General features: G+C 43.9%; 1 protein-coding gene across 6 annotated transcripts; it reads right to left on the bottom strand.

Annotated features, from left to right (window-relative positions):
- Nucleotides 1-71,116: 71,116 nt before the first annotated feature.
- Nucleotides 71,117-204,587, bottom strand: FAT1 (FAT atypical cadherin 1). Of its 6 annotated transcripts, none has more exons than XM_060278780.1 (28): nucleotides 203,847-204,587; nucleotides 191,309-194,598; nucleotides 160,490-160,804; nucleotides 138,036-138,097; nucleotides 132,525-132,854; nucleotides 131,759-131,969; nucleotides 126,093-126,232; nucleotides 119,833-120,108; nucleotides 116,745-116,955; nucleotides 111,404-115,471; nucleotides 110,018-110,214; nucleotides 108,610-108,763; nucleotides 108,002-108,235; nucleotides 106,401-106,790; nucleotides 105,185-105,399; nucleotides 104,711-104,848; nucleotides 97,586-97,729; nucleotides 93,720-93,917; nucleotides 90,614-91,415; nucleotides 89,832-89,963; nucleotides 89,566-89,729; nucleotides 88,164-88,626; nucleotides 87,254-87,407; nucleotides 86,378-86,488; nucleotides 82,272-82,903; nucleotides 80,893-81,030; nucleotides 73,678-73,713; nucleotides 71,117-72,659 (listed from the first exon to the last, which is right to left on the bottom strand). In XM_060278780.1, exons 2-28 carry the CDS (start codon nucleotides 194,577-194,579, stop codon nucleotides 72,034-72,036), a joined length of 13,812 nt encoding a protein of 4,603 aa, XP_060134763.1. In that variant the 5' UTR covers nucleotides 194,580-194,598; nucleotides 203,847-204,587; the 3' UTR covers nucleotides 71,117-72,033. The 6 variants fall into 6 exon arrangements, with proteins under 6 accessions (XP_060134763.1, XP_034967732.2, XP_034967728.2 ...); XM_035111841.2 differs by lacking the exon at nucleotides 203,847-204,587 and adding an exon at nucleotides 203,240-203,388; XM_035111837.2 differs by lacking the exon at nucleotides 203,847-204,587 and adding an exon at nucleotides 201,238-201,519.
- Between the last annotated feature and the right edge of the window lie 45,779 nt (nucleotides 204,588-250,366).

A 250,366-nucleotide genomic window follows, 5' to 3' on the forward strand; every position in this document is an offset into this window, starting at 1 on the left:
CAAGTTTCCCTTGTAATCTCTGTGTCACACAAGGATGCTAGTTCACACATTAGGCAGAGTGGCCTTGCCCACTGGATCAAAAGCAAAAGGTTTATACGATCTGCTGGCTAAGAGCAGTTAACAGAGCAGCAGTCAATCACATTTCCCAGACAAGTGTTTCCCAAAGAGTACACATGCCTGTGTTAGCTTTAGATATAAATCATCTTAATTTGAAAAGCATAATGTGTAAAGTGGCCCTGACTTGTAAATGAGGGAGAGAATACTACTGTATTGTACATTCTAGCCCTTGCAACTTTTGCAATTGCATTACAGGAAGGAGCAGCAATTAACATCTTGGGTCAAACCACCCTGTGTCCAGATGAGCCCTCTATAAGTTGAGGCAAACTTCCTTGCCACAACATAATCAATACTATTTCAGTTCTAGGAAAGAACACCCAAGGAACCATGATAATTAAATATCATTCTATAAACTGAGCCATGCCATTAGTCCATCTAGCCCACTATGATCTTCTATTGAATCACAATCAGGGGAGGTCATCCCTCAGATAATTTGACCAGCTCCACCACTCATTTATGGCCCTCCCACTTAGGAGAAGCTTGATTTGGTGGGTTCTAGAGAAAAACTCAACAAGACATTAGAAGCAGCAAATGATTCAACCCTGTGCTCCATTTGTGTATGTGCCTATCAATACAAGAGTATTTCATATGTCAACTGCCTTAGAATAAAAAAATATTCATACAGTATAGGAAGTAATGTGCAATATATACATAAATTGTCATGCGTAATGTTCCCATAGGTTTAATGTTTCCCACATTCACATATGGTTTGCATTGCCCTGAGAAGCTGCAGCCAACCGTGGTTTCTCAATATGCATATACAGTACACACTTAGTGTGGAATGCACAGACTGCATTGTCCCACATAAGAATCCATACATGGTTCACGTGTTATTTGCAACATGGAAGTGTTTTCCATGTAGAAAATAATGTAATGTATGCAGCAAGCCCAATGAAATCTAAAATTAATGTTCAAATGCTGAGAAAGGCAAACACTTTTGTTGTTGTTTCTTAATTCATATATGTAATATAATACAATGTTTATCGTCCTTCATGTGTAGGCTACATCAACTTCCAAGTGCAGAAATCCCTCTAACTTTAATGAACAGCTCCAGCAGATCTCAAAGGGACAACAATTTTAATGCTATGGGTTACTATATCCAGACTTAGTTATGATTAGAATAGACTCAGAAATCTAAGCATGATTAAGTCTGAATCCAACTTTATATATTCTCCTTTATTCAACCAACAAAATTCTGGCTATTTCTTAGTTAAAGAACATATATGTGCAGGGGGATTATAAATAAAACCCTTTATTACTTTCACAGCAAAAAGTGCCCACAAACTCATTCAGTAACCATTTAAGTTAGAATTATTCTAGAAGACCAGAGAGTCCTGAAATTAGCCCTATGGCCATCACAAAAACTTCAGGCAAATAGGAGAGCTTTGCAGAGCTGTCCTCAGGATCTAATTACTGTATCTTGTCTTACCAGATTTCAAAAACAGCACAAGCACTCCCAAAGGAAGGTCTCCTGGTACTAAAAGGTAAAGGGACCCCTGACCATTAGGTCCAGTCGTGACCGACTCTGGGGTTGCGCGCTCATCTCGCATTATTGGCCGAGGGAGCCGGCGTATAGCTTCCAGGTCATGTGGCCAGCATGACAAAGCCGCTTCGGGCAAACCAGAGCAGCACATGGAAACGCCGTTTACCTTCCCGCTGTAGCGGTTCCTATTTATCTACTTGCATTTTGACGTGCTTTCGAACTGCTAGGTTGGCAGGAGCTGGGACCAAGCAACGGGAGCTCACCCCGTCACAGGGATTCGAACCGCCGACCTTCTGATCAGCAAGCCCTAGGCTCAGCGGTTTAACCACAGCGCCACCTGGGTCTCCTGGTACTACTGTCCAGCAAAATCCTGCCATACCATTAAGACTACGAACCAGTGCTTTGCAGTATTGGAAAGGGGGGTGGAGAAATGTGGAAGCAAATTTCTGCCCGGTCTGCTGACGCAAATCCTTGCACGTGTTTCGCCTCTCTGTGAGTTGTCCCCCCCCCCCCACCTTCAATGCAAGTTTAAAAGCGGGGTTGAGCGCATAGATTTAGTATATGTGCACACACCAGCTGGTCTGACATGATAAAGCAGAATGACTCTGAAGGAGAATTCCCCTGTCTGTCTAACCAAGAAACTAAGGCAGATTTGTTCAAGAGACCATCGCTGATCTTCTCCTGCCCCCACCCCCTGCCTAAAATCTGTTTAGCTATCAGATGGTTTCAGTCATTCAAAGGAGTAAATAACAAGTGGATAGAGGGCAAAATGAGCTTATCACCACTGAGTTTACCTCAGCACCAGCTTTATGTTCCTCGAGTTTGCAGAGTTATCTCACAACCATCACGCCTTCATTCTGCACAAATATTTTCAATACAGACAGATCTATTAAAAAGCATCTACCAAAGAAAAACAATAACGTACTAGACTCCATCACTCCGGACAACATAAGTATTCCCCCACCCCACCTCGGGCATCGTTGGGGGAAAAACAATTCTTGTCTTGCCCTATGCTAGATCATATATTGAGCCGGAACTTTAAATAGCAGCTGGGGTTGTGGTGTGGTGTTTTTTTGTGTGTGTGGATGTCGCTAAAAATACACGCTGCCTCTTGATCACTGATCTGAGGTGAAACCATCACATGCACCGCTTTCGGCATCTGTCAAAAGCTGGAATTGTTGCCTTGCAATGAACCGGGAAGCAGCAGGGATGCAAAGCCGCGTCAAAGTTCTAAGGCGCATCGCCGAGGAAAGGAGGAGCCGGGAGGATGGGCAAAAGAGGTAAAGCAATATCGTCCCGTCCCCCCCAACATTCACGCGCCCATTCTGATAATCTCCGGGCAAGGATAGCTTCGTGCTCTATCTCGCTCTCTGCCTTTGCCCGACAGCGCTGCTTTCCCAGAATGCCGCTCGCCGCCTGCCCCGCACTATTCGATTGAGCCTGGCAAGCAAAGCGCACGCACGGCTCCTCCTGGCGCGCCGGAGAAACTCGCCGTTCCAATCACAGCAAACGAAGGAGGGGGGTCGTGCATCAACGCCTCCCAAAAGCATACACCAAGAAAGGAGGGCTTTGCCATTCTTGCCCGCTTTGCCCCCACCCCTTTCCGCTCCAGCACAGCCCCCTCCCCAACTGCTTCTCGTAGGCACGTCCGAGGCGATTTTCCTGGTCTTCCTTCCTTCCCTCTTTTTCCTGGTTTCTGTCCTCCTGTCCACCCCGCCTTCGCCTCCCGATTCTCACCCGCGTTCCTCAGCTTCTTGTTCCTGTACACGGACAGGATCACCAGCAAGTTGCCCAGGATATCTACCACGATGGTGAAGATGAGGATGGCGGCCAAGGTGGAAGCCACCCAAGGGGGCCTGTCCAAGGTGAGCCCGTCCCGCGGCGGGGAAGAGCCGTTCAGCGCGCTCCCATTGCCTCGCATGCTGCCCGGAGGGAGCCGCGCACGTCCCAGGGGCTGCGAAGTTTGGGGAGGGAAGGTGTTATGGGGGGCAGGACGGGGCGCCCGCCGCCAGGGAGCGTCACCTTGGCTGTGCCCTAGCCGGCATGAGAGAGGGGCTGCCTGGAGGGGGGCACATGGGAGGCAGCAGGTCGCTAAAGCCCCTCCTTCCCCTCCTCGGGCTCCGCCGCGATGTCAAGCGGCCAACCCGCCGCTGCCACCGCCGTCGATCCTCTCCTCTCACGAGCTCCTGCCATCGCCTCTTTGCCCGGACAGGGAAGTTTCGCCGAAGTGTGCATGTGCCACGGCGAGTTACTTTTATAGCATCCCCCGCTTCCTCCTCCTCCACCTCCTCCTCCTTTACTCTCCGCGCGGATCGCCCGCCCCGCCGCCGCTGCTACAGCTGCAGCCGCCATCCACATAGCCAGCCCCCCTCCCCAAACAGCGGCAGCCCCCTCCCTCCGCGCCGCCACCACTGTTGCCTCCAGGTGACATCTAGCGTTGGCGCCTGGCCTCCCCCTCCCCGGACACGTGCGCTGCGAGGGGATTCCAGCTGCCGCCAAAGCGGGCGGCGTAGCCACAGCTCCTCCAGCAGGCGCTCATCGGAACTGGCGCCTCCATTCATATCCGAGTTGTAAAGCTGGAACGTTTGGGAGGAGGGAGGGTGCGCGCGCGTGCCTCAGCGCAGCCCCATTCATTCTTTCTCCGCTTTCCCCATTCATTCATTCGCGCGTCCGCTCATTCATTCTTTCGCTCATTCAGAAAGCCAACCAGGTTCATTCACGGATTTGGAGACTGCAGGTCGCTGGGGGACTGTCGCCACCTGAAGCTGCTACGGTGCTTTATAGCCTTTTAAACGACTTTTTGTGCACGGGACTGGGAGGGGTGGCGTCGGGAAGACGAAGGAAGGAGAAGTTTGCCGGGCTGCTTTTTGCTTTTTTGTTTTTTTTAAAAAAAATAATTCTTTGGATAAATATCACTTTAATTAAACACTTTCCGGATGGGTTCTCGACGGCTGGAAGCTTTACAGAAGGAAGCACGGGCTGCTTGGAAGCGAGGAGAGATGCAGTCAGTTCTGATCAGGCTGTGCTATTAAAAGCTCCTCGTACAGTTATTTGCTCAGCATGGGGGGTGGGAGGGAGGTACCTCGGGACCCGAATCCCCCAGAGCAGCACGTGCATTCGCCTCACAGAGGAGGGGAGGGAGGAGAGGGGGGAAACAGCAGGGGGAGCAGAAAAGACTGCCTCGTTCTACATCTCCCTCTCCTTCGGACTCGAAAATATACGAGAAAGGCGGACTTTTTCCTGGAAGAAGGTAAAACGCGGATCTACACGGATCCTCATGGATCCTCCACTTTTTTAAAAACAACTCCAACAAATCCAGTGTCATATCACATCTGGAAGCCACGACTACCGACTGGACTATAAAAAACGTGGATCCAAAACTTTGCTGCCCTGCAGCACCACAAAAACGTGGTTCCGAGGCACGGATCCTCATGAATTCATATGATTTTTATATAGAAACAAAATAAAACCACCATGATACTCTAGACCACATCTTAGTCTATAGGCACCACCAAAAAAATCACGCACCCACTGTTTCGTGTGGTCTCAATGGCACAAAAACGTGGTTTTGAAGCACGGATCCTCATGGAACCCCACACTTTTTGCATGGGACCCCCCCTAATTCACCCTCAAATCACATATCATGGCCAGGGGTACAGCCTGCACCACAAAAATCAAGGATCCACAGCTTCCTGGCGACACCATGGCCCAAAAACGTGGTTTTGAAGCACGGATCCTTGCGAATCTTCACCTATTTGCATGGGACCCGCCCAAATTCACCCTCAAATCACATATCATGCCCAGGGGTACAGCCTGCACCACAAAAATCAAGGATCCACAACTTCCCGGCGACACCGTGGCCCAAAAACGTGGCTTTGAAGCACGGATCCTCACGGATCCTCGCGAATCTTCACCTATTTGCATGGAGCCCCCCCAATTTCACCCTCAAATCACATATCATGCCCAGGGATACAGCCTGCACCACAGAAAACAAGGATTCACAGCGTCCTGGCGACACCGTGGCCCAAAAACGTGGTTTTGAAGCACGGATCCTCAAGAATCTTCACCTTTTTGCATGCCCCCCCCCAATCTCCATCAAATAACATATCATGCCCAGGGGTACAGCCTGCAACACAAAAATCAAGGATCCACAGCGTCCTGGCGACACTGGCCGAAAAACGTGGTTTTGAAGCACGGATCCTCAAGAATCTTCACCTATTTGCATGGGACCCGCCCAAATTCACCCTCAAATCACATATCATGCCCAGGGGTACAGCCTGCACCACAAAAATCAAGGATCCACAACTTCCCGGCGACACCGTGGCCCAAAAACCTGGTTTTGAAGCACGGATCCTCACGGATCCTCGCGAATCTTCACCTATTTGCATGGAGCCCCCCCAAATACACCCTCAAATCACATATCATGCCCAGGGGTACAGCCAGCACCACAAAAAACCAAGGATTCACAGCGTCCTGGCGACACCGTGGCCCAAAAACGTGGCTTTGAAGCACGGATCCTCAAGAATCTTCACCTTTTTGCATGCCCCCCCCCAAATCTCCCTCAAATAACATATCATGCCCAGGGGTACAGCCTGCAACACAAAAATCAAGGATCCACAGCGTCCTGGCGACACTGTGGCCGAAAAACGTGGTTTTGAAGCACGGATCCTTGCGAATCTTCACCTATTTGCATGGGACCCGCCCAAATTCACCCTCAAATCACATATCATGCCCAGGGGTACAGCCTGCACCACAAAAATCAAGGATCCACAACTTCCCGGCGACACCGTGGCCCAAAAACGTGGCTTTGAAGCACGGATCCTCACAGATCTTCGCGAATCTTCACCTATTTGCATGGAGTCCCCCCAAATTCACCCTCAAATCACATATCATGCCCAGGGGTACAGCCTGCACCACACAAAAAAACCAAGGATTCACAGCGTCCTGGCGACACCGTGGCCCAAAAACGTGGTTTTGAAGCACGGATCCTCGCAAATCTTCACCTTTTTGCATGGCCCCCCCCCAAATCTCCCTCAAATAACATATCATGCCCAGGGGTACAACCTGCAACTCAAAAATCAAGGATCCACAGCGTCCTGGCAACACTGTGGCCGAAAAACGTGGTTTTGAAGCACGGATCCTTGCGAATCTTCACCTATTTGCATGGGACCCGCCCAAATTCACCCTCAAATCACATATCATGCCCAGGGGTACAGCCTGCACCACAAAAATCAAGGATCCACAACTTCCCGGCGACACCGTGGCCCAAAAACTTGGTTTTGAAGCACGGATCCTCACGGATCCTCGCGAATCTTCACCTATTTGCATGGAGCCCCCCCAAATACACCCTCAAATCACATATCATGCCCAGGGGTACAGCCAGCACCACAAAAACCCAAGGATTCACAGCGTCCTGGCGACACCGTGGCCCAAAAACGTGGCTTTGAAGCACGGATCCTCAAGAATCTTCACCTTTTTGCATGGCCCCCACCCCAAATCTCCCTCAAATAACATATCATGCCCAGGGGTACAGCCTGCACCACAAAAATCAAGGATCCACAGCGTCCTGGTGACACTGTGGCCGAAAAACGTGGTTTTGAAGCACGGATCCTTGCGAATCTTCACCTATTTGCATGGGACCCGCCCAAATTCACCCTCAAATCACATATCATGCCCAGGGGTACAGCCTGCACCACAAAAATCAAGGATCCACAACTTCCCGGCGACACCGTGGCCCAAAAACGTGGCTTTGAAGCACGGATCCTCACAGATCCTCGCGAATCTTCACCTATTTGCATGGAGCCCCCCAAAATTCACCCTCAAATCACATATCATGCCCAGGGGTACAGCCTGCACCACACAAAAATCAAGGATTCAAAGCGTCCTGGCGACACCGTGGCCCAAAAACGTGGCTTTGAAGCATGGATCCTCAAGAATCTTCACCTTTTTGCATGCCCCCCCCAAATCTCCCTCAAATAACATATCATGCCCAGGGGTACAGCCTGCAACACAAAAATCAAGGATCCACAGCTTCCCGGCGACACCGTGGCCCAAAAACGTGTTTTTGAAGCACGGATCCTTGCGAATCTTCACCTATTTGCATGGGACCCGCCCACATTCACCCTCAAATCACATATCATGCCCAGGGGTACAGCCTGCACCACAGAAATCAAGGATTCACAGTGTCCTGGCGACACCGTGGCCCAAAAATGTGGTTTTGAAGCACGGATCCTTGCGAATCTTCACCTATTTGCATGGGACCCGCCCAAATTCACCCTCAAATCACATATCATGCCCAGGGGTACAGCCTGCACCACAAAAATCAAGGATTCACAGCGTCCTGGCGACACTGTGGCCCAAAAACGTGGTTTTGAAGCACGGATCCTCGCGAATCTTCACCTATTTGCATGGAGCCCCCCCAAATTCACCCTCAAATCACATATCATGGCCAGGGGTACAGCCTGCACCACAAAAAACCAAGGATTCACAGCGTCCTGGCGACACCGTGGCCCAAAAACGTGGTTTTGAAGCACGGATCCTCACGGATCCTCGCGAATCTTCACCTATTTGCATGGAGCCCCCCCAAATTCACCCTCAAATCACATATCATGGCCAGGGGTACAGCCTGCACCACAAAAATCAAGGATCCACAGCTTCCCGGCGACACCGTGGCCCAAAAACGTGGTTTTGAAGCACGGATCCTTGCGACTCTTCACCTATTTGCATGGGACCCGCCCAAATTCACCCTCAAATCACATATCATGCCCAGGGGTACAGCCTGCACCACAGAAATCAAGGATTCACAGTGTCCTGGCGACACCGTGGCCCAAAAATGTGGTTTTGAAGCACGGATCCTTGCGAATCTTCACCTATTTGCATGGGACCCGCCCAAATTCACCCTCAAATCACATATCATGCCCAGGGGTACAGCCTGCACCACAGAAATCAAGGATTCACAGCGTCCTGGCGACACCGTGGCCCAAAAACGTGGTTTTGAAGCACGGATCCTTGCGAATCTTCACCTATTTGCATGGGACCCGCCCAAATTCACCCTCAAATCACATATCATGCCCAGGGGTACAGCCTACACCACAAAAATCAGGGATCCACAGCATCCTGGCGACACCGTGGCCCAAAAACGTGGTTGTGAAGCACGGATCCTCACGAATCTTAACCTATTTGCATGGGGCCCCCCAAATTCAGCCTCAAATCTCATATCATGCCCAGGGCACAGCCTGCAACACAAAAATCAAGGATCCACAGCTTCCTGGTGATACCAGGGTGCAAAAACATGAACGGCAGAAGATGAAAATATTGACAGATCAAGTATGGATGTTGGTGATCTGACACTAAGTAAAAGCGAACCGAAAGATGTGCCATGGTCAGATCACTACCTGGTGCAACTTGACTTCTCCACGACTCTTCCCCTCTCCAGGGAGGTGGGACCAATTCGGACTTGGGGGTTATGTTTCCGCGGTTTTTAGAAACAGAGGCTGGGCATTTTTGACGGAGCATACTGGGCAAGTATTTTTTGTACGTCTGCAACGCAGCTAAGAATTTGTTCGTAGGCAATCTATGAATTTGTTCGTAGGCAATGCTATCTTTCTTTCTCACAAAGCTGTGTTATCGATAATTAGCCAATTACGGGCTATTAATCTCAACAGCCGATTCCCTGGTGGCCCGCTGGAATGTCGAGTTGACCAGGGCTGTTGACTGTTTGGCTCCGAAGCGCCCTCTACAATTGCATGGAGCCTGGACAGCCCCGTGGTTCTCCATGGATCTGAGGGCAATGAAACAATCGTTGAGATGGCTAGAGCGCCGGTGGCGGATAACTCATTCTGAAGCTGACCAGACATGGGTTAGAGCTCAATGTCAAGCCTACCAAGTGGCGGTAGCGACCGCGAAGAAGACTTTCTTCACCGCCTCTATTGCATCTGCGGAAAACAGCAGCAGGAGACTTTTTCAGGTGGTTCGCAGTTTAGTGAAACCACCTGCTCCATCGGGGCCCAGTACGGGCCCCATGATCTACTGCAATGATTTTGCAAAGTTTTTTTGCAGATAAAGTCGCTCAGATTCAGGAAGAGGTAAACTCCACTGTGGGAGCAGGACCGGGGCGGGGGAGCGCTGGAGGTCTGTCTAGTCCAGTTGCATGGGATCAATTCCAATCTGTTACCTCCAAGGATGTGGACAGGCTGCTTGGACGAGTGAAACCAGCCACCTGTCTCCTTGATCCTTGCCCATCCTGGCTTATAAAAGCTTTGTGGGTTGGTAAATGCTTCTCTCCATGAAGGAGCCTTCCCAGACCCGCTGAAAGAGGCGGTTATTAAACCGCTTCTTAAAAAACCATCTTTAGATGCGGCCAATATGGCCAACTATCGCCCAGTCTCAAATCTTCCATTCTTGGGCAAGGCGATTGAGCGAGTGGTTGCTGAACAATTCCAGGCACACCTGGAAGAAGCGGACCATTTGGTTCCCTTCCAGTCGGGATTCAGGCCTCATCATGGGACTGAAACTGCCTTGGTCGCACTGGTTGATGATCTCCAGCGGGCTAGGGACAAAGGTGAGAGCTGTTTCCTAGTTCTGCTGGATCTCTCAGTGGCTTTTGACAGCATCGACCATAACATACTTCTGGACCGTCTAGAGGGGTTGGGAGCTGGGGGCACTGTCATACAGTGGTTCCGCTCCTTCCTCCTGGGCCGTGTTCAGAGAGTGGGGGTGGGGAATGAGTGTTTGGACCCCTGGGCTCTCATTTGTGGGGTGCCTCAGGGCTCTGTCCTCTCCCCCATGCTTTTTAGCATCTACATGCAGGCGCTGGGAGAGATCATCAGGGGGTTTGGGCTGGGTGTTCATCAGTATGCTGATGATACCCAGCTCTACCTCTCTTTCAAATCAGAACCAGTGAAGGCGGTGAAGGTCCTGTGTGAGTGCCTGGAGGCGGTTGGAGGATGGATGGTGGCTAACAGATTGAGGTTGAATCCTGACAAGACAGAAGTACTGTTTGTGGGGGACAGGAGGTGGGCAGGTGTGGAGGACTCCCTGGTCCTGAATGGGGTAACTGTGCCCCTGAAGGACCAGGTGCGCAGCCTGGGAGTCATTTTGGACTCACAGCTGTCCATGGAGGCACAGGTCAATTCTGTGTCCAGGGCAGCTGTCTATCAGCTCCATCTGGTACGCAGGCTGAAACCCTACCTGCCTGCAGACTGTCTCGCCAGAGTGGTACATGCTCTAGTTATCTCCCGCTTGGACTACTGCAATGCGCTCTACGTGGGGCTACCTATGAAGGTGACCCAGAAACTACAACTAATCCAGAATGCGGCAGCTAGACTGGTGACTGGGAGCGGCCGCTGAGACCACATAACACTGGTCTTGATAGATCTACATTGGCTCCCAGTACATTCCCGAGCACAATTCAAAGTGTTGGTGCTGACTTTTTAAGCCCTAAATTGCCTCGGTCCAGTATACCTGAAGGAGTGTCTCCACCCCCATGGTTCTGCCCAGACTTTGAGGTCCAGTACCGAGGGCCTTCTGGCAGTTCCCTCGTTGCGAGAAGCCAAGGTGCAGGGAACCAGGCAGAGGGCCTTCTCGGTGGTGGCGCCCACCCTGTGGAACGCCCTCCCATCAGATGTCAAAGAGAAAAACAGCTACCAGAAGACATCTGAAGGCAGCCCTGTTTAGGGAGGCTTTTAATGTTTAATTGATTGTTTTATTTCATTTTTCTGTTGGAAGCCGCCCAGAGTGGCTGGGGAAACCCAGCCAGATGGGCGGGGTATAAATAATAAATAATAAATTATATTATTATTATTATTATTATTATTATTATTATTATTAATATTTACAGTGGTACCTCACAAGACGAATGCCTCGCGCAACAAAAAACCCGCAAGACGAAAGCGTTTTGCTTTGCACGAGGGACTCGCAAGACAACGAGGTTTTCTATGACCGCCGCTTCATCTTGCGAAGCGCAGCCATAGAAAGACAAAGCGGCGGCGAGCGGCAAAAACAGGGGAACCAGCTGTAGCGCAGGAAGAAGGCAAAGGAAGATCAGCTGTCAGCGCGGGAAGCTGATCTTCCTTTGCCTTCTATCTGCGCTACAGCTGGTTCTCCTTTGTGTTCTGCTGGTCTCTGCCAGTTGCCACAAGCGGTGAGCAGCAACCGGCGGAGACCAGCGTAACGCAAAGGGGAACCAGCTGTAGCACGACAAAAAGGCTGACAGCTGATCTTCTTTGCCTTTTTTTTTTGCCGCGCTGTCAAATCACTTATAATGCCCAGGGGCACAGCCAATGTAGGTCTTTCAGGACCGGTGGTACGTGGTCTCAGTGGCCACTCCCAGTCACCAGTTTAGCCAGGGCTGTCTTAAGCATATCCAGTGCTGTAGTGCAAAGATCCCTCCAGCCCCCCACCCCTTCTGTTTCCCAGAGTTGTCGACCCAGCAAGGTCAGGTGGTACCCGGTGCGGATTTTTTTGGTCACACCCCCCATTGAAATTATTAAAATAAGGAAAAATAAGATACTTACAGTTGCAAGTGTTATTTTCTTTTTCTTTTTTTTACATTGTGAGCCTGAGCACTTAAAACCCCCTTTTCCTAAAATCAAGATGCATATATTTTTAAGTTCTACTTATTATGAACATGTAAGAAATGGTGCTGAATTTCTAAAGCAACCTCTTTCGGTTTAAGCGCACCTATACATGCCTCTCCCAAAAGCCGTTCCCTTTAAGCTCAGATGTGCAGAGGCTGGTTGTAGCCGTTCAGCACTCTGTCCATGCACAAAGAAACTCTCATTCCTCATTCCTTCACATGTCCCAGGGTCAAACCCTGACACTGAAAAAAATGGTTCTGGCTGAGTCCTGAAGTCACATTAAATCCCAGTTCAAAGCAATGTCATTTGTCCATAAGAGGTTTTCCTGTACTGGTCCAGTAATACGCTTCTGCTGCGCTGCACAGACCAGAAACAGTTCTCTTTGCAGAGCATTAAGCACAGCGGCTGGATTCTTGTTGCTGTAAAATCCTTGCAGCTTTGCAGCAGAAACGACCCACGGAAGCCCAACTTTCAAAGACAGTTTTATTGCAGACAGATAACAGAAACATCTCCAGAGCTTTCAGACATGACTGCTCCACACCCCACAAGCAAACAAAACAAACACTCTATATATACTGATCATCTTAACAACTTAACGACTTAACAACTTAAATCACATGACCTTGCTAATTTGCCAGCGTCTTAGGTTTAAAGTCCTAACAGTCAAGAGGCGAGCAAGTCCGTTTTGCCTTCCTCTTGATTATCAGCCAATATTTAGTGTATGAATAACTAGTGTATGAATGCCCATTTGGTGATATCCATGTGTAGAGTCATCTCTTGTGTTGTTGGAAAAGAGTGTTTGTGATGACCAGCCTGTTCTCTTGACAGAACTCTATTAGCCTTTGCCCTGCTTCATTTTGAACTCCAAGGCCAAACTTGCCAGTTGTTCCTTTTATCTCTTGATTCCCTACTTTAGCATTCCAATCTTCTGTAATGAGAAGAACATCCTTCTTTGGTGTCATTTCTAGAAGGTGTTGTAAGTCTTCATAGAATTGGTCAATTTCACTTTCTTCAGCACCAGTAGTTGGTGCATAAACATGGATTACTGTGATATTAAAAGGTCTGCCTTGGATTCGTATCGAGATCATTCTGTCATTTTTGAGATTGCATCCCATTACAGCTTTTGCCACTCTTTTGTTGACTATGAGGGCCACTCCATTTCTTCTACGGGATTCTTGCCCACAGTAGTAGATATGATAGTCATCCGAACTGAATTCGCCCATTCCCTTCCATTTTAGTTCACTGATGCCCAGGATGTCGGTATTTATTCTTGCCATCTCATTTTTGACCACATCCAGCTTACCATTATCCATGGTTCTTACATTCCAGGTTCCTATGCAATATTTTTCTTTACAGCATCAGACTTTCCTTTCGCTTCCAGGCATATCCGCAACTGAGCGACCTTTCGGCTTTGGCCCAGCCGCTTCATCAGCTCTGAATCTACTTGTACTTGTCCTCCGCTCTTCCTCAGTAGCATGTTGGACGCCTTCCGACCTGAGGGGCTCAACTTCCAGCGTCATAACTTTAATATGCCTGTTGTCTTTGTCCATGGAGTTTTCTTGGCAGGGATACTGGAGTGGCTTGCCAGGTCCTTCTCCAGGTGGATCACGTTTAGTCAAAACTATCCACTATGACCTGTCCATCTTGGGTGGCCCTGCATGGCATAGCTCATAGCTTCTCTGAGTTATTCAAGCCCCTTCGTCACAACAAGGCATTGATCCATGAAGGGACGACTCTACACATGGATATCACCAAATGGGCAGCATCAAAATCAGATTGATTATATTCTCTGCAGCCAAAGATGGAGAAGCTCTATACAGTCAGCAAAAACAAGACCTGGAGCTGACTGTAACTCAGATCATCAGCTTCTTATAGCAAAATTACAGCTTAAACTGAAGAAAGTAGGAAAAACCACTGGGTCAGTAAGATACAATCTAAATCAAATCCCTTATGAATACACAGTGGAAGTGAGGAACAGGTTTAAGGATGTAGATTTGGTGGACAGAGTGCCTGAAGAACTATGGATGGAGGCTCATAACATTATACAGGAGGCAGCAACGAAAACCATCCCAAGGAAAAGGAAATGCAAGAAAGCAAAATGGCTGTCCAACGAGGCCTTACAAATAGTGGAGGAGAGGAGGCAAGCAAAATGCAAGGGAGATAGGGAAAGATACGGGAAACTGAATGCAGATTTCCAAAAAAATAGCAAGGAGAGACAAGAGGGTCTTCTTAAACGAGCAATGCAAAGAAATAGAGGAAAACAATAGAATGGGGAAAACCAGAGATCTGTTCAAGAAATTTGGAGATATGAAAGGAACATTTCGTACAAAGATTACCATAATAAAGGACAAAAGTGGTAAGGACCTAACAGAAGCAGAAGACATCAAGAAGAGGTGGTAAGAATACACAGAGAAATTATACCAGAAAGATATGGAGATCTCGTACACCCCAGGTAGTGTGGTTGCTGATCTTGAGCCAGACATCTTGGAGAGTGAAGTCAAATGGGCCTTAGAAAGCACTGCTAATAACAAGGCCAGTGGAAGTGATGATATTCCAGCTGAACTATTTTAAATTTTAAAAGATGATGCTGTTAAGGTGCTACACCCAATATGCCAGCAAGTTTGGAAAACTCAGCAATGGCCAGAGGATTGGAGAAGATCAGTCTACATCCCAATTCCAAAGAAGGGCAGTGCCAAAGAATGCTCCAACTACCGCACAATTGCGCTCATTTCACACGCTAGCAAGGTTATGCTTAAAATTCTACAAGGCAGGCTTAAGCAGTATGTGGACCGAGAACTCCCAGAAGTGCAAGCTGGATTTCGAAAGGGCAGAGGAACCAGAGACCAAATAGCAAACATGCACTGGATTATGGAGAAAGCTAGAGAGTTCCAGAAAAACGTCTACTTCTGCTTCATTGACTATGCAAAAGCCTTTGACTGTGTCGACCACAGCAAACTATGGCAAGTTCTTAAAGAAATGGGAGTGCCTGATCACCTCATCTGTCTCCTGAGAAATCTCTATGTGGGACAAGAAGCTACAGTTAGAACTGGATATGGAACAACTGATTGGTTCAAAATTGGGAAAGGAGTACGACAAGGTTGTATATTGTCTCCCTGCTTATTTAACTTATATGCAGAATTCATCATGTGAAAGGCTGGACTAGATGAATCCCAAGCCGGAATTAAGATTGCCAGAAGAAATATCAACAACCTTAGATATGCAGATGACACAACCTTGATGGCAGAAAGTGAGGAAGAATTAAAGAACCTTTTAATGAGGGTGAAAGAGGAGATCGCAAAATATGGTCTGAAGCTCAACATCAAAAAAACCAAGATCATGGCCACTGGTCCCATCACCTCCTGGCAAATAGAAGGGGAAGAAATGGAGGCAGTGAGAGATTTTACTTTCTTGGGCTCCTTAATCACTGCAGATGGTGACAGCACTCACGATATTAAAAGACGCCTGCTTCTTGGGAGAAAAGCAATGACAAACCTAGACAGCATCTTAAAAAGCAGAGACATCACCTTGCCTACAAAGGTCCTGTGAGGGGGAAAGGGTACAGAGGTCCCCCCCCCCCATCCTGAGGAGTAGCTCTTCCACCAGCAGTAGCGTCAGCGGGGAGGGGGAAGAGTCCAGTGAGGAAGGAGGAAGGAGGAGACGGGGCTCTAGCAGCATAGGAGAGCCCCTGCTGCACATGGGACAGGAAGAGAGAGAGGGGGAAGAGGGGGAGAAGGAAAACATGGAAAATAGACCCTTTTCCCCTCCGGTTACGGACTTACGCAGAAGGAAACGTGGGAGGAGATATGGGGTGCCCCGACTCTTATGTTGGAAGAGGACGCGGAGTGCGCCATTCCAGGGTTCTGGGTCAGACTGAGTGGATGTATCCTGTATAGCTCTAGCACTGTAAATAGCCTGCAATTAATAAAAGCATGAAAAGGCAAAGGACTGGAGAGTCAGTACTCTAGAGTAGTCGCAACCCATTGCCTGTGACAGGTCCGTATAGTTAAAGCTATGGTTTTCCCAGTAGTGATGTATGGAAGTGAGAGCTGAACCATAAAGAAGGCTGATCGCCGAAGAATTGATGCTTTTGAATTATGGTGCTGGAGGAGACTCTTGAGAGTCCCATGGGCTGCAAGAAGATCAAACCTATCCATTCTGAAGGAAGTCAGCCGTCAGTGCTCACTGGAAGGACAGATTGTGAAGCTGAGGCTCCAATACTTTGGCCACCTCATGAGAAGAGAAGAATCCTTGGAAAAGACCCTGATGTTGGGAAAGATTGAGGGCACTAGGAGAAGGGGACGACAGAGGACGAGATGGTTGGACAGTGTTCTCGAAGCTACGAACATGAGTTTGACCAAACTGCGGGAGGCAGTGCAAGACAGGAGTGCCTGGCGTGCTCTGGTCCATGGGGTCACGAAGAGTCGGACACGACTAAACGACTAAACAACAACAAAGGTACCCCTGACAGTTAGGTCCAGTCGTGGACAACTCTGGGGTTGCACTCTCATCTCGCTCTATAGGCTGAGAGAGCCTGCGTTTGTCTGGACAGCTTCCTGGTCATGTGGCCAGCATGACTAACATGGGCGTAGGCAGGGGGCAGGAGGGGGCAGTTGCCCCCCCTAGAAGCAGGGCCGCTGGCCAGCCTGCCCCGCTGCCCGCCCAGTGCCATCTCCCTTCTCCCTGGCTGGCTGTGGGGCGGGTGGAGGAAAAGCCCCACAGCCGCGCAAAGCGGTTGCCTGGCTTTCCCTCTGCCCGCCCCACAGCCAGCCAGGGAGAAGGGAGACGTCCCTTCTAGCAAACCGCACAAAGCGGTTGCCTGGCTTTCCCTCCGCCCGCCCCACAGCCAGCCAGGGAGAAGGGAGACGTCCCTTCTAGCCGGCTGGCTGTGGGGCGGGCGGAGGGAAAGCCAGGCAACCGCTTTGCGCGGTTCTGGGGCTTCCCCTCCACCCGCCCCGGTGCCCCCTCACCCCTGCCGATCATGGAGGGGGAGGAGGGAGTCGGAGCAGCCCGATTTCGGGCTGATCCTGGCGCCCCCTCGCCCTTGCTGGTCGAGGAGGGGGAGGAGGGGGTCGGAGCAACCCGAAATCGGGCTGCTCTGATCCCCTCCTCCCCCTCCGCGATCGCCGGGGCGGGTGGAGGGAAACCTGGCTTTCCCTCCACCCGCCCCACAGCCAGCAAGGGAGAAGGGAGACATCCCTTCTCCCTGGCTGGCTGTAGGGCGGGTGGAGGGACAGCCCCAGAGCCGCGCAAAGCGGTTGCCTGGCTTTCCCTCCGCCCGCCCCACAGCCAGCAAGGGAGAAGGGAGCTTTCCTTGCCCCACTGTGGCCCCTCCCCCTCCCCTTGGCCCTGCCCCTTGGCACCGCCCCTTGCCCCCCTAATTTTCATCCTGGCTACGCCCCTGATGACTAAGCCGCTTCTGGCAAACCAGAGCAGCACATGGAAACACCATTTACCTTCCCTGTCTCATAGTCCGTTGGTGATCTGTTTTTTAGGAGTCCAACTTCTCAGCAGCCTGCACTGAATCAGATGCTGGAGCTACTGTTATATTTTCCTTCAGTCTGAGGAACTTTCTTCCCGATCTACTCTTCTGCCTTTTATTTCGCTTCAACTGTGTGAGCTGCAACCGGTGAGGCTTCCCTGGTTCTGGTGGCATGCCAATAGATTTTTTTGGCAGCTATAATATGGTAGCAAGTCCTGGATGATGGGCAAGAGCAGTTCTCTTTGGGGAAAAGGCAGACAACATAATGCTTTTCTTTACTAACCCTTACCACAAATACACCAAGCTGTGGACAAACATCTATTAAATTGTTCATTACCATGAAGGATCATGGTACCATTTGACAAACTGATGGTGCCTTCTCATAGCTTTCATCTTTCTGAGGCCACAGAAGTTATCCATGATTTGTGATGGATCACAAGCTATATGAGGAAAGACTGTATCTTCTGGTTATTTCAGGGCCGGCTCTAGGTAGACTCCCGGTGGTGCGGTGTGCCAGGGCGCCGGGCTGGTAGGTGGGGCTGTGCGCGACGAAGCTGCGCGGAAACCATGCTGCGCCCTGCGAGGGCGGGAGCGCTGGAGCGATCTCCGCTACGCAGTGCCAGGGCACCTGACCTGCTCGAGACTGCCCTGGGTGATCTTGAGTGTCTGAAAAACTGAGACCGCAAATGAAAGTTTCCAGTGTTACACAGTCCACGCAAAGTTTCTCTCCAGTAAAATTTTTGCATTGCATGTAAGGATAACACCATTGCTTCCACCGTCAATTCTTTCCATTGTCAAAGTCTTTTTAGAACTGCATGAAAACTCTCAGAGACATTTGTGGTAATTCCACTTTTTTCATTATATATGTCCAGTCTCTTTAGAATCCAGGCCCCAGCATGCTTTATTATTGTTTGGTGCAGGTCTGCCTTAAAGTAGTCTAAGAACGCTTTGCTCCAATTTGTACTGAGTTTATCAAATTTGAATCTGTAGTCTTGCTCAGAATTTGACCTGAGAAGATCAAAAAAGTCAGCAAGGTATAGCTTGGTATCTTCTTAACTGGCCCCATGTTTTTTTCAACCAAAACATGATGTCTCTGCGGATGTCATTCCAGCATACCGCTCTGTGGCTCTTGAGCAAAAGATGCTCCAAAGCATTTTAAATTCCTTTTTCTCTGTCAGACACTATGACAACTTTATCTGAATTGAGCAATGGACACTGTTTTGAAAGGTTTCAAAAAATCTCCTGTGATTGTCCTCTCGCCTGCTGTCATGTATCATGAACATTACAGAAATCAGTGGTGATTCAGCGAAAAGCCTCTCCCCCATGCTTTTCAACATCTACATGAAGCTGCTGCGAGAGATCATCAGGGGGTTTGGGCTGGGTGTTCATCATAGAATCATAGAGTTGGAAGAGACCACAAGGGCCATCCAGTCCAACCTCCTGCCAAGCAGGAAACACCATCAAAGCATTCCTGACAGATGGCTGTCAAGCCTCTGCTTAAAGACCTCCAAAGAAGGAGACTCCACCACACTCCTTGGCAGCAAATTCCACTGCCGAACAGCTCTTACTGTCAGGAAGTTCTTCCTAATGTTTAGGTGGAATCTTCTTTCTTGTAGTTTGAATCCATTGCTCCATGTCCGCTTCTCTAGAGCAGCAGAAAACAACCTTTCTCCCTCCTCTATATGACATCCTTTTATTTATTTGGACATGGCTATCAAATCACCCCTTAACCTTCTCTTCTCCAGGCTAAACATACCCAGCTCCCTAAGCCGTTCCTCATAAGGCATCGTTTCCAGGCCTTTGACCATTTTTGGTTGCCCTCCTCTGGACATGTTCCAGCTTGTCAGTATCCTTCTTGAACTGTGGTGCCCAGAACTGGACACAGTTCTCCAGGTGAGGTCTGACCAGAGCATGAGTATGCAGATGATACCCAGCTCTACCTTTCTTTCAAATCAGAACCAGTGAAGGCGGTGAAGGTCCTGTGTGAGTGCTTGGAGGCAGTTGGAGGATGGATGGTGGCTAACAGATTGAGGTTGAATCCTGACAAGACAGAAGTACTGTGTTGGGGGGACAGGAGGCGGGCAGGTGTGGAGGACTCCCTGGTCCTGAATGGGGCAACTGTGCCCCTGAAGGACCAGGGGCGCAGTCTGGGAATCATTTTGGACCCACAGCTGTCCATGGAGGCTCAGGTTAATTCTGTGTCCAGGGCAGCTGTCTACCAGCTCCATCTGGTACGCAGGCTGAGACCCTACCTGCCTGCAGACTGCCTCACCAGAGTGGTGCATGCTCTAGTTATCTCTCGCTTGGAATACTGCAATGCACTCTATGTGGGGCTACCTTTGAAGGTGACCCGGAAACTACAACTAATCCAGAATGTGGCAGCTAGACTCAGGGGCGTCTTTCCCCTTGGGCTGAGTGGCACCCTGGGCCATGTTGCCTGCCCAGCAGGGGCGCATTGAGGAGGCACACGGAACCCCCCGTTTGTCCGCTTCCCCCACTTCGCTCCTTTCCCGGTGGCGGTGGTGGAGCTGCCTCCGTCAAGGGGCTGTGCCCCCACCTGCTCAGCCCAGCCCAGCTGCCCGACTCTGCGTGCTCCTTGGGGTGCAGATTTCCGTGCCTCCGACAAAGCCACCTCGAAGGCGGGGAGGGGCACCTGGAACCATAGTTTTTGGTCTGTTTTTTTAAAATTCTGGTACATCGCTCATGCAAAGAAAAGATCCTGCACTGCGTGTCTCAGGCCTGATCGATCAACTTTGGCAGACGCAGTAAGGCTGTTGTTTAAAAAGAAAGTACCATAAACAGAGAAGCAACTCCACACGAGGCAGGCTTTGGAAGGTGAAATAGCAAAAGGTTTATTTGGTAACGCTCTGTCGGAATGCCACTTGATTCGCAAGGACACGTCAATTGCAGCATTTTCATTTTAAACCGTTCTCTCAAAGTGAGGCTCCACTTTTCCAAATGCCCCTGCGAGGCAGGGACAACCACCCACCCACCCACCCACCAGCCTGGGAAAACCAAGACTATGGACCACAGCATGTTCTGGTCAGGGCCCGCCTGTCAGAGCCAGTGTCATATGCCATTGGTTTGCCTGAGTGTCGAGGACATACCCATCCACCCACAGCCCTTGTATGCAAGAAAATGAATAATGTGATATAGAAAAATATGGGGGAGAAATATCCACTGTGCAAAGCACAACCTGCCCGCATCCTTCACTTCCCTAACTTTGCCTATGGGGGCCGCCATTTTCAAGGGTTGCCCAACTGGGCCATTGAGCAGAGATGAGTCGGAAGGCACGGTGGTCTCTGTTTCGAAACATAGAATTGGAGGGGACTATTAGAGTCATCTAATCCAACCCGGAATCTTGCCCAACATGAGGCTCGAACCCATGACCCTGAGATTAAGGGTCTCATGCTCTACCAACTGAGCTATCCAGCAACAGAGGCTGTAATTTTGGAGCTGGCAGTCCATCAGTCTTGATTACCTATGTCAGTTTCCCCCAACTTGGTGCCCTCCAGACTCCAGCTCCCATCTTCTTCCCAAAGTTCAGGGATGGTGGGAGTTGCAATCCCAAACATCTGGAAGGCAACGAGGTTGAGGAAAGCTGTACTTGAAGGGAGGCCAGCACTGTTTGTGTGAATCTGGTCATTATAATGAAGACAATGCCCTCAGCAGCAAGGCACCCACCAAACCAAAATAACAACATTTATTTATTGTGACATTGGCGCTCGGCTGTCAAGGAACCATTTTGTTAGCACCAATGTGGTGAACCTTTAGCCCGCCAGACATTGATGAACCACAACTACCATCAGCCCCAGCAAGCAGAGCCAGCGACCAGGGATGACGGGATGATGGGAGTTGTAGTGCAGTAACATGAGGAAGTTCCCCATACCTGAGTTCAGGGATGTTCTTGATGGATTTCATCATTTTATTAAGGGGTGTCCTTGTGGGGTTTTCTCTTGCTTTCTGTTCTTTGATCCCTTGACTACCTTGTCAGTCCTTGAGAGTGTTCTTGCTCTTTTAAGAGTTCTATGGAAGGAAGTTTTCTTTTTCTGGGATACGTGAGACTTTTCCCAGAAGAGTGCTATACTCATGGAAGAAGTTACAGTGGTACCTCGGTTTATGAACACAATTGGTTCCGGAAGTCTGTTCATAAACTGAAGCAAACTTTCCCATCGAAAGTAATGGAAAGTGAATCAATCGGTTCCAGATGGGTCTGCGGCATTCGTAAACTGAAAATTCGTAAACCGAGGTTCCACTGTACACCTAATGGCCTGGCTTCTTCCATGTCCATCGTCAAGGGACAGCAGCTCTTTCTCAAGTTCTGGCCCTATGGATGGGATTTATACCTACCCCTCCATCTCTGTCCAGCTTTCCTTCAACTGACACCAACTCCTGACAAATCATTGAAAATCCACATGCAGGTTTGTCCTTTGGTAACTCGATTCATACACTAAATATTGGCTGATAATCAAGAGGAAGGCAAAACGGACGTGCTCGCCTATGGACAAATGGCATGGCTTTGAACTGGGATTTAATGTGACTTCAGAACTCAGCCAGAACCATTTTTTTCAGTGTCAGGGTTTGACCCTGGGACATGTGAAGGAATGAGGAATGAGAGTTTCTTTGTGCATGGACAGAGTGCTGAACGGCTACAACCAGCCTCTGCACATCTGAGCTGAAAGGGAACGGCTTTTGGGAGAGGCATGTATAGGTGCGCTTAAACCGAAAGAGGTCGCTTTAGAAATTCAGCACCATTTCTTACATGTTCATAATAAGTAGAACTTAAAAATATATGCATCTTGATTTTAGGAAAAGGGGGTTTTAAGTGCTCAGGCTCACAATGTAAAGAAAAAGAAAAAGAAAATAACACTTGCAACTGTAAGTATCTTATTTTTCCTTATTTTAATAATTTCAATGGGGGGTGTGACCAAAAAAATCCGCACCGGGTACCACCTGACCTTGCTGGGTCGACAACTCTGGGAAACAGAGGGGGGTGGGGGGCTGGAGGGATCTTTGCACTACAGAGCTGGATATGCTTAAGACAGCCCTGGCTAAACTGGTGACTGGGAGTGGCCATTGAGACCACGGACCACCGGTTTTGAAAGACCTACATTGGCTGTGCCCCTGGGCATTATAAGTGATTTGACAGCTGTAGCGCGGCAAAAAAGGCAAAGAAGATCAGCTGTCAGCCTTCTTGCCGAGCTACAGGTGGTTCCCCTTTGCGTTATGCTGGTCTCCACTGGTTGCCCCTCACCGCTCACGGCAACTGGCAGAGACCAGCGGAACACAAAGGAGAACCCGCTGACAGCTGATCTTCGCCTTCTTCCTGCGCTACAGCTGGTTCCCCTTTTTTTGCCACTCGCCGCCGCTTCGTCTTTCTATGGCTGCGCTTCGCAAGATGAAGCGGCGTTCATAGAAAACCTCGTTGTCTTGCGAGTCCCTCGTGCAAAGCAAAAAAATTTCGTCTTGCGAGTTTTTTGTTGCACGAGGCATTTGTCTTGCGAGGTACCACTGTACTTAAAATAATAATAATAATAATAATGATAATAATAATAATAATAATAATAATAATAATAATAATAATTTATTATTTATACCCCGCCTATCTGGCTGGGTTTCCCCAGCCACTCTAGGCGGCTTCCAACAGAAAAATGAAATAAAACAATCAATTAAACATTAAAAGCCTCCCTAAACAGGGCCTCCTTCAGATGTCTTCTGGTAGCTGTTTTTCTCTTTGACATCTGATGGGGGGGGCGTTCCACAGGGTGGGCGCCACCACCGAGAAGGCCCTCTGCCTGGTTCCCTGCAACTTGGCTTCTTGCAACGAGGGAACCGCCAGAAGGCCTTCGGTACTGGACCTCAGTGTCCGGGCAGAACGATTACCCCATTCAGGACCAGGGAGTCCTCCACACCTGCCTGCCTCCTGTCCCCCACAACCAGTACCTCTGTGTTGTCAGGATTCAACCTCAATCTGTTAGCCGCCATCCATCCTCCAACCGCCTCCAAGCACTCACACAGGACCTTCACCGCCTTCACTGGTTCTGATTTGAAAGAGAGGTAGAGCTGGGTATCATCCGCATACTGATGAACACCCAGCCCAAACCCCCTGATGATCTCTCCCAGCGGCTGCATGTAGATGTTAAAAAGCATGGGGGAGAGGACAGAGCCCTGAGGGACCCCACAAGTGAGAGCCCAGGGGTCCAAACACTCATCCCCCACCACCACTCTCTGAACACGGCCCAGGAGGAAGGAGCGGAACCACTGTATGACAGTGCCCCCAGCTCCCAACCCCTCTAGACAGTCCAGAAGGATGTTATGGTTGATGGTGTCAAAAGCCACTGAGAGATCCAGCAGAACTAGGAAACAGCTCTCACCTTTGTCCCCAGCCCGCTGGAGATCATCAACCAGTGCGACCAAGGCAGTTTCAGTCCCATGATGAGGCCTGAATCCCGACTGGAAGGGATCCAAATGGTCCGCTTCTTCCAGATGTGCCTGGAATTGTTCAGCAACCACTCGCTCAATCACCTTGCCCAAGAATGGAAGATTTGAGACTGGGCGATAGTTGGCCATATTGGCCGCATCTAAAGATGGTTTTTAAAGAAGCGGTTTAATAACCGCCTCTTTCAGCGGGTCTGGGAAGGCTGCCTCACAGAGAAAAGCATTCACCAACCCGCAAAGCCCATCGCCCAGCCCTTCCCGGCTAGCTTTTATAAGCCAGGATGGGCAAGGATCAAGGAAACAGGTGGTTGGTTTCACTCGTCCAAGCAGCCTGTCCACATCCTTGGAGGTAACAGATTGGAATTGATCCCACGCAACTGGACTAGACAGTCCAGTGCAGGAGATCATGGGGCCCGTACTGGGCCCCGATGGAGCAGGTGGTTCCACTAAACTGCGAACCACCTGAAAAAGTCTCCTGCTGCTGTTTTCTGCAGGTGTAATAGAGGCGGTGAAGAAAGTCTTGCCAGTCCTTGCCGGAAGCGGATGTGCAACGTGCGCCGCGTGCTCAGATGCAGCGGGAGCCGGCAGAAGCTGCAGCACGCCCCGCGCTGAGCCCCAACCCAGCAGGACCCTGCGTGACCCGCAGCGTGCCCCACGCCAAATCCTGACCCAGCGGGACCCGGCAAGAGCAGCAGCACGCGCTTTGCCGAGCCCCGACTGAGTGGGAGCCGGCAAAGCGCGTGCTGCTGTTTCTGCCGGCTCCTGCTGGGTCGGGGCGCAGTGCTGCGCGCGCTGCTACCCTTGCCAGGTCCCGCTGGGTCAGGAGCCGATTGAGCGGGAGCCAGCAAAGGCAGCAGCAAGCGCTTTGCCGAGCCCCGACGGAGCGGGAGCCTGCAAAGGCAGCAGTGCATGCTTTGCCGAGCTCCAACCCGGTGGCGGGACGTGGCAAGAGCTGCAGCACGCGCCGCGCCCCGACCCCGGGGGCGGGACCTGGCAAAAGCCACAGCGTGTACCACTTGGAGCCTCGACCCAGCAGGACCCAGCAGCGTGCCCTGCTGAAGCGCCAACAAAGCACCCAGCAGTGCAGCTGCAGCAGCAACAGCAGCAAGTTCCGGGCGCCAAGCCGCAGCAGGAAGAGGAGGTAATTTTTTAAAATAAGACACCCCAAAAATAAGCCATAGGCTTATTTTCTTCAGTAAAATAAATTTAAGGCAGTGTCTTAAAATGTGAGAAACACGGTACTTAATCTGTCAATATTTTCATCTTCTGCCGTTCACGTTTTTTAACCTTGGTGTCGCCAGAAAGCTGTGGATCCTTGATTTTTGTGGTGCAGGCTGTGCCCCTGGGCATGATATGTGATTTGAGGGTGAATTTGGGGGGGCCTCATGCAAAAAGGTGAAGATTCGCGAGGATCCGTGAGGATCCGTGCTTCAAAGCCACATTTTTGGGCCACGGTGTCGCCAGGACGCTGTGAATCCTTGATTTCTGTGGTGCAGGCTGTACCCCTGGGCATGATATGTGATTTGAGGGTGAATTTGGGCGGGTCCCATGCAAATAGGTGAAGATTCGCAAGGATCCGTGCTTCCAAACCACGTTTTTGGGCCACGGTGTCGCCGGGAAGCTGTGGATCCTTGATTTTTGTGGTGCAGGCTGTACCCCTGGCCATGATATGTGATTTGAGGGTGAATTTGGGGGGGCTCCATGCAAATAGGTGAAGATTCGCGAGGATCCGTGCTTCCAAACCACGTTTTTGGGCCACGGTGTCGCCAGGAAGCTGTGGATCCTTGATTTTTGTGGTGCAGGTTGTATCCCTGGCCATGATATGTGATTTGAGGGTGAATTTGGGGGGGGCATGCAAAAAGGTTAGTATCCGTGAGGATCCGTGTTTCAAAACCACGTTTTTGAGCCACGGTGTCGCCAGGAAGCTGTGGAACCTTGATTTCTGTGGTGCAGGCTGTACCCCTGGGCATGATATGTGATTTGAGGGTGAATTTGGGGGGGCTCCATGCAAATAGGTGAAGATTCGCGAGGATCCGTGCTTTAAAACCACGTTTTTGGGCCACGGTGTTGCCGGGAAGCTGTGGATCCTTGATTTTTGTGGTGCAGGCTGTACCCCTGGGCATGATATGTGATTTGAGGGTGAATTCGGGGGGCTCCATGCAAATAGGTGAAGATTCGCGAGGATCCGTGCTTCCAAACCACGTTTTTGGGCCACGGTGTCGCCAGGAAGCTGTGGAACCTTGATTTTTGTGGTGCAGGCTGTACCCCTGGCCATGATATGTGATTTGAGGGTGAATTTGGGGGGGGCATGCAAAAAGGTGATGATTCGTGAGGATCCGTGCTTCAAAACCCCTTTTTTGGGCCACGGTGTCGCCAGGAAGCTGTGGATCCTTGATTTTTGTGGTGCAGGCTGTACCCCTGGGCATGATATGTGATTTGAGGGTGAATTTGGGGGGGCTCCATGCAAATACGTGAAGATTCGCGAGGATCCGTGAGGATCCGTGCTTCAAAGCCACGTTTTTGGGCCACGGAGTCGCCGGGAAGTTGTGGATCCTTGATTTTTGTGGTGCAGGCTGTACCCCTGGCCATGATATGTGATTTGAGGGTGAATTTGGGGGGGCTCCATGCAAATTGGTGAAGATTCGCGAGGATCCGTGCTTCAAAACCACGTTTTTGGGCCACGGTGTCGCCAGGAAGCTGTGGATCCTTGATTTTTGTGGTGCAGGCTGTACCCCTGGCCATGATATGTGATTTGAGGGTGAATTGGGGGGGGGCCCATGCAAAAAGGTGAAGATTCGCAAGGATCCGTGCTTCAAAACCACGTTTTTGGGCCACGGTGTCGCCAGGAAGCTGTGGATCCTTGATTTTTGTGGTGCAGGCTGTACCCCTGGCCATGATATGTGATTTGAGGGTGAATTTGGGGGGGCATGCAAAAAGGTTAGTATCCGTGAGGATCCGTGCTTCAAAACCACGTTTTTGAGCCACGGTGTCGCCAGGAAGCTGTGGAACCTTGATTTTTTGTGGTGCAGGCTGTGCCCCTGGGCATGATATGTGATTTGACAGTGAGTTCGCGGTGGCCCAATGCAGAAATCATGAGGATCCATGAGGATCCGTGGTTTTTAACCACGTTTTTGTGTCATTGTGGCCGCACGAAACAGTGGATGCATGATTTTTTTGGTGCTGCCTACAGACTAAGACATACTCTACAATATCATGGTGTTGTTTTTTTATTTGAATGAAAAAATCATATGAATTCATGAGGATCCGTTTAAAATCATCTGGATCCGCGTTTTACCCTGACCCCTTTTTCCTCTCTCCTTTTGGAAAGCAATCTCATCTACTTCCCAAAGTCGGAGATAATATTGGCGGCATTTCCTCTCTAATATCAGTTTCCCCCTGACTTCCGAAGGCAAATAGGATTTCATTGCTGAAACTTAAAAAAAGAGACTACCCCTCCCGCTTTCTGTCCACCACCCAGAATAGCAACGGGACAGAGCGGGTGGGGGGGGGGTGTAATGTAAAATAGGGGCTCTTACATACAGTAGTAGAAAAGATGGACGCACTTCGTGTATTGCTAAGTGGGAATTATAAAAAAAAGACTGGTTGACATTAAAACGTCGTGGAAATGCGGTTTTTTCCCTACTCAAGGAGAATGCCTGCCAAAGGTGTGTGTTGTTAAATACTGCAGTAATTCATATACTCCCCCTCCCCACGTTATTCATACAGCCCTAACAACTGATAGCCAATAAGCAAGGAGTCAATTCTGTTTTCTCTCCTGTTTGAAGTCTATTTGAGAAAACGAAGAGGAAAGTCTTATACAGAGCACGGCATCAGTGTTTAACAGAGCACTGTTTTAAATAGCAACATTTTAGCCAATTAAGGACACCGTTGCCATTTATTAAATGGCATAAAATCTTCTGGGCTGAACAATGTCATTCTTACCATTTTGTGATTACAATGGCATTTTGAAACCTATTATGGGACAGTAAAGGAAGAATAAAGAAGGGGAATCAGATAATTATGAACCAGAGAGCTGCTTAACAAGCTGAAAAACAATTTAAAAAAGATGTTGGGAGTGATTGGCATTAAAATAAGCAGGATCTAAGAAGATGCAGTAGCATTCTATTTGACAGAGTGTTGGCACACCACTCGTTCAAAAAAGAAGAAGAAGCTATGCTAAAAATAGCAGCCAGTGCTCTAGCATGTGCCCTATGCTAGAAGGAAAGTTTTCTATTATTTGTATTCATCACATAGTCGTAGGAATGCATGATGAGAAGGATACTGAAGGGCTTCTAAGTATATCACTGCACTGAGACGGAATTACCCATCCTCAGACAGTCTAGCGCTGGGAGAAAACAAAGCTATTTTAAACCAACCTTTGAAAAATTAAAACAGAGAAAGAACCTAGCAGCTTTCCTAAGTGCCACATTGATTCAGGCTTGATTTCAAATACCTATTCTTCTGGATTATTTATCTAAGCCGCCCAGAGTGGCTGGGGGAACCCGGCCAAATGGGTGGGGTATAAATAAATCATTATTTATTTATTTATTTATTTATTTGTTGTTGTTGTTGTTGTTGTTGTTGTTGTTGTTGTTGTTGTTATAATAAGTGGTTTCACCAGAAAGCTTCCTCAAAATTGTGATATTCTCAAGAATCACAGTTTTCTGTTTGTTTGTTTGTTTTTAAAAAGAAAGTATCTAGTCCTCATGATGGCAAAAGCGTAAGCATGATCCTTAAGGCATGTATCTCTCATCTAAGCATTTCTCCAGCAGAACCTCAGGAAGAGCATGAAGAGTCACACTACAGTTGCTTTAAAGGATGCTTCAAATAGGAATAAGATAGTTAGAGTGTGGTTAACACCAAGGTTGAAGGTTCAAGCCCCTTATGGGTCAACTGCATATTCCTGCATTGTAGGGGATTGGACTAGATGATCCTTAGGGTCCTTTCCAAATCTATGATCCAATAATATACAGTGGAACCCCGGTTTATGAACACCTCGGTTTACGAATTTTCGGTTTACGAATGCTGCAGCCCCAACTGGAACGGATTAATTCACTTTCCATTACTTTCTTTTTTTTTAAATGTTTTTTTATTTATTTCAATCTTTAAAACCATACAAAAGAATAAATCTTCGTTTACCAAACAATGAAGAATAGAAAAGAAAAAAAAAGAAAGTAGAAGGAGAAAAAAGGAAGAAAAAAGAAAGAGGTGGCTATGTTGAGCCTACCATGTCCTAGTCTATACACAAGTTATCTTCTCTAACCAACCTAGATATATACAAAAAAAAAAAGAAGAAAGAAGAAAAACCATACACAAAACATGAATGAGTAAAAATACATAAATAGAAAAATAACAGCGGTCTTCCAATCATATCCTATGCAAATTACATTAATCCATCTTATTATATACAAAAGGTTCACCTCAATTTTTCCTTTTATTTTCCAATAGGTTCAGTTCCAATCTGCTTTCATGATCTTGTTACTTTACTCATTAATATATAATCATCAAAAATCCTCCATTCCTCCTTTATTTTTTGTTTTGTTTGTCCTCTAATTCTCCCAGTGACCCTGGCTAGCTGTGAATATTCTTTCATTAAAATTTGCCAATCTGATACGTTGGGTGTGTTTTTATTTTTCCAATTTCTGGCGATTAGGACCCTCGCAGCTACAATACCGTACATAAGTAGTATTCTATTTGCACTTTTTATTTCTTCTGGTATTATATTTAATAGGAACATTTCTGGTTTTTTTATGATCTTGCATTTCAACATTTTCTTTAATTCTTCGTAGATGTTATTCCAATATTTGCTTATCTCAGCACATTTCCACCACATGTGCATTTGTGTTCCTATTTCCTTCTCACATCTCCAACATTTTGGTGACTTGTTTTTGTACATCTTGGCTAGTTTTTCAGGGGTCTGGTACCACCTGTACATCATTTTAAAAATATTTTCCCGCAGATCATAGCAGGCGGTAAATTTTATATCTTTTCTCCACAGCCTTTCCCATTGTTCTATAAGGATGTTATGGCCAAGGTCCTGGGCCCATTTTATCATGGAAGGTTTCGTCTGCTCCTCTTTTAGCTCCCATTCCAGTAACAGATCATACATGCGTGAGATTAATTTTTTATCATTATGTATTAACTCTTTTTCAAATTTAGACCTCTCCTTTGCAATTCCCAATTTTTTATCCTCTATTAGTTCCTGATTAATCTGGAAATATTGCAGCCAGACCGAAAGATGATTCTTAATTTCTTCATACCTTTTTAATGTTGGTTCATTCTGTATATTTTCCAATAACTCATGGTATGTGACGACTTTTTCTTCCATATTTACTTTTTTGACCGTAATTACATTTATCGGTGATTTCCACAAGGGTATCTTGGGTTCTAATATGCCTTTGTATTTCACCCATATCAGGTACAGGGACTTTTTTATTAGATGGTTTAAAAACCCCTTATGTGACTTGACTTTCTCATGTAACAGGTAGGAGTGCCACCCAAATCTATTTCCTACCCCCTCTAGGTCTAGAACCTCTGGCCTCTCCAGGGTTATCCAATCTTTTACCCAGACCAGTCCAGCTGCTGCATGGTACAGCTCTAGGTTGGGGAGGGAGAATCCCCCTCTTTCCTTCCTGTCTGTTAATAACTGATATTTAATCCTCGGTCTTTTATTATTCCACACAAATTTGGTGAGGTCTTTTTTCCACTCGGCAAAGCATTTTATTCCTCCCAAAATTGGTATTGCCTGAAACAGGTATATCAATTTCGGGAGTATATTCATTTTCACTATTGAGACTCTGCCCCAGAGGGAGAGATGTAGTTTACTCCACTGTTCCATTTCCCTTTTAATCTCACTCCACACTTTTTTGTAGTTATCCTCATAAAGTTTTAGGCTTTTTGCTGTTATCCAGATACCTAGGTATTTGACCTTCTTTCTTAATTCCAGACCTGTCAATTGATTTAACTCTTCCCTTTCCTTTTTGTCCAAATTTTTAGTTAGCAACGTAGTTTTTTTATAATTTATCTTCAGTCCCGCCACTTTCCCATATTCTTTTATAATTTTTAAAACTCTTGGGATGGTTTCTTTTGGGTCTTGCGCTGTTACTACTATATCGTCCGCGAAGGCACGTATTTTATATTCTCTTTTCCCAACCGTTATACCCTTTATCTCTTTTTCACTCCTGATTTTGTTTAATAGCACTTCTAGCACTAGAATATATAGCAGGGGGGAGAGAGGGCAGCCTTGTCTGGTGCCTTTCTCTATCCAAAAAGATTCTGTCACTCCTCCATTTATTATCAGTCTCGCCTTCTGTTGTTGGTATACAGCTCCTATGGCCTTTTGCATCTTTTCCTGCAGACCAATCAAGCTTATTTGTTTCTTCAAAAATTCCCATGAGACATTGTCAAATGCCTTTTCGGCATCTATCATCAATAAGGCAGCTTTTTTGTCAATTTTAAATTCCAAATATTCTAATATATCTATTATGTTCCTGGTGTTATTAAATATCTGCCTCCCTGGGAGGAACCCTGCCTGGTCTGGGTGAATAATTTCCTTAAATATATTTTTTAATCTCTGGGCTATTATCCCTGCGAATATCTTATAGTCGCTGTTTAATAAAGATATAGGCCTGTAATTTGCCATTAATTCCAGGTCTGTATCTCCTTTGGGAAGGAGCGTGATATACGCTTCCTTCCATGTCTCAGGTATTATGCCTTTTTCTAAGGTTTGATTCATTATCTCTTTTAGGGGGTTTAGGAGGATGTTTTCCATTTTCTTGTAATATTCTGTGGGGAGCCCGTCTGGACCTGGCGCTTTTCCTAATTTACTTTTCTTCATTATCTCTTTTATCTCTTGTACGGTAATTGATTTTTCTAGTTCCTTAGCTTTTTCTTTTATATTAATCCTCAATTGGTGTTTCTCTAAATATTTATTGATCTCCTCCTCATTTTCCTCATTTTTCTTATACAATTCTCCATAGTATTTTACAAACTTTTTCATTATCGTCTGGGGATTATCTATTATTTTTGTTCCTTCTCTTAATCTGTTTACCAATTTCTCATTTCTTCTCTTTTTAAGTTGCCAGGCCAGATATTTACTTGGTTTGTTTCCAAACTCGAAATTGTTCTGTCTCCATAATTTATGTCTCCATTCCATCTCTTGTTCTATTTTAATTTTGTAGTCCACTTTTAATATACCAATTTCTTTCCTTATTTTCTCATTTTGGGGGTTTTTGTTCAGCTCTTTTTCTTTTTTCTCTAGCTCTTCTGTTATTCTCTTTTTTTCTTTTTCCTTTCTGTTTTTTAACATGGCATTCTGCTTAATAAAGTATCCCCTTATCACCGCTTTACTGGTATCCCAGATGGTTTTAATATTTATGTTGTCATTGCTGTTTAACTCAAAAAACTCTCTCAGCGTTTCTTTGGCCCCTTCTATGATTCTTTCATCATACAGCAATGCATCATTTAGTTTCCACCTTCTCATTCCCGTCTTCCATTCAGCCCTTAGGCTCATAATTATGGAGTTATGGTCTGATAGTATTCTAGGTTGTATTTTGACCTCCTGTATTCTTCCTAGCATTTCTGTCGATAGCCAAATAGCATCAATTCTGCTTGCCATGTTTTTAGAATTAGAGAAATAGGTGTACTCCTTTTCCATTTCATTCTTATGCCTCCAGGCATCTTTCATATCTAAAGTTCTTACTAAATTGAAAAAGGATCGCGGTAGTCTCCCTTTCTTGCTTTCTCTCCCCTTCCCTGTTCTATCTTTTTTTGGATCACATACTCCATTCAAATCCCCCATTAGTACCATTTTCCCTCCGACATATTCCAACATTTTCATCTCCACCTTTTTATAAAATTCCAGTTTTTTATCGATTGGCGCATATATCCCCATTATGTATATCGTTTCTCCTAGATGTTTTATTTTTATCATAACCAATCTACCTTCTTGGTCCGTATATACTAGTTCCGGCTCCAGACTCGCCCTTGCGTAAATCACCACCCCTCTCTTTTTCCTCTCGTCTGCTGCTATAAATTCCACTCCTAATTTCGGGTCTATTAATAGTCTTTCATGATCTTTCTTAATGTGGGTTTCTTGCAAACAAATAATATCTAATTTTTGTTTAAGTAATACATGTCTTATACTATTTCGTTTCTTTTTATCATTTAAACCATTCACATTCCATGTGATTAATTTGAGATTCATTTTATTAATTCCAGTATACGATACCTTTCAACAAAGAAAAAAAAAGAGGGAAAAAAAATAACATAAAATTGAATTTTCCTTTTATTTATTTACTTGTCCATCTTTAAAAAAGGGGCTTCTATTTTTCGTCTTCACTGTCTGTGTGAGTGTTTTCTTCTATCTGTTTTTGTTGGGTTTCCTTTCCTGTCTGGCTTTTATCTCCTCCTAGTTGCGATTTATACCTTCTGTAAAAAATATCAGCAGCTTCAGGTGTAACAAACCTTCTTTTCCTCCCCATGTAATTGAAGGTAAGCCCTTCAGGGTATTCCCATTTATAAAATATAGATTTGGCATTTAGGGCCTTTGTTAAAAAATGATATTTGTCCCTTTTTTTCAAAATGCGTGGTGGCACTTCTTTCAACACTATTATGTTTACTCCTTCAATCTTTAACTTATCTCCCCTCTTCTTCTGAAACATTTTATTCTTCAATCTTGTTGTATATAGTGTGATCAGACAATCTCCTGGCCAGTTGTTTTCTTTGGCCTTCTTGGAGTTAACTCTGAATAGTGTTTCTATCTCCTCCATCACTTCCTCTTCTCCTATTTGCAGCCACTCTGCTATTCCTTTAGATATTAGTGTATATAGGTTCTCTTCCGGCATTTCCGGGACCCCCCTTAGCCTGAGAGTTCGTTCCCTAGCCTGCATTTGTAACAGAGCCATCGCATCCCAAGTGGCCTCTTGTCTTATTTTAAGTTCATCCCTCTCTTTTTTAGCTGTTTCACATTCCTTCTTACATTCCCTAATTTCCTTAAAAGCCTTCTTAACCAGTTCCTCCATTTGCTGTAGTTTTTCCTTATTTTCTTGCACTATCTTGGATGATTCTTTACCCTCCTCATCTAACTCTTTGACCTGCGTTTTTAACTCTGTTATTGCTTTTGAGTTTCCCTCTACTTTCCCATTTATTTTATCTAATTTTTCATCCAATCCCTTCATCTTATCATTTACCTCCATTTTCAATTCTCCAAAGTCCTTTCTCATTTCCAAAATGTCCCCTTTCAGACTCAGGATCAATTCTCTCATGTCCATCTCTCCTTCTGCTCCTGAGTTCCTTCTTGCCTGCTGGTTGAGTAGGGTAGTCTGGTTGTATTTTTTCCCTGCCATTTCCTTGTCACTCTTAAAAGTCCCCTTTCAATTCTTGAGTTGTCCTCTGGTGACGCTCTTCCCCCCTGGTCCAGCAGACTTTGGAGGTCTCTCTGATGCTATTCTCCTCCTGTTATTCTGCTTCTTGCCACTTGTGTCGCTGCTTCTTTTCTCTCTCGTGCGATGGTTCCTTCTTAGTCTTTCCTAGCAGTCATTTCCTTATTGCTTAACAGTCCCCGCCCCGCTTTGTCCCACGCCGCTCCATCTTTGTTTCAGGTATCGTTCCTGAGCCTCTAGTCTTTGAATTAAAATTCCATTGTCATGAGTCTCTGTCCTGCAATGGGTAAGTCTCTCTTTTCAAGCCTCTATTCTGCTTTCCTTACTCTGATGTTTAGATTTCAAACCGCTCTTTCCCCCTTCTCCTCCTCCTCTCCTCCTCCTTTCTCACAGTTAGCGGTTAACGTTTAGCGGCTGAAGCTTTCCTTGTTGCAGTAATTCCTTCAATTATCTTTCCCTGTTATACTGTACCTTTCCGATTTTAATGAACGCTTTCTTTGCATAGAATATGATTTTCTGTTCTCTCTCTCTCGCACATTCGCCCAGTTGTTTGCGTCGCTCTGAATTACCGCGGCACCGCGCTTTCTTTCTGCCTCTGGTATTATCTTCTTAGTAATTCCCTTGCCTAATATCCTTATTTTTATTTTTATCGGTACCGGTATTTTAGTCGGGTTGAAGATTCTGAAAGTTTTTACCGCTCTTGCACCGATCCGGGCTTTGGGGCTTCTGCTGGGAGGCGTTCACATCCGCATGCGTCTGGTTCCCTCTGCTCTCTTGCCACTGGCTTGAGAATGCTGAGGGTCCCGTCCAACGCCGCCGGAGTTTTCAGTTGGGGGTCACCCCCACCAACTTTTCTTGGGGTCGCGCAGCCCTCGCTACCCCCAAAAAGCCTCGCCAACACCGCTCACAGCACAGAGCTTTGGTGGAGCGCTGCCGTTTCGGAGGCGGTAGAAACCGGAAGTCCCACTTTCCATTACTTTCAATGGGAAAGTCTGCTTCAGTTTATGAACAGACTTCCAGAACCAATTACACCTATGCTTTGGGTTAAGTATGCTTCAGGTTGAGTACTCCGCGGACCCGTCTGGAACGGATTAATCCACGTTCCACTACTTTCAATGGGAAAGTTCACTTCAGTTTATGAACGCTTCAGTTTAAGTACTCCGCGGACTGTCTGGAACTGACTAATCCACTTTCCATTACTTTCAATGGGAGGTACCACTGTAGCTGGTTTTGGTCAGTCTGAAATATGTCACGGGGGATTCTGAGTTACACAGAAATCTTTCTCAGGCTGGATGTTCCAGAAAAGTCACCTAATGAATTTCTGTATGGAACTCAGGGGCTATCATCCATAAATAAGGGATTGGCTGCTGGGTAACAGGGACAAGGAAAGTGAAATTATAAGGGACATTATGGCAGGAATGGGGAGGGGGCTTTTCAACCTAAAGATCACATTCAGCCCACCATTACTTTCTCCCATGCACCCAACTGTGGCTTCCAGTCTGATGGAAACATAACAAAATAGACATATGTGAGCCACAACCCTTGACAATCTCTGTGCCGCTTGTCAGCCATTTCCTACCAGGAGGTGTTCCCCCTTCAAAATTTCTCTCTTTGAATTATTCCTCTGCAGGTGCCAATTTTCACCCTCTGCAGGAACCCACCAAGAACTTGTGATAACTCTCAACCAAGAATCACCACACACACAAATATGGAACAAAGAAGACATGAAATTAAACTAAGATGGCTAAAGTGAACATCTGGAGCCACATGCTTTGTAGATCAAACCCTGCCACCCCCAAAGGAAAGGATTTTCAATAGAAATGCTGGGGAAAGATCCTGCCTGGGACTTTGGAAAGCTGAGGCCAGTTAGAATGGGCAAGATTCTAATTTAGGGGTGGGTCAATAGTCCCATTTATCATAAGGCAGCTTCAGTCATCCATACATTCAAGCTACCCATGCTGTGTACTGCAGAGGAAGATGAAAAGCTTGCAGAGTTTCTTAATAAATGTTTTCTTACTTTCTATGCATTTGCAACCAAGACCCATTAATAAAATGTACAGTGTTGAAGGAGGCAGGGCTGTGCTTTGCATTTTAGCACAGCTTCAGCAAAGACTCAGAGCAGTGCTCCTTCCATTTCTTTGTACAGTATTCTGTTTGCTCTTTGCAGTTCACCACATGGTCTTGCTTCACAGCCAGGGTGGTATCCTGCAGGCCAAATCCAGCCTGACAAACTGCAGGTTGTGGCCTGCCAACACCCACAGCTCTATCTCCTGATCTGATTTAGTGATAAAGCTCTCTGTTCCATACAGTGTGATCTCTAAATGGCAGCCAGAGGGATCAGATAAAACACACAAGTCTTTTTTTTTTTTAGAGAGGATCTGCTCTCAATACACCACAGCACTGAGATGTAGATAAAAGGCAGCATCTTCTCTCACCTTCCCTCCAATGAATGAATGGTGGTGTTGGTGGTTGTTAAAGAAGAACAGGCAGAGGGCTTATCTCTGGTCTCAGCACTGTGGTGCTTAGCAGTGAGAATGGACATGAGAGATCTTTCTGACTACTCTTCAGACATCCTTTCTAAAGAGCAGCTAAATGGGTATTTTATGTCCTGATGGGAGTTATCTCAGCGCTGTGGTACTCAGTGCTGAGATGAAAGATCCCTCTGGCTGCTATCTGAAAGACAGCTAGAAGGATATTTCATCTCTGATCTTAGCACTAAGCATCACAGCGCTGAGATAAGAGAGATAAAGAGTGGGGGTGGGCTTTAAGAGTAAAAGGCAGCAACCCCCAACTCACATCAGCACTGGAGTGGGGTGGAAACCGCATTTTTAACAAATCCTGTGGAAGAATAAAGAACGATGTTTCCAACTACCCCTACCCATGTAATGGGGTGGAGAGGGCTGGTTTTGTGTGTCGGGGTATGACAGTGTATGAATGAGTGTTTAGCAATATTATGAGACTGCTTGTGTAGTGGGTGGGTGTGCTGCATACGTCCGGGTACATATATGTGTGATGAATGTGCATCTATAGAAAGAATATCTTGTGTGTCTGTGCACATAGGTTGGCCACGCCCTTCATTGGTATGTGGCAGTCGGATAGCTGCCTGACTATCAATGCACCCCTTGGCCCATAAAAGACTACCCCCCCCCCCGTGTGACAGTCATGCAATAAATATGAATAAGTACAGATTGGATCATTGTCCCAGCAGGGTTTCTTTAACATTTGTGGCCCAAGCAAGTGTACTACTGAAGAGACAAGATGCTCTTCATTTGACATTAAACTGGAAATGGTGCTGCCTCTTCAGCATGTGATGGAAATGTCAATGAAACCTCTGATTCTTCAGCACTTTCCTTTATTATTATAATGATGATCCATGGAACTCCTGGAAAGTCTCTAGACTACAACTTAAAAGCCACTTAAAGACTAATCATGTCTTACAGAGCACTAGACATTTACCAATAGTAAAACAGATGTGATTTGGGGCATCTAATTGGGTCACCTAACTCTCCCCTCCCCATTTTAAAGCAGCCACAGACTTTGATTGGAGTAGCAGTGCAAAAAGAGAGCATTTTTAGAAGAGTGCTATATTTCAGAAAGCAGAGCGAGGGAAAGATTAAATATGTCCTTCTGCAGTGCTACTGTTCCAGTAAAAATACACAGACTGGTCCAGTTGCTTACAAGTGAGATTGAAAAGGTCACCAAAGTGTGTGATACTTTACTCTTGTTTCTTAGGCTCTTTTTTGGCTCCAATCCTGTGGGCACTCAGCCACTCAGGTTGATGTGAGAAAAACTATGTGTTGCTTTCAGAAAGACATGGGGAAATGCTTACCTGTGAGAAAGGACAGTGCTGGAGAAGAAGAAAAACTTCATCCTGTTCTCAGATTCTCAAGTGGATGGAAGCACAGTCCTCCTTAGCCGGTGTCCCCCTGAAGGAAAGAAAGGTAGTAGATGGGATAAAAGAATCCTAGTGGGTCCTTTTCTATTCTGTCTTCTACCATCACCTGTTCCATGCGAGCTAAGAAATGGCAGAGTGGATTGTCGGCATCAGCAGAATTGGCCCTGTGTCCCTTTATCTGATCTCCCCAAGTAAGGGCAAACGTTGGCAGTCAGAACTGCTCTAGAATCCATCATTTTATCATATGCTATTGATATGACATAGGAAGCTGCCCCTCCTGAGTCACACCATTAGTCCATTAGTATCGCCTGCAATGACTGGAAGTAGGTCTCCAGAGTTTCTCAGAGGGAGACTCAGCCCTACCTGAAGGTAAAGGTAAAGGGACCCCTGACCATTAGATTCAGTCGTGACTGACTCTGGGGTTGCGGCGCTCATCTCGCATTATTGGCTGAGGGAGCCAGCGTACAGCTTCCAGGTCATGTGGCCAGCATGACTAAGCCACTTCTGGCGAACCAGAGCAGCACATAGAAACACCATTTACCTTCCTGCCGAAGCGGTACCTATTTATCTACTTGCACTTTGATGTGCTTTCGAACTGCTGGGACCGAGCAACGGGAGCTCACCCTGTTGCAGGGATTTGAACCGCCGACCTTCTGATCAGCAAGCCCTGAAGGTACCAGCAGTGTTTTTCTTCCTAGAAAATAGGTGCTGGTACTCACCATGAAGTTACATTAAGTGGCACACTTTTTAATGAAAAAAAGAGGTGCTGGTATTGTGTACCCTTGAGTACCCCCTGGAAAAACCATTGGGTAACAGGGGACAAACCTGGGATCTTCCTTTAGGCATGAGTTTACAGCCCTCCCACTACCTTTGTACCATAGCAACATGCTTCAAAAAGATTATTGCGGTAAATAACTTGGCAGTGCCAGTGACATTCTACAATTGGCTAGTAACATCATGTTCACTAACACAATCTTGATTCTCATGAGGAAAACCCTCAACTCTCATTTCTCTTGATGCACAAGAAGTCCTAAGGCTATTGCCGCCTCAACTCCTTGCTCTCAACCCTGACTAACTATCAGTGCTCATTAGTCATTGCTTCGCCCTTGTTGTGTTCACCTGATACTGCAGCATTGCTTGTGCGCTGTTATATCTGCATGGCTGATCTTGTTTGGGCATGTAAATCCCAAAGCAAGCAACTTAATGAAGATGTTAGCAGATAGAAGGGTAGAGAGCACACACAAAATAAAACTTCATGAGCTATGAACAACTTCCGCTAGCTTTTTAACAAAAGAGTGTGCAAATCCATGTGACAAAATGTGAATGGGTAGCATATGCACACTTGCTTTCAGTATCAGCATTGCCTTCTGTTCTATCTATCTATCTGCTATTAAGTGCATCACATCGAGACACAGTGCTTGCAGAGAGGGGGGGAACCATCTGTGGCAGCACAGCAGCTATAGAATAGATTGGAGTTCTTAAATCTTTGGGATTCAGATGGTTGTAATGCTGACAAGATGCTGAGAACCAGAGGCAATGTTGTTCAGTCAGATCATCTGGAACTCCCAAAATAAAAACCACAAGGTCAACATAGCTTTAAAAATGATAAGCAGCTGATTGGATATGTGATTCCTCATTAATGACAGTGAGATGGTAAGAGGACTGAGAAGAGGAGGAGCTATTGGGTGCTTAATGGTTGCATAATAAACAAGAACATACAGTTTGAATTTACATTGAAAGAGACTCCTTGTGGGCACCCACTCACTGGAATAAGCTATTCCTGTTGCTCCACTCTTCTTACACCTTCACAGCTCCAAAAACATCTAAAACACTTGTCAAAATCTGCAAATACATCAACCCAGTGGCAGATTTTCAGAGCGAATCCACGTCAGATTTTCCATGTCACTTCCCACTGTGGGATTCATCTTTTTCTCACTGTCCCATAGCACCACCTACAGTTCTCACGAGGGCTATCCCAAAGTACATTCACAATGTTATACTGACACCTGCAGCCATAAGAGATTCTGGAAAATAATCCAAAAAATAGGTTTTCCATCTGGTTAGACTGGAAATCCCCCCCCCTTATTTCCAGTGATCTGGGCTGGGAAACTTGTGACTGCCCAGATGTTGCTGGACTAAAGCATCTCCCAGACCACTCCACTAGCCATGCTTTTCCCCAGAATGCCTCTGGGCTGTGGGTGAAGAGAGTGGGTGGGTAGCGGCTCAGCCAGGGCTTCACTTTGCCTTGTAAAATAATAATAATAATAAAGGGTGAAATATGAATGGACCTCATCCTGCCTGTTGAGCTGCTGGGAGGGGGGGGGAGGAAGGGGAGGGGAGCAACCTGGGCGAGGGGAGAGCAGAGTGACCAGGTCATGGCAGGAAAGAGAAAGTGGAGAGGCCAGGGCACTGTGCAGGTGGAGAGAGGACTTGTGCGCAATGGTGGCCACCCCATTCACAAAATGCTGCCAGGATGAGGTCATGACCTTTTGATCCTGCTGTAGTGGCTTCTCTCTTTTTTGAATGAGCCTGGGCTGACTGTCCCCTGTGCTGCCTCCTGCTCAAACGTCAGGCAAAACCAAGCCACAGCTGAGCTCAAGCCAGATCAGCTACATGCAGTCAGTTGCAACAGCTCCAAAATGCTGTCAGGAGGGTTGTGTGTGTCCCTGCGTGTGTCAAGGACTAGGAGACAAATTCAGGCCCCTCCCACCTCCTCTTATCACACTGCAACTTATTTTCTCTTTTTGTTTGGTTTCTAATGTTTTGCTGGCAACTCCTAACCACCATTCAAGTAGTTTGCTTAAGGTCATACATGCAACATATTCCTCCTTTGCTTAATAAATCAGGGGATCCTTTATGTTATCACATCAGCCTCTGAGTGTAAGCAACCTGACTGCTAATTAACCACAGCCAGTCTGCACAGATCTGCTCTGAATGATGCTTCTCGCCCAAGTGGCCAGAGACTCTCTCTCTCTCTGGTCATCCTGAGTCATAAGATTTCCCCTTTAAGATGTTAACTGCTGCTTCACATTCAGTTTGCCTGAGCCTTCTGAAAGCAAATGAAAGCAACCACAAAAGTGGTCTCTCCAACTCTTATTGGGCCAGGTGGTGTACGATTGTGAAGAATCCCCCAACTTTTATCCTAGGAGAGCCCAAAATCTGTGGGAACAGATGGTGTCTAGGATATCCAAGTAGGTCACTCTCTGCTGAGATAATGTTCATGCTCACACAGTACTTTCCCCGCAAGCATTCGCTCTGCTTTGTTTTCTGTCAACTGTTTGTGGCGTTTCTGTTAACTTTTGGTCTAATGGAGTAGCTAAATGCATTTGATTTGATTTTTCTAATTACTTTTCGACTGAAGCTCATAGAGATGCTTTAAAAAATCAGGTTTAAATGTTCTTTGGAATATTATGCTGGCTGGCTTCTCCTCAGTCTGGTGTTTCTGTATTTACTGTTACTGCTGATTGTGGGGGGGGGGGGGTCTTTCTTCCTACCCAAAAGTGCACCTGATGTTATTAACAATAACATTGTGCAGTAAGTTTGCAAGTGTGTGTTTTGCAAGAAACACATTCTACCATTGCTTCCCTATAAGTTGATGTAGGATAAGATTATTTAGAGTGTTTTGCTTTTATTTGCAGTGAAACCTGTGTGAATTCTCAATTGCACTCTGGGGTTTGACTGCTTACTTTAATCACCCAAGGAAACTCATTGCTAGATCACTTGGCTATTCCGGATAAAGGCTTCATATTCAGATAATGGAGGAATGCTAAGATATTTGCACACTTCTGTGGCTGAATATTAAACATGAGCCAAGGGTGTCAGACTGCTCAATAGTGAAGTGCCTCTGTTCCTATGGCTCAGGTTTTTTTCCTGTGATGAGGGAGCCCTCATGGCAGCCTCTCTCTTTTGCCCTTTGTCCTAATGGCAAGTACTGAGCATCTCACATTTGTGACAATGCTTTCTGGTTAATGGTTTCAGCATTACCCTGCACACTTTATACACATGACCATTCCAGAGCTTGGCCTTCCCATTTAGCAGATTGAGGCCACCTCACCTCCTCTGCCACTTCTCATGCTTGAAAAGCATACCTCTGGGATGGGCAGAGGTGGCAGCCGGAAATCCTCAGCAAAACTCACCATTCCTACCATGTTGATTTGGGGATGAGGGAGAACTAAAAAGGATTTGCTTTTGTGCCCTGAAGCACTGGGATTGCAGTGTTCCAGCACAATCATTCCCTCTGATTACAAGCTTGTCCTCTCCTCACAGCTCCTCTGCCTTCCCCCTCATCCCACACCCTGATATTTTCCTTCCATGGCAAGGTGAGAGAGAGGGAGATCAGTTTTACTTTTAGTAGACACTTGTCCACAGGACTTTTTTGGTGTCCAAGTCAAAGAGGTGCCAAGAGGCACTTTGGGGGAATCACTTCTGCTCTGGGTACCATGTACAGATTGTCCTTTACCTGCCCAAAGCATCATACACCTGCAGGACAGCAACAATACTTCCCCTGGAGCTCTTAAGCCTTCATGTGGAAGAAGACAGTTTTCCAGACCATCTGATCCCAAGTCAATGGGGCCAGCCCCATGCAGAGGATACCGCAGTAGTCCAGGTGAGCTGTAACTAGCACGTGTCACCCGCACCAGAACAGATGGGTAGATAATACAGATGGGGAAAGAAAAGAAGTAAATGGGGCCAATTGATTTCTCTGTAAGAATGCAAACTGTAACTCTTAGGGACATCCCTGAGCTGGGACCAAAGCCTAGCCCATCCCAATAGACATCATAGACAAAGAGCAGGTTCTGCTTCCTTGTGGATGGTGTGCTTAAGATCCTTGGTATGTACTTTGCCATTCAAGTACATGGTAGCCATTCACTGCGCTCCATTCGGCTACAGACAAAGCTTCCTCACCCCGTTATCCTTACTTTGGGATCAGGGGCCATGTTTGTTGCCTGTTCTGTCCCCAGATGGATTTCCTCTTATTTGAGGTCATTTCACTGTCATTGACTCTTCATGGGGAAAGTAGCTGCAAACCCTACAGAAAGTAGCCTGGGTTCTGCTGGCAGGGAGCAACCTGGAGCCAGGAGTCCCTGCAGTAGGATTGACCTCTCTCTGCCCTTTCTCCCATCACAGTGAAGGCTATTACTCTCATTGTTGTTCTAAAATCATTGCTGTTTTTGGCTTTCTTGTAATGACAGCAGTACCTACCATATTCACTAGAGTCTAATTCTAATGCTCCATCAAATCTAATGCACACCTTGATTTTTGCAACATAATTTGGCCAAAAAAGGTGAGCATTAGATTCAAGTAAATACAGTAATTACACACACACATATCCTAGTTCCAGCAGCTGGGAACATACAGTTAGCAGCTGTGGAATACAGACAGTCTCAATATTTTGTCACATTTTAGTTATCTCATCATTGCAGCCAGTCATTTAGAGAAGACCTTCTTTCACAGAGATCTTTGAAATGACAAGTCTTCTAATATCGTAAGTAATCATAGTGTGATTTTGCAAAGGCTGACAATCTCTATTCAGCCTCCTTTTTAGCATTTTGCCTCTTTGCAAACTGTGGCATGGTGAATTTAATTTTAAAATGCTAATAAAGAGCTATTTGGCATTATCCGGGACCTTAGGAGATTCCAGTGGTGTTATCAGGCAGGCACATACAGCATCAGCAGAGAGCAGTTGCCAGTCAGAGTAGGCAACAGTAGAACATATGAACATATAATCTGACACTGTGTAAAACAGCTGCCTGCATTTTAGTAACACAGGAGTCCCCTCTAAGTGTGGGCTTCAATGGAAACCTGTCTGTACAGACATTGTAGACCTACTGGCAGGGACGCTTTCCTGGGTCTGGTACTGTGTATTTGGATTGAAGCCCCTGCATGCACATGCATGTAAATCTGTTGGCAAGAACTCATGGCGCAGCAACTGGATACAAACGGGAAGATGCTTCCAGCAACTGTCAATGAGAGGCAGAACATAGCCAATTGTCATGAACTGGCAAGGCGACAGGGAGGAGTCCTGGCAATTGGTGCAGCCCAGCCATGAATGGGGCAAGCTAGGGATGGGGAAGGAACTACTCACAGGGTGATGGAGGATGGCAAGGGGATGGGGATCAGTGCCCAGGAACCAGAGCAGCAGGACTCATCACCAGAGTCAGAGGGGCCTCTGTCTATAAACATGGTGGGCTCTGAGGTATAGTGAGCAGCGGGAGGGGCGCTCCAGGAGGCTGAGACAGCCAAGGGTCCACAGCTCCCTAGCTCTGAGGGGAGAGGTGTGATTCCTCAGCTGGAGTAGGCCTGGAACAGGTGAGGGGCACATGACCCATCAAGCCCAGATGCTGCAATCAGCATGCAAAGTATGAGACCTCTGGGTATAGGGCAGTATATAAATTCAATTCATAAATAATAAAAATAAAAGTACAAAAGGGCAGCAGAGCTGAGGTTCTGTGCCTGCTCAGCTGCTCATCTTGATGGACCTTGGCTGGGATGCTAGAGGACTTTGGACTTACCCCTGATTGTGTTTTCTACCTGTTGAACTTGGGACTTGACTTACTGACTTGCTGCCAGGTAGAGCAGGAGTTTGGGACACCAATTAGCTAGTAGCCATTGATAGCCTCTATGAATTCTCTTATCCTCTTTTGAAGCCATCCAGCTTGGTGGCCATCACGACTTGTGGAGCGCATTCCACAACTTATGTGTTGTGTGACGAATTACCTTCTTTGGCCCTGAATCCATGCCATCAGTATAACAAAAGGAGAGAGCAAATAACATAAACCAGGCATGTTCAAGGTTAGTTAAAGGTTAATCATGGCACCCTATGGAACTGCGGGATTTTTGAAAGTCAACTGAAAATTGCTAGCAAATCTCCATGACACGGAAGACTTTGAACTTTTGAGCCACTGAAGTTTCTTAGGAGATGGGAGGAGCCTTGAAATCCTGTTAGGAATTGACTCAGCCCTTCATGGCAAAAACAGTACCTTTAAATGATTGAGATCAATGCCAGTGAAGTCCCCCCCGCTGGCGTTGCCCTTGTCTCCGAGGTGTCACTGGGGCTGCGTATTTATGCGCAGTGTGAACTGCTTAAATAGTTACCTACTGCGTAAATATCCCAATCAAATGTTTAGCCGAAAGACTGATAAAACTCCGGAGAGCTGAGAATTTCTCTCCGCTTGTCACTTCATTGCCAACAGGGAGGCAGGCCGCCTCATCTGTCCCGACAATCAATACATGCAACATTCAGAAGATATTTCTTTAAATGTGCTAAACTGTGCAATAATTGGCCTGGAAAACAACAGCTGTGGCGCCATTGTTTTGCCCAAGAAACATTTGGCTGCCAGGATGAGGCACTCACAGCAGATTAGATTATTAGTTTGACTTGCTTATCTGCTTCACCTGTGACTTTGTGGAAATGGATCAGCTCTGTATATGCTTATAGACAACTCTATCAGCATACATCTATGGAAAAAGATATACATTTACAGATAGGTAAATATGGGTGTATATGTATAAATATAGAGAGTGAGCACAGATGTGCATCATACATTTAAAGCACATTCAATGAGCATTTAAAGTTCATGGCTTCCCCCAAAGAATGCTGGAAACGGTAGTTTCCCATCACAGCTGCAATTCACAGCATCCTTAAGCTGCAGTTCCCAGGATTTTGGGAGAAGCAGTCCACTTTAATTGGACAACGAATGTGTTTTAAATGTATGGTGTGAACTGGCCCACAGAAAGAGATAAAGGGCTTCTCCAGATGACCTTTTATGGAGCAGTTATCCTGAGTTGCTCACACAAAGCTTATGCAGAGGTTAGACTATGGTCTTTATTAAGCATTTATTCTGATGTGTTTGAAGGACTGTTATGTGACATTGAGTGTTCATCCTGAGTGGTGTACCTTCCCATTCATCATCTGTTCATTTGGACTCTTTGCATGAAAAGCAAATTGTATTGGAGACATTTGGGTCTGAAGATTGTGGAATTATTGCTTAACAGAAAGCAGAATAGGAGCCGACTGCTGCTTGCAGGTAAGATTCAAATTCTATTGTGTAAGCTAGACAGCCCCTCTCCTACCTGTCCTGTCCCCTGGCAACACCTCCCCAGGCAGGATTGGACGCTTGACAGGGGTAGGTGGAGACCCCAGTTATCCAGCCTGGAGAGGTGGTGGCCAGATCCGGAACTACCATGTAGCCGCTCTGTGGTCCAGGGGGGGTTGCACGCGACCACGCAAAAATCGCCCCCTGTTTAATTTTGGGAGCGGTCATTCTTTTATGTAAATGACAGACAGAAAATTGGAAGTCCTTTAAATTTTTTCTTCTCCCCCCGCTCTTTTATTTTCTGTGTTTTCTTTTTTCTCTCTGTTTTTGTTTTTATTTATATTAGTTTCTTTTATCTTATTGTATTATGAAAAAGCTTTAATAAAATAATTATTAATAACAATCAATATGCTAGGCCCTAGCAGACATCACTGGTGAGAATCCAGTGGGTAGGATACTGAATTGTCATGCCAAGCCTGTGAAGCTACAGGAGCCTCTTCTTAATCCTTAAACCATGGCTAGGAGATGCAACATTGAATCTCTTACATGTAGCTTCCATCCAGCACCCAAACTCATCCCTTCTCCCAGTTTGCAGCACTGGCTGACGAGCTGCAAACGAGGACCGGCTTCCTACCTATCCTTTCAATAGTTGTGTGCTATTGGACTTCTGGGTCATCTTACCCCAAGCACAAATGACTGTGACGTCAAAGGAAGCTCTGTGTGTTGCTTCCTTGTGCCTGGACAAGATGACAAAACGTGGGGGGACTTTTGTTCTGCAAGAAATTGGCCCTTTTATCCATTCCAGTTCTCATCACTCCCACACGGCTTAAGGAGAGGTGGAGGGTGAAAGTCATTTCCTGACTCTTTTCCACCAGATTTTTTTTATCATATCTCTTGCAGAGTAATCTGCCACTTTGATGGGCTGTGTTAGGATAAGTGATATCAGGCCACTGATGCAGAGCAAACAAGAAGCAGGTGGAACAGACAGTGGAAGAGGCCCCTGACGGGATGGAAGTTCCTACAAATTATTGTTCAGCTGCAACACTGCTTAGATTTGCTCAGTTCTTTTAGTTGCTAAACTCGCAATGCTGCTAGAGAAAACAAGGCTAGGTCTCCATGAATAACAAGAAAAAGAGTGATGTGTTTTTCAATGTAGTGAAAACTGAGGTCCTAGCAATTCCCATGTAATGTGATGCTGTGGAATCCCCCTTCCCAATGAGATAGATAGATAGATAGATAGATAGATAGATAGATAGATAGAGTTTAGGGGTACTTTCATTTTGACTCAAGAAAATCGCCATTTTATAGTTCAAATCAGGGAAGATAAATACAGTAAATGGACAAAGGTACAAAGAACATGTATTACACTGGGAAAGGAAATGAAGCCGCCATTGGAGGTGGTAACAATGAAACTGACCAATCACCGTGCTAGATTCCAACTCGTACATCACACATTAAATGCTCGCTTTCATCTGAGACTCAGGAAACACGTGACAGGAAATGAGGCTGCCTTCAGGGGTAGCAACGGAACTGACAATTCACTGTGCTAGAGAAGAAACTATAATTTTTAAAAATTTTAGTTTCTTCTCCTGTTAGAATCATAAAACGTTTAGGGGTATGCGTCCCCCTGCGTTCCCCCAGAATAAAGCACTGTCCCTCCCAAAGGATCTACTTCCTTCCCCACCAACCATTCTCATGCTTTTAAACATGCCTTAAATTCCTTTGTGTTGCAATTTTCTTTTCATTGCAGACACTGTTCTGGAGTTTTAAAATGGCTGTTACTCTGTTTTTATTATTACCGTCAGTCTGGATTGGGATGTTTTTATGCTGCTATTGTGTTGCATTGTGTTGCAATGCTATGATCCTTTGGGATGGTCATTGGCAGCATCAAATCTCTGTCTCCAAGGGCAGAAAGAGAGATCTACCCTTAGAGAGGAATGTTGGACACCCACTCCCTATTTGTGACATCTGCAGCCCTTGCCCTACCAAAGTTGGATTCCTGGTGTCAGCAGAACTCAAAAGGGATTGTGCATGGGTGGAGTGGAGGCAGACTGGGGAAGACATGGATGCAAAGAAAGCAGAGCCTTCCAAACATGGAAGAATAATATGCTCATGGAAAGGGTGTGATGGACAGACCTGTGGTCATCCTCCTGGAGACCCACTAGCCAATCCTGGCAGGATGGAGTAATCAGGATGACATAACTGTGAGGAGTAACAAGTAACCGAAGGGGTTAACTGTGTACTGTGTAGCACCTGACCACTGAGGAAGATCATGTTACAGAATGTACTAGAAGTGTTTCTGTGTGTATCAGTTGGTTTCGTTTTTGCCTGGGAGACGGTCGCAAGATGTCTGCGCTCTCACCAGGTTGTTTGTTATTTTCTCTTTAAAATAAACTCCAGTAGTTATTAGAACACCTTGGACTCTGTGTGTTCTTAAGAGGCTTTTTATCCAACGGCTATACAAGTTTCCGCTGTGTGTGAGAAGAAGAAGAACTCTGCTGTGTGTTTTACTGCCAGCCCGGGTCTACGGAGCAGAGGCGCTAGAGAAAGCGTGCCGGGCGGTAATCAGTGGCTCCTAATTGAGTCATAAACAACTCAAAGGAGTCCTATACCCGTCACAGGTTATGGATCACAGGTCATGGACCCACCTGTCACAAGTTCTGGGTGACAGGTCCTGCGAGATAAGAGGTCCTGAACCTAATCAATCACCAAAGCAATAAAAGGTGATTGCAGCTGTAAAAGCCTTGGAGAAAGCCGGAGTAAAGAGCTAGCTGGGAGAAACCTGTTTTTTGCAGTCGGCAATTAATAGATGCACTCACTAGCAGAAAGACCCTGGACTAGAGGCTGGGATCCGCAATCTACCCGGAGGAGCAACGTCAGCTATTCTGAGTGAGTACAGTGCTGGACACGGAGCCCGGGGGTGGACAAGATGGCGGAGCAGCTACAGGAGTCATTTGTTGTGCCGTTCCAGAGGTTGAATGGCGACAACTATGCAGAGTGGAGAGAAAGGGCCAGAATGTGGTTGCTGGGAAAGGATTTATGGACTTGTGTGTTAAATCCTCCAACCCCTGTCGCTGATAATTCAGCAGGTGAAGCACAGAGGTTTGCAGCAGAAACCAGGAAAGACAATAAGGCTTTATGTGCCATTGCCATGAGCTGTGATGCTACGCAACTGCCCTATGTGCAAAATGCTGAAAATGCTAAGCAAGCCTGGGACAGTTTGGAAAGGGTCCATCAGAGAAAAACAGCTGGAGCTAAGCTGCATGCTATGAGGCATCTCTTTGAGTTGAGACTGAGACCAGGGCAACCCATTAAGGAGCACGTTGCCAATGTGATTGATGCATTCCATAAGCTGCAGCGGCATGAGCTTGTGTTCAAAGAGAAGAAAAAAGTTTATATTTTGCTGTCTAGTCTGGGAAACGCCTATGAGCATTTATGCTTAACGTTTGAGGCCATGCCTGAAGATGAACTCACGATTGCTTACGTTTCTGGGCGTTTGGCGGATGAGGAACAGAGACGCCAGAAAGAATCGGCTGAGAAGGGGGGCCGTGGGCGCAGAGAAGCCAGTGGGGGTGCAGTAAAAAGCACTGAGGAATCCACTGTGAGTGCGTGCGCAACAAGGCTTTGTTTTCGGTGCCAGGAGCCTGGGCACGTAGCGAGATTCTGCCCAGCTCCGGAAGCAGCCAAGGTCACTCAGCCAGGTGCCAGGCAACCCAGCGGACGTGGTCGTGGGACCAGCCAGCAGCGCCGAGGCAGAGGACGTGGGAAAACTACAGATAAGCCTGTCAGCCATCTTTCTGCTGCCTTAGCAACGGTTAGAAACAGAGGACAGGACAGTTTCACTTTTATTATCGACTCAGGCAGCACCCATCATCTTGTACCTCCTTCAGGACAGATCCTGAACTGCAGGCCACTTGAAGATGAAAAAAGCCTGCATCTTGCTGATGGTTCTTCTGGAACAATTAAAAGCAAGGGTGTTTTTTATATGCAATGCTTAGACACCAACCTTGATGTTTATGTTGTACCAGGCATGGAAAATGGTCTTTTAAGTGTGTCTTGCTTATTGCGTGAGGGCTTTGAAATAAGTTTTGCCAATGGTGTTTGCAAAATTGCCAGAGATGGGGCTGAGCTGGTAAGTGTTACTGTTGGGTCTGATGGTCTGTTTGTCCTAGATGGGAGGGGGCAAGCAGGTGGAAGTAACACTGGTGATGCTCAGGCTAAAAGTGCCAATACCCCAAAGGGCACAGAGGGCGCTATCCATAAGGATTGTATTCATGCTTGGCACCGTAAATTTTGTCACATGTCTTTTCCTTATGTGAAAAAAGCCCCTGATTTTGTCAAAGGTTGCAGGTTCAAGCCATGTCAAAAACACCTGCAATGCCGCGCATGTGCGAAAGCGAAGACGAAGAGATGCTCTTATCCTAGGTCTGAGAGGAAGAGCACAAAGCCATTTCAGTTAGTGCACTTGGATATTTCTGGGCCTATGTCAACGTCAAGTTTAGGTGGTTCAAAATATGTTTTGTGTCTTTTGGATGATTTCAGCCATTTTTCCTGGGTCATAACACTGAAAGAGAAGGGGGAGGCTGCCAGAGTGATAAAAGAGTGGGTAGCCGAAGTAGAACTACAGTTCTCCGTCACTGTCCAGTGTTTTCAGAGTGACAGGGCGGGAGAGTTTTTGAGTGCAGAACTACAAGGGTTTTTCCGCAGCAAGGGAATTAGGCACAGGAAAACCGCCCCTTTTAGTCCACAGGAGAATGGTTTAGCTGAAAGAAAATTTAGAACGCTGTCTGAACTGGTAGAGGCAACGTTGTTTGATGCAGGACTACCCCAGAAGTTTTGGGGGGAATGTTATAAATTTGTGAATTATTGTTCAAACCGCGCTTTTAATTCAGTTGTGGAAAACACACCCTACTACATGTTGTATGGCAAAGTTCCGAAGGTGCACTATTTCAGAACTTTTGGGTGTGAGGCTTGGGTTCTAATTCCAAAGCAGAAGCGCAGAAAGGGAGGATCAAGATCCAGGAAAATGATCTTCTGTGGTTACGAACCAAACTCAAAGGCTTGGAGGTTTGTACCAGCAGAGGGGGACCAAACCCGCGTTCACATTAGCAGGAGTGCTACGTTCTGTGAACAAGAGGGCTGGAGACGCATTCATGCTAACCCCGAAGTTCTTCTTGACTGGTCTTCAGGTTTTGACCAGGAAGAGGAAACTCAGGTGGCTGATGCTGGAGTTCCAGGTGCTGCAGGACCAGATCCAGGTCAGGCAGCTGGTCCAAGTGGTGTAGCTCCTAGGGAAGTGAAGCAAGTAGTCAGAAGCGCACCGACTTCACCCCAGGTCAAGCCTGGGAAGTACAGCAAACGTGGTAGGTCACCCACTTCACCCAAAGCAAGCCCAGAGGGGGCTGCAAAGCGTAGTAGGTCTCTTGACAGTGCTGCTAGTCCGAGAGAGCCACAGTCAGAGACAAGCAGTTCGGATTTAGAGGGGGAAGATGTGGGACCAAGGCGTTCAAAACGCACCACGAAAGGTAAACCACCTGAAAGGTTTTCAGCTGTCAGTGTATGGGCGAACCTAGCAGTGTGTGAGCCTGAAAGCTTTGAAGAGGTGCAACAGTTGTCAGTAAAGGAAGCTGGTAAGTGGAAAGTTGCAATGGAGAAAGAGTTGAACTCCATGCAATCTCTTGGTGTGTATAGTCTAACACAGTTGCCAGAAGGCAAGAAAGCAGTCAGTTGTAGGTGGGTCTACAGGCTGAAACCCACAGTGACTGGAGAGCCTCAGTACAAGGCTAGATTAGTGGCTAGAGGTTTTACTCAGAAGAAAGGAATCCACTACACAGATGTCTTTAGTCCGACTTCGAGATCGGAATCTTTCAGGATGCTTTTAGCGACTGCAGCGCAGAGAGGCCTAGTGGTCAACCACTTTGATGTGGACACCGCTTATTTGAACTCTGACCTCCAGGAGGAGTTGTACATGTTGCCTCCTCCAGGGTTTGAGAGTGACGTGCCAGGTCAGGTGTGGAAGCTGCACAAGTCGATCTACGGTCTGAAGCAATCCGCTAAAAATTGGAATTCATGTCTTGATTCTGTTTTGAAGAGCCTAGGTTTCAGGAAGAGTCTAGCTGACAGTTGTCTGTATCTCAGAGGTGAAGGAGAACAGCAAGAACTGTTGCTTGTCTATGTTGATGACCTGATTTGCTTAGCGAAGAGCCAGATGCAGGTGCAGAAGTTTGCAAAGGAGCTAGGCAAGAGGTTCAAACTCAAGAATCTAGGTGCAGTGAATGTTTATCTAGGTGTGCAGATAGACAGAACTGAGGATGGAAGTTTTTTGCTCAGTCAGAAAGGCAAGATTGAACATTTGCTTGAGAAGTTCAGAATGTCTGACTGTAAAGGGGTCAGAACACCCATGGAGACAAACTTTGTGAAAGAGTCACAAGTGAAGGACAAAGTAGCGTTTGAGAGTCCTGAAGTGTTTCAGTCAGCGCTAGGGAGTCTGTTGTATTTGTCACAATGGAGCAGACCAGATATTGCTTTTGCAGTCAATTTGCTCAGTAGAGAAGCATCGAAACCTAGCGTGCATGCTTGGAATGGCATTAAGAGAGTGCTTAGGTATTTGCAGGAGACCAAAGAGTATTGTTTGGAGATGTCAGCGCAAGGTGAGCCACAACTCACTTGTTTTGCAGATGCTGATTGGGCCAATCAGGAGGACAGGAAGTCAGTGACTGGTTTGGTAGTCAAGTTTGGAAATGCCCTGATTGGTTGGCGGTCGCGTAGGCAAAGCCTAATAGCAATGTCTTCCACGGAAGCCGAATTCTGTGCGTTGTCTGCAACATGCACTGAGTTGGAGTATTACAGATGTTTGGTCCAGGAAATCTGGGGTGATTGTAGCCAGCCCATCACTGTTTGGGGCGACAATCAACCATCTTTGAGACTGGCGGAGTCTGGACAGTTCAAGGCCAGAACCAAACACTTAGACATCCGCTTCTGAAACGTATGTCAGAGCATACAGGTAGGCTTGGTAAAGTTGAGGTATTGTCCAAGTCAAGAGAACCTAGCAGATGGGTTCACAAAACCCTTGAGTTTCCAACGGCATGGGGAATTCTGTGAAGGGTTGGTTTTGGGGTAAGTTTGGATACCCGCTATCCCCAGTGTTCAGGTGAGAGGGGGTGTGAGGAGTAACAAGTAACCGAAGGGGTTAACTGTGTACTGTGTAGCACCTGACCACTGAGGAAGATCATGTTACAGAATGTACTAGAAGTGTTTCTGTGTGTATCAGTTGGTTTCGTTTTTGCCTGGGAGACGGTCGCAAGATGTCTGTGCTCTCACCAGGTTGCTTGTTATTTTCTCTTTAAAATAAACTCCAGTAGTTATTAGAACACCTTGGACTCTGTGTGTTCTTAAGAGGCTTTTTATCCAACGGCTATACAAGTTTCCGCTGTGTGTGAGAAGAAGAAGAACTCTGCTGTGTGTTTTACTGCCAGCCCGGGTCTACGGAGCAGAGGCGCTAGAGAAAGCGTGCCGGGTGGTAATCAGTGGCTCCTAATTGAGTCATAAACAACTCAAAGGAGTCCTATACCCGTCACAATAACAACCAATCAGGAGGGTATGGAGAGTGAAAAATCTGACCATTTAATTGACAAATAGGGCCTGGCTAGGGAAGTAGCTGGATGATTAAGGGATTGTTAGGAAGGACAATCCCAGTCTGCGACTGGACTTAACTGCCAGGGGTCCTTTACCTTTTTAGGAAGGACAAACTGGTTTAATTTCCATAGGCAAATGAAGAAATCTGAGAAAGGGGCTAGAGACATTTTACTGTCAGGGTAAACCTGATAGCCATTCTAGGAGAAATAGGATTTAATAAAAACAGTCTTATAGAGGAAAGTTTTAAGTAGAGTTCTTATCTGAATCTGTAACAGTGTTTTGACTAAAAATAAGTATTTTGCCTTTTCTAGTGTAACTATTAAGCTTTATCCCTCAAAGAGTGCTTGTTAATAAAATTCCAGTTTTGTTTCTATCATGCCTCATCTTTAATTTATTCCTTTTTCAAGGAATAAGTGGCCACATGAATCCCACTGCAATAGAAAGTGCCCTTGCTTCGGAATATAATTAACCATTTACATAAAATCCCTGATTTCGCAGTTGTTTCTGACAGGGAGTGGCGAGGTTTAAATCACCCAGAGCTGTAAAATGGAAAAGAGGGGAGGAAAATAAACAGAAAAGGACAGAGTGCAAGAGTGCTGATTTACCTTAACTAGCAGGTGTTAGATGAGATGAGTTCAACCATATTCAGTTCTTCCCACTGCTGCCTTCAGGATTGGTGTTTTATGCTGCAATCCTAGCTCCTGGCTGGCAGCAGCTGGGCTTGATGGAATGGTGTAGCTGGAACCAAATCTACAGCTCCACCAATCATGCCAGCAAAGGAAAAAAAATCTCTTTCACAATGCCAGCTCCCTGGCTGGTTCAGCAAAGATGCCCAGATCAGACCCATTACCCAACAAGCGATGACAACAGTGCAAGCTCAGGAGTGGATGCAAGTGCTGACTCAACTACACACCATCTCTGGTCCTGAAACATCTTGGGTTTGGGTTTTTTGGGGTGGGGGGTGGGGGAAGAGTTACACTGGCTACTGCTGGATGCTGTCAGTGGTAGCTTCCAGCCACATAAGGACACTCTTCAATAGGTCTCTTCTGCTTGGCAGAGCTAGGCAAGGTTGGATGGAACAACCATCCAAGTAGGACTGGAACCACCACAAAGCAGTGCCACCCACCTCCAACTGAGACAACCACTCCAGAAGGATACCAGGGTTGATAGTATTGAAAGTCACTGAGAGGTTGAGGAGAAATAACATCAACACATTTCCCGTGGTTCTCTCCTGACAGATGTCATCATGCAGGGAGAACAAAGCAGGTTTTTTTTGTCAAAACTGACCCTAAACTCAGATTGAAGTGGATCTAGAAAATCAGTTTCCTCCAGTTGTGCCTGGATTGTGGAAAGAAGGGGATATTTTCCCCAACCTCCTCTCCAGTGGTTTTCCTAAATGCACACCACTGCCACCATTTAATATCATTTACACACTTTGCACCCTTAACCCTCACCGCTGGTAACTGTAAACTAAAACCATGCTAAAAGGTCAGATATAAGCAACAATTTTTTTACATGGATTTATTTCATGATTATGTATTGTGCAAGCTTATAGGAGTACTTGAAACAGGAGTCTCTTGAAATGGGTGTGCACTTTGTTAACTTGTTACTGTTGCTTTAAATACCAAAAGCTTATTTCAGTACAAAATAAAAAAAATCCTTCCAGCAGCACCTTAAAGACCAACTTTTTATTTTGGTATGAGCTTTCGTGTGCATGCACACTTCTTCAGATACCTTATTTCAGTACACCAAGACAACTTTGAAGAAGCACTTAGATATATTATTAAAACTCTTTTGCCATATTGGCATAGTAGTTACTGCACCCTAGTTACGCCTGACTTTTTTTGAGGCCTCTGTTTTGCCTCTACTCACCTACTGAAGCACAGCTCTGATTTTGCTGTCCTGTTGTGTCATCTTCCTTTGGGTCTCCTACCAGACACCAGAGCTTGGTATTCCAAACTGCCTCTCAACTACTCTCTCTCTCTCTCTATGTGATTCATCTCTTCTTCTCTTCATCCTAAGCCATGTGATTCAGTTACCTCAGCAAGTCTTCAAACAACAAAGCAACTCTGGCTTCCTTCCAGGTTTTCTTTCTTCTTCCTCTGCTGCCTCCTTCTGGCCACTACAGACTAACACAAACTGACTAGCACTCAGCTATATATACACTTCTCCTGACCCCTCTAGTCCAACCCCACCCAATCAAATAGTGTTACTGAAAATTCTAAACCTGTACCCACCAATCAGAATATTCACATCTTCTATCCTTCATTTGCATACTGAGAGTTCTATCTCCAACCCCTCCTCATCTGGGTTAATGTTCTCCAGTGACAGTTAAACCAACTTTCATCTGACCAGATGGAATACTTCCCCACATTGCAGTGCACACTACAATACAAATGGCAGAATACATTGCACAATACTCATTAAAGCACAGGTTGAACAAACAGTATTACTTCGTAAACCGAGGTGTTCATAAACCAAGGTTCCACTGTAATGGTTGGAACAACTAAAGGAACTGTAACTTCTTTAATTTAACTGTAACACCCATGTCTACTTAGACTTACATGGCTTAATCTTTGAGACAAGCCTATGCTATCGGCTTGTAGCAGGGGCCCAAAGGGCCCCAATTAAGGTAATAATGTAATTCCCTATAAATCCTGGAATAGGCTTATATTAGTGAATTATGGTAACCTGTTGCTTTAAAGAAACTGATGATTTAGCAAGAAGCCGTCCCTACTGGGATAGAAGGTCAGCTAATACGTAAATCACAAAGAAGCAATTAATAAACTAGAACATAAATTGTTACATCCACACGTAACACAGGTTCCCATACATGCAAACTAACAATATGTAACAGATCACGGTAAGAATCAAAGTTTAGTTAGCAACGCTTATTGCGCATGCGTATTAGATTAGGTAATGACATACGTATTAAAAATGAAATGAGATGGTGAATATTAAATATAAAATGATGTAATGATTTATGTGTTTGGTTAAATTGAAATCCTTTGTCTGAAATGTTATAAATACCCCTGCCCGATCTTTGGGCGGGGTTGCAGTATTCCGAAAAGATTCGACTGTAACCTTATTGCTTTGCAATAAACATAATGGACTCCTAACTCCTCTTGTCTCTGAGTTTTATTGGTCTAACTCAGAAGATAAGCCATTTTTGGCTTACAACAGGCTCATCAACCAGGTAGCCACACCCAAAGCCTCGCTTGTGAAGGGAATGTGGAACCTCCTTGACTCCTAATGCCGAGAGAGCAGAGGTGGGGAAGAAACATGGAGGGTAGGTAGGAATGCTGCTGCTCCAGGCTGGGAGACCAGGAGCTCGACCTCAGAAGGCTACATTCAGCCATGCTTAATCCCTCTCAACATCCTCTATCCAGAAAAGCCAGGGGCAATATCACAGTTCAAGTGGACACACTCCAGCCAGGCAACAGCACTTGAAGAAGACACAGAGGAGGGGTCAGTCAGTGAAGGCTGGAGTGGGTTACATGTCTTGACAAAATCCCAAGGGCTCGATAGAGAGTCCTAGAGGGCTGTATTTGCAGACTTTCCAAGTCTGAAAGTGTTCCTGTTTTCCAGAGTCAGTCCCAGATTTACAGAAGCTGTATTGGTTTCTGATTTGATCCCGGAATATCCTGCTTTTCTTTAGGATGTGCTTATCTTCATCAGAGAATTGTTGAAGGGTATGGAGCTATGTGACCCCCCCCCCCCAAGTGTCAGGGTGTGGGGGTGTGCAACTGGAATTCTCTGTACAAGGCAAGGTTTATTGGTGGGTAATCCATCAAGCGATTTACCACAGGACCACAGGACCTCTGGCGCCAGTCTGTCTGTTTACACATCTTCCTTGTCAGCATGAGTGATGTTTAAGTTAAAGGTTAATGTATACTGACCAGGGGAAAATGCTTAATAAAGAGGCTGGGGCTGAGAGAGATCTCAGCACTTCCCTGCACACTTTCTGCATCTACCGACTGCGGTCTCACAATTTGTTCGCACCACTGCCGGCTGGTTTTCCGACAAGTGGTGCCCCGTGTGAGGCATCGTTCTACGCCATTGTTGAAAGGACGCACGTCGTGGTCCTGCATCGCTATTCACCCGCCCGGCAAGGGCTTCAGGCGCCTATCTCATCTTCGGATCCCCGGTGAGTAGCCCCCGCTACTGCTTATCTTTCTCTCCCTGCATTACTATGGGCACTTCGCTCTCCGCACCACAGAAACGATTTCTTAAAGACTTAAAATACCTGCTGAATTCTAACAATCAGCATGCTTCAGAAGACGACCTTATTGCTTTCATCCACACCGTTAATGAGCATTGCCCATGGTTTCCAGAGGATGGAACTTGGGAATTGGACAAATGGGATAAATTGGGTGAACATTTTCATGGTCATCCCAGCATCGGGGTGCGTGTCTTAAGTATGTGGGGAAAAATAAGAGCATGCTTGGCAATAGTCACGCCTAAGAATATCCTTCTGGCAGCTGCTCCAAAGGTCCCGTCAGCACCGCCCGCACCCACGCCTGCCCCACCAACGCCTTCTGTTTATCCGGCACTGCCTGCGCCCATGCCTCCTGGCCAGCCACCGGACCCACCTAATCTAACTCCATCACTAAAGCAGCAACCTCCTTCGCCTGCCACCCCACCCCCTCCAGCTTATGTCTCTCAGGTTTTGCCAGCTTTTCAAAGTACCATGCCTGTCGTGACGCAGGGGGGGGGGGGGATACCACAAGTCTGCAGGAATCTCTTAAAGCAGCAGCCCCCCTGTTGGCGTTTGATTTCACTGAAATGCCAGCTGCTTTTCCTGTGATTGTACCCGCAGGAGCCGGGGGTGGGGCTCCACGGCATGAGCATTTTGAACTCCGCTTTATCAAAGAATTGTATCAGTCAGTAAGGGACAATGGATTGCATTCCCCATATACTCTTGGTCTTTTTGGCACTCTTTTTCAACAGCAATTGTTGCCAGAGGATGTAAAACTACTGGCTCGAACAGTACTTAAACCAAATCAATTGATAATTTTCATGCAAAGTTGGACTTGGGCTTGTCAACGCCGAGTCCATGATATCCAAACAAATTTGAACAATGCTGCTCAAGCAGCACACGCCGCTGCCGTTGCAGCTTTGGCAGCAGGCGCTCCTCCCCCCCCCTGCCCCTGATATGTTAACTGCTGTGGACGTCCTGAATTTTTTAACAACTGCGCAGCAATTGGGCCTGGACCCTCAGTACTGGGACGCCACAACCGCGGCAGCCCAGGAGGCTTTGATGTCGGTACCTGATGAGAAGTTAGAGAAGGGGGGGGCGATGGGGGAGCGTGCGGCAAGGACCTACTGAACCTTATGGCGCTTTCATAGATAGACTGTACAATACCCTCAAACGCCAGGTTCAAGACATAGCAGCACAAGAAGTAATTATCAGACAATTAGCCTTTGATAATGCCAATGAAGATTGTAAACAAGCTCTGCGCCCGCTGGTGGCTACACCTAATGTGGCAATAGCGGATATGCTGAAAGCTTGCCAGTCCGTGGGCACCGAGAGCCATAAGGCAAAATTGTTTGCCGCTAAAGACATTCCTGAAACATGGGTGCAACAGCTGACAGAGGATCTCACCTCTGCAGGGCTTAAAATCGCCCCGGAAAAAATTCAACGCACCCTGCCTATCACGTACCTAGGACATAAGGTTACGCAACAAGCAGCATCCCCCCTGATACCGCAGTTGCATTTTCCAGCGGCACTTCGGCTGGTGGATCTACAGCAGCTATTAGGACATCTGAATTGGGCAAAATCATATATAGACCTGCCAACATGTGTACTATCACCTCTGTACACTGCCCTGAAAGGACATAAGCAACCGGCGGACATCATACCGGTAACCCAGGACATGGAATCAGCCCTGGCGACGATTAATCACCATTTGCAAAAATCTATGGTGGACCGCCTGGATTCCACAGGACCATTGTCATTGGCAGTTTTTGCCACAAAATTGCTGCCTACAGCTGTTCTTTACCGGCCTGCAGAACTTTCTCAGTCTCGCGTTTGTATTGTTGAATGGCTACACTTGCCCCATACGCCACCGCGAAACGTATATACTTCTCCAGCTGCTGTTATGGACATTGTTATCAAGGGAAGACAACGTGCTGTGGCATTGACAGGAATGGATTTGGAAGCTATCTTTTTACCTTTCTCACAAGACGAGGTTCAGCATTTGCTAACTATGTCCACTTGTACACAAGTGGCATTAGCAGACTTTGTTGGAAGGATTTTACACAATCCACCCACTGACTCACGGCTTACCTTTCTTTCCTCTGTCTCCTATTCCCTCCGTTCCCTGTGCTCCCCCACCCCCATCCCCTCTGCTCTCACCCTCTTTACAGATGGGACAAAGACGAGGGGGGTGGTTGTGTGGCGGGAGGAGGGGGCGTGGAAGACAAGATTTACTACGGAGCAGAAATCCGCTCAACGTTCTGAATTGGCTGTGGTGATCTTGGCATTTGATCTTTTTCAGGATGTGCAGTTTAACCTGATTGTTGATACTCAGTATGTCTCCAGACTTTTAACATCCTTGCCAGTGGCATACATTACCCTGCTCTGGATGATGATTTTGTTGCAATTGTTTCTCTCTTTGCAGCGTCTGCTACAAGCTCGAAGCCACTCCTTTTTCGTGGCTCACCTGCGCTCTCATTCTAACCTGCCAGGATTTCTGGCACATGGTAATGCTGTAGCAGATGCTGCCTTGAAGCAAGAGCAGGTCTTTTCCTTGTTTTCTGACCCTCTGCTGAGCCATGCCACCTTCCACCAATCTGCCAAGGTTCTAGCCAAGTCTTTTCAAATACCAATTTCTCAGGCACGAAACATTGTCTCGCAATGTTCTTCTTGTTCTAAAGCTCCTACCATGATTCCTTTTGATGCTGTTAATCCCAGAGGGATTGCTCCTCTTTCAATTTGGCAAATGGATGTCACCCTCACCCCGTTGTTAGCCCCTTTTTCAAGACTACACCTCACGGTGGACACGTCTTCGGGCTTCATCTGGGCGACCCCTCTAAAAGGGGAGACAGCCAGACACGTTATACAGCACACTCTGCGCTGTTTTTCGGTCATGGGGAAGCCTAGCAGCATTAAAACGGATAATGGCCCCGCTTATATTTCTAAGCAATTCTCTGATTTTTGTAAATTGTGGAATGTGAAATTAACTCATGGTATTCCTTTTAATTCTACAGGACAAGCAATTGTTGAGCGAGCGCACTCAACTTTTAAATCTCTGCTTTTTAAACAGCTAAGTGGAAAGAACGCTCCTATTGCTGAAATACCTAACATTGTGCATCAAGTGCTTTTTACTTTGAATAATCTTTTGTACCCACATAATAAGCAGCATACTCCAGCAGAATTACATTTTAGAAAAGAGGAGGAGCTGCCTCGCCCCCTTGTGTCTTTCAGGAAACTTCCGGATCCAGCATGGCGTGGACCTGTACCGCTGATTACCTGGGGATGCGGATACGCCGCGGTGGATATCGATGGGGACCCCCTGTGGGTACCAGCGCGTTGTGTACGGCCCTGGCGTTCATCTTCTGCAGTTGCCTCGCCTTGCCCAGCGGAGACAGACCTTTCTACACTCTTTCTGGAAGACAGCGCCTATCACCCGGTCTGAACCACCATTGCACCTGGCGGCATCGTGCTCTAAATATGGCTGCACTCCGTCAAGATCACCTTCCATCTATTCGATCTGCAGGCCATAATCGCCCTAGGCGTGCTGCCATTTTACAGAAGAATCAAAGACCTGACTCTTATCATTCCATATGGAATAATAATACCTATGTACAGGATATTTCTCAGTTTGCGAAATTGCTTAATTATTCTGATTGTTGGGTTTGCTTACATATTCCCCCGCAGTCAAGACACTCGGGTATATTATTGCATGGTATTCCAATCAATGAATCTTATAGGATTAGTAATAATATGAAGAATAATCGTATTAGTTCACCCCCTGTTATATTATCATTATTAGAAATAGCTCCACGATGTTTTCGTTTTAATCACGATAGTAGCAGATTCTTAGGTCATTACCCTTATTGTACTTGGACCTATGAGTATGTTAATGGTAGCTCTTGTTTTCTCAACGTCACTACCCAAAGCGGCAGACCACGGGTAATAATTAATAATGTTACCAGGAGTATGACATATGATCAACAGGCTACATGCCGCGATTTCTATTCATGGTTCGATTGGATGAAGAAAAGTAGTAAAGCCACATGCCTGCTACAATCAAATCTGTGGCTTTTGTGTGGTAAGAAGGCATACAAAGAGATCCCCTCTGCTTTTTCAGGGACTTGCACCCTAGGGGTAGTGATACCACTAGTGTATAAGTTAGATGCCCTTCCTCGCACCCGCTTGCGCAATAGACGCGAAGTCAATGCCCCTATAACACAATATACTGGTACTCAGATAGCTTGCAGTATTTTGCCATCATTAGGAGTAGCAATGAATTATAGAGATTTGCATCACTTAGCTAATTGGACAGAGGCTTTGTTCAATGAAACAATTAAAGGCATGAAGTTGATCAATACAGAATTACAGGATGTAATTTTAGCCTCGAAAGGAGGCGTGTGTGCCTTAATACATAGTCATTGTTGCATGTATGTGCAAGATAATGGTCCTAACATAACCCACACCATACAAGAAATGGAAAAATTAGTGGCTGAACGGCCCCTGCAACCTGCCGTGGGTTTTGATCCATGGGAATGGCTGATGTCTTGGTTGCCTAACGGTGACTGGATCAGGAAAATACTCTTGACGGTTATAGGATTAGCTTGTGGATTGGTTTTGTTATGTTGCTGCATTCAATGTTTGCCCTCCCTCCTTGGTCAATGTATGACCTGGTTTCAGGCTGTACGCCCCTCCACTGGAATTTCACGTGGAGCCTTCATTGCGAGGTATCAGCGACTCCCCAACGAGGTTTATGATGAGTTCGTTAACCCTGCTGCTTAAAAATAAACAGAAAGAGGTGATGTGGGGGTGTGCAACTGGAATTCTCTGTACAAGGCAAGGTTTATTGGTGGGTAATCCATCAAGCGATTTACCACAGGACCACAGGACCTCTGGCGCCAGTCTGTCTGTTTACACATCTTCCTTGTCAGCATGAGTGATGTTTAAGTTAAAGGTTAATGTATACTGACCAGGGGAAAATGCTTAATAAAGAGGCTGGGGCTGAGAGAGATCTCAGCACTTCCCTGCACACTTTCTGCATCTACCGACTGCGGTCTCACAATTTGTTCGCACCACTGCAGGCTGGTTTTCCGACATCAGGGAATAGTCCGAACAGGAGGATTAGGAAGTGTATCCTCAGCCAGATCAGCTTCTCTCTGAAGAGGAGGAGGTGAACAATTTTCCCCGCCCTTCTCCCCAGCAGTTTCAGTAGGAGAGAGAGAGGAGAATGCTGCACAGCCTCCGCAGGAGTTACCTAGCTATGAGATACTAGAGAAGAGGGGGAAGGGAGGGAACAGCCAGCAGAGACCTTCCTAGAGAGCCTGGGCAATCCCCACTCCCCTCAGGCTCGCAGGTCCAACCGTTTTAAAGAACAGAGCATGCAGAGGGGTGGAACTTCCCATTGGTGCCTAGGATGTTGCTGGGGACAGAAGTGGAAGGATCAGAGTAGCCAACACCTCTCTTTGTGGGGAGATATAGATTATTGCTTTGCAACCAGATGATTGAATGGAAAGGGCTATCAAATGCAAACTGCTTGTGATTCTTGCCTATGAAGTTACTGGGGGAGGAGAGGACTCTCCACGCCTGACACCAAGCCAAAGAGATGAGTCACTATACAACCATCTGAAGGCAATCGTAAACAGGGAAGCTTTTAATGTTTAATGTTTTATTATGTTCTGATATATGTTGGAAGTCACCCAGAGTGGCTGGGGCAACCCAGTCAGATGGGTGGGGTATAAATAATAAAATTATCATCACCACCGTTGAATAGTACATCCCCTTTTTCATGGGAGAAATGTTGGCAGGTATGCATTTGGGCCTCAGACATGAGATTCCCCGTTAAACAGACATCATCCAGTTTGTGTGTGCTACAGGACTGAGAGTAGGAAAAATGAAGTTCCCCAAGGAATGAGCATGATTTATTTATGAGAAGGAGGCACACACAGAGAGACCCCCCCCTTCAGCCCCTTCATTTTCATTCCTTGCTCTTTGGTGCTTCCATTTATCAGGCAGGTAATGATGATATACGAACTCGAGCGAAGAAATTTTCCCACCATGGTGCAGAAATCAGGACAAAGCAGCCCTACTTCAGGAAATCATATTATACCCCAGTATAAGCAGGATGGTTAAGCTTTAGTTGATGCCTACCTTTCAAATACCTACAGGCCCCCTTTGCGCTGTTACAGACTCAAAAGCACATTAGTGCTCCAGTCGTAAGCTGTGCTCGAAATGCTTTAACCTTTGTGCAAGCAGGAATTATTACAAACCCTTCTGTGCAAATTTACCAGCCCAATTTCCTAGCAATTATTACATTCATTGTCCAGTGGCTTGAATTACAGAAAAATGAAATTGGTTGGTGAGAAGCAGGAGCTCGCTCTAAGGCTATTCATAAGTTCCAGCGCCTTCTTGCTTGCTTTCAAGTATAAATGCATTAGTCTGTCTGGAGAGCAGAAAAGTTCTGCACAATATCCTATAGATCCTACAGCTGCAGATATGAGCTATTCTTGAATACACAGAAGAAAAAGAGGGAAGGAAAAATATACAGAGGGGCATCATACCATGAACCACTGTTCAGGACATATTAAGGAAAAGAGTTTCAGGCTGTGTACTGTTATTGGTTTATAAGTTTTCTTCACCACTAGACAAATAACATCTTTTTGGGAAGTCACAGGAACAGGGAACGAAGCTGGCAAACAACCGTTTTTGCTAAGCCAACAAGAGAAGGGCTGAATTTTCGTTTTAATATGAATGAAAGATATGGCAGGATAGCCTTCATAACCAAAAGCATGTAAAACATATGAACTCAAATTTGGCCAGAGGCAAGGAAATAGGAGTTCTTTTATTTATTTAGGGCTGTGCCTTGAATTATTTCAGGAACACACACACAAGATGGGGAAATGTTTCTACAGTTATCAAGCAATATACGATTATCAAATCTGCCCTTTTTTAAAAAAAACAAAACGGGGGTTGGGGGGGGGTTGGAGGCTTAATTTGATTCAGCTGATTTGATCACCAGCTAGCTATTTTCTCCTCCATGTGATCAGCCTCTGACAAATTCATATTTGCATGAATTATTGGCGGTGCCTGTGCTTGTTCTGTTTACTTCCATTGAGCAGGCAATTCATGTTTTAGTTGCACAATTTGGTTATTTTAGAAATGATTTGGGATCAGCAGCCCAGAAAAGATGGTGTCACTGAAGCGCAAGGCAAATCTCAGTCCAGTGGAATCTAAACTTATAATGAAGATGGTAATAAAATGTGAATATTTCCCAGCCTGATGGCAGGGAGTGGGAAGAGAAAATACCTAGCTTGATGTCTGCATGAGACATAAAAGAGATGATATGGTGAATACAAAACCAAAAGTTGTGAACAGAAATTATATTCAATTCACACCAAGAGAAAGCAAACAGACTGGTTTTCAGACAATGTGTCTCTTGGCAAATAGAGATTCCTCTCTTGCCTTATTTTTCTCTTCCACTATGTCTCCTGTCTCCAGAGTAAAATTAAATTAGCATCAAACCCTTTTTTTCCTGAGTCAAGAAGATAACATAAGCCAATGAACTATCATCTCCTGCAATCTTAGAGGAAACATTAATGACTTAGGAATCGAAACTCATTTACTTAGACTGGATCCAACCCTTCTTTTTGAATCTCATTTATTGTCAGGTGTGTTTTTATGCAAAAAACAGAGTTAAGGTAAAGAGCTGTTTATATAGCTGTATATATACAGAATGCAGTATGCAAGTTAGCTTTAATTACAACCACAAGGTATATTGTACACACCAACACAATCTCCAAGTGGTGTAAGATTCCAGGGTTTCCAGGCACTTTCCTGGTTTTTGTGTTTCCTTTGGAAATGAGGCACAGCAGAGAATGTGTTTATAAACCATATATCATATATACAACCTGAGCCTATGATGGATGGGTTCACACCCCAAGCAACAAGGCAATGATCACCTGTTATCCACTGATGTCCAGTATAAAAGCTTCTTCTGATTGAACATACTTTTCAAAGAGTGGTGTTTCAAGCACTCAGAGTAGGGAAATGCCTCCAGACCGCATCCCATAGCACTAACATTTCGCTTCCTTTGGTCAAATGCCAACAGTAGCTTAGAGAAAGGGTGGGTGCTTTTTTATGCACACCTGCTTCCAGCATATTCTCTGGTGACTCCGCAGAAATCCCACCAGCCTTTGAGGTACAATCCCTCAAGCCCCCTTTCCCCCATGCCCCATCCACCTACAAAGCTAAACCAGCCAGTCAGATTTGCTTCAAGCCAAATCACCCAACTACAGCATCATCTCCCTTCATTAGAAATCACAAATGAAACACAGAACACTTCTACCCTGTCCATCACCCTTGGGTAGCTCAATGGTGCTCAGGTTCACAATGAGTCCTGTATCTGCCTCAAACGAGCTGAAAGCCTCCAGGAAACAAGTCATTCAACACAGAGTTTACGACATGCTAGTCTCTGGGTTACTTGTGTCAGGAAAGAATCACTACCAGATGCCCAGGTAGGGAAGCTTCTGCAAACTGGAAGACTATCTGGTAACAGGCTGCCAGTATGAGCACTGAGTCTGGTCCTCCAATTTCTCATAAGTTTTATTCCTCTGATTAAAAAAGTTTCAGATTTTTATCCTTGTCCACAGAGCGCTTGAGAGTTTGGATGTTTGTGTGGTTTTGAGCTTATTATTGTGAGATGGTCAAAGGTGGTCAAGAGTCTTTCTCTCCTTCCCCCCTATCAATTTCTCCTGTATTCATTGACCCCTCCAGCTTCCCACAAGCCTCGGGTGAGGAGTTATCTGGTGACAGGAACCAACCCCTAGGGGCCAAGGTCCTTTCAGCCCTCCCTCCAATATAAAATATTTGACGGGCCCCCAAAGTTGATTGGCATTGTCATTTGAATGGTGTGTGTGCGCCTCATCTTGTGATCAATTATGTGGGGTGAGACTTACCTTGCCCCCCCCCAATATTTTATTCAATTTGACACCCCTGGGTCCCAAACTGTGGACAACCAGTGCCCCACAAACTTCATTCATCTGTAGCATGCTTGTGGGTTTGCCACTGAGGACAGGAGACAGCACACCCATTCATTAGTCACATCCTTTTGTAATTGTATCTTTATTGCTTCTTCTATTTCTTCTTGTGTAGTATTTTTTTATAGGAACTCCCCCCAATTTACATGGGAGTTACGTTCTGGGTCATTGTGCGCATTGGAAGAGCATGCATGAGCCTGCCCCATCCCCATCGAAGCCCCCACCATTCAGGTACACACTGAACATGCACAAAATGAGAGTTGCCTGTATTCTGATGTTAAATCTATGCAGTTCAGATTGCAATACAGCGGTGTCTCCGGTTGCAGACGGGATCCATTCCGGAGGTCCGGTCAGATCCCAAGGTTTCCGCAACCTGAGGACCGCTTCTGCACATGCACGCATGGCAAAACCCGATAAAGTATTTCTGGATTTGCTGCACGCACATCCTGAAGTTTGCATAACCGAAGAGCTACGTAAATGGAGGCACAACAGAACAATAAAATGCAGTATGTACGAAGCAAGAAAGATATGGTTGTTAAAAAATAATATGGCATCTAGCACAGCACATTACAATGGCCACGAGAGGCAGAACAATCATTAGGTGGTCCACCCAGAGTGTTGGTGGTTTTCAAGTGGTCCATGGGGAGTAAAGCTTGGGAGCCACTGCCTTGTGGCATCATCTCCTGGGCTTTAATTGAAGCAGAACCACCTGAAAAGGCTGCAGAGGGCAAATCATTAGAGAGATGGTTTATAGTAACAAAGGAAAAGAAAGAGGCACTCACAAACACCCTTTGAAAGGAAAGCTAAATGCAGGGCCAGCTCTAGGTAGACCCCCAGTGGTGCGGTGTGTTAGGGCGCCAGGCCAGCAGGCTGGGATTCGCGCCGCAAAGCCACGCGGAAACCATCCTACGAGGGTGGGGGCGCCGGAGCTATCTCCGCCCCTCAGCACCAGGGCGGCCGACCTGCTTGAGACTGCCCTGGCTAAATGCAACAAAAAACCTGCATCTTTCTCATTGGAATTTCACTGAAATGCTCTTTCTCCTTTGATAATTGTAAAATGCAATCTCCTTTTCTCTTTAATTGATAGAGACTGGACAAAATTTCAGCATTATTGTGGAGCTAAGATTGTAACATAGATAATGTCTGGGCACACAGTTAAGTGAAAACAAACAGTGCTTGTGGGTTAGCAGAACAGACTTACTTGCAAGGCTGTTGTGATAGTTAATTCTTTTGGTGATTGTAAATATTAAGCCTCATCAAAGTTATATATCAAAGTATTCTGACATCAGCTTGAAAAGGTAGTTATAATTACTTCCCTTCAAATGCTTTATCATGTGGGACAGACTCTCTGGAACAAGCTACAAATCAAAAGAAGCTTAGATTCTACTTCTCACAGACTCAGTTTTGAATTTGGTTCAATGGTTTCTGCCACAGAGCGAGTCATCAGACACCACAGGCAGATAAGACTGTTAAGCAAATGCTGGAAATGACAACTTGCACCTCTTCTCTTTCTAAGTGCCTCCCATTAATGTCATTTTAAAATACTGTAAATAAGTAGCAGAAAGTCAAGAGAGAAAAATAAAAGCAGAGGGGGGAAATCAAGTCAGCATTGGAAAAAACTTCAAGCATTTGTGTGTGTGTATAATTGAATCATTGCACTTTATCCCAAAGAATAATCAAACTTGCTCACGGATGATACCAGAAATTCTGCTAAATGATATTAAGCTTCACATCATGTTACCCACTTTGAATTAAATAGAAAACTTCTGTTCCCATTACTGCAAAACTGTACCACACTATAAGTATTTAATTTTGCGGAAACCTAGTACATTGTGTCCATAAAGTTCAGAGTGGAAGTATTATGTACTTCAGTTAAACCTTTTCTGGGGAACTATTTTGGTTAAGCATACCCAATGTAAAATTCAGGTTGCTCCATGTCAAGGGTGATGATTGCATTAAATACGTGCAAATACCAACTTCCAAGGTCACAATCCCAACACAGGGTTAAACATGCTCTGGCCCCACTGATTTCAATGGTACTTGAACTACGCTTAGCACAATGTTGGATTGTGGCTCAACAATGTGTTTCAGAGCTCCATAGCAGAATCACACCTTAGAACATAACATCAGGTAGTGTTTGCAGCAGACTTAGCCATATCACAAACAGCTCTTGGAAGCTCTCCATATTCAAGAGGTTGGAGAGGCTGTTGCTTGAGGGAGACAAACCCTTTGGAGCGAGGGCATCACTTGCAGGAATCCCAGCCAGAGAGTCCAAATCTGGCTCTTTGGCTGGGATTGCTGTAAGGGGTAGAGCCTGGCGGACTGTCTCGCCAGAGTGGTGCATGCTCTGGTTATCTCCCACTTGGACTACTGCAATGCGCTCTACGTGGGGCTACCTTTGAAGGTGACCCGGAAACTGCAATTAATCCAGAATGCGGCAGCTAGACTAGTGACTGGGAGCGGCAGCCGGGACCACATAACACCGGTCCTGAGAGATCTACACTGGCTCCCAGTACGTTTCCAAGCACAATTCAAAGAGTTGGTATTGACCTTTAAAGCCCTAAATGGCCTTGGTCCTGTATACCTGAAGGAGCATCTCCACCCCCACCATTCAGCCCGGACACAGAGATCCAGCGCCGAGGGCTTTCTGGCGGTTCCCTCATTGCAAGGTTACAGGGAACCAGGCAGAGGGCCTTCTCGGTAGCAGCACCCACCCTGTGGAACGCCCTCCCATCAGATGTCAAGGAAATAAGCAGCTATCCTAATTTTAAAAGACACCTGAAGGCAGCCCTGTTTAGGGAAGCTTCTAATATTTAATGCTGTATTCTTTTAATATTCAACTGGGAGCCGCCCAGAGTGGCTGGGGAGACTCAGCCAGATGGGCAGGGTATAAATAATTATTATTCATTGTTGTTGAGCAACAGATCTCTTGAAGGTCCAACTAGACTTGTACCATCAAAATTAATTCTATTGAGCAAAAATTAACTGCAGTGTTTTTTGAGTGTGGGAAGTATGGTTTGCAGCAGGGAGCCCTGCTGCACTCATGTGAGCTCAATGCATGTTCACACATGGAGCTTACACAAGAACGGTAGACCCTCCACTTTCTCCTTCAGTAAGTAGGGCCCGCAATGCTAATCACATGCCTGCATAGGACTGACAAAGCAGTTTGAATACATTCCTCAATATACAGAGGGGTGCATCCGGCAGATCAGCATTATGCATGTATCGAGCATGTAGTGATCATACCAATTTCCCCATGTTTTCCTAGCAAATGCTCAGCATGTTTCAGTCCCGTGGCCGGAACACTCATCTTACATGGGTAGAAAATCTCAGGCCGGGCTGTTAGATGTTAAATTAGGTGGCATGTGAATGATAAAGCACGGTTTCCGCTGGGATGTCGAGAATGAGATTCTTCATCCGACAGCAGAATTGCATCATTGCCACTAAATACGCTGAGAACCTAATCCAAAGCACTACGTAGCAGCAGTCAAAAGGAATAAGAGGATTCTAGAATTCATTATGAAGACTAATACCTCTGCGATCTTCTAAGTAGCTGTTGGATACGCTTATTCTCCCCACGGAGTGGGATAGAGGTATAATTGTAAAACACACACCGGTGCTACAGCCAGTGCATAAAAGAGAAGCATCTGAAACGTGATGCTCATCCTTACACATTGCATCCATTCATCCCATTTGTGCTAGCCAGATTACTCTTTATTTTAATGAATTAAGCAGGCTCATGCTGCCATCTGGTGGACTGTATAAGGAACACAGCTTTTTGGGGTTTTTTTTGTTGGCTAGGCTTGCGCTAAGCAACGCACCTGCAATGTTACACCTGTGTAATAGATATGAAGTAGATAGCGGTGAACAAAGCTAAAGTATTTTATTAATAATTTATTGTCAGTAAGAAAGACTGGCTAATGGTAGATTTCAGTAAAAACCTTTACAAGACCATTGCATCACAAATATACAGACACTATAAAACTGTGCCATGGTGGTTTTGGTTCTAGACAGGTATGCAGTGGCTCCCCCCCCCCACCCCACACTTTTCAAGAAAGGAAAAATGTGTAACTGTCCTAGAGTACAGAAACCCAGGTGGGATATTTCCATGTTCATCACCCAGAAAATATCAGGAATCTTTTACAGCTGGAAATTATGTACACTTGGAAATGCATGATTACACAGAAATCTATAAATGAAATGTCACACTTCTGTGGAAAAACAAACAGTGAACTGCTGAATGTGATAAAACCCAGGGTGTGTTGGTTTAACGGCACACTAAAAACACCACTAGAATCAGTGGAAATCAACTTTCGAAAGTATCTACAAAATCTAGTTAAAATTATCGAAATCAAAACTGTACATAAAATTTACAAAAAGATAAGGAAAAAAATGATTTGCTCTTGAACGATATAAATACATTTATCATGCTAAAATGAGGAAGTGGTATGTGGTTTTTGCTTTATTTCTTTTAACATAGACAATGTAAGTACAAAAAACACTTTTTTGGGGGGGATGGCACAGCCAATGGGAGACTTGTGATCAGTCAAGCGGTGGGAACGAGGTCAGGAAATGGTTAACAAGTTGAAATGAGCTACATGATCCAGTGCAGCCATGCCAGTTTTAGCTCACTGAAACAAAAGCGGCTCAAGCTTTGCTGCCAAGAAAAATAAGCTCTCCGATATTTTTCTCTAGAATACTTATTTATTTATTTTTTTATTTTAAGTTCATTAACATCCAGGCACTTTTAATTGAGGAAGGGTGTCAGACTTCTGTGTGGTGCTGTGGCTCGAGCGGAGGGATGGTCACCTCTTCGAAGTGTCCCTCGTCTCCACTCTCATAGTCACTCAGCATGACCTCGGACTCCATTTCACAGCATGCCGACACGTCGGAGCAGGAAGCTGTGGAAGTGTACACAGACATGGACATGTTGTCTACAGGGGGTGCTTCGAAGTCTCTGCTGTACCCTACTGTGTAAGGAGCAAAGGGTTCTCTGTAATTCCCGGAGACTCCGTTGTTTGCGTTCTGAGGTTCCGACAAGTCTGATGGATAGTGATGGGGAAGGTACTGGCTGAGATTGAACCTCTGCCTGCTCCTCGCAGAGGATCCCAAGCTACCCACAGCAGGCATGTCCCTGGATTGCTGCATTGAGTCAAACTGATCACTGTACTCAGGTGGCAGCGGTGGGAGGTCATCAGGCACTGGGAAGTCGTCCGGCGGAGGCGGAAAGTCGCTCTCAATGTCGTAACCTCCAGGGTAGTAGTCTGCATCAATGGAATTTGGATCTGTATACAGGGGTGCCGCCTCTTCAAGCACCTCGTAGTTTGGATACTCCTGTATGCCAGGCAGTTGGACATTGGGCATCCAGTCAGAGGTATCCCAGTGATAGCCTGCGGGGCAAAAACAAAGTGGGTTTCAGTATTTAACACTGAAAAAAACAATATACCGCACTAAGGGCAACACAGCCACCAGTTATTAGAACACAAGAGGAATGGGAGCATTCTGCCCCCAAGGTTAACGAACATTCAACATTACAACCACACGTTCATGGTGCACCATGCAAATAGTTTATTGTATCATTCAAGTCTGGGCTAACTAGGATTACACAATACCTCACCCTGAAGTAGTTCATGAGCTAAGGAATGAGCTGGTACACAACGGCAGAAAAAAATCATTCTTTGTGTAAAATAAAAGTGCCTAAAAGCCTGTTAGTGGAACAAACTGGTGCATGGTAATTGCATTTATCTGAATGTAACATTTGCAACAAGCTCGTGCAAATAAAAGCCTGGCATGATCTGAGCCATGTTTACTCGGAAGTACGTCCTACCGAGCCCTGTGGAGTAACAGTGTGCAGAATTTCAAGATTAGTCCATCAAAATTAGCAAGACTATGATAACTTACCCCACTGATTTCAATGGGTTTTTAAATAACAATTTGGTTTTTTCTGGACTGAGGCCAGTAAGTTTAAGATTCCCTTATTGTTAAACACTTACCAGTTTAGTATTAATGTTATTAATTGGTACCCATCGGCTGTGGAGTTAATTTTATAACAGAACCCCTACGAAGCTATTAGTAAGGACACTCAGGCATTCAAATGCAAAAACAAAAGTCTCCATATAAGCCAATCATGCAAAAAATCACTTTCTGTCGTAGGGCAAGAATATAATATTGTATTTGAAACAAAAATGCTTACTGGCTTGACTGGTAAAACATCACTATGTTACAAGTATCAAGATTTGTGATCCCTTCTACAAAGGGGAAATTGCACTGGGCTAGAATAAGTGTCTAGTAACTGGAGGGAAATAACTGCATACATACACAGTGAGCAAACCAAGTTAGTGTTGGGGGGCCAAATATTAACAGAAACATTTCAGCGAATGGCAACAAACAACTACATGCAGAAGTCACCTCTTGAATTGCTCAGGTCAGGAACAGGGAAAGACTCTTTAGGTAGCAAAGTGGAGAGAGAGGGAAAAAAGATGTGCAGTTAGGCATCAAGTAGTTCAAAAGAACTCAATAGCCTAAAAACAATAAGAACGTACACAATAGCAACAGTAACAATACCCCTTCTATTGTCCCTTGTAAGTTAAGGAAGGGGGACTTTATAGTTTAAAGGTGAGATCCAAACAGATACTTCAGATATGCAAAATAAGATTCATATATATATATATATATATATATATATATATATATATATATATATATATATCTCCTTGTGGCTAATTCTGGAATCAGCTGTCTGTTGTCATTATGCACAGCCTAATAGCTAAATAGATTACTGAAACAGGATGTTTTAGAGACAATGAAGCTGTCTAATAACCGTGAACCTAAACTTCAAAAATTAGATTAACAGTTTGATAATATAGATTTATGAACCTGTTTTGCACAGACTAAAACAAAGCTCTTAATTACATAGTCAGCCTTGGTTGCCAGTTCAAATCATTGGTGTCCTAGCCATAGGCAGCGGGGGTGGGGTGGGGTGGCTGCTGATGTCATGTGCACACACCATTGTGTGGGCCCCCCGCCCCCTCAATCATGAGGGCAAGACAGCAGCCCTTGTCCCAGCCCCTTACGAATCAAGACTTCAGGGGGATAGTTGTCTAAGGAAGTGTTCCATTGATTTAGTGCTTGTTGAGTAATATCTTAATGAAATGCAGAGGATTTTGAAGACTTTCTTTTAGGCTTTGCAAATGGGAACTGCAACAACATGTGGCAGCACAGAGTACTCTTGTTTGGGATTCCAGCTAGGCAACCAGGACCCTTCCCCCCGCCCCAGAATACAATATTTCGGAATACACCTTTTCCAACCCCTTTCCATCATTCCACTCTGTGGCGTGCTCAATCGTCATTGAGAAGTCATCCCCCCCCCCATTCTACCTCCTAAAATATGTTTTGAACTTCTGAAAACTTTGTGTTCCTCCAAATCTGCAGATACCTCTCTGCGGCTGGTGCCACATTGGCAGTCGGAAAATGAGTTTGCCATTACTAAATAGGATACATCTTAATCTCCTTTGTTGTCTTGATCTTAACCCCGCTTCAAATGCCCTCCTGCAACTAAACCTGTAAGCAAGCCTAAGCATGTTCAGCGAAATTGTTTTTTATTATGTTTTTGTTTTTAGCTTGTATTTTATGTTGTTAACCGCCCTGAGATCTACAGATGAAGGGGTGGATACAAATAAAATAAATAAATGAAACGGCAGCACTCTCCTTCCCTGTATATTCCTGAATTGTTTTCTTTCTGCTTCCCTGAGTGGAGAATGTTAAGATTATGAACTCATCTACAGCAGGAATGTATCCTCTTTCTACTCTAGAAAGCTCCATGTATACTGGAAGCAGCATGTGACAAACTAACTTACAACACATGCTAAGGGATATCATAAATGAAGCTTTTTTTTTGCAATTTCTCTATGCAGGGGTAATAGCACAGCCCATATCTAGATGACATGGTTATTTTTACAATTTTGTTGTTTATCTAGCTTGACCCTAATGGATATGCGTAGACAGACATAGATATACAGTGGTACCTTGGTTTAAGAACAGCTTAGTTTATGAACAACTTGGATTAAGAACACTGCATACCCGGAAGTAGGTGTTTTGGTTTGTGAACTTTGCCTTGGAGGCAGAACATGTTGAGTGTGTTCCATTTGTAAATTGAGTCCCCTGCTGCTATGGGAAAGCACGCCTTGGTTTAAGAACGGACTTCCGGAATGGATTAAGTTCATACAGGTACCACTGTATATGTCTATCTATGCATATAAGCTTATTCAAAGAGCATTTTCTACAAAGTCAAAAATGTGCAGGATAAAAGGATAGAAGTATTTCCAAAAACATTAAAGTCTTGATTATTTTCTCCTTGTAGTCTACCACACAGAAGAGGTGTACTCCAGGGAAAGAAGAAACCTATGCTGGGGAAAAGTTGTGGTACGAACTGGTGTGAACCAAAAGTTTACTGAGGCTGGTAATATTGAGGCTGTCTGCAGGTACGTTAACAGGAGAACTAAATCTATCTGATGATCAACATTTTCAGGTACTTTCTACTTTGCATGTCAACTGTATGCCTTAGAGAATATCACAGTATTTATATCACACTTTTTCTGTGCATTTAAGATGTTTTGTGTACCATTCAGTAATGCTTACAAATCCTGTAAAGTAAGCTGTTTTATTATCACTATCACTACATATGGGGAGAGTGGCATATTCTGAGTACTTAGTGGTCAGCCGGGCAAATTAATGGCTGACCTAAAATTTGAACTGGAGACACCCCAGTTCATAGCTCATGTTGTTAAACATCACACCAAACTTCCCTTTTTGTTTGCATTCAACCACCCAGCTACAATATCCCTAGGCAAACTGTACTTTAAACAGCTGTGCCATAGCACTGTTCAATTGCTCATGTCTACTACCTCAACAGAAGGGTGTGTGGGGGGGGGGGGAAGTAGTATTGTTAATAGGATTGCTTCTTTTCTCTTCTGGTAATGCAAGACTGACAAGGATTTTATGAGCTAAATCTTCATATATACTAACATAAACTAATCATAGAAATGTAGAGTTGGAAGGAACCCCAAGGGTCATCAAGTCATCAAGCAGGAACCTCAGCTAAAGCATTCATGACAGATGACCATCTAACATCTGCTTTAAAATCTTCAAGGAAGGAGAGTCCACAACTTCCCGAAGGAATACTGTGTATAGCAGGCATCCCCAAACTTTGGCCCTCCAGATGTTTTGGACTACAATTCCCATCTTCCCCGACCACTGGTCCTGTTAGCTAAGGATCATGGGAGTTGGAGACCAAAACATCTGGAGAGCCGCAGTTTGGGGATGCCTGGTGTATAGCATGCACTAGTGTGAAGTGTGTTTTTCAATCCTCTTTTCATTCATGCCATTGGATGGAGCAGTTCCTGCTTGTTCCGGCAGCAAAATGAACGGCTTAAGAGCTGGGTGATAGCTCCGATACTGGCGAAGCCTTTGTGCAGAGAAGAGGGATGGGGAAATACGCTGCAAGGAACAACTTGGCCCTATGATGGCACATTGCTACTGTTGACCTATGGGGAAGAATAAGGCCGAGAGACAGGATGTCAGGGACTGGGCTGGACACTGAGGAGTGGGCACTGGGACAATGCGGGTTTGGAGACTGACTTGGAAGAAGGGGTCAGTGATCTGAGGGTGCCTGTAATATCCAAAGGCAGGAGAAGCTGCAGGATTGGAGAGTGGAGAACAGGTGCAAGGGGAAGAAGAGAAAGGTCAGGCTGGTGTAGAGTCAAGGGCAGCCATAGGCAAACTTGGCCCTCCAGATGTTTTGGGACTACAACTCCCATCATCCCTAGCTAACAGGACTAGTGGTCAGGGGTGATGGGAATTGTAGTCCCAAAACATCTGGAGGGCCGAGTTTGCCTATGCCTGGTCAAGGGCTTCCACACCTCCCCCTCCTGCCATCCCCTCTCCTGTTCCACTTCAATCCTCTTCTGGTCCTGGGAGACAGTGGGAGGAGAAAAGGTTACATGAAGGCAGAGTCTTTGCCTGCTTGAGTGCAGCTCAGATAGGAGAGATACATAAACTGGGGGCAGAGCTTCTCTATTGTGGCAGCTGCCTTATGAAGTGCACATCTAGGTGTAACTGAGACACACAGGACTGATGGCCATGCCTTTTCCTATCCTGGGAGTGTGTAATTGTGATATTAAAGGGATAATCTGTGCTCAGCGTTACTGTTAACATGCCAAAATTTGATGCTGTTTTCATGTTAGAATGCCCTAGTGCATGAATACTTGCAGAGGTGGTCTTTTCGGAAACTGAGTCAAAACAATATGAGAATGGATTAAACATCCCCATTTGTGTGTCTATTAAAAGCAAACAATCGTGTATACTGTTTGTAAGAAACGATGTATCTTACTTTAATACCTCTAATGTATTAATACATTCCTACAAGAGAAATGCATGCAATGTTCTGCCCAGACCATAAATAAAAGTGAAAACTATATACCTTCTTTTCCCACCGAGTCAACAACAGCATTGACAAGGTGTATTACAGTCACTAGGGAAGCTTGTAAAAAGTATGGGAAGGAGCAAATTAAAAGAGAAACCTATAATTAGCAGCAGTTTTAAACAACATATAAAAGCATACCAAGAAACACAAAAAAACCAACACTTAAAAATCTTCTAATAATTACACACAACTGCACAATGTGTCAAGTGGGGTTAGGCACATACGGTTTACACAAGTGACATTCTGTTCTGACTGGGAATACACATTCAAAAAAATTCTATGCTTTTGCCTCTTTGAATATACTCTGGACTCTGCAAACAGCTCCAAATGAACTGTCTGGAAAGGTTATGAGAACTGCAAATGGATTGCAAAGATGAACATGCGTATATACATTTTAGCACTCATCAGGGCTCATTCGCACTTTACTTTTAGTATCTGGGAATGGATACTGAAGCGCAACATACATGTGTGCTGTGTCAATTGTGAATAGCACTTGTTGATTTAAATGGCCAATTTTCAACATACAAATGCCCAATTCTTTCTCAGTTGCTCTGTTCTTTTTTAAAAAAGGAATTTTTTTGTTTAAATAGACATTCACCATTCATAATTGGTGCACTGCACATGTATATTATTTTATTTACAAAAGAGTAAAGTGTGAACTAGTCCTAAGTCAAGTTTGCATGTATCATTTCACCGATTCATTTTACTGATACAATATTTTAGTAGATCAAAATTTGCTGGAATTCGAAATGGCATCTCAATTCTGCAGAAGGAATCTGCTTTATGACTGTTTATGTCTCCTAAAGCCCTATGTTGCTTCTCCACAGCTGGTCTGCAAACACCTCCCCAACAGCCAGTGCATAGGATGTTCACAATTTTTTAACTTCTAAAGGGGAAGAATAAATAGAATTCTGGGAAATAATCCAGCTTTTATGAGCACAAAACCAAAAGTAAGAGGTGTGGTTGGTAGGAATGTTGAGCAGGTTTTATGTGAAGCTCATGACAGGGGAAGGCAAGTTGAAGAATCAGAGAAAAGGTTAAGTGGAGGTCATTTTTAAAAGCACTAAAAGGTTCAATGAAACAGGCTTGGATCAAGTTTATTTCATAAGGTAATGCAGCTTATGTGTAGGAAGAGGAAAAGTAGGACAGGTTCAGTGATCAGGGACTGAAATCTTTCCAGTGTTCTATTTTTCCATTTCCAAAGTTCATTAGTAACAAGGTATGGGTGCCAAATGCATATAAATGCTAGGCAAGCCTGCCAGGTTCAAAATTATTGGCTTTGTTTACTGAAGACAAGTAAAATAGACAAGATAAATTTTCTAGGGGGGGACCAGGAATTTTCCTGACACAAACTGAAAGCTTCCAATTCAAAGTTTTCTGGAATAGTCTACATCACAGGGCAGGATAGATGGAGGCAGGATACAGCAAGCAATCGAACTGAGGAGAAAATGGAGAGGGGCAGCAGAAGAGGAATAGAAAGTCAGAGACTGAGAGAAAGAAGGGGAAGAGGGTGAAGTGGAGCCAAAAATTCACACAGAGCTCCGCAATGGGGGAGGCTGCATATTGCGCCATGGACGGAGGGAAGTGGGTGGGGAAGCATCACAAGATACAGAGGGAAGGGGAATGTGAGTGGAAAAGCTGGAGAGTGGGGAGGGAATTTTTTTTTAAAATAACCAGCCAAATTGTTGGCTAGAGCTCTCTGGTTCTCTAATTAACTGGCTGAGTAGAGAACTGGCAAGCTAAGCGTCATGCTCATAGCTGCGTAATATTGTCAACTGTGACTTTCAATTCTGACATTTACCATTTGCATTCCTTTCTTTATCACTCTGAATCATACCAGCGTATTTGGAACTTGCAGCCAGCCATAGAGAAACGAATGGTGTGTACTAGTTGTTACAGCGGCAAAACTATAAACTCGTTTCAAAACACTACTTCTGTTCTACAGCTTTTTAAAAGTGCCTTTCGTACTGAAAAACCATTAATGCATATACATATAACAAACACACACACATACACAGAAACATCACTGAAAGTGCTAGTGATCAGTAAAAAAAAAACCACAACTTACTTTTTTGGTTAAGTAATAAAAGGAAGTTTTATGCTAAGACCACAAACAAGTTAATACACTGAAATAAGCAGACAGGAGACCTTGGCTGAGCATGAGCAAAATACTATGTATTTTAAAACGGTAGCCAAAACAAAAACAGAAATGAAGCTTTGGAGTAATTTTAAAAATAACCCAATGAAGGTCAAATCCAAAGTAAATTCACTGAGTCTTTTTGACCGGTCAGGGCCACTTTCAGAGTGTTTCGCTCACACTGACAATTGAATAGGGCCTGATTCAGTGAAATGGAATGTTTTCCACACACAGATTTGGCATACATTTGCTCCTTATCGTGGCGTAAGCCAGATAGCGACACAGCTACAATAAGAGCCCTGCTGGACAACTTCCTTCATTACCAACATAATCAGACTTACAAGCCAGTAACCTCATACTCTGCTTTCACTCAGTACTGCTCTGATCCATATGGGAGCTGAGGCAGCAGCAAGGAAAAAGAGGAGACAAATGAAGCAGTAATCCAGTTTTCAGACATTTTAACACCTCACTCCATTCCCACACACCTCCAATATTCATAACCTCACTATTTTTTACAAAAAGAATACTCCTTGACTGAATACAATTTGCTTCACATCAAACATTAACAATTACAGGTTTAAATGACTTATAGCCAGCTTATGACGTCGTCTGCAACTTATAATAATGCATCCCTGCAGAAGTGACTCACTCACCCAGAGGGGTGGAGACACAGTAATGGCCTCCCAGAAGAAGCATCACTGCCATTTACCAGGAGACTGAGGGGCAATACTGAGGCGCGTCTGTGTTGTGTGTTGCACCCATGCAAGCGCCTGGTTGTTTCTGCCCATGCGCCAACTCACACCTCACTTTCCCAGCAAGTGGGAGTGCTGCTGCTGCTGCTGCTGCTGGGAGGCTATTGCTGCAGCTATTTGCCCAACTGGGTGAGCTGGTCCTGACAGAATACGATATGCCTGTTGATATTTGTAATGCCAGCTGGAGGCACCTATGCGGAGATGGTAGGCAAGGAAGTGGAGCGACACGAAACAGCAAGGCATTATCTACCTACCATTATCATCACATGATTCTGACTGGAACGAGCTAAGGGACTGGACCTCCGACATGCTCTCTCTAGCGCTGTAAGGCTGAGAAACCTTTTCTTCCAGGGGCTTCTTTGAAAGGCAAGAGTCAAGATCTACAACTTTAGCTGAAAGACAGAGAGACAGGCAGAAACAATTAATGCGACAACCAACTTCAACATGCCCCCACAAATATAGTTACAGCCATAGCTTGGTTTTTGAACAGCTTAGTTCTTGAACGTTTTGGCTCCCAAACGTGAGCGTTCCAGATTTGCAAACTATTTTTGGAAGCCGAACGTCTGATGGGGCTTCCTGCAGCCAAACAGAAGCTGTGCTTTGGTTTTCAAAAGTTTTGGAAGTCAAATGGACTTCTGGAATGGATCCCATTCGACTTCCAAGGTACGACTCTACTAGAAACATGACAAAAAATTAAGCTTGACTGTTTTAAAACCCCAGCAGGCATTTTACTTGAAGCCTGATTTTATAGTTTTAATCGGTTTTTGTCTTTTCTGCGCTGCATTTTTTTGTACACTGCTCAGGAAATGATGCTGGTTAAATAGGATATAAATTGTTTAAATAAATATATAGCAAAACACTGCAGTATACCACTCCCCTACAAATATTCTTCAGAGCCAGTCTGAAATGGAAGCCTTTTAGTGCTGTTCAGGCCTTCTGCGGTGGGAGATGGGAAAGAGAAAAAAAAATACAAATCTAGTTTTTCTTCCTCACTCCCCTGAGGCCTTCCCCCTGTTGTCCCATATAACTATAGAAGGTTTGGGTGTTGACTGTTAGTCTTGAAGGTGAGCCACAGGGTGGGCAGCTAGGGTGTTGCGACCATTGTCTCCTTTCCTTTTATCTGAAACATCCCCTTATAGCACAGGACAGGGATACTGCTTCCCCAATATTCCTGCTAAGAAGCAGCCAGGGACTACCTTTCCATTTCCCCCTTGGGCACCCTAACATTCTCTGCCTACACTTCTCTCAACTACAGCCTAAACCGAAAGATTCGCAGACTCTGCCAAAATTCTAGTTCCTTTAGATTCCTTTTTCCTCAACCACGAGGCAGACCTGAGAGCTGCTCACAGAAAACAATGGAGAAATCCAAGATTTTGGCAAAGCTGTGACTGAGAAGCAGTGCTTCCCTCCCCTCCACAAAAGTTAGCAGCAAAATCAAGTATTTACTGCCTTTTGACGATCAACGTCAACTGAGGAGTTCCCTCTTCCAAAAATGAGAGAGCTCCATTCATTTTATTATTATTTTTTTAAAAAATCTGTATGTCTTCAACCCTTGTAGACAACCGCTCAGAGCAGAAATCTCAATATCCTGCCAGCAAAGCTTTTTCAGTTCAAAAAGGAGGCAGCGGCTTACTGTCATAATCGAAGTCCCAGCTGGGCTTCTGTATTGAGTCGCTGTCTGATGGTGAATTGGATGGAGGTGGGGGAGGCAAATTCGGAGCCACACTGCAGACAGCCACTGCTTTCCTGTGGCCGTGAACGGAATCTGGGTTAAAAGTAGTAAACTCTGGGTGCTCTGGGATTGTGGAACCTTCGAAAGAGTTCCTGTCCAGATTGTTCCTCGAGTCACTTGGAATGCTCGGAGTGTATGAAATGGGACGAACGGGCACCTGGGGTGGAATGTCAGAATAAATGTTCTTATTGAGTTTGGAATCAAAGTATGGCCTTTGCAAGAATGCTGTTGTTGTTCCCAGATGTTTGTCTTCATGTTCTGGCTGGCTTTTCTTCTTCTTCTTGCGGATGACTTGGCGGCAGAAGACAAAAATCCCAACCAGTATGAAAACCCCTGCTATGAAAACGATAATTCCAATGACTTCTGCTAAGCTAATGTTCCAGGGGGTTGAAACATATTTGTTCAGGACGTCGGCACAGTGTCTTCCTCCAAATCCGTGGCTACAATTGCAGTGATAGGCACCGTATGTGTTCTCACAGAGAGCGCCGTTCTGACATGGGCTTTCTAAGCATTCATCAACATCGGTTAAACACCTGCAATGAAACATTAAGTGGTAAGGAACAGCTTAAAAAGGTAAAGGGACCCCTGACCATTAGGTCCAGTCGTGACCGACTCTGGGGTTGCGCGCTCATCTCGCATTATTGGCCGAGGGAGCCGGCGTATAGCTTCCAGGTCATGTGGCCAGCATGACAAAGCCGCTTCTGGCGAACCAGAGCAGCACACGGAAACGCCGTTTACCTTCCCGCTGTAGCGGTTCCTATTTATCTACTTGCATTTTGATGTGCTTTCGAACTGCTAGGTTGGCAGGAGCTGGGACCGAGCAACGGGAGCTCACTCCGTCACAGGGATTCGAACCGCTGACCTTCTGATCAGCAAGCCCTAGGCTCAGTGGTTTAACCCACAGCGCCACCTGGGTCCCTTAAGGAACAGCTTACAAATGCACAAAAATGGGAAAGTGTGGGATATATTTATAACATCAGCACATATATTTTTTCCATGTTAAAAACACTGTGACTCATCTGGAGTGTTGGGTGCTAATTTTCATTGTTCTTATCATTATTATCATACCCTCCAACATTTCTCCAATGAAAATAGGGATATCCTATTTAATACTAATAATGTTATTATTTATACATTATACATTGCTTCAGTCACTCAGGGGGTTGGGGCCTACAACATGATAAAAACATGATAAAACATCAAACACTAAAACACTTCCCTATACAGGGCTGCCTTCAGATGTCTTCTAAAGGTTCCCTAGATACATATCTCTTTGGCTCGGGGACGTTGTATAACTTCATACCTTCCAACATTTCTCTGATGAAAATAGGGTAGCCCTAAGGAAAAGTGGGACGTTCCAGGATCAAATCAGAAACTGGGAAGGCTTCTGTAAATCCAGGACTGTTCCTGGAAAATAGGGACACTTGGAGGGTCTGTATTATTGATTCTATTATTATTACATTTTGTTCTAATCTTTGTTCTAGTCTCCAAGGACCCCAGGACAGCACACATTGTCCATACCTTCTTTTTATCCTCACTCTCCCCCCCCCACTATGCTTCCACACCTACATGCCTTCATACAAGTTTACGTGGAACTACACTTTTAATTATGCATTTTGTTTAAAGGGTATGTGTTACGGGCAGCAGGAATTCTTATTTAATATAAAGAGTCTTTGCATCAAGCAGTTACTCTGAACAAACAATATTTTCCAAACCATCTTCAAAGGCAGCCACATATCCAATACACGGGAGCAGTTTTAACAGGATGTTACCAGACAATTGTAGCCAGGGAATCAATCACTTCATCACCTAGTGCCTCTTCTGGTACACCACTCTAAGATGGCACAATCTTTTTCATCTCTTTGACGTCACTCAGTACCCCTCAGCCAGTGTTCGAAACTCCCATTGTTCTAGGCGCATTTTTGTGACAGGGAATTTCATTAGCGCAAGCAGTTAATGAGCTCTGGGCGCAGTACTGCGCCTAAGATTTCAGATTAAAACTGCAGAGTGGAAGGAAAGGAAGATCTTTTTCTGCCTCCCCACTTCCAGCTACTCTCTGAAGACTGGAGAAGAGATTCTCTTAAGAATATTAGGGAGGGGAACAGTGGAAGGACTAGATCATGTGAAAAATGAACATCAGATTTTAGCTGCAGTTCATTCATTTTCAGCTTTGTATTCTTGTCATAAAACAAAAACAAAAACGTGCCTAGACATTCCGATGTTGCACCCATAACCTAGGCTTAAGTTGCCTTTTAACTCCTAGCTTTCATAACTCAGATTCTGGTACTCCACTCTGCCCTCAGCTAAAATCAGAACCTCACAACAAGTAATTCAACAACTGGAACACCAGCACTGGAAGAGCTCATGTTGACCTGGGTTGGACTGTCAGGCAAACAGTTCTAAGTATGCCAGGGAGGGGGATTAGGAAACACCTCTTATTAATGAGCCAATCTTAATTTGGACAGAGCCTGGTCATCCGACTCCACCCAACCTCCTTCCCTTGCTGATTCCCCAAGCCCCGTCCTCGTTTTCTCCCACGCCAGCTGTTTTGCTGGCACCCTGGGTGGCAAGCAGGGAGAGGGAGACGAGAAAGGTCTCTCCCCCCCCCCCCCCCCCCTGTAAGCAGTGCCTGATATGCCACTGACTGCACGGTGCACCAAGATGCCTCACAAGCAGTCCCACCCCAACAAAAATGTGTTTTGAAGCTGTCTTCATATAGAATTTCTAGATTGGATTCAGGAGAATGCATTCTTGCAGGAACTGAAATTACGCGACTGGACACATTCATTTACTGTACTGCAGACAAAGTGGCAGCCAAGTTGCTACGCGTGTGAGCTATTTTATCCTCAATGGGTTTAACCAACCACCCCAAAACCAAACTGCTCGGGACAACTTTGCTGGACTGCCTTGTGAGAGCATCATAGCGGTGGTGAAATACTGCATCTTGACTGCTATGAACACTACATAGGGGACTCTAAACACGAGTTCTCACTCATGTTTAGTGTGGCAGGCCACCATTTCCCCTATTTTTACAGGTGAAGGATGGGGTGCCTTCAGGCTCCACTAACAGTTTGCACTTGTGGCGCTTTGCCTTCTTTAGCTGAAAAGGCTGTATGTGCAGCTTCAAGGACAACAGCCAATAACATTACAGTGAAGGTAGCAATTCAAACCACACTTCTCACTGGACAGCACTGGCTCAGAAATTCAGAAGATTTCAAAATCTCTTCATATACTGGAATTCAGGGAGTATGATGGCCCCCATTGCTTGGAGAAAGAAACCAATTCATTATATTAAAATAAATAAATAAAAGAAGCCAATTATGTGGGGAGGGGGAAGGAGTATCAATTTACAATTGTATTTCAAATGATCTGCAGAAATGTTCCAGAACTTCCATAGCAAAATTACCTCCTTGGTTCCTGTTCAAACGCGAACATTTTACCATTTAAAACTGCGAGCAAAAGGATGCTAATTCTAGTGCGGCTATGTTCTTCCCCCTGAAGTACAGAATAATCAGTACAATTCCCTGATCATGAGAGATGAAATAGAGACCGCAAAGGAGAGCTAATCCCAGTTTATTTGCCTTCTGCTGTTTTCTAGTAAAACAATATTTCTGAAGATTTAATATTATTCTATAATTCAATGAAGAAAAATGTGTTAACATCTGTAATACATGCCTCAATAAGCAAGGAGCCCTCTTTTGTACACACACAGAGAGAGAGAGAGAGAGGAGGGGGATTGGTGTCCTTGGAATATGGGAGCAATACCAGATGCAATGTATTCCCTTGTCTAGGATAAACTTGGCACAGTCCCCATCAATTTCAAGCAACACTAAATGCTACTGGCCATCACTGAGCTGAATGCTTTGTAGACAACAGAATTCTGGGACCATTCTCACAATCAAATTTGCACTACAGTCTGCGATAGTAAATATATCGCTTTAAAAATAAAAAGATTAATCCTATATGCTAATCTTTGTAAGGGTTATGAACAGTACAAAACTACCCACCTGTCTCCATGAAAACCTGCTTCACATTCACAAACAGGTCCATCTAAACTATCAATACACTTCCCACTATTTTTGCATGGGTTGTCTTTGCAATATGGACCAATCTGACACCTGGGAATGGAAAAAAAAAGAGAACAGATCTTGTCAGTTTTCTTCAAAGCTATGAAGAACATGAGTGTTGATGACCCTCAGGTACAATCAATGTTGGGTTGACTCCTATGTTTGCAAATGTGCCCAAAGGCTTGCAGGACCAGGTCCACCCAGTAAAACATGGTAGCACATGACATAAAGGGCCTTTCCACATCTTATGGAAATAAAATTGGGTTTGCAAATAAAACCGTTCACTCAAAAGATGCACACGCAATCTGGGATTCTTAAGGAGTATGGCTTGCTTCCCACGGTGCTTTGTACTTTGAAAGCATCTTTTGTACTTCCCACGGTGGCAGAAAACATTTTCTCTGGGAGAAGACTAGACACTCATTATTATTTTTTACTGATTTCCACATCTCATTGTAGTCCTTCAAGCCATCCATGAAAATCTGTTTTGAAAGTGGGGGGGGATCCTCTGGAATAGTATGGGATATGGCACAGAAGGCAGCAGTAGGTAGGGGATGGCAAAAAAACAGGTGCCCTGCCCTGTGTGAGTGGAAGCCCTTTTCATTAGTGCAAAGTCACCATTGGGGTGTTTCTACTCGCTCACCCTTTATCTTTTCAAGTGTACATGTAAAACATCTTGGCCGTACACTTTTAAGAAAATGCAATGTGTGAAACTGTCTCAAAGGATTATCAGAGAGCATTTATTCTAAAGGCAAAACATAACTTGGGGGGAAAAAATACCATAGGTTTAATTCTATTCTGCTAGCAAAGAAGCCATACCTCTGACCGGTGTACAGTCCTCTGCACTGGCAGATGAAATCATCACTGACAGAAATGCAAGTGCCGCCATAAAGGCACGGGTTGGAAGCACATGGGTTGACGCTTAAATCACAGTGAGTGCCCATGAATAAAGGTGCACATTTACAAAAATAACCTGCAATAAAAACAGTATTAAAAAGATGTCACAGGTACCCACAAAGCAAAACACTGTTTTCTGTAACGCATGGAACCAACCTTCTATTAGATCCTCTCAAAACCCATGTAAAACAAATACTAATGTTATTTTGAGCATAACCACAATATGAAAGCAATCCTAAACTAAGAAGTTGCAAACAGGCAGACAATAAGCCATAATGAAGTGTGTCACCGGTGTAACCAATTTATAGGATCATATCTTCAACCATAGCCATTTCAGAACTTACTAAATTGCTATAATCCAAAGGACATAACAATTTCCATCCTGGAGCTAACACTGAAAAGGCCCCCAACTACCGTAGTTTCTGTTTATTTTACCTGGTAAAAGAGGGAGGACAAGACTCAAAGAATGCAAGGAGGCTTGTGAGTATGAAGCTTCATTTTCAGGCTCAGAAGCATTTTTAAAACTATTTTTTATTCTCCAAAGTAAACACAATTCTTAAATCTAGAGCTGCTGGTGCTGTCAGTTGTGGATCCCAACAATATGGCACTACATTTATATTTCTGATGTAAAATGAATGCATGATGAAATATAGGCCTATAGACAGTAAATAAAGTATCTCAAATAAGTTCTTTCTGCTAGTAAGAAATGAAGTTTCTCATTTAGGTGAACTCAAGTACTCTGGCCACCGTATCCTTAATTCAGCCACCAAGAATGAGAAGAGCACCCACTACTTAATACAAAGCAAATACTGTGAAAAAGCGCCAAACTTACCTCCACTGGGTAGTGGGTTACAAATGCCCCCATTCTGGCAAGGACTACTTGAACAATCCTCTGTCATAGTCAGTAAACACCCAGGGGATACATCCACAGATTCTTCCATGTGTGCATAACTCCGTGGTTTGCTGTTCAGGGGCAATTCTTGGCCATTTAGTACAATGGAATCCATACAGCCTCTGAAGCCATTGCTAACCTGCGGGCTCCTTCCATGCCTTGCGCCTTGTTGCCGAATGTGACCACCAAAAAACACATGGTTGTCCAGGTTCAGTGTCCTTAAAGTGCCAGGAGCAATGCCAGATGCGGTGTGTACCCTGTCCAGAATCAGCTTGGCATAGTTCCCATCAACTTCAAGGGACACCGAATGCCACTGGCCGTCGTTGATCTGTGTGCTCTGCACAGACACAATCCCAGGGCCACTTCCGCAGTCAAATTTGTACTGCAGCCTCCCATGGTGGATCTAAGCAAAGAGAAAAGGCAAGACATAAACAGATGTCCTCCCTCTCTCTCAGCTTCATTTGCAGTAACAGCCCAGTGTGGCATTACCTCCCGTTGCCAACCAATGAGTGATGCTCCTGCAGGATCCAGACTGAAACCACCTTGCTTCCTTACTCATGAGATGATGCTGGGTGAAAGGGGCATGAGCACACCTCTTGGCAATGGCTGCCAGGAACAGCAGCATGCACCACGATGCAGGATTCTACCTATTGGCCACTACATGTAGGACAAATAAGCAGCAGAACCCTATGAAGCAAAGCTCTCATATGAGCAGAAGCTTCTAGTTATGTTAAAGCAATGTTGATGCTGAGAGCTTTATTTAAGCACCCTGAACACACCTATAGTGATTGTTTGATGGCATATCTAAACCCTTTGGCTTAAATGTAGTGCTTTGCTTCATTTTTTTTAATTCCTTAACAGTAAGGTTATGATTATTAAGCAGAATACTTTCAGAATGTTGAAAGATCAAGGGGGTTCACTTTGGTGGAAATGACTGTGCTTTATATATACATTTTCAACCTCCAGTTACTGCTGGGGACACACACACACACACTTTGGCAGTTTCATTCATTTTTCCATCTCAGTTAACACATACCTTTTCACTGTGTTTCTTATCATAGCATATTAACGTGGGGCCTATTTGTCTATAAACTATTGTCTATAAACAGCTGGAAGATTTAAGCATCATTTCCAATACTGTAGAAGACATCACATACTTTACTAAATATGTACTGTCCATTGCCTGCTTATTTACAGGGTGTTCAGTTATATGTCGCTGATTGGAATCAAATGATTCATTCTAAGCCTGTGACAATTTAGGTGCAAATTACGATTTCAAAGTGAGTGTGTTAAGGCAGTTTTCCGCGCAGTTTAAGGCTTCTAGCATTTGAAGCTAACACACCTCTAAAATGCTATAGTCCGTTCCTCGGGCATACATAACAACTGCTTGAGTCGAGTACGTCCTGAGTCTCATAGTGAGCTTCATTTCTTCCTTGTTCTCGTTTTCCATGAGGCGATATTTCATGTAGCTGCTTCCAGTAAAAGTCACTGATGGTCCAACCGATACTTTAAAAAAAGAAGGAGGAGAGGGATATGGCTCAAAGCTGCATTTCTCAGCAAGAAGGCTGCAGACAAAGCTGAAGGGTATTAAGGAGTTAAAAATCTCACCAGGGCACTGGCCACTGTTGCTTCCGTGGCAAACGCAGGTAAACTTTCCTTCTCTGGGATCTGCTATACATTCTGTACCTTCAGGGCACAGATTCCCCTCACAGGCACTGCTCACAAGGGGACAGTTTCCTTCTGTAAATATAGATAATAGTTGTATATAAATAGAGCAAGGTTTTATTTTTATCACATTCTTCCCAAACATGGCAATTTTTTTTAATGCAACGACTCCTAAAACTGAAAGCCTAATATTCTCCAGGCACAACAGGTGGTGAAAATTATAGCTGTGTTAAAGTAGGTGACAAGGAAATAAGCAAGAAATTACAGGAGACATGGGATTCCTAAACTGCTATAATATGAGCTCCAGCTGGGGGAACTGCTCACCTGACAATACATACTTTCTTCTCCCGACATGACGCTATCCTAAAATGTTACCAAGCTAAAGCTGAACATATATTTTAGCTGCTGATCCACTTTTCTCAAGGGCACACTATTTCCCAAAGGTACTAGTAGAATTTCCCCTCAAAATCTATGCCGAAGATCTTGTGTCGGCTGCAAAATCCATTTAAAGACAACGGAAGGCAAAAATGAAATTCTTCAAGTGTTTAAGAGATACCTTATAACATATTAGCTAAATGAATAACTACCAGGTACATCTTCCCTTTCTCATGAAATTGCTAGGCTTAAGACTGGAGCCTTAAAAGTAAGGAGTGCAATTAAACCCTCTGCGATGTGAAAGATCATACACAATTTATTTCCTGGCATACTTTGTATGGTTACTTTACCTGTACACAGACAGGCTGCAGTTCTCCGGTGATGCGGTGTGACAAAACTCAGCCTGGCAGTGCTGTGGGTTGACATGATGTTCTCATCTAGGGTCACTTTTTCTTCACAAAATTTCCAAGGGCAGTCCAGGCCTGAACACAACTTGAGGAAAATGTTGAGTATCCGGACGCCCAAGGTCTCTTCAAGGTCAGCCACAGAGGAGTTGATCTTATGGAGTAGGGCTCTGGTTGAATGCTGAGAACCAGCAGACTTTTCTACAAGCAGCAGCACATCAAGGTTCAATGGAGGATCAGACGGTTGCAAGCTAATAATCTGTATGTCATTTCTTCTGACTCCCAAGGTGGTCCTCAGAGCCCTCTGGAAATTGCGCCAATAGTCACCAATGAACTCCTCTGGGGCAAGGTTGGCAAAATGGAAAGCTATACTGTGGTTCAACAGTTCCTGCGTGATTTGTCTGATATGGACTGAAATGACAGCAGCGGTAGTAAACTTTCCATCTGTAACGGTAACGTTCAGCAGGTATTGTCCTACATCTAGCCTTTTGTGAGCTATCACCTTACCACCTGTGCTTGAGACAGAGAACACTGAGTCCATCTTGGGATCCAGGTGGTACGTCAAAGTGTCATAAACATCTTGATCAGTTGCATGTACTTTTCCAATGACACCGCCAGAATATTCCTCCCCAAAGGTGGTGATGAAGATTTCCAAGGGCAGAATTGCTGGAGGATGGATGCTTTCCTCAATGACCCTAATGTCCACGTAAGTCAAAGATGACAACTGAGGTCTTCCATTATCAGCCACCTAGTGGAAAATGATGCACAAGCATTGAGTTTCTGCCCAATTTCATCAGCTTTTAACTAGAAGCTTTATATGATTATTAAAGAGGTCAAAGTCTTTAATGAATGCTTTGTACAGAAGAATTGACCAGCAAAGAGCTGTCACATTAAAATAGTGCAATTTGCTTCCAACCTCTGGATCGCAATTAAGAACCATCCATCCACGTGTGGAGCTCCAAGTACTGGAACTATTTCCAAAGAGTTGCCAATGGTTCTTGAAAAAGCTATTGCTAAACCTGCCACCGTGTTTTATCAGCTCATGTTTTTATTCCTGTCTTCATCTGCTATTGATAATTGTTTTATGCTTATCATTTTTGACCGTATCCTGCCTTAGTATTGCTGCGCAATGAAATATAGATAGAAAATGTATTGAATGAAATAGTATGGCAAAAATAAAATAGTCTCCCTGTAGTCATAGCTCAAAATGAGAGATTCGTTTGCAGGTCGTAGCAAACGACTGTGACATATGCCATCCTAAGGTCTCAGACAACTGCATGGAATTCTTATTCACAAGAGCTTCCCCGTTCGCTGCAATGGAGGTCACTTAGCGGCATACAAAAGTGCGCTTGTGGGTTCCCACCCCGTGAAATGAATGAGAGGAGGACTACATATAAGCAGAACTTCCGTTTATTCATCTAAGGGTGCAATCCACCCCCGCTCCCAAGGAGGGGCTTTGCGGACCAGCAGAGCCAGTGACGCATCTGTGCCCTTGCAGTTGTGCTTGAAGGCAGGGTCAGGCTGCCCAGATTCAATCCAGATTTGATTGCTGCAGTAGATCCAGGCTGGCACAACCATTGGGCTTGATGCCATCATGAGCAGGCAGTGAGACCTGCTTGGGATCCAGTGGATTCCAGGCTGGCTCGGCTCCTCCCCACCTCTGCAACACCCTATTTTGGAGTCTTCTGTTGACAGCACTCTTACCTGCCCAGAAGTGATGCAATGGCAGCATATAGGGTAAAGGGACAGCTCCACCTAATCCACCTTCCCTGAGAGCCCATGTAGCCAAAGAGACCAACTGCCTCTCTAAGCCAGCTGCAACATAGCATGATTATTCTTTAAGATCACTGACTTTATTTCAGAAGAATGGGTGAAAGCTGCAGTAAACACTCATGATGAAACCATTATGAAAAAGTGTACCATTTAGGTTTTTTTAAAAAAATATGACTACCCTGTTTCTCATATTACGGTAAGATTTTAGAATGAAGAAAGATTTTAGACCACCTTCTTGCACCTCTTAGTTTCTGGGCACTCAGTAATTCTGAATGTTCTGGACTACGATGAGAAATATTAACAAGGAAGTAACCCATTTCAAACAGCAGATGGCACTTTGAAAGCTTTCTCCCCTTCAAGATCTAAACTCAAATAAATCTATTCTTTTTCCAGGAATCATAGAGCCACACACAAAACTATTCAATGAATGTATTTCTTGAGATACTGACAAGTTATCCGATTACGAATTTCCTAAATACGTTACTAAACGCGCCATTAAAATCAGAAGTCATCTATTTTGAGATTAGAAAGGAATTCTCTCCACTCCCTCCAGTTCAACTTAAATAGGAGTGAGGTTTTTGCCCTCTTGAGCTGGTGCTTTGAACTCTTAATGCACATGACTTAAGAGATGGTTCCCACAAATAACAGCAGGGCCCTTATTGAAACAACTACTCAGATGGACAGGGTGCAGCTTATAATTTACATGTTCAGGGGAAAGGAGCCAGGATCCTGCATGAGTTCACTACTTCAATGCTGTAGTTGCCTCTCAGGGTTGTTGTGAGGACAGTATGGAGAGGGGAAGAGCCATGTATTTCCCCTGGAGTTATTTGAAGGGAAGGAGAGATATAAAAGCAAAAATGAACGAATGAATTTTGTGCATGTGCATTTGCCACAGGAAGAAACCTATGCTTACAAGAAGTTTCTTTAATTGCCATGTCATGCCTCAGTCAAGAGCAGTACTGGGTAGTGTAGCAGTAGCTCTCAGTATAGTCACAGTGAAGTATACTCCAGATTAGTGTTAACTGATTTATACATGCCACACTAAATCACTACTTGGAATATGCAGCAGCACTCACGGATATCTTAAGTTCAACTGGAAGCCTTTCTCTTTTTCACTGATCTATAACTCACTCTGGGAGCTTTCTCAGCTAAGAAGTGGAGTAAAATGTTTTACACACACACACACACACACACACACACACACACACACTGAAGTATTCCCTTCCCCATCACAAATACTACAATGCATTTCAAGCACCATATTGTGAACATTTTGCACCTTAACATGAAGAAAATAATGATCCTTCACTTTGCGTTTTAGTTGAATAGCAGTTGTAAGTACTCCTTGTTGAGTAATCTCAAAAGCGCTGTCTTCATTCCCACTCACAAAGGTGAAAAGGAAAGGTGGCCCATTGTGGGAAGAATCCTTGTCTGTAACCATCAGCTGCTGGACATTGAACCCAATTGGCTTATTTTCCTATAAAAGCAAAAAAAAAAAAAAGAAGAAGTTGTAACACATTCATTCCAAAAAACGACATGTATATGAATTTACATTCAACTGCAGCTTTTTTTTTTTACTTTAACTCAAAATAATATGCACTTTATATAGCTTTTAAAGGTAAAGGTAAAGGGTCCCCTGACCATCAGGTCCAATCGTGTCTGACTCTGGGGTTGTGGCGCTCATCTCGCTCTATAGGCCGAGGGAGCCGGCATTTGTCCGCAGACAGCTTCTGGGTCATGTGGCCAGCATGACAAAGCTGCTTCTGGCGAACCAGAGCAGCACACGGAAAAGCCATTTACCTTCCTGCACTTTGATGTGCTTTCGAACTGCTAGGTGGGCAGGATCTGGGATCGAGCAACGGGAGCTCACCCCGTTGCAGGGATTCGAACCGCCGACCTTCTAATCAGCAAGCCCTAGACTCTGTGGTTTAACCCACAGCGCCACCTGGGTCCTATATAGCTTTTAAAAATGTAAATAAGAACAGTTTAAACCTAAATAGTTTAAAATTGAACATATTTATTAAAAAAATTAAAAAAGCTTTTGCAACCCCACACTTCACCCCTCCCCAAAAGCCCCATCCAAACTGAGCTTGAAGAAGTTGGAAAACAAAATACGGTAAATTGAGCAATGGAATCTGCTGGTAAAGAGAAGGACAAACTGGTGTCAAGTTGAGTCCAACTGAGAGAGAGAGAAAGACGTGCTGAAAGGGATAGGGAGTCAGGTGGAAAGTGGTCAGTTTTATATCTCTGTGTTCCTATCTCTCCACTGTTGTCCTTTGCTCTGTCTCTTTCTTAGAGAAAGGAACACAAGAGAACAGAAGAAGAGGCACAACAATATAAAAAAGGGTAGAGAGAACAGAATATCAGGTTTTTTTAGACAGACATTGGATTTTCCTTTCACATTACATAACCTGGCTCGGTTATATGCTGAATGCTACTAAGTACCATCGAGCCATCGGGAAAAAACACCCTGGAGAAACAGAGCAAACTAATTTACTGGCTTAGGGGGGGGAGAGAGACTTCTTAGCTTTCCCCTTTCCCCACAATTTATTTCTGATTAATAGGGTTACACTAGCATCTGCAAAATGACCAGATAGATAATATTATCAATTAACATTTACCCAGAGTAGAACCATTAAGGTCAATGCATTTTAAGTTAGTCCTGTCCATTAGGTCTCCTCTGAATAAAAGTTCGCTCAATACAACCCAATGCCTGTCCCTAGGAAACTTAAATTCTGCTTTAAGAGCCTACTTCAGATTTCTTGAGGAAGGTTTTTTTTTTAGGGTACTTAGACCTGCTAGGGTAGCTCAGCTGGTAGAGCATGATTCTCTTAGTCTCAGAGTCAAGGGTTCAAGACCCACATTGGGCAAAAGATCCTATAATTCTATGAGACTCTATGACTAATTGCAATCTCTGTGCCTAAAACCTATGAGAGGCCATGGCAGGCACATAAAGAGAAAATGAAAGGAAAAAATGCATGGGAATAGTTGATTCACTCCACAGTTGGGAACGTAACTCTGCTGTAATTTCTCTAAAATGGCCACTGCTGAGGTAGGCTGGAGAGTGGAATGAGATACTGAGCTGACCTATTAGGACAATTCTTATGTGTAAAACAGCTGAGAGCTAAAAGATCCAGGATTACTTCCTGCCTGTGTTGTAACCTTTTTGTGAAGTAAATCTCTTAATATCTCTGTCATTCCACTTCCTATCTGGTTAAAAGGACAAAGCTCACTGTCTCCCATTCTTTGTCTGGTTCATAGATTTATGCTGTAACCCTATCGTGTCCGAGGCAATAGACTCCGTCATGTTGGCACAATTAGAACCTCTGCTTCTGTGACTGATTTTCACCATACTGAAATCAAAGATTCAGCATTGTACTGTATTGCATTATTATAAGAGGAATGGATACGTTGGGCAAACTGGATTCAACTCCACCAAGCTGTTTCTTTCATATCCTACCACACAATAAGCTCTCTGTGTACCGTTAAAAAAACCCAAACACCCCCAAACCACTTATAAGAGCACATTCGCCAACATCTCTCTGCTGTTCTTCAGCTCAATCAACACTACAATCTCTCTCCTTTCCAAGTGCATCTACACATCATTGTTGGTCACTGAGTAATGGAAATTCCAAGATTCCTTCCCATTCCAAAGCCAGCCTTCAGATGAGACTGTACAAACTTGCTTCTTGGTGCAGTCAGTTTAGATTTGGGAGTGAACACAAGGCTGTTAACAAACTAATAGAAGGGTGCCTAGTTTGATCACAGCACAAGGCCCTGCAAATTGTTAACAATTGCCACTATTGATTACTCGCTAACTACTGCTTTCCAGCAAATCAACATTACGGAATCAATGAAGTGCTTTTCGTAATATCGAGGATTCAATAATGCTGCTTACTGTAGGACGGTAGCCCTCCACGATGTGGTGTGCGCCTATGCCCTGCTTTTGGAAACACAACTTTCTTGCCCTCCCCTGTTGTTCAGGGAGGAAAGTAAAGGCATTTTCTCTCCCAAAAGTTGGGCTTTTGTAAAAAGTACCAGCAGCACCATGCTGTAACATCCTGCAAAAAACTGTCAGGAACAGGGAGGGGGGAAATACCCTCTTTCTTCTCTGAGGCTGCAACATGGAGTAACTTATTTCCCCTCCTGTTTTTTGTTTTTGTTTTTCCTTTCAGGAGGCAGTGGGGAGACATTTTACAAGTCCATGCTCCCAAAGTCCAGTGCACAGCATGGGGGGGAAAGAATGGGAAGGAAATGAAAAACGATTTTGCTCAAAAGCATAGGCTTTTGCAGAAAACAGCAGCTGTGCCTTGTTGCTGCCTCTTGCAAAAAAAACCTAATGGGAAGAAAAGGAGGCCACCTCCATTAATACCCATTCCCCATGGAGAAAAGAAGCAGCAATTTCTTTACCTCCCCATTAGCTTTTCTTGCAGGAGGAAGCTGGAAGGCATGGCTGGCACTTTCCTGCTCAACTAGTAAGAACAATACGATCTCTTCTTTCCTCTGTAGAAAATGGTGGCAGTGGTTGGGGTGGGAAATAGCTTCCATCCCCAGAAGCTGTGCTTTGGCAAAAGGCACCAGCTTCGTCTTACCTCTTTTGCTTCCTGCCAACCCCCCACAGAAGGGAAATTAAAAAATACTCCTTCTGGGGAGAGGAGGGGAGGTTTCTTCCCCTTCTCACTGGACTTTTGTAGGACACAGCAACAGAGAGGTGCTGTTTGCTATGTCTTCTAAACCCCACCAAAAGGACAAATACTTATTCCTTCCTTGAATCACCTGTACAGGCTATGGGAACCAAGGCATAGAGGGTTCAGTGGGGACACACGTGGTCTGGCTAGTAAGCCAAGCCAAATTTTGCTTACCATTACCAGTATTATCAACTCCAAACTGAAATAAAAATATTAACATTTCAATATACTACAGGACCAATGCTTTTCTTCTAGAAAAAAAGGTCACAGTACTGCGTACCCTTAAGTACCCCCAGAGAAAAAGGCACTGCCCAGGACCTCAGTGGCAATGACCAAACTATTAAGTCTCACTAAGGACCGATTCAAACATTTATTGATGGTGTGGTCCTCTCCCTGACAATCCACATAACTATGTTTCCCATTAGCGTGTCTGTTCTCCATGTGATATATAAATTACCTGGATAATAATGCTGTAGTTCTCCTTGGAAAACACTGGTGGGTTGTCATTTACATCAGATACATCAATATTAACTGTAGTTGTGTTGACTCTAGGCGGGTTTCCATTGTCAGATGCTTGAACTGTCAGAGTGTAACCAGAAACCTTAAGAGTGAAGCACATGGAGATATTCAGAAAAATAGGCAATTAAAAAAAAAGAAATTAAACAATATTAGAACCTGCATATTCTTATTGCTGTTGCATTATGGCATTTTGTATGGTATATCTGGTATCTTATACTGTGAGAGTACTTGTTGTCTTCACACATTCACTGTTTAGTCATTAACTGCACATCATCTCTGCTATCCTATCATGAACCCAATTCTCTAAACCAGACTAAAAAACACGATACAGTCTCCTATGCTCTTATTACACAGAGTTTCCCTCCATCATTTCCTAGAGATGTCCAAATCAGAAAACCATAGTTACCACCTTGCTTCCAAACTATGATTTGAAGCAAGAATACAAACCTTGGGTTAGAGGTAAGATCCTAATTGCAATTTGTCAATTCTGTTGTCACAACAAAATATGGTAGGAGACAGCTAGGATGTGGAGAAGGAAACCCACATGTGAGGAAAGGAGGGAGGGGAGGAAGGAGCATGCAAGACAAAACACAATCCTAACCCGGCAAACCATAGTTTAGGAGGCATGGACTCATGGTATCTGAGCCAAGTTACTTTCATAACTGCACCTTCCTGCTATAATCTTCTGTAGTGAAATGCCCTGTTCTCATCTGCTGCCTCATATACACTTTTATTTATTGTCGTTACAAAACTGCCAAATGCAAAACCAGTAATACTTAACTGCTGTTGGCATTATCAGCTACAATTATGGATGACATCTACAAACAGGAGAATTGATAAGGCAGGCTCCAAAATCAGAGGTTCTGATTTCCAGATAGGCTTGAGACTTGCACAATCCCTTCCTCCTACTTAAGAACTGCCTTGAGAGAATAACCAGCAATAACCAGATTTTTCCTCTCTCTGGCACACTCAGGTCTCTCCCCCCCCCCCGACCTTTTCTAAAGATTACCCCAGGCATCCCCAAACTGCGGCCTTCCAGATGTTTCATCCTACAACTCCCATGATCCTTAGTGTGAGGGACAGGGGATATCGCGAAGTCCCTCCCCTCCTGAGTTCAAGCCAATCACCGAGCACAGGGGAAAGCAGAGAGAGTTCCGATTCCAGTAGGGAAGCAGGAAGTCGGGTCCGAGGCTCAGGCAAGGTAGAGGAGCCAGGGTCCCAGGCGGGACAGGAAGGGGCGAATAAGGGAGGGAGACCCATCCCCCCAACGCCAGAACTACGCAGAAAGAGGAGGGGAAAGAGGATGGGTCTGCCAAAGCTTTTGTGTTGGAGAAAGACGCGCCAAAAGCCATTAGGAGGTTCTGAAACCGACTGATCACATCACTCCGTGTAAATAGCAATGACTTTAGCACTGTAAATACGCAGCACCAATAAAAGAATAAAATGCAGAGCTGCGTAGCGTCGTTACTCTGAAGTAGTCCGCTCCGGCCACTGTGACAGCAACCTCCTAATCCTTTTTGGGCTACTTTGGAGTTGCCGGGATGAGCGTGTCAGAGGCGGAGAAATGGCGGCAGATCGCGGAGCAAGCCCAGCAAGAACTGCAGCAGCTGTCGCTGCAGGCGCAGGGGGAATTGAAGGCAGCTAAAGAAGAGACTAGGAAGGTCCAGGACGACCGGCTACAACTTGCGGAACAGGTGAGAGCGCTACAGGAAAGAGAGCAGGAATTAAGGGCGGTGGCGGTAGACCTCCAAAACAAGCTGGATGCAGAGAAAAACAAGGCGGGAGGGGCACCCCAAGTCCAAGTGCTGCCAGGAAGGAGAGCCGGGACCCTAGTAAGCAAGTTCAATGGAGACCCGAGGGAATATCAGGGCTTTGAGACTGAGATTGTGTATGCTCTTGAGCTGCACCACGCTGAGTTCCCTGATGATGAGCACAGGGTAGCGTTTATTGTGGAGCACCTTACCGGGGCAGCCAGGGAGTGGCTAAGACCGTTAATCGCAACAAAGAATCCTTGCATGAAGAATGTCAAACTATTTCTAGAAGGTTTGAAAACGATGTATTCGTCCGATAGTCATATGGACCAGACTAAGGAGGAACTTCATAATTTACGCCAAGGAAATATGACAGTTCGCGCGTATTGGGCGAAATTCACCATGCTGGTGCACAGATTGGGGTGGGAACTCGAGTCACCCCCAATGCAAGCGGCGTTCTACTTGGGGTTGCATGAGGAGGTGAAGGATGAGCTCTCAAGAGGTCCAAAGCCCAGTAATATGGATCAGCTGAGCAAAGCGGCTCTGGCGGTGGGGGTGAGACAGGAATCCCGGTGGAGCGACAAGCAAGCAACGCGCGCAAAGCGGGCTTGGTTCCCACGGTCGCAGGAGAAGCCACTCCCCCAACAACCCTTTCAAGCCACGCCTGGGGCCAGTCAGGACCAGGAACCCATGCAGATTGATAGCGCGCGCGCGGGCTTTTCAAACCCCAGCGGCGCCAAGACGCAAGGAGGGAAGGGGCGGGAATTGCTTTCTCTGCAACTCCCCCCAGCATCTCGTCAGAGACTGCCCACATCGCAGGGAGTGGCAAGGAAAGGCGGGAACGGTTGTGCCCTCCCCCACTGACGCAGCACCACAGCAGGGAAACGGGAAAGCCTGGCTGCAGGAGACAAGGGGCAGCAGCCAGGCACAGTCAGCAGACAACAGCCCCAGCCCACCCACCCGCACAGAGAGGAGCAGAGCCAGCCCACCCCTCCCAGAGCCGGAGTGGTTCTAGAAGTGACGCTCACGCTCCCAAATGGCTATCCCCTGACGGTCCTCGCCCTAATTGACAGTGGGGCGTCAGCGAACTTCTTCTCGAGAAACTTTGCAGAAGAGCACCAGATCCAGCTTCTGCAGCTGGATTTTCCTCTGCACGTGGCAACCATTGACGGCAGAGAGCTGCTGGGAGGGGCCATCACTCATCAAACCCCCCCCCCCATGAGAATGACGGTGGGGAGGCACTCAGAGACACTGGCATTCAACGTCACCACCATCTCAGACCCCCCCATCGTCTTGGGCATGAGCTGGCTGGCGCGCCACGACCCCTCCATCAGTTGGCACCAGAGATGCATCACTTTTGGATCGGACTTTTGCCTGGAACATTGCATGCAGCACCAACCAGGGGAGGGGCCTCCGATAGCCACGGTGGCCACCATGCACGTCAAAGGGGGTGAGGCGATACCCAAGCCGTACTGGGACCTGCAGGAGGTCTTCAGCGAAGCGGAGTCCGACCACCTACCCCCACACAGGCCTTTTGACTGCCAGATCAACCTGGTGCCAGGGGCAACTATACCCCCAGCCAAGCTGTACGCCATGTCAGACCAGGAACTGGAGGATCTGCGCGCTTTCATCGACAAGAACCTCAAGCGGGGGTTCATCAGAGAAAGCAAGGCAGCAGGGGGCAGCCCGGTCTTCTGGGTGGACAAGAAAGACACGCAACAGCGCCGTCTGGTGGTGGATTTTAGACGGCTGAATTCAGTGACAGAGCCAGTGGCTTTCCCCATGCCCAGAGTGGATGATCTCCTGACAGCGGCACGCAGGGGCAAGATTTTTACCAAGCTAGACCTGAGGGGGGCGTACAACTTGATCAGGATCCGGGAAGGCGATGAATGGAAAACCACGATGTTCACGCCTCTGGGCTCCTTTGAATATCTCGTGATGCCCTTCGGGTTGCAAGGGGGCTCAGCATGCTTCCAGGCCTTCATGCACCACGTCCTGGGGTCCCTCCTTTTCAGGAAATGCTTGGTCTTCCTGGATGACATCCTTATCTACTCCGATGACCCAGTGCAGCATGTGAAGGATGTCAGGGAGGTGTTGCAGTGCCTGAAGGAGAACCACCTGTATGTGAAGCTGGAGAAGTGCAAGTTTCACACCAAGGAGGTGGACTTCCTGGGCTACAAGCTGTCAGACAAGGGGCTGGCGATGGACAAGGACAAGGTGCAGGCCATCCTGGACTGGCACAGCCCCAGGACGCGCAAAGATGCCCAACGCCTACTAGGCTTCGCCAACTTCTACAGGAAGTTCATCAAGAACTTCTCTCGCGTTACGGCTCCCATCACTGACTGCCTGAGAGGCAAGCAGAAGTTCAGGTGGACACCAGAGGCGCAAGCAGCGTTTGAAAGCCTCAAGAGGGTGTTCGCCTCAGACCAGAACCTGTTCCACGTGGTTCAGGACGCGCCCCTACGCGTGGAGACAGATGCTTCTGATAAAGCTGTGGGCGCCATTTTGTTGCAACTGGACGCCAACAGAGAGTGGAGACCCTGTGCCTTCTTCTCCAGGAAGTTCACCCAGCCAGAGCGAAACTACACGGTGTTTGATCGGGAACTTCTTGCGATCCACGCTGCGTTCCAGCACTGGAGACACTTCCTGGTGGGCGCCAAGCACCCCATCCAGGTGTGCACAGACCACAAGAACCTGGAGTTCTGGAGAACTGCCAGGGTGCTCAACCAGCGGCAGATACGGTGGGCAGAGTTCTTCTCGAACTTCAACTTCTCCATACACTACATCCCGGGAGAGCAGAATGTCAGGGCGGATGCCCTCTCCCGCAAGCCAGAGTACATGGAGGAGGAGGCGCCACCGGCACCCAGGCACATCTTCCCCCCGTCAGCTTGGTCCTGCGGAGCAGCAGTGGTAAGCGAGGCAGAACTCACAGCACTGACGGCAGCGGATGAATTTGCCAACCGCATCTTCAGAGAACTGAGAGGGGGGGGGAGCAGGCAAAAGACTTTGCAGAACGCAGGGGGCTGCTTTTCTACAAGGGTGCACTGTACCTGCCCACCACCCAGCTCAGACGTACGGTCCTCAAGCAGATGCACGACAACCCAACGGCGGGTCATTTTGGGAGGGATAAAACCACTCACCTAGTCATGAGACACTTCTGGTGGCCAGGGGTGCGGGAGGATGTGAGGGATTATGTAAGGGGCTGTGACACCTGCCAGCGGGCAAAGGTGGTCAGAGCGCCACCAGCAGGTTTGCTGGAGCCCTTAGCCACACCGCACAGGCCGTGGGAAGTAGTGTCCATGGACTTCATCACAGACCTGCCCTCATCCAGGGGCAAGACCGCAGTGTTGGTGGTGGTGGACCTCATGTCCAAAATGTGCCACTTTATACCGTGTGCCAGGGCGGTCTCTGCAGAAGAGACAGCCAAACTGTTTGTGGATCACGTATTCAGACTGCATGGATTACCTTTAAGGGTTATTTCGGATCGTGGACGCCAATTTGTTTCCAGGTTCTGGCGGCGGCTCATGAACCTCCTGCAGGTGGAGGTCAGCTTGTCGACGGCTAGACACCCGCAGACCAATGGACAGGCGGAGAGGGTCAACGCCATTCTGCAGCAGTACCTGAGATGCTACGTCAGCCAGCGGCAAACGGACTGGGTGGATCGCCTGCCACTGGCAGAATTTGCCTACAACAATGCGGTGCACGTCTCCACAGGGGTGTCGCCCTTTAAGGCCAATTACGGGCGTGACCTCAGATCTTTCCCAGAGAGGGAGGGGGAGGAGGAGGAGGAGGGCCCACAGGCTGAGGATTGGGCAGAGGAACTGGAGACGGTGCACCAGCAGCTCAGAGAACACTTGGAGAGAGCCAAGGAAGCGTACAAGAAGGGGGCAGATCGCCACAGGCGACCGGGGGAGGTCATTAGGGTGGGGGACAAAGTGTGGTTGTCCTCGGAGGGCCTTCCCATCAGAGGGCGATGCAAAAAGCTGGCGCCCAGAAGGTTGGGCCCCTTCACGGTCACGCAACAGGTCAACCCGGTGGCATACAGGCTGGCACTGCCAGAGGACATGAGGGTGCACCCTGTGTTTCATAGATCGCTGCTGTCGCCGTACAGGGAAAGCAGCAGGCTCCGAGACAGCGAACAAACCCCTGAGGGAGGGGGGGAGAGGGAAGGCAGGGAGCAACTCAATGAGGCCACGGCCATCCTGGATTCAAGGTGGGGGGTGGGGGGACTGGAGTACCTCATGGCATGGGAGGATGCTCCACCGTCCCAGAATGAATGGGTCCCAGCCACTCAGATACAGGAGGAATTCCTGGTAGAAGAATTTCACGCCCTCTTTCCCCATAGACCCAAGCCCTGGCACATGGAAAGGGAGGGGGAGGGGGAGGAAGCACGGGAGAGCAGTTCACCATGGCGCTGGGAAGCGGAGTTTGAGGAACCAGAGGATGAGGTATGGGTGTCACCGAGATCCACCCAGTCAGAGGAAGGAGCAGATTGGCAGAACATTTTTACCCCCACCAGCTCTGACGCCACGGACTTTTTGGGATTCCCATCCTCCCAGGCGGAAGGGGGGGGGGGCTTGCAGGACTGGGGGGAGGTGTTCACACCAACGGGCTCGGAAAGCACTGAGTTCTTAGGCTTCCAGTCGTCACCGACACCTGGGGGGGACCTGGGGAGGGGTGAAGGAGAGCTTGGGAGGGGGGTGGATGTGAGGGACAGGGGATATCGCGAAGTCCCTCCCCTCCTGAGTTCAAGCCAATCACCGAGCACAGGGGAAAGCAGAGAGAGTTCCGATTCCAGTAGGGAAGCAGGAAGTCGGGTCCGAGGCTCAGGCAAGGTAGAGGAGCCAGGGTCCCAGGCGGGACAGGAAGGGGCGAATAAGGGAGGGAGACCCATCCCCCCAACGCCAGAACTACGCAGAAAGAGGAGGGGAAAGAGGATGGGTCTGCCAAAGCTTTTGTGTTGGAGAAAGACGCGCCAAAAGCCATTAGGAGGTTCTGAAACCGACTGATCACATCACTCCGTGTAAATAGCAATGACTTTAGCACTGTAAATACGCAGCACCAATAAAAGAATAAAATGCAGAGCTGCGTAGCGTCGTTACTCTGAAGTAGTCCGCTCCGGCCACTGTGACACTTAGCTAACAGGACCAGTGGTCAGGGATGATGGGAATTGTAGTCCAAAACATCTGGAGGGCCGAAGTTTGGAGGATGCCTGGATTACCCATTTAAAAAACCCATGGAACAAATGGAGATTATGCCACTCTCTTACACTTGGAAAGCTATGCCTTGAATCTCAAAACGTAGCAGCTTACCTTCTCTCTGTCGAGAGGTTTTGCCACCTTAACTTCACCCAAGGCTGGGTCAATTGTGAAAGGGCTCCCTTGGTTGCCATCGATAATTGTGTAGCGAATGTGGTTGTTCAAAGGCCCATCAGGATCTGCTGCCATAACCTAGAGGAAATCAAGTTCCCATTTAAAAATAAGTCGAGATAATAGACACGGGTGCACTTTCAAAAATCTCACAATTTAGGTTTAGCATACTACAGACTTAAGGGAAAATGCAATGTTCAAAATGCACAAGTGTCTTCTGAATTATTTTGCCTTTCATCTCATGGAAAATGCATTTGCAATACAGAATATTTTACAATTTCCACTAAAGAATTTTAGGCTTTCCATATAGATTTTTTTTCTATAAATCTACACACGTGCATGTGTCTCTTTATCATTATCACACACACACACACACACACACAAATGACAGGGGATGAGGGAAATTGAATTACGTACTGTAATAACCGATTGTTCAACTTCAGCATCTTCACTGATTACTGCTGTGTAAGTGTCTTGACTGAATGCAGGAGTGTTGTCATTGATATCTGTTACATTTATATTTACTGTCACAACATCACTCAAGGAAGGTGTCCCTCCATCTGTGGCTTCCACTGTCAGATAATACTCCGGGGAGCTCTCATAATCAAGACTTCCAATAATAAAAATAGCACCTACAAGGGAAAAAACAAACAAATCACAGGTCAGGACACACTTCTATTAAGGGAAATATGGCGACAGAGGGAACTTTCAAAACTACTCAGTAAGTAAGTTCAGGGTCAGCGGCTGCTTCTGCGCTTTCGAATGTCTTTTGTGCCTGTCATAATGCACTGCTGCATCTCTTTGCTTTGCGGAGCAAGCAAAATAGCTGAAAATTTGACTCATGGAAATGAAGGAAAGTTTTCAAAGTTAGATCAGTTTGCATAAATCCTCTATGGAAGTAGCACGGCAATGCCCGTAACTGGCTGCATTCCTTGTTCGTGGTGTTTGCCCTTGAAAGTCTGGATATATGATGACTTAGTGAACACTGGAGGAATGACTGCTAGGAAGAGTGCAGAGAGAAGAAACACCCTGGTGCACCTGTAGCAGCAAAACTTGACACCTTCATCTGCCCCACCTGCAATAAAACATGTCTCTGCCATACCAGTCTCTACAGCCACAGCAGGCGCTGTAACTCTCCAGTGGTTTGGCTTTACCCCCCGAAGGTCTCCCAAGACAGACAGATTCCAACAACGGTAAAGAGTATTTACTCATGAACAAAACACCCACCATTACTGCCTTAAAAATAATACACAATTCAGGGTTTATGCAAGCAAATAAATTGAGCACATAAATATCTTTCATAAACATGAAGCTTATTGCATTTTGGACTTGCATCTTTTTCCACAAAGAAAAGAAAAACATCCTTACCTCGGGGAGCATACAAGCAAACAAACAAAGAAATAACTCAACTAAAAACTAGTGTTACAGTGTAATAACCATTTCCCAAAACTTTCTACTATTTTACTTATTTTCTATCTTCTACAGGTTCTGTAAATAAATAGAATCTTAGCATGTGTAAGTTAAACTCACTGAACTGTCAAATCAGTTGTTTTAAGAAGACATGTTATTTGGGGAGGGCAATACTAAGTTTGGGTTACCAAACCCGATTATTTTCCCTGCTGCAAATGTTTACCTGTTTTTGAATCAATACTGAATTTCCCATGTTCATTTCCACTGATGATAGAATAGGTGATTTCAGCATTAGCTTCGATGTCCCGGCTAGCAGCATAGACCTGAAGAACCTCCATTCCAACCACTGTGTCTTCTGATACAGTTGCACTGTACTCTTTGTATTCAAAGACAGGAGGGTTATCATTTATATCCAGAACAGAAATAACAAGGGTGCCAACAGAAGACAGCCTTCTTGGGGAACCTTCATCCTCAGCTTTCAAAGTCAGAGAATACACAGCATGTAACTCCCGATCCAAAGGCCTTTCCAACTGAACAATGCCAGAGAATTCATCAATAGAAAACTGCCCATCTGCGGAATTTATCAGGGAGTAGTGAATCTTTCGATTTAATCCTATGATTAAAAGGACACAGAGAACATAACAAAGTTCTTAGTAGCATTCTAAAACGCATTTCTTCAGCAACAACCCTGAACAAACTAACTATGTAAGGTGGAAAATGAACTGTGTAAGATGGGAAAAGACGAGGAACATGCAATCATCCATATGTTTTGGCTCAATCGTGATTACACACCATACAAGGAATTGCACTAAAGTTTGATTTGTGACCAAGGCGGCCTAAGGAACGCCCCCACCCTGAGTCATGAGTACCAGGTATCCACAAAAGCACTCGTCATCTTGCTAACAGCAAATATGTCATTTCCCAGGGGAAAGAGGACTGTATTATGAAGTGTATGCCCTGATCCAATGCAGAGGTGGGCGTCAAAAAGATGAGACAACAGATTACTGAAGAATAGAAATGCCAACTGAAGAACAGACCCTGCTGGGAAAGGTGAATAATTGAGAGCTGCTGATTCAATACAATTGGGGCAAGCCATTTACAGAGAACACACTTCCCCTGCTTCCTCACCTTTCTAGTGGAGTTTTCTTTGGCTGACACTTCCCTTTTCCACCTTCCTTCCTTTCTGTTGTTGTCAGCTCTGCTTAACAAATGAGCCTCACCAAATTGATTTGGTGTTGCCTGGGGCAGAGAGGAGGGGGACAGGGCCAAATGCAAATCAGCAGCTTAAGTGCTAGAATGAAAGTATCTGTGAGACTGAGGAGGCAGGCAGAACTAATGAGGAAGAGGCCACAGGCTCAATCCATAGGTGGTGCAGTTTAGGGTACACTATTTGCGCAGGAAGCCCAACAGGCAACTGCAGAGCCTAACTTTTGCCTTATGGAACTTGGGAGCACAATCAAGAGCACACCCATCACTCCCTTGCAGCAGTCATATCAAGGAACCCCAGGGTTGAAAAGCACACAACCCATAGCAGCAACTTCTGAACACTGGGTAAGCAACATGGTCAAATAGCAAGGAGGGAGAATGGGAGGGAAGGGGGAAGGGAGAGAAACAATAGCTGCACCACAACTGCAGAATTTATTTTGCACATTTACAACTAGGATTAGGCGATTAAAATTTAGCATGTGTGTGTCTCTGCGTGTGTGTTTTATGGCGCACAATCTGAGAAAAGGGTTGGACTGAAAATATAAAAAGCAAAGTAACAGATATCTTTAAGATTTCAGCATTAGTGTTGGATTAAAAATGCAACTCAATCAACCCTACCTGCATCGGCATCTGTAGCTTGCACTCTTGTCAACAGAGTTTTCACCTCTGTGTTCTCAAATACTGTGATGGAGTATGGGTCTGCTGTGAACTCTGGGGTGTTGTCATTCGTATCTTCTATATTCAGAATAATCTTAGCTTGGCAAAACCTTCCTCCTCCATCTGATGCCTTGACCATAAGAGTATACACTGCTTTCTGCTCACGGTCAAGTGCCCCTAGTGTTTTCAGCTCACCTATACATGGAAGTAATAAAAACAAAGCAAACAAAAAGCTTTAAAAACAAGAACCGAGCATCCCACGAAGATCTGGAAACGTTTGAGTCGAGCAATCTTTTAAAGAACAAAATTCCCCTAGTGGCATAATTCAGAAGTGATATCTGACATTTAAACATGGCTGCACACTGCTAACCTGTCTTGAACAAAATGTCAGTCTTTTCAGCACTTAAGACGATTATTGTATTGTAAGGCAGTTTTCCGCAACCTGCTGCCTTCCCGATGTTTCCAGCTACAACTTTCAGCAGCTCGTATGGTCAGGGAGGATAGGGCACTGATCAATCAAACTTTCAGAAGAAATAATGGCACAGCTTACATTATCTTCTGAATATTACCTGTTTCCGGACTGAGCATGAAATCTTCTGTTCCAGGACCGTGTAATGTGTAAGTTATTTCTGCGTTGGAGCGAATATCTGCATCTGTGGCTGAGACCTGCATGATGAGTTTGCCAGGCAGTGAATCTTCTGGGACAGACTCCGTGTACAATGCCTGAAAGTTTTTAAGAGTAGCATTGAAAAAGCGCATTAAGGGAACTAGATCTGGACACTACAGAGATTGCATCATTAAGATTAGATATTAAAAGCTTTTGAAACGTGCAACACAAAACATGAAAATATACTGTACAGTGGTTTAAGAACAGCTTAGTTTATGAACAGCTTGGATTAAGAACGCTGCAAACGAGGAAGTAGGTGTTTTGGTTTGTGAACTTTGCCTTGGAAGCAGAACATGTTCCGCTTCCTGTTGGGTGTGTTCTATTTGTAAATTGAGTCCCCTGCTGCTATGAGAAAGCACGCCTTGGTTTAAGAACACTTTGGTTTAAGAACTGACTTCCGGAACGGATCAAGCTCATAAACCAATGTACCATTGTACTTCTGATTCTCTCACTTCACTGTGTATTTCACTGTCTAGTTTTTCACTTTTTATGTGTGTGGAGGATTAAATAAATTTCCTTGGGCCTGTTTATAACATTAAGTCCAAAATGTTGTTTATGAAGTGACACAAGGAAAGCGTGGATTTTACGTAGCCCCCTGTGGTAGGGACTAGGCCATGGAAGCTTCCGTTAACTAGAAGGCAGCTTGACTCACAAAGTTTTGAACTATAAAGCCTTAAACGGCTCAGGACCGGCATACTTCAAGAACTGCCTCTCCCCATCAGAACTAACTTGTACCCTGCATTCATAATCAGAGACCCTTCTTTGCATGCCTCTTTCATGCGAGGTCTTGGGGGGGTGGGGTGGCAACACGAGAACAGGCTTTTGTCGGTGGCTCCCTGCTTGTGGAATGCTTTCCCTAGAGAGGCTCGCCTGGCCCTTTGTTACATATCCTTAGGCACCAGGCAAAAACATTCCTCTACTCCCAGGCCTTTGGCTAATTAAACAATCTATGGCCTTTTAAGCTGGGGAAGAGGTACTGTTTTCGTTTGTTATTTATGCTATATATATTATTGTGTTTCTATATTGCAAACCTCCCTGCAATCTTCAGATAAGGGCAATGTTAAATCCAATTAATAAATAATTAATAGCAAATTATTGTTTCTGTTTTCTAGATATTCCACATAACCGTAAATAATTAACACCGGTATGTACTGACAGGCAGAGGTTACTTAAAGCTTTCAAGGAGGATCAGTGGAATTTTTCCCAACTTTCCTTTCCAAAGTAATTACTTAATAAATTATTTTCAAAGTGTAGAATATATTTATTTGAGTCTGAAAGCAAATGTGTGCATGAAAACCCCATGCTAGTACCTTTTCACAAACAGGGGTGTTGTCATTCGAATCAAGGACCTTCACTTCCACCACAGCTTTTGTTGTGAACATCCCATCAGTAGCAGTGATATTCAGAAGATAATTATCCTTTACTTCTCTGTCCAGAGGTTTTCGGACATATACTTTCCAATCGTTCTCGATATTTTCTACAGCAAACTGTCCCAATGGATCGCCTCCTAAACAATGGATAGTTAGAAGGCAATTCAAATCAGAAATGGCAAAACGTCATTATAGGGGTGAAGGGGAAAGACCTGCAATAAAATAACATTTCATAATATTTAGAAAGTATTACTGCTCCTTTGGTAATAAAAGCCTCGGGAGAGCAAAGACTGCATTCCAGAATTCCGGTCTTTGCATACGAAGAGCTGTGCTGAATCAGACCAAACTGCCCCTCCAGCCTAGTATCTTGTTTTCACAACAACCAGATGCTCCCATGGAAAACCCACAAGTAGGACCTGAACACAGCACTGTCTCCCCACTATGTTTGCCAGTTACTGGTATTCGTAGCAACGCTGCTTATGATTCATTCTGTAAGTAGCAAACAGCCATCATAACTGGCTGCCACTGTTACTTGTGGGAAACTCATAACCAATGCCCCTCAGCTCTGACATGTTTTGTGGGTAGGGGATGAGATATGCAACAGCAGATACACAGCTTGTTGCTACACAAAAGCCATATCTTGGAAAGTAGTTGTCCATCCCCGTCCCCGTCCCCCCTGAAGCTTGCAGTCAATTACTAGCAATTTTGCAAATAAAAACAGCATTGCAAAATACATAACATACATAAAAAAGAACCATACTTTTTTCATGCTTCATACTTTTTTGGGTATACAATTCATGTAGTAATTATACAACTGTGCCCAAGAAATTAGAAATTTATATTGGGTTGGATTATTATTTAGGGTTATTTTTTTGGCGGCGGGGGGGGGGGGGTTGTTGCAGTTATTGATGCTAATTTGTTGTATCTCCGTGTATAGATCTTATTATGATTTTCGTGGAAATTGTTTCAATTTGGTTGTGTGCTTTTTGATAATACATGTATGGGGAATATGATGGTGAATCTCATAAACAAACGGAGAAGGGAAACTATAAACCAGGCATCCCCAAACTTTGGCCCTCCAGATGTTTTGGCCTACAACTTCCATGATCCCTAGCTAACAGGACCAGTGGTCGGGGAAGATGGGAATTGTAGTCCAAAACATCTGGAGGGCCAAAGTTTGGGGGTGCCTGCTATAGACTTAAAATTGTAGGAACTCTATCTATCTATCTATCTATCTATCTATCTATCTATCTATCTATCTATCTATCTATCTATATTAAATTTATCTAGAGCCAAATAATTTTGTCACCATTTCTAAAGGTTTACCTGTAATAAAATAGTTGACCTGTCTGTTAGCATCATCTGAATCAGCGTCCGTGGTGCTTAAAATAGCAACAACTCCTCCAGTTGGGTCATCTTCACTGACTGTCCCTTTATAGATCTCTGCAGTGAAGCGAGGAGGGTTGTCATTCACGTCAGTCACGGAAACTTCAACAATCGCAGTGGATGACAACTGCATTTTCTCAGCACGATCAGATGCCACCACAGTAATTCTGTACTTGTCCTGCTTTTCATGGTCAAGCTCTCTCAGTGTAGTAATCCAACCAGTTTCCATGTTTATGGCAAAAGACTCTGTGATGTCCGTATGTTGTGATGTCTCTAGCCTGTACATTACCTGCCCATTCATCCCCGAATCCTGGTCAAGTGCTTTCACTTGTATGACTTTTGTTCCTACTGGCATGTTTTCCACAATGTACGCTTCATATGGATTGGATTCTAAGATTGGTTTGTGGTCATTTGCGTCTTTTATTTGAATGCTTATGTCAACAGAGGAAACAACTCTGTATTCTTCATTTAAATAGTATGCTAGCACTGAGAACTGGTACCACTTAGTGGTCTCATGATCAAGGCTCTTTTCAAGTTTCAGCCTTCCGTTTTGCTTGTCTATCACAAAAAAATCATCTCTGTTGCTTTCAGGGGCATTCCCCTTAACAAGGGTGTACAGCAATGGCTGTGTGTGCTCTGCTCGTACAATGTCAATCTCCGTTCCAATCGGAGTACCTTCAGAAAGTGTGTAAGAATAAAATGGTTCTGAAAATTTTGGCAGAGATACTTCAGGGGGGAGTATTCTAACATAGAGAGGAACCCTGGAATCCTTTTTGGGGGATCCACCATCCTGTGCTCTGACAAAGAAAGTGAGAAACTCATTTTCTAAACCAATTAAACTTTCTTTCGTGGTTATTACGCCTGTCAAGTGATCGATTTCTAAATTCTCTTGGACATTTTCAGAATCGGCTTCGATTGTATAGGTGATGTCCGCATTGGTGCCTTCGTCAGCATCCGAAGCTAAAACCTTGATGACAGATGTGCCTTTTGGAACATTAGACCCAATGTTTACTTCATATTCCGTTGCTCGGAACAAAGGGGCATTATCATTAACGTCAGTAAGTATTACGTTGATGCTGCAAAAAGCCACTTTCCCGCCAGAATCCTTGGCCATTAACCTAATGAAGATTACTTTTTCAGCTTGAGTTTCACGATCGAGCTTTTCCAGAGTAAATATCTGCCCCCTTTCATTAGTATAAAACCTATCTTTTGCAAAATCATTCACAATATGGTATGTGATGTATCCATAGCTGCCAGTATCTTTGTCAGTTGCTTTAACTTCTGTCACCAGGGTATGCAATGGAGCATTCTCGGCTAGTTCCACTTCATATTCATTGTGACCAAAAACAGGGCTGTGCAAATTGGCTGCGATAACATTTATGAGAACCTGAGCGGAACTTCTGAAGACCCCATCAGAAACAGAGACATTAAGACGGTAAATGGGCTTCAGAGACTGTTTGTGCAAGTTTGAAAGGGTGATGACCCCCGTTTTGCTGTTGATTGCAAAATTCATATGATCATTGCCTGTTAATATGGAATACTCCAGCTTCTCTGTATCTGAACTGTCCGCATCAGAGGCCTTTACACAAGTCACAAAGTGCCCACGGGGAGCCAATTCACTGATGTTAGCTTCATAAAGCAGCTGGTTAAAGACTGGTGGGTTATCATTCAAGTCTGTTACATCAACGCTTACAGTAATGTCCGTGCTCAGTGGAGGCATTCCGCTGTCTATTACTCTTACTAGCAATGTGTGATGCTGAATCTGTTCATAATCCAAACCCCTTGCTGTCAGAATGAGCCCAGTGCTACTATCTATGTGAAAATAATCATGGCCCTCGCTGTTGTTTTGTACCAAGTGATAAGAAATCCCTCTGTTTGCTCCAGAATCAGCATCTGTAGCCCTGACTTGTACAACAGATGTTCCAATTACCGAAGCCTCAGAAAGGGTGGCGGCATAAAACTGCTCTGTAAAGACGGGAGGATTGTCGTTGATGTCTTCAACTATTATGTCAACAAATACCTCGGCATGGGCTCCAGTCAAGGAATCAGTCGCACGCACGCTCAGTTTGTAGGCAGGGGGGGACTCAAAATCTAGAGGGGCAAAAGTATTGATAACTCCTGTGTTAAAGTCTATAGTAAACTGACTGAAAGGGTCTCCATCTGTGATGCTATAAAACACTTTGAGCCCTTCTGGGCTGTTTGCTTGCACTTGTACAACAGGACTATGGACTTGGATGTTTTCCGGTATCTCTGCACTGTAGAAAGCTCTTTCAAATACTGGCATGGCTTTATTCACAACCGTGATAGGGACTGTCGCTTCAGCAGAAAAACTCGGCTCTCCGCCATCTTTTGCGACCACAGTGAGGAGATATTCTTTATTTAGTGTGTCTGGGTCAAACTGTTTCTTGAGAGAGATTTCGCCAGCATCTCCTATCTGGAAGTGGCCATAGTGTTCCTTGAGGTAATAGTGCACTCGTCCATTTCTGCCAATGTCTTTATCCACAGCAGTGACACACCGAATAACTTGGCCCACTTCAGTATCTATTTTGACGGTGGCATAATAGGGAAGGTTGACAAAAACAGGGGCATTATCATTCGTGTCTTCTACAGTGACCTTTACCACAACATGTGCAATTAGGGATGGCTTATGCTCTGCAGTCACTTCCACCACAATATCAAAAGATTCCTGCAGCTCACGATCAAACGGTATTCCGGTAGTTGAAAGGACTCCTGAAGTGTAGCTAATTTTAAACCTAATGTCTGGGTTTAGAATATGATAAAACAAAGGCTCATTTATTTGACTCCCTACAGCAGTGATAACAGCTATTGTTTTCGCCTCCGTGGAATTCTCTTGGACCACAGCATTGTAGGAACTCTGTGTGAACTTTAGCTGACTTGCCTTGCTCTCTTTCACATTAATTTTTACAGAGGTGGTGCTTGAAAACCGGCCATCAGAGGCTCTGACGGTCAATTCATATCTGCTTCTTAACTGACTCGTGTTTTGTACAGTTATCTGCCCAGTCTTGGAATCGATCGAAAATTTTTCTCCAATGTTTCCTTCAGTGATAGAATACATTAGTTGTGAAAAGACTTCTGAATCAGCATCTGTGGCATTGACCGTAACAACTTTCACTCCTTTATAGGTTGGTACCAAAACAGTTGCTTCATACAAATCTTTAGAGAACACAGGAGGGCAATCGTTGATGTCAATTACGTAAATGGTAACATTGGCTGTGTATTCTGCAAATAAGCGCGGCGTCCCCATGTCATACACGTTCACTGAAAAGCGAAATATACTTGTCTCTTCATAGTCCAAACTCATTACTGTACGAATAGCTCCTGTACTGGAATCAATGGCAAAGTACTTGTGGGCAGATGGCTCGACAATCTGATAGACGAGCAAAGCGTTTGTTTCTTTGTCAGCATCCGTAGCACGTATTACTAATGGAACGTTCCTGTCTGTCAGAACCACACTGTTAATGGAAGCCGATTCGCTGATGAGTCCTGTGTATTCTGCTTGCGTAAAAGCTGGTGCATTATCGTTCTCATCTTGAAGATGCACCAATACAGTAGTGTTCGTGGACTGGCCAGCCATGTTGGTTGCCTGTACAGTCAGACTATAAAAAGGCAACATTTCAAAATCAAGTGTCTTCTGAGAGGTGATGACACCGGAATTTGGGTTGATAGTGAAGACATCACCTATATTACCATCTTTTATCTCATAAACTACAGATGACTGGCTGAATGCAGTGACCATTCCAATGAAACTGCCAATGCTGCTCCCTTCACTTATTTCCATGGAATATTCTCGCATTGTGAATTTTGGCGATGCGTTATCAGAGATCGTGACTGAAATGTGCACAGATGTTACTTCGCTCTTCGGAGGGTTCCCTTTGTCTGTGGCCTTCACCATCATAGTGTACTCATCCTGACTGCTGCGGTCCAATTCTTTTGCAGTGGTAATACTGCCTAAGATTGGATGTATATTAAAAGCGTTTCCGATATTCCCTGTTAATAAAAAAAGACAAAAATTGACAAATCAGAAAAAACTGGAAGTACATTTGCAAGCAGCTATACACACACACACACACATTCAAGTGGTAGAAAATATTATGTGCTGAAGTATTTTAAATGAAAAAAAACTGCATTCAACTAATGACTTAGAATACTACTCAGAGCAGACCCTTGAAAATCAAGGGACCTCTTAAATTAGTCCTAAGTCTATTGAGTTCAGTGGGTCTACTCTAACACGTTTACCCAGCTTTCCCACAACTGTTATGCTGTAATAAATATCCTATAGTAGGTTAGTTTTATTTAGAAAATCTGACGACATATTTTATACCAAATTATGCTATCACTTCAGATTATGAATGCTATTAATACAGAGCTTCTTTTTAACTTCATGGCATTTCTTTAAACAATTCAAGTAAAGAAAAAGACAAACACTATACACAATGTGGAACTACAATTAAACTTTTAAAATACTTTAAAATCAAGGAAAACACTGCTTTAAATGAGTCTCAAGTGACTCTTAATTACATGAACGTCGCGTTATGAGATTATTTCTAAATCAGCAATACTTCAGTGAATTTTCACTTTCAAATTGCTCCCACTTAAAATGGGAGTTTATGTGCTGTATAAAAAAACTTCCATTTGAGAAATACAAACTGCAAATTTGACTGCTTAAGAAAATCACCACGCAAAAGCCTTTCAAAATGAAGGCTGAAGTACACTGGGGTTTTACACTTCACAAGAATTCAAAGAAATTAAGAAAACAAATTAACAGGGGCTGCTATTTCTTTACACTTCAGTCACAAAGCACAGCAAAAATAGTTATTGCTAAAACCATGACCTCATCATGAACAGATTTTATTTAAAACATTTAAATTATGTATTTGGGTAGGCAGTTGGTATTATCTTTTTTCTTATTGAAGGTCGTCAACAGAGCACCATTCTTATAATATCCCATTACTAATCCTATAAGCTATTGCAAGCATTTAAGGAATGTTCATTTCATATGCTTCGAATTTCAGCCCTAACGTTTTGGCTGTACAGTGCAGAACACTAGAAAAACAAAGCTGGGAAAGTTTTAACATTTCCTCCCACAATGTTTTTTTTTTTTTTTTGAATAAAGAAGGAGCAGGGGTATGTGTGTGAGAAAGACAGAGAGAAAAATGAGAACCCATGTATATGAGCGCAGGGGGGGTGGGGGGTGGGATTCATTGGGAAAAAATCTAAAATCTTTTCACCATAACAAATTATTGAATGTATTGGAGCATACCTGATTCTATGGAGTACACAATTTCTGCATTTTCCCCTTTATCCTTGTCCAGTGCTGTTACATGGAGAATTACAGATCCAACAGCTGCTGACTCATATACTCTCCCTTCATAGGAAGAACTGGTGAACCATGGCGCATGATCATTTGTGTCACTAACGTTGATGATAATTCTAGCAAAGTTGCGCTTGACAGGAACGTCTTGATCCCGCACCTGAAATAATTATGACGTTACTAGCACAATTCAACCTTTAAAGCCCTAAATGACCTCGGTCCAATATACCTGAAGAAGCGTCTCCACCCCCATTGTTCTGCCCGGACACTGAGGTCCAGAGCCGAGGGCCTTCTGGCGGTTCCCTCGCTGCGTGAAGCTAAGTTACAGGGAACCAGACAGTTCCGCCCTGTGGAACGCCCTTCCACCAGATGTCAAAGAGAAAAACAACTACCAGACTTTTAGAAGACATCTGAAGGCAGTCCTGTTTAGGGAAGCTTTTAATGTTTAATAGACTATTGTATTTTAATAGTCTGTTGGAAGCCGCCCAGAGTGGCTGGGGAATGTTGGAAAGGAGAACTCCTAGGTGGATCTCACCACTTGAGGCAAAGAAACCTAAAAGGACAAATATGGATGAGAATAGGTTGAAATACAAAGATATCTTGATGGAAGTGGGAAACCACTTTAAGTTAAGACCATACGAACAACTGAAAGATAGGCTGAGTGACTGGTTTCAGTATGTGCAGATAAATGAAGCATTTAAGTTAGACAAAAAATTAGGATTCCAATCAGAAAGATCGAAATTAGAGACGGAGTTATTAGAGACAGATCACAAGAATTTGTCCAGAATGTATAATTTGTTGTTAGAATGGCATTTGAAAGATGAGCAAACAAAATCAGTTATGATTGAATGGGCCAAGGATCTGGGTCATAATGTGATGATGTCGGAGTGGGAAAAATTGTGGAAGAAGGGTATGAAATTTACGGCTTGTACGGTCTTGAAGGAAAATTTGATGAAAATGATGTATAGATGGTATCTGACGCCGGTTAAGCTAGCTAAAATGTACCACAAAAGCGACAATAAATGTTGGAAATGTAAACAGGATGTTGGCTCATTCTACCATATGTGGTGGACATGCCCTAAGATAAAAGGCTTCTGGGAAATGATTTATAATGAATTGAAAAAGATGTTTAAGAATACATTTTTGAAAAAACCGGAAGCCTTTTTGCTTGGAATAATTGGGGAAGAAATCCCCAAGGATGATGTTAATTTGTTTATGTATGCCACCACAGCTGCTAGGATTCTAATAGCAAAATATTGGAAAAAAGAAGAATTGCCTTCGAAGCAGGAATGGCAAATGAAAATGCTGGACTATATGGAATTGGCAGAATTGACAGGAAGACTCCGGGACCAGACAAATGACAAAGTTTTAAAGGATTGGAAGAAATTTAAAATGTATATAGGGAATGTATTCGATAATTAGAGTTTGAATATCCAGGAAAGTAAAGAGGTAAAGGCATTAGGGAAATAATAGAAGATTAGAAGTTTGAAATTAGGGTTAATGATTTGAAAATGAATTAATTTGGAAGTTTTAAAGGGATTATATGATGGGATATAAGATGAGTTAGAAACTGCTATAGAAGTTTATAAAAATGAAAATCAGATAGTAGGGAATTGGGGAAGCCTGAAGGCAATGAATATCAAATTGGATGAGAAATGATATATTTTTCTGTTCTATGTTGTTTGGTTTTTCTATTTTTGTATTCTTATTTTGAGGTTTTTGATGTGTTTTGTATTTTGTATGTTTGTTGAAAAAATGTTCAATAAAAAATATTATAAAAAAAAAAAACAGAGTGGCTGGGGAAACCCAGCCAGATGGGCGGGGTATAAATAAATAAATTATTATTATTATTATTATTATTATTATTATTATTATTATTATTATTATTACTACTACTACTACTGCTGGTGCATAGGTTTATTCAGTTATATGACACTTGCTACAATTGACGAGAACTATCAATCACTTAGGGCACCATTCTGTTCTGTTCTGTAGAAGCACACGGCATCGTAATGGAGCAATGTTTATATTTTATGCCATGGTGCAAAAATCCTACAACATGATTTTGGTTCGGCACAAATAATCTCAGAACTTGGAATTAATTATTACAATTTCACTTATTTGTTAAATGGACGTTCTTATATGCGTACACAGGGTGCCAGATGAGGTGAGGGCCATTGCTACAGAAAGAGGGTCCTCGAATATACAGGAAAATCCTACATTTTAAGGCTGGGAGAAGGCAGGTAGGGACTCCAGCAGCCCAAAACTCAGCAGGGACTGAGGATGGGCATGCCTGCTGCCAATCAACATGAGCAGGAAGTAACTCATGTTTAGCCTATTCACTTAGGCCCAAATGTGAGTGGGAATATGCACCTAGAGGTGCATCTAACACTGACCTACAATTTCTGATCCAGCAAGTCATACTTGTCCTTCTTTCTGTTGATCTTCTTAGTTGGACTGGACAAAGAAATGTGGTTGGAGGCGGAGGAGGAGGTGTGGAAGGAGAGCAAAAGGAAGAAATATTTCCTCCTCTTTGCTGTGTCTCCCCTCTTTCTTGGGGATGGAGATGTTAACAGAAGAAACCCAACAAAAATCCCCAATGAATGGTGAGGGTAAAGTACAGGTGGGCTTGAGCTCATCTGTAATAATACCAACACTTTGCATTTACACAGCACTTCAGAGTGTCCAATTCACTTAATGTTTCATCTCAATAATCTGTACTGCGGCCCTCCAGATGTTTTGGTCTACAACTCCCATGATTCCTAGCTAACAGGGAATTGTAGTCCAAAACATCTGGAGGGCCGAAGTCTGGGGATGCCTGCTGTAAGGTATGTCGGTGAGGGTAAGATAGTGCCTTGCCTATGGCCAGCTTAAGTAGGGTCGCAGCAAAAGCAAGACTTGAACTGATGAATTTCTGGCTCACAATTCAGTCTTTCCACCATTCTAGCAGCTCTGAAAAGTCTCTGCTTATGATACTCCATTACAGTGAAAAGGAATATCCTATATCTGCTAAAGACTAAGTGGAATGGTTCCTTACCATCACTGTGAGAATGTGTTGATGGATAACCTCATGATCCAATCTTTCAGAAGTGTAGAGAGAGCCAGTTGCAGGATCCAAGCGAAATTTCTTAAGGCTGATGGGGTCAACGCTATTTTGCATAGTATAAATTAGCTTATTCTTTTCGTCCCTGTCTGAAGCACTGACTTGCAAAATTTCCGTCTCTGGCACTGTGTCCTCTGGAATAATGACTTGGTATTCTAATGTAGAAAACTCAGGCCTATGATCATTCGTGTCTATTACCTGAATGTACACCTGTAATGGCACAAAGGTAAATTAAGGATGAAAAGGGTGTGTAATCAGAACGCAATGTAGATAAGCTTCAGGGAAACCCAACAGTTCTCCTAAAATGCAAAAACAAAACATGATGCGAACGTTAGGGGCCATCACACATAATTTAGAGAAGAATAGCTGCGTCAATTTGCTGCAGCTTTTGTGAGTTGGGTTTGACTATGTCAAATACATAATCATGTAGAAATGAAATGCAAAGCAGAAATGAAATACAAAGCAGAAGTAGTTTAGAACAAAATATTAGCTGGGATCAGGGCCTGATAAAGCCCAGCGCATTGCTTGCCTTCTCCTCTTTCAACAGAAGACCCTCATTCCACATCACACTCTGCTTCAGAAATGCCAATCACTTAAAAATGAGTTTTGCCATGTAGCACTGGGGTAGTGATTCCTCCCTAAACAAGCTTAAATATCTGTCAATAGGCAAAACTAGTTGATTGGCTCTAGTACATGGAATTGAAATTATTATTATTTCAATTTGTATGCTGCTTTTCCCACATAAATATGCCCACAGCAGCACAAAGGCCAACAGCAATACAACAGTCAAAATATCCATCAATACACTATCACAATTAGCAGTCTAATACAAATTCTTTTCAAAACGTAAGAATCCAAACATACAAAAATATTTTGAAAACACTAACATAATAACATTTTAAATTTATTACAAGTACAGCAGAACAATTTCAAGGAACATAATAAATATATATTTGGGCTACAAGTGCCGTTGCATTACAACTTTAAGTGCATTGTTTAAACTATTAAGAAACTAGTTTAAATAAAACTATTTAGTTGCAATTGGAATAAACAACAAATCACCTACGCAACTTTTTTAAACACAAAAAGATTTTGTTAAGAAAATGAAAAGCTAAATCAATTAGGAAAACAGAATGTTCCAAACAGAAACTACTTTCATAATCTTGCCATGATAAATTTGTTTAAACTTTAAGGTGCCACAAGGCTCCCTGTTACTTGAGCAAAGCATACTGTATTAAAAAAACAATTCCAAAAGTAGAAAAAGGCAGTTGTCATTTAGCAACACAAACACACCCAACTAAGAGGCAAAATGACATATTCTAAATACATCTGAACTGACAGAGCCCTCCGAGCTATTAATGAATAATAAAAGGAGCAGCCAAGCGCAACAATGACAATGCTAAGAGAATGTATCAGATTTTTGCTTCAGTTCTTCATCACACAATTACAATAAAAGAAATATGGACCCTAAAACTAATCCTAGCCAGGAATTCCAAACAAGTCATTCCAAGACTGGCATAAAATGGGGCAATGTAAGCAAGAGAATAACAATGTCAATCTAGACACCAGTAACTTGCAAAGTGGTTTAAAGCTTTGAACCCCATGTGCATAAATGAACACTTAAAGCCAAAGTATACAAGCTGAGCAAGATCAGATGAACTAAAGTTCATACTGTCCTGTGAGCCATTAAGGAGAACCAGCCTGATTGCATTAGCAGTACCCAATGCCTTCCTCTAATAGCAGTTTTGTAAAACTTAGAGGGAGCAGTTGGGAGCACCTCCTGTCTGTTGCTTCCCTGCCCCCCCCGCCCCCATTAATTGAACAAAGGTCCATTTGTGTGCTCTTCGGTGAGTGGAGGGATGGAAGAGTCATCTCAGTTGTCAAACCCAAGTTGAGGAACTCAATTCCCCAGGACACCTGAAAAGGATTTTTGTTTTAGCAGACCATCATCAATTCTTGCAGAATTGCTGTCACTGTCATGCTGGAGGGGGTGCTGGATGTGTGGTTCACTCACACACACACGGTGGGACTGCCCAAAAGATCAGAGAACATTGGCATTTGGTTTTCACAGCTGTCATAGAAATGTAGGCGAGTGCAATGCGAACAGACTTCATCCTGTCATTATTATTTCTCTTTTCATTACAGTCATACTGTACAAGTCCAACTCATTTTTTTTTTAAGAGCAGCGGAAAAGTAAAGAGATCATATTTCTGGAGGGAACAAAGAAAAGTCAAAACAAAAGGTGGGGGGAGCACGTTTTCAACAAAGGTTGAAAAACCAGTAAACAGAAGGCTAGGAACGACAATCCCCACAACTACCACCCAGCTGTATCTCAGACAGTGGTGGGACAAGATAGAAGCCCCTTTTTTTCCTGGGTGGGAAGAATCATATGGGCAGAAGTGGCCCTTCAAAAGCTGCCTCCTCAGAAATCCTTCACGTGACTACCAAATCTTGCATAAGGCGTCGGAGCTAAATTTCCTCCACAGAGGCTACTGAATTAGAACAAGCAGGTGCTCCCGTACGGAATGCATAAAGGTATGATATAAAAGTGGGTATCCATTATGTACTTAAGCCCTTGTCAGTCTCTTTTCTGAAAAATGCTTGTCCACTCATGATTCAGCTGCACTTACATACATTCGTGTGCTCATAAGTAAAACTGCAATTTAAGATCCAGAGGTCAAAAATGAAATCTTATTGTTTTCAATAAAGCTGCAATTTGGAAACTGAAAGCAGAATGTGTAAGGCAGAAGGTGCAACAACCGCCTATGTTCAGTCCTAATGCATAATAGAAAGCATTCATTTTGCAGAATGCAGAACTTAAGTATGAAAGGAGAGGAAGGGCATAGATGGCAGCACCAAGTTTCTGTTATCAGTACTGAAAAGCCACTAACTATAGCCAGTAGACAGGGCCACAAAACCTTTTCCTGTAAATATGAATTAATCAAGAATATTAATTCCCATTTCTAGTGAAAAATACTTTTCCTTTAAAATCAGGTTAAAAAGCATTCATGTTTTGAAGGCACATGATGCCTTGCCCCCAATCTCTCTTTTCTTCCTCTGTCACCTTTTACACTGACAAGAGTATAACTGAACACTCTGAATTTTATCTGTACATCATGCATTTATAGCTGCATATTAGACCCAACAGCAATCTTGCTTACAGCCTCAGTAATTTTTCCAAAGAAAGCTTTCTAAGTAATTTCACTGAGTCAAATGTTTCACAGATGCTCATGGCCCAAAGCCAATCACAGCTTTCCCATTTAGCAGTGATACTCAATAGGTTCCTTTTCCCATAAGGAGGCCAATATAGTTAGTTTACTATTTTTACATAGACAATATGATAACATGCACTTTCACTAGCAAAATTGAAATAGCATGTGGGTATTAAATGGCTGTTAATCAAAAACTCATTAAACTGCTTATTGTACAGTATTTCAAATACAGAGCCAAATATTTTATAACCTGAACAATCCAAGGCAGTGTGCTGCATTTAAATGCATTTTAGCACATTCTCTGTAATTCATCTTATTTGGGCTCAATGTAGTTTTCTAACCGTTATCCATTCTTACAAAATTCAGTGGATCAACAGTTAAAACATTCTTATTTAAGTAAGCTGTTCTGGGTATTTTAAATAGAAGAGTGAGTTGTAAGTATTTATTTAAACTACTATTATTATATTGAATTTCAACAAGGGTATGGTTGAAATTTACACCTTGGTACTGCTAAAAGAAATAGCACACCTCTCATCAAGGAACTAAAATGACAAACAAATAGTGCACTAATGTGGTAAAATAATAGTTTGAAACACATGAGATTACAACACAAAGACTAATTCTACTTTTATTAGTTTTTTAATGGACTTTTATTAAGAGAAGTAGTGTGAAAGTCAGGGAAGCTAAGCTCCAAGAGGAGACATGTCTAGACTAAACCCTCAAGCAACCCCTGCTCATTTCAGAAGCACTGTTGCTTGCCCTTCTGTTAGAGGAGCACAGAAATCTGAAATTCTAGCAGCCATAGTTCACGTTAATCCCCTCAAGTATGGAACAGGGGAAATTCTGATAAAAATGAGCTTCTGTACTCGTCCTGCAAAAGCTACAACCACAATCTCTCACTTTGTCTGCTAAAAGATGAGAAGAAAGATAATAGGAAACAGCTGAAAAACATTCTGTGCATTTTGAAATGCAGAAAACAAACAAAAAGCAGGAGGGCTAATTCACATTAAAAAGAAAATGCAGAACGTTTACCATTTCCAGTATTAGCAAACTATTTTTCTGTCATTTTCCAGATGACATGCTGAATGATTTTTAACTTCAGCAGTAGAAACAGTATGTCTAAAGCAGCTGTTTGTAATAAGGAGTCAAATCTATCCACAGTCAGCTTAAATTCTAATTAAGGAAGAAAGCCTACTGCTATTGTTTAACAGCAACTGGTATTTAGAAGTATGTTGCCTCTGTTTCTGGACTCTGTGGTCATCAGAACTCTAGTCTTACCATCCATCAATTTGTCTAACTCCCTTTTAAAGTCATCTAAACTGGGCATCATCACATCTATAGTTCCATTCAGGAGATGTAATATGCAGAGCGATCCTTTCAAAGAAGAAGACATTCTCAGAAGGTATTTTTAACAAGAAAGAAGTTGGCCTGAAGTTGGTCTCACTAAAGTAGAACTGTTAAAAGTTTGACGATACACCTAAAATACACTGTGCCATTGTGGAAAACTCATTTATAAGCACATACATTATACTGGTACAGTCATCTGGGAAATCTGACCGGCAACACCTAACCATTGGGTAAACACTTGGTAGCAAACCAAGCAATGCTACTATATAGTGACATTTTTATTTTCAAGAATGAAAATATCCTACTGGGGATACTGGACAGCAAAATCCAATAGAAAGCCTTAATGGTAATTATGTATGTGACTACAGTGGCAAGGATTCTAAATGCAAAGAAATGGAAAGAGGGAGAGGACACCCTCAAGGGAAGAATGATTGATGAAAATATTGGAATATGCAGAGATGGCAAAATTGATGGCACCGATAAAAGATACAAATTTAGCATCTTTTATAGAAGACTGAATAGGGACGTGAGTGGTGCTGTGGTCTAAACCACAGAGCCTAGGGCTTGCCGATCGGAAGGTCAGTGGTTTGAATCCCCGCAACAGGGTGAGCTCCCGTTGCTCGGCCCCTGCTCCTGCCAACCTAGCAGTTCGAAAGCATGTCAAAGTGCAAGTAAATAAATAGGTGAGAAGGTAAACGGCGTTTCTGTGTGCTGCTCTGGTTCGCCAGAAGCAGCTTAGTCATGCTGGCCACATGACCTGGAAGCTGTCTGCGGACAAACGCCAGCTACCTCGGCCAGTAAAGCGAGATGAGCACCGCAACCCCAGAGTCATCTGTGACTGGACCTAACAGTCAGGGGTCCCTTTACCTTTAAAGAAGACTGGAAACCTTTTCTAGTCTATATAAAAAGTTATTTCCCATATGTGAAGACCACAGTGTGATTCGAAGTGCAAGAAAACAACAGAATATATTAAGAAACCTGTTAGAGAGGATGAAATTAGATAAGACGGAACCTTAAAACACAATTTTGTGCAATTTGGGTTATAAACATTGGTGCTGGGTGAGAGGGAAGTCGCTAGTTTTGCTGAATTTTTGCTGAATTGGAATATAATTGTTGAGTAAAAATGTAACTCTCTATATGGAAAAAAGAATAAATTTTATTATATTTAAAAATGACACTTCTGCCTACTTATGTGAGATTCTTTCACTGTAACAATAGCTCCAACATAAACAGATTTCACCTTTTGCACCTTCTCCAATTTTGGCTGGTTTTGGATTTGTTTCTGGGTGATGAAGATGATCGTGATGTTTTCAACTGTCAATCCTTTTCTTTTCTTTTTTTGTGAATGCCTGGCTTCTGTTTCTCATTTTTCTTCTAATACCAGAACATTCTATGACTTTAAAGCTGTTAATTCAAGGCGCACTTATCTGCTTACACATAACTTTTCCCCTTTGACTGTCCAACATTGGGCTATTGTGCTCTGTTGGTATTAGAAACTTCTTCTTTTTCACGCAAAGTCCTCCTTATTTATGCAAGAGGTAATTCTGCCCAAGAAAGGGGGGGGGGCGAGAAGCCCTGGCAAGAAATGGTTACAAATTCTTCTTTCAATAAACACTTCATTAGAAATTCCATTACCTGAGTGCCAATAGTCCTAGTTCCATCTGTTGCTTCTACTGTCAGATTGTAATTTGATTTCTGTTCTGCATCAAGAGGTTTAGCGACAACGATGGTTCCAGTGCCCTTGTCCACATCAAAGCGGCTGTCATAGTTGCCACCTGCTCCAAGAAATTGCATGAGACAGAAGTTCATAAAACACTGCTTTGATGTATCGCTTCACGAAAACATACTTTGCTATGATGCTTCATACAACCTTAAAACATAATCAGTTCTGAAATAGCGGAGGCTGTGTGTCGTATTTGTAACCTAGTTGTAATACAGCAGATGGCCACTAGGGCCAAAAATACTCCCTACCCTACTTATCTGACTCATGGCAAAGACTCTGTTTCCAGAGGTATATCTTTCAAATCCTGATATCTTTGCTTTAAATAGATGAATATTCTTCTAAAACAGCCATGCAAATTAGCCCACAAATGTTACTATCCCGCAAGAAAGCTTACTAGCCTGTGTATCTGTGAAAGAAAAGGTATTTGTAAAAGAAAAAGAACAAAGTTTTGCAAAGCTTTCCTTCCTGATAGCCTGAAGGTGATTCTTATTTGTCAAAGGTGACTAGCCACATGGGGATTTACAATACGTGCCCAGCAAAAGCAAATGATAATTTCACTTGAAGGAACTAGTCACTAAATAATATATGGTATCTTAAAACTATGTTTTATTGTTTAAACCAAAAAACTTGGGGTGTGTATGCTTACCATGGGTTCAATCCACTGAGCCCTACTACCACAGTGTGCTATTGAATTTGCACAAGAACAGTGCTTGGTGGATTGTGCCCCAATAGACCAGCCTGTTCTTGGGCACCGGAAGAAAAGCTTTGGAAAACACTGAATTAAAAGCTGAAAAAGAAAGTGAAAATAGCACGATGGCTTCAAAAAAAAACCAAAAAAAAAAAAAACCACCTAACCCCTTTTCTCCAGTGATGATTTTATTCCTTTAAAAAACTTCTAAATCCCCTTTGAAAAATGAAACTGAAATATAGCTCAATAAACACAGCCAATCACCCAAACATTTAAGTGATTATAGTAATGCTATTATTTGTGAGCAGACTGCCTCTCTGCAACACAATGACCCTTAAAACCAAATGGAGTTAGCCATGATAAATGCCATTTATTAACTTCTACCGTTTTCAACTTTTAGACAAACTATTTGAAAAGTTTAAATTACTTCCCATTGTTTGTCAACCCAACACTCTCCATGGCAAAAACATTTGTCCTAATTACGTCGTGCAAGTGTTCTTTCCTGTTCTTTTTGAAAAGCAAGGTTATACAGCAGAGTCATTTTTTGTTTTGTTTTTAAAGATTAAAACCGTAATTATGAATTCCAATTATTATTGGACTCAAGAAACATTTCTGCACAGCACCACTGTAAATGCCATCCAATCACCAGTATACCCACTTGGAGATAAGCCCCATAGATTTAAATGGTACTCACTCCAAGTCAGCATGTTTACGATTACATCTTTATTCCAACAAATTAGAAAACAGCGGAATTTTGGAGACTGGTTCTGCCTTTCAGACAAATCACCCAGACTGATGGGCTGGGCAGCACTCCATAAACACTGCTTTATTTCTGACAATTATTGCTGGTATCCAAAGGCAGGTTAGAGCCTCTAATTGCCTCAAAAGAATCTTCGATAACATTAAAAAGGAGTAGGGCAGAACACCACAAATTTTATGTGAGCTGTTGGTGCAATATATTTTACTGGAGGTGATGCTGGAAGGGAGAATGCCAGCCATGGACATCTATCTGCCTTGGGCAGCTTCCCCCACAACTGATGCAGTGATGCCTCAAAGAAGGTGGTGCAAAAATTAGTTTCTAAAGCACAGAACTACCACAAAGGTGTGTTTCTACAGTACTCGTGCCACCTGCTAAAATCCTTTTAAATAATATGGACCAGCAGCTCCCAGTACAGGGATGATTCATTATCATTAATTTATTTGTATAATGCCCTCTAACAAAACATCAGGGCAATGTACAGCAAAGTAAAAAAAAAAAGCATGTGAAAACAAGACCAAACACTCATTTACAGTAGAACCTCGGTTTATGAACACCTTGGTTTATGAATTTTCGGTTTACGAACGCCGCGGACCCATCTGGAACGGATTAATTCACTTCATTACTTTCAATGGGAAAGTTTGCTTCAGTTTATGAACGCTTCAGTTTATGAACAGACTTCCAGAATCAATTACACCCATGCTTCGGTTTAAGTACGCTTCAGGTTGAGTATTCCACAGACCCGCCTGGAACGGATTAATCCACTTTCCATTACTTTCAATGGGAAAGTTCGCTTCAGTTTATGAACGCTTCAGATTATGAACAGACTTCCGGAACCAATTGTGTTCATAACCCGAGGTACCACTGTAAATGATTGTTAAAATAATCATTAAACAACTGAATGTGCCTGTCAGCAGGAAAAAAGGCTTCAAGAGATGTGTGAAAGTCAAAGGTGAAAATGCTTGCCAAATATCTGCTGGAAGAGCGTTCTACAGCAAGGGACTGACAACACTAAATAACTGACTTTTAGCTGAAGTAACATAGGAAACCATGATCAGCACTCAGGGCTTTGAATATCAACAGAAGAACCTTGAATTTGGCTTGGTATCCTATGGGCAGCAGTATAGATTATTGCCAACATCTGCACTGGAACTCTCTCACCAGAGGCATGCCCAGCCCGGATCCTGCCTTTTCGGGGATGGCAAAGACCTTTGCATTTACCTGCTTTAACCCCTGATTTGGCCTTTTAAGCCACACTGAGTGTTCTAAATGGGACTGACGGATGAAATATTAGCTTCCATAAATAAATGCCACATCCCTGTACCTGATACTTGCAAATCTAGCCACGTCTAGAAATGTCCTAACAATGTTGTTCTATCAAGCTATTTTGCATCCACCGCTCTCATCAGTCTGGGTGCTCTTGAAAGATCAAAAGTATCTCTACTAGCATTTCAAAGTGGTGCTTTGGCTCAAATGTGGTGACGAGCAACACTAACAAAACCATAACACGCAACAAAACACAAACAAGAACTACAGTAAAGAGGGGGAGGGGAGCAGATAGAATCTGGAAAGAAGAAAGAAACACAAACTGCTCAGTATTTATTAGAATATCTTAAATTAGTGCAATTTCACTTTAGATCTCATAATCTGATAATAAATTATGTGATCTCAGCAGATACCTTCTGCTGTACAGTTCAGGTCACAAGCCATCTGAAAGATGTAAAAAACTTCACTAGCAAGCTTGTCTCCTGGCACAGCCAAAAAGAAAGAAAGCATGGAAAGCAAGCACAGAAGAAAGAAAATATGTCAATCAAACTGATTCATGCGATTAGTAATAGTAAAAAAACGGTGCAGTAAGGTATTTTTAAAATAGAAACCGCAAGATCTTGATTAATGTGAGGTAGTACCATCAGCATGTTATCCACTCTCTACACTCCCACCCCAAGAAAAACTAATATCCACTCTTGAAAGTTGCATTGCTTTCCCCACCACCCACCGCTTCCTCAAACTTGGCCCTCCAGATGTTTTGAGACTACAATTCCCATCATCCCTGACACTGGTCCAGCTAGCTAGGGATCATGGGAGTTGTAGGCCAAATACATCTGGAGGGCTGACTGCCTTACACCTTGTGCTAGGATTTCACCTTGGACAGATTTTTCCCACCTGCTTTGGGCTACAATCCACTCTGAGAAGTGCACTCCTGACATGTTACACCATCCGCAGACTCTGCCTTATTCAGAAGGACTTGAACCCTCAAGGAAGTAGTGCTGGGGTGGCTGCAGCCCCAGATGTACACTTGCCCTGCATTCCCCCCGAAAGGCATGGCACAGTCAATCATGTTACTGGGGAAGGAGGTGCCTTTGCACCACAAATGAAATTTCGTGCGTAGAACAGGTAAGTAATAGGACAGACTGTGTGGGGTTTACATACATACATGGGACAGATAACGTATTTTTCGCTCCATAGGACGCACTTTCTGGTTTTGCTCCTCTAAAAAAACAAGGTGCGTCCTATGGTCAAGTGCATCCTATGGAGCGAAAAATACGGTAAGCTGCTGTGCTAGTGGAGGCCAGTGCAACCAGTCCCACTAGCACAACAAAATGCTCCCCATCCCAAAATATGCTGGAGGGGGGTTGGGAGTGTTGGAAATTCATTCCCAGTGTCTGCAGTCATGGGATTGTTGTCTATCACATGATGGTATATGTTTACATTCCACAGAGTGTGAAGTGATGGAGACAGGATGTTTGTGTTACTGTGTTCCGTGAAGTGGGACTATTGTCCTTTGTTCTTTTCTCTATGTTGTCTGATGCTAGAGAGAGAGGGAGCCATGTTGCAGTGCTCCGTGTGTGTTTATATGTAAATAAAATAGATCAGCCAAATGCTGTGCTACTGAGGTCTGTTACAAATTGCAAACACTCTGCGGATCCCTGAGTGTACTGGTGTCAGTTGGCATCAGTTGCTGTGATGTTCGGGCTGGAAAAAGCTTTTGAAACTCCCAAACGATCAACCAGAGGGAGAACATGCCAGTTGGGCGTGTGTCTTTGCCAAGGTCCTACTCATGAGTAGGAGAGCCTAACAGGGAGATCCCCCAGAACAGATTGCTGGAAAGAGGAGAGATGTTTCCATCAAGCCTTGAATGAACATAAACATCACTTTGGTGTGATGCTGAAGTTCCAGCCCTATTGGTCAGTGAAAGAGGCAAGACTATTAAAAAAATCTAAACTATAGAAGAAAAACAGCAAAACAATCCTTTCATTAGATAGATAGATAGACAGACAGATGATAGACAGATAGAAAGAAATAGCCTAAAATTTATATGCCATCTCTGGTTAACAATATATTCTTTGTAGCAGTATACTCAACATGGTGCGCCCTAAAAGTTGCTGGACTACAAATCTCATCCTCCCTGACCACAGGCCATTCTGGCCAGTGCTGATGGTATTTGGAGAGACTCCATCAGGCAAGGCCTCTTTCCACCCGCCTTGCCTCGCCCCCTCCGGCCCTGGGACTCCTCATAAGGAAGCTGTGCCTGGAGGAAGAACTGTGAGGGGAGAGACTCCATCAGGCAAGGCCTCTTTCCACCTGCCTTGCCTTACCCTCCAGTCTCTATTTTTCAATTTGCATTGTATTGTTTTATGCACTGTGGCTTGCTGTTGTTTTATTGATTATTGTTTTGTAATTATTTATTGTAAATGTTAAGAGTGGGTTTCTGTTTAATTTTCATATGCTGATATTATTCTATACTATTGTAATGATTGTTGAACGTTACATTATTTGATTGCTTATTTTAAAGCTATGTTTTATTATCATATTTATGTATTGCATTAGATTGTTATAAGCTTGTTTTGTATTTCATAAGATTCTGTTTCTTCAGCTTGTAAACCGCTTTGAGTATTGTATGATAGAAAGGCGGTATACAAATTAAAAGTGATGATGATGATGATGGAGTTGCACAACTTTAGGAGAGCACCACTTTGGCTACTTCTAGCCTATACAAACAAGAATTGCTCATGCTTAAATTCGTTTTAGAAGCCATTTTTATTTTTGGGATTAGAACATATCAAATCTATGAACAACAGCCTAAATAATCACCACATAATTCCCGGTGAACATTCATCGTCAAAAAGTCTTACCTGTAATATCAAACCACAGCGGGGTGCCAAGTGGTTCCACAGCTATTACTCCAATCATGTGAGCTACTGGATCACTTTCCATGACAGTAAAAGAAAAAAATGATTCCTCAAAAGCAATCGGTTCAGGGGCTGGACTGGGTTTTGGGATCCATTCTATATGAAGCCGAGCTGTTGAAGACTTTTGGGGGCGTCCATTATCCACTGCTTTAATCTAAGAAATATAGCACAAGATTGATTTTTTTTTAATGTAAACCAGGACAGATCACATACAAAACACAGACATGCAGAAATTAAAGTTGACAGCACTCTCAGTAACAAGAGGCCAAGAACCATGAAATTAAGTTCTGTAAACCTGAGGGAGCTTTACAAAACAATGCTATACATGTCTGCTCAAAAACCCCATTGAGTCCAATGGGGCGTTCTCCTATGTAAATGACACAGAATTGCAACCTCAGACTTTTTTTTAAAAAAATGTAACAATTCCACCCAGCATAGGAAACTGTACTTGAAACTGTTCAAAAAAGAAAAAAGGTGCTCTTTTATAATTTCTGATGAGCAGGTAGAACGTCAATGCAATTAACTTCTTTTAAATCCTGGAAATAAATTAAGCTTCTTCATCCATATTTCAACTGGAAGAGAAACACACCTGCGTTGCACTCTTTTAAAGAAATCTTGTCTAATTCGGTATCAGGTTTCCCAAGTCCTCTGGCTGCATAGTAAGCGTTTTAAGATACCGATAGCATGTCAAAACTGAAATATTACTTACTGTAAGAATGTCATATTCCCCAGCTCCAGAATACTTCTTAGAGGAGACCACTCCAGTTATTGGGTCGATAAAAAATTTGCCTTGCTCATCACCATCTTCAATGCTGTAAGATATTTCCGCATTGGGACCTTCATCTTTATCTGCAGCTACTACGCGATAGATAGGCTCCCTCCTGGCAGTCCTCTCTCTCTCTGGTTTCTCACGCTCAGGCAGTTTGATCTGATAGAACTTTTGCAAGAACTGAGGCCTGCTATCATTTTCGTCTAAGATCTTCACAATGATGCGGGCGAGAGTCGACTTTGCTGGTATACCACTGTCTGCAACTGTTACCTATTGATGACAAAAAATTTTTCCTATTTACATAAACAGGGAAAAATAAGAGGGGGGATTCTAACATGTGTCTTGTCAGTAGCAGTACTGACATAGCTTAAAGCAACAGGTAGTGAAATAGAACTCTGCTTCCTTAAAAAGTTGGAAGATTTTATACGTCCAAAACATTTCGGTGCAAGTTCACTGGCAATACTTAAAATATTCTTTTTAAACCTTGCTTATCTCAAGTCCATTTTTGTTGCTCCAAAAATGCAAATTCATCAGACTGGAAGAATCGGCAAGAAAATACACTTTAAACATGCCATTATGTCACATAGACAAAATAAAACTGCTTGTACAAAAGGTCAGGCTGTAAAAAGAATAAATGTGACATTTAAAGGGGGGGAGTAATGCAAATGTTGTTCACCCCTGTGAGCCAAACCCTGTTATTTTGAAAACCTTCACTGCAAGCTGCTAAATAATAATAATGTATTGGTAACCGAGTAACTGCACTTGCAAGCCTCTTGCATTTTTTCAATCCTTCTGCACATGTAAGGATGTTTCCGAAGCGAAATTAGTTGTATACACGGCTTGCCCTAAACCAGTGTTTCCCAACCAGTGTGCCTCCAGATGTTTTGGGACTACAACTCCCATCATTCCTGACCACTGGTCTTGCTAGCTAGGGATGATGGGAGTTGTAGTCCCAAAACATCTGGAGGCACACTGGTTGGGAAACACTGCCCTAAACGACCAGGTTGTCCAAATGGGAAATCCTGGTGGACCGGATGTGGCTCACGGGGTAGAGCTTCCCCACCCCAGTATAAATAAAACTTGGCCTTCTAAACAGACCAAATAAAATCCCGCAAAATGTAATTGCTTGAGAAGAGCTGTTTTTCTTAAAAAGAGAAAAGAAGTGCATACATGTGTTAGACAGTATAAAAGCGAATGGAGAATGCGTCTTGAAATAAAGAACATCTGGTTTATTCATCTACTGTATTGCCAGTTTAGAACAGTCAAACACCTTTTATTGTATTTTTACCACACCCTTCTCAGAGAAGGATTTTAGCCACAAAATGATCCTGTGAGGAATAGTAGGCTGAGAGAACTTGACTTGTCCAAGACCACCCAAAGAGTTTCATGGGCAAGCCAGAAACTGCATCTGTATTTCCCACACAATTTTGGAAAGAGTAAGTTGATTGGTTCGACCATCTATCACATGGTTAGGCAAACTAAGGCCCAGGGGCCGGATCCGGCCCAATCACTTTCTAAATCCGGCCCATGGAAGGTCCAGGAATCAGTGTGTTTTTACATGAGTAGAATGTGTCATTTTATTGAAAATGCATCTCTGGGTTATTTGTGGGGCATAGGAATTCATTCACACCCCCCCAAAAATAATAATAATCTGGCCCCCCACAAGGTCTGAGGGACAGAGGACCGGCCCCCTGCTGAAAATGTTTGCTGACCCTTGATCTATCATCAGCTTCTGATTCATATAGCATTTGATGTCCAGGTTCCAACAAATATATATATATATATATATATATATATATATATATATATATATATATATATATATATATATATAATACTGATAGGGTAGCAAGACCAATGTGAATGCAGCAGATACAGTGGTACCTCGACATCCGAATGACTCGACTTCCGAAGGCTTTGACTTCCAAAGTCGGCAAACCCACAAATCTTGTCGCCGCGCAGGCGTTCTGCGCCTGCGCAGAAGCGGCGTGCGCGCCCCACGCATGCGCAGAAGCGCAAAATCGCGCTTCACACATGCGCAGAACGGGCACTTCGACAACCGAAGACTTCGACTTGCGAAGAGCGCCGCGGAACGGATCGTCTTCGTAAGTCAATGTACCACCGTACAGTGATTAAAAAGCCACCCAACATTGTAGTGCTATGCAGACTTAATTGAGAGTAAGTTCCATTGAACAAAGTGGGCTTAATTTCTGAGTCAATATGTTTAGGAATGTACTGTTAAGCTTCTGAGTGAAGAAGTAGTAAGTCTTTGTGAAACTGCTCTTTAAAATTTCAATCTCATACTCCTTTGTCAGAGGAGAAAAATAAAATGGAAAGAACTGTATTCCGAGATAGGAGAGTCTGATGAAACACACACAAAAAATGCCGTATTTAAAAGCAAGACTCCATTTAATTGTTTCCTATAAAATCCAGTAAAATGTTTTCACGAAATGGAATACAGCATATTTATAGTTGTTACTATGCAAACAAGAGTGAAATGTGGGATAAATTTTAATAGCAAACAAGGATAAACTTGCCAGTCCATCTGGTCAACACTTTAATGCTCAATTAATTAGCCAGATGCACAGCATTTGGCACAAGCTGCTGATAATATTGCCACCATTCTGCAAATATCTTGGACTCCATCCCAAACCGCTTTTTGTAAAGATATAAACATAAAAGAATCGAGGGAAGCTGTTCAAAATACTTCATTCAAAGTAAAAACAAAAAAACCCCATAACTTTCCTTTTTTCATACATTGCAGTGCCCAAATTAAGGTTTTATTGATTTGGGCAACATACTCTTCCGCAAGTCAACAAAGGAAAATGAAGTTAGAGGGAGGCAGAGCGGAAGACAGGGACCAGCACTTGGCACTGATGAAATTTAATCAGTTGATTTTTTAATCACTTGTTTAAAGAAATTAAAATTAGTATTAGGAAAAGATATGGAAGCAATGCCTTGTGCAATTCCTAATCTAAATCTACCACGGTAGATATTCTTTGTTAATGGAAAACATTGCTCTTTTAAGTGTCTTCCTCTCCCAACACCACAAGGGTGCTCTCAAAAGTATGACATGCACATGTAGTCATAGTATGTGGTGTCTGTAAAAAAAAACCCCACAAAAATAAACACCGCACTGCTCTTTTGAGGCACTGCCTTAGTGACCTTAAGGACCAGCTCAGATGACTATCGCTACCAGATAGAAATTTGTGGACCTCCAGATATCATTAGATACCAACTCCCATCAGCCCCAGCCAGCATGGCCACTGGTCAGAGATGGTCAGAGCTGTATTTCAAAAATATTTGAAGGGCCACAAACTATTCATCACTCCTGATCTACACCTGTGATCATCAACAAAGAGGTTCAGTCACCCACCAGAAAGCACAGGAGAATTCTTCTGAAACAGGAGAATCTGCCAGAATGCACGCCAATAAAGCCTATCTACAGTTAGTTAAAACAAAGCAGATTGTCTTGCAAAGAGACCTAAGAATTGTACATTTCATACGTACAAGTGCAAGGTGCAATCCATGCCACCTTCATTTTTAAAAATATCTCAGGTAGAAGCACTGGGAAAACATTTCTACCAGACTCAAGAGCTGCTGAAAGCCACTTACTGAGCTATATAGGGGGAAAAACAATCCTCTAAATTGTATTTCTTAGTGGTAGCTTTACATTATAGAATCCTGGCAGTTTTGCAAATGCCGGCATACCTCTGGCTTGTTTGTACAATTTTGCCTTTCAGACTCTCCCGCTGATGTTACACACCCTCTTTTATATACTTATAAAACTGCATAGCCAAGGATTTGCCTTCTATGAATATCAAAAGATTTCCCTCTTGTTTCTGAAGGCAGCACAGCTATCACCAAGGGCAGATATAAACACACGGTAAACAGAAATACTGTGAAAATAAAACAACCTGGTATTTGATAAATTGCAGCCTTAACCTGCCACTGAGCAGGAGGTACCCGTGGCCTACTGAGCGGGAGGGAGTCTTCGAGACTGCTGAAGCTGCCACAGAATCCAATGCTTTAGGGTTCAATAGTTTTGGTTTTGTTTCCAATATAAGGTATCAGCAACATGTTCACAATAGTAAGTGGGTTTACATGTGTTTCCATTGGCAAATATATAGAATATCACCACAGCAGCTGGCTCCAGACCCTCCCAAGGGCCCCTATTTTTCAAGGACAGTCCCATATTTACAGAAGCCATCCTGGTTTGATCCCAGAATATCCCGCTTTTCCTAAAGACTGTTGAATGATTGTGTAAAAGTGTCATTATTGTTTCACTGTACCTTTAAGAGTCAGGAAAGATTTAATGACTGGGGCTCTGCAGCTGTGGAGCAGCTCTACAGGTGTTGCTGTGAAGCTGATGATGCAGGGTATATCAGGGGTGTTGTGTGTTGCCTCTGTGCTGGGCGTTTTCCCAGTGTGCTCTTGGTGGGTGGTTTGTTTGTGTGGGTATTCTGTGTAAACCTAATTTAATTTTTTGTAATTTTTCCTTTCTCCATTAAACCAAGCATTTGTTTAAGCCTTGGTCTCTATGTGTAAGTTCCTCAACCAGTTTCTGCTGATGAAACTCAATTGCTTCTAACCCTAACAAAGACATCCCTATTTTCATCAGAGAAATGTTGGGAGGGCATGGAGTAATGCAACTCCTGGGCCAAGGAAACAAGTATATACAGTAATCACATTAGGGACGGAGAGAAGCTAAACCCACCCCTTCCAAACAAATTAGGGTGTGTGTAAACCTGGAGTAAGAACTATCTCTGAGCCCCATTTCACACTTCCGAATTGTCTTCAGTGAGGAAAGGAGGGCTCCGCTGTTTGGAAAGAGATTTGCAGTCTCTTGAATCTTAACACAGGAAGACAAGGTGTGTCACCCACAACTAGAGCTGGTTTGGGGAGTTGGGGTAGGGTTTTAACAACCCCCAATCCTTTCATGCAAGGATACTTATTTCTTTTAAAGCATTTTATTTGCCATACTTTACGTTAACAAGGCACCAGGGTGGCTCACAAGAATGAAAATCACTGAGACAAAAACAAACAAGCCATTGAGTGCCAAACCCATATAAAGTGAAGAGATTTATTAGGATAAGCTACTTCTATCTACCTTGGGCTGACTCCTTATTCTACCCTGATTTCATGCCCTGCCAGAGGCTTCAGCGTAATTTTGACTAACCATTGCAGATATTATTTTGTTGTTGTTGTTAATTGGCAGCAAAGAAAAGTTTCCAGCAGACTTTAAAGATTAAAACAGAAAGTGCCCGCCGAACCTCTAGTGGCAGAGCGTTCCACAGGACTAGGCTGATGACACTAAAGGTTCAGTTTCTTGTTGCTGCCAGGTGAGCCTCACCAACTCCGGGGACAACCAATGACATACAGGGAAGCCAAGTTGTAATGAAGATATACAAGACAACTGCTAAAATGAAGAAATTAAGCATCATAATTTACCTCTAATATGTGTTCTGCTTGCTGCTCCCGATCAAGTTTCCTTGATGTTGTTGTAATTAGACCTGCAAATATAAACAAGCAATTTGTTAATCCTTGGGGCAGAATACAGGAGAAAAGGCAGAGAGGGGAAGAACATGGAAAGTGGTCCAAATACGAGTCAATAAACAATACTATATGCCAAGACTTTGGAAATAATACTCTTCAATTTACTCGCAGTTGCATTACATTTAAAATACAGTTTGCTGTAAGAGTCAATGCTGGGATTTTTAACAGGAGTATATGGACAAAAAGTACAACCTGGTTTTCAGCCACTGGTGCCAAGTCATATATAGCAAGACTCTAATGAAGAAATGCAGTGGGGTTTTTTTCTTTTAAAAAAAATGTTTAGGGGGTACTCTCATTTTCCTACTCATATTGAAATACTCCCCCATGTATGAGGCCAAACTTTGATTCACAAAATGTTTAGATGGTATGCATACCCCTGCGTCCCCCTGGGGGAAAAAGCACTGAAAAAATGTCTAGATAGTTAAAGGACGACAGGTGTCAGGACTGCAGATTTAAATGCCAATGAGTGGTCTCAGAATCACAACCACTAGAAATATTTTCCATATATTATTCTTACAGGGCTCAACTAAACAACATGTTGTACCTAACATCTGAAAATGTGAAGCCTGAAATTTACAAGCCAAGCAATTCTGTATAGCCAGCATGCACAAAACATATTCTACAGGGATTGGGCTGACAAATTTCTTGTACGACTTTGTACCAGCCATGCCATGCATGGTCATATAAGTTGAAAGGGGGAAATTTTTTTTTTATTTTTTTTAAAGAAAACAACTCTGGCTACCAAAGCATATATGTGCACTTTGCTCTTGTTTTCAGCCTACTTTCACTGGGCATGGAGGTGCAAGCAATAGAACTGTCAATACAACAGTTTATCCACACATATGTGCACAGGGTTTTTCTTGAACACTCAGTATGGGGAAAATGAATGGTGGACCTCAGAAGTATGTCCATGGTGTTCCAGCTATGCTCTGGGGCTTTTATGTCTCTACCCTGAAAACTTTTCTGGATGACCAGGTCCCCCTTTCCAGGGCATCTTGTTATGCAGTGTCAAGGTACTGCTGGGGCTCAAATTGCCAATAGGTCTCCCTTTGCACACGTGAGGCTCTTTAGATATTGGCCAATGTGTTAAGTAACACTTGGACTAATTTACTCAACAAGCCATCTAACAAAAATTACTGAATGTCTGAAGGAAATGTTGCAGTCTTCTGTATTATACAAGGTTTTTTTTTGGGGGGGGGGGGTTGGACTGGTTTTGCACCTGTAGCAATTGACAATGATTTAAAACACATATTAAAGCACCTGTAGCAATTGACAATGATTTAAAGCACATATTAAGCACATATTAAGACTACAAAACACTGCTTTCTCAAATCAAAAAGTAACTCATTCACAGTGTGGTAAGGAAACTGAGGGAAGAGTCTCTCAACTGCTCTGATTCACATAGTCTGAAAGATCAGTACAGTGCATAGCTGCCAAGTTTTCCCTTTTCTCGCGAGGAAGCCTATTCAGCATAAGGGGAAATCCCTTAAAAAAAGGGATAACTTGGCAGCTATGGTACAGTGCTACCTTGGTTTACAAACTTAATTCGTTCCGGAAGTCTGTTCTTAAACCAAAGCGTGCTTTCCCATAGCAGTGGGGGACTTAATTTACAAATGTTCTGCTTCCAAGGCAAAGTTCACAAACCAAAACACCTACTTCCGGGTTTCCAGCATTCTTAATCCAAGTTGTTCATAAACTAAGCTGTTTTTAAACCAAGGTACAACTGTACTGAACAGTACTTTGATACACTTTCAGTGGACTTTGTTGACCTCTAATCTTCTGGAAGATTCCAAAAGATTATATACCCTTAATGTGTTCCACCATCTGGCAGAATGATGGTGAACACTTATCCTTCCAGGCTGTCCATCCGACAAGACTCTCTAGAGCAGGCAAAGGCAAACTCGGGCCTCCACATGTTTTGGGACTGCAACTCCCATCATCCCTAGTTAACAGGACCAGCGGTCAGGGATGATGGGAGTTGTAGTCCCAAAATATCTGGAGGGCCGAATTCGCCTATGCCTGCTCTAGAGCAAGCATCCCCAAACTGCGGCCCTCCAGATGTTTTGGCCTACAACTCCCATGATCCCTAGCTAACAGGACCAGTGGTCAGGGATGATGGGAATTGTAGTCCAAAACATCCGGAAGGCCGAAGTTTGGGGGTGCCTGCTCTAGAGCATGGGTGTTCCTATCTTCAAGTACGTTTTTTTTCACCTGCACATTTTAGTGGCTTGCACTGAAAAGCAACATGGCAGACAGAAGTGCATGATGAGAGTATTTTACAAAACACAGCAACAGCAACATGATTCTGGTTATTTTGAAAAACCATAATATACCTAGTTCTCCAAAATGCTTTTATAGACAGCTACTGAATGGTAAAGATGATCTCCTTCTAAAATTCACATTTGTACTCGAAACGCATCTTGACGATTGCATCCATTAAGTCTCAAATCCATCCATTAAGTCTCAAAGCCAGAGATGCATTCCTGGATGCAGTTATTTGGCAAGACGTTTTAGAATGTTTTTCATTTTAAGCATGAGTGGTTCTATTGGACTATTTGGCTTAACTGGAGCTTAAATAAGTTCCTTTATTTAAGTACTTTAGCAATGTTACTTGGTAATTTAGAAACAGGCTCCTACTCTGCGGCCCTAAATACAATTTCAGCAGTCGAGAAGGCAAGGATTCTTGGGACTGGGCGTGTGTATCACTTCAGCAGCAGTCCTCTTTCTCCATTACTCTTTAAAAAGAGTGTAACTGATGTGAATGGGAGTGATAATAAGCAATAATGTTAATGTAAGTAAAATACGGCACTTGCCTAGCTATCTCAAATCAATAAAGCAACAATTGCATCATTGTTTGAGTATTCTCTGTGTGTGCGTGTTGCCAAGGAAGCGGGTAGGACTTCTTGCAATGGATCAAAGGTTACTATTTTATCTCATACCTGATATTTCACAGAAACACTCACTATGTTATCAGCAGCCAGGAAATGTAGGAACAAGTTTCGGCAAAACTACTGTGAGCACATGCGCCTGCGCGCCAAACTACTTCCTCAGTCTCTTTAAGCAGCATGCAGATGCCAAGATAAGGAATTTGCTGATTTTGCAGGCAATAGTCTCTTAAGTGACAGAATGCAGGGAAAGGAAACAGGTCCTTAAGATATGGGCTTGATGGCCAGAGAACAACAGTAGAGAGACTAGGAAGGTAAATGTAGGCATTCTAAGGCGGTAAGATGAATTGGCCTCTCATATCTTTATATTTCAGTCCAAAAGCCATGTATCCTTATAGTTCACTGGAATGCTGAAGTGGGACTCTTAAATCATACACAGATTTGATTGCAGCTGAAGACAGGTATAATAAAAATAAAAAAGAGGGCTCACACCCATTCACAACATGGCAAACCTTCCCAGTTGTATTATCAGGTGAGCATGCTGAAAGATCTTTTTATCCCCCTATAACCTACAGCTCCCTGCTCACCAGACAGCCTCCCTTTTCACCTCACTATTGCTTCATCCTCATCCTCCAGCTGGGGAAAGTTAATAAAGTGGCCCACTGCCAGGTGCCTGAGTTGTGATCAGGTTGTGCTCTTCCATCTCAGGAACTGAGCTGCAGGGCACTTTATTAAGTTCCCTCTCCTGGACGTGGGAGCAGCAACAGTATGGAGCAATCAGACAGAGAGGGTTCAGACAGATGGGCTGGAAGTAGCATTTGATTTATGCTTGCCTGATTGTTCTGTTGTGAAAGAAGGTTTGCAGCGCTGCAGAAGAAAAAAAAATTGTGCTACATCTGCCTCCATCTTACAATCATTTGTAAGCAGTAAAATATACTGCTCTCAGCACATGCTTCCTCAAGCAAATCTCACTCATTCAGAATCCATCTATCATCTACAGTGGTACCTCTACTTACGAATTTAATGCGTTCCGAACGCACATTTGTAAGTCGAAAAAATTTGTAAGTCGAATCCCATAGGAATGCATTGGGAGAAAAAATTCGTAAGTTGAAACAACCCTATCTAAAAATTCGTAAGTAGAAAAAATTCTATCTAAACCGCATCCAAGATGGCGGACGGAGCTCCATTCGTAAGTAGAAAAATTCGTAAGTAGAGGTACCACTGTATCTGTCTGTCTGTCTGTCTGTCTATCTATCTATTTGCCTGATTCCAAGGTATGCCTCAGGGCCACACATTACATCTGCCACAAGGAATCTGTCTCATGTGGTGGCAGCACCATGAAGAAAATTTAACATAAAGGGGCACATTATGTTTTGAACTGTTGTTTCAAACTGCAAAACAATCAAACACACTCTTATTTTTATACATACTAGATTGGCCTGGTTTCTATTTGTTTGTTTGTTTATGGATTGTTACCTGCAGATCTACTTGCATCCAAGCAATATAAACCAAGATAAATGTGTCCGCTTAGAGACTGGCAGGGATTAAATTCAGAAGTAATCCCAAACTTTTGAGCATGTAAATCCCATTATCTCCTGTAAAGACTCATTAAACTCCTTATTAAGCCTCTACTCTTTCTCCCGCCAACATTCACCACAGTTCTATGGTTTCCAGAGCACGTCAGCAACCAAATAACAGGCAAAAGCCATTCAGAAATCAACCACAAAGAAACAATCCATTTAAGTCTGTTTAAATATGTCCCAGTTCTTAGCTTTTCGGCATCAAATACGCACATTTCTGATCGTAATCTTCTGCTGCCCTACAATATAATTCCAAGATGCAACCATACATTTTAACAACTACTAAAAATAACAGGATCATCTGGGGATTAGGGGCTTGGTGCCATCAGCACAATGATGACACCCAGCTCTCTTCTCTCTCTCTCTCTCCCCCCCCCCCTTTTCATCTGAGTCCATGGAGGCTGCTGGTACTAAGATCAATGGACTGGATATGGGTCAACAGACCTGAACCTAAGCAAGTAATTAGAGTTGCTACTGGTCAGGAAGAATACAAATCAAAGAATAGAGTCGCTGTTTGTTTTGGATAGGATGGCATTATTGCTAAAGAAATAAAAAATATCAGGTCTGCAGTTCTGAGGTACTCCTTGACTCAGTTTTGTGGCAAGATTTGTTGCACATGGTGGCTGCACCCCAGTGGTTTCAAAATACAGTGGTACCTCTACTTACGAATAACTCTACTTACGAATGTTTCTACTTACAAATGGAGCTCTGTCCGCCATTTTGGATACGGTTTAGATAGGATTTTTTCTACTTACGAATTTTTTCTCCCAATGCATTCCTATGGGATGCGACTTACAATTTTTTTCGACTTACAAGGGACTTCCGGTGAAGGCGCCCTGAGAGCGAGTCACGAAAACTTGGAGCTCCGCGTTTTGCTGAGCCCAACTAAAAGGATAGTGGCGTTTAGCGGGGGGGGGGTGCTTAGCGTCAAAGCTCCCTCCAAACGACGAAAATACGGGGTTTTCGTCGGAGAAATAAGAAAAGCGGCAAGAGGGACAGAACTCCGCAACCGGCACTGTCTGTGGAGGCGGCGGAGAGGAGTCCAGCTTTTAACTACAGACGCCATTATCGCGACGCAGAAGACTTGCCCGGTAAGCGCTTGAAGCTCACCGACTTAGAGGCTATCAAGAGGGATCCCCCCCCCCGGGTGAAGAACGGAGGACTAAAATAAAGTTAGATACTAAAGAGAGAAAATCTTGCAGCATAAAAAAAAAGCGCTGCTTAAGAGATCGACTGGAGAGGCGCCGGGGGGGGAGGACAAAGTCGGAGAAACACAGTATCACCGGTGTGAGAATAGCTGCAACATCTGGATTGTGTTTAAGCGTAAATTGTAAGAAAATATCACAATTTGAGCTATAAGAAGGTCTGAGTGCTGAGCGCTAAAGAGAGTTTTAAAACCGGGAGATTCTTTGACTGCTACACGATCGGGTCTGACTGTGATTTGCGGCGTGGAATTGCGCTTTAGAGGAGGGGAGAAGAGGAGTGAAGGAGGGAGGATTAAATAACATCTTTGAGGAAAAGGAGACGTGGCAAGAGGAGAAGGTAAATGGCGATTGCCCGCTTCTGCTAAACTGCTCAGACAAACACTCCTTAAGGAAGTGGATGAACTTGGATGGTTCGATAGGAGTGACATCTGGTGGCCGAATGCCTTAATGCCTTAATGACATTTATGTATTTTACCCCCCCTGAGTTTGTGATTCTACGACCTCCAAATCCTCTCCTGTGAAGACAACTGTACCTGAAATTCTCCAACTAAGACTCAAATTAGACAGAATCTTTCATATTTTCAATTTTATGTCCTTAATTTTAATTTGGGAGTAATGACTCATTAGAGCCCGTGCAAGGAGATTCCCACAAAGAAAGGATTGGGGCTTAAAGGAAGTGACTAAGGTGAACCTGGAGAACCAGTGGACACCTGTTTTGGATAAAACAAAATTCGGAAAGAAACGTAAGAATATGGGATCCAAAACCAGAGCAGCAACGGCGACCACAAAACGCCAATCTCTTACGGGAGACAATGACCCGTTAGGTGATGTCAAAGATTTGATCACCGAAATGAATAAAACCTTAATCACGGAGATAAATAAAACCTTAAACGACAAATTGGACTCTGTTGAGGCCAAATTAGAGAATAATTCTAAAGTGATTTCAGAACTGACTGGCCAAATTAAAGAACTTTTTGGCAAAAACAAGGAAATGGAAAAAGCAGTGAAAGAGCTGAATACCAAGGTTAACAATCATGAGGATAATATTAGTAAACTGACAACAGAGAGCAGAGACCTGAGGAAAATTCAAGAAAGAAATGACAAAGAGAGGAGAGAGCTGCTAAAGACACAAGAGGAGCTGGCGGACCAACTAGCCCTCGTAGAGATGAGACAGAAAGAGTTAATTCTCCGTCTGAGAGGCGTTCCCGAAAGACAAGGTGAAAGGATCGACGAGAAGATATGTAAAGAACTGGCAGAATGGCTTGGTGTCAAAGAAGAAGACCTGATATTAGATGTGGACAAGATATACCGAGTTAGAGGAGATAGATCCAAAAGATTTAAAGGACCCGGGGACTGCCTCATATTCCTAAACTCTGGTCTGCTAAAAGACAAAATCCTACAAAGAAAGAAACAGGGACCCTTGGTGATTGAGGGCAAATCGATTGCCATTTTTAAGGAGATTCCGAAACGGTTCAGACTTAAGAGACAAAAATATAAAAGATTGACGGATGCCCTAACAACGAAGGGAATTTGGTATGTGTGGGAATTTCCTGAGGGTCTCACTTTCACATTTAAAGACAGAAGGAAAACGATAAAGAGTGTAGAGGACGCAGAAGCTTTTTTGGAGAGATCAGGGAAGGAGTTGGTGGGAGGGGGAGAGGAGGAAGAGAATTGAAATTGAAGTAAATTGCTAAGAAAAAGTTTGTAATTGAAAGTAATCCTTATTAAGAGGGTAGGGGTGAGGTGATTATAACGTTGAATGCTAGAAGTTTGTGTAATAAGTTTTCTTTATCCTTCTCATCGAAATAATAAAAGTTGACAATCTTAAGGAAAAAAGAAGTAAGTTATTAAGAGGAATATCTATATGTATACATAGGTAGGTATACATATAGATATACATAATAATAGTAACATTAACAGCATTAAAATAACTATGGAATTAAATATTGTGTCATGGAATATAAATGGGTTGAATTGCAAGAGGAAAAGAAATAGGGTGGAACATGTATTGAAAAAAGGAGATTGGAATGTGATTTGTTTACAGGAAACACATGTGGTAAAAAAACATGAAAGAGTTTTAAGGAATGAACGATTGGGGATAGAGCATGTATCGGCTGATAAGAGGAAAAAAAAGAGAGGAGTAGTAACATACGTAAAAGGGAATTTAAAATCAGAAAAGGTATTTCAGGATGAAGAAGGGAGGGTGGTAGGGGTGAGAATCTATACACCGAGAGGGAAAGTAATAGTGATAAACATATATGCACCCAACGGATGTAAATCTAACTTCTTCCAAAGAATTGAACAAATACTAAACGAGGTTATTGACGGGGATGAGATAATACTTGTAGGGGACTTCAATGGTGTTGTATCACCAAGTTTAGATAGATCAAGCGATACTAAGAAGGGAGGTAAGCTGCCGAAAATATTCATCCAAATAACTGAGAATTATGAGTTAAAGGATATGTGGAGACTCAAGCATCCAACGGAAAGAAAATATACGTTTTTCTCTGAAGCTAAACAATCAGCTTCAAGGATAGATATAATTTGGGTTTCCACTGGTCTAACAACATGGGTCAAAAGATGTGAGATCATGGCCAAATCGGTAACTGACCATAACCCGGTAATGGTAAAGATTAAAGAAGAGAGGAAAAGCATTAAAAGGTGGAGAATGGACGATAGGATGTTGGAGGATGAGGTCTTTGTCAGAAAATTGAAAGAATCGGTCAAGGAATTTTTTCAACTCAATACATCGCCAGAGGTAAATATAACATCTGTATGGGATGCTAGTAAGGCCTTTATTCGAGGATTGTATATACAACAAAAAAGTAGATATAAGAGGGATAAACAGGAAAAATTAGAGAAATTGAAATCAGAGATAGAATTGAAGGAAAAGGAGTTGGGGAAAAATCCGAAAAATGTTAATATAAAGACACAAGTGAAAATGTTACAGAATAATTTAAAACAGCTAATGGATGAGGAAATAGAGAATAGAATTATATGGGCAAAACAAAGAACCTTTGAACTTGGAAACAGATCTGGCAAATTATTGGCCTGGCAGTTAAGGAAGAGACGAAGCCAACAACAAATTATACCCTGTTTCTCATATTTTAAGACATCCCCATAAAAAAAGCCATAGCAGGATTTTTAAGCATTCAAGGAATATAAGCCATACCCCGAAAATAAGACATAGTGATAGGCGCAGCAGCAATGCCGGCTGTGGCAGGATGAGGAGGGGAAAAATAAGACATCCCTTGAAAATAAGCCATAGTGTGTTTTTTTGAGGAAAAAATAAATATAAGACGTGTCTTATAATATGAGAAACACGGTAGCTATAAAGGATGGGGGGGAAATTAAGACCAATCCGGATGAAATACAAGATTGCTTTGTGAAATATTATAGTAAATTGTACAAAGGGGAAAATATTAATAAAAAGAAATTAGAAGAATATTTAGATAAATTCAATGGAATTAGTATTAGGCCAGAAGAATTGGAGAATTTAAATAAGCCAATTTCATATCAAGAAATAGAAGAAGAGATAAATAAACTTAAATTGGGAAAATCACCAGGCACGGATGGCCTGTCAGGAAAACATTATAAAGTGCTGCGAGAGGAATTAAGAGAAGTGTATAAAGTGATGGCAGATGGGATTCTAGAGGGAGGAGAGTTTCCAAGAACATGGCAAGACACATATATTACCCTGATACCTAAAGATATAGAGAGAAAAGAAGAAATAGGGAATTATAGGCCAATTTCATTGTTAAATATTGATTATAAAGTATTTGCCGGAATTCTAGCCAATAGGATTAAGTGTGTACTAAACAGAGTAATAGGGAGGGAACAACAAGGATTTTTACCCCAAAGAAAGATGTCAACTAATATCAGAATTCTGTTAGACATGTTTGAATATGTGGAATGGAATCCTAGTAAAAAGGCTGCCTTTATATTTCTAGACGCCGAAAAGGCATTTGATAATTTGGCATGGGAATTTATGAAAGGGGCGTTAAAGAAATTAGGAATCAAAGGAAGATTTATGGAGGGAATAAAGGCTATATATAGTAAACAAATGGCGAGGTTGATCATCAACGGGGACATAACAAAAGAATTCGAAATAACTAAAGGAACGCAGCAGGGATGCCCATTGTCCCCGCTATTATTTATATGGGCACTGGAATTCCTAATAAAAGATATTCAAATGGACAAAGACCTCAAGGGTATATCGGTCGGGAAAAGTGAGTTTAAAATACGAGCCTTCGCCGATGACTTGATAATAATGTTGGAAGACCCAGTGGAGACCATACCCAAATTGAAAAGAAGGTTATTGGATTATGGGAGGGTAGCGGGATTAAAAGTTAATAACCAAAAAACTAAATTGATGATCAAAAATATAAGAAGAGAAGAGGGAGAGGAAATACAAATGATTAGTGGGTGGGAGATAGTGAGAAAAATTAAATATTTGGGAATTAATATTTGTAATAATAAAGTGGAACTATTTGATAACAATTATGCTAAAATTTGGAGGAAAATAAAAGAGGACATGGAGAATTGGAAGGGATTGAATCTAACATTTACAGGCAGGATCGCCGCAATTAAAATGATGGTCCTACCAAAATTGATATTTTTATTTCAAATGTTGCCAATAAAATTAAAAAAGGAAACATTCGACACTTGGAAGAAAGATCTAAATAACTTTATTTGGCAAGGAAAGAAGGCAAGAATACAATATAGGATATTAACGGACGCAAAAGAAAGAGGAGGCTTGGGAGTTCCGAATCTCAAATTGTATTATGCGGCATCTTGCTTGTGTTGGATGCGGGAATGGTTCATATTGGATGACTTGGAGTTACTCAAATTGGAAGGTTTTAGGAACATCGGAGGTTGGCATGCACACCTATTAAAAGAAAAAAGAGGTGAATACACATCATTTACAAACCATGTATTTAAAAAACCCCTACTTGATATATGGGAGGAATTTAGATGCCTATTAGAACCCAAAACACCATGGTGGGCCTCACCCGTAGAAATGTCAGCAACAAGTAAGGAACCCAAAGGGAGTAATTGGCCGACATATAAAGAATTGATCAGGAAAGTAAATGACCAATATGAGCTAAAACCATACAATCAAATCGAGCAACATTGTCAAAGCTGGTTACATTATCTTCAATTGCAATCGATCTTTAAAGAACACAAAGTAATTGGATTTGAGGACAAAAGATCAAAATTACAAGAACTTTTATTAGAAAATCAGGAAAAACCATTGGCAAAAATTTACAAATTTTTATTAGAATGGGAAATGAAAGATGAGATAGTAAAGGATGTAATGATAAAATGGGCTAAAGATATAGGGAGGGTAATTTATGCTAAGCAGTGGGAGAAATTATGGAGTGAGGACATAAATTTCACAGCATGTATGACAACAAGAGAAAATATATGGAAGATGGTTTATAGGTACCACCTTACACCAGCCAAATTAGCCAAAATCTATAGAAACAATCAAGATAAATGTTGGAAATGTAAGGAGAAGTTGGGAGACTTATTCCACTGCTGGTGGAGCTGCAGTAGGATTAGCTCATATTGGTCAAACATATATGAAGAATTGAAAAAAATGCTTAGACTTACATTCGAGAAAAAACCCGAGATCCTGCTGTTAAGCATGATCCCGGAGGATATACCGACGGACAGGAAGAACATACTACTCTATGCGTGTGCGGCAGCCAGAATGCTGATCGCCCAAAATTGGAAAGGAGACAAGATCCCAACCATTCAAGATTGGTACATAAAACTGACTGAATACATGACATTAGCAAAGTTAACCGCAACGATCAGAAGGATACCTAAACAAAAAATTAAAGATGAGTGGAAATATGTGGATGAGTACTTTTATAAACAAAAAATAAGCACAAAGTTGGTGATATGTTTAGATTAAGAGACACAAGAGGATAGGAAATAAGGTGATGGGAATAGAGAAAGCTATTTAATTAAAAAGAAAAGGAGAAGCTTAATAGAATTTAACTATGAGAGGGAACCGATGATAAGTGTTTGGAAGTCGTACTTCTATCCTATCTTATACTATGCTTACCTTTACTTTTCTTACCTTTACTTTCCTCATCTTTCCTTCTCCCTCCCTTCTTCCTTTCCTTTTTACTTCACCCCACCCCTTCTGTCCTACTCCCCTTTTTCCTCACTGACTTACCTGGGATCTCTCCTCTCGTTCGTCTTCCTTCCGCTCCTATTTTTCTTCTTGTTTGGCTTTTTATATTTCGAGCTTCTCGGTCCAAGATTGCAAAGATTGTAAAGACCAAGTTTTAGATTACCGAGATTCTGAGGCTGATTTTATAATGGCATAATTTGAAAATATTGTTTATTTGCTATATATATTCTTTGTTTTTGTAATTGAATAATATGTGCTTTTTTTGTATGTATTTTCTTATGTATTTCTTTTCTGTAATTTTTATAAGTAATAAAGGTTTTCCAATAAAAAATAATAATTTCGACTTACAAATGTGCGTTCGGAACGCATTAAATTCGTAAGTAGAGGTACCACTGTATTGAGGTTTCAGCTCAATGTTGAGCACTGGTCCAATGCCTCAAGCTGTAATATCTCGCCAGCACAGCATTTCTAGTGTAACACCTATTTACCGGCGCATTTGGCTTGTACAGTCAGGCTGCCAAATAATGCAAGTGCCTTAAATTATCATTTTAGTGTGTGAGCTTAGACCCTTCTTTTCAAAGAACCATTCTTATGACATAATTGACAAAGAAATCAAGTCCTCTTCCGGTACAGGAGAATTAAGCACCTTTATATGTATTAAAGCAGAGAGGTCGAGAAACTTTTAGCCACTGCGAGAGGCGAGGTTACAGGAACTGAGGCAGATGGCCCTCTCGGCAGTTGTGCCCGCCCTGTGGAATGCCCTCCGAGCACATCAATCAGATGTGATTTTTAAAAGACATCTGAAGGTAGCCCTGTTCAGGGAAGTTTTTAGTATGTGATGTTGTACTGTGCTTTTACTATTTTTGTTGGGAGCCACCCCAGAGTGGCTAAGTGGCTAGGGCAACCCAGTCGGATAGGTGGCATATTGATAACAACAACAAGAACCCCCTATGGGTCAAATCTGACAAGATGGGCAGAGCCCCCGCCAGCCAATCAGCACAGTGCTTTGAAGTGGATTTCTGAAGATATGACAATTAGCTGATCACTGGATTTTCCGAAGCTCCATTCAAAGAGCCCCTCTCAAAGCATTATCTCATCATGCCCTTTGAAAGAGGCTTTGTTGGCACCACTGAAGAGCTGGGCAGCTGTGTCTGCAAATATTTCAGCTAAGGCCCACCCTCACCTATCCCCACCTGCCCCGTCAGGTGTAGTGCAGAAGGGTGTGGACTGGCTAAAGTGGCCTAGCAGACTTGATTAAAAGGCACAATATGAATCTTTGCAATTAATTACATCACAAAAGAGATAATCAAGCCATATCTCTAATTATACCACTTTAGCGCTGCCTTCAATACTGCACAGAACAGTATTGGTATGACTGTTTCAGGACTGTATCATGTGGGGGGTGTTGTTGTTGTTTTAAAAAAGTACAACCTTATATTTTAAATGCAGTATTCTATTCTATTCCTCCATTTTGTTTAAAGTAAACCTGTGATAGCAGCAGGAAAGCACACACACACACACACACACACACACACACACACACACACACACACACACATATATGTCTGGTGATATTTATATATATCTCAATCACCATGTAGTATGGCAGCTTTTTTACCTGTTTTGATGGTTTCATTGGTTGACATCAGATTCACCAGACTACGAGTTTGGATTATTGGAAAGGCTAATATTTGAACAAAATGCTTCAAGGGGGCTGTGAGAAAGCTTTTCTAGACGGCTTTCTTTCATTGACTTTAGAAGCTTTTGTACTGTTTGTTTGAAAAACTGGTCTCAAATGGCTTAGGATGGCAGTGGGTTTGAAAAACGATACTGTACAGGACTCCCTTGTTTACTTCTCAGCGGGGCAAAAGTGAGCATGTAAGAAGACTGAAAGCACATTAAAGTGAAAAAGTAGTATTTCTTCAAATTTGAAGCACGGCAGCAGAGTGCAAGATTAAAGTGGGGAAATTGTGCTGCCCTTCTGCAAACAACAAAATGACATGGACAAAACAGATGACAGTATGGGGCAAAGAGGGAATTTGTTTCCAGCTTTCTTCTCTGCTCACACTCTTATACTTCCTTGACTTATCCACTGAAGGAGATCCATATGCAGAAGCAGCTTTCTGCAAATATCATTAGCTGGATCAGGAACCATCAGCCAAAATCAAACGAGCATTCCAGTACAGAATGCCATCTATTTATACTATCTTCCTTTTGGCAGAATACACATTCACATACATACCTAAAATGCACATTCCCCAATGCAGAGGTGTATTTGAATGCCTATCAGTGTTTGTTCCATTGAAAGCAGCATAGTGTGGACAGAGAGAACTCTGTTTATGCTGCAAGGTTTTAAAACAGCGAAAGGCACAAGGGAGGAGAGTGCTACTGGGCTCATGTCCTGCCTGAGGGCTTCCCATGGCCATAATGTTGGATGCTTTAAGACACCAGACTACATAGGTCATTAGCCTGATCCAGCAAGGCTTTTCTTATTCACCAAGGCTTGTTTCTCCCCAGTGAGACCAGAAGGAGCAAAGCAGGCATGGCCCAGTCATGCCTGGTAAACCATCAACTACTGCTTACCATGATGCCTGAACGCTACCAGTCCCTACAAGTAGATACATCCCTGGTTCTCTTTAAATTGCCACTCCTAATCCAAGGAAGATTAACAAAATATTAAAGAGTAAACTCCATGCCTCTTCACAGTCTGCCATTGGACCTATGTTCAGACTGGCACAGCAAACCTATGCTCTTCTAATCAGAGACAACTACACGTGCTTGTCTGTAGAGGACACCTGTAGTCACAGAATTGTAAGAGTTGGAAGGGACCCCCAGAGTCATCTAGAAATGCAGGAATCTCAGCTAAAGCATCCATGACAGATGGCCATCCAACGTCTGCTTAAAAACCTCCAGTGAAGGAGCGTTCACCATCTTCCAAGGGAGTCTGTTCCACTGTCAATCAGCTTTTATTGTCAGAAAGTTCTCCTTTCTTGGAATCTCCTTTCTTGTGACTTGAAACCATTGGCAAGAGTCCCACCCTCTGTTGAGGCCTACTCTTTGCTCGAGGCTCAGCTGCTTCACTCCTAAGTGGGCATTCTTCCTGCACTCCCTGGTCACTGCCATCACGGCTTACAACTCCCCACACATTGGGGGCCAGAGGAGCTGAGTGGATGGAACTGAGACAATGCCTGCATCCCCTGCTGCCCCATATGTACAGAACATGGAGGTAAAGTTAAGAATTAGCTTATTACAGCCTTTAAAAAATTGTGATTATGTAATACACATATACTTCACCTTTCTTCCACAGCAGAACTCAAGGCAGTGATACCTAGGTAGTCTTCCATCCCAGAAATAACCAGACGCAGACCCTGCAAAGCTTCAGCAAGGCATTCTGCGCCTTCAGATTTAAGTTCTGAACCAGGCACCCCCAAACTTCAGCCCTCCAGATGTTTTGGACTACAATTCCCATCATCCCTGTTAGCTAATGATCATGGGAGTTGTAGGCCAAAACATCTGGAGGGCCATAGTTTGGGGATGCCTGTAATCTGAACTTACAGTTTAGTAGAGATATCAGGTGCCCACTTTTCATACTTTTCATATTTGTCTGAAGCTTCTCCAACAAAAACCCCAATCCCAACTACTGTACATAAAAAAGGATAAATTTGCCACCCACGTAGGCCTTGCAGGAATTATTTTGTGTCTTGGTATAACTGCTCCACTGAACTTAGCTTTAAATCATGTTCAGGGGAAAGTACAAACTTTGTATGCCTTGAGTCACTTTGAACTCAAAAGTATACCCTGCATTTAGTTCTGTTCTTTCTGTGTGTGCAGAGAACCAAACGAAAGCAGAACTTGCTTTTAATATAGGTTCCTTCATCAGGAGAAGTCTAAAACTTTCAAATTCTATAAACAAGCTGATGCAGCTTACACAAATTATGCTGCCTATACAACAGTTCAAAAACATGCTGAGCTCTTAAGAAAAGTCATCATTGTGCACAAGTGTATATATATAGGACAGAATTATGCATTTTGGAAGTCTGGAAGATTTTTTTAAAAAAAATTGTTCCTGTATTAGCAAAAAAAAAATCTTTTTAAAAAAATCACCCTTCATCTGTGTTTACAATGACACTACCATCTCTTTACAACTCTGCTATCAAATATTGCTTAAGGACATATGATCACTACATAACAGTTCACAACATTTTCATTGCCATCTCTAGACATAAACTGATATGTAACAACTGGGATCCATAATCTGTATGGTTGGATAATCATATTAACTGAACTGGAAAACAACACTTATTACACAATTATAGAAATGATTTTCTCCTGGAGGAGAATTTTCATTTATTTATTTCTAACCCAAAAGGAACTGAACACAGCAAATAAATGGAAATTTGTGTTTCCCAGCTAATGTATTATGTGACTTAAACCTGATGCAGGAAATATAAAACCTTAAGTAGTTAAGCAAGGGAGGCAGGTTATTGTGCAACCACAGGTCATTTATTTCCGCACGAAGTGGTTTCCCAATGTTATAGGAAGTCTTTGGATGTTGTTTGCAGGTGCACCCATTTCCGATTTCATTTTACTCAATCTTCAGATCTCCCACCCCAGTTCCCTTGAAGGGTCAGGAAAGTTGTAAGATGATAGGAGAAGTAAGGCAGACTATTTGGCGTTGGCTCTCTGCATTTTACGAGTTCACAGTGCTTTGAGGATTAATAGACACCAGTAAACCTTGTAGTGAGATTCCTCTACCCTTATTAACAACAAATTAATTCCTTTGTTTAAACTTTATGGAAGTCTCCATCAATATGCTGAATTCACTAGGATGCTGAGCATGCTATTGATAACATTGCTGAAATAATAAAGAGAACAGGAAAACTCTCTTTTTTATTAAGGAGAGACAGATAAATGGGACAAGATACAAATAGGGCTTTATTTTGTGAGTCATTTTTAATGAATAAAGTGCCTAATAAATGCAAATAGTAACTATGAAACTATGTTTTTGAAACAGAGCAGACACAAAACGTCTAATATGTCTCAAAATGCAAATCCCTGCATGAGTCAAACAGAAATGTACCCACAAAGACTTTATTGCCTCAGTTTTTATATCTGTAAATGAAGCCTAGCCAAAAGAATTCTTTAAAAGTTTGTAAAACTAAGAAATGAGGCACACTAATCTAGCGAATACACCTCTCGATTTTTCAGATAAAATATAGTCCTGAGTAGCCTGGAAAGGAGGAACCAGGGCTTTTTTTCAGCTGGAACCTGATGGAACTCAGTTCTGGCACCTGTCAGGTGGGAGCCATTTCTACTACGTATTAAAGAACAACTGAGGCAATCATGGTGAGTTCTGGCACCTCTTTCTAGAAAAACAGCCCCGGGAGAAACCATACTGATGCGTAGTCTTATAACCAATAGCCCATGAAGGAAGCCATTGTCAGTAACCAATACCCCATTCATACTAACATGGCACACATAATCATCCCTATGTAGTAAACATAGGCTAACCTGTTAATAATAGCAAGCCTGGACATGAGTAGATGTTCTCTGCCCATGTGCCTGTTTAACAGATGTTAACTAATGCATGTGTGCTGTCACTGTTAACAACACACCTTTCATGGAGCATCTAGCTGCTATACACCTGCTACCAGCAAGGCAGGGTAGCACATGTTTCACTTCAGAATACTCTCTCTCAGCATCTTTTAACACCAGGACCTCAAGCTTCAAACTAGGAACCTTTCAGTAGTGCTGGGCTAACATACCGTGTTTCCCCTTTTTTAATACGTAGTCAGAAAGTAAGCCATGGCAGGGTTTTTAACCATTTGAGAGCTATAAGACATACCCCGAAAATAAGCCATACTTCCGCACCAGCTAGCAGGACCCAGCATGCTGGCCGCGACAGGAGGAGGAAGCCTGCCGGGTCGGGTCAGTGCCCGGAAGCGGCGGTGGCTGCTTTAGTGCCAATAAAGCGTGCAGCAGTGCCGCACGGAGCACCAGCCAGCAGGACCCAGCTCCTGCAATGCCGGCCGCGGCAGGAGGAGGAAGCCTGCGGAGTCGGGTGGGTGCCCAGAAGCGGTGGCGGCTGCAGCGCTGACAAAGCGTGAAGCAGCGCCGCACGAAGCACCAAGGGCACGAGCGGCAGGAGGAAAGAGAGAGGCTCGTTACTTGCGGCACTTTAAGAGAAGCAGCCAGAACCGATCTCCACATTCCGAGCCTCCCTTTTGCGCGTGCGGGCATGTTAAAGCCCCGATCAGTTCACTCCCCACTTCTTCCTCGCCATCCCTCCCTTTCACGCGTTGCCTTGACCCCGCAGCCCCCCTCCCTGGCCATCTTCCCCTAAGTGCAGCGCTGCTTCGTGAGCGCTGCAGCCGCACGCTCTCTGTGTGTGCGCGCGTCTCTTTCTTTCTCTCCCTGTGCGTCCGTCTCTCTCTGTGTGTGCGTGTGTGCGCGCGTCTCTCTCTCTCTCCCCCGTGCGTCTCTCTCTCTCTCTCTGTGTGTTTGTGTGCGTCTCTTTCTTTCTCTCACCGTGCATCCGTCTCTGTGTGTGTGTGTGTGTGTGCGCGCGCGTCTCTTTCTCTCTCTCCCCCGTGCGTCTCTGTGTGTGTGTGTGTGTGCGCGCGTCTCTTTTTTTCTCTCCCTGTGCGTCCGTCTCTCTGTGTGTGTGTGTGTGCGCGCGTCTCTTTCTCTCTCTCCCCCGTGCGTCTCTCTCTCTCTGTGTGCGCGCGTCTCTTTCTTTCTCTTCCTGTGCGTCCGTCTCTGTGTGTGTGTGTGTGTGTGTGTGTGTGTGTGCGCGCGCGCGTCTCTCTGTGTGTGTGTTTGTGCGCGTCTCTTTCTTTCTCTCCCCGTGCGTCCGTCTCTCTCTCTCTGTGTGTGTGCGCGCGTCTCTTTCTCTCTCTCCCCCGTGCGTCTCTGTGTGTGTGTGTGTGTGTGTGTGCGCGCGCGTCTCTTTCTTTCTCTCCCTGTGCGTGTCTCTCTCTCAGTGTGTGTGTGTGTGTGTGTGTGTGTGTTTGCGCGCGCGCGTCTCCCCCCCCCCCCCCACAGAGAAAAGGTTCCGCTTCGGCTCGTCATTCAGCCGCGCGCGCGCGCCAGGGGCATGGGCCCAAGCCTCGTCCCCCTCGCGCTTCCCTCACAAGCATCTCGGAGCGGGACGGGTCACAGCCTCCCTCCTCATTCCTCGGCCGGCGTGAGAGAGCCCGGGGAGCAGAAGGATCCCAGGTTTAACCCCCAGGTACCCCCAAGTTTGAAATCCTGGAGAGCTGCTGCCAGCCTGGTTGACAGTAAAACCTGGATAGCACAGTAGGCTAGAGTGTGGTGTTTATAATGTGCGCGGAAGAGAGCACCGAGTGTCCTGAGCCAGTGGGACCCAGTTGTACCAGCACTTAAAAAAAAAGACACCCCCTGAAAATAAGCCACCGTGTGTTTTTTTGAGGAAAAAAAGTTATAAGACGGTGTCTTAAAAAAGGGGAAACACGGTATCTGCATTTAAAACAGATCCATGGAGAATCAATCAACCCTTTTTTGTTTGGGAGTTGCAATTTAATGGTTGTAAGTCCCCAGGTAATTAACAAGCCTCTCCTTCTCTCTACTTGAATTCAAGTGCCTCACATGGCTGAGCCATTAGCACTCCAGAGGCTTAAATCGCAACCATTGTCTTCCAATTTCATGTGGTGCTTTCATGCTTAACAATTAAATAAAAGTTGAATGCTTTCCTTCTTCAAAGTGCAAGGAGACAGAAAGATGGAATTGGTTAAAAATAAAATGAACTCCCCCCCCCCCACCTCCAGAGAGAGAGAGACCTGCACACACAACTTTATGAATACCGACAGCTACTGGGAAATGGAACATATTCAGAAAGAACTGAAACAACAGAGGTTTTTCTGCAAAACTGAGCAATTTGCTAAACTGCAAGAAATATTTAAAATGCAACATTTTACTTAAGTTTCCTCCCAAGCCTTAAATTCAGTCTGAATTTTGCCTTCCCCTCTCTTTCCCATGTTCAGGCAGTGAACACAATTGTTTCTGTAGCAAAAATAGCACAATCCACCTTAATGTTTGCAGAAATACTTTTTTTTTAATTGGGGGGACCCTACATAGAGAGAACCACAAAAACAGCCCAATCAGGACTCAGTCTTCTTGGGTGGCCAATGGATGTTGATCAATATTTGAATTTTGAAAAACTGTGCTCTATATATACCACATTATTCCTGTTTACAACTCATTGAAGTCTACATTTGTGTGCATATGAAAGCCGAGTTTTGTGGTTTTGTTCATCTATTATTTTACTTTATATCTGTATTTGTCTTTGAATTGTTTTTTCATCAAAGCAATAACTGAAATATCAGAGTTACAAATGAAAATTGATGAATGCTTGCTGGGTTTGGGTTTTTTTTAAATGAAATGCTTATATTTTTGTTATTCTTGCCAAACAACATCTAAAGGTAGGAAGTGACCCAAATAATTTAGTGCAGAAAACTAGCAAATATTTAAGGTATTCATGGCTCAAAAGGAAACTGAAGAAATTATATACACAGAAAGATCTAAGACACAACATTCGTTGCATATTTAGCCTTAATCCATTGCTCAAATGAAGAAGGGTGGAGAGGTGAAGGAAACTGTCTGAAAAGCTAATGAAATGGAATAAATCACCCTTTTAGACAGATGGATACAAGGATGAAAACTATGAAATAGTCAGAAAGCTAGCTACTCTCAAGATTGAATGACCAGCGGTTTTTCAGTTGTTGATCTCGGCTTGATTTTCTCCTCATCCTCTGCTCCCATGGTCGTATTCCCACTGACACTATTAGATCCAGGAAAGGAAAAATGTAGGTCTGTATTAATGAAATTATACATCCTGAAGTAGATATAGACTTGTGAGAGGACTGCAAGTTGCTGGTTGGAAATTTCAACACTGACTGCTAGTCTCTGGGCCCTATGTAATTTTCATTTGAATGTAAACTTCACATGCAAGGCACTTCAGCAGTTCTTGATGGAAGCTTGCAGAACAAGTAAGAGCAGAAACACACAGTTAAGATGAGGAAATATCCAAGTTTTCTTTGCAAACCATTTCCATATTATTCCAAGAGATTAACCCAAGTGCTAAGATAGGTGGCACAATATCTGAATGTTGTATCTCTTATTTGTAAACGACTCACAAAATAAAGAGTGGGGGACCTGCAACCCTCAGGCTATTTTCATGATGTTGGAAAGAAAAAAATGGGGAAGGGGGACAACAGAGAGAGGGGGGGAAAGGGAGGGAGGGGGAGGAGACTCTTGGCTCTGTCTCTGTGCTAGATTGAAAATGGAGTTTGCCCCCATAATCTCTGGGCTATGCTTAGTGCCAAAGTTTATTCCCCCAAGATATTAAGGGGACTCTTGTGAATGTCACTTGAGTGGATTTCCCCAATAGTTCCTGTTGCTTTAACTGAGGGAGCAAATGCTCAATCTTAGCCAAGCCCCCCAAGAGATAAAATTTTGATTTTATGTTATTTTAAAATTAGTTCCAGGATTAGAGTGGAGGGATCCTCTAAACTCCTCACCACTTTATTTTCTCTGGTGGCTGGGAATTTATTCGTCGACTGAGCTCACATTGGTGGAGTCAAGACAACTGAGTTAAAATTTAACTAAAACATGTCAAAAGTATACCCAACACATAAAGAGAACGCAAAGTAAAAGTTTCTCATGCCTCCAAAGATACAGCATTCTTTTGGTAAAAGTGACCCATCAGATCCTCCCAGAGGATAACTCAACACAGGACTAATCCTACAGAAACTAGGTCAAAAAGCCACAAAGATTAAACCTTCATCCCCACTTATACCATTGACTCCCACATACAGTATAATATTGACAGTCTAACCAGTATCCAATTGGTTCTCCAAAACATGCCTCTTCTCTCAAATGATGATCTTAGCTGACACCCCAGGTGCCTAGTACATGTATTGCTCATGTATCAAAATACTCATCTTCCTATATTTATCAAAAAGTCCAATAAATATTAGCATAGTTCCTGTTACTTTGTTGCATCCCATGGCCTACTCTCAGTCCAACCTGTTCTATTTCCAGATACAATTCATTAGGTAGAAAAAGTGTTTCCCCTCTACCATGGAAGGCTAGTATTTCAGCAAAACTACACAGTGCAAACTTCCTGGAATTACTAATTCATACAACTGAAGGATCACATGTTTGTTCACCACATTAAAAAAAGAGGACTTCCTAACCCATGGAACATTGGGATACCAGGGAGAAAAGCCTAAGCCTTAATTTCTAATCTGCAGAAAGATTTTGTGCACAAAGCATTCACATGGGATTCTCCATTGCACTCTGAAATGATAGTGATTCAGATTCAGATGGTGATTAGTGTGTAGATCAGCTCTGAATCAACAATCCTATTTATGGACTTCCTGCACAAGTACAAATCAGAATTCAGAATCAGAGACGTTCCTCTCTTTTTTACAATCATGTCTTTCCATTTCTATTTTTAAAATGTAGAATCAATTCATAGTTGCAAACGTCAAGAATGGCATTCACTTACCAGTTTTTGGATTAATGAAGAAGAATCCCTGTGGATTTCCACTGGTAATCTTGTAGGTCAGCTTGTCATTGGAACCTGAGTCTGCATCAAATGCCTCGATCTGAATGACTGACATATCCTTAGGTGAATTTTCCATGACTTCTGGGTAATAAACAGGCTGAGTCGTCTGCGGAGCATTGTCGTTGACATCCCCAACTTCTATATAGATTTCAACGAAGGAAGACAGAGGCACAACACCCCTGTCTGTAGCATAAACAGTAAGCCAGTAATGGGAAGTAGTCTCACGGTCAAGAAAATCAACAGTGGCTATTGTACCTGCATAGGAAAGGGAGGAAAAGAAACAGCGTTGAGTATCACATCTACATGATTGATTTTATTGAACGCGGCAGCTTTTTTTCCCAAAGTCTTTGCCACAAGTCACAAATGAAAAGCATAATGGTTTCCACAGCCTTGTTTTGTATAGACCAAAATGAAGCATTCTACTTTTATATATGGCACAAAACTCAAGAAAAGGCAGTTAGTGATCACAAATGAATTGTAAGGGAAAATTCAGCCAGTGATAGACGATAAAGTATAGAAGTGTGAGAGTTAAGAATCAGTATTAGATACGAGGCCTGTTCAAATGTTACCTGTCGCTCAATGCACTTGTCGCCTTTTCCCTGCAGGAAAAGATGGGAGCACACAAACTTGAGTTCTGGTCCTTTCCCCCTTGTAGCATCCCAGTGCTAAAAGCAATGACTGTAAAGGCCCTAAACTACTTATTTTTTTGTACCAGGCCCTGCCTACACAATGACATAAATGTGGTACATGAAGTAGTTGGGGCCCTGCTGGTTTGTCATGAAGTGGCTTAAAAAATTAAACTAGCCTTTGGCATGCCCATTTCTTTTTTTATAAACCTGGCAATATGGCATGATTTCGTCACCAATGTGGCTTAGGTAGGGAACCACAATGTTAACAGAATGATGACAGGACAGAGAGATCTCCAGCTATGGAACTCTCCAAACTATTTTGGATGGACAGAAGGTAGCTATCTGAAAGTACAGTATTTGTCAATTTAGGACATTAATGCCCACTTTTCAATTTGCATAAAATTCCCAAAGCAGGTAACAAGAGGGAAAAAAAACAGACCAGTACTCAATGCTTCACATCAGCTCTCCACTATACTAAGTTTCTCTTCTTTTCCAAACTTTACCTTGTGAGGAAGGGAGAAGGAAAACTAGTAGCAAAAACTGCCGAGGTCAGCAGAAGATCTATGTTTAAATGTGTAAGAGTTTTCAGTGACAAAATGAACACCTGCTCTACCTGCCTCCAATACCGCCAGTAAGGCTGGGAGTTGTAGTCACTAAGATGGCTCCTCTGAGAGCTGTTCTTTGACATCAGTTTCATACTACCACAAAGCTAGTTTGGAAATGCAGGGAAACCCGATAGCAGGCAAGGCTAGAGGCAGCTGGCATCAAAGTGAAACATTTTGAGTCAAGTTAAACTCTGGAGTGGAATTTTATCTGCTTTATATTTGGGGAGCCTTTTAGAAATCGGCCATGTTTGTTTCCAGTCCTGACCAACTCAAATTCCCCAGTCTCAATGTCTAGTTTAAACAATCCTTAAAGAACTGCTATTTAAGAAATTTCTGAACTACCACCAGATGTCACTGCAGAAGCTAAATTGTAAATGTAGCCAAGCTGAGACAATATGAAGGGAAGCAAGTACCAAATTTATAAAGTAGAAATTCGTACCCTGCGCACATTGTCACCTGGGTACATCATCTTCTCCTTCAAACAAAAATGATGCTGTACTGTTTCAGAGAAATCTGCTAATGCCAGTAAAGCACAGTAAAACAACCTTAGTAAATTTGAAACAAATTACCTCTTTAGACTTCCAAACCTCTTATTAGTGGTGCATTATTCAGCTGCAATTTTCTTTACGCACACATAACAATCACACACCATTATTGCATCATCAATATAACATTATGCTGCCAGGTTTTATTTCTGCTTTTAATGTGGAAACTCCATGTGGAAACTCCACAATAATCACTTGTAAAAGAACAAGTGTTTGCAGGAACCAAGAGAAGCCAGCAGGCTTTCCTCAAGGAATTTCAAAGAACTACGTTACAGCTGCGTCTTTCAGCAGACCAGACGGAAGATGAGCACTTCAGCTCTTCTGCTTCCATTTCTTTTGAGTCGCACAGCCTTCCAAGACAATCCGCTCAAGCAATGCGCAATTGCAACTCATTTTCTGCAGGGGCTATCGGTGTCTTAGAACAGGGGTCGGCAACCTAAGGCCCATGGGCCACAAGCAGCCCACGGGGGGGTCGTTTATCCGGCCCAAAAGTGGCCCCCGAACCAAGCCACCCACTCAGCGAGTCCCCAGGCACTGTGCTAAAGTGGCACAGAGCAGCACGGGGACTCACTTCCGTGGCACAGACGCCGAAAATCGCAGGCACACGCGCTCATGCACACGCTCCAGCCCACGGAGGGATCTCTGCTGGAGTGAACTGGCCCAGGCGAGGTAAACCTTGCAGACTTAGAAGGTCTTAGAAGGTGGAGAAACTAACATTTTAGCACTGGGAAAATAGATGCTGCTTCTAGATGGCTCATCAACTGAGAACCTGACTGCGCTGTGTGTTGTGCTTCTTACACGAGCGCCAGAGGTATCTACACACAACAACACCTATGACATTACTAGTGATATGGCTCACTCCCGCCCAGAGCTACCTGTGCCTGAGGGATATTGCATGGGAACTTGACACATCTCAAGCAATGTCCCTTGTTAACTTTACACCCAACCACATACATTATCCTACAGGTGAAACTCGGAAAATTAGAATATCGTCGAAAGGTGCATTTATTTCAGTAATGCAACCTTTTATTTTTCTTTAAATTTTTACAAATGTTTTCTTTTGGAAATTCCACAGTAATAAAACAAATAGTTACAAAAATAAACATCGCTATTGCATTTAATTAATTACATTCCATTTATAATTGACCCGCCTAACGACAAATAATTACAATTACAAGAAATAAAGGCTTGACATATCTTGCTTTGCATGTCATGCATCTATCTCATATATTGGTTTCACCTTTTAAATTGCATTACTGAAATAAATGCACTTTTCGACGATATTCTAATTTTCTGAGTTTCATCTGTATGCAGCAAGAAGGCAGGTTGGGTAACATTCTCTGCAGAAATCACGTAAGATCAGCCCCATCCTAATGTCTACAGTATTCTGATCCATACTGCAGCACAGTGGAACTATGCCTGGAAGAGCATCACCCATGTGGCCTGGTCAGGGTGTGTGAGCATGAAAGGGAGTGGATCTTTAAGTAATTCCCAGGAGACATGAAGCTGAAAGGGGGCTTTCTACACTTCGCCTTAAGACACATCCACTCTCAACACACAAAGAATGCAGCAATATGCTTCTTTGTAAGATTAGACTGTAATGCTATATGACTTCTTTGAGAGCAAGTCCCACTGAACTTGGCAGCAAATTTACTTATGGGAATACTATTATTATTATTATTATTATTATTATTATTATTATTATTATTTCATTGAAAAAATACAATTATAAAGAAATAAAGTGATACAAAAAAAGAAGGAAATGTGAGAGGGAGAAAAAACAAACATGTTTATAAGAAAAATATATACACAGAAATGCAATATATTCTCATATAAACTGATATAGTTTTATTATCCTAATACTTATGTAGATGTTAGTAGCCTGCTACATTCAATCATTTAAACATTCTGTATAAACTCCTTCCAAATGTTAGCATATGTATCCAAACAGTCTGCATCTGTAAAAAGTCCGTTCATAAGTTGCGAGTGTTGTCATATTGTCAATCCAATGATTAAAGGGTATCATATCTTTATTATCCCAATCCATCAGTATCAATCACTGGGCCACCATCTGGGAAGACTTGCATAGGATTGCACTATTAATATTCCATACCTAGGATGACCCCACCCCCATAGTGCCCCTTTTCTTATGGAAGCTCCCTTCCCCGTGCTCATGGAAAATGGGCTCTCTCAAGGGTGCACCACAAACAAGAACTCTCATAAGGTAAAGGTAAAGGGACCCCTGACCATTAGGTCCAGTCGCAGATGACTCTGGGGTTGCAGCGCTCATTTCACTTTACTGGCCGAGGGAGCTTCCGGGTCATGTGGCCAGCATGACTAAGCCGCTTCTGGCGAACCAGAGCAGCACACGGAAACGCCGTTTACCATCCAGCTGGAGCAGTACCTATTTATCTACTTGCACTTTGACATGCTTTCGAACTGCTAGGTTGGCAGGAGCAGGGACCGAGCAACGGGAGCTCACCCCTTCGCAGGGATTCGAACCGCCAACCTTCTGATTGGCAAGCCCTAGGCTCTGTGGTTTAGATTACATGCCAAAGCTTAGCCCACATTGCTTAAGAGGTGTGAGGGGGAAAGAACCACATATTCTGCACCACGAGCAAGGAATAACCAAATACAGTGGTACCTCGGTTTAAGAACAGTCCGGATTAAGAACGGTTTGGTTTACAAATTCCACAAAACAGGAAATAGAGTCCCGGTTTGAGAAATTTTCCTCGGTCTAAGAACGGAATCCGAACTGTGGAAGGGCACCAGCAGTGGAAAACCACGCCTTGGTTTAAGAATGGTTTTGGTTTAAGAACCGACTTCTGGAATGGATTAAGTTCGTAAACTGAGATACCGCCGTAAAGCAATCATTAAAAGAGACTTCTTCAGCACAATTATAATATCCTGCCTGCTTCACATTCTGAGCTGGCTCTCTCAAATGTAGTTGGTCAGTGTTAAAATGGCTTTGTTTTCCCAAGTCTTTTAAGTGGGCAGACACTGAGTGTTAATTAAACCATCCCAGTTACATTTTACAGATCCATTAATATAGTTAAAGGAGTGATGCTGAAATGGAATGTGTTTTTTGTTTTGTGGTTTTAAACCCACTTCATTAAAAAGCAGAGATGGAACTCCTGCTGCCTTTTAAGCTTGGCAAGATCAGTAAGACTTCCAAAAATGTGTCGGAGTCTTTATTTGGGTCACTGCTCCAGATTACTAGAAAGCCTCAATGAAAAAAAACACCACACAGTATATTGCAAAATCAAAATGGGTTCAGAGTTCTTGGAGGAATAACTACGTGACACTCTGGTGTAGAATTTTAAGTATTCCAACTGACTGCTTCATTGGACTTAATTTCAACCAAAATTTCTCAATTGCATTTGACATGTTGTGAAAAGAAACATTGTATTTTCTTGTCAGCAATGGGCCTGTGACTTTTTAAATTTATTTATTTAAATGTCTATAGGGCCAAATCTATTGGGCCAAACCAACATAATTACCAATAGGTGTCAAAGTAGTACCAATATCTTCTTTTTTAAAAAAAAAAAATTAAGGCTAGTCTTAGAGCAAGCAGATGGTTGGCAGCCACTTTAAACTCAAGAAACCAGGAAATTGTCCTTAATTTCAACCACATGGAGCCTTCAATTTTCATCAGGTCAGCCAAAACCTCTCCTTAATGAGTGTGGGGTGAAAACTGAGGAGGATATGGACAACACTCAAAAGACAGGGGTGTGGTCCAAATGCAGTCCTCTAGACTTCTGTGTCTGGTCCTTTGGACTCTTCCCAGGCCACATCCACTCCTCAACACTCACCCTCTTTCCCCAAGCCACATCATTTCCAGATCTATTTCATCTCCTCCTTAAGTGTTTTTGCATTGCCGGAATGAGTCCCTGCCATAGCTGCCAAGTACCCCGTTTTCCCCGGGAAACCTCCGTTTTTACTTACCTTTTCCCAGTGGTCCCCCGTATCACTTCGTTTCCCATTTTTCTCCGTTATTTTCTCCTGCCGCATCTATGCATAGACGCGACTTCCGGTGCCGACGGCGGCCATTTTTTGTGCCCATAGAAGGGCAAAGCGACACCGGAAGCTACGTTGACGCAACTTCCGGTGTCACACGGCTGCCGGTCCCGGATTCTGCAGTCCGGGACTTGGAAGGTAAGGTCCCTGCTTGCCAAGATGGAGGACAGAAACAGGTGGCATAGAAACTAGCACACTGTGACATTGGATCCACCTTTGTTACTATGTTGTAAACCACTGTGTGGACAATTGACAACAAGTGGTATGTAAGTGTCATTCATTCATTCATTCATTCATAAAATGGGCCTGGAAAGCTCAGGGCAATTAATAATAATGATGATAATAATAATAAATAAATACATAATAATAAATTTTTATTTATACCCCGCCCTCCCCAGTCAAAACCAGGCTCAGGGTGGCTGACACAGTAAAATTACAATAAGACATAAAAGGGGAAAAACAAATTAATTAAAATACAGGTTAAGAAACAATTTAAAAATTTAAAAATGCAGCCTCATTTTAAAATAGCCCAAATCAAAACCACAGGGAGGAAAACATAGGGGACAGACTGAGTCCAGCCCAAAGGCCAGGCGGAACAGCTCGGTCTTGCAGGCCCTGCGGAAAGGTGTCAAATCCCGCAGGGCCCTGGTCTCCTGTGAAAAGGCCCTGGCCCTAGTTGAGGCCAATCTAACCACCTTATGGCTTGGGATCTCCAAAATGCTGTTATTTGTGGAACTTAAGGTCCTCCGCAGGGCATGCCAGGAGAGGCATTCCCGTAGGTACGAGGGTCCTAAGAAGCAGCCTATGAGGGGCAGAAATGCAGCAGAAGTCACAGGTGGAAATAACTTTAATTTGGTACATTTGTTGAGGGGCTTTGGAAACTGCATGGCAATTCCCATAGGGCCTAATAAACCACAGAGAGGTTAAGCTGGAAGAGGTGTCACCCTGGGTATGGGATCTGTCAGAGGGCCTGATGTGGCTACTCTAGAGTAACGACTCCAGCATAGTCTTTTAAGGCTTTTATTAAGTGCTGATTATTTACAGTGGTCAGAACGATCTATATACATGCTTAAGGTGAGGTGTCAGAACCTCCGAATGGCGATTGGCGCGTTTTCTTCCAGCATTGAAGCTTTGGGAGACCCAACCTCTTCCCCCTACGTTTGCGTCGCAATTCGGGAGTTGGGGGGATTGGCCTTCCCCCCGTGCGCCCAACTTCCTGTCCCACCTGGGGCATGGGCTCCGCAACCTTGCCTGAGCCTCGGACACCACTTCCTGACTCTCCGCTGGAGGCAGAGCTCTCCCTACTCTCTCCAGTGCTTGGGGATGGGCTGGAACTTAAGATGGGAGGGACTTCCCTGTATCCCTTGTCCCTCACAGGATCATTTAAGTGTTTCATGTTAGGTCACAAATTGTCCACGGTTAGCCACAAATTTTAGAACATTTTTATAAATATCTATCATTAGAAAGCTTCTGATTCCCTCTAGAAATATGGAGTAGAATGAACCTTTCCCTATTAGGAAGAATTGCGGCAATAAAAATGAATGTGCTGCCGAAAATGCTCTTTCTTTTTCAGACAGTCTCAGTAATGGTTAAGGATGATTGCCTCAAAAGATGGCAAAAGGATGTTTCCAAAGTTGTCTTTGGGGGGGGGGGGCGCATGTGTTTTTCGACATCATCGCCCTCAATGTAAACTCTCTCTCTCTCTCTCTCTCTCTCTCTCTCTCTCTCTCTCTCTCTCTCTCTCTCTCACCTACATACCAGTTCATGCATTCATTCTCATCTAGGGTCCATTTTAAGTGGGGGGTGGGGAGAGGCCATCTTCCTTGAACCTCTTCTCTTAAATCTCTATTCTTATGATTGTGCTCTTTGCACTTGTTCCAGCTTGACTGCGCTGGTTCCATGATTACCACCAAGGAGCAAGAGCTGACTAAGCTCAGCCAAGCAAAGTGAATCATCCACCCATTCTGAAGCAAAGCATAATATGTTAAACTAATATTTCTTTTATGCACAATGCTATTTATGAATCTGATTAATAGTGTGACAAGTTACTTTTACAATGAAGCTGAGGAACACTGACCAAAAGCATTTATACTTCCCTATAGTAGCTGCACCCCTCGAGTATTAAAACACAGTCACAAAAGTACAAATGTTAGCACCTATAAATACTTTAACTTGGTTTGGAATTTATTTATTTTCAAAAAGCTTCATTTCAGAATATGAACACAAATTTAAAAGCTCTCCATTTTTAATTTATGCAAAGCTAAACCAATTCTCTGAGCTTGCATTTTCTATAAAGCTTTGAAACTTTTAATACAGCAAACAATGATTTGGGCAACATGCTCGTTCACTCCCTCCACTTGCTCTTGTCTTCTCATATGTCCCTTCACTTTTAATTTGCAGTTTAGCACTAATCAGAGTTTACCATTTCGGACAGCACAAGACACTATGGTTAGGGTTAAACTGAAAACCAAAAGGCAAACACTAAGAAACAAGATAGATGGTGTGGGATATGAAAACCCACCCTAGTTTCCAATACTCAGTCTAAATCATTATTTGGAGTGTTGTATGTCTTTTGATAAAATGCGAAATCAAGTAAATTAAATGAAAATGCTTAAAGATATTAAATTTTAGAAGATTGATATCGGTTTTCGGAAGTTATGCAATGCACTGAAGCACAGTTGTCTGCACACTCCCAAAACAAAAGTCAATGGAGTGGTCAAGCTTCCCACTAGCAAGAAGTAATGGGTAAGAAGCAAGGACTATTCATGACCCTGCCTGACCAGTGAGAGGAGTGGGTTATCCCAGATATAAAGGGCTGTCCTCCAGGAACCCTTGGGGAATGAGTATTCCTCACCCCCACCCCAAAATACACACACAAAGCTGATTGTCATTATTATTGCTATAAAAAAGGTAAAGAACCCCTGACAGTTAAGTCCAGTTGCGAACGACTCTGGGGTTGCGGCGCTCATCTCGCTTTACTGGCTGAGGGAGCAGACGTTTTTCCGCAGGCAGTTTTCCCTGGTCATGTGGCCAGCATGACTAAGCCGCTTCTGGCGAAACTAGAGCAGTGCACGGAAACGCCGTTTACCTTCCTGCCAGAGCGATACCTATTTATCTACTTGCATTATTACTACACTGATGCTTAATCCCCCCCCCCCCCCAGGATTTAAAGACATCAATAGGCCTCTTGGTGGCCTATCACAAACCTCCATTTCCTGTCACCAGTACAGCTCCAAGCCAAGGGTAGAGGCAGATGAACTGACCTCTGCACCTGATAAGATTGGACTGCTAGTCAGCAGCAGGAGCAGAACAAGCTGCCTCACTGGCTCCTGGCTGGATAGGAATGGCGCAGCTCTGATATGGAAAGGGATAACAATGGTGTGATGACTTATCCCTGATCTTGTGCTACATCGTTTCATGTGCATTATGTGCTGCATGCACAAAATCAGGGACAAGACCCAGACCCACGAGGCAGTGGCATTTCTTGACAACCACGAATGTTGTTGTTTCCTGGGGAGATCTGATCTATTTTAAAAGTTCATTTGTAGTCAATTAATTTAGGAATGTTGTGAGGCAACTACAGTATAGGTAAATATCCTATAAACTTATACTAGATGAGTCTTTTAAAAGAGGCCCCGTGGAACATGTGTACTCTGTATTCACGGGGCCTCTTTTAAAGGACTCGCCCTGTATAAGCTGCAGAACAGAAAAGCTACCTGGTGCGTAACAGAGTCTGGAGAAGATTTACGGCTTCCCATCCCCATTAAGTGGAGAATAATATTTAAATCACCACCACCATAGCAGGCATGGGGAATTTCTGGCTCATGGACCACATTAGCAATGGCAGCAGGCCTAATGTCATCCATTACGCTGTTCTCACCAAACTACAATCACCTGTCCCTCACTTGTCAAAGTGGCCTATGCACCACAGAGATCACCATTTGCCACAAGACTGTATTGAGAAGAGAACAAACATTGACCTAGGTATGGACTGTGCAAAGCCTCCATCCAAATACCTGTGAAATGTTTGCTATGCTTGGAAGAAAAAAGCAACAACATATTCAAGTCACTTCTGGAGCCGAGCCACTAGGCACAATGATAGTAGCATCCCTCTTGACATAGTTAACGTTGAATATGCAAAATAATTTGGAAAGCAGTACAAGCATCAACTACAGTCAAACAATTCACTGGTGATTAACAGATGCAGAAAATGCCCAGTGAGCGAATAAAGTACTGGCTCAAATTCTTCCTTTATACACACTTGCAACTGGGAGTCAGAACATAACTTGCATGCTTTATGAATGGCACTGAAGGCAACAGAAGTAAGCATTTAATAAATGCAGCACTGTAGCAGAAAAAAGATTAATTGGTTCATACTGCAACAGCTTATAGATGACAAATCATGCCTGCTTTGAGAAAACAAATCAGTACTGACCCCGCTCCCCTCGAATTGAATTGCCTCCGTGCAAAGAGGGTAGTTTCCTCTCTTCACCGAAATTAAGTATGTACAATCCAAAACAGGTTTATTATTTTGCTACAGACTGACACAACTTTCCATATGCCAATTCTATCCCATTAGCAAACAGTAATGCCCCCAATTCCCACAGATAATCCTCCTTAAGTGTGCTTATCCATCAGAACTCTCATTAATAATATTAATGACTCTGTAATGGAAATCAAAACCTGCGATCATTTTTTTTTCCCCAGCAACTGCGCGGAAATGCAGTTAAGCAGACCATATCCTGGGAGTGACACCTGAAACAAAGTGGAAAATTTTTCTCCTTCAGAACATGATGCTAAAAAAATTGATTACAATTCCTAAATAATCTGAATTCTAATAAGCTAGGCGTTTCTTTTTTTAAAAAAAAAAAAAACCACACACATTTCTGTCACTTTTTGCATTGTTCCTGCAATGTGATATACACAATATTGTGCCAAAAATACAGTAAATTGTACTTTGCATGAGTATATAAAGTAAATAAAGTACAGTCATACCCCGGTTTAAGTACGCTTCGGTTTCAGTATTTTCAGATTAAGTACTCCGTGGACCCGTCTGGAACTGATTAATCTATTTTCCATTACTTTCAATGGGAAAGTTCGCTTCAGGTTAAGTACGCTTCAGGTTAAGTACGGACTTCCAGAACCAATTACACTCATACTTCAGGTTAAGTATGCTTCAGGTTGAGTACTCCGCGGACCCGTCTGGAACGGATTAATCCACTTTCCATTACTTTCAATGGGAAAGTTCGCTTCAGGTTAAGTACAGACTTCCAGAACCAATTGTTTACTTAAATCGATGTAAAGCTAAAGGGACCCCAGACCATTAGGTCCAGTCGTGACCGACTCTGGGGTTGCGCGCTCATCTCGCATTATTGGCCGAGGGAGCCGGCGTATAGCTTCCAGGTCATGTGACAGATACGGTGGGCGGAGTTCTTCTCGCACTTCAACTTCTCCATCCACTACATACCGGGGGAGCAGAACGTCAGGGCGGATGCCCTCTCCCGCAAACCAGAGTACATGGAGGAGGAGTTGCCACCAGCACCCCGACACGTGTTTCCCCCGTCGGCATGGTCCTGCGGAGCAGCAGTGGTGAGCGAGGCAGAACTCACAGCACTGACGGCAGCAGATGAGTTTGCCACCCGCATCTTCAGAGAGCTGCAAGGGGGCAGGGAGCAGGCAAAAGACTTTGCAGAACGCAGGGGGCTGCTTTTTTACAGGGGAGCGCTGTACCTGCCCACCAACCAGCTCAGAGGTAAGGTCCTCAAGCAGATGCACGACAACCCAACGGCGGGTCATTTTGGAAGGGACAAAACCACGCACTTAGTCATGAGACACTTCTGGTGGCCAGGGGTGCGGGAGGATGTTCGGGACTATGTAAGGGGCTGTGACACCTGCCAGCGAGCAAAGGTGGTCAGAGCAGCACCAGCAGGTTTGCTGGAACCATTAGCCACACCGCACAGGCCATGGGAAGTAGTGTCCATGGACTTCATCACAGACCTGCCGTCGTCCAGGGGCAAGACCGCAGTGTTGGTGGTGGTGGACCTTATGTCCAAAATGTGCCATTTTATACCGTGTGCCAGGGCAGTCTCGGCAGAAGAGACAGCCAAACTGTTTGTTGACCACATATTCAGACTGCATGGATTACCCTTAAGGGTTATTTCGGATCGAGGCTGCCAATTTGTTTCCAGGTTCTGGCGGCGGCTCATGAACCTCCTGCAGGTGGAGGTCAGCTTGTCGACGGCTCGGCACCCGCAGACCAGTGGACAAGCGGAGAGGGTCAACGCCATTTTGCAGCAGTACCTGAGATGCTACGTCAGCCAGAGGCAAACGGACTGGGTGGATCGCCTGCCACTGGCAGAATTTGCCTACAACAATGTGGTGCACGTCTCCACAGGGGTGTCGCCCTTTAAGGCCAACTACGGGCGCGACCTCAGATCTTTCCCGGAGAGGGAGGGGGAGGAGGAGGAGGAGGGTCCACAGGCAGAGGATTGGGCAGAGGAACTGGATACGGTGCACCAGCAGCTCAGAGAACACTTGGAGAGGGCCAAGGAAGCGTACAAGAAGGGGGCAGATCGCCACAGGCGACCGGGGGAGGTCATCAGGGTGGGGGACAAGGTCTGGTTGTCCTCGGAGGGCCTTCCCACAAGAGGGCGCTGCAAAAAGCTGGCACCCAGAAGGTTGGGCCCCTTCACGGTCACGCAACAGGTCAACCCGGTTGCCTTCAGGCTGGCACTGCCAGAAGACATGAGGGTGCACCCAGTCTTTCATAGATCGCTGCTGTCGCCGTACAGGGAAAGCAGCAGGCTCCGAGGCAGCGAACAGACCCCCGAGGGAGGGGGGGGAGAGGGGAGGCAGGGAGCAACTCAATGAAGCCACGGCCATCCTTGATTCACGGAGAGGGGTGGGGGGCCTGGAGTACCTCATGGCATGGGAGGATGCCCCGCCGTCCCAGAATGAATGGGTCCCAGCCACTCAGATACAGGAGGAATTCTTGGTGGAAGAATTCCACGCCCTCTTCCCACACAGGCCCAAGCCCTGGCACATGGAAAGGGAGGGAGAGGGAGAGGGGGAACAGGTTGCAGAGAGCAGTTCACCGTGGAGATGGGAAGCGGAGTTTGAGGACCCGGAGGAAGAGGTATGGGCGTCTCCGAGGTCCACCCTGTCAGAGGAAGAGGCGGACTGGCAGCGTATTTTTACCCCCACCAGCTCCGATGCCACGGACTTTTTGGGATTTCAGTCCTCTCAGGCGGAAGGAGGGAGCTCGCGGGATTGGGGGGAGGTGTTCACACCAACCGGATCGGACAGCACAGAGTTTTTAGGCTTTCAGTCGTCACCGACACCCTTGGAGCCCCTCGGGAGGGGAGAAGGAGGGCCTGGGAGGGGGGTGGATGTGAGGGACAGGGGATATCACGAAGTCCCTCGCCTCCTGAGTTCCAGCCCATCCCCGAGCGCAGGGGAAAGCAGGGAGAGTTCTGACGCAAGTGGGGAAGCAGGAAGTGGGGTCCGAGGCTCAGGCAGGCAGGATAGAGGAGCCATCGTCCCAGGTGGGACAGGAAGGGGAAAGCAAGGGGGGCAGACCTATCCCCCCAACTCCGGAATTGCGCAGAAAACGTAGGGGGAAGAGGCTGGGTCTCCCCAAGTTGTTATGTTGGAGAAAAACGCGCCAAACGCCATTCGGAGGTTCTGACTCAAGCGGATAAGATGTGTCTCTGTAAATAGTACTGCCTTTAGCACTGTAAATACGCAGCACCAATAAAAAGATAAAATGCAGAGCTGTGTGGAGTCGTTACTCTGAAGTAGCCCACCCAGGCCACTGTGACAGTAACCCACAGTGCATGATCAAATTCTCTTCCAGATAGAAATGAAGACATGTGGACCTGTTTATTTGCAGCACGCATGCGCTCAAGATAAATCTTGTATCACTATTCCTCCAAGTTCCATTATGTTCTGCATTTGCTATCCTCCAATAACAACTGTGTATGCTCCAAAAGAAAACAAATAAAAGCTAGGTAATAACAAGCCACACACTCAGAAAGATGGCTGCTAAAATAAGCTTTGCCTCCTACAAAACCCAATGGGTAATCTTGGTAAGGAATATATGCAAATGCCTGACTTGCTCCAACCATCCATCCACAGTGCTATTATGTACCCACCACAGAAAACCCCTTCCCAGAAGTTTCCACCACTCCTGGAAATAGTGTCATTCTGTTTGTTAAGATACCAGGAGACTCAAGTTTCTGGCAGAAGTAGGATGAACCAGGTATCTGACTCCCAGTGCCACCTGGGTAGCTCTCAGCATGAGAGAGTCATTTGGTCTCATGCCTGCTGCTTCTAGGGAGCCTTCTGATGGTCACATGCAATAAAAGTGGGCAAAGCGATGAATGTGAATTTTATCTTTGCACACGAGTCCAGTTTCTACACACACACACACACACACACACACACACACACACACACACACACTATCCTCCATCCAGCAAGCAAGAGGCGTTATCAGAGTTCAAGGACACATTCCGGATAGGTAAGAACACTCAAGGAGTGTGCAAAGCAGCACCAGTGGGTGGTTTGGCCTAGAAAGAAATAGCCTTCAACATTTCTCCAATGGAAAAGTAGGGACATCTTATTCCATCATCTTGATGATCATCATCATATGTATACCCCACCCATCTGACTGGGTTGCCCCAGCCACTCTGGGCGGCTTCCAACATACATAAAAACATAATAAAACATTAAACATTTTTTTTAAAAAAAACTTCCCTATACAGGGCTGCCTTCAAATGTCTTCTAAAGGTTGTATAGTTACTTGTCTCCTTGGCTTAGGGGTCACATAACCCCACTCACCTCCCAACATTACTTTGATGAAAACAGGGATGTCCTGAAGTAAAGCAGGACATCCCGAGACCAACTCAGAAGCCAGGATGGCTTCTGTAAATCCAGGACGGTTCCTAGAAAATAGGGACACCTGGAGGGTCTGGAAAGAGCCCCAGTTCAGAAGGCTAGATACCAACACCCAGAGGGCCTCATTCTGCCTATGGGCTTGAGATTCCCCACGCCTGCCCTATGTAACTGATGTCCTGTGCCTGCTTCCTCTATCTGAGCAACTCGACCTTAAGCAAAGAACGTGAAAAGACATGTCTTACTTTGTGTTGTCTCATCCCATGCTTGTTTACCAACTCTGGAACCTGACCAACAAGCTGCCTTAAACCACACCTTCAGTGTCTGCTAAATTCACTGACCCCACTTGGAAAGCCAGGGTGGTATAGCAGTGTTAAGAGTGTCATAATAAGACCATGGAGACCTGGGTTCAATTCTCACTCCGACCTGAACTGGTTGGGTGGCACTGGGCCAGCCACTATCTTTCAGCCGAACCTACCCCACAGGTTTGTTGTAGAGATAAAACGTGGGGAAGGGCAAGAGAACCATTGCACTCCTTGGGGAAAAAGGCAGAATATAAAAGTACTTAAACAAAAATAAAACCAGTTTCCTTTGTTCCAATCAAGAGGCATGCCCCAATCAATTCTATTTATGCAGAAACACAAAAGACGGGTTTCTGTGATGGATGATAATGCGTACTCTAAAAGCAGATCTTTTTGCCCTTCAGACTGCCTCCAGGTTTAACCCAGCAAAAAGAAATCAGACTTGGAAAACAGTAGTCTAAATTCATCATAAGATCTCTCTGCATAGCTGTTGGTCCAGTTTATGCATAGCTATGTCAGCAGTAAATTACAGAAAAGGGAGCAACTCCCAAGCCACAGCTAGTTACAGCAACAGTTAAGCAAGTGTGCTGCTTTTTGTAGGCAAAGCTTTCAAGCCATTCAACCTGTAGAATTCCCAAGGGCAAAAATTGCTCCTTTCTCTCTCCTGAAGCAGCCAGACTTCTCATACCTCTAAGTCCCGGCTAGCAAAAGCACAAGCGAGCCCTTTGTCTGCAGTTTTGCTAACAGCATCCAATCAAGATATCAACAAAACTGAGTATTACTTGGCCGCCCATGAAAAAGCCAAACAAACAGCACCACATGGTTTTAGTGGTTGTTTCAAGTAGGCAAAACCAGTTGCCCCTAAGCATTTAAGCTACAAAGTACATCCTGTCACAGAGACAAGGAACTATTCAGCACTTAAAATGTCAGTTGGAAAAAATCAAACATTTCTCCTGTAAAACCTCTTGAAGCAATCCTTCTGCTGGAGGAGGAGTGAAGTGAGTCTTTAAAAAAATATATTAATAATAAATAAATAAATCTAAACTCAAATGTCAGTTCGCACACCATATACAACTACAAACCAAACACTGCATTGCAGGGGGGAAAATAAGACCTGTTGTGAACAAAGTGATTTTATTTACCCAAGGGGTGTTTTATTTTCTTGGTTTTTTTGTGTGTGCAGGGAAAATATTTCGCCTCTCCCCACTTACTTTGGAGACACATCTCAGGGCAGGAGGAAATACAAAGTTTACTTGTACTTGCTCAGGAACAAAGTTCAGCTATGCAATAATGTTAGTGTATGGTTGCTAGGCAAGTTTTAAGGTTTGTCTCCCTGGTTAATTTAGAGTAATCTCATTTATTGATACTAATTAGCCAACGGAGTGTCCTATTATTACATACTATCATTCTGATAGGGATGGAAATAATAAGCCACTGAATTCATCGCTAAAGGATTATTTACGTTAAATGTTATTCACCGCCTTCAACAGATTTTTTTTAGCCCTTATATGCTGGGACGTGGGCTGGAATGCTCTGCCCGGTTAGGTGCACTTAATCCCTCAGATTTCAGCATTGCAAAGTATAAGCCACTAGGAACAGGATTGCAGCCCTAGTAACCAAGCAACAACAACATTATTGCCTTCTGTGTTAATGATACATGTTCAAATTAACAATTTATACATTTACCACAAAAGAACGAACGACATTAAAAAGATCTGGTTTGGTGAGTTTTTTAAGTGATATTTATTCACAGAGACACACTGCAGCAAGGCACACACTTTCAGCTGAACAATGCTGTGTTTTAGAACTACAGTGGTACCTCGGGTTATGAACATAAGTCCTGCTTATGAACGCTTCGGGTTATGAACTCGACAAACCCAGAAGCAGAAGTCCTAGGTTGCAAACTTTGCCCCGGGATACGAACACAATCAATTTCTGGGGCTGTGGGAGGCCTATGTAGGGAATGCGTGCCTCGGGTTAAGAACGTTTCGGGTTAAGAACTGACTTCCGGAATGAATTAAGTTCATAACCCGAAGTTCCACTGTACTGCTAACAACTTTTAAAAATGCTATCTAGGGCAATATCTGGTTTTCCACACTGCTATTTATCACCAGCTAAACATCACGACATACTGATATGTCACAATATCTGAAATAAGGATGGAGCTATGTAGAGGCACTGGCTGGCTTCACAGTTTGTCCTACATTGTGGATTTTTGCTTAACACACACAGACACACACACAAAAAAATGATTCATGATATATTGCCAGATCAAAAATTATGAAACTGATAATCACAATATGGACTTCAAAGCTGATTTGGACAATATATTGATATATTTCTCAGCCCCAGTGCTATCTTTTTAGAAATAAACACTCTCCCTTATAAGGCACACACAATGTAAACAGCACCAGCTTTTAAAGATCGAAACATACAGCTTTAAATCATCGTACTCAGAGCTGCCTTCACCAGTGCCTAAGCTATCCCACTTTGATTGGATAGAATTAAGGTAAGAGGATGTTGCTAATTGTTCTGATTGTCCTTCAGCATATCAAGCTATGTGTATACCCTGCCATAAATGCATTTTCCCGTTCCAAAAGAATTCCAACAATTCTCCACCGGGCCATTTGAAACAGCTGACACAAATGACAAACTGATTTCAGCACAGACAAATAACGCTTCTGTTGTTTATCTGCGGAGGTTTCGCAGCATCGCGAGCTTCAAAAAGACAATGCCCTTTCCAAGTGAATATGCTGTGTTGGTATTAGTGCACAAGCTCTGTGTTAGCCTGCATGACGCTGCCGCTTACAAATCCTGGAGCCAACAACAGCTTAATCTGAAGTAAGAAGAAACTGTTTTCTTTTGACATCTGTATCTTTGTTTAAGACCTGGGTTTATGGTTCTTTTTGGTTCCCTCTGTACTTGTAAGTTCAAGAAAGATTAACTGTTCTGCTGGCAGTTACTCTGCGGGTAATGCAAGGCTAAATGGCTGAAAGAGAAAGGAAACTCAAGCAGGGAAGTTACACTGCAGACATTTAGAAATAAACTCTGGCCTTGGTCCACATGTATGTATTCAATACAGTTGCATCTCAGGTTAAGTACTTAATTGGTTCTGGAAGTCCGTACTTAACCTGAAGCGTACTTAACCTGAAGCAAACTTTCCCATTGAAAGTAATGGAAAGTGGATTAATCCGTTCCAGACGGGTCCGCGGAGTACTTAAATTGAAAGTACTCAACCTGAAGCGTACTTAACCTGAGGTATGACTGTACTTGATGTCTCTTATGGTGGATTGAATGAGCTATCCCATCTCTTTTTAACATCAACAGAACTTTACAAACACTGTATTATTTGCAATGGAGTCAGTTCAGCTGACAGCCATCATATATATGCATGTGTGAAGCATGTTTCCATCATTCCTCAATCTAAACCAGGCTTCCTCAACCTTGGCCCTCCAGATTTTTTTGGCCTACAACTCCCATGATCACTAGCTAGCATGACCAGTGGTCAGGGATGCTGGGAATTGTAGTCCCAAAACATCTGGCGGGCCGAGGTAGAGGAGACCTGATCTAAACTATGGCTCTGGTGGTAAATAGTATCTGGCTCCAACTTTAAGATGGATGGGAAGATTCACACATGAAAGTCACAGTGTGCTGCCATGACTGTACTTGTCAGGTCTGGTTGGACGCAGAGGAATTGGTGGAAGGAACCAGCTGGGGAACCCCCAAGGGAAGAAGGCTCAGTGCATGGGGATTGGTGGTGGGATGATAAATGTCAGAGGGAGAAGAGGGAGAAGACTGGGAAGGAAAAGTGTCAGAAGCTGAAGAGGTAATAGGGTTAGTGAGCAGGGAGAACCTGTCCCAGAGAAAAGTCCAGAAATCTCCACTGAATCACAAATGGACCTACGCCAGTAGCAAAATTTCCTATTTGAATTCCACCATATCCTTTTATGAACAGGTATTCTCAAATGTAAGTCTAACACTGATTGAGATCTACTGGTAAATCTCTGTATTTGAAGTAAATTGGCAATGGTTGTTTTTTTTACTCAAAATTGTTTTACGATGGTCACAACAAAATGACGCACACACCACTAAATTATACTTACATGAAGAAAGCTTGCCTGAGGGGAGGGGGTTAACCAGTAGTGGATTTTTATATGGAAGGACTAGGAGCTTCATTCAGCTCTAAAATCCTGGGCTCTGTATTCTTTAATTCTAAGTGCATCTCTTTTATACGTGGCTCCAGTCGGTGGGTGTCTGGAGGTTCTAAAAAAATTAAAGCACACCCCACAAGCATGAAACCTGCCCTCTCCTGTAACCTGAAGAAGCTCCTAAGAAACGTATGATTTCTGATCAAGAATGTACCTAACAAAGCTGCTTCAGAAAATATGTATATTTTTAAAATGAGGTTCATCATTGTTTATACAAACTAGATGGGATGAAAACGAGCTTTGCACTGCAAACCTATTTTGAAACAATATAAAAAAGATGCTTGACATTTGCCTATTATATATTATATGTGTGTATGTGTTTTGGAGGGGTGGGCATTTGTGTGTTTTGCCAGACTGACAAAGTTCAACAAATAACATTGTGTACTGCATGTGCCATATTCCTATTTAAATTCTGAAGATGTGTTCTCAAATATGATGGACTTCACTTGTCAGTTCACTTAAGCAAAATGGACTTAAGATATTTTTAAAAAACCAAGCAAACAAGCAGCACGTTACTATTAGATGAGTCTACAGAAACTGGAGTCCAGTACTACAATATCTGGAGGAAATGGGGGAGCTGAATGAGAAGTCTTCTCTATCACAAAATAAGTGTAAGCATATTTCAAGACAATGAGTAAAAAAAAATGCAATTAGAGTCCCTGATGGGGCTGCCTTAGAACTCAACATATTATTTCCAGTTCAAGAAATCTTTTGGGACCAAAGCAGACAGCTCCTATTGTTATCTCAGTTTGCGGTTATTTTAAAAGCTCAAGGGTTTTTCTTCTTCTTCTAGTTAACTATGTTGAGTTGTATGTCAAATTATGTGACAAGTAATACAGTTGTGGTTGTATACTGAAACAGTTCTATGTTGGTGAAGTTCTGGTGTTAGGACATGGAAAAAGCTTGAGAGTACGCAGCAGAGAAGCAAAGAGCCAACTATTGTGTTTTCAGCAAAGTTTCAGCAAAGTGCAAACAACAGCGCTGCTTATATTTCTTGTGGGAAGCACAGAAGAAAATGTACAAGGAGTGTGAACCAGAGGTTGGCAATCATCCAGAATTTTAAGAAAACAGAAGGGAACTACACTAGACTCTAGTATAACATGACTAGAAACATTTTAAAGAAGAATTTTAGATTTTTAAACACACACACACACAACTACTGCCAAACTCTAAACAAGGCACCACTCAGCTTACTGAAGAAAGCTACCAATTTTTCACAGGGCTATTCATTTTGAGGTTATCAGCAGGTATGGCACCCTATTCTGGTAGAATCATTACTGGCATTCCATCACACTATTCGGATATGGTGCTGGTTCATACATGCAATGTGCATATATTACTGGATCACTCCATACTTGGAACCAATTCATCCACTCACTAGGCTGGCAGAACTCTTCATGTGTTATAGGTGAGAACATCTACCCCTCCTGTGAATCACATACTTTGTAACACATGAAGCTCCATTATTACCATGTTCCATGACGCCATAGAAGCACCATGCACGTTTGCAAATCACTTTGGAAACACTCTGACACAGAAAGCGCCCTGCTGGAGCACTTTCCAAAGTGGTATCCGCATGCGAGTGCAATAGTTCCCTAGAAACCCACAGAGTTTCCATTTTATTCTCATCAAAATATCCTCCTCCTCAACCACTCTCTCCAGTGGCCCCCATTACGCCCATCTGTTTCTCTGTTGAAGGCCACCAGCAGCTGTCTTCCTACCCCCAGAAACCTGTGGATTTTGATCTGGGACGGCTCACATGCATGCAAGTCATCAAGTAATGCTGTAATCCACTAACTTATCACACTGAATATCAAGCATAAGACTCTAGTGCCAGATGCTGTGCTAAAACGAAAGGACTTTTTAAACAATGGGATTAGACCAGCACACGTTGGAAGGAATTGATGTGGTGGACAACAGCCCCTTAAATCTCAATTTATGGGCTGCGTATTGATCCTGCTGCTGAAAACATTGTACCATTTTACCTGCCACAACACAATGGACTCATTAGTACATAACAGTAACCATAAACCACGGTTTACTGTACATAAGCAAATCTTGCCCACTTGGCTTCTCCCTACTCCCCCAGCTTGCATGGTTTATTGGAAACATTGGAAACAAACAACAATCCCTGGCTTAGTGTTGCACCCAAACCTGGGACTGTGGTTTGTTTCAGTCCAATAAGCCATGATGAATATAAGCCAGGGGTCAGCAAATTTTTTAGCAGGGGGACGGTCCACTGTCCCTCAGACCTTGTGGGGGGCCGGAATATATTTTGCGAAAAAATGAACGAATTCCTATGCCCCACAAATAACCCAGAGATGCATTTTAAATAAAAGGACACATTCTACTCATGTAAAAACATGCTGATTCCCGGACTGTCCGCGGGCTGGATTTAGAAGGCGATTGGATTTAGAAGGCGATTGAAACCCATAGCAACAGCTGCATTTTTACAAAGCAAAATTAAGAACGTTATTCTGTAAATCATTGCTAAAACTGGTAAAAAGCTAACCCAATACGCCTTTTGCAGCTATTCCTAATTACCAATAAAAATGTAAATAATATTTGAAGGCTGTATCTTAACTATCACACTATGCAACCTAATTTCACAGTGAATTGCCGAACCTTCTGCTTATATAATTGCCCATATAATCCCCCCCAAAAAGCAATCAACATTCCTAACCCAAGTGGCATAACAGTTGTTGATCATTAACTGCTCAGGTCAGTAAAAAAAGGAGAACGAAAACCTCGTGTCCATTTAAGTACAGTCAACTGCTCCCTCACTCCCCGCCACTTCCACCTGACAAAGGATTTCAACATAGCACTACACAAGAAAAGAAATCCATGCAGCAAGGTATGTGTTCTGGAAATTCTCCTCGGCATGCGTCCTTGTACTTCAAAATTAGCCACAATGGAAATGCCATGCTTCTGAGACAAGAGATGAAAAGAGCTGAACTATGGTTGCTACTAATCTTTTGTGCAAGTAAGGCAAAAGGAGAAGGACACTGCCGCTGCACCAAAAATTATACAGACATAATCAGTACACACATTCCACTTTTATCTGCCGTCACTTTCATGCAGTCTGCTTTTTTAACAATACATGACGGGCACGATAAGGCCATTTGCTCTTGGACCAAGCAGAAAATTCCAGACCGAATTTTTCACAGCACAGCAGATTAGGACCCCAGCCAAAAAGAGGATAGGGTGGGGGTGGGAAGCTCACTGCTACTGTATACCAACTTCCCCAAGCCAAAGTTAATTGCTGGGACACATGTGACAGTATTTGCTCCCCTGTTTCTTTATCACTGTGATTTTCCACACATAAATTCCCTAGTGTAATGCCTGCCACTGGCTGCCACAGTATGCTTCTCTTGTTTACACATCAGAATAAGATACACTGTGGGGCTGGAGAGGAATAAGATCTGGAGAAACCAGCACTAAGAGTTTTACAAGTGGAGTGAAAAGTCACTATAAAGATGTGACCAGGGAGCGGATAGTATAAAATGCACATCAGACCGAAGAGAAAAAGGGCTTCTGAAGTTCTACAGAATGGTAGAAACTGATCAACCTCAAGCATCATTGTAGGCAATGGGTGGTGTCTGCTTGCTGCATGTTAGGCTTAGTTCTCTCCAGCAGAAGGTGAGAAGAGCCTGCTGGACCAGGCCAATTACCTATCTAGTCCAGAGCCCTGTTCTCACAGTGGCCAACCAGATGCCTGTGGGAAACCAGCAACATGAGCACAAGAGCCCTTTCCCCACCTGTGGCATTCGGCAACTGGTATTTGGAAGCATTGTTGCTTCCAACTGTGGAGGGAGAGCATAGCCATCATAGCAGATGGCCAGAGATAGCCCTCTCCTCCATGAATTGGTTCCATCTTTTAAAGCCATCCAAGTTGGTGCCCATCACTCCCTGGGGGAGGGAGTTCCAGTTTAACTAAGCGCTGCGCTTCTGCTTCACTGAATGAGGAGGTAAACCTATTTCTCAATTCTACCACTTTAGTCTACACTCCTGATAGGACTGTGTCTGTGCGTTAAAATATTAACCTGTTCGTGTAACAAATTAGATATTGGGAGGAAGGTTTCTAGCTTCCACAATGCTTTTATGTGATTTTTGTTGTTGGTATGGAGAAACATTTGAGCACATAATCTCCCATCTGCGACCTGAGGTGGTGCAATCCAAACACAGGTTTATCATCTCACCTGCTGTCTGCAGCTCAATCGCTCAGCAAGCTAGGGATTCAAATGCTGCTCAGCCATGACATTTGTGGTTAAAGTGCCTGTGGCACTGAAAGAGTTGCTGGACTGCAACTCCCACCATCTCCCTCCATGGACCAGGCCAGCTGGGCCACTAAAAGTTGGACTTCTGCAATATCTAGAGAGCCACGGGTTCCACACCAATAGTTTATTCATTAAATTTATTTCCCAGCCTTCATCCCAAAGGAGCCCAGGGTGTCATCAGTAATACAATGCAATTAAAACTTCTGAAAACAAACAAACATTTGCCTTCTTTTACAGGGAATATAATGTCAGTGTTGCCATGAACAGTATCTTCAAATACTTAGGGTAAACAGTTACAGGTAGGTAGCCGTGTTGGTCTGACGTACTCGACACGAAAGCTCATACCAATGACAAACTTAGTTGGCCTCTAAGGTGTTGCTGGAAGGATTTTTTAAAATTTGTTTGGGATAAACATGTTTTTGAATTTCACCTATAAGTTAATAATGAGGGAGACACTGTGGTCCTGCCATTGGATGTTGCCTGGTTGACAGGGACTCACGACAAGGCATTCCCCCAACAGGGACCCACCAACAAAAAGGCCCTGTCTAGGGTCACTGCCAACCCCCAATGGCAGCACCATCAACAGAGCCAGATGCAAGGGGTCGATATTGGGGAAGGGTGCTTTTAAAGCTCCTTGGGTCTCAAGCCATTTGGGGCTTTGCATTCACTCTAGTACTGACACCTTGCATTGAGCCGATTAGCTCACTGGCAGCTGGTGCAGGAGACACATAGCTCTGCTCCATGATGTGAAAGAACCATTGTTTAGCTTTTTTGAGTACACACTGCAGTGGCAAGGCCACTTGCAGCAGTAGCCTGCCATCTGTACTGATTTAGATACAAAGATAAAGGCAACAGCATGACAGTGCTCCAGCATACCGAATTTGCCTTCTCAGTAAAGGTCCAATGCATGCCTGGTTACTAAGCACTACTCGTATATTATTAGGAGCCAAGAATTTGGGAATGAGCTGATTTGCACCAGGACATCATCGCTCAGCGCATATTGTTCTACACAGGCAACGACCAACTTACGGACATCCAACCGATGCACATCACACCAACCTGGAAGTGGCCGGACAACATGCACAGGATTCAGCCATGCAAATAGGTTGTTGCCTGCAACTCCCTATAATGCTACTCCCTGTTCCACCCTCTTTTTCTGCTCACTGAGAAGCACTGAGTAACAAGAAAGAAATATGAACTTTAATTCAACTGCAACACTTGCTGAAGCTTTCAGATAGCCTTTGGTTTGTGTTAACCATATTTGCATTTTTTCCTCCCTTACAGCACTCACACCAAAAGAAACAGTGAGGAGGCATAGGTGGAGGGGGGGGGAAGAGAGAATGGATTCTTAAACTACCCAAGAAAGGTGAAAGAACAGTCCCCAGGGCTATGGAACACACCCAATTAGTTAAACAGTTGCTAAATTCCTGTCTGCAAGAGTAAGTCTGACAAGACACGCCAATTTTAAGATAAAAAGAAATAATATTAAAGGCAAGCAGAAGTTCTAAATGAAAATGCCTGCTGTTCTCACATAATACGAAGCTAGTCATGGGACCACTTTTGACCAAAGGTAAAGCAGAGCATGTTCCAGCTTCACTGCAAGCAAAGGCTGTGAGATACTTGATCCTGAGGCTAAAAATTCTTTGCTTTTTAAAGAGATCGTAGCCCACTTCATATCTGACCTTTTACTTTAATGTAGATAGCCTCTTTATAGGGGGAAAATGCACACCTCACTTGTGCAGCAAGCTCCAAGTGTTCATTGTGACATAGGTATAGGGATCAGGAAGCTGTTCCAGCCTTCAAGCCATTGTTATTTTATTAGTCAAATGCTTGTGTGCGCCACCTCACAAGTAAGCATGTACACAATGAGCAATCTTTGCACAGAAAAATGATCAAGTGTTAAGTCCCCTTTCCTTACACATGGATTTTAATTATTTGCCCATAAACACTTACTGACTTAAAAAAAACAACAACCAACCAACCAACCAACCAACGAAGGATTCTGAAGTCCAATAGCACAATACATTAAGATGCCTCCATTTGAGGCACGTACAAAAGCTCTAATTTGTGAAGCAAATGTGTCTGAAGTATATAAAACTAATTAGCTCCAAGCAACATGTAAATCAGATATTAATCAAACTGGTTTAAAGACACATACATTGTTCATAGTTTGTATGTTTGCTGGAAGAAACATATGGTATACATGGGAAAGGACCTCCAGAATCCTACACTGCTTCTGGATTCATAGGTGGTGTAGGTGGCCTGGAGAAGCCTCTCTTTGCCTTCATTGGTAAGCTGGCTTGTTGGCTTGTCATTGTCCCCCATTGATTGATAACCTCACCCCCCAAAATTATTGAAATGCTCTTTGCGGTGGAAGATTCCTTTGAAAAATGTTTAGAAGCATCAATTGGTACAAAAATTCAGCCACTCTTCAGCTTTGGATCAATTGACCTGGCTGACATTTTGCTTCTAAATGCAAAGTGCTGGTTTCTACCTTAAAAGCAAAAATCAGGCAAGCATCCAAAAGCACATTATTCTGCACAAGCCTTCATTTAAGGCACCTGAAGCTTCATGTTTTGCTCAGCATTTTCCCTGTGGTTGAGGAGAAAGGAAATGGAGTACAGCTTTCTATGTTGAGGCACCTACTCCGTAACTTCCTCACTTTAATAACTTAAGGGATTAGAACTGCTAGAATAAGCAGATACAGTCGTACCTTGGAAGTTGAACAGAATCTGTTCCGGAAGTCCATTCGACTTCCAAAACATTCAGAAACCAAAGTGGGGCTTCTGATAGGCTGCAGGAAGCTCCTACAGCCAATTAGAAGCCCTGTCAGACGTTGGGGTTCCAAAGAACATTCGCAAACCAGAACACTCACTTCCAAGTTTGGGGCATTCGGGAGCCAAAACGTTCGACTTGCAAGGCGTTCGGGATCCAAGGTACAACTGTATTTTTAATGTGACTCTGTGATCCTGTAATTGTACATTTCAGTTTTGTGGGCCTATTGTTTTTAGGATAGATTCAGAAAGTTTCCCCATGTTGAACTCTATGTAGAAAGGAGTCTAGATATTTTAAATATTATTAAACAATTTGATACATTAATTTGAGAGCACTGCATTTGTTCCTTATCTCCATATATTCAGCATTTTCTGTCTTCCCGCCTAGATGTTGAACATAACAGTATAATAGCCACCAATTATGATGAGTTTGTGGGTGGCAGACTACCATAATCCCGAGAACCAGCAAGTGTTAGAATTTAATCAAGCTTTTGGACGTTAAGCTGAGTGCTAGGTCACTCTAATCCCTGGATCTAGTAAGTGTTAAAAGCTAACTAAGACAAGCTAACCTCCAAGTTGATGGGCCAGTAAGAGAACAAAGCAACCAAGGACTTGTACAGATAACGGCAGAGTTTAGAGTGTGTGTGATATCACCAAGTAAAAAAGTAGCAAACTGAAAAGCTGGAGATGAAATGCATGATGTTTGATGTCTGTTTGAATCCAAGGCTGTGGCTATGGAAGAACAAGACCCTTTTGGGGTCCTGATGCTGTGAACCCCTCCATCACAGGCTCAGGTTGTATATATGTGTAAATAAACCATAAACACACCACTGTGCCTCATTTCCAAAAGGAAATAGACCCTAGGTGAAGGCCTGGAACCTCTGGAATATCACACTGCTCAGGGATTGGGGTGGCTTGCAACAATATTATCTGGATTTCTAATTAGACAGTGAAATGGTATCCCTTGGGAGGTTAGGGACTCTCCTTCCTTGGAGGTTTTTAAGCAGAGGTTGGATGGCCATCTGTCATGGATGCTTTAGCTGAGATTCCTGCATTCCAGGGGGTTGGACTAGATGACCCTTGGGATCCCTTCCAACTCTACAGTTCTATGATTTAAGTGACATTCTTCCTTTTTCCACAAGATGCTGCGATGTCTTGCAGGTACATGAGTGTGGAAGCAATTCAGATTCTAAGTTTAACTGTCAGCAACATACACTGAATTATGCATGTGACAGAAACCAGGACTCTTGATTGGTTTAAGGCTGCTTAAAAAAAACAGGATTCTAGAATTTGAGTGCTACAGGTTGCTACATAAAAGTGGAAGAATGCCAAGCCTCATTGGCCTATGTCTATCCCTTTTCAAAAGGTTTCCAAATCATACATGTAAAATCTTGAAAGAAAAAGAGTAAACGTTATTATGCTATCATTCCCACCCATAGCTGCCAAGTTCTCCCTTTTTTAAAGGGAAATTCCATTATGCTGAATAGGCTTCCTCGCGAGAAAAGGGAAAACTTGGCAGCTATGTTCCCACCTCCCCACACTGACCTTAATCTATACTTCAAAAGCTAAGCAGATGTTTCAATAGGAAATTCATCTGCAATATGACAGCTGTACCAGCAGCAATATAACAAGCACCACCTTCCACAGCTTTTGACAATTATTTCCTTTCAAGACTCCTTTTGCTTGTCAAATGTTTTTCAAGGAAAAGGCACAGACCTTTAAAATAATAATAATATTCACCTCCATGTGTACTTCACTGAATGAACCGATTCTCATTGACAAGGAAATCTTGAGTTGAAATGCGACTGTTTCACACCCAAGGTCAGTACATCTCAGTTCTCTCCTGGGCTGGGCTGTTTTCATCACACCAGGCTATGACCCAGCCAATAGGGGTCACTGCTAAACAATGCTTACTTTCAAGCAGCCAGAAAGAAAGGAATAAGAAGAACCCCCCAGCTTTCATGTTGAGTTCCTATTTACCAACCCCTATGAGGGTTTATCCAGCAGGATCTTTAAAGAGGAGCACTGCCGCCCTCAGCACATTCTCTTCTCAAACAGCAAATTGAGTACTGTACAGTATTTATCTAAGAGCAGCCCATCTTCCATTTCACATTTGGAAACAAAACCGAATTATTAAAGAATTGTGTGGTTGTTATGTCCACAGGAACTGTTTAGGCTCATCAACTTCATTCGCTAAAAAGCATGCTAAATAGACCCTATGCATCCAATATATAATTCTAGGATTGTGGTCCTGCATACTTTTGTCAATTGGTGACTAACAGGACCATCCTATGCATACCAACTCAGATTTAAGCCTCATCCACTTTCGTTATCTCACCATCAAAATAAAGAAGCAGGATCCAGGCTACCTTCAAGCACTGCCACCAGTCTATATTAGTCTACCTGTCCTTTGAAACCTTCAGGTTGGAGTGTTGCATTAATATCTGGGAAACCAGGGTTCAAAATCGCCATTCGTGAAGCTCACTGGGTGACCTCGGGCCAGTCACAGTCTCTCAGCCTAATCTATGTACCTCACTGGGCACGAGAATAAAAGGGAGAGGCAGAGAACTATGCATGTCCCCTTGACCTCCTCGGACGAAAGGTGGGATATAAATGCAGTAATAAATAAAAACATTAAAAAGAGAAAGGGCTGAAAGAGACAAAAACACTTCCAACAGGGAATCAACAGCAATGTTTTGTTGCAGGTTCCATTTGTACTAAATTAGTAAAGGTAAAGGTAAAGGTAAAGGTACCTCAGCGACTCTGGGGTTGCGGCGCTCATCTCGCTCTATAGGCCGAGGGAGTCGGCACTTGTCCGCAGACAGCTTCCAGGTCATGTGGCCAGCATGACAAAGCCACTTCTGGCGAACCAGAGCAGCGCACGGAAACACCGTTTACCTTCCCGCCGGAGCGGGACCTATTTATCTACTTGCACTTTGACATGCTTTCGAACTGCTAGGTGGGCAGGAGCTGGGACCAAACAGCGGGAGTTCACCCCATCACGGGGATTTGAACCGCCGACCTTCTGATTGGCAAGCCCTAAGCTCTGTGGTTTAGAACACAGCACCACCCGCATCTCAGTTCTAAATTGGCAGTGAGCTCCAATAATCATGTGACCTGACAATGTTCCAAGTTGTCCATTCATCTTGCATTGAATGATGATGATGATAATTTATTAAATTTGTATACCTGAAGATCCCAGGGTGGTTCAGAACAGAAAAAATACAAAATGAGGATACAAAATACATAATGAATCGAAAACACAATAACTCTCTACCACAAACACGTTTAAAAAGTCATAAAATGTTGATCAGCTAAACGCCTGGTTGAAAAGAAATGTTTTTGCCTGAAGAGAAACGTTGTCTCTGGCACCTAAATATATTAAATGTTTGTCTTAGAATAATACAGCGTTGCCAAATGAAATTATGCACTCAATGGTTGCTTATACATCACTGCTTATACATCACTTGTATCTCCTAAACAGGAGCAAAGTGACACATTTTATTGTCATTTTCGTGTTTAGCACATCAAAATTAGTAAATATTGACTATTTTCATTTCAGGCTGCTTTGTTTACACCACTTCATACATACAATCAGACCTTGCATCTTTGTTACACTGTATATATTTTGCATGCTGCTTCTTTTTAACCTTATAAAAGAAAGTATCTTTAGAAATATTCCAGTAAAGGCTCCTTCTTATGGACAATGCCTATAGGCAGTTTCCGGGACTGGCAGCACAACCCAAGCTACTCAGAAGGAAGTGGAGCTTACACCCCAGAAAGTGGATTAAATATTGCAGCCAATGTATGGGAATATACAGGGGGGGGGGTCTAGGGGAAGGCTGGGTGGCGCAGGGTGCCAGGCCGCCGGGCCGCCAGGGGGGGCGCCGCACAGTGGAGCCGTGCGGAAGCCGCGCTGCGCCCGCCCACCAGTCGTGGCGAGAAACGGGGCGGGGGCGCTGGAGCGATCTCGGCGCCAGGGCGCCCGACATGCTTAAAACAGCCCTGGGAATATAGGAACCTGCACAAGGGATGACGTTGCCTTCTGTATTTCCAGCACTGCTCCTTTCTGCCCTGGACCAGCCTCACCCTCACACAAAAACTAAAGTCGCAAACAAAAATGAAACAGGTAGGTAGCCGTGTTGGTCTGAGTCGAAGCAAAATAAAAAAAATTCCTTCAGTAGCACCTTAAAGACCAACTAAGTTTATATTTTGGTATGAGCTTTCGTGTGCATGCACACTTCTTCAGATACCTGAAGAAGGTATCTGAAGAAGTGTGCATGCACACGAAAGCTCATACCAAAATATAAACTTAGTTGGTCTTTAAGGTGCTACTGAAGGAATTTTTTTATTAAAAATGAAACAGCATTCACTAATTTCAGAGCCTTCAAACACTGCGCACAAATAAATTATTGTTCATTTCAAGGACATTTAACGCAAGGTCTTGTTTTGAAAGCAATGTAATAGGCTGCATAATAAAAACCGGAAGAATATAACAAGTTCTTACCTGTTTCTTCATCTATTTTGAAAATTCCAACACCAGATCCATCCCTTATCGAGTATCTGATCTCACCATCTCTTCCTGTATCCTCATCATAAGCCGACAGAGTCATCACTGAAGTACCAATGGGAACATCTTCGCTTACAAAACCTTTATCCACAAAGCTGGGAAAGCGTGGAGGGTGAAGGTTTTCGTTTACATCAACTACTTCAATCTCAATGTAACAGGTAGACGACAATGACACTGGTTTGCCTTTGTCTTTGGCCCGTACCGTCAGATTATAAACTTGTTTTCTCTCAAAATCCAGCCTCTGTACAATACGAATTGCTCCACTAAGTTTATCTACATCAAAACTTCCATCCCCACCATCTAAAAGGCTGTATCGCACTTGGCTTGACTGGCCCAAGTCAGGATCGTGGGCTTCCAGCCATGTGATGATTGTTCCTTCCGGAAGGTCTTCTCGAATTTTCACACGGTAATTGGATGGGATAAATTTCGGAGGATTATCGTTGACATCTTCTAAAGACACCTTCAGCAGAACGGTTGAAGATAACTGTGCTGCTTCTTTAGCTTGGTCCCTGGCCTCTATTTTCAGAAAATACACAGGTTGCTCTTCACGATCTAGAGGCCCCACAACTTTCACAATACCAGTGACGCTATCAATGGCAAACGTGTCAGTATCTGTAAGAAAAGAATATCTCACTTCCCCATTAGTCCCCAAGTCTCTATCAATGGCTTCTATTTGAATGATTTCTGTATTTAGGTTCGTGTTTTCAGTCACGTCCACAAAATAGCTATCCTGTAAGAATTCTGGACAATTGTCATTGGCATCTAGAACCCTGATATCTAAAAGATGCCAGTCAGACTTTTGCGGTATCCCAAGATCATAAACAGTAATATTCAATGTATATTTATCTTTTACTTCTCGGTCAAGGGCAGAAAGGATTTTTAGAATTCCCGTCTCCATGCCAATGATAAAGCTGCTATCGTTATTACCTCCAGAGATAGCATAGACAAGCTTTCCATTGAAACTAGTATCTAGATCACTAGCATTCAAATGTATGATGCTGGAACCGATGAGTTGATCTTCTTTTACCTCAATGCTTCTGGGAAGGCTATTTCCAAACTGAGGTGCATGCAGATTGAGAGAGTAAGTGTCAAAAAACACATCGTCGGCTTCACCACGACCATGCAGTTTATTTGCCTGCAGAAGTTTCTCTGCCAGCATTTTGGCGACACCAGTCTCCTCACATTGCAGGTATACTGGTTTGCGGCTGGCAATGACAGTAATGTTTATATATAACGGAGCTGACAAATTTTCTCCATCTGTGGCTGTTATTCTCAAGCTATGAAAAGTTGCTTTTGCACCCAAGCCATCTCCTAATGATTGTTTCAAGGAAAGCACCCCAGAGTTTGGATTTAAACTGAATAAATCTAATTCATTTCCAGATTCAATTTGGTATTGTACCAGCTGCAGCTCATCGGCATCAATAGCAGACACAGTTGTTATTTGTTCTCCAACAACAAGTTCCCTGGGGATTGTTCCCTCACAATTTATTTTCTCAAACAGTGGAGTGTTATCATTCAAATTATTTAAAGCTATAGTAACAGGGACTTCAACTTCTCGGCAATATGGTGTGCCCCAGTCAGAAGCTCGGATTCTCAATTTATAGATTCTTGGCATTAATTCATAATCCAAGTTTTCAGAGGTACTGATAACACCCGTAAAGTGGTTTATCACAAAAGGAACAGGGCTTATATTTGCAATACTATATGTCACATAGCCATTCTCACCTTCATCAAGATCTTTTGCATTCACACTCATGACACTTGTACCTATAGGAACATTCTCATCAAATGAAGCTTTATAAGACGTCTGGGTAAATTCAGGGGAATGGGTATTCATATCTATAACTTTAATCAATACTGTTGCAGAGGCTTTTCTGTCACTTGTCATAATGTCAAATTCAATATGGGATGCATGCTGTGCATTTATGGGATCTAAAGTACTAACAAGGCCAGTATAAGGATTCAAGTGGAATCTGACTTTGCTTGGTGCATTTCTAAACACATATTTCAAATGGGAATAAGCAGGCAAAGTTTTTACCAGAACCACAGGAGTGTTTGGCGGGGCAAATTCACTTATTTCTGCCCTGTAAACAGCTCTTTCAAACTGGACTGGTCCCGATCTAAATTTGGGGGGTGCCACATGAATTACTTTGACAGAAGAAAATTTTGGAGGATTTCCTTTATCTTTAGCTTGCAGAGTTAGATTATAGCCAAACAACTGGCTCTCCCAATCGATACTGCCAACAGCTTTTATTTTATATTCTTTTCCTCCTGGAAAAGTCCTTACAGTTTTAAACTGCTGAAGTGGGTCACCCGCCACAATGCTCAGAGATGCTACCTCTCCATTTGAACCGTGATCCCTGTCTTCAACTGTTATGATGGCATATGATGGATCCTTGTCAAGCTCTGAAGGAGCCAACGTAAGGGCCGTGATAACCGGAGCGTACTCATTAGCCTGTTCTATATGAACTGTCAACCTTGCCATGCTGCTGATCCCACTACTGCCATACAATTTCATCCCACGATCCACAGCAAGGATTTCCATTTCATAAACGTTTGTCTCTGAATAGTCAAGTCTGCCAGTCAGGACTATTATGCCGCTGGTTGGATGTATAGCAAACATATCTGTCCTCTCTTTAAAACTGTAATAAAACTCTCCATTGGTTCCAATGTCTGCATCTGTCGCGCTAACTCTGGCAATGCTCGTCCTTATTGCTGTATTCTCAGGCAATGAAACACTGTAAGACGTTGGAGAAAACAAAGGCCGTAAGTCATTTGTATCCAACACTTGCACTCGGACTCTTGTACGAGCTTCCATATTAGTGTTCTTCTCTATTGCTTTGACAGTTAACACGTAATGGTCTTTGACTTCCCTGTTAAGTATAGCTGTGTTCCCTCCCTTGGTCCGTATTCGTAAAAAGCAAAAGTCTCCCAATGTATACTCTTCCGCTTTGAACAAGTTCTCATTATCCCCAGAAATTATTTTGTATTTTATATCCCACAGCAAGTTCGTGATATAAATGCCCATTTTCACCGGATGTCCAACGTAAGTCTTGGCTGCAGAGTTTTCATATACTGTGGCATTGTAATGAGTTTGGGTAAACTGCATTGGCGACGTGTGATGCGCTCTTTGATTCCCTTCACAGTTTCCAAAATGCTGCACAAGCAGCAACAGGAGCAGCAGCAACATGGTCAAATGGCTCTCCATGGAGGCAAGTTCCAAAAACCTGAAACAAAAACAAAGAAGAATATCAATCAGGGTTTTCCAAACTATTACGGAAAGTTTGCTACTCAGTCCCCATAGCCTTGTTGAAAGAGGAACCCCCGTGCAAGGCCCTCGCTTGATGTAACGAACTCTGCTCAAGAAAGAATGCTATCAGTCACAACGAATGTATTCTCTACCAATCAATAAACAAAAATCTGAAATCGAAAGCCGAGTTTACAATTCAAGGAATTTCCCTGAAAACAATACAGTACCTAGTGCTACTTCCCTAGGCTAAATAACAGTTGTCTCCTAATAGTTGCAATGATCTTCCTTGGCATTCTTGCCAACCCAAGGAAGGACTGGTTAAATACGTCATATAGAGCCAATTGCCTCTCCTGGGCCTTTGCAACCAGAAGAGGCTGGTTGCAAAAGCACCACAGCACTCCTTTGATCAGGCAGAATGATGCAGCACTATTTATGAGATAAGTGAAAGAAACGCCCAACTATCTTACCTGCTCTTCTCTGTCCCTCAGGAAGAGGGAGGGGAGACAACTGCAGTAATGTCACCCCAATACCACTACAATGAATAATACAGTGGTACCTCTACTTACGAATTTAATGCGTTCCGAACACACATTTGTAAGTCGAAAATTTTTTTAAGTCAAATCCCATAGGAATGCATTGGGTGAAAAAAATCGTAAGTCGAAGCAAACCTATCTAAAAATTCGTAAGTAGAAAAAATCCTATCTAAACCGCATCCAAGATGGTGGACGGAGCTCCATTTGTAAGTAGAAAAATTCGTAAGTAGAGTTATTTGTAAGTAGAGGTACCACTGTAGCTGTAGTGCCTTTACACCTGTACTTTCTGTCTTTCTAATGGCTTATGTGGCATTTCACCTCTAGGGGACCAGCAAGAGTTAAGTTGTATGGGAGGTGAATAGCCAATAGGAGCTCTCCAGGCAGAAGCAGGGGTATATAGGGAGAAGCAGTCAGTCAGAAGGGGGTGGTTGATGAGTGAGGTGGAGAGGATTTGAGATAGAGGGTTAGAGAAGCTAGTGAGGTGAACTGTGGTGCTGAATCTGAGAGAGTAATAAGAAGGGAACTTCAGTCAGGGAGGAAATTGGGGGGGGGGGAATACCGGTAGTACTAAAGGTTAAGTTTACGCAACAGTACCTGAGAAACCGTGAAGAATTTATATGCTTGTAAGATCATCATCTAAATAAACTTAATTGTTTGGTTTACCTTTCACCTGACTGGAATCCAATATATGTGTACCAGTACGCAGATTTACTGGTTGGTGGCAGCAAGGAAGAATATAGGCGAGGGAGGTACTGGGTCAATAGACCGGGAAACGTCTGGGGGCGTTTACCGGGTAACCTCGCCACAAAAGTAGCGGCAACGTCGGGATACGGTTTACCACGCCACAAAAATGTTGACAGTGTCAGGATCGATTTGGCACACCATAAAAGGATTGGCAAAGCAATTAAGTAAGCTAGTACCATCAGAGACAACATTACACCTGGAGGGGAGGATAAATCTGAGGATTAATTATCTAACCTGGGGGTGTGAGTGTGTGGATCTGAGGTACTGAGAAGAAGCTGTAACAACAAGAGAAGAGAACTCAAAAGCTGTTCAGGCTTAGGATTAGATTCAGAGTCAGTGGAAGTTAGTGAAAGGGTGAGAGAGAAAAGCCCTAGCTGAACTTTGTGACAGGAATCTTGAATAACCTAGCCAGTGGAACAGAAAATGAGAGGAAATTTCTCTAGAGTTGTTAAGCTTAATAGAGATTCTCACACAATATCCCACCGCTACCACCACTTTTGTGGCGAGGTTACCCGGTAAAGGCCCCCAGACGTTTCACGGTCTATTGACCCAGTACCTCCCTCGCCTATATCCCACTGCTACCACCACTTAACTCTTGCTGGTCCCCTAGAGGTGAAACGCCACAGCTATGAATCTAATTGGGAAAGCAAAGACAGGTCATTCAAGCTATGAGCTACTATTGCTGGAAAGCAAAAATATGCTAGAGAAGAAATTAAGTCTTCTTTTTACCTACTTTACCTTTACCGAAAGCTACAAACTTACATGAGTTTTTAAAATATTAAGCAGATTATAAAATGCTTTAAAATAAAGTGATTTGCCCCCAAAATTTTTTTACAAAGATGGGAAGAAACTTCATCAATGTTCCAGTTCTGCTCTTGAACAATTCAGAATACAGTAGAGAGATGCCAGAAGCTGTTCATCATCACACTAGCTTCCCAACATGCTTAATTGCACTTAATGTTATGTGTCTAACAACAGCGACTCTAGGAAGTGCTAGGATTAACCCTAATATATGGGATTGCACGCAACAGACTTCTGCTTGTGCAACAAATCTTCCACCTCCTCTTCTCTGCAGGCCCCAGAGCACCCTCAAAGTTTGCTCCAGAGGATTGGGGGACCCTCTGCAACAGATTGTTGGGGTACACAGGAAGAAAAGAGGATGGGGCAGTCCCACTGCACAAGCAGAAGGTGATTCAGGCAGCATTGGATACAACCCGTGATATTGCAGTATTTCACTAAAATCCTGAGTGCAGTTATCATGGAAAAACTCAACAAGAAGAAATAAACCATTCCTCTATGATAAATAACCATTTCAACTTTTTTAAAAAATTGCATGTGTCAAACTGTTTATTCCAACCACCACTTATGACTACCACTTGCAAACTGCTCAATTCTAAACCTGAAAGCATAGGCGGGTTTAGATCATTGAAGCTCAACTCAAGATTATACACATACACTTAACTGTAGAAAGAAGACCATCATAATCCTTTTGTTGGCTGCATTACCATAATGTGCAGTTTATTTTGCATTTTATCAGAACATGAGGCAAAAGCAAAATCCTATTCAAGTTTACTTGGAAGAAAGTCCCACTGTATTCAGTGGGGATTACTCTGTAGAAAGTGTGTTTAAGATTGTAGCCTACAATAATTACTTGTGAGTTCTTCCTCTCTGAACAACTCTGGTATTTATCCTTCAAAAAGAGTATGAGGTCAAGCTACTGCAGAAACTGCCAACAAAAAAAGGAAACAAAGATCAAGGCCACCACTCAGGCAAAGTTGAGCACTTTGAAGTCTCACTGATGTCCCAGTGGAATTTGGCTGGCCACAGTTGGAGAATGCTCGTCAAGACTGATCCAACAGGGTTTCTTTCCTTAATCATGGAAAAAAATTGTTTGCAAGGAGTAAATACCAATGATCTGAATAGATGAACTTATTAATTTATTGTATTTTACTGGACACTGCAAGCCTGAACTGTATTTTATGCTGTTCTGTTTTGGGTTTTGGCATTGTATGGCATATATATCACTTTGAATTTTTTGGAGGGTAAGCAGTCTACAAATATTTTAATAAATGAATAGAATTGCACTGATAAGCCTGGGTTTAGCTTTCCTGCTGAAACTGATGGGAATTAAATGTGGAACTGCAATGGGAGTTACACCCAAGGTATTTCCAGGGCTGGGGGTGATTCACAATACTGTACCCTACTCTTGGTAAGGAGTATACACTGCCATTACAAACATAACACACAGAGAGAACTTAGGTACACCTTCCACTAAGGCAAGGAAAGCAAATCAACCTTTGCTCTCCCCCTCCAGACAATTCTGGGAGTCCCAAGAAGAAAAATCACAATCTCAGCCCATAGTTAACTATTCTCTCCCTTCCATTGTCTGCTAATAAGGAAAGAGATAATTACTCTTCATGTTCTCCCATTTTTCATCAGCTCAGCCAGGTAATAAATGGGTTATGGGGATGATGAGTGGAGGGAAAGATAGTACTGCTTTAACAAAAGCCACAGTTAGCTCAATTGGTTAGATAGAATGTGGTGCTGGGATGCCAAGGTCGCAGGTTCAATCCCCATAGGGCCACCTGCATTGCAGGTGGTTTGACCTCAGGAGTCCCTTCCAACTCTATGAAAAACTTAGAAAAATAGAAGGGGGGCTCCGCCTCCCTGGTGTTGGAGCAGCTATAACTTGGGCTGTCCCAAAATCAAAGACAAAGACCCTACAATCCATAGGAGCGAACTCCTAGGGGCCGAGGGCCCTCCGGAAAGTTAATTGCCATTGCCATTCAAACGGTGGGTGCAGCATCCAGCGATCGATTGTGTGGGGCGGGGCTTAAGTGCCCCCCCCAAATGTTTTATTGAAGTTGGCACTTTTGCTGGAATCCTCCTGTTTTTGCTGGATTGTGCTCTGTTCTCCCAACATTAAGGGCTACACAAAAGCCAAGATAACACAGCAACAAGATACTATCGCAACCTATCCTGGGGAGTTTAGAAGAGAGCCGATTTGGCAAGCCAACCAAAGCCCCCCAGCCCCCCCCCCCCAGCGTGGCTTGGGATTGCCCTGACCGGCTCCCGGCAGCAGCAGCAGCAGCAACACAATAGCTCCGCGCTGCCCCTCGCGCCCCGCTTGCTAGTCGCCTCACGTCGAGTCCACCCCCCTCCCCAGCCATCCCACCTCCGCTGGGAGGGGAGCTCTCTAGGGGCAACAAGGGGACGGGGAAGAAGAAGGGCACCAAGCAAGCGTCTACACCTCACAACGTTACGCCGCCCGTCGCTACCTGCCTCAAACTCCTCCTGTGCGCCCAGTTGTTTCCCAAGTTTCTCCTCCGCGGCGCCTCAGGCGGGGGAAGAAGGCGCCCTGCTGGCTCTCCAACAACTTTCTTCCCACGAAGTTTCTCCCCCAGGTATGGGTGAGCGGGCGCCCTGTTCCTCGCCGCTCAGCGCTGCCTCGCCCGAGGGGGAAGCCGCTTCCCCACCCGAGGGACCTGGAGCTCCCCGTCCGGCATGGCGAGCAGCCGGGCAGCGTCTCCTCGCGAGTTCGCGCTTGCTTGCTTGCTTTCTTTCCCCTCAGTCCCTCGCCGGTCTCCTTTCTCCAGAGCGGCTCTCTCTCTCTCTCTCGCCCCGGATTCCTCCGCCAAAAGCAGGGGCAGCAGCCGCCACAAACCGCCTCCGGAACTAATTTCTCTGGCATGAAAACCAAAACCACACTTTTCAGCGGCTCCGCGCCTCGCCACCATCTGGCTCCGGGGTGATTATAACCCTGCAGATCAAACAGATCAAAGCAAGCACTATCTTGCTTGCTTTCCCGCTCCCTTTTTGTAAGGAAAGGAGCAAATCCAGCGGGGAAAGAGCCGAGAGCAAACGCAGAAAGGAGGGAGCGGGGAAGGCTTCCTCGGGAAGTAAATCTCACTTGGAACGTAGTCGCACCGAGGAACAGCCACGTTGGCTCCGAAGCAGGTCCCGGTGCAATTCAAAGGGAATCGCTTTCAAGCATGGACTGGGAGACGCCCGTTTACATCGGAGTAAGCTCCCTTGAACGTCCACAGGATCGAGCTTTCAAAGCAACCCCCCCCCCCAAAAAAAAACCTCAGTGGGGCTTACTCGTGAGTAAGGACGTTTGGTCTCTCGGTCCTATTAATTAACACTCTCTAGTTAATCCTTTCCTCAAAGGCTCAAAGATCTGCTTTTAATTCATGAGGTCGATGATGTCATAAATCAAGAAAGCGACAACAAGGGATCTTTTATGCTTGCTTTTTTTTTAATTAAAAGAAAAAGCAACACTCCGTTCTCAAAGTTTGTTGTTTCCACCCGCCCCGGGTTTCCGCAGAGAATTATTGCAATCTGCTCTTGAATACGTCTCATCGCGTTCCCAAGCCTATAATTACTCGAGAGTTCGCCTCATTGTGCCGCAAGCCCTAAAAAGGAAGCCTCCGCAAACCAAATCTTACCCTCCTCCAGGGCTTTTAACACTCCACCGCCCAAACCTCCCAGCGACTCCGCTTTGGAGAGCGTAATAAATAATCGCCAGCACTTCCGTGCACAGCTGGGCTAAGCTAACCCCACATTCTGCAAAATTCCAGCCTTGCAAAGCGCGCCCCATGCTACGCCCTGCAGAGCAATCCCCAGCACCCCCCTTATTACCCAGCCAGAAACTGAAGACGGGAAGGACAAAAATACCATCTTGGGAGGCCCGGACAGCTTTGAATGCACTTACGTATCTGGAATTAAAGGAGTTCTTTCTAACTTTAAGAAAAAGAAAAAGAATTCTCCAGAGAGCAGTATGGACATCTGCAAACAAAGTTTTAAAAAACTTGGGTGGCCAAAGTAGTTATTGTTTATAGAATAACGATGATCAGTTAGCCACCCAATCCTATGATAATATCACCTATATACGGTACATGCCCAGGCAAGTACCTCCCACTTGGTTCAATGGGATTTATTCCCAGGTAAATTTGTATACGACTGCAACCAAGTTCCACTAATTCAACGGGATCCGCTCAGACGCATGCACACTATTTAGCAGGTTTACTCATGAGCAAGTTCCACTCCCCTAAGCATTTAGGATTGCAGCAGTTTATGACGCAGCGCAAACGACAGCCAGTCCCTGATCGGAAAAGCAACTTCAACTGACTTCACTTCCAGAGCCACACCGTACTGTTACCTCCTGTGAAAACTAAACGGAGCACAAGATGGGTTTGTTTGCTAGCTGGCAAGGGCGGGTAGAATTTGGGCTGCAGCGCTAGTAAGAACTTCCATTCATCTTCTCCACCCGCTCCTACGGTAATTCGACTTTGAATCTCACAAAAAAGGAGGGCAGTTTCGAGATTTTAGCTACTTACTCGTAGGAGTAGGGATTTCCAAGGGGAGACCCAGATGCATGGCTGCCTTGTTTCGGAGAGACCGGACTCCAGATGGGGCTCTCCAATAGGAACAGAGACAGCTGCCCCCCCTCCCCTGGAGGAGGGGAAAACTCAGGGAAAATGGGAGGGCTTCGGATTCTATTTCAGAGTTTCAATATTTTTTAAAAAGTACGCCAATACTACTAGCAAGGCAACGTTAACATTTCATGGCACGTCTCAAAAGCACTCTGTAAAGGCGAGGAGGATTAAATAAATAAATAAAAATCCACCAAGCAGCAGATCGCTCGCTCTGTTGAAAGGATTTTATACGTGCATGTGATAATCGGCAACCTGCACTCTCTGGAAGTGGGAATATACCCGGAACCGACCAATATCTGTCGGTACAGTAAATTTCTATAGGAGGTGGAGAAGGAGCGCACTGCCGCCGTCTACCAACAGGAGTTGGCGAACTGCTATCAAACGGAGCAATCGCAGGCCTCCCATTCCCCAATCGCTCCGGAATAGTCTCTAGCTAACCCAGCCCTCTCTGCAGGTCTACTTAGAGGCAAACTCTACTGTGTTCAATGCGGCTTCCTCCCAGGTAAATGTGTATAATATTCCCTCATTTGACAAATCTAGCGAGCCCACTTTGTGAATCGCTTACTCTGGAGAAAATGATCTTGCTTTTTTTCCTGCCAGGGCCCAGCCCCTCACCTAACCAAACTGGAAAACCATCCATCACCTAGTTGCAAAGTAGAAGCGAATGGGATTAAGGTGATTTACAGCACACTCCTAATCATTCCTACGCAGAATCGAATCCTACCGGTACTGAATGCAATGAAGCTTTCTACCAGGTAAACGGTTTCTGAAGTGCAAGCTTAGTCCCTGTTCTCTTCTGTGGAGCATCGGTGCCGATCAAGGCGCTGTTTACTAGAAGGTAAATCCCACTGGACTCAATAGGCTTACTCCCGAGTAGACACGGCTTAGGCCGGTTTCCCTGAAGCGCTGAGAACCGAACGGGTCCAATAAAAGATAAGAGCGGTCAGGTTTCTAAAGTGGGGTGTGAGGGTCGCAGTGCATGATGACACGTGAAACCGCCACGCCGCTCGTTCCGACGCTTTCGGAATGAACCTCTCGGGGAAACGGGCTTGTCCAAGTGTGGATAGGAAGAGCAATACAGCGCCCCTAAAGTTCTTCCTCCATCGAAGCTTGTTCCGAACCGAGTCAGAACAGGAAAAGGAGGAGTGGGTGAGACGAGGGGCAAAACCTGAAAGAAGCAACAAACTCCTATGGATTTGGAGTCCTTTCTTGGCCCCCCTAAAATATTTGAGGGGGCCAGTTCCCCCAAAGTTGATGGGTATTACCATTCAAATGGCGTGCGTGATCGATTGTGTGGGGGCGGGGCTTACCTGCCCCCCCCCCAATATTTAAGTTGGGTTGGCACTTCTCGGCGCCAACTTGAATAAAATATTGGATGAACTCGTAAGCCCCTCCTCACATAATCGATCGCATGATGGCACACACCCACACTATTTGAATGGCTATACCCAACAACATTTGGGGGGGTGCCCCCCTCAAATATTTTATGGGCGGGCTAGGGACCTCGGCCGAGGGTCATAGTGATCAGACACTTGCCACCGCCACCCCAACCCCCCAGCTCTCCGCCACGCTCCTCTTCCGCCCCCGAGAAACCTAATTGCTTGGAAGGAAACGACCCTTTTTTGCCACGGAAAGGCAGCAAAAAAGTGGGGAGGGGGAGAACAAGAGATAAGGCCGATCACCCAAACCCAACCTTCACTTCGCACTAGTCTCTCCATTTTTCTTGATTCCCCACCCCCACCCCTTTCCCGGTTGCATTAAAAATTGTCCCCTCGAGGCAAGTGCTAAATATGTGGCCGACGATCAAGGCGCTATAAAAACGATCCACGTATAAATCTCATTCCGCCCCCCCCCCCGGCATGTGGAGTGAAACGAGAAACGACGGGTCGCCCTCGAGGCTCACCTTACGCGGAGAAACCAGCAGTACGAGGGCGGACGGAGGGGGGGCACACACACCCAAAGTAGCGAGAGGACAATGCATTTGGAGAGCCCTCCTCGTGTTCCCTCGTGTCTCCTCCGGACAATGCTGAACTTGGCTGAGCTTGTGACGGGACCCAGGCTAGGAACGGAGCTACTATGTCCCTAACCGGCGGCTAGAGGGCGCTGCGCCACAATACAAACGAGCGGGTTCCCTGCTTCTCCTTCCCAAAGGCACCATTTCTAAAACAAGTTGCGCTCTACAAGGAGCGGGGGGGGGGGGGGGATGCAAAACCCCGGTAGCACTTTTTTTTTTTTTTGCAACAATCGCGTTCGGGGGGGCGCGGGCTTTTCACGAGCTAGCCGCGTCTCTCTCGCCCTAGAAAGGCAGAGTGCGGGGAAGGGGGGAAATAGAAGAGTGCGGGGGCGTTTATTGATCCGTGCAAATTGAGACAGGGCGGCCAGATCAATTGCAACCACGAAACTATAGTTGCGGGGGTGGGGCGCAGAAGCCTCTGAATGCATTAGGTAGCCCAACACTCTTTGCCACTCAACGGAAAAGAAGCGAAGGGAGGGGAGAACCGTCAACTCACCAACCAGGCCAGCTGGGTGCAACGCGTGTCTCGTCCCTCAAGCTTTGCTTTCAGTCCATTCCGGCGGACTCGGGTCCCCAAGCGAGGCATGCATCAAAATCAAAAGCCAACTTTGCCCAGCAGCAGCGTATTCCAGCAGCGCCCGGGAGATCTGGCGCCTGCCTCCATATCCCAGGTGGCTGCATGCCGGATTGAACCCATCCGGTGTTTAAAAACTTGGTGTGTTGTGTGGAGGGAGTCAGAGGAAAGCGAGAGAAGAAAAAATCCAAGTTTGTCAAAGCATGTCCAGGCAAGGAGTATGCATATAGGTAGTCTTGAGTTGCAGCGCCGGGGAGAGCGCAGGCTGCAGCGGCTCACTGACTCACACTCCCTCTCCTCGCCGCCGCCTCCTCCTCTTCTGCCCTCCCCCTTCGCTGGAGCGCCGCCCACTCCCGCTCCCAACCGCTGGACTGGGGGATTCTCCCGCCAGACGGCGGCGGTGACGGCAGCAGCCGAACACTCCTTGCTCAGCCGCCTGAGCCGGAGAAGGTGGACGGTGCTCCCCGCCTCTCAGTCGCCTTCTTCGCCTCCGCTCCGCGAGAGGAGGGCGCGCCTGCAAACCGCGTTTTCCTTCCCGCCCCGTCGACTGTATTGCGCTCTGGAGAAGGGAGATCCTCTGCCGCTCCGCCTGGTGCTGAGGGCTACTCTGAATTTAGCTCCGCAAGGCAAGCCTAGCCACCCTGGCGATCAGCCCCCCCCCCCCCCGCGCGCAACTTTCCCAAACTTCCTCCGCGCCGTGGAGTCGTTTCAATCCGCGACAACGATTAGAGACGCAGCCAAAGCCGAGGCTCTCGCGATCTCTGCTCTCCAGGTGAAAAATCCTGGACGAAGGCGGGGTGGGGGCTCTTTCCAAGAGGCGGAGTGACACTGTCACAGCCTTACTGTGCAGGTTTTGGAGGAAGTGCTGGTTTGTTTGTTTGGTAGAATCATCGTGTTATGTACTGAGCTTGGATACACTCGACTCCGAGTACAGTATATTTCACATCGGATCATCTAGTCCTGCCCTATGCAGGAATCGCAACTAAATAATCCCTGACAGATGGCCCTCCAACAATTTACGGTTATCATTAGGTTTCCAGCCACCTTTTGTCCAAGGAGCTCGACGTGGCATACATCCCGCCTCGCCCCGCCCCGCCCCATATTACCGTATTGTTCATATTCTCACATTTACGGTGGAGGCTGTTCCGTTAGGACGAATGGGGGGTCCTGCCCCCAGGGGGTTGGACTAGATGACCCTCAGGATTCCTTCCAGCACTACAATTCTATGATTCTAGGACCTGAGCCTGCCTTCAGTCTGCCTGCCTTCTTACTTACAACCACTCCAGAGAGTGGTGCTGGCTGCCAGGTCCCTCCTTATTCCCTGGGGAACTCAACAAGGAAGAAAAAATAGGGATATCTGAGTGACTCTCACACACCCCTCTCTTCCAAACACAAATCCCAAGCATGGTTCATTTGAATACTAATACAAACAGCAACCTGTTGCTTCTTGGCGGTGTTAGAGCAGAGCAAAGCCACACAACACACTGCACCTTCTGGGCTGCTTTCGGACAGGTGTTAGATGCTCCTTGTGCATAAAAACATTGCCCATAGCATTTACACAATGTTGTTGCATCCAAAAGCCATCCTGCTGTTTTATATTCCAGTTTAAAACATACTTCCATTTCTGGGCTTAATCCAGCATTCTCCCACCCAAGCAAAAGTACTGTGATGCATCCTTTTGGGGAGTCTTTGGGACATGGGGGGGGTGCAGTGGGTTAAACCACAGAACCTAGGGCTTGCTGATCAGAAGGTCACCAGTTCGAATCCCCACGATGGGGTGAGCTCCCATTGCTCAGTCCCAGCTCCTGCCTACCTAGCAGTTTGAAAGCACGTCAAAGTGCAAGTAGATAAATAGGTACCACTACAGTGGGAAGGTAAACAGCGTTTCCATGCGCTGCTCTGGTTTGCCAGAAGCGGCTTTGTCATGCTGGCCACATGACCTGGAAGCTGTACGCCAGCTCCCTCGGCCTGTAACATGAGATGAGTGCCGCAACCCCAGAGTCAGTAACGATTGGACCTAATGGTCAGGGGTCCCTTTACCTTTACCTTGGTGCCCAGCAGATGTATAGTGCATGTCTCATTTCTTGCTAATACAGTTGATATGAGGAAAACTTCAGGATCCAGCAAGCACTGTGCCGTTGTCTAGGAATCCTGGGCTGCAATGCCAAGGGTACTCCAGATCAGCAATTCCCAAACTGCAGATACTGTGCAGTAATGAATGGATTATTGATGGGAGTCGAAATTCCCTACGCATAGAGGATTCTGCCCGCTACACCTCTGCAAGATTAACTGGTCTGACCTTTGTTACATTCTGTTAGCCTATGGGAGAGGCTATTTCTCAGCACTCACTCAAATTGTTTAATGACTCCTGATGAAGACACAGCAGAGTTGCTTGCCTTCATAGAGACCATCTTGTTGTGTTGCTGAATGAGACAGTGTTCTGGGTTTGTCTAGTCAGGAAGCATGCCCAGATCAGTGATTCATACGGAAACATATTCCTGTAATACCTACCTATACACAAAAAAACCTTTTTTTGGACTTGAGGTGTGAAATTTCTTGCCTCCACTATCATGTGTTGGGGAAACAATGCTCTAGATTTATGGTTATCATGTGAAACATGATTGCATTTGCAAGGGCCAGAGGGACAACAGCAATCACCTCCAGTGCGGTCTATTCTCTAGATATATTTTATATTTGCTGTGACACCCAACATGCACCCAAACTGTGATTTATGTAATGTGTTGGTATCAGGTGAATATTGTATATATTAGGAAATGATGTGCCTATAGCAGGGGTTCCCAACAAAATTTTCTCGAGGACCCCTCATCGAGCCGCTATTGTGACAAGGACCCCAATTAATTCCTAATCCTAAAATTAAAAAGTGAGAGCCAAATTAAGAGTCTTTTATATTTATACGTTTTTTACAGTTACAACAGAGTACTCCATCAGTATACAGTTAGTTTTAATTTTCAGTTCTTAATGAGATGAACCACTTTTTAACCAACGGTCCATTTTTAACTACGCGAACTGTAGCTTCCGCGAAAAACAATGCTTTGTTTACAAACACTACTGTTTTGCAAAGAGGCAGCGCGCGCCAGGGAGGAGGGAGGGGAATGGAGAAGACAGGGTACCTGCGCAGTAGCGCACAAATGAAGCCGACGCGCGCAAAGCATCTTGGGGAGATGAGCGTTAGTAGAATGTGCGCACTGCCTCTTTGCAAAACAGTAGTGTTTGTAAAGCGCCACCTAACGGCATACAGCAGAACTACTGCCTCTATCTAATTCTAGTTTTGCGCTAGACTCTGCTCATGCAGGAAGCGGCCAAAACAAAAAATCTGTTATCATACGAGATATATTTAATATATTTTTTATTCTAATAGCATCTTGCGGACCCCTCTGGCATAGCTCGCGGACCCCTGGGGGTCCGCGGACCACCTGTTGGGAACCACTGGCCTATAGCATGTTCCTATAGCATTTGGGTGTTGTGAGTAAGCAAATCAAAATCAAGAGACAGGATCCAGAACCTGGGCACCAAGACTAGCTTTAAGCACCACCACAGTCTATATTAGTCTACCTGGCCTTTGAAACCTTCAGGTTGGAGTGGTGGACTAGAATCTGAGACATCAGGGTTCAAATCACCACTCATGAAGCTCTTTGAGTGATCTTGAGCCTTTTGCCATCTCTCAGCCTAACAGGGTTGTTGTGAGAATGAAATGGGGAGGAGGAGACCCTTATGTACCACATTGAGCTCCTTAAAGGAAAGGTAGGGTCTAAATGTTATAAACAAACAAACAAGCAAATAACATTTAAGGGAATGGGAGTTAGGAGGGCCTTTTCAGTTACGGCCCCCTAAGGAGGCCTTCTAGAGAACTGGTCTCCCAGCATTCAGAAGACACTGCAAGAACAAAATTTAGTAGACATTTGATATTTATATTCTTATTTCATATGTGCTATGGTGGTTTTATGCAACTGTAAGTATTTAAATTCTGTCAGCAGCTTTGAATGTGCTTCAGAAAAGTAGGCCATCATTACAACAGGTATGAGCACATTTTAAAAGCACCAAATACATTGCTTACATTTTTGAATAAGCAGAATGTTGTTTCTGAGATGCTGGGTGAGTCCAAGCCATTTTTACTGCCTGAGAAGTGTGACAATGTGGTGCCTCCCCTCTCACATTCTGCGTACAGAATCCGTCCAGAATGACATCTGCATCTTTCTTCAATACTGCAACACAACATCCATTATCTTAGAGCAGTGAGCTAGCTTAGGAGGTACAGAACAGACTAGCTTAGTGGTGAGGGAAAGGTGGGAGGGATTCTGGCACCCCTCACACCTGCCACCTGAAGCAGCTGCCTCAAACAGTCCAATGGTAGGACTGGCCCTAATGAGGTGGTCAATTTTGTTTCTAGGTACAGAAATCATAGCAGTTAACAGCCAGCTCTACTGTTATTAGTAGGACATCACTGACCAAACCAATTTTACCAGTTTTCTGTGATTTGACCTACTGTTTAGTTCATGCTCAACTTGACTCCCAAGTTAGACCTGAGCTTGAATATAAGAAGATAGGCTTATATAGGTGCTTGCTTTGGCACCAAAATATTTTGAACTGATAATTTTTTTTGTCATACAATGACAGAAGACAGATATATAGTGCTTTTGAGAGCATCTTTTTGTGATCTGGGAGAATCGCCCTCACTTCAGATGGCAAGGTGTCCCCAGTTACGACATTCTTATATCAACAAGAGTTGACAAGTGTGGGATGTGGTGGATCTGAGATGATGGATTTGGAGAGTCCGAGAGAAAATGATCTGGCAGAATAGTATGCCCCTCTGTGTCTCCTTTTCCATTGCTGCATCAGATTCATTATTGCAGTGCCGCAATGAAAAATGACAGACGTGACAGTAATGTGACCTTAGATGATGGATTTAGGCAGCGGTGAAGCTAGTGGGGGCAAGGTGTGTGTGAATGATCGCAGTAGGACCTAAGCATTTTCGCCCATTATGTGGGCAGAATGCATCTGATTCATTTATAGTGAACAGATGTGATGTTAAGCCATTTTTGCTGGGGGATGGGAGCATCAAGGGAGACATAGGAAAGGAAATCAGCAAACATGCAACTGCCCATTTTTTGCCACTGAGTTTTACTTTTTCACCTTTCTCTGAATCCTCTTACACATACAATTTTTGATGATGCTCTAAGGTTCTCCCCCCCCCCCGAACACTCACATTTCTTCCCTTCCCCATAAAAATCGGTACTGAAAGAGCTGGGGTTTTTTATTTTTTTAAATACCATAAAATCATACAGGTGGAAGGGACCCTGGGGATCATCTAGTCCAGGGACGTCCAACCAGTAGATCATGATCTACTGGTAGATCCCCGGCTGATCCTGGTAGATCATTATCATGTGCAAAAAGTTACAGGGGGAAAAGCAAAAAACTCTGCAATCCCCCCCCCCCCCGAAAAGCTCAACAACTCTTGGCACTTCCCTCCTTTAAAAAGCTCAATAAAACTGGGCAATCCACCCACCCCATGTACGGTCCTCCCCCCCTCCAATGACAATGGGTAGATCACTGCCAGTTTTTAAATACTGGGAGTAGATCACAGTTTCTTGAGAGTTGGATATGCCTTTCCAAACCCCAGCAATGCAGGAATATGCAATTGTCCCTTAGGAGAATCGAACCTGCGACCTTGGTGTTATCTTCACCATGCTCTAACAAACTGAGCTATCCAGCAGTCCAGTTGCTTCTGAAACTATCACACTTCACACTTTAAACCAACCTCCCCCATCCTTGTGCCTCCTCAGATATTTTGGACTTCAACTCCCACAATCCCCAGTTATGGTAAGAGATTCTGGGAGTTGTGGACCAAAAATATATAGAAGACACAAGTTTGGGGAAGGCTGAATTGAACAACTTCGACTCTGCCTTTCTCCCTTGGGCATCCAAATAGCCGTTAAGTGGGCTAAGATGACATACAAAATTGTACCATTTCAGTGGGGCTGCAAAATGTAAGAGGGACGGAGGCAAGGAAGACTAAACAGAAGCCAAAACCTTCCTGCATCCATAATACAAGTAACCTAATTCCACCATTACACTTACCTGAAAGTAGTGCTGCAGTTGGAATGCACTTTGATGTCTTCTCAAGGGGATAGAAGAGATGTGCCTCTTTACACTACACACAAAATCATTTGTTACTGAGGATATTGAATGTTTTACAAACTCTGGGCCAGATCTAAATAGAAAACAAAGATCTTCGCTGATGGGATCAAGCCCTTTTGCCACAGCTCACAGCACTAATTAAAACTGCCTTCAGAATGCATTTAGTATTGGACACCCAAAATATGCAGGCAGAAACATTTCCAGATCTAAAAGCAAATTTTGCTTTTTAATAAATTTCTGGATGCTAAGCATCCATGCAGTAGACTCTCCTCCACAAAAGCTTATGCCATGTTTGTTAGTCTTTAAGGTGCTTTGAGATTCTGTTGTGGTTTTCATTGCAACAAACTAACACAGCCAAACCTTTCTTGAAACAAAAACCCAGGTTTACTCTGGGATATACAGTATCTGTTTTCTTTTCCCAAACAAGGTTTCAATCCGGGTGCCATTTTGGGACATTTCCTGTGTATATACAATTATGAAGAACTTAGATGTGGAGGAGGGAAATAACAGCTTTGTCATAAAGGTCACATCAAGCCCGAAAGGACAAAGCATTGTGCAAAACATGTCATCTGTTAAGATACCAGCCTCTGAGTTCTTCCTAGTCATTTGTTTGGAGACTTAATTATTTCATATAGGTGCTAGAGCTTTTAGATTATTGAAATGATTCTTTCTTCCAGTCATTGGTTGAGATACTATGATGCTCTGAAATGTTCATAGACAGTCAACACTGCTTGTAGTAAAATGCAAGCATAGTATGTACGGCAAGCACCCCCAAACTCGGCCCTCCAGATGTTTTGGGACTACAATTCCCATCATCCCTGACCACTGGTCCTGTTAGCTAGGGATGATGGGAGTTGTAGTCCCAAAACATCTGGAGGGCCGAGTTTGGGGGTGTCTGATGTACTGTTATGAGGTTTTTGGGGGGTGGGGAGAATTGTGTTATGAGTTAATGGGGGTGCCAGATCTCCCTAAGTTCTTGATTTAGTAAGTGTTAGGAATAAATCAATGCTTGGACTATTAACGGAAGGTGCCAGGTGTTGAATCCAGCAGTGTCAAAAACACAGGCCAACCCTGTTTTCTGTACTCAGGAAGTCACCTGGGAGACTATGGGTCATTAGCAAGAAACAAAGAGAGCCGAGTACTGGGTCATTAAGAACGAATGTCAATGCAAACATGCTGTCCAGCAGATGGGGGGGAGCCCCGCCCTGCCCCTCTATGAGTGACAAAACTGATTACTGTAATTGCACAAGGGTTTTTATAGAAATCACTATATTTTGAGAGGAGGGAGGCAACTTTATTGGACTGATTTTACATCCTGCTCTGCAGCTCATTAGAAAATACAGTTGTACCTTGGTTCTTGAATGCCCCGGAGCTCATTCGTTTTGGCTCCTGAACAATTGAAAACCGGAAGTGAGTGTTCTGGTTTTCGAACATTCTTTTGGAAGCCGAACATCCGACGGGGCTTCCGCGGCTTCTGATTGGCTGTAGGAGCTTCCTGCAGCCAATTAGAAGCTGCACTTTGAAAGTTGAACGTTTCGGAAGTTGAACAGACTTCTGGAACAGATTCCGTTTGACTTCTGACGTACGACTGTAGAGGACTAACAGATTTTACAGTTCCTTTACGTCTGGGTGGCGAACATGACTGATAGCGATGGGGTAAGGTAAAGGTAAAGGGACCCCTGACCATTAGGTCCAGTTGTGACGCTCATCTCACTTTATTGGCCAAGGGAGCCGGCGTACAGCTTCCAGGTCATGTGGTACAGCTTCCAGGTCATTTGGCCAGCATGACTAAGCTGCTTCTGGTGAACCAGAGCAGCACTTGGAAACACCGTTTACCCTCCCGCCGGAGTGGTCTGGACACAGGCCTGGCCTGTGCCGTAGAAGTGAGCTCTTTGACTCTTATGTTCTGAATAAAATCCAGATCTTCTCACTGCTCCACTTTGGGGGAAATTTGCCCTTGTGAGAAAAAGTTTCAAGGCTCCCTGGTGCTAACATTGAGAGCAGAGGAGGGAAATTTCCAACCAACAAACTTTCCTCTTGCTAACGCTGAGGGAAAATGTTTCCACCCAGATGCCTTCATCCTCCCACAACCCATTTTTATACACATATTTCTCATTGCGAGCCTGTTTTATTTTATTTATCTCTTTAATGGGCTTTTAGACTGCTTTGTAGGCGAAAAAGACTATCGCGAGCAAATGCCTGGACAACCTTTCACTGCATCTTGAATGATAACAAACTAGCACCCTGTCAGATAAACTAGGAAAGTGATTTATGGGGAAAGCAAAGACAGAAGGCAAGGGTCTTTTGCAGCAAATACCATGGCAGCAACCCCTAGACAGTTAAATCTAAGGAGAGCTATCTCAGACATTTCACTGATAGCACAGCTGCCATGCTAGGACGACTAGGAAAGGAAGTGATAAAGGCACAGGCAACCACAAGTCTGAAAGGGGGCACTCTAGAGAGGTAATGTGTAACTTGCCTAATAGGTTTGCTTCTTCTTCTTTATTCCAAGGAAGTATTATTTGTTCAGTATTACTGAATTTCAGTATTAAAGGAGGATTGCTTCCTTGTACAGCGGTAACTTGGTTCTCAAACTTAATCTTTTCCGGAAGTCCATTCCAAAACCAAAGTGTTCCAAAACCAAGGCACACTTTTCCATAGAAAGTAATGCAAAATGGATTAATCCACGCATCCCCAAACTTCATCCCGCCAGAGGTTTTGGACTACAATCCCCATCATCCCTGACCACTGGTCCTGTTAGCTAGGGATCATGGGAGTTGTAGGCCAAAACATCTGGAGGGCCGCAGTTTGGGGGTGCCTGGATTAATCTATTCCAGACTTTTTCAAACAGCCCCTAAAACAGCAATTTAACATGAATTTTACTATCTAACAAGACCATTGATCCATAAAATGAAAGCAATAAACAATGTACTACAGTCACACAATCAATCAATAGCTGAACTGGGTTCCACACAGTTGCAAAAACAAAAAAAAAAGAGCCGCAAAAAGACAAACACAAAATAAATAGAAAAACAGACAGACCTCAGCGTAACACTCAAAATGGGGCACGTTTGCCTTCTGAAAAAAGTTTGCAAACCAGAACACTTACTTCCGTGTTTGAAGTTCCAAGCAGGGCCAGATTTAGGTTTGATGAAGCCTAAGCTACTGAGGGTAATGGGGCCCTTTATATGTCCAGCTGTCCTTTGTCAACAACAACTTACCCCTTTTTGTTGTTGAATATATATGCTATATGGTAATTTATGGACCTAATAAGTATCTAAAGCCATTTGCCTCTGTTGCTGTATGTAGGTTTTATTTTATTCTATTCATTTTTTATCTTCTATTTGGGAAATGTACATCCGGGTGTTTTTTTTTTTGTTTTTTTTGGGGGGGGGTGTCCCAAGAGAGTGGGGCTCTAAGCTATAGCTTGTTTAGCTTATACAGTACATAAATCTGGCACTGGTTTCAAGTTATTTGAGTACCAAGGCATTTGAGAACCCAGGTACCACTGTAAGAGGAAACAGGTGGGAAATCCACTGCCTAGCCATCTGTCCTTCCAACCACACACCTCTGGTTCAAACTGGGTCTCAGGTTGCACCAGGACTTCACAGGCAGCAGTGAAAGGTGTGGGAGGGGCAGTGGGGGCTTACCTGACCTCCTGACAGCTGAGTCATTGCAGCTTATCAGGAGGGAGAGGGGCAGGGAGGGTGAGCAAGTGTAAATATTATACTGTAATAATTTAATGTTAATGTTTATTCATTTAAATGTAAATATTATATTGCAAACCACCCTGTGATTTTCGGGTGAAGGGAAGCGTAGACATTTGCTTTTAAGAAAAGGCACAGGCAGGAGCACAAGATTGGTTCCGCACGTGCGTTTCCACCGTGCTGACCTCCTGTCTGCCTCACCTCTTCTGGAAAGCAGCAATGACTCAGCTGTTGAGGGGTCAAATAAGCACCGTCACCCCGCCTCATCACCAGCTATTGCTTGGAGGACCCCACTGTGCTACACAGCTTGGTTTACAAACCAGACAAGACAAGGAGGGTGAGAAGAAGAGAGGGAGGGCAGGATCCATACTGGGGTCAGAATACAACGGGAATAAAAACTGAGAAAGGGCTGGAGAATGGAATTTTTGCTGGATGGTTTTGCACTACAGCATTTGAAGAACTGGGGGGGGGGGGCATCAGGGGATGATTGAGGAAGAATGGTGGGTAGGATGGGACAGGGTGGGAGTGGGGTGAGGGGTAGTAATGGGTGTAACTTTCTTGATTGATTTTGATGGTCTGAAACTGGAATGACTTATGGAACTCGCTGAAGAATCTGGGAGACCCGGAGTTCAGGGGAAGGGGGGTTAAATTTGATATAATGGGTTTAAATGTCTGTATGATATAAGAATTGATTGCTTTTGAATTATGGTGCTGGAGGAGACTCTTGAGAGTCCCATGGACTGCAAGAAGATCAAACCTATCCATTCTGAAGGAAATCAGCCCTGAGTGCTCACTGGAAGGATAGATCATGAAGCTGATGCTCCAATACTTTGGCCACCTCATGAGAAGAGAAGACTCCCTGGAAAAGACCCTGATGTTGGGAAAGATGGAGGGCACTAGGAGAAGGGGACGACAGAGAACGAGATGGTTGGACAGTGTTCTCGAAGCTACGAACATGAGTTTGACCAAACTGCGGGAGGCAGTGGAAGACAGGAGTGCCTGGCGTGCTATGGTCCATGGGGTCACGAAGAGTCGGACATGATTAAACGACTAAACAACAACAACAACAACAACATGATATAAGAATTAATATTTAAATTTATGGAAAATTCTTGGTAAAAATTTCTAGGCTAAGGGGAGAAACAGAAGATATAAGGAAGGGAAAATAATTTTTGATTTGGATAAATTGATTAATTATTGGTGGAGAATAGATTATATTTTTAGAATAGAATATTCGAGTGTTAATGATAAAATGTGTTAGATTAATTTAAGATATAAGATGAAAACTGCTTAACTGGAATTATAAAATGGACCCAGTGAGGGGGAATTGAGGAAGTCAACAATGTTAAGTAAACAATATAAGATTTGAGACGTTTTTCTTTTTTATGTTTTCTTTTTGTCTTTCTTCTTTGTTTTTTATCTTGTTTTGAGTTTTTGTTTTGCTTTTTGTGATTCTGTATTTGGAAAATGAATAAAAGTTATTTGAAAAAGAAAGAAAGAAAAGACGTGATGACAAAAAGGCCGGCTGTGGACGGTAGTGAGGTCAAGCCTTTGCCTAGTGCAGCACTACTGCCAGTCTCACTATGCTGAAACACTCCACTCTGAGAATACTAGCAGTCACCTGGGAGAAGTCTTGGGTCTCATGCCCCACCTCTTCCAGTGTCAGGGGGCAGGGGCGTAGCAAGGGGGAGCGGGCCACTCCCAGTTCCGTGTTTTGGGGGGCAGCGTGAGTGGCGCCGCCAGCACCCCACTATGTAGCGTGCATGCACAGCATCGCTATGTAGGGACGCATGCGTAGTACGTAGCGACGCTGCGCATGCACGCTACATAATGACGCCTCGCCCCGGGGGCGTGTCATGCAAAATTAACCACTGGACATAACCTAAAAAGATTACTGTATATGCTTCCTCAGCTTCCCACTGTGAAGAAAGATGCCGACACCACAACTTACATTGTTTGGAGACATTTTTCATGGACCTCAGAATGCACACACATGCTCATACTCCTAAGCCGCACCAAAGTACAGTTCTAGCATTTGTCACCCACCTTCAACTTCCCCTGCCCTCCACCGCTAAACGAGGGATTTATATTCCTTCACAGCTTAACAATTGCACTGTGAAATGCACTTTTTATAGCGGAAAAATGCATGAAATTATACTCTTAATGGAACCGATTCCTCAGTTTTACAGCGTTCAAGAGATTTTGTCAACATACATTCATGTTGAAACAAAGGCCAAAAAAAGAGAGAGAAAGAAAGAAAGATTTAATGGGAAAGATGTAAATTTCCTTTCCCCAATTTCAGGCATCTATGTTACAGAAACCTGGTCTCTCTCTCACCTTATTTTGCATTTAGAAATGTCCACTTAGTCCTTAATGGCACAACAACCCAACCCCACGGAAATGAATGGGAGCTGCAAAACATGTTCTGTTACTGTGCAGGGAAACTGCAGGTTGATGGTACCCCAAGTTGAGAGGAATACCTAGGCTCCCTTGCACCCTTGGCAAGGAGATGAATCAGTGTGGAGAGATATAATTCTCTTCCCCCCCAGGGCCTGCACCCTTGGTGGGCGCCAACCTACCTAACCCCTAGGCCAGCGTTTCTCAACCGCTGTTCCGCGACACACTAGTGTGCCGCGAGACGCTGGCTGGTGTGCCACGACGTGCGGCGACAAGAAGGGCGATTTGCATTGTCACGTGCCTGGCGGCCACCAATGAGGAGCACTGACCCGCCGGAAAGCAATATTTCTCCTCCTCTTTCCCAAAGCTCAGTGCAAACGAGCCTGGCAGCCGCCAATACACAGCACTGACCCGCCGGAAAGCAATATTTCTCCTCCTCTTTCCCAAAGCTCAGTGCAAACGAGCCTGGCAGCCGCCAATACACAGCACTGACCCGCCGGAAAGCAATATTTCTCCTCCTCTTTCCCAAAGCTCAGTGCAAACGAGCCTGGCGGCCGCCAATACACAACACTGACCCATCGGAAAGCAATATTTGGCAAGTGTTTCTTACAGTCATAATTATAATATAGGGCAGCACAGAGTTACATTTTTTAACTTTTTTAATGGTGGTGTGCCTCGTGATTTTTTTCACGGAACAAGTGTGCCGTGGCCCAAAAAAGGTTGAGAAACACTGCCCTAGGCACATCTCTGTCCAAGTTATAGAGAATGGTATTTCTCCTGCCCACCCTTTCTATTTTCCTAAAAGCTCTTGATCATCATTTTAACAGGCTTGTTATAGATCTCATCGTAATGCAGTTTGATGCTTAGTTTTTGTAGTCTTGGTCTCTACACAATCTTTAGCATGTTATAGCACCTCAGATAAGGCTATTACCATGTAAATTAGACCGATAATGAACTCTGCAGAAATGTTCATTTAGAGCAATATTATATATTAAACGGAATGTGCTGAATTCCCTGCTGTAAATGAGATCATAGAAAGGTCAATGACTGTAAAATAAAAGCACATATCCAAGTAGGATATAAGTAAAAATCAATACCAATCTATTTCATTTTCACATCACTGAGTGTATATAAATGTGTCAGTCACATGAAATATTATACGTCTCTCTCTGCTGGTGAGTGAAACGTCACTTGTTTACCTACTTCTCCTGCCTTTTGGCACGAGATAACCATTAAGCAAAAAGAAAAATATAGTATTGTTTCATATTTTCAGGTTGTATAACTTTAGACTTCCAAAAATTGAACTGAGCTTATTCTTAGCATCTTAGTTGACATAAACAGGCCAACCATTCAGTCCACAGAGACTTTAATTCAGGCTGGGTGTGGAGTCAGAATTAGTAACAGGATTTCTGGATGAGAATAGAATAGAATAGAATAGAATAGAATAGAATAGAATAGAATAGAATAGAATAGAATCTTTCTTTAGGTGTGTTATGTACTAAGCTTGGATCCTAGAACAATAGGCAAGTAGGATCCTAGAATGCAACAACTGATTGGCTTGCAGGAGAAGACCAATCAGGCTCCAGGAAGTAGTTAATCAGCCTATTAGGCTGGTAGGATCGTAGAATGCAACAACGGATTGGCCTGCAGGAAAAGACCAACCAGGCTCCAGGAGGGAAGCAGAATCAGCCAATCAGATGAGACTCATTGTGTAAATAATGTATATAAAAGCCTGAGGTTTGGGGGGCATTTGATCCACTGTTTTACAAGCTGCAATAAAGAGCATGAAGTCACTAAAGGACTCCGAGTATATTTCAAGGTGCAAGCTAGGATCCAAACAACTGTCCAGCCTGAGGGAGTTTTATGGTTATATTCCTTACCAGCAACTTTCTATATCACATGGCAAGGTACAGTAGTTTTGAAACAGGAAGGGGGAAGGGTGTAGCTCAGTGATAGAGTATCTGCTTTGTGTGCAGAACATTCTAGTTTCAATCCATAGAACCTTTAGATAGTTACAGGTAGGTACCCGTGTTGGTCTGACGTAGTCGAAACAAAATAAAAAAATTCCTTCCAGTAGCACCTTAGAGACCAACTAAGTTTGTCATTGGTATGAGCTTTCGTGTGTATGCATGGTATCTGAAGAAGTGTGCATGCACACGAAAGCTCATACCAATGACAAACTTAGTTGGTCTCTAAGGTGCTACTGGAAGGATTTTTTTTATTTTGTTTCGACCTTTAGATACGACAGGGAATGTCTCCTTGTCTGAAACTCTGGAGAGCTGCTGCCAATCAGTGACGACAATACTGAACTAGATGACCCAGTGTTCTGACTCAGTATAAGGTGTCTTCCCCTGTCCCTAGGGGTTCAAACAAACAGAATTTTGACAAACTTAGTTGGTCTCTAAGGTGCTGCTGGAAGGAATTTTTAGAATTTTTTAAATATGGCATGAGAAACCTGCTGCTTAAATACAAAATCCTTGGGCTTTTTGGATCCCACCCTTTGACTCTCTCCTTTGTGAAATCAGTAGGCCCCATTTTTACAAAAATTAAATATGTTTAGGTACAAGTCCAAACTGTGTGCGTCACTGTAGATATGACAGAGATCACTGTTCCCATTGTCAAAACACACTGGCCTGGTTTGCGCATAATAATAATTTTATTATTTATATGTCGCCCATCTGACTGGGTTGCCCAAGCCACTCTGGGCAGCCCCCTACGAAACATTCACACTCACACACACAAATGTTAAACCCTTTGTTTAGTGTTTTATGTCTGATTCAGTCATAACAGCAAACCATAGTTAACTGAAGACAGAAGCAAAATCTCCAATCTCCCCCTTTCAGTCATGCGGGAATAGGAGAGAAATAGGAACCTCCTAACAACTCTCAACATCTACAACAAACATTTTTTTCCAGAAAAAAAGTGCTGGCTCTCAGAATTCTTTGGGGAAAGCCACAGGTGTTTAAAGTGGCTTTAAATGTATGATGTGAATGTGGCTCTAATAATCTAATCTAATCTAATCAATCTAATTTGTCCTATAGTTGGAAGTACCCTTTTGTAGATGGCAGTTTTCTTAGACAGCCTTTTCAAAGTTACCAAGGAAGGCAAGAGATTAAAACATCTCTGGCATGTTTATTATATGGAGTATAGAGACACTGCTGTTCAAAGTTTTAAAGACATATTAATTTTTCATTGGACTGTGAATATGCATTGGAATGGAGTGTGGATGTTACCTTTTTCATAATTTTAAAAACACACATTAGTTTTTCTGTAGATTACAGACATTACCATCTGAAGTCTTTGAGGTGAATTTGTTAATATCATGCATTGGCCTGAAGTGATATGTTGGGATGCCATATTTGTATATACAGTCATGAATGCTTTTTGATAGTTGCTTTAGGTTAGGTGTCAATTTGTGCTGCTTGTAAAAAATGAATTTACCCTAGCAGATATGCACAGAAATGCAGCTCGTGCACATTTACACACGGGAGTCTATAACGACTCCTTTATAAAGAATATTTCTGGCATTTGCAGTGACAAAACGCAGAGTCTCCAAGCTGAGCCCATGAGGGATGTAACATTGAAGCTAATGGGGTGTAGCAAAATAAAATATTGGCTATTAAAGAAGGCTGGTAAAAGAAGGAAGAACTGCAGATGATAAACGGAATGGGATCGTGACACCAAAGCAGAAGGGCAGGGAAGAAAATAGTGAGGAAAATGTTGAGCTCGAAGGTCAGCGTGGTGCAGGACTTGGGGCTGAAGTCCAGCACTCCATTCAGCAGAATGAGTAGGAAGATCCCCAGGCTAGCTTAGTCAGTAGAGAACGAGAGTCTTAATCTCAGGGTTGTGGGTTTGATCCCCACTTTGGGGGAAATATTCCTGCACTGCAGGGGGTTGGATTAGATGATTCTCAAGGTCCCGACAAACTCTACAATTCTGTGACTCTATGATCCACATTGCTAAAAAGTTCCACCTTTCTTATCAAATAAATGGGAAAGAAAAGCACTCTCACACACCCCAAATGTAAGGAAGTAATAAAATTTCATTATATATTTGTGCATTAAGAAGCAAAGTACTGTAATATGGTTGGGAGTTGGCCTGGATGGTACCTGTGGGCCCCAACCAAGCCTGTGATCATAGTAGGGAAAACCTGCCAAACTGGTCAAGTCAGTTCCTTCGTTAAGATAATGGCCTTAGTCAGGCCTGTAAGTGGCTTATGCCATGTGATTTAAAGAGCAGGCCGTGTTACCATAGAGACAAATTGGTGAGCCTCCCCCCCCCCCCCCCCCCGTGTCACCTGGCTTGTAAGCAGGAGAACAGTAGACAGGGTTGGTCAGTGTGCTTAGTGAAGACTGGAAAGTTGGAAAGGCACACGGGGTTAAATTCCAATGGCTATGGGGGACAATGCTTCCCCATGAAACCTAATGGGGGAAGCAAGATCTGTTGAAGTGTTCGTTCTGTGAGCCCTTCTATTTTAATGCTCAGGTTGTATACACAGTGGTACCTTAGTACTCGAACGGCTTGGCTCCCAAACAAATCAGCTCCCAAACGCTGCAAGTGTTCCGGTTTGCGAATGTTTTTCGGAAGCCGAACGTCTGACTTGGCTTCAGCGGCTTCCGATTGAGTGCAGGAAGCTCCTGCAGCCAATCGGAAGCCGCACCTTGGTTTTCGAACCATTTTAGGAGTTGAACGGACTCCTGGAACAGATTAAGTTCGAGAACCAAGGTACGACTATATGTGTACGTTAAACCAGACATTCTAAAGACTCAACATTCTCCATTGACCTTCATTCAAAGGAAACTTAACTCTGGTTATGCTTAAAAAGATCTATCCATTCTTTCATAGATGTATCTAGTTTCATGTCTTTTGCTACTATGTTTCAGGCAGCGGTCCCAGCTTGAATAAAATTTTGGAGGGCAGGTAAGCCTTGTACCACATAATCAATCACATGACACAGCACACAGACACCATTTGAATGGCAATGTCCATTAACTTGGGGTGTGTGTGTGTCCAGCCCCCTCAAATATTTTAGTGGTGGTGGTGGTGGTGGTGTGTGTGTGTGTGTGTGTGTGTGTGTTTGTGTGTGTGTGAAGAGATCTCGGGCTCTAGATTTCAGGTCAGAAATGGTGCCCATATTTGGGACAATATAGGACTTTCAAAACAAAGGGCTTTTCCCATAGTGTCTGTGTGGTTTGACTGCAGAAAACATGATATTTCTCAAACCTGTTTCTCCCACCCTTCCCCACTTTATCCATCATGTATTTTGATTCACACATTATTCTGGTGATTTGCTAATACCCAGAAGAAAAATGTTGGAGAAAACATCTCAATAACCCAAGAAAAATTTAATAACAGTACTGTAGTGTGGGTGGTTGATTAATGTTTCATGTTTACTCCAAACTATTGTGGTATAAGTTTACTCCAAACTATTGTGGTATAACGGGACCCAGGTGGCGCTGTGGTTAAACCACTGAGCCTAGGGCTTGCTGATCAGAAGGTCGGCGGTTCGAATCCCTGTGACGGGGTGAGCTCCCGTTGCTTGGTCCCAGCTCCTGCCAACCTAGCAGTTCGAAAGCACGTCAAAATGCAAGTAGATAAATAGGAACCGCTACAGCGGGAAGGTAAACGGCGTTTCCATGTGCTGCTCTGGTTTGCCAGAAGCGGCTTTGTCATGCTGGCCACATGACCTGGAAGCTATACGCTGGCTCCCTCGGCTAATAATGCGAGATGAGCGCGCAACCCCAGAGTCGGTCACGACTGGACCTAATGGTCAGGGGTCCCTTTACCTTTACCTTATTGTGGTATAAAGTCAGTTTATATAAATCCATATTTCTTCATTTTTTTTATTGTGATCAAGTTTCTTTCTTTCTTTCTTTTTAACTATCACAGAATACACAGTATGTTGCAATCTGTGGGCTCCCAGAAAAATCCCCCAGTCTTATATATTTTAAACTGAGATTATGGCCTTAATGATACATGTTGGGACTAGAAGCTCATATGTACCTGCTTTTTAACAGTGGCAGAGAAAGTGACTCCTTATCTGGCTTCATGGGAGGTATTTTCTCAGCTTTCAACTCAAGGAAAGGGATTCTGGAAAAACAATGCTTCCCTGTGTCCTGGCAGCAGTTGCAGAGAACAGTATGGAGCGTTATGGAGAGTTTACAGTGTATATGGTTTCTTGTTCAGGTGTGTGGATATGTATATTGAGAGGTGGGCAAATAAAACCTAAGGGGAATCAAGGCAGTTGTAGTGAAACAGATGCATCGATTATAAGCAATGTAAGCTTAAGAAGCACTTCTAGCTATGAATCTGCAAGGTTAAAGTCAGCTCTGGATAATATTTTGCAGCACAATCCTATACTTATCTAGTCAGATGCAAGCTCCCTTGAGTTTTCAGTGGGGCTTACCCACAGGGAAAGTGGGTACAGGATTGCAACCTTAGAGCACTTTACGTGCAAAAGGTCCCAGGTTCCCAGAATGTCCCATCAAAAGCATCAGGGGATGGGGAAAGACTTGACACTTTAGAGAAGCACATTGCTGGTCAGAGTAGACAAAGCTGGCCTGGATGGACCAATAATCTGACCTGGTAGCTTCCCTACGTTCCTGTGTACATAGATGAGCAACGTATGAAAGCATGAAACATGTTGATTTGCTGAAATGTTGCAGTTTTGCCAATTTACTCCCTGGAATAACATACTGTTGACATGCGCACAGGCCCGTTTCAGAGATTGCTCATGTGAAGGGCTTTCGATGATGATGATAATAATAATAATAATAATAATAATAATAATAATAATAATAATAATATATTTATATCCCACCCTCCCCGGCCAAAGCCGGGCTCAGAGCGGCTAACAACAAAATTATAAAGCAAAGCAGGGTACCAATGCTATGCCCACCTTTGCCAATCATTTATCCTGTCAAGTGTAGGAAGGGAAGGCAGGATTCACAGGTTCTCAGGGTGTTCCTGGCAATACTTGGACTCTGTCATGCTCCCAATGGCCCCAGATGGGATCCAATTTCAGAAATGGGCTTGGGGGAGGGGTTTTTATTTTCTGATTTTTTTTGGGGGGGGGGAGAGTATCTCAGCCCTGAACTGAATCTATAGGAGATTGCTGACAACCATCACATTGCCTACACTAAAACTGGGCCATGCCCAGTTTCAACAGCTGTCATTCTTGCTGTTGCACAGGTGACATTCCCAACCATGGATGGCATAGCTGTGCTGTGTGAGGAGATTTAACAGTTCCATCAAGGTATACCATTAAGGAGACTCCAGTAAGCCTCACCTTATGTGCTGTTGTTTGGCTCAGGGGCTGTGAACAGAAAGATAGCTCTTCACTGTCGTTTGCTAGTACTTGGAAGGGACTGCAGTTGCAAAGCAGGTGGAAAGGGACATCTCTAATGTCCCCTTCCTAGTCCATTGATGTGATTTTTCTGGTGGTACCAGAGATGGTACTGAGAATATATAGCATAGGATCAGGCTGTTAGATACCCCCAAGTTATTGAGAACTGTGGAAATGTGACAAATATCTAGAAATTATTTTACACCAACCCTATGGTTTTCTTTCTTCTTTCTCTCCCACAAGTGGTCTGCTTTAATCACAAATTCATCAAGGAACAATTCTACAGAATGAAATTGTAATGAGTTTTAAAGCACACGAGGAAATTGCACAATATTCCGAAGTATTTATTGGAAAATACCTTTGAGATTTTCCTCCTGCTCTGATGTCTGGTAACATTTAATCTCATCTCCATCTCTGCTAAAATATTCCCTCCTCATATTGTCTTCACTCACACAGGCTCTTTCCTAATTTCCTTTGTATTTTCTTCTCATTGCAAGACTATTGTCTCCAATTGCAAAAAGAAAAAGAAAAATGGGTCATAAGAGAAAAGTTATAATATCAAGAACAGACCTGCTAAATGACATCTAACTTAGTTTAACAGAAATAAGGGTCTACAGAACATCATTGACTGTCTAGGGTGGATTTATTTTTATGTCTGCTTTCTCTCCCTAAAAGACAACGTCTTCCTTCTCTGATACCACTGTATCAGTTGAAACACATCTAGCTGAGATCTTCCAGATTGTTGTAAAGTGTCTGATGAAGCCCAAGATGGAATCTGCAGAAGGCAAACCATTTGTTGCTCTCTGTGATGCCTCAGCTAGAATCTTTGTTGATGTGCAAGACAATCCTATGCATGTCTGTTCTGAAGCAAATCTTATCAAGTTCAGTGGGAGTTATTTCCAGGTAGGTGCAGACAAATCCACTCACCTTCAGTCGACTTGGACATGGCAGGTGATGAAGGATCTACAGCAGCAATGTCAGAATCCACTGCTCACCACAACTTCTTGAATAATTTAGATCAGAAATGGGAGCAGATAGATCTGGATCTCAGGGGTGCTAACGTGAATAAAATATTGGGGGAGGGGGCAGGTAATCCATGCCCTACATCAGGCATCCCCAAACTGCGGCCCTCCAGATGTTTTGGCCTACAACTCCCATGACCCCTAGCTAACAGGACCAGTGGTCAGGGATGATGGGGATTGTAGTCCAAAACATCTGGAGGGCTGAAATTTGGGGATGCCTGCCCTACATAATCAATCACAAGACGAGGTACACACATACTATTTGAAAGGCAATGCCCATCAACTTTTTGGGGGGCATCCCCCTCAAATATTTTATTGGTGGGGCCTCAGCCCCTAGGAGTTGGCTCCTATGCAGGATCTACTGGTATATGTCTGAGTTCATAGCTGCCAAGTTTTCCCTTTTCTCGCGAGGAAGCCTATTCATCATAAGGGAAAATCCCTGTAAAAAAGGGATAACTTGGCAGCTATGGTCTGAGTTATTTGCATTAAATCAGCAGTGATATTGTCTTGCAATGTTTAACAGCAGGAAAAACAAAATGACTCTTCCATTCTAAAGCAGGCTGCTTGGGGTAGTGAGTAAATGAGTTTTTGTGTGGGAGGATTGCAAACTCAGCCCACTTCTGGAATTCAAAACAAAACCCTGAGTTCATGAGCTTAATTCTAATTCCCTTTATATCTTGGGTTTCTAATAAGGTACAAATTAGATCCCACAAGCCTGAAGTGCGCTGTCTCTCAATTTAGATCTGCTTTTCTTCCAAAGCTGTGGAAAGGGTGCTTGGAGGTTACTACATGTCAATTGGATACTTATCTGTGTTTTTTGGGGGGGGCCAGCTTTGCATATTAAGGCCAGCTGAGTACACCTGAATGTACTTTTGGCTAAGATTGTGAATGCTCTTCTAAGGTAGGATAGGCTGTTGTAGCTTTTTAATGAAGCAGTAGTTCATTCATACGGAGTTTTCATATGTGGGCTGAGAAATACGAAATTGTAGCAGGAGGGGAGATGAATAACCAAAACTGATTTCATACTTCACAAATGACTGACTCCATTCACACAACCTAGTTGTGGGTGTATGTTCCATGGTAAGAAGCAGGGCCAGACATTTTGATGCCTGAGGTGAACCACAAAATAGTGCTTGCCCCACCTTCCCACAAGGGAAACAGGGGTGAGTGAAAATCTACATCAAGAGCAAGTGTTGAATAAAAATCTGCATTGGGAACAAGGTCTACACTGAGAACAAGGGAGGATTAAAGCTCTACATGAGGAACAAGGGAGTGAATCTACATCAGGAACTTGGGGCGGGGGATCAAATCAGCCTTCCCTGACATTTGAAGTGGGAACCAAAGGTAGTTAAGACCCACTCTGAATCACTTTGGGTGGGTGCAGAGCCCAGGAGACCCCAGAAAGCACCCCTTGCCATTTCCTCCATAGGGGTGGTAGGAGGCTGCTGTAGAGGCAGCATTGGGAAGCGGAACTGCTGAGGAGGTGGAGCTTGCCACAGCTGCTGGTGCTACTGCGGCAGCAGCAGTGGGCAATTCATTCCTTGGAAACCAGACCTACCACCCGAGGCAGTTGCCTCACCTTGCCTCATGGATGGGTCGACTGGCCCTGGCTAAGACATTTTACTGTCCAGTCAAGGTGCATAGTACTAGACTGGCCAAGTTATTTTGGCACTTAATGCACAAAATCCCACAAGTACAGTACCTCTCTCCCTGCCCCTGACTGGAAGTGAAAATAAAACAATAGCAATTCAAAGAGCTAACAATTTCCTGTGCTTTGATGGCTCCAATGTGGCCACCTAATGGAAGGGCAAGTCCTCTTGGGTGGAACCAAGTATCAGAAAATATATACAGTGTTCTCTCTCAAATTGGGGGTTGAGGAGTCTCTGCACTGGTCACACATCCCCTTCCTCCGAAATTGTTGCCTGCCCTTTGGTAGAATCACAGAATCACTGTCTTTGACATGCTCTCAGTGTGACAGCCCATAGTGTGACAATGTTGGGAACTAGCATATATATCTTGTAACACAATTATTTACAGTACTAACATGCTTAGCTAGCAGGCGTTGGCAGCTTGAAAGCATATCAAATAACAAAGCAGTCAGCTGCACTTTGACCAGGTGAGACCAGCTGTTCAAGAGTTGACAGCTATTCAGCATTGCTGGTGCTTAGCAGTAATCTGCATAGCTAGCACTTAATAGTTAGCTCGCATATTGGTAGCAACAACAGCAACCATAACTATTATTTTAAGGTTGTTTCCAGACTGGTTGCTCTTTTAGAATAGCTTACATGTGAAGCTCCTTTATTGAGCATCCATTCTGGCTGGCTTATGCAAAGCTTATGCAGAGGGCAGACACTGTTGGGAGAAAGATTGGGGCAGTGTGACTTTCTTGATTCCTCTGTGGCTTTCAGTACCATCGACCATGATATCCTTCAGGGGTGACTATCTGAGTTGGATATTGGGGACACCAGATTGCAGTGATTCCTCTCCTATTTGGATGCCCAGCTCCAGAGGATGGTTCTTGGGGAGTATTACTTGGTTCCATGGATTTTCCATGATTTGCCAGAGTTTGTTCTGAAAGCGTTGAGTGGGGGACATGTGGAGTTTGGGACCTGAAGGAGCATCTCCATCCCCATCGTTCTGCCCAGACACTGAGGTCCAGTACCATGGGCCTTCTGACGGTTCCCTCGTTGCGAGAAGCCAAGTTGCAGGGGAAAAGGCAGAGGGCCTTCTCGGTGGTGGCGCCTGTCCTGTGGAACGCCTTCCCATCAGATGTCAAAGAGAAAAACAGCTACCAGATTTTTAGAAGACATCTGAAGGCAGCCCTGTTTAGGGAGGCTTTTAATGTTTAATTGTTTTATTTCATTTTTCTGTTGTAAGCCGCCCAGAGTGGCTGGGGAAACCCAGCCAGATGGGCGGGGTATAAATAATAATAATTTATTATTATTATTATTATTATTATTATTATTATTATCAGTATGTTGTTGTCATACAGCTTTGTTTCTCATTTTCACCTTCTGCAGCTGAGGCAGTAGGTGTGAATTAGTGCCTGGTTTGTATGAGGACCAAAATAATAATAATAATAATAATAATAATAATAATAATAATAATAATACATTTATTTATTTATTTATTTATACCTTGCCAGTGGTCAGGGATGATGGGAGTTGTAGTCCCAAAACACCTGGAGGGCCGAGTTTGCCTATGCCTGATCCAGGGGTCCTTAAACTTTACCTATTACAGTAGCTTCCTGTGGCTGCTATGGGGATTGTTTTGTTCTGTGTTTTTGTATAATATATTCATATTTGTGCTTCAAATGTATTGTAAGCCACTTAAAGACCTTTGGATAGAAAAAGCAAATAACTAGTCCTATATATTACAATACAGTTATACCTCGGTTTAAGTACGCCTCGGTTTGAGTATTTTCAGTTTAAGTACTCCACGGACCTGTCTGGAACGGATTAATCCACTTTCCATTACTTTCAATGGGAAAGTTCGCTTCAGGTTAAGTACGCTTCAGGTTAAGTACAGACTTCCGGAACCAATTGTGTTTGTAAACTGAGGTACCACTGTAACAACAATTTCCCCCATCACCTTTCTAATCACAAAAGGTCATTGTTTAAAAAGTGGGTTTGGTTTGCTGGAACTTTAATCCATTTTAATTGCACACACCTATATTTCTGGTATCTGACAGTCTGGAGGTGACTGTGGAATTGCAATTGCTTCCTCACATCTCTTTTTTTTTTTTACAATCTATTTTTATTAATTTTCCAATTAAAATACAACTATGTCACATCCATTATTCCAAATTATACAAATCCATATCAATTAAACCGAATATTATACCAAATCATATACAATTTTGGAGTTCCCATGCTTCAAAAAATTGGGGTTTTCTCGCAACTGCTTACTGCCGTCTTTATTCTAAAGTCCAAATAGTCACTCATAATCCATGATAATCTCGATCTTCCCCTGCAGTCACTAAAATATTTTCTTCTTTCATCCATTCATCCGATTTTTCCACCGCTGCTGAAATAAGCATCAAATGAGATTTCCCATATATTCATTCTCCTGTGTGAGTTTTAATCAGTCCGGCCTCCCCCTAAATCCCCATAAATCCTCTTTGTCTGGAGTGCTTTCTTCTTGCGTAGGTCTTTCAACACAAAACAGCGCCATCTTGAAAAGCTCAGATCACTTTCGTTTTCTTCTCGACTTTTTTTTTGCAGACGATCATAGTAAAATTTACAGCTTTCCGGGCATAGGCACAGCTGTCACATTATGTAGAAACTCTTAACAGATTTATAGCTCTCCTTGCCCCATAGCTGAACTTAACTTCAGATCGCTGTTCAAATTCCAAGTGCGTCACACCTCATAAATCCAAACGCTTCCAGCCGCACTCCGATTGTCCAGTTGGAGGGGGGCCCTCTCTTCAACAGTTTTACAGCTTCTAACCATATCATATCAATAGTTTTATAGAGTCTAACTCTCACAGTTAAGTTCCATTTCTCATTTGTTCCAAACAAACAGGACATCACGTCCGGGAAGGTATAAAATAACTCGTAGAGTGTATGAAAGAATAAAGAAGACTCACTTCCCTTCTCGTGGCGTCCCAATCAATCTTTCTTGCCGATGATATACTCCCTCACTCCTCACGCTCAGCAGCGAAAATTCCTTGGCAATAAACAGAGCTTCTGCCCTTCCTTTTTGAAGCACGTCCATGAATTTAAGCCCAATTATCTTCTTTGATCATGGAGATCCCGCTACGCAGGTCGGCGTCCGGGGAGCTCCGCTCCTCCATAAGTGCTTTCAGCCCTGGCCCCCCCGCCCCTTGAACAGTCGGGGTGGGTTTAGGGGCATCTGCGGGCCTGCGGCCCTCTCCGTAACCCCCGGAGAGGTGGGGAGGTTGCCATTTACTCCCCTAGCAACCGCCAAATTCCTTATGAAGGTCGGAGAGATGGAAAAAGGGTCAGCCATTCCTGCGACCGGAACCGGAACTCCGCAATTGCTTCCTCACATCTCAGTGACTATAGTAGAATCACAGAACTGTAGAGTTGGGAAAGACCCTGGGAGGTCATCTTGTCCACCCCCTGCAATGCAGGAATTCTGCCCACAGCCATCCCTGGTTGGGCTCAAACCACCAACCTTCTGGTTAACTGCTCTATGCACTGACTCACTGCGCCACTTGGAGGGAATTGTTTTGTTAGTATTGTTTCATGTGTACATACAACCCACTACGTTCAACCAGCACTACTTTGTGGGAGACGAAGGGACAATTTTGAACAGCCTACTTCATAATGCCTTTTTCCTTTAAAACAAACAGTGTTGTTTTTTAAATGTGCACTAACATGCTTTTAAAAACTTAGATGCTGTTGTGCAATGGTTTTTGATCATTTTTAAAGGTAGGCTAAAATGTTTCAGTGCTAATTAAAAGACTGGCAAAAAAAAGACAGTGCTAAAATGACAGCAATTGGAAAGTCAGCATGATTTTTTAATGTCAGTGTTAAAAACAAAATGCCTTTTCATGTAAGCACCACTGCATGAATATTTCAATAAGTTAAAAATATAAAGATGAAAATGCTAGTCTGAACACAAAACAAGACGACTGATTAAAAGTAATAATTCATTTGCTAATAAAATGTCGGGGGGGGGGAGAGGTGTGTCAAACTGGATGAAGGGCAATTGGTTTGTCTGCCTGATATGTCACTGTCTATGTCAAAACCATGTCTCTTATCAAAGACTAAAGAGCAGTATTAATAGCACCTGCACTTATGGAAATCACACTACCAGTAGTATTATTTCAACAATAACAACAAACATCAGGAGTTCCGTGGTCTGAAAAGAGGCAGGAAAACCACAGCATAACAATGATTTGATGGTAACATCGTGTAGCTACCCTATAAAAGGTGGTCGAAGCAATAGTGGTTAAGTGTCTACCCAACCTGGCAAATGTAGGATTGCTCTGCAGCTTTGAAGGCAATGGTGATGACTTAAACTGGTGGTGCACAGTTTCCATCAGTGAAACACAACTTAAATCCGAGTGCGTCAACTTGTTTGAGCATTATGATACTGAACCGAAAGCAAATAAAGAGGTATTGAAGAAGAAGAAGAGGAAGAAGAAGAAGAAGAAGAAGAAGAAGAAGAAGAAGAAGAAGAAGAAGAAGAAGAAGGAGAAGAAGGAGAAGAAGAAGTGGGTTCTTCAGATTAGAAACTTCATATGAAGGCAATCCATGTTGCATTAGAGAAGTGCATTCTGGGGAAACATGGGAATCACTTTCAAGGTGCCCTTTCCTCCTTTTCGAGTTTGGGTTTTATTTTTATTTTTTTCAAATAATTTTTATTCATTTTCCAAATACAAAATCACAAAAAACCACACACCAAACAAACAAAAAGAAAACATAAAAAAGAAAAACATCTCAATTCCATAGCTGCCAAGTTTTCCCTTTTCTCGTGAGGAAGCCTATTCAGTATAAGGGAAAATCCCTTTAAAAAAGGGATAACTTGGCAGCTATGCTCAATTCTTGTATTATTGTTGACTCCCTCAACTTTTATTTTTTTTTAATGGACACCTTTGAGTAATTCTTCCAAGGCTTAGGCAACAACCAGACAGAAACATAATTAGCAAGTCATTGTTCTTTTTCACTGTTCTCCCTTAGGTTAAAACCCTGAAATATTTTTAGTAACAAGTGCATACTGTATAACGTATCTGACACTAAGCAAAACTGCCATGGTATAATTATATGCCAGTGCACTCTGCTATTAAAGAAGCACTATGTTTTACCACAGTAACCCTACAATTAGTGAGTTGATATCCTGCTGCATGGGTTCAAAGGGATGCATTAGCGTGTAAACCATGTCTTGCTTGGCACTTGGCTCATCTGCCCCCCCCAAACTTTCCGCAAACTCTAAGCCAAGGAAAGGAAGATTCTGCTGACAGATTAATACACAAAAATGTGTGCACTGTTATTCAATTATCATTGTTTATTTCATGGTAGCTCTTATTTGCTCTTCTTACCATACTTCTTTGGGAGGAGGGAAGACTTCAGTGCTTCTTTTCTTCTTCAGTGCTGCTCAATGATATGTTCACAAGTCAAGGACTTGCTCAAGGCAATGGAGTATAATGCAGGGATAGCTAACATGGTACCATCCAGATCTTGTGAACTACAATTCCCATCAGTCCTAGCCAACATGAACCCTTGGGGTCTCTTCCAACTCTATGATTCTATGATTCTAACAGGGTGGAAGATGTAGCCCAGATGTCAGGGTTGCGCCAGACGAGCAGGAGTGGTGCCCCCCCCCCCAGACGAAGCGGCAACCATGGAGGAGTCTAGGGAAATAGAGGAGTTCCTACCTGGAGAAGACTGGTGGCGGCACTCCTCAGAAGAGGAAGAATCAGATAGGGAAGAGGGAAGACCAGAACAGGAGGAGGAAGGAGTTGAGGCAGAATCAGGCCCTTGTGAGGAGAGGAGCCGGCGGGTCCCCTCCCCTCCTCCCTTCTCAGCTGTAGAGCTGAGAAATGGAGGGAACAATTGGAGGCAGCTGTAGCTCGTAAAAAGGCCTGGTGAGGAGCCGACTACTTAAGGAAAGCCGGTTGCTTCCCTCGCCAGCACCTGCAACTGCTGTGCTGAAGCACGTGGTTGGCCCTGCTCATCCTGTTCCTGATTCCAGTGTTCCTGACTTCAGCTTCTCCTGACCCCCGGTACTGATACCCACCTTGGCTGGTTCTCGACGTGGACTGCTCCTGACTTTGGCTTCTCCTGACCCCCGGTACTGATACCCACCTCGGCTGGTTCCTGACCTGGTTCCTGACCTGTTGGACCTGGCTCCACCTGCATCTGATTGCCGCCTTCAGCATGTCAACCTGTTGGCACCCTAACACCAAAACACCTAAAGGGGACCATATTTGTGACCCCTGCCTTAATGGAATCTCCAGGTTTGGAGGCAGCACACCACCGATGGAGAGTCAGTGGCAGACCTTGGGATCTCAAATTTCAGTGGCACCCTGTGCGATGCCAAAATTTGGCGCCCCTGCCTCTCACTTTCCATTCTACATCATAGTTGTGGTGCCCCTGAGGCCCCATGCCCAGTGCGACTGAACCGGGGGTTGGGCGGGGGGGGGGGGAGAGGTGATTTATGAACTTAAGTTCCCTTTGTTTTCAATGAGGTTTAGGCATGCAAGGGTATGATCCTGAGGCTACCTATTCCTGCGTAGTGCATGAACCCATGCTAACATTCCATCTGAGTGGTTAGGGAAGGGTGTAAGCCTAAGAGTGGGTGAGTATCGGAGAGAAACCAACTCTCACCTTCTCTATTTGGGATTTAACCTTTGCTTGCCATAGATGTGTTCAGTTTCTGTTAATTGGTTAATTGGTTCTCATGGGAAACTTACAGATTCTGGCTTCACACAATTAACTCAAGGCAGTGTCAATTTACTCTTGGCAGAAAGCCAAGGTCTGCCTGACCTAGAAACTACTCTCTCTGATTGGTTAACGACCAGCACTGAACTCTGTTATCTAGGAATGCTAGCACAGTTGGTTTTTGTTAGGTGTTAGGAGTAGAAGTGCTGTGTATATGGTTGGAGAGAGAGAGAAAGGATTTATTTTGCTTTGCTTTGTATGCTGAAACTCTGCTGCTTTTATTTTCTTTTAATAAACCCTGTAAATAGTTATTCTGCGTCTAGCCGACTAGTCATTTCCACCTCAACTAGCTTCTGCGGTGTGCAGGAAAACTCTGCTACGTTTGGGCTAAAGCCACTAGAGCTATGCCTGACACTTCAAAATTCTAAGAGGTTATGGGCCAGGTGCTGCCAGCCTGAGTTGTGGTGGTGTCAGCGTAAGCGGAGAGGTTCCAGTAGTTCCAGAAGTCGCTGTTCCTGGGGCGTTGGTGCAGCGGAAGGACACTGGCTGGTTCCTGACTGTCGTGAGCTGGTGACGCAGTGGACGCAAGGACGACAGCTGCAGCGTGTGAGTGCTGGGTGCTGTGGTTCCTGTTCTCTCTCGGTGGCCGTGAGTAGCTGGTTCCAGGTTCCAGGGACATCGCTCTCAAGATGGCCTCACAACCAGTTCAGATGGCTTTTGAGCGTCTGAATGACTCCAATTACTTGCTGTGGTCGGAACGCATGCAGGCAGTGCTGCAGAGGGATCATCTCTGGCAAGTGGTGAGTAAGTTTCCTGCGAAGCCTGATGATGAAGCCCTCAATAAAGACCAAAGAGCAAGGGCCACAATTGTCTTGGGGCTGGAAGATTCCCAGTTGCCGTATGTGAGGGGAATCAAGACAGCTAGAGGTGTGTGGCAAGCACTTAAAGAACTCCATGTGCGTGAGACAGCGGTTTCCAAGCTGTTTATTCGCAAGGCATTGTACAAGGCAATGTTACAGCCTGGGGTTACAATGCAGGAACACCTACACAGTCTGCAGTTAAAGTTTGTTGCGCTTCAGGAAAGAGACTGTGCGTTAGACCAGCAGGAGAAGGTGGCTATCATTCTGAGCTCTCTCCCGGAAAGCTGGGATAATCTTGTTATGTCTCTAGAAGCAATGAAAGAGGGTGATTTAACAGTCAGTTATGTTACTGGGCGTTTGATTGAAGAATGGCAGAAGCAAGAAAGGTCGTTGGCTGCAGAGGCTTCTACAAGCGGGCGGTTTGGAAGGAGTTCTCATGCCATACCAGAGGTGAAGCAGCAGCAGCGTGCCGGTGAGGAGTCAGCATTTGCTGTTAGGCGTTGCTTCCGATGTGGGTCTTCAGCGCATCTAAAACGTCAATGTCCGGAGTTGGTCAAGTCTCAGCGGCCGGTGCAGGAGCAGAGACGAGATCAGCAGCAGCAGCAATATAAAAAGAAATTCTTCAAACGAAAACAATCAGCTCAGCTGGTGACCGCCGAGATCAAGATTGCTGAGGAGAAACAAGCTGTCTGGGTGGTCGATTCGGGAGCGTCTCGGCACATCGTAAATTCAGATGAATTGTTTGTTTCCAAGAACTCGGCACAGCGCAGCCAGGTGGCTCTAGCAGACGGAAGTACTTCTGAAGTGATTTCGGGGGGTGCAGTTTTTGTTCCTTGTCTGCGTGAATGCCTGCAAAATGTACTGTGTGTGCCTTCATTAAGGAGCAATCTGATGTCTGTAGATTGTTTGCTAAAAGCTGGGTTTAAAGTGCATTTTGAAGGAGACAGTTGCATGATTAAAAAGGCTGGTGAGATTTTAGGCACTGCTAAGTCAGAGGGAGGCTTGTTTTGGCTTAAAGCAGGATCTCAAGTTGCAGCAGTGGTCAGTAAATCTCAGCCTGCAGTGAGCAACAAAGCTATGCATGACAACTGTGTGCACTTATTGCACAGGAAAATGGGGCATGCTGGCTGGAAAAGTGTACTGAAAATGTCTGAATTGGCTGATGGGTGCAATTTAAAGAGTTGTAACCAGTTCCTTGATTGCAATGTTTGTAAAAAGGTTAAAACCCACAGAGTCTCTTACCCCAGGAGTGATAGTTAGTGAGTCACCACTACAGCTAGTCCACATGGACGTTGTTGGTCCATTTGCTGTAAGCAGGGGTGGGTCACGTTTTTCGTTAACAATTGTTGATGACGCGACACGTTACACTTGGTGTTATCCAATGAAGAATAAGGGTGACGTGTTCACTAAATTTAAAGGCTGGGTGGCATCTGTGGAAAGGTTTCTGTCCCTTAAACTCAGAAGGATTCAGACGGACAGAGGTGGGGAATTTATGTCAAATGCTTTTAGAGATTGGTTACAGAAGCGTGGCATTGGGCATAGAAAAACGAACGCTTTTTCCCCGGAAGAGAACGGCATTGCGGAGCGAAAACACAGATCTCTTCAAGAAATGATGTTTGCCATGCTTGATGATGCTGATTTGCCCATGTCTTATTGGGGGGAGAGCATGCTCACCGCGTGTTATCTCCAAAATAGGCTCTTTCATCAAACAATAGGGACAACTCCGTACTTTAAATTGTTTGGCAAAAAACCCAAAATTGACCACTTGCATGTGTTTGGGTCAAAAGCCTGGGTATTAATTCCAAAACAAATGAGAAAGAAGGGAGATCCTAAGACCAAACAGTTAGTGTTTGTGGGCTAAAGGGACAAATGGCATTGTGATCTCCAGGAATGCCAGTTTTTGTGAACATAGTGGCTGGGAGAGACTACATGCCAATACTGAGGTTTGGTTTGAACCTTCCCAGGGGCTTCGTGACTCTGAAGGTAAACATAGAGAATCAGAGTCTGAGGGGGAGGAAAGTTCAGATAAGAGCTCTCAAGAAAGTGCAATTAGCCAGAGACCAGTTGCTAAGCAACAGAAGAGAGGTCATAGTTCTGAGGAGGAAAGTGGGTCAGAAGAAAAATTTTCTCCCAGAAGATCTAAAAGACAAAACAAAGGAGTGCCTCCAGAGTGGTTTTCTCCAGATACTGCAAATGTGTTTAGTGTAATTGCAGAGCCCAAGAGTTTTCAGGAGGTGTTAAAGCTACCAAAATAGGAGGCAGAGCTTTGGAAACAGGCAATGGAGGAAGAGATGTCCTCTCTGAATGAGCACAAGGTTTTTACACCAGTAGCAGCGCCTGAGGGGGCAAAGATTGTAGGCTGCAGGTGGGTGTACAAACTTAAACCTCTGGTGACAGGAGGGTACAAATACAAAGCTCGTTTAGTGGCTCAGGGATATTCTCAGAGGCCTGGAAAAGATTATGACGAGACTTTTTCCCCTACCGCTAAGGGGGACAGTGTAAGGCTAATTCTAACGCTTGGAGCAAAGAGAAAACTCCAGTTAAATCATTTTGACATACAGGCTGCATATTTACATGCATCATTATCAGAAGACCTGTATCTAGCTGAACCGCCTGGTTATGAGACAGGTTCCAATAGAGTGCTGAAATTAAACAAAGCTCTATATGGGCTCAAACAGGCTGCAAGATCTTGGAACAAATGTTTTCATGAGGCCTTAGTGTCATTTGGTTTCAAGCAGAGTACAGCTGACAATTGTGTTTATGTACGTGGTACAGGCAGTAATCAAGAGTTTTGTCTGCTCTATGTAGATGACGTATTGTATGCTTGCAAGACAGACAAACAAACTAAAAGGTTTGCCAAGCAATTGTCAAGTAAGTTCAAAGTGAAGGACTTGGGCCCTGTTCGGGCATATCTAGGGTTGGAAGTGTGCTGGGCCCAAGATGGCAGCTGCCTAATTAGTCAGCAGAACAAAATAAAACAGCTACTGACTATGTACAGGATGCAGGATTGCAAAGGGGCAGTGGTACCTATGGATCCAGGTTTCATAAAAACACTTCATACAGATGAGAGTCCTGTATTTGAACATCCTGATGTATATCATTCTGTAATTGGAAGTCTATTGTATCTAGCACAATGGTCCAGACCTGATATTAGCTATGCAGTAGGCATACTAAGTAGATTGGTCTCAAAACCCACACTAAATGCCTGGAAAGGGGTAAAGCAAGTTCTGAGATACCTCAAACAGACAATTGGCTATATGTTACAACTAAATTCTTCAGAGGATGAAATGTTGAGTTGCTACTGTGATAGTGACTGGGGAAATTTGCCAGATAGAAAATCTGTCACAGGATTAGTCATAATGTTTGGTGGAGCTTTAATCAGCTGACTATGTAAAGGACTTCAGAATGTATGTGTGGTGAAGACGATCGGACATAAGAATTCCATGTTTTCACTGAAGGTCTTAATTCTACCACCATTAGTGTCTAAGCATCTCATATGCAGTAGCAGCCAGTGGGACTATGCAGGTGGGTTTGTGTTGCTCTCCTTTCCTCCTGGTTACTGAAAGGAGGTGGGGAGCTCAGCACGGTGTAGCTGAGGCAGCAGAGTGAATCAGATGTTCCCGCTGCAGCACCTGCACCATGCTGAGCTCCCTGCTACCTTGTCATTCCCCATCTCGGCAACTGGCAGTGATAAAGAGTGTTGGGAAGAGAGGAGAGCAATGAAGACCCAGCTGTGAGGCCTCACCAGACATGACTGCTTACATGACCTTGGACACCTTAGCTCAAAAGGCTAAAATCACTACATATGTGTCCTGCTTGATTGATTGATTGATTGCATTTAGACTCCACCTTTCCTCCGAGGAACTCAAGGTTCTCCCCTTCCCATTTTATACTTACAACAACCCTGTGAGGAAGGCTAGAAGGAAATGTAGAGTAGCTTGAAGTCAGCTTCATGACTAAGCAGTTCACACAGCTACAGTTCCCAGTAGCCTTAACAAAGGACATTTCTAGCCTGACACTCTATCCACTCTACCACACCACACTTTAGTCCTGATTTCAGCAAGGCACCATGGGTTCTGCATCAGACAGAGTAGTAAACCCATAGCAAAGTTGGCTCTTTGGTCTGAACACTTGGAAAGCCTAATAGCAAATCCTGATAGAATCTATGGTAAATATGCAGGGCAACATGCCACGTTTTGCTTCGGCACTGATGCAAACGGGATGTGCACTTAAATATATATTTTAAATATAATACATCAAAAGAACCAACGACTTTGATCTTGGCTATAATTGATGCCACATGAGGAAAATGGAATTCATACACATGTTTGGTACGTAGTTTTGCTGTAAACAAATGATTAATTACAACACGTAAGTAGCTTTCGGTTCCTTGAGAACAGAAAAACACAGGCACCTATAGTCAAGTCGCTAGGGAGAAAGGTTTTAATATATAGTGTAAGACATGATGCTACAGTGCTTATGTATTGATCCCCACGATTTGATCGCGCTCTTGGGGAACTGTAAAAATCTAGCTAGGTAGTCATGGGCAACTAGCCACACATAACAAATAGTGGCCCTAGGGGGAGTTGAGTTCTCCTACTCCAAGAGGAAAAGGGATGGATGGATGGATAGATGGATACAACTGGAGATAATTTCAGTATTTGCAATTTAATGAACTACCTAATAAATACATCTAATTTTTTTTTAAAAAAAATTAATTTAAGCAAGAACACATACTTCGATGGAATACAATAACAAATAATGAAAGAAAGAAAATGCCACTGAATGAAAATTAAAATTAAACATACACAAAAAATTCAAATTTGTGTCAATTTATTCAAAACCCCTGGACAATTTTATTAGTATTAATATTATTGGTGTTGGGAGCAGGGTTTTTTATATATAAATATCAGGATGTTGTCCTTGAGGTCTTCAGATATTCTCACTTAAGGCTGCAAACTTATTAAGAATTATAAACAGTGGTACATTTTGCAGGAGGCACCTAACTTGTTCTTCTCAAACCAACAGGCAAACTGAAAGACAGCTAGTCTTTGAAATTTGCACTTCTGCAAATTTTGCAAAGTAGTTCTTCAACCATGAAACACGCACAAGAATGCATGCATTAGGGGTATGAAAATGCATATGTTAGTGAAGATAACATGCAAAAATGCATCACATAGGGGAAATAATATGTATATTCATCAAAACTGCAAACCAAGGTGTGTTTATTATGAAAAGATTGCACTAAAACGCTGACTAAATTCCATGAGGATTTGAGGGTGGGGGTTAAGGTGGTGCAGCAATGTGGAGAACTGAATTTAAGCTCTGAAAAATGAGAAACCAAGAAAAACTAAAACTGACAGATTCATCCATCCTTAAGTACTATCTCTCTACTTTGCAAAGAAGGAGAGGACAGGTCCCTGCCCCATAGGGCTCCCAATAGCTAAAAATAGATATAAAGGAAACAACAGAGGATGGGGAAGGGCTTGAAAGCAACAATAATCAAGGGAATACTATGTGACTATTGCAGTTACACATAGTTGTGTATCATTCAGCCTGGACACTGAGGTCCAGCTCTGAGGGCCTTCTCACTGCGAGAAGTGAAGTTACAGGAAAGCAGGCAGAGGGCATTCTCAGCAGTGGGTGCCCTCCCTGTGGAACACCTTCCCATTAGGTGCCAAGGAAATAAAGAACTACTGTATACAACTTTTAGAAGACATCTGAAGGCAGCCCTGTTTTGGGAAGATTTTAATATTTGACAATTTACTATGTTTTTATATGTGCTCCAAAGCCTCCCCCAGTGGCTGGAGAAACCCAGCCAGATGGGCGGAGTATAAACAATAAAATATTATTATTATTATTATTATTATTATTATTATTATTATTATTATTAACAAGGGGTTATTCCAAAGGTTTGATAGAAAATATGGGGTTTTGAAGGAACCAACAATGGTGGTCTCACAAACGCATTCTGGAAGGCAGTTCCAGAAATCAGGGGTAGCAACGGAGAAAGGGACTTTGAAGGACATGAGACCTTCAGAGAACTAGGGTTGAAGTACTGGAAGAGCAATGGATGTAAGAGCTGAGTGATAAGTGGTGGTGAGGAAGACCAAGGAGGGATTTTGAAGGATGTGAGGTTTGGACAGGATCCAGGAGCAGACAAGAAGGTAGTATAAGGATCTAAGAAGGGGTATTGTATGGTCATTGTAAAAGCAGAAGACCAGAGAAGAGAAGGCTGCAATAATCCAGATGAGGGATGAGTTGGGCATGAACAATTAGTTTTTGCTGAGGGATCAGAGGGTATATTTTTGTAAGAGTGTAAAGCAGGCACCCCCAAACTGCGGCCCTCCAGATGTTTTCGCCTACAATTCCCATGACCCCTAGCTAACAGGATCAGTGGTCAGGGATGATGGGGATTATAGTCCAAAATATCTGGAAGGACGAAGTTTGGGGGTGCCTGGTGTAAAGGGAGAAGCAGCAACATGTATGCAGGCAGTTCACTAACGGAACACAGGTGAGTGTGGTAATTTCATATTTGCATTGCAGTTGGATGCACCAATTGCATATGCAAATGACTGCTTCCACACATGGATCTCCTAGGCGGATCAAGGCACGTATCAGCTACTTCCCCTGGGAAAAGCTTATGTCCAGATCAAGGGAAGTAATAGTACCACTCTTTTCTGCCTTGGTCAGATTATACCTGGAGTACTGTGTCCAGTTCTGGGTGCCACAATTTAAGAAGGATATTGACAAGCTGGAATGTATGCAGAGGAGGGTGACCAATATGATCAATGGTCTGGAAATCAATTGAGGAATAGTTGGGGAAGCTGGCTTTGTTCAGTCTAGAAAGGGGGAGACAAGCTTGTTTTCTCCTGCCAATGGTTTCAAGGTACTAGTGTGCACCAACCAAGCTATTTTTTTCAGAGGCATAATAGGGACAAGATCTCATATAGAACCCTTGTGCAGCACCCCCAGAGGAGCTACTGAGGCAGGTTCCAGTGCATAGAGAAGGACAGATATACATCAGAGGTCAACAAACTTTTTCAGCAGGGGGCTGGTCCACTGTCCCTCAGACCTTGGGGGTGGGGTGGACTATCAAATTTTTTTTTTGGGGGGGGTGGACAAATTCCTATGCCCCACAAATAACCCAGAGATGCATTTTAAATAAAAGCACACATTCCATTCTTGTAAAAGCACCAGGCAGGCCCCACAAATAACCCAGAGATGCATTTTAAATTAAAGGACACATTCTACTCATGTAAAAACATGCTGATTCCGAAGTCCGCAGAGCGAGCGGGCTCCCCGTAAAAACACCGGGTAGAGAGTCCCGGTGACTCACGCGCCCAGCGGCTGCTCCGTTTTGCGGATCCCCCGCTGCCCGAGAGCTCAGTAGAGCGATCGAGAGCCGGCGGGGTGGAACCGCGGGAGCCATTTTGGGCTACATCTTACCTCCAAGAAGTGAAGCTCCGAGTCCTGTCCCGGCAAGCGGCGGATTCTTCCAAACAAAATAAAAGATTTCCATAAAGTAAGTGGAATTTTTATTTGGACTTATTTGGACTTTAAAATCATCAATTGGAAAAATAGGAGAGATTCTAAAGAAACGGAAGTCGATCTCTTCCTAATGGCAAATTGGGAGGCGCTTTAAATAAATCCAAGCCGAATGATGAAAAAGTTTCAGGGACGGTAGACCCGAGAGAAAGAAAGATTTTTCGGAACCTTCTCAGCTCCCGAGTCCGGCACCCCTTGAGGTACAGCATTGTTAAGGGGAAGAGTGTTTTGACAGCTGTCAAAAGCTGTCAAACTGTCAAAAGACCGGGTGGACTTATTGTATTGCTGCGAAAAGTAAAAATTGACTGAAAATGAGGTAGAACTATTTAAATTGGAATTAAGAATGGATTTGTGATTGAGCTAAAGACAAAGGAAAAGATCAGCCAAGATGGAGTCGATCGTCTAAACAGGAAGGAATTTTCCAGCACCCTTTGCTCCCTATCTCCTGTTCGTTTGTGGTTAAGAGAACTATGAAAACAAAGCATTCTCGAGCCTTCCAGGAGGCTGTGCTGAACTACCTACAAATATGGGAGGACATTTACAAGGAACGGCAACATCCTAATTTATCATCAGTAGAGGCTGAAGTCCAAGTTCAGGATTTAGAGGACAATTTGGATATTGAGATCTTTGATTCTGAGACTGTGTGTGAGGAGAAACAACCTGAGGAGAACTCTGAAGGCGAATTGGACTACAAAAAATATATTTTGGATGAAGCAAAGCATGGATTTCAAAAGGAAGAAAAACAAGAAAAGCAAGAAAATGAGAAGCAAAGGGACATGAAGATTAATGGAATGGAAGATCCTGGAGGAGTTATTATGTGGAGTGGTGTTACTCAGGGATGGGAAGGACAGGGGCAGGGGGGAATAAAGGCCTGGAGATGGAATTGGGAAAGAACTGGTGTGGGGTGAAAATTTTAGTTAAAAGGTTTTTTTTTGCTTTGAATGACGGTCTTCGAAATCTTGGCTTGTTAACGGAAATGCTGAACCAATTGGGGGAAAAGACATAGGGAGGGGGGAAGGAGAGTGTAATAAAGTATATGGTTAAGATTTAGTGTAGAGATTTGATGTTAAGGGGGGAAAAAACTGAGTTTTCTGGAGGGAATTAAAAGAATGGCTGAGGAAAGAATTTTATTTTATAGTTTAATATTAATTTCCTTTGAGGATAGGTGTCTGGGCAGAGAGCTGCCTACCCTTCTCTCTTTACTTGGAGACACCCAGTGGCAGGGGGTGCTCGGAGGGGAGGGGAGGGGAGGGGGTGGAAGGAAACCCAGACACAAAAAATGGAACCTTGGAAGTGCTGTGCCCTGCAGGTCCCTCTTGTGGCAGAAGGGGGCCTGTGGGAGGGCAGCATGGAAAAGGAGGAGGATTGAGTCAATATTATAAGAAAAAGATTTTGAATTGGAATAGAAAACCCGCCACAATTAGTTTGAGAAGTTAGGAAAACCAGGAGGAAGAGTAACGAGGAAGCCACAATTACAATGTTAAGACAATAAGAACTTGGGAATTCATGTTTTCCCTACTGTTGTGTGTGTTTGTTTAAATGTGTTTTTCTTTTTGAAAAAGCTGGGGGGGAAACCAACTCTCAGAGCTCCTCCATCCTTGTCCTTTCAGTGGCAGGGAGGGGATAGGGGGGAGGAGGGAGGGGGGAGGTCAAACCCAGCTTACAATGGACCCCCTTTGATTCTCAATGCCCACAGGTCCTACTGGTGGCAGAAGTGGACGGGTGGGTGGAGGGAAATTGAAGGGACAGTGTTATATTATATGTTTTGTGTGTCTTGTTTGTATAAAACTAATAAAAATTATTATTAAAAAAAACAACATGCTGATTCCCGGACCGTCTGCGGGCTGGATTTAGAAGGCGATTGGGCTTCTGGCCCACGGGCCTTAGTTTGCCTGCCCATGATATACACTATACATTTAAAGCACAGTCAACACACATCTAAAGCCAATGACTTTCCCCAAAGAATCCTGGTAACTGTTTCTCCTCCCCAGCACCCTTAACAAACTACCTTTCCCAGGATTCGCTGATGGGAATTCATGTGCTTTAAATGTGTGCTGACTGTATATGGTGTGCATTAGCACCAAGGCTTTAGCTTCAATCACTGCTGCCATCCATATGATTGGGCTGTTTGAAGTCTGCTAATTCAGTCACCAGGAAAGAAGTGTTCATGCACAACATTTGCCTTGCCTGTTTGTTTTTCACTGCTCTGTTTCAACCAAATGATAAATAGCAATCAATAGTGGGACTAGAAACATGTGTTGTAGAAGGCAACAATGAGTAAAAACTTAAAACTCTCAGAAGTATTACTGGAAGAGCGGGTGTAGGCTGAACATTGCTTAGATAATCTATTTGGCAAATAAAAGCACCAATACCAATTCTGAAGACAGAATACATTTATCCAAAATGGGACTGATTCCCAAAGAACTTGGAAAGGGAAAACAAGATGGAAATTTAATGGATAATTAATTTGCAATGGACCATTTCACCAGCATTTAAATTATTAAAAGCTTACACGGTGCTTTGAAGATATACCGCACTATATAATTGCCATGTATTACCTTTATTTTTTATTAGGCTTGCCTTAGTTCTCTCTTTTCCCTGAAGGAATTGTGCAAGGATTTTTACCTTCCAAACAGGAAGTATATATGGGTCCTTTAAGTAGTGAAATACTGTAATTGCTTTATAATTCTGGAAGTGGAGCTACGCAATTATAAAACAATCCGGAGCTGGGCAGAAAAGGGGGAAAAAGGCTCAGTCAAATTAACACACGGCATGCCATTACAATGTACAATGAAATAAAAATAGATCAGACGTGTTTGGGAGGAGTAGATACATTCAAATACATTTTGTAGATGGTGGGGGGGAAGAGAGGGGGGAGTTCTTGTTATTTATTTCATCTGGAATGGCTGGCGGAGCGAGACGCCACCTTGGTGCCATACTCCCAGCAGCTGTGTCACTGTCACTTACTGGGAGGGTACAGAGGCAGGGCAGCAATGAGGTCAGTGTGGCACTGCTGCAGAGGCAGGAGTGCATCTGAACCACCATGTTTGTGCCACCGCTCTGCCCAACCCTGTACCATCACAGTATTTGTTATCTAAATGAAGTGCAGGAAATAGGAAGTGCAGAAATATGTATAGGCATAGCACAGATTCAGCTCCAGCCTAGAATTTTGTGGCTTTTTGAGAACCCCCAAATCTAGTTTCATCAATGCATTTCTACAGTAAGCTCGGAGTATTCATGTCTTGCCAAGTGTGGTTTATCACCCCCCTCCAAGACCTTTATCAGAGAGGACTAGATATGAAACATCAGGGTAGTACTGTGGATTGGAATGTGGAAAGCCCTGATTAGTGAGTGGTGAAGGTCACGGGATAGCCTTGGCAAAAGCATTGTTTCCCAGCCTCTCCCTGCCTCACAGCTTTGTTCCAAGGCTAAAATATTTGTTCTAAGCAAGGAATAAGTTAATCTTTCCGTTAATCAATTTCCTATTTTTCTGCCTGAAATGCAATATGAAATGAAACACGATTGCCCCAATTTATTGTTTTGTAATCTCATTCATTACCTCTAGGAATCAGCAAAATGTTTTCAACCCTAGAAGACCAGTACTGTACAAGACGCAACTCACATTTTCATTACATGAAAATATGAATATATTTCTTGGAGGCTAAGTTCTCAGATATAATGATAATTAGTAAGAGACCCTCTGAACCGAACTGAAAAGCTATACTGTACTCTTCATAATAAAGGCTACTTGATTTCATGTACCGCTTCACCTTCCTTTAAACTGAGCCCACATTTATTCTCCCCAATCCCTCAATAGCCCCAGATGTCTCTTTCCCCTCCTCTGTCATAAGCTGAAGACTCTGAAGATGGGTCTTCTTATGCCATGATAATGTTAAGTTCACCCCACTTTTCTGAACAGTGACAGATGTCAGTGTTGCAGTGCTTGACAAGGCTCAATTTCCCTTTGGAAAGAAGCCACAGGAGGCATGTGACATTTTGTAACATATGTGTTTTTTGGTAATACAGAGATAGTGCATGGGCAAAAGAACACTCCAGATCTTCTGCCTGTTGTCAGATCTCTAGAGCAGGGTTCCCAAACTAAGGCCCGGGGGCCAGATGCGGCCCAATCGCCTTCTAAATCCGGTCCGTGGACGGTCTGGGAATCAGCATGTTTTTACATGAGTAGAATGTGTCCTTTTATTTGAAATGCATCTCTGAGTTATTTGTGGGGCATAGGAATTTGTTCATTCCCCCCCCCCCCAAAAAAAAATATAGTCCGGCCCCCCACAAGGTCTGAGGGACAGTGGACCGGCCCCCTGCTGAAAAAGTTTGCTGACCCCTGCGGAGACGCAGCCAGCTGTTGGCAGACAGAGCCCAAACTCAGCTTTCTGTGTCCTCCTTGTTCACAGGTGGGCACATCCCCTTTCAGATATTTTCCACCTGTCAGAAGACAAGGAAGATCCTCTAACAATTAGTTCCCATGGAAACACATCACCTGTAGTTTCCCTAACAAAAGGTATGTGTGACAGAGGGTGCCTACAGCAATATTTCAATAGTCTATTAACTCTCTCCTAGACAGATTCCTCCCAATCTTACAACAATGCTTTGCTGCAATGCACTAGCCTTGAACCAGGACAGTGCTGGTGCCTTTGGAGGAAGAGTGAGTTTGTTTCAGTGGCAGAGTTTCATATGCATGAATGACTGCATGGAAAGGAGGGTTGGGGAGTGTATCCCTCACCCAACACCTTTAAGCCTGTCCATTTATCAATGGATATCTCCAGGGCAATGGCAAAGGAAGGGATTGCCCTAGGATTTCGTGACTGCTGTGGCCCACAGAGTTCAATGTCACCTGTTGTACCTTGGAGCACCTTTATAATGCTCTTGAAGATGCAGCTGGGCCTAAACAGGACCCAATATTTCTGAATGGGACTGGGCATTTTTTTCATCATATTAGACTAGTGCTTTATCGGGTGCACTGCTTCTCAGTCAGTTTCCAAGCCCAATGCCAACCTTGAAAGCCTCCAATGGCTTGGAATCAAGATACATGAAAGGCAGCCATATATACCTATTTGGACCATCCTCTGCAGGTCCCTTCTATGGGATTTATTTTTCTGCTACAGGTAATGAACTTTTTTTTTAAGGCTGCCCTTTATTGTGTTTGCTCTCTGTATTGTTTCATTTTGATCATATTGTATATTAGGCTCAAATCCTTTGATCCCTGGGAGACCCACTTTGATGCTGCAGAAGAGCTCTGGCATCAGAGAGGGAAGCCCAGCATCCTCTCTGACACCACTAGCTCCTCCGAAGTGCTGTCCTAAGCAGTGCTAGAAGGTCAAAAACAGGAGCATGTCGGAGGTAACCAAGGAAGCAGCTGAGATCCAAAGGATCCTAAGCCCTCCTGGTCCCCTGGGAGAGAATTAAGACATGCTTTTGAGGAGGGGTGCCCTCCAGTATTGGGGGCTACAACTCCCACAATCCTTGACCATGGTGGCCAGGGATGGTGGGAGTTGGAATCCAACAACATTTGGAGGGCACCAGATTGGCTCTCCCTGCTTTTGAGTGTGTGTAAATCTCTCCCTCCTCTTTACCACCCATTGCTTCCATGAGATGGGAAATGGGGGCAGGGCAGGAGAGAACCCAGATGGCTTTAAAAGAGAATTAGACAAATCCATGGAGGATAAAGCAATCAACGAGGACCAACTCTAATGCACTGTCTCCACTTGTTGTTGTTGGAATCTGCCTGTGCCGCGAGACAATGGAGTGTGCCTTTGGGGGTGAAGTCAAACTGCTGTGTTAGCAGCACCAAAATGACCTCCCTTGGGCAAAGCCTGGGCCGTTTGTATGGGGGTCCTGGGCTGCTCAGACAGCAAGACCCCTCTCTCAGCCTCACTAATGTAGTGAAAGGAAAGCAGAGCAATACGTTTGGCACCAGCTGGGCTGCAGGAGTTGCTGGAAGAAGGGCATCTAACCATCTTAGGGACTCCATCCGGATTTGTGTAGGGTCTACTTCTTAGCCTTTTCTTCTCCCGAAGGTATCCTGCAAGGCAGCAGAGGTTTAGGACCAGAGTTTTCCTTCTTCTAGATTGGCTGCCTTCCCCAGGTTGACAAGCCTCAGAAGCAGCATGGCATGTCCCCCACCAGAGGTACCACCCCTCCCCTAATACTCCCCTAACACCCAGATGTAATATGCATCTCAATATCAGTTGCTAGCATTCCCCAGTGGGGAGAGGGCTATTGCTTGTGGGCTTACCATGGGCATCTGAATGGGACTGGGCATTTTGTTCATCATATTAGACATATTAGTTGACCACTGTGAGGTGCTGGAACAGATAGCCTCCGGCCTGATCAAAAAGGCTGCTCTTATATTCTACAGCTGGATGTGAATGTAAGAATGCAAAGCATTCCTCTGCCCACAGTTTTCCTAGAGCCTGGTGGAATACTGGATAAGGTGGTAGAGTCACCTCTGTACACACACACACACACAGAGAGAGAGAGAGAGGTTGCACCTTTAGTGATGTATTTTATTCTTTGTTTTGCCAACCTTTTCCCTTCCACTTCAGGATATATTGGCACATCAAACCAAAGCAGCATATTACAAATAAGTTGTGCCCGTATTGTTTACTATCATTATTCTTTTATACCACTGACACCATTATTATAATTTATGGTCTTCTTGACCAGCTTCAGCCCAGCCTTTCATTTGTCCTCACCCCTAAAATCACCCTAAGCATGTAATGTCACCGCTAAAAGAATGACTTGACAAATGCTTCCAGGCACAGCTCTGGATCATTGTTTCATAAGTCACATTTTAATATAGTTATAAAGTGGGTTTCTTTCATTAGAAAGAACAGGTGACAGTTCCCTAGCGGCAGTAATAATGTTAGAGGTTTCAGAAGCCAGAACAAACACATACATGCTAACCTGGTAGTAACTGTGTCAATATCGAAAAGACATTGAAACAGAAACGAGCATTTTGTTTTTGTTTTTTTGTGGCTCAGATTTCAGTTTATATCTTTATTTCTGAAGACAGGTGTGATTATTACTTTTTTTTTAAAAAAAAACTGCCAATATAATAGAAGGGAGGGAGGAAAGAAACAATATCAGCTTGTTTGATATTCAGCAAATATGAAAGTCTTTCAGAAAATATAAGGATAAGCTATGAATTCTAATTTGAAAATATGCATTACTATAAGCCATCCATATGTCCAAAGAGGTATTCGAGTGAGATTGATTGTTATAATTGTAGTGGTTAGAGGGTTGGGCAAGGACATGAGAGACCAGGGTTCAAATCCCCACCGAGCCATAAAACTCACAGTGTGATCTTGGACAAGTCTCAGTCTCTCAGCCTAACCTACCTTGAGATCCTTGGAGGGCCAGTGAGATATAAATGAAGTAATGTCATAAATTAAAAATATTCATTCAATTGTGGAAAGATCAGTAAGAGCTTCAAACCATTGAATAATGCAAGGTGGATGTTTCCCTCTATTGTTGTCCATCTGCCAGTCCTTCTGCATGTCATAGAAATTTAGTGTAGAAGTTTACAAACATCCGCAAATATCAAGGATTTCAACCCAACAATTTCTGACCAAAAAAGGAGACACCAGAGGACATGCCACTGCCTGATTTGCTGCTTGAGTCCACCTGCAGAGGGGTCACTGGAGCGATGGGCAAGTTCTGCTCGAGTACTTTTGCTTTGAAAGACACAGGAAAAAGCCTCACGGACCTGTACTTCACTAATGCGACTCCTAATTATTCCAACATGATTTATGTCTCCTCCCATTTGCTTTACCATCTTGATTGGGGATAGATTTCATGCCACCGAGAAGCTAGAATGGCTTCGATCTTGGCAAGTGCTCTGTATGGAACAAAAGCAATTGTTTTTGCAAAAGAAAAGAAAGACTCGGAACTTAATTTGTTCATAAGTCTAACGTTCTAGCCAAAGGCCATGACAAATCTGCAGCAAGAGTATTAATACAGTAACAATACAGAACGTACATCTGTAAAATTAGGCAACAGTGATGATGGAAGAGAGAAAAGATACCAACAAGCTCAAATCTAGATGGATTTCAAATCACAAAAAAAACTTACAGCGATTTTATCTAACTCCTTTTTCCTGACTTTTTTTCTCTTGCATCTAGTGCACAGAGGGCCACTCTTTGTGTTATGAAGCTATAATTGTCTGTCAAAAGAAACTGTACCATTTCTGCTGGAGTGTGCCTGCTTGCTTGTATGAACAAAGGTTTCAGAAAGTAATCTCCTGGGTCTCTATATAAGGGGCAGGCTAACAGATAATGAGAGGTTGACCACAACTACAAAGTCTGTCTGTGTACAGGACCTTGTTATAGAAGTCATCCAAGACTGCGGTGGGCACTTGAAAACACAGCGCAATAAAGGCATTCCCCACTCCGCAAGGAAACTGATGAAAGTTGGGATGGATAACCAGTTCTAGAATGCTCTGCAGAACTTAATTTGTGCTGGGGGCATTCAGATCCAGGGCTTGGGTCCACCTGACAACTTGGGGCTGCTGCCAGGGCCCCAGCTACCGTTGTAGTTTCCTGGGCCCAAGCGAAAGGTAGGTGAAGAGGCAGGTTGCAATAGGAAAGGGGAGGTACTGTCAGGAATGAGCCAGCCCCAAGTGAAGGTTTGCAGCCAACTGCAGAAAGCAGCCAGGAACAGGGAAGCTTTGATGTTAGACAGGGGAGAGCCAGCAGCTGCAGACTTCGGCTCTTCCTGACCTTGACGGGCAGGCTGATAAGGCAGGAGCTGAGAGCATGCTCACCAGAAGCACAATCAGGCGAGAACAAACTCAAAGACAGATTATCAGACCCGGAGGAGGTTGGAGCTGATCCAATAAGTCCTAGGAATCGGCGAATGGGAGGGCTGCAAGATAAGAAGCAAAACAAGTGATGTAAGGGTCGTAAGTTCAATATCTGCTGGAGACTCCAGATGGAATCTTCAGAAGAGTCATCTTGAGTAATGATGCCAGAGGCTTTGTCAGAGCCGTCCAGAGCTATCTGTTTTTGCAATAAATCCTCCTTTTTAATTAACTATGCTTA

This window comes from Zootoca vivipara, chromosome 9 (genome assembly GCF_963506605.1).
Source record: "Zootoca vivipara chromosome 9, rZooViv1.1, whole genome shotgun sequence".
NCBI classification, from domain to species: Eukaryota; Metazoa; Chordata; class Lepidosauria; order Squamata; family Lacertidae; genus Zootoca; species Zootoca vivipara.

Excerpts from the sequence above, each read along its gene's own strand:
- FAT1 (XM_060278780.1), bottom strand. The coding sequence starts at position 194,579 with ATGGAGAGCCATTTGACCATGTTGCTGCTGCTCCTGTTGCTGCTTGTG. Across the intron at positions 160,805-191,308 it reads CAAAATAGATGAAGAAACAG|GTACAATAGCCACTGTTGAT; the intron begins GTAAGAACTTGT and ends TTTCCTATGCAG. Across the intron at positions 97,730-104,710 it reads AACCTCTCGACAGAGAGAAG|GTTTCTGGTTACACTCTGAC; the intron begins GTAAGCTGCTAC and ends TTCACTCTTAAG.